The 273,538-nt window shown below is 37.4% G+C and overlaps 5 protein-coding genes across 15 annotated transcripts; 3 read left to right on the top strand and 2 right to left on the bottom strand.

Annotated features, from left to right (window-relative positions):
• Nucleotides 1-11,328: 11,328 nt before the first annotated feature.
• LOC121296301 (ras-associating and dilute domain-containing protein-like) lies at nt 11,329-77,350 on the bottom strand. Its single transcript, XM_041221691.1, has 16 exons — nt 76,540-77,350; nt 72,356-72,679; nt 70,617-70,852; nt 65,123-65,445; nt 57,067-57,762; nt 56,334-56,371; nt 55,168-55,334; nt 54,488-54,591; nt 41,671-41,890; nt 37,321-37,493; nt 28,526-28,670; nt 26,612-26,781; nt 24,772-25,165; nt 18,527-18,654; nt 12,756-12,895; nt 11,329-12,031 (listed from the first exon to the last, which is right to left on the bottom strand). The coding sequence occupies exons 1-16, from the start codon at nt 76,665-76,667 to the stop codon at nt 11,929-11,931; spliced, it is 3,489 nt and encodes a 1,162-aa protein (XP_041077625.1). The 5' UTR covers nt 76,668-77,350; the 3' UTR covers nt 11,329-11,928.
• Nucleotides 77,351-82,720: 5,370 nt separating this feature from the next.
• Nucleotides 82,721-186,982, top strand: LOC121296624 (ATP-binding cassette sub-family C member 3-like). Of its 7 annotated transcripts, none has more exons than XM_041222365.1 (31): nt 82,722-82,886; nt 129,756-129,932; nt 131,215-131,331; nt 136,483-136,620; nt 138,031-138,153; nt 138,891-138,952; nt 139,611-139,742; nt 140,113-140,331; nt 141,637-141,814; nt 142,254-142,415; nt 143,637-143,729; nt 147,822-148,025; nt 148,634-148,780; nt 150,754-150,841; nt 152,287-152,353; nt 154,499-154,625; nt 156,612-156,788; nt 157,731-157,898; nt 159,673-159,853; nt 163,742-163,847; nt 164,469-164,622; nt 165,132-165,339; nt 169,606-169,919; nt 177,800-177,999; nt 178,218-178,344; nt 179,023-179,124; nt 179,768-179,914; nt 182,399-182,557; nt 183,192-183,358; nt 183,848-184,042; nt 185,644-186,982. In XM_041222365.1, the coding sequence occupies exons 1-31, from the start codon at nt 82,857-82,859 to the stop codon at nt 185,750-185,752; spliced, it is 4,578 nt and encodes a 1,525-aa protein (XP_041078299.1). In that variant the 5' UTR covers nt 82,722-82,856; the 3' UTR covers nt 185,753-186,982. The 7 variants fall into 7 exon arrangements, with proteins under 7 accessions (XP_041078302.1, XP_041078299.1, XP_041078301.1 ...); XM_041222367.1 differs by lacking the exon at nt 169,606-169,919 and adding an exon at nt 166,507-166,817 and having other exon boundaries at nt 82,723-82,886; XM_041222368.1 differs by lacking the exons at nt 182,399-182,557; nt 183,192-183,358; nt 183,848-184,042; nt 185,644-186,982 and having other exon boundaries at nt 82,721-82,886; nt 179,715-179,818.
• Nucleotides 186,983-191,108: 4,126 nt separating this feature from the next.
• On the bottom strand, nt 191,109-203,095 carry LOC121296450 (luc7-like protein 3). Of its 2 annotated transcripts, XM_041222039.1 has the most exons (11): nt 202,849-203,095; nt 202,152-202,218; nt 201,167-201,206; nt 200,935-201,079; nt 199,876-199,953; nt 199,081-199,185; nt 198,581-198,742; nt 194,287-194,621; nt 193,766-193,929; nt 193,055-193,251; nt 191,123-191,810 (listed from the first exon to the last, which is right to left on the bottom strand). In XM_041222039.1, exons 1-10 carry the CDS (start codon nt 202,945-202,947, stop codon nt 193,088-193,090), a joined length of 1,359 nt encoding a protein of 452 aa, XP_041077973.1. In that variant the 5' UTR covers nt 202,948-203,095; the 3' UTR covers nt 191,123-191,810; nt 193,055-193,087. The 2 variants fall into 2 exon arrangements, with proteins under 2 accessions (XP_041077972.1, XP_041077973.1); XM_041222038.1 differs by having other exon boundaries at nt 191,109-193,251.
• A 676-nt stretch (nt 203,096-203,771) lies between these two features.
• Nucleotides 203,772-221,127, top strand: LOC121295969 (ankyrin repeat domain-containing protein 40-like). Of its 4 annotated transcripts, XR_005946997.1 has the most exons (7): nt 203,772-204,268; nt 209,335-209,483; nt 212,281-212,742; nt 213,727-213,908; nt 214,893-215,056; nt 217,091-217,143; nt 220,581-221,127. XR_005946997.1 is itself a non-coding variant. In XM_041221075.1 (6 exons), the coding sequence occupies exons 1-5, from the start codon at nt 204,135-204,137 to the stop codon at nt 215,034-215,036; spliced, it is 1,071 nt and encodes a 356-aa protein (XP_041077009.1). In that variant the 5' UTR covers nt 203,772-204,134; the 3' UTR covers nt 215,037-215,056; nt 217,091-217,200. The 4 variants fall into 4 exon arrangements, 2 of the variants coding, with proteins under 2 accessions (XP_041077009.1, XP_041077007.1); XR_005946996.1 differs by having other exon boundaries at nt 214,893-217,143; XM_041221075.1 differs by lacking the exon at nt 220,581-221,127 and having other exon boundaries at nt 217,091-217,200.
• Nucleotides 221,128-234,463: 13,336 nt separating this feature from the next.
• On the top strand, nt 234,464-238,170 carry LOC121296068 (WAP, Kazal, immunoglobulin, Kunitz and NTR domain-containing protein 2-like). The gene is made up of 2 exons (XM_041221236.1): nt 234,464-235,303; nt 236,598-238,170. Exons 1-2 carry the CDS (start codon nt 235,106-235,108, stop codon nt 238,104-238,106), a joined length of 1,707 nt encoding a protein of 568 aa, XP_041077170.1. The 5' UTR covers nt 234,464-235,105; the 3' UTR covers nt 238,107-238,170.
• Nucleotides 238,171-273,538: the final 35,368 nt, after the last annotated feature.

Here is a 273,538-nt window from a genome sequence, read left to right as displayed (position 1 = left end):
TACTGTAGCTGGGTGGTTCCAAGAGGAACACATCTCCTCCATGAAATCGGGGAAAGCTGGGAAGGGTTGAGCTCGAGGAGCCACGTCATGCGGTTGAAAGACGGAATGGTGTAGCTCTGTCTGTGCTGTCCAGGGGAACTGCAGGTATGCCACCCCGAAACTAGGGGCCTTATCAGCCTGGAATTTGGGCTCCGCCTCAACCTCCATATCCGGAGGGAAAGCCGATTCCCCCACGAGGCGACGATAGAAAGCACGTCCTCATCCTAGCAGAGAGCCCAGTCGATCCGCTCACCCTGCACTTCCCCAGAGGGGTCAGGGGGAGTCACAGAGACTGCGACCGGCTCAGGGGGTGAGGGGGGGGATGCCACACGGGGGCCCAAGGCCGAAGCCGGTGGGGCCTGCCTCTCCAAAAGCTCCATGATCCGACCAATCTGGGCTTTCATGTCCATTATGTCCTGCGCCTGCCGGGACTTCTTCGGAGGCGACGGGGAGCTGCTGTGGGTCGAAATGGACCCATGAGTACAGGTGATCTCCCTGGAGGGGCTCTGTGACGGTGTCAGGAGACTTGAGTACAGTTCCATACCGTATATACTTGCCACACAGCTATCCTATCCTTTCCTTATTTCCTGTAACTCTGGTGAGAAGTCTGGATAAATGGTGATGCGATGCCCTTGATACTGCACTTGATTTTCCGCCAGTCTAGAAAGTTCCATCACTAGTTATTTATCCTGGTACTTCCGAAACAGAATAATAAGATCGCGGGGTCTCTCTCCTGGAGCAGGCCTTGGTTTCAGTGTTCGATGTGCACGTTCAATTTCAAGTCGACATTGTCCTTCCCAAAAATTTCACAAAGTAGTTCACAAGCAACGTCCACCAAATTTGCTGTTTCCGTTTTTTCAGGCACACCAATAATTCTGATATTATTTCTTCTATTGCGGTTCTCTTGGTTAATTATTTTATCTCTCAGTCTCTATATTTCTTTTGTATTTTCCGTGGTGTCACGCTTTGTGGTGTTGTTAGTGTCTTCTATGAAAGAAATACAAGTTTCTGTCTCAGTTATCCTTGCTTCCAGATTTGATATTTTCTCCTGTGTTTCTCTATTATTTTCAAGCAGGTTTGAAGAAGTTGTTTGATAGCCTGTAGTTTGTTCAAAATAGTGGTTTGACTGATATCCTGTTCTGTAAGGCGCTTCCTTAGAGCCGTCATTGCTGTTCGTAGACTCGCACTTCTGTAGCTTTTTTGGAGCTACTGGAGTTGTTCCTTTTTCTTTTTTTTGGTTGAAGCTGGCGTATTCATGTTCTATCGCACACAAAATGTACTTTTATTTAGAAAAAATAAGTAAAATTGACCAGAAAGGATTATATTATAGAATACTGAGCGGAGCACTGTCGCCTCACGTCCGTCCGACTTTCTGCATCACGTGACTCTCCTGGCAATTGTTTTTGGTAAGCATAGTGTTCAGATGTACATGTTCAAAGTCAAGTTTCTTTGTTCCCTTAACTGTTTATAATGCTTGCAATAGTTCTTATTGCAATTATTCAAATGAGAGTGAAAAAAAAATCTAAAATGTTAAGGAGATGTCATTTGAAAGCCTTGGTTACGTGTTATATAAACTCATGGACAGGGAAACCTGTGCGTAAAACAGACACAAAGAGATGACAATGGGAAACAGACTTGTTTACAGATTTCCACCCCAACTTCCTTGAAAGAAGGAATCCCATTTTCTCAGGAACATCAACCGCTTTTCCAGATCAGAGTCGAGCTTTGCACCGCAGTGGCATCATTATGGGATTTATTTCTAGCATTTTATCGAACCCTTTGTACGTATAAAAATACTAATCATGGGAACTGCTGCACGTTTAGTTCATTTAACAGCACACATGCAATGCTGGAGCTCCATGTGAGTACACAGCATGGACCAGGCTCATGAGTTATACAGTGGAGTAAGGTAACATAACAATGCCGTCCAATAAAGCACAGCTACCCTGTAAAAGACATTTGTTTTAGGGTGATAGACCTATGGGTCTGCCCTTAACTGAGGTTAAACTACAGTGAAAGTGTTATAAATTGATACAATTTGCAGTAGTAGCTCAGTCTCAATTATAGTACCTCTGTTACTGACTCAAGGCACTGAGGCTATAGTGCTGGCCATAGATACTGTAGCTCTGTACATTTTCTAGCCATTCTGCAAACACAGAGCAAAGAAATGCATTACCCTCATTTTGAACTGTAGGTATGTAGGAAAGGCATAGGGTATGTTAAAAGTATCTTTGATAATTTAATGCTATTTTTATCTTAACATCATAATGAAATGCCACTTGCTAGCAAAGACTGTTCATTAATAACACATTTTCTGCACTTTGAAAAGTTTGACCGCTCAGTGGTAAGGGGTGCAGTGAATATTGTACAGTTAAATATGGTCACTTCATTATGACATTAAAAATAGCATTAAATAATCAATATACTTTTACCATACTGTGCTGCGACTTTGATTGGCATCGGTGACATTAGATAGAGACACTTTTCCACCAGAGTCAATTTGAAAAAGAAAGTCCTATCTCGCTCATCATTACAGACAACTAAGTTTGTTTGTTTTAACTGTCTTTGTGTCTGACTTTAAATTGTATTTATACTGTATTTACAGTATAATCATAAATCTCGAAAAACTACTTACTTCTAAATCTTTTGTAGTCATTTTTGTATTACTTCAGTATAAATACATGTTAATTTGGATTCCTATGTTGTTTTTTTCTGACTTTATGTGAACGAAAAGACACACATTTGCCTGTTTTCCCATTAGAAATAGTGATATTTTGAAATATCACTGTCCTGGTCACAAAAGCAAAGTTTGTGGGGAATAATAGTCATTTTCTATACTTTTGAGGCATAAGCAATTAAGAAATAACACTTACTATCCAGGAACAAAAATTTTGTTACATAGTGTAATCACTCTCTCATTTTCATCACATTGATGATACAGCAACCAGAATAACTTCAAACGTCATAAAATAGAAGGGAATGTAAAACATCTGTAAAATTATATATGAAGCTCCATGCACTTGAGGTATTCTGTGCTTTGGCATTCCCCAGCAATGGTTTTGTTGAAACAGATGAAACAGAAGAAGGTAATTCTGTTGTGAATCAATAATTGATTTTCACAGCATTATCAACAATAATTGTGTTTTTGACAGTCATCCCAAGCTAAAAGGATTAGAGACACTGCTGCCAAAATTGTCTATTCTTCTCTCTGTAGACAATCTACCAAGGACAAAAGTGGAGAAAGCCAGCAAGGAATTCCAGTCAAACACTAATGAATACGAATGGTTTCTGGATCGGATGGATATCTGTCTCAGGGGTCACCATCGCCTGGCAATGGAGCTCTTTACAACCTATCATAAGAGAGGGACAAGGATTCCGAGCAGCGAGGATTTTCAGCTGGGTAGCTCCAATGCTTTTCCCTATCCGGTCCTGCCTTTGCTTGCTCCTCTTGTTTATTATGTATTATGTCTCTGTGAGCTGCTCACTCAACTTTTTCACTCATCAAAATGTATCAGTGTAAAAAATAAAACATAAAATATGCACCAAAGTGCCCTCTAGCTACTATTTTTGTAATACATAGACAGGTTTTCCTTTCATAAAGAAATAGCACAATTAAATGTGTATAATTATTAGACCGCCTTCATTTCAAATACAAGATTATAACTAACAGGAAACATTTTATTAAATATGTTTTACATGTTTAGTACACAGAATAGCATATTACCCAAATGCAATCAAAAACTTGCAACCATCTAATAAGGTGAATGTGTAAATTATTTATGTTAATGCAGTATTGTGTGTCTACCTTTAGAAAAATTTACCTAGGAAAGAATAGCAACGTGAAAGCATAGTAAAGCATAGGTAAGCATTACAGGCCGGAGATGGTAAACCATGGTAAACTATAGTAAAGGTATTGAATAACCATTGGGGAAAGCACGGGAATAACTGCTGTGCAAATTTACTGTGGTAAACATTTATAAGGGTATTACAGAAATAGTATATCGAATCGGGCAGCAAAACCTATGCTAAACTCACTGGTTTGCCAAGTTTGTGTGTGACCAATGTGCAGTAGTGTGTGCCTGGAAATCATTCTGACTCCTGACAAGCAAGCTATCTGACAGAAATCACCATTTACATCCATCATTTATAAAAGAATGATGACTGGATGGCATTGATTGCACATTGAGTACCATGCAAACAGTAGCTTTTTGTAAACTAGTACATGAAGGGTACACATTGCAGCTGAATTTATACAAGAACTTTGATTTCCTGAAGGCATGAAGGACTGGGTATCCTGTGTTGAAGTCCAGCTCCACACCCTGACTAAACTACTTTATTACAACAACACTGGGAGCATAGACTATGTTGAACTTGGCACAGGTCTACAAAAAGCAAGGTACATATTCAAAGTTCAAGGGATATTTTAACCTCTCAAAAGATGTTAGCAACGTTGCTAGTGTTTTTTTTTTTTTTTTTTTTTTGTTGTTTTTTTTAAATTTACAGTGCCTACTTACAAGACTTGTTCTATCTATGCCACTGCTACTTTGCAGACAAAACAAAAATGTTTGTTTTATTTCAACTACAGAGAATTCCTGTCAGGGGCCGGAATTCAAAGCACCAAAATAATAACCCTACACTTTAGCTTTGGCACTTTCACTGTATATTCTCTCCGGTCACAGCTCACACACTTGCTCAGTCACACCCACAGTTTCTCATTCAAGTTCAGCGCTAGATTGTCTCCAGTCCCTAGACTCATGCAACCTCCCGTTGTTTCCCGTCGCTGTCAGGCTCATCAACCAGTCACATCCATGCTCTGCATCCCCCAAAAATGCTAAGTAATGGCGTGACCTGTTCCCCTTACAATACATGTAACATAAAAGACAGACGAGACAAACTGAACAGACAACAAGTCCTGCAACAAAGCAATTGTATGGGTCATTACACTATATTTAATTGAAAGTAAAAATATATGAAAGCATGATGACCTTTATATACACAAATCTTCATTAATATACAATTGAACAAGAACAGTTGAGTATTTATTTTCATTTCATACAGTATTAAATGGCAGTGTTTATATATGAAACAATAAATACATATCAACATAAAGAAAGAAATATCTACGTATTGATTTATGTATTCATTTATTTCAATATTTATTAATGTATGTATTTATTAATGTTTTACTTTTACCAAATATATAGGCTATCCTTCAGCATAGCTAATTCTCAGAAATTAACATTCCTTTTTGTCCAGTGGGAACCACAAATAGTGTTACTCTCATTAACCAGTTTCGAGAGGAAACCATACTTTAATTTCCTATCCCTGCCAAAATACATGTGAGAATGTGGCTGGAGCTAATTGAATAAGTGATTAAATGTTTAGCTCCTGCCACATGGTAAAATAGGGATAAAAACTGGGACAACAAACAAAGGATTTTCTCCCCTTTTTATACCATGCGGCTGGAGCCTATATATGCTGAAGAGCTTTGTAGAAAGAGAACAGGGTGACGTGGACTAGATGGCCTGACAATTCATTCCCAGGGTTAGGTTAAAGGTTATTCTACACAACTGAGAAGCAGTTGTACTGTCCTCCCTAAGGAGATACTACTGGCCCTAACAAGTCAGCAAGAGTGACAGAAAACAAACACAGGGAGGTCAGAAGTGTTTGTTTCATAAACAGTTTAAAAAAATGAACAAAAATCAAAATATGAATGGGATAGAACAGATAAATAATAACAAAGGAAAACAAATAATTGCAGGGAACAGGTAAGAATAAAACTGGTACAGATAAGCAGAAAAGGTGGACAAAAAGGTAAATATAAAGATGGTACAGGCAAGTCGGTAAATGGAAAACAGGTGGTCAAAAAGTAATACAAAGGAGAAAAGATGTGGAGTGGGCTTCAAATAAACACACTCACAAACACAACACACAGACAGACAAAGATGAAGGTAAATTAAGTGATCACAGATGGTAACAGTAATAATAACAGTCTAGGTGGCAATGGATGGTGCATGAAAGTTAGGCCTAAAAAGTCCAACAGAGCAATGCAGTTGAAAACCAAACAAATTAACAAAAGAACAAACAAAAAACTAAAACAAAAAAACAGGATCCAAAGTAGCAAATTAAAGTAGAAAAAAAATTCAAACCAAAAAGGAATGATCACACCAACTGATAAGGAAGTCCAACAAAGAGTCCAGTAATGATGGTAATTGTAGAAGGCTGAAAAAATGGAGAATTGAATCTGACCAGTAGTGTTGAGTAGAATGGTGACCAGTAGTTGAAAAAAAAAAAAACAGGAGGCTCAGGAAAAAATGGAGACTGTCACACATAAAACAACAAACACTAAACAGACCTTAAAAAACAGCTACACTTAAACAAGTAACAGTGAAACGAAAAGAAGTGTTTAGACAAAGTGCAGGGTACAATAAAAAAGAATAACTGCACTAGAATTATCTAAAGTAGTTTAGGATCACCAATATTTTAAGTTTGTAATGCTGTAGGTTGTGATGAATTCCTCAGAGAAAGGGAGTGTTTTCTAGAATCGTATTAACTAGCCAGCCTAAGTACAGGAGCTGACTTCTAAACTTCTCTGAGATTGGAGGAGTGGGATATTGAATGAGCCAATGGGAGGAGAGGATGAACAGAGGAGGATCGCAAAGAACTGTGGGAATTGAAGTATTAACCTGGCCAGGCTACTGACCCTAATTAATGGGACAGGTGGGTGAAATGTACACCCACATGTGGCATGGTGATTACTACAAGGTGGAATGCGAAGTGGCAACCGCGGATTGGAGGAGAAAAGGCTGCACTCGCTAACCAAGGGGGAGTGACTGAAGGTACAAATAGGGGACGTAGCTAGGTGATCTGTTCTTTTGTTTATGGTTAAGAGAACCACTGAAGGACAAGTATAAAATAACCGTGAGTGTTTTGTTTGTTACTGTCATCTAATTGTACTGCTTGTTATTTATTAGATGGCTAACACGATCCAGAGCTGTTGCTTAAAGCCATCACAAACCCAGACAACACTGCACCATTGTTGATGGATTAAAATTGTATTTAACCACGAGCACTACAGCACTCTAGACTTGTGACTGTGTCTGTGTTTTTTGTGTTTAACTATGTCTATTATTTCGTGACTGCAACCCGTTTTTTATTGAACTGTGCAACACACATCGCTGTGTATTGCCAGCCCTCCATTTCTTTACTGTTGTAAAGTTGTCAACTTTGGATTATAAATAAACCACCATTTCACCAGTACTTTGTTGTTTGTCATTGTCTTGAGCACTGCATCACCTCTACACCTACGCACTGCAAACCACTTTGCCACACAGGTATTGACTATGTTTTCTACATTTCACCTAAGAGTGCTGGAAACTACAAATTAAAAATGAAATGGTGCTTTTGGTTGATTTACTTTTCCTGCACTAATACCCTGAAAACAAATATCCTTGCTGTATAGACAGTCTCTGGCAGTTCTCTCTGATCATTTGACAGAAGGCACTACTGTTCCTCCCTATTTGCATGTATTCTTTGTCAATACTGTATATCCCTTGTTACAATTCACTATGTAGAAATAACCACACAGTTCTGTATGCAAATTCATATTGCATAGCTGAAATAGCTGAAAAGACTAGTATACAGTGGCTCTCAAAAGTATTCACAGCCCTTGGTCTTTTCCACATTTTATTGTGTTATGGAATCAAAATTGATTTAATTAGGAGTTTTTTTGCCACTGATCAACACAAACAAAGTCCATTATGTCAAAGTGAAAAATACAATCTACAAATTGTTCTAAATTAATTACAAATACCATTTTTGCCCATTCTTCTTTGCAAAATTGCTCAAGCTCCATCAAGTTGGATAGAGACCTTTGGTGAACACTAATTCCACATATTCTCAAGGTCCGGGCTTTGACTGGGCCACTCCAGGACATTGACTTTTTTGTTTTTAAGCCACTCCAGTGTGGCTTTGGCTGTATGTTTGGGGGTCATTGTCCTACTGGAAGATAACTCTTCTCCCAAGCCCAAGGTCTCTTGCAGGTTTTCCTCCAGGATTTCTCTGTACTTTGCTGCATCCATTTTGCCTTTTATTTTCACAAGCTTTCCAGGCCTTGACACAGAGAAGCATCCCCATAGCATGATGCTGCCACCACCAAGCTTCGTAGTAGGGATGGTGTTCTCAGGATGATATGCGGTGTTAGGCTTGTGCCAAACATAGCGCTTAGCATTGAGGCCAAAAAGCTGTATTTTGGTCTCATCAGACCATAGTATCTTCTTTCACTTGGTCTCAGAGTCTCCCACATGCCTTCTGGCAAACTCTAGCAAAGATTTGATGTGAGTTTTTTTTCAACAATGGCTTTCTTTTTGCCACTCTCCCATAAAGTCCAGTTTTGTGAAGCACCCGGGTTGTTGTTGCCGATGCACAGTGTCTCTCAGCTCAGCCGTGCAAGACTGTAACTCCTTTAAAGTTGCCATAGGGTAACCCGGATACTCAGTTTTTGAGGATGGCCTGTTCTAGACAGAGTTACAGTTGTCCCATATTCTCTCAATTTCTTAATAATGGACTTTACTGTGCTCTGGGGGCTATTCAATGCCTTGGAAATGTTCTTATATCCTACCCCTGATTGGTGCTTTTGAAGAACCTTATTCCGGATTTGCTTTTAATGTTCCTTTGTCTTCATGATGTAGTTTTTGTTAGGAAATGTACTAATCAACTGTGGGAACACCCAGACTCAGGTGCATTTAACCTGAAATCATGTGAAACACCTTAATTGCACACAGGTGGACTCCATTCAACTAATTATGTGACTTCTAAAGATGATTGGTTGCACCAGAGCTTATTTAGGCGTGTCATAGCAAAGAGGTGAATACTTATGCAGTCAATTATTTTCTGTTTTATATTTGTAATTCATTTAGAACAATTTATAGATTTTATTTTTCACTTTGACATTATGGACTTTTTTGTGTTGATCAGTGGCAAAAACTCCTAATTAAATCCATTTTGATTCCATGTTGTAACACAATAAAATGTGAAAAAGTCCAAGGGGGGCAAATACTTTTGAGAGCCACTGTATACTAGTCTTTTCAGCTATTTCAGCTATGCAATATGAATTTGCATACAGAACTGTGTGGTTATTTCTACATAGTGAATTGTAACAAGGGATATACAGTATTGACAAAGAATACATGCAAATAGGGAGGAACACCCTCTCCCATTTCACAATTGACATTGTTATGACACTGTATATTGTTATGTGAACTGTAATCACTATTTAAAACCACTCCACTAAAGCATGTGTCGATCATTTGAGATTGAGACCTATAAAAAAAGTTTTTATCAAAGGTTTGTACAAACTTTTCTTTTCAGAGAATTAAATACTTTCTTGTAATCATCCTTGTATTATCTCCAGCTTTTAACTTGCTTTCATTCAATTTCTGCTAGCTGTATACAAAAGACCCATTGTATGCACCGCATAGTAAACTGCAATTCCATTTCTTTCTTCCCTACATGCAGGTTCTTGTTTGTGAAACTATGGCTCATAACTTTTGATGTCAGATTCCACCCTACGCATTTCGAAGGTGGTCCGCTCCAGCATCAAAGTGTACGGTTTGGTCAAAAGGATTCGAGAATACATTGGAATTGAAAGCACAAAGCTGAAGATTTTCAAAGATAAAACGTGTTCCCAGCAGTCTCTGGAAGAACGTGGCTTTGCTGGGGGCCCTCAGTTTATCTATGTCAGTCTGACAAAATTACTTACTTTCTGGTCATTGAGTTACAACACAGCCAACCAAATATTTATTGAATCTAATACTTAAGTAGTTTGTTTATAAAAGATAAACCATATTGAAAAGGCTTGTAAAAGAAATACATACTGCAGCAATGTTCATCTGTAAGCTATTCATGGGTTCTGGGAAATGCTAGCTGCCTGAGAAGTTGCTTGAAAGCTGCATGGATTAAGAGTGCACAGCCATGTACTTGTGTGGTCCCCAGTACATGAACCCTCTTCCCCCTTTATTCTATGTGAGTGTGTGTTATGGCAAGACAGGCTAATACCTTAAGGATTAAAGCACCATTGTTATTAAGTTTCCTTTTTATATATGTAACAAATGGGGCCCTTGTCACAAAGCTTTAACTGTTATTTAAAGAATATTTTGTGTTTTTAAGAATAAAATAAAAAAATGGAGTCTTTAAAATAAAATTGAACATACGCACATTTATAAATATTCGACAATTCCATACCATTTATTATACTGAAAAGATAAATGTTCAGTTGTCCAGTTTCTATAGATATACTTTAGGTATAACAAAATACTTAATATAAATGTTACAAAGTCACATACCCTTGTTTTCTTTTTTCTTTAAAATTGATAAAATAACACTGTCTTACTGGTAACAATAAGTTTTACATTACAAGTGCAGGCTTGCATTTGATCTGAAGAATAATAACAATAATGTTTAATGAGAATTCACAATATCTTTTAAAAGAAATAAAGAGGTTGCATTTTAAATTGTATACTATTGGTAGATTTTCATTCAATTGAGTTATACCTAATTAGGCAATTGAAAACTTATTCTTTATAAAACTTAACTCCTAGGTTGTATAGTTTAAACATTTTCCAAATGTTAAACGTATAGAATTTGTCTAAACATTTAGCTATTGTCAAAGATATGCCTGTCAAATATAGAGGTCAGCTGTAGTGTTTATTCAGTGTAAGGTTATTAATTCAACATGTAGAAGTCTTTTTCTTATACATATTTTTGAATACATGTCGTCTCATCCCTATTAATGCTCTAATAACATCACTCTAATACAGAACTGGGGAAATTTTATTTATTTTTTAAATAAATTTAGTAGTCGCCAATTTATTTTACCCTGTTTTTTTCTCCCAATTTGAAATATCCAATTGTATTTTAGGCTCAACTCGCTGCTACCACCCCTGCGCTGACTCGGGAGCGGCGAAGACAAACACACGCTGTCCTCCGAAGCGTGTGCCGTCAGCCAACCGCTTCTTTTCACTCTGCAAGCCTGCCATGCAGCCAGCCCAAAGCTACAGCATCAGAGGACCACGCAGCTCTGGGCAGCTTACTGGCAAGCCCGCAGGCGCCCGGCCAGTCCACAGGGGTTGCTGGTGCGTGATGAGCCGAGGACACCCTAGCCGACCTAAGCCCTCCCCACCTGGGCGGCGCTCGGCCAATTGTGCGCTGCCTCTGGGAACTCCCGTCCACGGTCAGCAGTGGAATAGCCTGGACTCAACCGACGACCTCCAGGCTATAGGGCGCATCCTGCACTCCACGTGGAGCGCCTTTACCAGATGTGCCACTCAGGAGCCCAAATTTAAGCATTGAAACATGTTTAAACTGAAAATTAAAACCATTAGGAAATGACACAGAACTGATCTCAAAAAACAGGCCTTGCGTGATTACACTTAGGACAGGTCTATGGATAAGGAGTTATACTGTAACTAACTTTGAATAACTTGGCTATGCAGTCAGCACAGAATGTCTCAGTTCTTTTAGACTCCAGTAGATCGCTTGACACTCAGCAGTTCTGCAAAGGCGATTTCACTTCTGTAAGTTGATAATCAGCAAAAGAAAAAAAAAATACCAGACCATTTTTAAATAACCATTGGGCTTTTTTTCTTTTTGGAGCTCTTCTTAAATCCTTCATGACAAACCATTGGTTTGGAGATGTCTCCCACTGAAGTGCTTTTGTACTTTGTATCGGTTGCTCAGTTTAAATAGTACTGTGTTTCAGTCGCAGAGAATGTGTAGCAGTGCCTGCACGGCAGAGCAAGTGTGCGTTCAGTCTCTTAAGTGCACTTGCTCATCATAGGAATGGCTGTACAGACAGGCCTTGTTGTCCAGACTGGCTTGTGAACAGTCCTGTTAACATTTCGTTACCGGGAGCTTGGTGGTCAGAGCTTGTGCTTCGGATTTGGCCACCAGCAACCTCAGCTTGTCTCCTGAATTCCAGATGAGATCTCTACAGCTGCAAAGGGAGAACAACATTGTATTCTGGGCAGCTGAAGCACAGACGGTTTTTGTATCAAAGCTCCAGCACAAATCTAGGCAGCAAGTGTTACATTGTAGAGAATGTATAGAAACAAAGAATCTCAGCATGGACATGTTTGCTTTAAATTTGGATTACAGTCATATAACTAATAGGGAGAGAGAGAAGATGAATACAGTGTTTCACATGGCGGTTATGAGGGGTCAGTTGTGCAAATAATCATTTTAAAATTGCTTTCAAAAATGATATCCCAACCATTCTGATCTTCATGTCATTACTGGTACAATCCAGTCAGTACTGGTAAAGCCTCATTTTACTGCTCTCTTTACCAGTCTCTGGGTATATGCCAGATATATGTGTTCAATAAATTGTGTACTACCTATCTCTTCCATAGAACTAATATTATCTGATATGGAAATAACCCATAAGACAATGAGATGATTTTTTTTTTTTTGTGTGTTTGTTTTACTGAACAGTAATTTTATGCTGTAGTGTTTTAGTTAAGCACCGTTACCAACGGTGTCATTCTGATGCATTACATGTTCTGAGATTTCTGGATTATCCAGTATAATAATAACAAACTTGATTTACCAAAAAATAATGAATAAATAACTGTTTACCATAATGTGATTTTGTTAGTGAATTAATTAGGGTTACCAATACTGCTTGTTTTCAAATCCATTGTAAAACTGAGCATACGTACGTGTTATAGTCTATTCCAACCAGACTGGTTCCATTAATAGCCAGAATCCGATCGCCTAACCCTAATTTCTTACTCCTTGCCGCAGGCGAGTAAGGAACCAGGGATTTAATATATATGCCACTCATTTTTAAAGGTGTTTTCTGTGAAGAACAATAAAAAAGCAGAATGTTACCTTTTAATCAAAAGTTCACTGCACTGTACAGCAGCTGTCTCTTTGCTACCATTGCACTGAACCACTGTCACCACAGCTAGAGTCACTGCACGTCCCCAGATTGTTTGGGAAGTGTACTGAAGGCTTGCGGTGTTACAGAACCCCGGCACTGTTTATAGAAGAAACTATTAACTTTACTTTGTTGAATCCTGTGTTGTCCACTTCACAGCAATTACTATCATTTTTTCGTAGGTAAATCAACTAGGGTTTTACTTTTTTCAACTTTTACTCTGAGATGTTTGCCAGAAGAACGAGAATCTTTCTTCTCAATGTCACACTTCATGCTCCCTCCTGCAGCAACGCTGGTGCCCTGATTGAAATGAGTAGTGTATTGGGGGAACATAAAACCAGCATTGTTGCAGGGGAGAGCATGATCTGAATACAATGACTGTACCACCTACACTTTCTGAATATAACAGATTACCAGTTTAATATCCTGTTCTATTGCAAGTGGTTTGTATAATTCAGTTCGATGTTTCTACTCACCAGGCTTATTAATTTATTGACTCATTAAAAAAAAAAAAAAAAAAAAACTGAATTTCTATTCTCTTTTACACCGAACTTGACAGTTAGTAATACCCCCCCCCCCCCCCCCCCCCCCCCCCCCCAAAAAAAAAAAAAAAAAAAAAACTAAACTGAGATTTTGTATAGAGATTTGTGCAGAACTGATCAAAGCAGCACAATTCTAGTGGTGTTTTATAAAGCCCCCACATTCAGCACAAAGCCTGTCCGAAATGACACAATAAGACTCATGCTGTAATAGGATACTGTGCAGGTAATAAATGAAATTCTGAAAATATGGGGTAGAATTTTACTTGTCCTAGCTGTCAAGTCTTTTTTGAGAGGAAGAAGATGGATTAAGTTAAGTGTGTTACTGAATCCTTCACTAGCAATGCAATCCACCAGTACTCATTCCTGAAAGCAAGAAAAAAAAAAGTTTGAAGGTTCCTGTGGGTGGTTATCATATATGGACAGCACAGGGTTTAATATTGACACTGCTTCAAGGCATTTATCACACTGACACATGACTGTTCCGTTTCATACCTATGGGCTACACTCTCAAAGCTTGCCACTCCAAATCCTTGCAAAAAAAGGAAAGTTGTCACTCTGAATCCTTGCAAAAAAAAGGAAATACCCAGAAGAAAAACGAACAAGTCAAATGTTTAATTTAGGGGATTTTCAACAGTCCTGATTGGTTTCTAATTGGTTTTGAAATGATAGTCGGTGTTTGTTTTTGAAAACTCAAAAACAAGATGACTTCGTTCAATTAGTTTACATGCCTACTGTTTTGAGTTATCCTTCCTATACTACTAGAGTGATTTTAGGTATCTTTCCTAGACCGCCATACAGGTTGGCAGTGAAATAAGCTCCTTTTGAGACTTTTGTTCATCGAGAAATACTATCTTAGATATGGAAGCACCAACCAACTGAGCGCCTAGTATCTGCTTTCAATCAATGTCGGTCCATTTACACACAGCATCTGCTACAGTAATGCACAACCCTTGTACCTAATTTCTTTAGTAGAAGCCATCTTCTTTTGGGGAATCCAAAATTAGACAATCTACACTGACATAGTGACATCACCTTGCAGTACTCAATGATTCAAAAGGTCCATGCACTTTATATTTAGGAGCACTTATTGGCCTTGATGACGAGCAGTGGCAACTATGCGTGAAAAAAAGAAGCCAAACACAGGCAAGCCAAGGGGCTCTAACTTCATTTATGGGCTGCAGTAAAACTAGCTAGTGTAAAACATTGAGAAAAAACAAGGTCAGTCTTGTTTGACATTTCATGATCGCCTCTATACAATTGAACTAAACAGGATTCAGCATATGGTGGTTGGTTTCCTTATCTCAAATGCAAACAGATCTTTCTCACAATCAATCAAGGAAACTTTGAGCACAAAGACAATTCCAAGCGTATTCCCCAGGACTGAGAAAGGGGACAAAGGGACACAAAGTAATGGCAGACTGTGTCTATATCTTCCTTGCCTTGGTCACCCATATATAGTTGGAGGGTTGGACTATATAAATATAGATTTTTAATTCACATATATATATTTAAATTTTAAAATTTAAATACATACTTGCTATAATATGTGTTTCTTTCTAAAACTGTACATTTCAGACCTATAAAACGAATGGAAGTGCACAACTGGGATTATTTACAAAATTATTTTGTTGGCTACAACCTGAGTTAACTCTCATATAAAACAATAAAAGGCACTACTCCTTTAAGGATATCTGTTTGGACTAGCCTGTACCACTTAACACTTGTGTTATCTCCTCAAATGGGAGCTATTTACAGCCGTTCTGTTAATAACTGGCTTGATATGCCTTTAAAGAGCAGATACCGGAACAATGAAGGCAGTAAAGGAGCCAGTGAGAACACAGGATCAGGTCTGTTTCTGTATCACATGGTGCTGAGTCACGCAGTGTCATTATGCAGAACATTTGGTTTGAGGTCCTTGTAATTTTAGAATAATGTGAGCAGGACAGCTCTAATTAAAGAGACAGTGTCCCCTTTAATATGAACAAGTTAGAAAAAGAAGTAGGAGCATCATGAGATATACTAATGGATTTACTAAGCTTTTGCTCCAGGCTTGCTTCACTTTTTTCAAAGCGAGTTGTTTTTATCTAGTTCTGAAACATTAATACAGGTTTTGGCAGGTGTAATGGAAAGGTGCTAAACCACTCAGCCAGTCCAATTAACAACTGTTAGTAAAGACTACTGATCATTTTATTATGCAATCCTCATTATCCATTCATTGTCAGATTAATCACCCTGGTCCATTTGAAGGCTTCTGTGAAGCTTCTACAGTTTGTGCTGAAATAAAGCTTTCTCAATGCATATATTATATAACTATGGATAATAATATGCGCATACGTGTGTAACAGGCAGTGCTGTGTGATACACTGCCGTTACAGATTCTGTCCCCTGTCGGTGAGATGAGATGAGGTTAAGTAACTATGAATGCAGACAAGCCCTGCTCTTTTGGATCATGGTTAAGATGCTTGCTTACAGTGTTAACACAAAGCCTCTGTCTTGTTACTCTTGTTTTCAGTTACTTAACAGTGCTGAATTTAGAAATACTAAAAGAAACAAAAATTCAGTGACAAACATTTTGCTTAGAAGTATTCTTTCAATGTCTTCTAGTTGAAACATTTGGTATTTCATTGGAGTTTCTTTTAGTATTTCTGAATAATAGTTTTCTCAATGCATCAATTATTGTCGATAATTACCTGCACGATATTCAGTTAGAAAACTGGTTGCTGATTGTACCTCAATCGACTATGCGGTATAAAAGAACTAGAGCTGAATCTGTACTCCAGACTACAACAGGGAACTCAAGGTGTCATCAATAAATAGCACACACAGACAACAGCAGTTGCAAGAGATGGGCTCCTGCTAGAGAAACACTTAATATACGTGGCGAGCAATATGACCCACACAGAGGATTTTCACAATTAGTACTGAAGACGTAGCTAATTTAAAATTGGGACTCCCAACTAAAGTGGCACCGACAATAACTGTGTTCTGTAGCTTTAACTACTATATTTGATGGCACATTTACCATCATATAACTGCAGCCAGCTTTCACCTGTCAACTCTAGAAGATCCTAAGTTGTTTTGACCTCACCCTTTGACCCCTTTGTTGATTTGTCCAGTGACCCATTCCTGTCTGTGACCTTCTATTTACACATCTTATTACTCACAGAGTAACTGTCCAAATACCTGGTGCTATTTCATAGCTAAACTGTTGAGGTCCCCAAAGCTCTCTTTACATGGAAATAAACACAGGACCTGCTCTGTTGAAATGAGTCAAGTCTTGCTCCATTAACCATTTGTGGCCGAAACCCAGCACTATAGCGGGGTCTGTTTCAAGTCTAATTTGTTACACTGCCCTTGGGTTGATCAACGTAATCACATGTTTAATTTTCAACATAATCAAGAATTACATTTTCAGGGTAGGGTAAAGTGGATTGTCCTATAAGTAGGATTGTTTCAGACAAAGTTTATGTTCTATTAAATCCATGTGATAACTAGGCTAGCGTAGGGGTTATGGCAATCCAGTGTTGTAGAGTAAGTTTAAAGAGAAAACAAAGAGTTAAAAAATGTGACTCTTGAAGATTCTTAACAATTATTATTTAAAACTGATAACGCAATGCATAGATTCCAAAATGAGATTTGGTAAAAAAAAAAACACAATTTCGTTTAAATCTAAAACTGAATACTTTGTTTTTATATATATATATATATATTATATATATTATATATATATAATATATATATATATATATATATATATATATTTATATATATGTAGATCATCTACATCTGAGCTATTTCTTCATCGTTTTGACATCTTTATCCATTCAAGGAAACTTTCCACTGCTGCAAAAGATTAGTAGATTTGGCCCAAAAGCAATTCCCAGATAAAATCTCCTTCATTTTTCCCACATGGACCCCTCACATCCATAGCGTTTAATGCTTTGCAGTCCATAGTTAGGCAAGTTCTACTGATGCTTGGGGATATTAACCCTATGAGGGTGTGCTGTCGGGCTACCAGGGGCTCACGTCAGCTTTTCAAGTGCAGCCTAAGGGATCTCAAAACACGCAGCCTTATTGTAATTACAAAAACGTCAGTGGATCTGATTGAGGCACCTCCTGACCTCAAAAAACCTTGAAGGCCACAAGGCTGCCTTACGACACGGCTCAGTTACTGGAAGTTAGATATTGGGATAAAAAAAACAGCACTTTTAAATGATAAGACTCTTTGCTTTGTTTGAATCGGACCAAGGTCTCATGTCCTGCTTAATCTTCCAACTGGTGTTGTTGTGACCTATCATTATAGAAAGCGATGTATTTATTTTTTCAGTGGTGTCTGATGAGATCATTTAGGGTGTGTACAAGCTGAGGCAGTCATCGTGGCACAAACACATTATTTAGGGTACAAATGAGGAACAAGTATCCCACCCTGTCCTTCTTCACTGATAGTAAATTAAAAACATTTGTGAGGTAACACTGCTCTTGTGAGAAGCTTACTAATCATGTTTTGGTAAGCGTATGATTTTCTATTCGGGGATAACAAGATATCTGACTGGGGTAAAATGACCTGCCCCCACTTTGATCAATTGAATGGACCCCACAGTGCACTAATTAATTAAATACAGTAAATTGATTGATCTGTCTACTATATATTGTAATAAATTATAGATATTAATATTCAGGGTAACTTTCTGACTAGTTGTGGTGAAATCATGTATGATAAATCAATCAACAACCATTAAGGATTTGTCAGAATCATATTCTGTGTATAGATGCCATCCCATGCACAGAACATACAGTATAGTAAAATAAAAAAAAAAAAAAAAAAAAAAAAAAAAGTTATGTAGTAGTTCATGAAAACAGTTATGATTTGGAATAAGTTTATGTGTTGCGTCTGTCTCTTATTATAGCATAAATCATTTTGCACAGTTAGAAAAGACAAAACCCTAACATCTCTTGCAATAACACACACAATTAATTAACTTATTATAAGATATCGAATTGTACTCACCAGACCGTCGACCAAGGCCAGGCCCAGTCCACGCGGGCCTCTTTCCAGCTCCACAGTGAACACTTCATCCTCCTCACCTGGCTTGGTCTGGGTGCCTGGCTCTGGACAGGGGCTGAGGACACCTTTCACTGTGGATGAGAACAATATGATTGAATGCACTGCTTCCTGTGACCAGAGATCAATGTATGCAGCTTTAAAATATAACAGACTCTGTGTCAGGGATGTCATACTGTATACATTGCCATAGCTTAAAAAAGCTTCAGCATGTCAGGGTATATACTGTAACACGGCTTCACTCTCTCTTATTCATTTGCCCCTTGACCCAACACAGGAATTCTGTTTTTAGCACACATTTAATAATATAAAATAAACAAAAACTAAATAAACACCTATCTCTTTAAGAGCACTAACTAAACATTCAGAATCACCCTGACTATACACCAGACAGCTAAGCTGTTTACCGGCAGACATAAACACACAGTTTGATACTTTATACGTAGAACCGTACACACAGTGCTTACATTCGTGACTGCTCGGAAACAGAGCACACCCTTCTGCTTCCTTCTACTCAGCAGCCCCAAACAAACTGACTGTCTCCCTGTTAAACTCTGCACCTGACTTTACTTTACAATGACTGGCAGGTACAGGTGATAATTAACAATAATCAAACATATTTACACGTGTTTTTGGCAAGGAGGATTTTAACCCCCTCCCTGCTTTGCTACAATACATTAAAGTTATCCAAGGCCTCAACGGAAATATACTACTTATAAACAGGAAACTTTGCACGCCTTTGGTCATTTCACCTCAGTAGTGTCTTCAGAGTGCAAGCAGTTACTGGCTGGAAGCATGTCAGTCTATAGGGGAAGCACCTTGTGACCAAGGAAGTGAAAGCAAGGCTTGCAAACAGAGATTTCTTGAACCTGGTGTAGTACCAGATATCAGGTTTTAAAAGAAAGCACATGTTTACTACACCAGTCTTTTAAAACTGCATAGACCAATATAGCAAATGCACAATAGATAATGGCATTACTTTGTAAGCTACAACGCATCCACCTGAACACACAAGCATGTGTAGGCCACCAGTGGGCCATGAGACACCTATTGAATTCCAGGAGTACAGAAGCAATAGAGAATCTATGGTACATGCCACACAAAAACATTGCAAGTAACGGTTGGCTGTTAATATGATCGAAAGTCTCCTAACACACAGTTTCCCATGTTGTCCCTGGTACAAACTTACACAAACAAAACCTGCTATGATTAAGATTCCATCTGCCAAATCAACTGCGAATTCCCATAGTGGTAATCTGAAAACCTTCGACAGCACCCCATCGTTGCAATTCTAGTGTCAGATTAAAGGATCAGTTCTGCTACCAAAATAGCTTTAGCAGCAAGCAAGCAAAAGATAACACTATGAGTGTTATGTGAGCAGGACTGGAATTACTTCCTTTTGAAGTACTAGCAATTCATTTACAATCAAAGGAACAACATTTTTCAGTCAAATGTTAAATTAAATAAGCGCTTCTCTAGATATAAGTAATACATTAGTTTGACATACAGATGGAGAGACAGACAGACAGGCAGGGTGCCTACACATACCCACAGATTATAGTGGAATCAATTGGATCAATGGTTCTCAAGATATGTACAAATGTTCATAAAACGTGTGTCATACACACATGTATATATACCACTAGACAGCGACTCCAAGTGACTGTGGTTATGCATCCCTCATGGGGGACAGTATAAGGAATAAGGTACACCCAAATGTGAATACTAAGGCTGTAATTCTATCAAGAGATTGAATTACAGCCTTATGTGTACATTTTTGGTGTATATTATATGTTAAAATACATGGTGACATAACAGAAATTGTTGAACTAGCAGTGCTCATTTTTAACAATTGAAGAGAAGTTGAGAGTAACATTGGAAAACAGAATTACGAAAGAACAACTATATGTATTATTACTAAGAATCTGAGAAAAAAACGTGCTTTGAGAGTGGAGTTTACTGTTTTCCTAGTCACTCGAGGCTCTGGTTTTTGAGGATCATCAGTCTACACAGCTTAACTCTTCACAGAGGGCACATGGATGAGGTCATTTCTTACCAAATGCATGTTGCTTATTGTGTTATTCTGCTCTTCCACAGATTTCTCCCTGTCTTCTGCAGATAAAACTTTAAAGGTGCAAGCCATTGTTGTTTGTTTTGGTATTAACTGTGTTTTTCAAGTTTTCAGTTTTAACATCAACCTTATTAAACATGGGATAGATCACCTAATCGTATTATAATGGGGCTCACACCACCTCTGTGCATAATAAGACTGCAACACACTGAAGTTTATAGGAAAATTATCATTCACCATGTACAGTATACAAATAATCCTGCTTTGATAAGAATGTCAGCTATTCCAGAAAGCTTCCTGATCCTGTATGCTATTTTAGATTCACACTAAACAAGTACACATGGTAATTTATGCATTTCCCATAAGAATTTGACCATTTAAAACAATATTCAGAAGACTTTAGCCATTTAGGTAATTATAATACTGCTTTACAGCGCCTGATATTACACAGTCTGAATACACCACAAGTAAAACTTAAATAAACATTCTTAATTGGAAAACACGTGTATAGCTAGCCATCCTTCAGTACAATTGTATTGCATGGTGTTATGGTATGGGGAAATAATGCAAATCACAAAGCACATTAAAAATGATTTTAGGACATATTTTAGTAAAGATTATTGAGAAGACTCTCAGTTTGGTTGAGACTGTAATCATCTGGTGTGGAAGTACAAGTTCTATGTTGAGACCTTCTACCTTTAGAAACAAGAAAACAAGTTGCCTAGTCACCTGTGATCAGCAATTCTAATTCTAGTTAACGTTGTTTATGTTTCAGTGTGATGTCTTAGCTCTTCACAGGCTGTAGTATCAGAGACTGCATGTCAAAGGTCATGCCGTTTTTTAAGCCCCCCCATTTTGTGTTCAGCTGCTTTCAACATAACAACGCCTGTGTTATTCAGCGTTGGGAAGTGACACACCTGTAACACGTTTTTGTAATCTAATTTCATTTTCCAGTAACTTGGAACTTGTAAGTGTAACATGGAAATTAGAAAGTGCTTCAACAGTGCAAGTCAAATCTTACACGTCACATAAACGCGCTTTTCATATCTTGCTAGAAAATGGCCTCAGGAGAACGGAACAAGTGGGTTCAACAGCTGGAACTTCAAAAGATATTTTCAGCTAAGCAGTAACTATTTGTAACTGAAACTATAACTAGTTCATGTGTTTCAGTTACAATGCAGCTAGGTATAACTGTATGCAATCCTTAAATGAAGAGCATACTGCCATGTATCAATTTAAATATTTTTATTTTCTTCAGAAATTTCATTTTTCATGCCAGTACAAACATAGAGCACAGTCAATATTTCTATTAATCTCACATTTATTTTCTTTTTTGGTCACAAGAGTTGGTATTTTAACTTGTCAAAATGTATCTGCTTCTGTTTTTACTATCAGTTTCAAAAAAGAGACAGATATTCACAATATTGCAATCTCTTATCAAGTTGAATTATACTAAATGCAACATAGTCACAGTGCATTCATAATCCCATGCCAGAGCCTCTTAACCTTTACCAATGCCCTTGGGTTTGAAACAAGCCGCTATCAAAAGCACAGAGAAAGCCTGGAAGGAACCACTGGTAAACAACATGGAGAAAAGAGGACCCCACCCCTTTCTTATTCCTCAGGACCTTCACATTCAAAGCAATTATTTATATCACACTCCACAGGGACAAGCACACTGTTCTCATAGTCAAGAATCTGGGATCGTATTTATAAAGATTGTTTTAAGGGTTTTTAAACTGATTAAAAGACATTTACACTTTGTGTTCATTGATTAATCTGTCCAGGTTAGAGTTACAAAGTGAACACTGTATTCAAAAAACACTTTCTTTCAACCCGAGTGAATCAGTTTTGAATGTATTTACTGAAACTGACGTCTTTGAGAATTTCATTAACTACAATCACTTTAGTAAAGAGGTTCTAGCTATTCACTGATAAGTAAAATCAATCAGTCACTGTTCCATTATGGGCTTTAAAAAAGGACCAGAGTCCAAGAAAGTGAGAATGAAAAATAAAACGTATTTCAACACAATATAGATATTTAAGAGCTTTTAATGTAGCTGTTTGATTTTTTTTACTAAATGTTTTAGGATAGACTATAATTTCATACTATTTGACACTTTTTCTGATTAATTGCGTAACATCATAATTACCCTCAAGGTTTATTACTGTAAATTTGTATGGTAACATTGCTTTTACCATGATTGTAAAATGCATTTTCCATCCTTTATTAATTTTATAAATGCTGTGTTTTTTAACAACATCAGTCATCAGAATATTGTTTAGCCTTATGAGATAAATATTAAAAGATGATATTGAGATGGCAAGAAAATGATCAAAATTGGACAGTATTTAATTGGCTTGTCATAACCTCTACTTGTAGAGTGGGCCATTATGGTTCTTGTTTCTACTTTAAAAGCAGTCATCATAATGTGGTATAATAAACCCCATTCACGACCCCTTTATAATTAAATTACATTAGTTTGAAATGTCTCCAGCTGCACTAAGTTGCTGCAGTAATCACGGAAACAGATGATTCTTGCTTCAGGTATTTAAATATATTCCTTACATCTGTAGCTAATGAGGAAGTGTCCTGTCAGTTTAATCTGCATGGTTAAATGCATTAATGAGAACTATTTATTTTATTAGGAACCGTTTGAGGAGATAAACACGAATTGAAAAGTTTGCTCCTGTAAACAGATTCAGGGTTTTTTATATAACCACTTTCCTAGTCCAAATAACAACAACAACAACAACAAAAAATCATATTACAATTATCACTTTTACTGGTTGTTTGCATGTTCTTTAAAGCCAGTGTAATGACAAGGGTACCACAATCTACACGTAATCCCAGCCTGGTTACTACCATGTCCATGTACAGTAGGTACTGTATGGCATTTTGTTATTAGCTAATTTCTCTGCAATCCACTTTATTAGCACAGATGCTGCTATGGCAACACAAAGGCCATACAAAGCACCCCTATCTCCTGGACCAGTTACGTGTGTTTTTCAATTCTGTGGTACCACTGAATATAGGACAAATAAATGTTTTATTCAATTTTGAACAGTTGATTAGCCTTTAGATGTATAGCTCTATGTGTGCAGTATAGGGGTGCTTTTAAACTATTTATATTCATGAAATCCACAAAGCTCTCCCACTCTAGTTATTTTTTTAAGCTTAAAGTAGTATATGAGATTACACACTTATATAGCACTTCCCAGTTAATTTGCACTAATTCTGCAGTTTTTCTATGTTTTTCCCATGTTTAGATTTGGCACTTAGCACAGTTTACCATGGTTTGCCATGTTGTTTTACTTTGTTTTACAATACCTCAATCCTTACCTATACAATGCATTTACTATGCTTTATTAGTTTGCTATGCTTTTGCTATGGGAAACTTTATTCATAGTGTTGTTTATATCATTTAATGCAAGTCATATCTAAGGATCTATGGCAATGACTGATTATTTCTGTATAAGGTACAGCATATATCAGTCTTAGCATTTTTTAATGACAGTTATGATTCATCAGACTTGCACATCAGAAAGATACCATGACTCTAAGCACTGTGACTTGCATTCTAATGTCAGTAATTCAGCTTCAGATAAGTGAATTCTATGTTCTTTTGCTCATCAGAGGGTCCTCATAATTGCATAATAATCACACATTACCCGAAAGGTTACAAATATTTGTATAAATGTATCAGATTATAGCCATCCAAAACATATATAGGAGAGTAGGAGTGTATGATGCAAGTTTGGAGAAGATTGGTGCAAGATCAAGTCAGTTATCGTACTGTCCAGGAGTGTGACAGAAAGACAGATGGACATGATCAGGATATAAGGGTCCCTTTTATTGAATGAAGGATCCTAATCACAATTACTTCTGACCATTATTTTACTTATAATTAAATCATTTAGAATGTATCTTATGCATAAAAAAATCAGACCTCAATCAATTACATAGTTGTTTTTTATTTGAATAAAAGTGTCAGTCCTACTTCCTTCTAGTAAAGTAAATGCAATGAAGCTGTGTATACGCCACTTCTGACGTAAAGCCAATAAGAGGTAAGAATGATTTTAAAGCATTGCTTAGCATTCAAAAAAGCATGCTTATTACCTTTAGCTGTATCAAGGTCTTTATCGTCTACCCCCCTGTGGCTGCCATTCAGGAAGGGCCTAAAAGGCCCCTCCAGGAGATCTGTATCTGCCTCTGCAGGCTCCTGTGTCTGGGGTGTGTTGGGAGGGGTGAGGAGACAGGAGGGGTCCAGGGCCAGGCGCTTGTGGGAGGTTAGGTCATTCTGTCCTGGCAGACTGTTCTGGAGCTCCAGATTCTTCAGTTTCTGAGTCAGTACATCCCCACAAGAGCTCAGGTCACTGGGTCCGGGGAGCAGGAACCGGCCGCAAAGAGATGTGTCTTTAACATCAGACTTTCTGTCCCTGGGTGGGTCAGAGTTCTTCATACTGCTGGTGCAACATGCTGAGGTCACGCTTTCCACTGCCAATGGAACATCCTAGAAAAAAAGTTTTTTTTTTTTTTTTTATAGAAATGCTTTGCAACTTATCTTGCCAGTCTATGCCAATCAACCCACTTGCTTGTTGGTAAAAATAACAAAAAACAAAGTCAACTAAGCATGTTCAGTTAAGTAAATGAGAACCATATGTAAAAATAAGATACATATCTTTTGGATTTTATATCACTAGGTTACAAGTATGTAAGCTTGGGCTTACAATGTTCCCTCCAACAAGTACTGGGACAGATATGCTGACTATTTTACAGCATATGTTACCTTTTTACACCATGTATCACAGTTAATTATTTATTACATTGATAAAACCAACAGACATAATCAAATAATGCTCAAAATATTAAAATAAGGAAGCCATATTCACATGCGATGTGGTACCACAAAAAAATATATATACATTTTCTGGGAATGCAGAATGACTGGGAGTGGAATATTTGCTGCCCAAATTATTATTAAGTGTTAAAAAACTGTTAACAAGCACATTTTTTAGGTCTCAGGTCCTTCTGAGTTGCTTGTTATTAGTTTTGTAACAAAAACCTTTTGGAGGAAATATCTAAATTGGGCCCTGGAATATCTTGGTAAAACAAATGAATAGGCATCATGTGCTGTGGTACAAAAACATGATCTATGTGCAATGCAGAATGAATGGGTAGGACAGCGACTCTTCATTTTACTCTCCAAAATGTGTTTACTTGGAATGGTGCTAAGGGTACTCAGAAAGCACACGCTCAGAAAGCCTGTGCTTGCTGAACTCCTACATGGTTCTTGTTGCTTGGCAACATCCGTTACTAAGAGCGGGAGCAGGAATGGAAGAGGCCTGTTGATGTCCACCTGAGCTAGTATGTAAGTTACAGTCAAATGTGAGAAGACAGGCCTGTTTTCACCATTCCACTAACCACTTGTTATTACATTTACTGTTTATACCATTAGAACATTATGGTGACAAATGGTATGTTTTAAAAAAGTACCATTGAAATGCCACTGTGTATCTTTCTACCGTTAAGACTACCATTTGCTACCATTGTTTACTATTGCTTACCATTTAAGGCTCAATGGTTAGCATTAGTATATATTTTTAAGCGGGGTTAAATCCCTAAATGGGAACATTTCAGCTATTTTGCTCTTCAAAATGACAATAAAGCCAGTAATCCCTTGAGCATATTACAGCAATACTGGTGCAGTGTAATAAGATTATTCCATATTATCAACCATCACTGTTTTTGTTTGGTAGTCCCAGGCTTTTAAAGATTGACTCAATGAAAGCCATATTGTTGCATTGAAAGTATTAAAATATATATTTCACTGTTAAAAGTGCTCAGGGCGGTTGTATAACTGCGTTATTCGTAGTGGTGGAATGAATATTCTTTTAATATTGACATTTTGTTTTAGAGGCTGATTTGAAGGCCCTGTGTGAGGCCTCTGTGTTATTACCTGCTGGGAGGGTACAGGGCTGCTCTGTTTAAGGCTGCACAGGAACTCCCGAATGCGACTGAGCTGGGAGGGAAGATGCAAATCCTGGATAGGTCTCCCGAGCTCGATGTGAAAGCTGCTGCAGGGCAGGATCAGAGGAGGGTGGTTGTCAAAACTCTCAAGAATATCAGCTGTGGAAAAAAAAACAGGTCAACTATTTAAAGAATTGTGTTTATGGCTCCTTCAGAACAGATGGATTCAAAACATTTCAGAACAAACAAATTTGTTTTGGCTTCCAGTAGTAGAAGGTTTTTTTTAAATTGATTTTTAAAGCTGCAGTGCTCATAGTTCACAGTTTACTTGTTTTCTGGTGCAGTTGTGCCACCTGTGCACTTTATCTGTAGCAGACATTGTTGACTGCCATGTTTCTTTGCTTAATCCTAAAGTGAAGTTTGTCCTCTAAAATACTGGGCTTTACCGTGCTATTTTTGCACAGTATTTTTGCCATGCTTTTCCCATGGTCATAATATGCATTTACCCTGGTTTAGTTTTTAGTAATTTGCAAGTTTTTAGTTTTTAGTTTACCCTGGTTTGCCATTTTATTAATATGCTTTACCATACATCACTGCTCTTTACAATACTTACCTATGCTTTACCATGCTTTCACTATACTGTATTACACTTTGCTGTGCTTTTACTATGATAAACTTTTATAAGGGTACCTTCATACTCAATACAGGGCTGGTCTTAATATTGAAGGTGGCTTCATAGGCGCACATAGGGACTGTGTTGGAAGGCGTCCTTTTTTTACTTGCTCATCTGTACAGAAATAGTCTGATCTTATTTTAAATATTGGTCTCAACAGGACTCTAGCCTGTTCAAGACATTTTCTCCCCCATTCCTGCCTCACCAAGCTGGGCTAGCCTTTCACAATGAGACCAAATCTCAGCAAGAACAAAACACAAGGGTGCTAGCCATAACTCATAATTAAACTAACATTGCCTTTCCACTAAACCAAATCATTAAACTAACATTGCCTTTCCACTAAACCAAATCATTAAACTAACCTTGGCCTAACGCTAAACCAGATCATTAAACTAACATTGCCCTTCCACTAAACCAAATCATTAAATTAACATTGCCATTCCACTAAACCAAATCATTAAATTAACCTTGCCCTTCCACTAAACCAAATTATTAAACTAACCCTTTTTGGAGGGGCAGTGGGTCAGCTGCATTGTCTCATAAATTACATTTTGTATCAGTTTCTTGTATTCTTCCTTAGTTTAATCTCACTTTATATTAGTATTATAGATAGTCTGTTTAGACTTCTCATTGTTTTACAAGCCTCACAAAAGCCTGCTACTATTTGCAACTCTGTTACAAATGATTTTCTAGCATTGGGAAAGCATGGGAAACGGATGGGAAAACTGCAAAGCTACTGTGCAAATTTCCAATGTTAAACTTTAATAAGGGATAGCCTAGAAGGGAAAATAAAGCAAGAAAAAGGCATCATCGTTTGTGTTATACTGACAGCATATATAGAGCTGTAAACTAAACAGTACTTATTTGTGCCAAATACACACAAACTAGGAGCCAATTCAGACAATAACAAAACGAGAAACTGTGCAATTGCGAAAACAGAGCTCCCCATTGACTGAATGGTACAACAAAGCAAATTAATTAGAAACTGAATGATCTCAGTGGATGATATTTCATCATTTAAAAGCCAATTACTAAGCACTTATAAGTAGAAAACTGGACACATTAAAACCTAGTACCCCTTGTACTGATACTGATAGTGTTACGCTTTACCACAAACACATTTTAATAACAAGCGCTAAAAAACAGCATTGCTGGCAGGAGTATGTAGGCTGAGTGTGTCTCTCGGGGAGGCCAGTGAAAAGAGCAGCTCTCTGAGGAGAGGTGACCCACCCATTCTCATGGCAGGCTCGGCTTCCTCAGGTGTTGGACTCCAGCCCGCTGGACAGGGCCGCCCGGGGTTGTACTCCCTCAACATGTGGTGTAACTGAGCCGGGTTGAGGCTCGCAAACTCACTGCGCAGGGAGCTCCAGTTGGCCTAAAAGAACAAAAACAACAACTTGGGATTCTGGCTTCGTATCCAACAACCGACTTGATTGAACAAAGATAAAAAGAGGCATCAGTATTATTGTTATTTGAAATGACACATACAGAACAAAACCAAAACACTTGCCATATGTAGCACACACTTATGTCAAAAGCTTTTTTTTTTTTTTTGTCACACCAAAGGCATCCCATGTATTGTGTATTATAAAGCTGCATCCACCAAGTTTTTTCAGTCTCACAGTTTTGAATTTCTCGTAGTATTTTTAAATTTAGCGCTAGTGAGTAATTAGTTATGGGTGACAATGCAGACCGTAACTGAGTCATGCTTTATCTGTCCACACAATAAAACAGACCATTTTCATCTCACTATTTAATTAAAAATAATACATTGTGAGACTAAAACAAAAACCAACTTTTCTTTTAAAATAACTGTCCTATACAGTACATAAACATTACTCATTATTGCCATATGCAAGTCTCTGCAATGACGAACATTTATCAGTAACCCTTTAGCTCTTCATAACATACGGCATTTGCTTAGCTTATTAATAACAAGTTTGTGAATGATATGTTTAAAAGATATTCAAATTTAACAAAAGTCAGTTAGAAAAACATTACTCAACTTTGGTTGAACCTATGTGGTGATGAATACCATTTTTCTGAACTTGATGGATATGTGGCATGTAAGTCAATACTGACTTTGCATCTTATTTTATAATCAAGCTTTTTGTGGTGATGTTTGAATTGGATGATGTAAATTAATCCTTTTAAATCAGAGGTACATAAAAGGCCATTCAAGCAACTGACAGGATCCAACTGGTCTCTAGATACATATATACAGTACAAACATGTTGTGTGACAAACAGATAGACATACAGATGGATAGATAGTCAACTTCCATATATGCCCAGATACTGATTCTTTATACATTGTGCTAAAGACAGTTATTAGCACGTTTCTGTTAAACTCTAAAGTGTGGCATATGTACATTGTGTAATTAAATAAACTACACAAGTCTACCAGAAGCCATAATAGTATTACAGTATTTCATGAAAGATTTTTAAATGTCACATTTATCAATTTTTGTCAGTTTTTCGTTAAGTATATGGAAAACTACAAAGCGGCATGTAATTTAATATGTTAACATATCATTATTCAGTAGGTTTCATTTGGCTTTATGAAGCAAAATTAGTTAATTCTACAGGGTGATGCAAAACTTTTGGCCATAGCTGTAGATTGTAGAAAAAGGGGTCTTACTTTTGAAGTAGCCTTTTTAATAAGATGGTCTTGAATCAAGTTTTCAATGAAATTTCAACATAAACCATGATAGAAAACAACCAGTATTTAGCTACATGCATTATTTTTGTTCTTTTTAGGTAACATTACCACCCACAGCAGCCTTTATCAGCATACCATCTTCAGATATTTTCAGGTCAAGTGGAATTAACTGGTAGGAGAGCCAGCAGAAGACAATAACATTTGTATATGAATTCAATTCTGAAAGAAAGAGACTTGGACCTTTGTGTTCCCCCTCCCCCACACACAGTCACACCACCTGAGTCACCCCCTCCTTCCGCAGGTTTTGTCTTTGTTCAGTTTCTGCAGTCATATACAAAAAAACAAAAAAAGAAGAAAGCTAAGTGCCTGCCTGGACTGTAACCAGGGGCCTGATATTGATCCCCACTGAGGGCATACAATTCTACTCGGCAAAAAAAGAAAATCTATTCATTTTCCTCATAACTTGTGTTGGGCAGTAACCCATTACATGTAACACATCTTTCAGTCACTTGGAACTGTAATGGTTCCTTTCTCAGGCAGGTAACAAAGACAAGGGATTACATTGTATGTGACGTAGGTATTTTTTGTTCCTTTTGTACATAATGTGGAAAACGGAAAGCGTTTCAACAGTGCAAGTCAAATCTTACATGTCACATGCTTCATATCACCTTGCCATGACATCAGAGGAGAGAACAAGTAAGTTTGATAGATGGAATATTTTTCAAGCTGCAGCCTGACCAAACCAAATAAAAAAAAATAAAAAATCAATTGTGCCTAAGAAGTAATTATTTGTAATGGCAACTAGTTATTTTTTCGAAGTAAAGTGTATTGGTGTCTGTTTACTACATTCTTCCATAGCTTTATGCACTCTTTGCATGATTCAACCCAACCCAACCCAACTCAACAGCTTAGCAAGTCAGAAGGGGGCAATGTGACTGGGCCTCGGGCAAGCTGTGACTCAGACAGTGAATGAGCTGGGATGTGCAGTCAATCTCAAGGCTGTTAGTCATTTGCTCACTCCATCAGTCAACTTCCCTTCGACACAAGATGAAACAACTGATAAAAACGCATTGAATTGTATGCGTGTCCAAAAGAACTGTTTCCAGTAAAAACTTGGGCTCTATTCACACAGCTTAGACAGGAATCTGAGCAATAGACCGCCTGCTAAAACTGAACAGACTGCACAAAGCACATCACTGTTAATACAGGACCTGCAAGACGATCTCACTCAAGCAGCACAGTTAAGGTTAACAAATATAAAGTGTTGCCAGCCACTAATATGTAAAATATAAATATCAAACGGGTTGCATAAGCTAGAACAGACCCTCAGTGAATAAGACCTTGGCATTGTAGAGGGCTTGTCGCTGTTAAGATCCAGGCAATGTGGGGACACAATTAAAGAAATTGTAGCAAACAAAATAATGACATCACTCTTCCATGCCTGGCATAACCGTTCAGTATATAGGTCTAAAATGTGTTTTATGTTTTAGCAAACATGTATTTATATTTTAAAACATGACATCCAGTACTACAGAAGGTCCCGGTAATCTGTTTGCAGGTTCTGATCTAAGAAATGTAAGTACCACAGATTTCCTGGCTGGCAAGCAAACTGAAAATGTTTCACCTAGTGCAGTGCCAGATGTCATGTTTTAAAATGAAAATACAGTATGTAGTGTAGAAGGTTTAGGGGAGACCTGATCACGTTTTCAAAAACCGGAGCCAACCTCAGTCACTAATTCAAACTTAGCACAGAGACTAGTATCAGAGCACCCAGTTGCAACAGATCCAGGACACAAAGAGTTGCTGTCAAGCCATGTTTTTGATTCATTTAGATCCTTCAAGAGCTATCTGGATGTGGCCCTAGTAGCACATAGTTATCTGAAACCAGACAAGCATTGATTAAAAGCAAGTCTTTTACAATTATTTGCCATCACTATACATTACTACACTTCTAGCACTTATAACCTTCATTGGGAATTGATTGCCCAGCAGGTAAAGAGGAAGAACAATTGATTTACCAGTTCAGAGCACATCTGACAGAGGACTGATTGCTAAAATTCCTGATGCCTGGACAATTTTATAATAGACCTAAATTACTGTAGTTCTGAAAGCCAGGCCACTGCCAATTTCACTAATCTGGACTTAATTCTTTCAAAACACCCTTTATTTAAGAGAAAGTGTACTAAATACAACATCGTAGTCATGCTGTGCTATAAAAAATGCAAACCACACAATACAAATCACACTTGATGTTTTGTTGTCTTAGTGCTACAACACACAAAAAAAGACGATTACAAGATAATGAAATTGCCACATGGGTGGCAGATTTAAGAGGTCATTAAGGCATCAGTTAGCCCTCCCGCTGTTCTCCTGTGCTGTCTTTGTGTTCATTATTAGAATGTGGGCTGTGAAATAGGCAGGCTAAGCTGCAGGAACCAGCACTGACAAAGGAAATGACGAGGAAGACTGCTGCGGATCCTCCTTGATGTTTCATTTACGCAGCAACCCAAGCACGATTGTTCCAGACCATTGTGTTGAGTGGGACTCGCAGACAAGGAAACAGGATAAAACAAGACACAGGCTGTTTAATCTTCTCCGTACAACAGCTCCGTCGTGTTTCGTTTTGTGAAGAAGCTACTGGGTCACACTATCTACCAGGACATGGTCCTTTGAATATCAGTGTTTTGGGAAATGCAAGAAAAGGAGTAGATGTAGAGCAAATATTTGGATTGTTAAATCCTCATAAATCACCATTATGAAGGCATATCCAAATTATATTCACAAGTTATAAGACCTTGCATTAAAATGAAGTGTCTCTTTATTACACAAGTAACCCTCTTCCAATTTTCATTCAGAGAACATTCAGCTTCAATATTAAATAAAAGGTGTTTTTTTTTGTTTTTTTTTTACGTAATCAACACCACAGCAAGAAGGTAAGGTATCTTACCCAACAGACAGATCAACTACCAAGCAAAATCCTGATAATCCTTTTACTGTGTATACAATCTGGTAAACAGCTATTGTTATTGAAACAGTTTTAATACACATTTACAGATTTGCCCTTGTTTTGCCCTCCCATTCCAAAGCTAGACATTCTATCTAAATGTTCTGTGGTCAGATTTTAGAAATATATATCTACATTAGAAAAAAAAAAAAATATATATATATATATATATATATATATATATATATATATATATATATATATATATATGTTACAGGCATTTTGCAAAATCAAGCATTTCGCAAAATGCCTGAAAATAGTAGTTAGGCATTTATGTGAAATGCCTAATCCATGGTCATTTAACTCAATCAATTATTCTCAAACATCTTTGCTGCTTTTAGTTGTATCCAGTATGGTGTTAAAGTTCCCAATCCCAAATTTTATTTAAAAATTGTGCTATGCATCCATGAATTATATTTCCTAAAATTAAAAAAAAATGTTTAAATCACAAAACTACTTTGTATCAGTTTTTAGCATTTTTCAGGTAGGCAGCTAGGGAGCTTATTATCGCAGACCATAATTAAATACCAATCCCCATATTTCAAGGCCGGAGGGTTCCAATTCAATAAAAAGTCCATCACTGCTAGAGCTATCATTGGCTGCTTCAAGGTTTTATAAATAAAAACTAATGGACAGCAATAGGTGGAATCACACCAGTTCATAATAACATCAAGCATTTTCTTTTAATGGACACTTGTAACAACCAATGATAGCAGGGATCTCGATTTAGCTGTCCATTCAGAGTAGAGGGATGTAGTTACGGGGAGTGGCATTGTGGAAGCTCACTGACGTTTCGCTTCCCAAGCGGAGGTGAGAGAGGTGTCTTCTATAAATACCATTGTGCTGTCAAGCTAACGCGTTCAACAACACAAACAGTGAAGAACCCAGCATCGTTGACAGGGGTGGAAATGGTTTTGAAAATTGGTGCTAAATTATTAAATGCACCCTAATCAAGCCCCCTTTACAACTTCTCTCTCCTGTGTTTATGGATGAGTGTGGGGGGGGGTCATTTGAGTAGTCCAGACCCAATGAGAAATCATCACCTATCATCACCTATGCTTGCTAACATATACAATAAATTAAACACGTCTACTGGCGCCAGAATTTAATGTCGCTTGGGCTATATGAGGTACCCTGGCGCTTGGAATCTAGCTCCAAATTTGAACCTCTGATCTTTGATATCCCAATTGTTTGAACTGTCGGAGGAAGATAATGAACCCTAGTTTTGGTGCGTACCTAACCATTTCTGCTGGTATTCATGTCAGAACCTAATGATAAAAGTTAATCTCTCATTATAATCATCTCTTATTATAAACCGCAAGAAATGCAGTAAACAATCTGAAAAGTTGGCATTTTAAAAATTAATGTAATTAAAGCTAACACAGAAATGACAGCTGCAGAGTCACTTCCAACAACAACTCACACAAAAATGTAGCACAAGGAGGTGAAGTGACTTGATCAGGGATCACACAGTGAGTCAGTGAGTGAGCCGAGATTTTAATTGGGGACCTCCTGGTTAGAAGCCCTTTTCTTTAACCACTGGACCACACAGCCTCCTAGTGAAACAGTCATTTCACAAAACTTTACTTTAATTAGTCAAATAGTGTAATAGAATGCCTATAACTACAGTAATTTCGCAAAAGGCTTGAAAGTTTTAACTTATATATAAATCAGAATATTTTGAGTATTATCTATCTATCTATCTATCTATCTATATCTATCTATCTATCTATCTATCTATCTATCTATCTATCTATCTATCTATATATATTATACTAAGATATAGATATATCTATATATATAGAATATATATATATAATATATTATATAATATATATATATTTTATAAATAGATCTGTAAAAAACATTCAGATTTTTTTCTCCCGTTTACAAGCACTCCCAGAAGCAGCTGCCATATTTTCAATGTCTTGAAATCTTGTTCCTTCATGAGTGAAAGAGATACCATTAGCAAATGCATCCTTATCCTGTCAAATGTGTCTACAAACCCCAGATTATCTCTAATCTGAAACCAGCAATAGCAATAGAAACAACTGATAATACATTCATAATATTATCTTCATGTTTGGTTTTATATTTTTGGGATTTGTGTTTTTTTAAGTTACAACAGCTAAAAATCCCAAAGAAAATAGTTTTAAAAAAGATACAACGTTTATTTTAAATATTACTGTAACTAGTAGGGGTAGAACGACTATTAATTAGAAGAATAGCTGAGGTAGACTAGAAATAGTCGACTTGTTGCCACTTAAAAATATATATTACTAAATCACAGGAAGAGGAGTGTGGTGACAAATGCGACAATCAAGTTAATCTCACAGCTGATCGATCAGATTGATATCTGTCCATTATGAATATCAGATAGACATCTTCAGTATTCCATGGAATTGGTACAGCACATGAATAAACCTAAGGATGGGCGTCTTCTCTATACTTATCATTTTGGTGTACACATTCCCACAGAGGATAAATAGCAGTGATGCCCAACTAACAACATACAGAAGTGTGAATTTATTTTTAATTCCGCTCATGTGTATATAGTTTATATTGGGTGCAACAACAAACTTGGTATCATAAAGAAGGCTGACTGTACAGCTACTGAGGACTATTCAACCTATCAAAACAGCGGTGTATGTAATAAAGTACAGTCACTATTTTCATTGAAGGCTATGCAAACCATACATATAACCATGCCTGTGAGTGTCTGAGTGCATTTCTGTCTGTTTAAATGTGTAAAACTCCAGGTAGGGTCCTGTTTTAATGTGCTACGGTGAGTCTGCCAACAAAAATATCAAGGCAAGAGTGCAACAGCAAAATGTTTAATCAAAATCCTGCCAAAGGGTCATGAAAATGCCAGCTTCACCTTTCCTCTTTAATAATATACAGTAGCTGTGTGTGTGTGTGTGTGTGTAAAGTACACACCCTTGGTTTTGCTGACATACACGATTTACTGCATCTCCGTGTCAAGATGTCAGACGTATCAGAGATAGACATAACCACTTGGGATGACCTAGCCTACATTACACATGTCTATGGCAGACAACTTGTCAAAGCACGTTAATATTGACTAACTAAAAATAGAAAATTAAAAATCATAAAATGAACCACTAAGAATGATGGCTAACACCATGAAAAGGGAAGGGAACAGTAGAAAAAATAAGAAAAAGGATTTTAAAGCAGCTTGCTCTTTAAAAGGTAAGCACTGGAGAGATATTATTTAAAATAATGAAGACCAAACAAATGAACTGGCAGGTATAATCCAGTTTAGAAAACACCACCCTTTATATTGTCACTGTAATGACAACTTTTCATAACAGATGTACCTAAATTCTGAATATAATAGGAGGGTTAAGAAACAGTCAAGTGGATAACCTATTTGGCACTTCTTGTGCTGTAGGTCACAAGCTGTTTGATTGCAGCTCGACTATTAGAGTGAGATCCTGTAATATAAGGTACTTATACTGTGCTGGGGAAAGTACCAGGAAGAAGCACCAGCATTTATTTGTGCAGTAAAAGTATTTGCTTACATTTGTCTTTTATGCAGGTATGCAGAGAGCCAAAAGTCTTCAACAGAAGAGTGATAATAATAAAAGTGCTCATATTTCAATATTGAACATACCTGATTTCCTTGTTTCCTTGTGTATGTGTTGTGTATGTTGGGCAGATTTAGATCTCAAAACACAGCTTAGTTTATACTGCAATAAAACATTTTACTGGAGTTTTTTATGCACTGATGGGGTCAATCTGTCTGACACTCTGCATAGGAAGCATGATAACTGCCTTGACTTTGCAGCAATCTTCACTAAACTTCTATCGTATTGTATTTCGCTATAATTTCATACACTCTCCATTTTATACAAGTGTGAATGAGCCTGCCCTGGTTTAGTTAATTAATGGTTAGCTAGCTTATTAACATGCTAAAAAAATCCTATCATTTTGTTATGGTTAGTTAACATGGTACACAATATTACTGTTGTTTTTAAACAAATGTAAACAGAGCTGAAGTTTCTGTTGGAGGCATTTTACCTGAAAACGATTTGAACAAGTAACTACTGTATATATTAACTAACCATTAACAAATAATTAAACATGTTGTATCGCCGTATTAGTACAGTAAGTTAAGCATTAACAGTTAATAAATAAAGGACATTTTGAAGTTATGTATAATAGTTAAGACATCTTTACCATATGGAAACTGTGAAAAAGTGTCCAGCATGTACAGTTGTGTAAAATCAGTCCCTGAAATGTTTTATCTTGTGAGTAATTCCGAACAGATATCATTCAATAACTGAACACGTGTCAGGACTATGAATCAGGCCTGCTCAGGTTGGATGATAGTTCTTACCTGCAGGAGGTTTTGCTTGGGTGTGGCCAGCAGGTTGACAGCTGTGGAAAGTTTGTGGAAGAAGTCGAGAGCCAGGTCTCCCAGGCCAATGCCCTCGATCCAGTCCAGGAGCAAGTCGAGATTGGCTCTGATCTGCACTCCCCGGGACCACTGATAAAACCCCCCTCCGGAACCTGTGAGGAAACACAGACACTCTCCGATCAGCACACTGCCAAGTCCCAACAGCTGCCTCCTTTCACATGAAAACAAAACCAAAAGATAAACTTCCCCTGTGTGAAATCTTGAACAGCGCTGTTTTTCAGTTGCTCAGAGCTGCTTGGATGTAATACAGGTTTAGAGTTAGTGAAATGAATTTTCCTATTTTTCATTTTGCTGTTATATTGGTAGTTAGGTCATTGAAGGTTTTGTGTGAGGATAAAAATTCAAGATTCATTTTTTCTGGTAAAAAATGATGACCTGTTGTTCACTGATAATGCCGGTCTGGGAGCTGCTGTTTTTCATTGAGGAGTATGAAGGAATTACTGGTTCTTCTTTGTTAGCTCCTTTATAACTCGTTCACATGAAGCTGGTTATTTATTAATATTCTAGCAGCTAGAAAAGCTTCATGCACTCACTTCAAACAGGGAATACACTGAGTTTGCTCTTTAGATAAGGCCAGCTTTTGTTGCTAAGGTGCACTTAGCAACAAGATCGGACAGAAACATGGAGGATATACAAACACTGATAAAAATGAAAAGTTAAATTAAAATTAAAATGTTTTTAATATGTAGTACTATTTTAACTTATCACCAATCAACATGGTAAGCAAACCCACAAATAAGCAGCCTGATATTTATACAAATTGAAAGCGCACAAAGATGCTTGGGATGTAACAGACTGCACAACAATGTCTTCCAATCAGACAACTCATTGATATTCCACGGATGTCAGATTCGTAGTCATTCCAGTGGCTGAAGTTGTTAGAACTATTATTGTGCTGCATTTTCACAGGGTTCAGCAAACTGGTGTTTTCAAACTGCCAAAACAACAAATAGGGGAAAGCACGTTTTTATCCTGGCTTTTTATTTTCTTTTGGGATCATCTTAACATTGGTGGATCTCAATACCACGATCCTAAACCCTGTCAGTTCATTGATTATTTTTAAAAAGTTCATTTTTCAAATATTGCAAGTATATTGTAGTGTTGGGTCTTGCAGCATGCCAAATGGGACTTTTGGGTGTGTTACACTGAACTTGCAGGAGGGACCGGGACTATTTCTTCCCTTGTAAATAAGTGTATTTCTGTGTGTGTGCTGTCTTGTCTTCTCCGCTGTTTGTGTCTGTCACCCTGCGTGAGTCTGTAAGTGGAAGCGTGTTTCGTGTCTAGGCAGTGCTGGTGTGCTGCCTAGGGTTTCATCTGCACATTGCTGCTGTATGAGAGAGGGGTCTGTGTTGGTTGCACTGTGATTTGTGTTCGGTTCCGCCAATCAGCTGCTTGCGCGGGACGGAGAGTCTGAGCAATTGGTCAGTGTGTATGTAAATGTACCCTTGTGTGTGTGAGCCAACAGGGCTCGGGGGGATCTCTATTTAGGAGCTACCAGAGAGCAAGTCAGGGTTGTGTTGTGTGTTGTGTGGTTGGAATTGCCTAACTGAGCTAATCATCCTGTTGCTAAAAAGAGCGTCCTTTCACATGCCATTTAAATACAAATAGCAGTTTTAACTGCTTTGAGCTGCATCCTGTGTTGCCTTCTCTTATTCTGCTATGGACTAGACCTTCGCTACACTGGTGTCAGAACTAAGTGGGATATGAAGTCTGCAAGGGATGTCCGAATGTTGGACCACTAGGACTACTGGAGCGCCGACTCGCCCCGAATCCGGTGAGATGGCAGATGGGAGGACCTGTTTGAGGACCTAGACGACCAAGATCGGTACTTTGTCTGTGGGGAGTTTGGACACAAAGAGGTGCGCTGTCCCCTTCTGAGCCAAGAGGAAAATTGTGTGAACGAAAACTGAAGTGCAGGAGGGGCGGGCGTTCCCGAAAGCAGGCAAAGGAGCCGGTGCTGGCTCCAGTAGCGGAGAGAGAGATACTGCCTGCACGAGGGCTGGAGAGGGCAGGACCTGCCCGTTCTAATGCCAGCACAACCGTCGCCAGTGAGAGAGTGTCCAGTGCCGCCGGTGAGAGTGTGTCCTGCGCCGCCAGTGAGAGTGTTGTAACAGGATGGCGTGTATTGTGACGTCAGACCCGGAAGAAACACTCAGTACTGCCAGGTGAAATGTGAATTGTGCTGTTGCGCAGTTTAATCAATAAACAGAAAATAAAAGGTTGCAAGACAAACAAAACACAGGAGACGGTACTTTCGCCAAAATAAAGAGACAAACAAAACGGACTACACAAACAAACACCTTGAGATGATATTTAACTATTATTATTATTGTTTATTATTATTATTATTATTATTATTATTATTATTATTATTATTATTATTATAACCTCCGTCTCCAATTCTGTTCTCCACTCACCGAACACACAACCCTGAGTGAGTAAAAACATGCTGCTTTTATGCAGCTGTACCGAGACTCGATTGCTAATCAATCATTCAACCGGAGTCTCGGTACAACTGCACACAAATTAATAAAAGTGCAATTCCCTGTGCTCACATATTATTACATCGTACCTGCACGTGAAGTGCTCTGCAACCCTCGTGCCTAAATACAAATATACATTTTAAACACTCGTATTGCACAGACCCATTTATATCCCGTGTACAAATGACTATACACCAATATTAACACACTACACGTAACATACAACACAAATAAATAGCCCGGGGTGGGGCACTTTGCCACAGATATCCCCGTTGTGCAAAGCACACCTGGCCTCAACTGCCACCTCCCCCTTTAAAAACCCAGCAGTCCAGGTCAAAGTCTTGTCTTGGGCCGGGAAGGGAGGCTTCACTGGGCCTGAAATTGGCTGAAAATGCTGTCAGCTCCCCTGCCAGTACTAGCACGACTAACAGCATGGTGGTCCAGTCTCGCAGCGGAAAAGCTGCTCTGTCCGTTGCACCCCTGGCAGTGGAAAAACTGCCAGGGGCAATGCTGTTTGTCAGCAGACTCATTCTGCTGACAGACAGCATCGACTCAAAATGCAGGAAGAGAAAGGAGCAGTATGGGACTCACCTGCTGTGATTACACACAGCAGTGTTACTCAATCCACTGCTCCCACACATTGCTGTGAAAGCAGTTCAATAACTATCTTCATACCTATAGTCATTTATAACCATATACTGTCCATTAAATAGGGTATATTGTAGACTATCCAGCAGACTAATGCCAACCTGGCCTAAACTGAATCAAAATGATGGCATGTAATAGCCATTATAAAGTACAGCTATGGTGCGGCCACAGTCTTTGATTTAATGCAGGCCTATTGCCTCATTAATGAATTGATAGCAAAGGCTTTCAAATCACTTTCCTTGCACCTACATCATATTAGTGTGAGAGCTACTGAAATCTGCCTGGGCACACTAGGTGCTTGGCAACTAGTGGATGAAACAAATCAAATCTTTTACTCACGAACCATGCACAACCCTTATACAAGTTTTCCCATGCTTTTCCCTTGATTATACTATGCATTTGCCATAGTTTACCCTGGTTTGACATGTTTTTTAATAGGCTGTTGGCTTTACAATGCTAACCTATGCTGTCCCATGATTTGGGCCAGTGCAGCGCTACCCAGCTAAACAGGATTCGAAACAAAGCTGGAATGTCTCACTCTGCAAAAAAAATGACACAGCTACTTCACATCCCAAATTAAAGAAATGAAAAGCAATAAAACCAAGAAAAGCCAATGATATGATTTCAAGTTCTAAGAAGAGATACAAAAATGTATTTTAAAGCCTTGAAGCTAACAAAATAATTCCATACATCTTAACCATTTTGTACTTACACTAGCTATGTACAATAGGGCTGAAATATGTAGTTTTCACAGAAACACATTTTATAGAAAACATGTCTTTTCATTTTAAAACAGACATCTGATACTACACCAGGTTAAAGAACGCTTGCCTTGCTTTGAAGGGTAGCAGTTGATTAGCTATTGACTAGAAACAGGGAAGGGAAGGGGTGGGGATAAGTTCACCCTCCAGATGAAATGCCCCAGGTTTAAAACCATGGCTTGCAAACAGAGATTTCTTTAACCTAGCAAAGTAGCAGATATTATGTTTTAAAATGAAAATACAGGTTTCTTTCAAAACTGCACATTTGAAACCTATATAAAAAATGATGTGCATGGCGAAGAAAATGTATGGAACTGTTTTGTTACCTATAGGCATGGTGTTAACCACAAGTAAAAGCCTCACTGTAGCTCCCTCACCTCTTTCCATGAGTGTGTTGAAGAGGGAGGCGTTGGTGAAGAAGAAGAGATATGCAAAGAGCTGAGAGGCGATCTCGGAGTGGACCTCATACTGATTGAGAAGCTGCAGGGTCTCCCTCAGGATCTCTAAGATGTGGTTCACCCCGTCTGGCACTCGCAGCTGACCACTCTCAGAGAAGGGGTTACTGTTCAGCAGACCGGGCAGTGTTGTGTACAGAGTCTGCAGGAACAAACAAACCCAGTTCAGTCATTCCACAGGCTCTGGTTAAACTGCAATTGCCTTGGATTGTGAATCATCAGCTACACCTTTACAGAATGTTCCATATTAATAGCAAAGTGTAATTAGGCATTGTGAAGGCATGGTAAAGCATAGGTCATGATTGCAAAGCCTAGAGAGATATAATATGCATAATGCATAAATGCATAATATAACCATTGGAAAAGCATGGGGAAACTGCAAAGCTACCGTACAAAGTCAACTGGGTTCAGGAGCTGCTTTTTAGTTCTAGTTGCCTGCAATAGTAAACTAGGGTAGATCAGCCAATGTAATGACAGAAGAGATTTGCAACTGTAGAAACAAGTTTCCTTTTGTTCTGTGGCAATACACTGCTGTGTACTACTGGCTAATACGAAGATACTTTGGCTGCTCTAGCCTACATTAAGTATGTCTGTGGCAGACAACTAGAACTGAACAGCAGCTTGTGAACTCCTTGTCAAACCTTAATGCAGGCTCGTCAGGTAATAAAAAAAACAAACAAAAAAAATGTTTTTGAACAAATTTTCCCCAAATCCACATTTTTTTAATGGGCTTACTCTGGCATCACCTAATTTAATATAAATGCCCTACTTGTTTAGATACACAGTTTTATGTCAATTCATTCATTTAAACTGCAAACAGGCAAAGTAAGAACAAGCTGGCTAAAGAATTGTTGAAGCCTGGTTTAGACCAGTAACAGGTACATTAAACTTCAAACCGCTTTTAAAATGACAATAATTATACTACAGCAGGACACTGCTCTCCCATTGATTTCTATGATGGTCAGTCATTCTGCTGTTACTCACTAATGGCACAGCAACTAAAGCATGATTGAGAAGAGGACACTAATGAATGACACCTGCTCTACAACCACTGCTTACTGATGAAACGCTTCACAGGGGTGCTACAGCCCTGCTCTCAAAAGGTCTCTGGGGATCGCAACAAACAAAGGTAAGTTATTCATTTGATATTATTTAACATTATCACTGAACTGAAATCTGATGCATTACACTGTTTAGTATAATAAAGCTTATGGGTAATGGTTTATATAAAAAAGCTGCATTTATATATAACAAAACATATTTTAGAAACAAACAACATCTAATGTACATTAACATTTTGAATTACATATTGCTTTGTAGTTTTGCATAAACTAAGAAAAAGTGAAAATCTAACATGAAATATGGTACTACTATTATGGTTTCCTGTAGACTTTTGCAATATCATTTATTTTTTTCTCAATATTAAAATGCAAAACCTTTGGCCAAAGCTGTACATAACACATCTGGGCCTATTTGTTTGCTTGCTCTCTGCACACTGTGTTGCCTCAGTGTTAAGTCATTTTTTTGAATGCTCTGAATAACTTTATTTTCCTCACACGAAAGCTCTTTGTTTGGTATGAATACACTGCATGAATGCAATGTATATTACAGCAGTGATCATAAGTTTTTTAACAAATGCATCTGCTGCTTCCTCCAGCCCACTCACTCATCACCTCCCATTTGCATGTTTGAGATGTTGCTAGGGTGGAGATGGGGTGTCACCTGGCCCACCTGCCATGACACTGTCAATAGGATGTAAGGTGCTTGGTGTAGGGCTGCAAAGTGTTTAAATGGTCCTCAAGGGATAAGACACCCTTCCTCAATGATTACTAATTATAATTGTTTTAAAACAGACCCAGCTCTGAAGTATCCCATTTAAGAGTTTTAATGGCATTGAAAGATTGCAAATTTTTTTTATATTTTACAGAATATCAGGCACATTTTTTTGTATAATATACAATTATTTACATAACCTAGTGTATCAAAAATGTTTCAAATTTGTTATTTCATTTTTTTTTTAAAACAACCTTGATAGGGTTATGCAGTCTTGTCAATATTCCACTGCTCTGTATTTTTGTATTTTATAAAGACACATACATAAGTAATAATGTATTTAATAATAAAGGTGTCAAAATGTGCTTAAGCTCAAAAATGCTTTTTGGAACTGTTTTTTTTTTTTAAAGCAATGATTTTAATTGCTTACAATTAAAATTCTGAAGGTTTACATACACTGCTTAGTTCACACATTTAAAAAAAAAACTTCTGCCCTGTTTCACAAGAAGAAGAAAAAACAACACTTAAAAAAGTTTAATCACAACGGGTACGCTGACTGAGAAGCCCCTCTAATAAAGTACATTCCTGCCATTTCAATCTTTTTTTACCCGAATAATCCCGTTCTGAAAGAAATTCTGTGCAGCCTGCCACTGTGTTACAAAAAGAAGTCTTTATGTGAGCAGATCCATACAAATCTCACTTTGTTAGCAGTGGCCTGCTCATTTTGCCCAACCAGCTTTTTCTGTCCCTGGTACAAGGGCCACGGAGATCTAGCCAACACAAACTCCTATAGATTTCAATAATAAATGAACCACTGTCCTAAAAAAAACGACTACCAAGTATGCATAGCTGAGAGCTACAAGCTTTCAGGGGCCAAGACCTTCGAAATAAAATTACATATCCTCCACATATTGGTGGCATTCAGAACCGTATTTTGATTGGCATTTAGCATCCCAAACAGACGCTGTGAAAGCTCAAGGTAAGTGCTTACACTTATCCAGTACAAAAGGAGTTGCACATTTCACTAACCCTTTACTTCCATTGACAATGCAGTGATATGGTAGTGCAATTCTGTAGCACATGGGCTGCTACAAGTGGAGGAATGGTACCACAGGAGTACCATTTTAATGTCATTGCATGGCATTGCAGTACCATACCAGTACCTGTATCTACTGTATTAAGGCCACTATGCAATATTTGTACTAAGTTGTTGCGATTGCTGGTGTCAGCTAATGATTTTGCTAGGATTCCCTATTATGCTAGTCTCAACATTTTATTTTCCTTTCTGGTCTTTGACATTTTGTGAATGGGGGCGTATGGGTTTCACCAGGCTTTGAAAAAACATTATTTAAACAACTCATGAATTAAACGAAAGTACAAACATTTCAAAAAATGTTTGAACTACACAGGGATTCCACAGTACTCAAAACACAGTCTGCAACTTGCACTGAAATAACCAAACAGCTTTGTTTTCAAAGTAACCCAAGAAGCTGCTTCCTCTTTCCCCAGATGAAACTGTATGAAATTCACTAACAGTAAACAGAGCTTTTAATCTGTGTTGTTTTAGGTTTGAAGTTATTTAACTTTCATGGGCCATGTTTGCTCTTGTTATAAAATTGTTTGGAAGGCGAAGCCAAGCTGCAGGGTTTAAAAGATCGAGTCAGTACGCTTTCAAACTTGCCAAATAAAATGTGAAATGGATGCAAGGGTGGGCAATAACAATGGGTTTTGCAAATAAAAGATGAAAAATGTTCCTTTATTTATTTTTTTATTAATATAGCACAAACAGTGTGTGTCTTAATAAGAAAATACATTTTTTTTACTGCCATAAAAAGTTTGTGTTTCTGCTATGTCACGATTTTACAAACACACAACTGCAAACTGTTAATACAATCCACATATATAAAGGAACATATCTGACTACAATAGAGAGGAAATGACCTTCCGTTTTTCCTGGTTAATCTGAGCACTGTGGACACTATGTATGGAATGTGCTCAACATTCCCAAGTTGATTAATGTCCCCCAATGATGGCATACTTTGATTTTCCATTTATAATATTTTCTATAGATGCATTTGCTGCAGCCACTGCATTTGTTAGTTGCTACTTTACTGCTAATTAAGCCAGCACTGGAACAGAGTTTAGCAAAAATGTAGTTTGAAAGAGTTAAGTGCACTTCATTACCCAGCGCACACTTGAAAATGATGACGTTGGCAACATATATCTGAGACACTTGTGCCGGTTTGTGAATTCCAGCTCGCTCATTTACAAAATAAAATGTTTTTGCCACATTATGTGTTTTGGTCAGCACAACAAATAATATATTTCAAAACAGACTGAAACTGTTTTGCACTGTTCGTTTTGCATTCAGCTATGAAATAATGGATCACATTCCTTATCTGTTACTGTGCATACAGTATTTTGCAGGACTCTTGACCCTATGAAGAACGTATTTTGTCAAATGTATACTCACAAACATTAATTACATATTTTACATGCCATAAATGTGGTGTCATTCTTGCAGTATGAAAAGTAAGATTTATTATTTACAAAATGAATTGAACAACTGGCTTTCAGTGCATCAAGTAACTGGCTGATTAGAAAAGAGTCACACTTTTAACACTCACCAAGAATGAAACCTAATTCTTGATTTAAAGGATTATTCAACTTTAAAGGGGATGGTGAAAAGGGTCAAGCAAAAGCTGTTGAGGTCCTTTCACATTACTGCCATACTTTCTTTCCTCAAAGCGATTTGACAAAAGACGTAAGGCACACATTTTGAATGCACAGATAACCCAATAGACTCATATTCATATTTGTAATAATATATTCCAGTCATTCCCAATAAAGTTAACAACTTAGAAAACTTTAAATTTCAGATCAGACCCGAAACACCAATAAAGATGATATTTTCCACAGGCTTATATACGACCACTGGAGTGAAAGCACCAGCAGCCAGTGCCTTCATCATGATATCAAACTTGCAGATGAGCAGAGTTTGAAAGCATTGATTCCCTTTCAGGCTACACTGAGTTCAAGTAATAGTGTGTGGGTGAACATGGCACCCAGGCAGATAGAGGGTGGTCTCATTAGAGCAAGGTGGGTAGAGGGGAAGTGACCCGTGGCAGTTCCTGTGAGAACTAAGCATGACTTGCAGTCCCCTGACTTAATGATGCTCCTGTATTGAAGTGTTAAGATAAACCAATCAAACATTGCGCTGTGACCTTTTTCAGAGAAGGAGAACTATGGGACCCAGTTAAGCTAAAGAATCCTCTTTTGTTGGCATATTCAGGCCAATTTGAACACTATCAATATGTTGAACACTAATACAGTGTTTCAGCAGTCTGAAAGCAGAGGTTGTGAAGTCAGGCCTAGTTATGGAATAGGATTAGTAAAGCCTGAGGCTCTCTGACCTGTAGCATACCTCAAATGAGCTTGTACTAGAAGTTTACTCACATGTCTGATGGTGGATGTACAACATTTTGTGTAAACATTTGGCCTAAAACAACCATTAACAGAATTTACTGCATGTTGACCATGATGCAGGTAGTGTACTGTATACTAAACTCAAGAAATCAACAAAAAACAGCAATTTACTGTTGAAAAACCACGGTTACAATGACAGACCGCTTAGTAAGTGTGGCGGAAACAAACAAATGGGAATTGGGATATCATTAAAACTTAAAATTAGGGATGGGTACTAATATCGATATTAATATTTTGATATGATTTCATTCAATATCAATAATAATTTTCAAATTGCAATATCGTTGGATTAAAAAAAATTCACATACACTCGTAAAGACATACTTTTTATTTCTAAAAATACAAACGCAGTATAATAAAGTTTATTTAATATTAAGATACAACAAACCATATACATATCAATCATGTAGGCAAATGCCACATACTAGAGTATTATTTAATCATTTTATTCCATTAATTGGTGTTTTAGGTACCAAACGCTATTTGCATGGTGCATTCAGCATCATTGGCCATCCATTTTGCATTATTTTGAGATATGCGCATGGTTCAGCGGTTCATTACTTACGCTATTATTAATGTATTTTTAAAATGTGAATTTTCAGTATTACTAAATGAGATGTGCTTTTAAAACATCAAAACACATCTCAAAATAATACAAAATTCAGCAAGGCACTGTACTTAATACTTTAGAGGTGTTGTGAGTCAGCATTTACACGCAGAGCAGCTGAAGATTCAATTACTTCAGGCAGGGCTGAGGTATAGAAATATTTCAGTTTTGAGGTGGCTGATGATGGAATAGTAAAACATTTGAACAAGATCTTATTTTTCTCCATAGATACTGTGAAGCAAAGCACCACTAAGTTAAAGTAGTTATTACTTTTCATATATAAATATCTGTCTCATATATAAATATCTGTTTTATATACATATAGCTAATAAATGACCAATGTTAAGGTCATGTGCTTCTCTGAGTCTGATTTCAATCAAGTAATTTGGCGATGCTTGTGATGGAAGTTTTTCTCTCAACTTCAGAAAGAGACTCAGTGAGACAAACAAGGTCGAATGTTAGATATTTCAATTGTGTTATTATATTTTTCTATGTTTTGGAAGACTTTGATATTATCGATATTGAAATATGTGGACGATATCGATATACAATTTATATACATTGTTGCCCATCCCTACTTAACATGGTTCTTCAATATACTGGATCTGATTTTCCGATACGGGCAAATTGCCCACATCATTCATTTACTATGGAATGGGAAATTTGCCCAAAACATGCTCATAGTGGCAGATACAGGCCACTGTCTCTAGTACAGGTTTGTTTGTAATAACTTGAAGACTGAAGCAACACATACAATTTATGGCATATAATCTTAGCGATCACTCCAAACAGTGAAAAACTAGAAAGACAAGCTATGAAGTCTGTATTTCAAATCTTCAATTGCTTTCTGAGATATGAGGAGGATTTCTTCACACACATAAGCACACCCTGTCTACACAGATACTCAATTTGTACTTTTTGTACAAAGGCACAGCAGTCAACTTCACAAGATGATGTGCTTGTTTTTTTTATCAGTCGTAATGTATTTCAGTATCTTAATTGCTCCACGCCTTAGCCCAAGGCTAAGAAAAGGTCAACACTGCGTACCAGGCTGCTAGCAACATGAATGCAGCTGGCACACTGAGAGACTTTAGGGCTGAGCAATGTGACATTCAATCACAACAATGACACTTGGCTATGTCCTATTTCTTCTTATTAACAACTGAGCTACATATTGTTCTTTGCATACCTGTGTCTAAAGACCTTTCTATAGTAACTATGGACGAAACAGTTTAGTGTAGAACCAAGTATGTCAAACAGCCGTGTCTCGTTCCTTAAACGAATGAAAACTCAGTAACAATATATATGTATATATATATATATATATATATATATATATATATATATATATATATATATATATATATATATATATATATATATATTTGATGATTTCCACCATCCTGCAGTTTGGAAGTATTGGAAACTGAATGCAACTACTGTTGTGTACTTAAAATCATCGCCTTATATATGCTGATTAGCCATGTTCTTTTCCAAAAGCTCTTTTCTGAATGCAGTGTAACTTGTCCAAGTTTTTGTTTCACCTCACTTGTTTAGTACTGCTTGCAGTTAAAGTACTGTTTAAATCGTTTTAAGTTATTTTCTTGATATTTAAAGCATACTTTTGCTTGAGTTTACAACACACAGTTTACATGTCTAAAAAAATGTAAACTTGCCAGAATTTACCAGTCTATGATTCTTAAATCTCCTTATTAAAGCTTGACCTGTGCCTTGACCAGTCAACCCCTCTCCTGGTCTCCAGGGAGCTCGCCGTGGAACCATGGTAATGAGAGCTCACTTCCCTCCATCCTTTCCTGTAAAGGAAGCAGGCTGCAGCACGTATATACATTTTTCTCCTGGATCGTACTGCAGCTGCTTCCTGATTGGCTGAACATTTGATGAGTATTAAATAAAGTTTATTTTCCTGTTCTGCTTGTCATTTCCTGTTCTGTTTTGTGGGAAAGTGTCGGTGAAGGACTGATAATGGGCAGCTCAGGACCTCAACTGTCCTTTCTACAATAATCATATGTATACCTAAATATCGCTGGCTAAAATCACAATTAATTTACAGTAGAACACTTTTTTTTTTTTTAACAAACCCTCTTTATACAAATTGTTCTCTATAACTGAATAGTGTCATCAAATATATATATATATATATATATATATATATATATATATTTGTATGAGCTTAACATGCAGCCTACAGCACTCAGTATTCCCAGGTGGTCTCCCATCCAAGTACTAACCAAGCCCAACATTGCTTTGCTTAAGCATTGCATGGTAAGTTCTATTTGAAGAGCTTTTTGCCGTCAGAGACGTTGCCCAGGGGTCACTACAAGGAAGTAGCTCTTCTTGACCCCCGTGTCATCAAACATGTTCCAGAAGTACCAATTGCCGTGGGCATTATCCAAATATCCTTGTCTTGGAGCAATTTCAAATAAAATGGTTCTTCTGTTGTCTTCAACCATTCCCAGAGTTTTATAACTGAAGACTTCACCCAGATGAAAGACTACTGAATCTTCAGACCAAAATATGTACAAAGGTAGGCAATGAAAGAGAGCTAGCCTTCAAATAAATACATAAATTAACATGAAAGAAGACCAATTACAGTTTTGTTTAAGACAACACCCACTGGACTGCATCCAGTTGAAGGAAACATCCTGAACTTTGATAATAAATCGGTACATTTTTTACTATATATATTAATTTATGTATATACAATGTATATACCTACAGCTATGGTCAAAAGCTTTGCATGACCCTATCGAATTAACTAGTTTTGTTTCATAAAGTTGAATGAAACCTGTTAAATAATGTTATGTTAACATATTGAATTACATAGTGCTTTGTAGTTTTCCATATACTCAATAAAAAAACGACAAAAATTGAAAGATGTGACATTTTCAAAATCTAAATGTGAAATACTGTACTACTATTGTGGCTTCTGGTAGACTTTTGCAATATAATTTTGTAGTTTTTTTTTAATTACACGATGTTAATCCATATATTTTTTTAAAACTATGTCTCAATCCTAAAATTCTAGGTGATGCAAAACTTTTAGCCATAGCTATATATAAGGAATACCGTAAAATATATACACTACTACTACTAATTGATCAGAATCACCATTACCAAAATATTAATTTGAATCAAAAGTCCACAACTATGTTTTCCCTAGCTGCGGTCCGATGTGGGCCCAGAAACATATTGCTCCAATGCCCCTGTTGTCTGGTCTGTGATTTGTTGTAATGCTGTGCTGTTTATTCCTCTATGTTCCCTGAAAGCTCATTCAAAGGAAGCTGCAATAACACCCTGCTGGGAGTGGCTTCCTGGGGTGCTTTGTTAGAGTGCTAAGCCCCTGATTGTTGCTTGTAGATCTAAGTATCACAACTAAACCACTAGGCCCGAGCCCACACAATACAACTCAATGACTGTGTCCCCCCCTCCAAGAGCTGGAGACTGCAGATAAACAAAATGATTTTTATTTTTTTTGTACAACCCAGGTTCCTGAAGCTATTGAAATGTTTTTTTTTTTGTTTTGTTTTTTTTTGAGGGAAATGCGTAAGGCTAATTGTCACAGCACTACTAATTTTGCCTTAATTTTTTTTAAAAACAATCATATAACTTTAAGGCCAGGCTTCTTTGGCTTGGGGCCTAGTGTTAATCACAATTACAACTCCTGGGTTCAGGCCAAAGAAACACAAACATGTGTTTTCTTCAGCTTAAGACAACCGTGCCTCTTCAGATTTATGCCACCTTTAAGGGTAACTTGGTGTGGGAAAAACCCTCCCTTTTTTTATGTGTTTGAGTTGTTTAGATTTATTTTTTATTTCATTTTCTGTTTCAGTCTTCACATTCTGGTGACATTTTAAAACTTTTAAAGTTTAAAGTATACCTCAATAGAGCTCTCAGAATCATGTCTAAACTCTCAGCACATCATGAACACTGGAATGCAACCAGTTGCACCGCAGCTTACTTGATGTAAGAAACATTTAGAAATTATTCTGAGAGTTCTGCTGAAGCCATAGGGGTGCTTTAAACTTGCCATTCTTTAAAAAGGATGTCATGAGTAAAACAGAGAAGTGAATCTAGACAACATTGCGAGCCCGGTGATATTGAACACCATCACTGTATCGAATGTAATCTCAGATGTAAAGTGTGATAGTGTTGTGTAATGCACTTGTGTGAGGCACTGCCGTTACAGATATCATTCAGCCCTGCATGTGAAACAAGGTTATAGGTAATGAGCTCTACAAAACAGCAGGAGATTGTCCTTTTGTACATTGGTAAAGAAGCAGGCTTGGGATCAGGAAGGGCCTTAGTTCACACCTAGCCTCTACCTATTTCGTGACCTTGGTAATATCCAATTCTGTATGTAGTTTTAATATTATTTCACCACAGCTGTAAACCTATGACAGCTAAAAGATACCTCTTTACTAGACTAAGCACAGTCAGTTAAAATATGTCCTTGTAACACCACAAGTCTTCAAACTATTACTGCATTATAATCTCACAAAGTGGTCACACGAAAAAAAGTGAAACACAGATCTGTATTTAATTCACTATGACATCACCCCCCCTTCACAGCATTTGAAATAGAACCATTACAACACAATGATTTCGTGCTCCATTAACCGTCATCCTGGCACTCAAAACCATTTTTAATCCAATAAAAAAATCAAAAAAACAAAATGTGTGAAATAACTTTAAGGGGTAATTTTTCCAGTGTAAAGAAAATTGAAAACCGGACCTACTGGCTTTGACGCACACAGACGTGCACAAAAAAGATTGTTATATCTGTAATACGGTGATTGTATTTCTAATTCACCCTTGTTTAATGGTTTAACTATGAGGGTGTATCTACATTTTTACACATGTATATTTATCAACAGGTAACTCCCTAGGACACAGGAAACTACAGCAACAACTGATACGCCCAAACATTCATTATTAATTACAAAAAAGCAATAGTCTGTTGAATTGACTAAAATGATATCAATCTAAATATCACTGGCATTTAAAAGATAGGGCTTTCCCTGGTGTTATACATACATTTAAAAGATAGGGCTTTCCCTAGTGTTATATATACATTTAAAAGCTAACAATGCACACACTGAGATGTTGAATTGTCTTTTCTTGGGAATTAAAAAACTAAATACAATGTATTGGTTCTTTGCCTCCACTTTGTTTTAATTTCAATGGTTTCTAGCTCCAATTGGGTTAAGGGACCTACAGCACAGGAAGCGAGTTGATACTAGGAAGAAACAATTTCTTTTAAATAAAAAAAGCAGCAGCAAAGCATCTAAAAACACAAAAAGGTGATCTTTTAATGCTAAGTAGAGGTAAGAAAATTGATTTTAAAACCTGTTTCAGCACTTCTTCAACAAGTGGCTCAGTAAGTCACATCTGGTGGAAAATATCAATGCAATTACTCAAAGGTAAAAACGAAACCACTGTTGAGATCATTAAAATGGACCCCATTATCTTTGCTGTCAATTTGTGCGCACTGGATCTCCAGGCATGAGTTTGGGCAAGCTGCCACAGAACAGTGGCTTCCTCTCCATGAGAAACACCCAGGCAGGAACCACCTTGCTCCACCCATTTCCAGTCTGCTCTGTTTATCCACAGGGACTGAGCCTCATCACTGGGGTTACCAAGGGGCCAAAAACGGGAAAGCTACTGTAGCAGGATAACAAGCCCTATTCAAAACACTGGGCTTAGGGAGCTCATAAAGAACTGACTTGCATGGAAACGGAGACAGACACCGCTGGATTATCAAAAATAAAAATATTCTCTCGAAGTGAACTTCTCTTAAATCCGATATCAGGCAAAGAAAAAATCACGCGTATACTTGTTTTCAATTATTCTGTTTGTTTAAGACTGTGGCCTTGCATTGGTTCTGACTCTCAGAACTACACTTGTTTATTTATTTATGTATTTATTTATTTATTTATTTGTCAAATTTAAATAATAAGCAGATGGGAATTTGAGCAGTTAAGGTCCTGCTAATTCTGATTTGGTGCAATACATTGTGCTTTCCCGATAGCAATCTGATCATAAGGTTATTATAAAAAAAATAGTAAAAATAAATACATACACCCACCCCTCGTTATATCGCCCCTTGCTATACTGCGGCTTTGGATATATCGCGGTTCTGGACTTGGCTACCCATTTTTACTGTCTAGCTTTGTATGCCTTAGCTGCAATTAAAAACAAAGCATTAATATCGTACTGTTATCATATACACACGTATTGTACAATAACACAAAGAAAATTAAATATCTACTTCCTAAAGCAGTTTTTATTTTAGCCAATGAGGTGTTCACTTGTGGCAGCAATGCACTAGCAACAGCCACAAGGCAGTGACGTCAGCTCCCTAGCAACAAGCCTCCTATGTTGTTGTTGGGAATGGATTCTTTAAATGTATTTGTTTTGCGCATTTGAGAAAGGAGAGGAAGACTTGTGAAATTAGTTGGAGACTGGAGTTGATGAGAAGCAATTACCCTCCGCTGTACGAATTAAAATGGTGTGCTGCTTTTTATACAAAAAATGAGAAAAAGCAGGTTGTGTAGAGGATTTATACTGGACCCTGATGCCCCCGATAAAACAAGGGCGTGGTTGTATAGTATTTATTTGTTAGCCTATTTGTTTCTCTATGGGTCTCTTGCTATATCGTGGCCCTTAATATATAGTGGATTTATACTGGACCCGGAAACCTACGATATAACGAGTGAGTGGTGTATACACCATTGAACATATACTTCATTAAGGATCTGGATCCAGAACCACTGCTTATTGCTAACCCCAGTGTAACAATACGTACAACACGCTAACATTTCTCAGGTAAAATGGTTCAGGGGAAGGCCTTACTTTGGTGAGGTAGTAGACGGACTGCTGGAATGTAAACATGATGACCTCCTCAAGGACTGTCATGGCTTCTTCACTCGCCGACCTGGTGGCAGACACCTGGGAGTCTGAAAAAGAACCACACGCGCGCACACACACACACACACACACACACACACACACACACTAAATAGTAATGTTGAATTTCACGCTGTTGAATGTAGACCTGCACTTTCTCAAAACATTGTCCCATCTTGTGACTGTTAGTTATATCTCTTATGGACAATCTACAATTTCCTAATGTTTAATGTAACCTGATATGCTATAATGTGGGGATCTATTTACTAAAATATTCCTAAAAGCGCAAAGTAATTTTTATTGTTAAGTTTTCCTACAATTTTTTCTACTCATAGCCAACCTTATTTATTCAGTCTATATTTGAAGGGAATTCCAAGCAGATAGATTTTCAGCAGGGAGTCAATCATAATGACAATGGTATGGTTGAAACTCAATACGATACACTTGATTAATGGGGTATGTTTATGATGTGTTGTGCCTCTTATTGGCCAAAAGATACTCAGCAGTCTATATTAGATTTAAAACCATGTCTCTACACTCATCTCTTCCTTTAATCTAGTGCCTGTTATGGAAAATATCCATTACCTACTCTGTGTTATCCATGTCACCCGTTTTGAATAACTTACCTGCTATCTCTCCACCTTCCTCATCCCAGAGCAGCAGCTTGGGCACTTCCTGCTGAATGAAGTGCAGGAGTTCAATGGAGTTTGACATCCAGAAAGCCAGAGGCTGCAGCCCAGGGATTAGCTCCTTGATACTCAGCAGGCTCAGCTCGTCAGGGTCCTGCTTTACACTGCCCTTAGGACAACGCAACAAAACATGTAGCATATAATGCAATCAAGTAGCCATATAATGCAATCAAATCCAATACACTATATATATATATATATATATATATATATATATATATATATATATATATATATATATATATATATATACACACACACACACACACACACACACATAAATTAACAACAACATATATATATATATAAAAATTAATATATGGTGCTGTGCAATACAAGCCAATATCCAATCCTCGAGAGGTCAGGGTGGCTTTGATAAGTAAAAATCAGCTTGTATCTTACATAGCCCCCTATACTATATTTTGTAATATATATTATATCTGAAAATAATATTCATACAGTGCACACTGCAGCCTATTTTAATGTGAAGTCATGTACACCTGAAATAAATATAGTAAATATGCAACAAAGAATTGTATTTGGGTTAAAAGTGTACATTTGGACATGGTAACTTTAAGTAGCCATATTTAGTCCTTTCAGTATTTTAAGAATTCTTGGAAAATGTGAGGAGAATATTTCCACCACAAAACTCAAGTAAAGTAGGTAAAGGCCTTTATTTTCTGCCTAGAAACCTTGTCCTGTCAATTTAAGTGGCATGTTCTGGGGCAACCAGCGAATAAGCTTTCAGCTATGTTTCCGAAGGTGGGATTGTAATCAAGATTACAAAGGGCCCAAGCAAAATAATCACCCGTATTCAAAACATCATTATGATTTTTTCCATGCTAGTAAATGAACAGTGGTAAATTAAAAAAAAAAAAAAACCTTTTTCTGTTGTAGCAAAAATGTGTCTGCTTCTAATTTGTTTTCTAACTCTTTGTTAAGACCACAGATAATCAAATAAAGGGCATTTTATATGGCAGGGCATTTAACAATTTAAATGAATCCGGTGTGGCTGTTGAACATTTCACAGACATGGGTATGTGGGAGCAGTGCAAGGTCTAATTAATTTAAAACAAAGCTGCGTATTGAGAAAATGTTCTCACGTTTCTGGCTGTATCCTGGCAAGTTCCTTTGTCTTTTCCTGAGGAGGAGAGAAAAAAAAATCAAATAAAAAATATGGATACAAAAATTTGAAAGTGTAGATTTTATGAATCAGTAGCTACATGTATTACAAAGAGGATATTGATTGAACTAGTGGGCAAACCTGTTGCTTATCCAAAACTCAATCCTAAAACCCCTAAGTACAATACATTGCTGCTGTTAGGGCTCCAATAAATCTGCTACTACATAGAGATACAGAAAAATGTCAGCAAATGCTGTATCATTTATATTTATTCCACAGCTACCTTACATATTTACAGTAAGAATACTTTAATACTGTGACTATTGCAAGACATAAATTTGTTTTTTTGAAGAGTAATTATAAACACATAGTTTAAGTGCTTGGGAAAATGAGAACTTCTAACCCTCACTAAAACAGTTGAAGAGTTAACTGCAAACTTGTTTTGAGTAATTAAAATAGATTTAAAAAAAAAAAAAAAAAAAAAAAAAACAGACCTTAAAACAAAAAGTTTCTCAAAGGGTCAATAAGGTAAGGTTAAAAAACTGAAAATACTGTACCGGTACCTATAATAATTATTACTGTCCTATAATATTCAACTGTATAGGGTCTAAGGCAGCAACATGATCAGGCACGCTTCTGGGTTATGTTTACTGCATGAATTTTAATGAGGGACATATATACTAATAAGACAAAAGGGACCAGCGTATACTTACCCACATAACTGTTTGGACCTGACTGGCTATCTTGAGCAAAAGCCTTCGGAAATCAGACAGTTCGAAAGAGCTGGCTGAGTGCTGGATACAAAGACACAGCAGGAAAGCTGGGCTCAGCTTTGGCTCATCACCTTTGGGGTCTGTCATTTTAATAACTTTTCTCAGCAGCTGGTCCTCGTGTATGGAATCATACGTCAGCGAGAGATCTGTCTCGTTGGAATCTTTTAACCGGAGGACCAATTTTTGATGAGAAGGTTTCGTTTTCCTGGCTGCTTCACCCAGCAGCGACGAACCGCACATTTTACAGGTGCCTGTCCCACCCAGGTGAGTCATCGGGGATGTCAACCATGATGGTCTTTGGCCTGCAGAGGGGGCTGTTGGGTCTTTGTACATGAACAAGTAAAAGTCACCAAGCCCAAGGAGATCCCCCGTTTGGAGTTGTGTTTCTTCCTTGACTTGGATTCCATTGTGGGTCACGTGAGCACCATGGAGCGGTTTCACTAGAGTCAATGTCTTCTTGGTGGCCTGGCAGTGGGAGCTGGACTCCAGCCGTCTGACGCTGCAGTGGCGGGGCAGGATGTCCGGTGCGGAGAGTAGGGTGTCCACTTTGAGACGCTCCTCGTCCTCCCCTGTGGAATGCTCGCTGCAGCGTCCGAAAACATGTGTCATCTCACTCATAAGATAAATAACGAAATCCTGAAAGATACAAATTTAGGATAAGGGTTGTTTTTCCAATATTACAACAGCAAGAGAACATTCAAAGAGGAGATAAAATGTTTAAGAGATACAAATGGCAAAATTGTAGAGGAAGAAAAAAAAATAGCAAATATGTTAAATGATTACTTTTCACAAGTTTTTACAAAGGAAGATACTGACAACATGCCCCACATGTCATACAGTTCCTATCCAGTTTTAAATAACTTTAGCATAACTGAGGCAGAAGTGTTAAAGGGACTAGGAGCTCTTAAAATAAACAAATCCCCTGGGCCGGATGAGATCCTCCCAGTAGTACTCAAAGAAATGAAAGAAGTAATTTACAAACCGCTAACCAAGATCATGCAGCAGTCTCTTGACACAGGGGTGGTACCGACAGACTGGAAAATTGCAAACGTAATACCGATCCACAAAAAGGGAAACAAAACTGAACCAGGTAACTACAGACCAGTAAGCCTGACTTCTATTATATGCAAACTTATGGAAACTATAATAAGAGCCAAAATGGAAAATTACCTATATGGTAACAGGGTACTGGGAGACAGTCAACATGGTTTTAGGAAAGGGAGATCGTGCCTAACTAACTTGCTTGATTTTTTTGAGGATGCAACATCGATAATGGATAATTGCAAAGCATATGACATGGTTTATTTAGATTTCCAGAAAGCTTTTGACAAAGTCGCGCACAAAAGATTAATTCTCAAACTGAACGCAGTTGGGATTCAAGGAAACACATGTACATGGATTAGGGAGTGGTTAACATGTAGAAAACAGAAAGTACTGATTAGAGGAAAAACCTCAGAATGGAGTGTGGTAACCAGCGGTGTACCACAGGGATCAGTATTAGGTCCTCTGCTATTCCTAATCTACATTAATGATTTAGATTCTGGTATAGTAAGCAAACTTGTTAAATTTGCAGACGACACAAAAGTAGGAGGAGTGGCAAACACTGTTGCAGCAGCAAAGGTCATTCAAAATGATCTAGACAAGATTCAGAACTGGGCAGACACATGGCAAATGACATTTAATAGAGAAAAGTGTAAGGTACTGCACGCAGGAAATAAAAATGTATATTATAAATATCATATGGGAGATATTGAAATTGGAGAAGGAATCTATGAAAAAGACCTAGGAGTTTTTGTTGACTCAGAAATGTCTTCATCTAGGCAATGTGGGGAAGCTATAAAAAAGGCTAACAAGATACTCGGATACATTGTGAAAAGTGTTGAATTTAAATCAAGGGAAGTAATGTTAAAACTGTACAATGCACTTGTAAGACCTCATCTTGAATATTGTGTGCAGTTCTGGTCACCTCGCTATAAAAAAGATATTGCTGCTCTAGAAAGAGTGCAAAGAAGAGCGACCAGAATTATTCCGGGCTTAAAAGGCATGTCAAATGCAGACAGGCTAATAGAATTGAACATGTTCAATCTTGAACAAAGAAGATTACGTGGCGACCTAATTCAAGCATTCAAAATTCTAAAAGGTATTGACAGTGTCGACGCAAGGGACTTTTTCAGCCTGAAAAAAGAAACAAGGACCAGGGGTCACAAATGGAGTTTAGAAAAAGGGGCATTCAGAACAGAAAATAGGAGACACTTTTTTACACAGAGAATTGTGAGGGTCTGGAATCAACTCCCCAGTAATGTTGTTGAAGCTGACACCCTGGGATCCTTCAAGAAGCTGCTTGATGAGATTTTGGGATCAATAAGCTACTAACAACCAAACGAGCAAGATGGGCCGAATGGCCTCCTCTCGTTTGTAAACTTTCTTATGTTCTTATGTTCTTATGTTGTAAAGAATAGAGGCTGTGACCTTTCTGCTGCTTATTGTTGTTGAACTTGAAGCATAACTAGGCCAAAAAACAGCACTGTTTTATTTTGTCGTTGTTACCTCAGCTTTTATACATTCTGATGTTCTTAGAACTTACTCTACATGTAATGGCAAGCCAAGTTACTCTGTTTCTTGGGTTTCAATATCCTCTTCAGCCAATTAGATGTTTGCATAGCATACTGATGCCAATATAATAAAAAAGGGACAGATTTACTAGGCTTTTGCTCCACTTTTCTTCTAAGTAAAACTGTTGATTTTCCAAGTTAGAAGGTTAAAGTCATTATAAACTTCCTGAACTGCAATAGTTTTGAAACATCAACAGCATCTAGCAGTACATTGAAACTATGGAATGACATACTACAGGGACTGTTTCACATGCAAATGTAGACATAAATTTGATATCAAAAATGTCATTTTTTCAGTCCATTCTTTTTAAGCTAGTTAAGCTTGGGATACCACTGACATTATGTAAATACAGAGAAACTCCACAGTTACGAACGCATATGGAATGGTCGATGTTCGTAAGACTGAAATGGCTGTAACTTGTATTGTTTTCAATGATTTCATGTATGTGTATTGCATCATTAAAAGCGCTACATCTTTAAATAAGGGATAATAATAAGAACACAATGGGGAGCTGTGCAATGGGGAGCTGTGCAGTCTTTTACAGCTAGTGCCTCTGGTTTCAAGTGGTGTGTCCTGTTTGCAAGTGTGGTGTTCATCACTGTGAGGACCTACTGAATGAATGTACTGTATACAGCACTTATCATGATTATTATAGCCTCTCTCAAAATGTGGAATTTAAAAGATTCACCAGATTTTACTGAACTGATATCACTTTCCCGTTGCGCTGACACAATCATACTAAACTGAGTTTATATGCCCGTAGGTTCTCAACTGTGATTCGGTTAAATCACCTGTTTTTCCTTTGTTTACATTTGTGTTTTACTTTCCAGAGCTAAAAGAGCTTATATACCGCATTCATAACCCTGCTATTGCTGCAGGTAGTAACAGGACAGTGACTGTTTAGTTCACAAAGTTTAGACATGTTTAAGAAGGGATCCTTTAGCTAAAACGATGCAATGCAAACAAACTGGTGAAGACCAGTACACAGGCTACTCTATGGAAGGATGCAGTAAACATTCATCCTGAAATCCTAATTTGAATCAAAACGGACATGTTTGTGACATGTTGTATTTAACAAATAAATCCTTTCCATGTTATTTCTTTTGTCAAAAGAAAAATAAATAATGTTTTAAAAAAAGAGAAGCATACAATTAATATTAACATTATTCAAGTACTTGTTAGTGTCAACACAAACTTGTTCTGAAGTCACCCAGTGCTTGAATAACCGATACAACAAAGGGCTAATGTGTAACAATCAAAAACATTAAAAAAAAAAAAAGGTAAAATATTTTAAATTGTGTACTGATAGACGGACTGCGTAATTTCAGGATTACACTTTTCAAATTATGATGGATGACAGTAACTGTACAATAAAACTACTGTTCTGATAATGGGGTCTCCCTCCACTCTGGGACAGATATGAGGGAGGCAGTCACTGAACCTACAATGTCATGTGACACTGGCCACCAGATACTGCCTTGGTGGCATCACATCATGTTCCTATTCTCTATCCCGGAACAGGAAAGCAGGAAGCTGTGATCTGATAACGCAGCAATCTGAAAGCTAACAATATAAGAAAAATCTGTCATTCAACAGCTAAGTAAATGTGGTCATTACAGTCGGAATTACAAGTCTCAGCTACAGTGTGGGCAATTTTACTCAAACCATGAAATAAGCTTTGACGATATCCCACGACATGGTAGACTTACAGTACATGTATCATCGCCGAAAGAAATCTGAGATTTTTATTTGGAAATTCCTCCGACAGTTAGGATTTCATACCATTGCTGTGGTTCAAGTGGTGTGACAGAAAAACATGGCAGGTCTGAGAGAAAAGAAAAAACGTTCCATGTTGTTTTACTTCCATCTCTAGTGTGCACTAAATTACCGACTTGGTTACCTATTTTCTTGAAATAATTCAGTACTGGGAAGGGCTGTAGTGATGCTTTGCTAATTAACAATATTTAGGTCCCAACGCTGTGGAATATTGATACAGTTGTGTTATTATTAGGAATAACTTCTTTGCAAGTCGTTCACATTTATATATATATATATTATATATATATATTATATATATATATATATATTATATATATATACACACATACATATATATATATATATAATATATCAAAATATAATATAGTCTAGGTGGAAGCCATGTTAATTACAATACACACAGGGTGCTCAATAACACTGCATAAAAACGTGAATGTCTCCCCTGAGGCTTTTAGACCTTAGTCTAATAAAGACCCATCTCTGGATTTCAAGTCAAAATAGAATTCTAAGTTCTAATGTGGCAGTCTAGGTGGAAGCCATGTTAATTACAATACACACAGGGTGCTCAATAACACTGCATAAAAACGTGAATGTCTCCCCTGAACATGACTAAATTGTGAACAAATGAAATTTGTGTTTTTTTGGTACTATTTTTAGTGCCTGTATGACACACTTTTACATAGCATTTATTTAGATGATTTATTTAGGATTAATCCAGAAATTAAGATAGTCTAGACTGTCCCAAAATATGGCTGGTAAATGAAAGACTTTTGATGTTAATTTAACCAACGCTGAGTGGAAAATGCAGTGCAGTACACCCAAGGATGACAAATACATCTTAACAGATTATTGAATCTTATGAAATGCCTCATTTTAAACAGTGAATTTTGACTGAATGTGTACACTTTTATTAATATCTAAAGTATATGATTTGCTTTAGTATGTAAACTTAAATGTAATATTCTATTTTGCTGAGTTCTGTCATTTATGTATATATTATAAAAAAGTTGTGATTAGCTTTATTCATTCTTGAGCTTTATTTTAAGAGATTAGCTCAAGGCTTTGAAAACCGGTTCCTTAGTCTGTATTTCACATCATACGGCTGTAACAGGAAAAGCTGGTTTGAAGCACGTCATGCCTGTTTCAAGGAGCAGCATTACTGTTTTACATCACAGTGACTTAAGTCATTATCTTTCAACATTAGGTTGCCATGTTTTGCTTTTGTTTTGTTTTTATCTGGGTCTATATAACAATATGTCAAAATATTTATTCTGCTCTATGCACAGGGCAATGTGCCCTGTTGACAAAGCTTTAACCTTTATAAAAGTGCACCACTAACACAAACAGTCTAGAACAGTTTCAAACTGGGTTTAATTCATTAAAAAAAAAAAAAAAAAAAAAAACATCTCATTGATTTAAGCTTTGTGAATACCTCATAGTTTACTTTGGTCAGACTCGGGAGAGAAACATATTGTGTGCATAAAAACTATTTTTTAGGATGGAAGGCTGACTATTTAAGTTTTTGTGTGCAGCATCCCCGACAGCATCATTTAAGGGGAACGTCAAATCAACTGAATGATATGTAAACATGATGTACAAATTTAAAAAAAAAATGAGGCAGTGAAAGGGTTAATTTCCACTGGACACCATTGGTAATATGGTCAGTTAATGTTCATTGTACAACACTTGTAATGGAACTTTATTGGGAGAATCATAGAACACAGCTGGATACCAACTATAAAGACCCTATGTCAAAGCATGTGGGCTGCATCATTGATATGGCCAGAAGCGGCAGTGGTGTATGCTTAGCTATTAGAGCAATTTGCTTACTGAGGGTGCAGAACAATATAGTCAGATTCAAAAACAGAAAACTGAACACCTTGCTCCCCAGTTTTGTTGCTAATACTCCATTTTCACAGACAGGAATTGAGAAAGCTCTGCTTCTGAATCAATACACTGATTTCCTGCAGCTGGTCCAATTAGGACACATCCCCCCAGAAATTAACTGCATAAGTAAGTATTCTGAGCTTCTATTCTCTGTAAAAACAGAAATGGGTACTTCACTCCTGTTGGGATTGGAAATGAATGTGAATAATGCAGTCTATGTCTAGCTTATACAGTATAGGTTATACAATACATGTATAGGGCTTCTCTTTTTCTGGTTTTATTAATTGTATTTTTCAGTGCTTATTTTCAGCTATTTTCGTTTTATGTAAATCTGTTTTTTTCAGGGCTTACTCTTTTGATATACTGTATGAAATTAGTGTTTTCGGTTATTTTCCAAAATGCTTGAATGTTTTATTGTGTCAAAATATGAACAGTAACTCGACGGTACTTGCACACTTAAGTTGGACCTTCTTTCCTTTGCTGTCTTCCACAACGAAATCCCTATGGTCACGGGCACATTCTTCTGGGGTTTATGCGTGTGGGCATGTTTGTACATTTCCCAGCAATTCTATTTTAAATCCTCAGTATCTTAACTGTAATACAGCTTTAAATCCCGCTAACATGCCTCCATCCTGATTGCAATCTTGTTTTAAATCTCGCAATCGGAGTCTCCAATAGAAATGTAGGAATGTGCTGTCACTCAGTAGTTTGGGCGGGTTTAAAGTAATCAGAATGAATCAGTGCTAGATACTAGTCAGGAAGGTGGGACATTGCCCATCAGCACAGGGAAATGTATTTATTATAATTTTTGTAGTAGGTTTTATTTATTTTTTTAATGGGAAAAGGGTAAAGTCAACGTGAACTGATTAACAATCTCCAGTTTTTCCGGTGTTTATTGGCTATCCACCGATTACATTTTTTTGGTATCGGGGGTGTTTTATAAGAAGCCCAAAGTATGTATTATGGTTTGTATAGCATCTAACTGTTGCATAGCGTCCTAGGCCTTGATAAGCTAACAATGCAGATAGAAAGATATCCTCTGTTCACAGTGACATTGCACTGATAGTATACAAAGTTTCATAAAATTCAGGAATCAGGCCCCAGTACTGTGAAAAGGAACGTTATCATGACCTTGGTGTTAGCTGTGTGCCAAGAAGTGCCCATATCAAGTTTCAGCACATTTGGATGTACCTTTGTCAAGATAAAAGAAAGAAAGAGAAGTACAGAAACGATGCCGCCACTATTTTTGAGTTTATTTTGAATTCAACTTCGTACAACTGAAAAAAAATAAATGCTTAATCTCAAAACCTGAAATAGTGACATACATTTATTCTAGCTCCCAATGTTAGTTCACATCACTGAGAAGCATTATTGTCCTCTACATAGGGACAGGGATTGTCGTCTTGAAGAGAAATGAAGGGACTGGCTTGTGGAACAGCTGGGGGAATCTCAATGTGTTGTATGAGGCTTTGTTTGTCACTCTGGGTGCACAAGAGGCTGTTTAGATTCAATGGTGCTTTGCAGGCCAACACATTCAATACAATTTCCCAATCTCGACAGTATAATGACCCCATAATGACCTCAATTAGGCCGGGGACAGACAACAGACTCCAATCAGAGTGACAGTACTCTGGGTATAATTATATGAGCACACTAACTTATTTAACATCTTTTAACATTTCCCCAGCATCTTAAAGTGTATGATTAATCCTCTTACCTGTCTGTAACTGTATCCCTGCAGCAGCAGAAAGTAAGGGAATTCGAAAGGGGGATGAATGGAATACTGTGTGGTGTTATCATCGTTGCTCTCCGTCTCCTCCTTCTCAAGTCTCAGACACTGGCCCTCTTTGTCTACATCAGACTCCAGGCCTTCCAACAGCAGGCTTTTCCCATTCTTCCGAGGGTCCTTGGACTTCACAGATAAGTTGACTTCACTCAGGCTCCTCCACAGTGAGATATTGCTGTTGAGATCCTCCTCAATAAAGACTGAGGCTCCCCGGGAGCGAATCTTCTGTAGTTTGCGGGCCTGGGCATTAATGCCTGAGAAATAAACAAAAAGAAAGAAATCATTGCTTAGTGAATATAAACAATTTGTTATAATTAAGGCATAATGGCACTGGTTTGGTGTATTACAAGATAATAATGGAACTCCAGAGTCAATCTGACAGGGGTAGTTCCATTATTACTGAGGAACACGCCACAGCAAAGTCATTATCACTATTATATTGCAACATTTTAAACTTATGTGTTTCTTTACCTCTGTTTGTCTGAAATAATCATTGCAGTCCGCTGAAAGACTTTTTGAGAGCAGGATATGAGCGTCCCTGTGAAGCGTTTCGTCAGTAAGCGATGGTTTTAGAACAGGTGCAATTAAGTAGTGTTATTAGCGCTTTCCATATTAACAGAACGGCTGGCCGCCATAGAAAACAATGGGAGAGCCATGTCCGGTTGGTGTATGATCTGCTAAAAGTGTAATAACTGGGTTCCCTTTCCTTCTTGAAATGTCAACCATTACGAGTTGGGAAATGGCCCTTGTGTCACATGACCTGAGCACATATTTGAAAAGCTGCCTGATAGGCCCGGTGTGACCATGTGTCTGTTGCATTCTGGAATAAGACGATACATCACACAGGAACCTTCGCCATTTGATTCCTCACTCCAACCTGAGCAGACGTGTCTTCACTTGCTCCATTTTCGTGAGACTGAAGTACCTCACTATTCCTCTCCGGAAGCCGGCTTGCCCCTTTCTTTGATGCGACGGTAGTTTTTTTTTAGACTGAATCACACAGCTGTGTATTTTTTTAGCAGCTGAGAAGCAGCGGCTACTGTTTCCAGCCTCGTCCATTTTAGATTTTGTCCTCCACAAATTGTTTTGTGTCTCGGTTTCTGGTCCGCGTTCGCGTGTTGTGCCAAACCAAGTTCTGTTTGTTTTTGGCTTTCCAAAAATAATTTGAAAAATAAATAAATAAATAATGATACTGTTCCTGTCTTCAAACCGGCTACAGTTATTTAAGTGTGGCGTGCCTCGTAGCTCTAGCTCGGCAGCTTATAGCACATTAACCCAGTGCATTTAGGGCCTTTTTTCGGTGGTACATAGCACTCCCGTACATTGGTACCCCGTGCCCTGTGCATTACCTGGTGCATAGCACTCCTGTGCATAGCACCAGTGTCTTACCCTGTGCTCGGTACAGGTGCATATATACATCTGTACAATGTTGCTCCATGATTGTGTGAGATGTGGGGCCAGCCTCCCCCAGAGGATGGCCATAATTTCATTTCATTTAAGTTAATTTCCTGATCCTCACACTCCCTCTCTGTGCTGCACACATGACTCTATACGGGTCAAGTGGGGTGTTATTATGTACAGTCTGATCTGCCTCCAAAGCAACATCCTTGGGAAAACCAAGAGTTTCACATAAATCGTGGACAGACGATGATCATACCATAGGACACATGGGGGTCTGTTTTAACAACAGTTAAAGAAACCCCAGATGGATTAAGTTAAAGAACATTGTGTGGATGATTAAAATGGAACCCATGGTCAATTGGACAAAACGTATTATAAGCTTCGTGGTCTCAGTCAGTCTCAGAGTTTCTGAATAAAGCAGTCATTCCATATATGCTCTAAATTAATGTGGTGGTCTGTAGGTACAGTAATTGACCTTGTCGATTACAATAATTACTATTACTTACATATGCTTAATTGCAGACTTTCAGCTCATTATAGCACACGTTTCACCTGCAGTATTCCACAATACATCTTCTGTCCATTCACTTTTATCTGTGCCGCTATTACTCACCTACACAGACAGACGCTGTCCTATAACCCTATAATATACATCACTTTTAATTATTTTAATACATATAATTATAACTGTGAAGGGAGTGTGTACTCTAAAAAGTGACAAGGAAGAAGTTCAAGAGCCTGGGCATATGACAGATTAATAGCATGTATTTATGTTGTAATAACGTGTTGTAATAACATGTCTGACCTTACATGGTAACTGTTGTGTAATTACAAGGTAAAGGCCATGTGAGTAACATTGTGTTACCTGGTGTAATTACATAGTAATAGCATGTCACGGGCCATCCCCATGTAATAACACTTTCAACAGTAGTTACCATGTAAGAGCATGTAACAATGATAGCTACAAGTTAATACAATGGAACCAAATGGTTCTGTATGCCGTGATCTATACTAGAATCACTGCTATTTATAGCAAACCATTGATGTCAGGTTTTCATTACAGGTGGTAATTAGCTGTCGTCAAAATGTTCCTTAAGAGTGCAACAACCAACTACAAATTTTTTCCTTATACCGATTGATCCACGTGGATAAAAGGCAGCTTCCTCGTCTCTTGTGAAAGCCACATTGGAAAAAAAACACTCAAACTCACAAGCTCTGAGATACTTAAAGCAATATAAACAAATCCCAGTGGCTTATATAAGAAAGATACCTGGATATTGCAGTACGAGGTTGAGAAAACTTTATTAAACTCCAAAGAAACCTGTATTTATGGCCACTTTAAATAAGTAACCACTTAATTCATTAGTATATAAGGATATATAGCTACACTCTTAATCTTCTATTATATTTAGTCAGTCTGAATGGTTCTAGGTACTGTTGTTCTCAAAGGCATATGCGGTTATTGTGTCCATCTGGTTCTTTACTTCAGCATGAAGTCTCTTCTGGTCCATTGCAATACCAACGTTATTGGTATGTCCAAATATGTAAATGTTCCACTGTTGTAGCATTCTACCAGTGGTTCATAATTGTAACTCTCCTTGAGGTACTATGAAAGCAATGACACATGACATGGTGTTCAAATATGGTCCAATATCCACACAGCTAAGGGTATTATTCTGCATGAGGTGAAACTAAATGTAGTTAAGTAGCCCATACCCCCAAAGAAAATTGGATGACAAGTGAATCAGGCAGAATCGTTCTTTGCTGGAAATGTAACCTATTTGCACTGGTTTAAATACATGTTAGCCAATCAGATTGCTGCCTCTTTTCTTGCCTCTTCGTAGAACAGAACAGTTGAATTTCCATTGAATATACTGAAGTACCTCATTGAAAGATCTTGACTTTTCTTTTTATTGTTGGGAGTTTGCACTTCTTACTCCCATATGAGATTAATATTTTTCCAGGGTTAAGAATGATAGTCTCACAAAAGCACATGTAAACAAAGTTCTTGCCAAGGTAATGATTGAGTGTGCCATTTTGTTATAATATCAACCCTTTTTTTGTCACAAGCTTATGAAGTAAAATAAAAGTTCATTATTATTGCTTAACTACTTCCCTGTCTTACTCAACCCCCTTAAATACAATAGCAGCAGGCCAACACAAACACAGCGCCTTACTCTGAACGCAGATGAAAAGAAAAACAATTAACAGGTTCATTTTTATTCTGTTTCCTCTGTGAGAAAGTGCTGGGGGATACTTAAAAACCCTGAACTGCCAGCATAAAAGACATTTCCAAAGCAAACAGACAGATAAGCAGGCCATCAGACACATTCAAGACACATTCAAGAGTTTTTGAGTTCCTGTGTGTTGTTCTTATCTTACATAAACTTCACAAGTTTCTGGCTGGCGTCACAAAGAGCATGAGAGTATACATATCGAACCACAGAAGAAAATGTACATCTGTGACTGGGCTTGATTAAACAAACAAACAAAAACAACATATAAGATAAAAAGACTGGTATAGGCCCTGGATGTTTTCAACCAGACAAGAGGATGTAAAAAAGTACTACTGTGATGATTTTGTGGTCATAGTCAAATGAGCAAGATCCATAGCCTTACATTACTGTTACTTAAAACATACTTCTTTAATGATATGCCTGTTTCACAGTTACTTAACCCCCCAACTCTAACCCTAACCCTAACACTATATGTGCAGTACAGTATGAAATCAAGTCTAAATCAAATTTAGAGGAGGAACACAACAGAGCAATAAACAATACGTATTAAATATGACTTAATGAACAACTTGCTATGAGTATAACATTTCTTTTGTAGATTCCTGTTGCATATAATTTTCTGTTTCAGCCATTACATAATCACAGCTTCAATAGAGCTCTCAAAAACATTTCTAATCATTGAATACATCTGCAACATTTATTCTATGAGTGTATTTCTAACTGATGCACTTCTTACTAGTGGAGGACCAATAGCAGGTGCAGCAGTTGCAACTGCACTGGGGCCCGCACAATCAGAGGGCCCCAGAGGGTTCTAAAGTTTTTATTTATTTATTTATTTGTTTTTGAACAATGATAATATTATTTGCATTTATATTTGGCTGGTATGAGGCACGTCTTCATGGAAGGTTTTGGGGTACTACTCAGCACAGTCATTTGCAGTTATATTCTGTGTGCACGATTCATCCTGTAGCTTAGACGGAAGCTGATGGGTGCTGCTGTGGGCACCAAAATAAACTACAGCAAATCAACATGCTTGCATTTCTGATTTAAAAATAATAATAATAAACTTTTCCCAAATGCCTGTACAGAATTGTGAATTCTGTAATCTTTTCTGTGATCGCAGAATTGGGGAAGCCTGTAGGGTTAGTGATTAAACCTATTTGGTTATGATTTAAAAATAGTGTAGTGTTGGATGTAAAGATGTACGTAAAATAAAATAAATTACATTAAATTACATACTGTTTCACACTTGCGAACATTCTGACAATTAAATACAGTTCAATATTGAACACTTGATTTGGTATGTTTGATGCTTGTAAATAAGGGTTAAATTTACAGGGTTTTTTTTTTTTGGGGGGGGGGTCCTGCACCGGGGACCATCTTCCACTTCTTCCGCCATTGCTTATTACACTGATTAGGGGTAGTTGCAGGGGGGCAGGTTATGGTTCCACTCTGGTGTACCAGATAATAAGACACTGAAACAACTGAGTTATACTAATTTACTAAGTGTGTAAAGAGTTTCAGCCAAGTCTGGCTGTGGTATCACAGCAGAAATGGCTCTTTACAATTTATGTAATATATTGTAAGGTGACATGCACACATATATTTGCTTTTGCATTTCAAGTTCAAAATCTGCTTTGCCCCATTAAGTTACGCTACATAAGTTATCAAGCATTGAAAAGCTCTTGGTGGGTATGAGGTCTGAGTGAGTTAGGCACAAATACCCCACCAGCCCATTCTGCATTTGGTAGTCTGTCCGAATACTAGTTGGAGTGTAGGCAGTGTACCTGCTGTGACTGTATCTTTTTCCTTTGCGGCCTTCTCCTCCATGCTGGATTTCCTCTGGATCTCAAAGCGCCGGGAGAAACCTTCCTTGGGCTTCCAGAGAGACTGTAACATGAGGGGCTTCTCATTGTCACCCACCACCCGGAAACACTCCGTCTTCCACTGGTGCTCTTCCCCAATCCGGCCAATCACGTCACACAAGACGTAGGCTCCAGCTTCGGCCTTGTCCAGAGAATACCTGGAAGAGCACGTTGAAAGAAAGGAAGTCAACACGGCGCTTATGTTTAGATTGTTTTCCTTATTCACAGCATGGCTTTTTAAACACAGTGAAAATAACTCCTCAATAAAATACTTTAAATCCTGTTATTTTTATTATTTTGCATTGCACTCTCTGATTATACATCAACAAAATTGTGAAATATTGAAAACAGTGAATTAGTGATGGGTCTTTATACAGTAAAGTATACAACACGACAGTTTATCGTAGACATGGCCTTACCATGAATTCAAGAATGATCAAATCATGAAATAACAAGGGAGCACTAATACAATTAAAGCTGTGGAGGTTTCAATGTTTAAATGGGAACTGAATATGTCAAAATCAATGTGAAAGTAAAATATAAAGATGATAACAAACACCAAATCAAGTCTGCTTCTGCACTTGACATGTGTCTGATAGTTTAAATGGTAACGGTTTAATGTTGGACTACTTAATATTTACAGGTATTAGTTATCCTAGATTGGTGCTAATAGGATTCTGTGAAACAAGCCATTAATCTATTAAACTTAGATTTACATCATTTGATAAAACATTTAACAAGCCCTGAATCAAACTCTTAGATATCCCACAAGTGTGGTTTAACTATAATTAACCAACCATGTGACGCAGCAAACTACTGAATACATTACAGACTCAGAGCACACAGCCCATTTACATGGTGTAGTGTAATCCAAGAATTTGGACAGGTTGGAATTTTCTTGAACCCTGCAAGGCAGTGTTTGGTATCCAACAATTAAATTAGGGACTTTACTCTTTTGATCATTTGCTGCACTCAAATGGTGTTCAAAGATTAATATACCAACTGTACAGCTGTATCTTTTATCGCTAAATTTTGTAAATATATTTAGGAATTTCTTTATAATCCACAAATTTTACTGATTATATCGACTTACTAAAGTGCAATTAGTTCCGTTGAAGGGGAAAAAAGAAGGTTTTACAAATATGATTTGCCACAGTTTAAGGGTATTCGTTGTTTATTCTAGTTGTTTTTTATTTGGGTGCTTAAAAAAATGCTGTGCTAGCGCAAAGAGAGCCGTAGATGTATGTATGGTACAGCTGTACAGTATTTTGTTTGACTATATTTTTGCCCGCAGAGAAATTACAGCCTGCACTTCCTCAGCGTCCCAAGACTGTACTTGAAACTAAGTTTCAAACCAATTTAATAAGACCAACGCCACAATGTACTGTATCTCAGAATATAATACTCTCAATAAATAATGCTAAATAATGCTAATACCAAATAACATCACAATTGGATAAGTAGTCTTCCAGATACTGTATATGGAAAAATGTGACATTACTGTAAGCAAGAGGTAAGAAAACTGAGGAAAAACAATTCTTGAGCCAGCTGAGACAGAATTGTGGAGATTGTGGCATTTCCACTGCTTGTGCTATACTGGTCCAGAGTCTTTCACAAGCACCAAAATCCCTTAGATAACTTATATAAGAAACACAACTCACCTCTCGAGAGCCTCTTTGACCAGCTCTTGTGCGCTGGAGTGACAGGTAGCAAGCACACTCTTATAGTTTGCACCTGTACTGATCTCATTGCCAAATATCTTGAGGATCCCAGGTGCGGAGATCTGCATTGACAGCTCCGAGGGGTCGTCAGTCAGGTGAATTCCGTCCGCCACAGTGGAGTCCTCATCGGACTGATTGTCTTTTAAGTGTGGGCTCCTGCTGAAAACTGTGGAGAGGCGATTGTGTCTTCGGATTTTGTTTTTTGCCGGCTGTCGTACTCCAGTGCTTTCGTTTGATCTTGTTGTTGTATCCGAAGAACTTGACCTAGAAGGAAAGAAATAATGCTATATTTACCAAATCCAAAAAAACAACCCAAAACATACTTTAAGCTTAAGAACACTAAGGAGCTTTGATTAACCCCACAAGGATAAGCCAAACCTAGATTTACTGGGGCATTTCACAGGTCAATCGTCTTCAGATAAATGCAATACAAGCTGGTTTCCCAGTACTAAATATTTGTACAATAAAATCCGGTTGACGCTTATCCTGCCGGGATATAGAGTGTATGTTGCAGATTATTTTACCAGATCGATCCATTACACCCAAAACATCACAGGCGGACTTAAAAAATCTTTTAGCATAATAATTTGCAGCACACATTTATGACATGCTAGACAAAAACCTTCTAGTCGTACATGTTTTCTTGCTTATTTTTTGGATGTTTCTATAAAACACTGTAAAACTTCTGATTGATCTGAAATTTTGGTTTATAATGGTTTGTAATGGAAATGAAACATGCACACAGTTTGATAACAAAAGGGTCCCCCATAACACCCTAAAAGCTCACATTGGTGGAATTTGTTGTGATTTACATACAATCTTCTTGTTTGACAGCAATTTTTAAAGCAAGTGAAAAGGCAGATTTTAAGACAGGAAAGTAATGGTTTAATGGTATGCCTAGCCATTATAAACTATTCAAAACAACCATTTTACTGCCACCTTAACTGCTGAGTTCTTTCTTGATAGCTGTTTACCATTATAATTGCTATATTCCACTAAGAAAATGTGTCTTTATATTGGCGCTTGGAGTAAAAGATTCTAGTAAATCATTTTTGCAATGCATTCATTTGTTCTTTTTTTCTGATAAAAAGCTGTCTGGGCTTTATTTTGTATTTAATTTAAACAATGTTGGCTGAAAGAACTAATTCTACACTAGAACACATGAACAATGAATGAATTATTGTCCATGCAACAATTTTAAAAGGAAATGTATATTATGGGCGTAGGAAGCTGCTGACATTCCTTTTAGACTAAACAAATATATAATGTCCATGAAAATCAAACTAGCTTGACACAAACTGTTTATTGCTTCAAATTTGATATCAGTTCTGTGCCATGTACAAAGTGGATTGCTTACAACTCACTGACAAAAATTAGATTAACCCAGAACATATTTAAATTATTTCATTAAGGTGTAGTGCCACCGTTACTTTTACTAAATAAAACATGAATTGATCAATTAATCGTCCTGGTACCTTATTTAGAGCCTCAGGTATACATTATATTACTAGTAATAGTATTAGTTTTCAGTCTATAGTTTATGCTGCTTGCTTTTTATTAATATTCTCAATGCTTAAATGACTTTGTGTATAATAATAATAATAATAATAATAATAATAATAATAATAATAATAATAATAATAATATGCACAGACATTTTTGCAGTAGTATTTGAAGGCTTTGGGAAGAGTCTGATTAAAAAAGATTTTCTTTTACTCACTAACATAGTCCCATTTAGATCTAAATTGACATCTAAATAAACACTGAAACAGTGAAACAGTGAAACACTGAAACAGTGAAACACTGAAACACCGAAACAGCGAAACAGTGAAACAGTGGGTCCAATTTACAAAACTGGGCAGATCATGTTTTTTACGACTGTTTTTGAAGAATGTTTATAAGCAGTTATTTAAAACATGTGAACTAGCAAGTATAAAATAATCCAAAAACTATTTAAAACAGCTAAAAGGGTTTCATCACCTGTAAACGTGATTTAATTACTCAAAACAATCTTAACCTTAATCTTAACAAGACCTTCCATAGAACGGTCCTTAGAGTTCTGTGACGGGGGCCTAGTATATCCACACATGTTACTACTATCTGCTCTGAACACTCAGATTGCAGTGTCTGACAGTAAAATTCTATCACAATGTTCAAAGCAAACTGCTTCTACCTTCTCAAGTTATGAAGACTGTACAACAGAGCCTTATGCTTGCCTTGTTTTATTGTAAAAGGATCGAGTTTTTTGGTAAACCTGATTTAATTAATGGTTCAGCTTTCTTAATTAATACTTCATGAAAATAGGACCAGGTATCCCAAATTAAGCTTTTAATTAAATGCTTCTAAAAATGCAATACATTAGAGTGGTCTGGAGGAGCATATTTTTATATTTAAAATTAAAATAAATAATAAAAAAAAAAAATGCAATGTAATCCTATTTTCGTGGTTGTTATTGAACAGGGATAAAGCAAAGGCTGCTGCTGGTTCAAACTGCCATCCACAATCAAATTTCCAACCACATTTTACACAAAGGTCAAAAACGGACTACAGCACACACATCACATTTGGGTAGAATTACTATGTATAAGTGCTCGCTTGGCAGGTGCTTCCGTACCCAAGACGGCAGAAATGACTGAAGTTTTGTGAGGAGAAGTCTCAAAAGTACTGACCAGAGTTCGTAACAATGAGGAATGATCAGGTATTCCTCTCATCCAATCAGTGTTGTCCTGGTTGCCCATGGTGGCCCTACACCCTATTGACAGTGTTGTGGCAAGTGTTTTTTTTTTGTATCCAACTCTTGTACTGTGTAACACCCTGCTAATGTATTAATGTTCTTTAACATACCAAGTACTGATATGACAGTGTCAATTTAATCTATGGACCAGCACATCTGTGGGCTACATTTCCATATAGAATATAGTTTAGGGTGATATATGATATAAGATGATACCCACCTACCCCACCAGAATGGACTGCAGCTCTGCTCGTGACTGTAGCACCCTCTACAATTTTCTAATATACAGTTCAGTAATAAAAAGTAGATAATCTTAATGTGACAAGTTATCTAATAATATTCTTTATATAGTGCCTTTCATAGTGGACCACTATCACAAAGCGCTTTACAAGATAAGGTGTGTAAACTATGCATCAGTTGCAGAGTCACTTACAACAACGTCTCACCCGAAAGACAGAGCACAAGTTGGTTAAGTGACTTACTCAATCACACCAGCCAGTGACTGAGCTGGGATTTGAACGGGGGACTTGCTGGTTAAGCCCGTTTCTTTACCACTGGACCACACATGTCAAACTTCTGCAGCACATCGAGGGCTACCATTATCAGTCAGTATAACTGGGACGTTAAGACATGATACAGATGTTTATTTTTACTTATGTTTTATACTTTTTGTATAACTTAAAACACGTAAAAATCACATTTTGGGTAATATTGAAACGAGGCTTCCACAAGTCAAACACTGTAGCGTTTAAATCTACAGTAAAAATAGGAACATCATCCTAACAGCGAGTAATCCAATTATATATTTACCCACCAACTCGAAGTTTCAAGTGGCTTGATGTGCGGGAGAGTACTGTCATGACAAAATATATTCAACAACGTTCCATCTTCCAAATGCCAAAGCAATAGAGGAGACTGTGATGTCCTAATTATTTACAGATTAACCCACGGCAATGTGAAAAAAGAAAACATATATTTTGCAAAAACCACGTGTCCTTAAATTTATCGAGTTATGAATAATATAAAAAAAACAAATTGCCACGTGTTTTTACAATAATGCAACTTCATGCATTAAGGATTTATTTAATGAATCGAACCCACAGTAGTAAGGCTCCAAAACAATTTCAATGCAGCACATTAATAAGCATTTGTTGTAAACAAAACACGAATAAGCATATTATTATTATTATTATTATTATTATTATTATTATTAGTAGTAGTAGTAGTAGGAGTATGCAACATGTAGTTTACTAATTTGCATTTTTTTTAAATAAATGAGGACGGTGATAAACTGTATCAAGAACGTTACGTCATAGGCTAAATATACATGGATACGACATTACAAACCACGTTGTACTAAACCCAATGTATGACTTAACCCATTACTCACTGCACAGATCCATTGCTTGGTTTTCTGCCCAGCTTCGCCAGTCTCCTCTTCGGTGAGTTAATCAATAAACCAACAGGAAAATTCAAAGCCTGTTTAGAAATTGTGTTACTCCGTTCTTCTGAAAACATTTTCTTTTGGTTTTGTCTCCTAGAGCCTGAAAAACACTCCTGTTTTTAGCATGCCGAACAAAAAAGTGCTGTCTGTCTTGTTCTTACTGCCCACAAACACAAGCTTTGCAGGTGACGCTCGAACTCCTTGCTTCTACGACTACTGCTGCTTTCTGCTTTTGTGACTGTCCTCAATAAGTGAAGACAGAGAAACAATCAGCCACTGGCTAAAGGAGAATGGTCTTTTCATACCCTGCTTAATTTTCAGTAAATGAAACCAATAAGCATTCATCAATCAAGTTGTGATGGCTGGCAGACTTTTTTTTCAAATTATTTAATGTTCAAAAAGAAACTAGTCAGCACCATCATCAAACAAATATCAAAAAGCAATTGAGTAAATAAGCTTCTTTAAAATACAAAAATACCCCACTACAAGATACAGAATATATGAAGCGGTCTAATTTCCTTCTTCGCGAAAAATGTTTTAAATAAACAACAATAATTATAATAAAGCGTATTCTAGTATATCCTTCTTAGTTTCCAAGTTGGCTCCCCTCGCTGGTCAAAAGGCTAAAAATTGTGCAAGTTCTCTAATTTAAGTTAACCTATTCGTAGACCCCAAAGCTCTGAATTCCAGTACTCGCAAGTAACAGAAAGCTCCATTCACTGCGCTGTAAGTGCTAGCTATACTGGAAAGAACTGTATTAAAAAAAAAAAAAAGTTGTATTCTATCCTCACCCTTACGTCATCGCTAACTCACTGCAGGATTTGAGAACTCCCCTTTTCACTGACAAGGGAGGAACGTGTTGAACTTGTTTGAATGTTGTGTTTGCAATCAACCATATCTGTCTGTTTAAAATTTATGAGTAGCGCGACAGCGCCATGGAAACTACTATTGAATTTCTTTATAGCTACAGTATAAACAAATATGTTGATTACTGGAACAATAAATACTGCACATCCAGCATTAAAAGCGTGGGTTAATTCTGCGAAGTTATACGGGAAGAGCTATACTATGTACTATTTTATGGTGTATTCGTTGTATATTTGCAATATGGCTGTATTGCTATGTTATTATATTGTGAAACCAAAGAAATATAACAGCAATTACTGGTATTAAAACGAATACATTAAATAAAACAACAACAAACAAAAAACTTTCTATCACCACATTTCAAGTACCGTTAGTCAAACCTAAAACAGGTCCTGACGTCTGTGTACCAGTACTGGAAATAAACGCTGTAGAAAACAATGACACAATGAGTTCGGTTTTAATTTGTGAAATGTCGTGAGAGGAGGGGTATCATCAAAACGTCCCCTTTATTTTTACAAGGGATATATACAACTCCACCCCATCCAGGACCAGTAAGTGAAGGAATGCACCTCTCCAAAAACCAGCGGCTGGGGGTACTGCTCACAGTTCAGACTCTGTGTTGTTTGTAGTGGATTTGAACTCCTGTCATTTTAAACCTGGGATCCTTCGGTTGCATGTCTGTCTGACTCACTCACTATGTAGAAGTTCCAAGAAACTTGATGTATTTTTGTTATAAAGTACTATTACATCTTCAGCATTGTATTACAGTCTATTGTTGTTCAATATTAGCTCCATTACCCCGTTTCAGTGACCCAACCTTCTTTTTCATTTATGAAGGTAGAATACAACACATGCACATTTATTAACCCCTCCTCCTGTGCTGGACTGAGTGCTCTTTAATAGATGATTTTAATATCATTCACCTGTCCCTTAGTTTCTTCACAGCGTGAAGGTCTGCCTGAAAAGAGATGGCCAGTGTTGTACCTTCAGAAGTGTATCGACAACCACACTAAAAATAGAACTAATGCAGAGACAGTATGCAATGGTAATTGAAACCTTGGAGACGTATAACATAACATATTTTATAGATGTGTTGCTAGTTCTAGAGTTGAATTACTAAGTCAAGGCATCCTGCTTTGTGGAATAACTAGACCTACAGTTTACAAGAACGTGCTAGAACAGGCAGAGGAAAGACACTTCCTGTGGACCAAAGAGACTTCCTGTGGACCAACGAGCTGCCTGATTTTATGTAAATTCCAGCAACCCCCCCAAAATAACCGTTAACCCATGTTATCACATACATTTATGCGGTAGGACACATGACTCAAGTATATCCGAACCCTCTTCATTTCACTTAAAAACGAATTAGCAGTGAATCAATAATCTGGCAAAAATAAGCAATTCAAAACAAAACAAGTATTTATACAACAAATGGCTTTTTTGCTCCGGATATTGCATTGATAACAGAAATGTTTACATGTATACACTGTATATTCAATAAACAGTAACGAGTATTCTGGACGCTGCACTGTGCTACCGTGTCAGAACATTTCAATACTTTTCATGTAGTTCTGTATAGGAAATTACATGTAAACATTATAATCTTGTTTTTATTTATTACCAATGTTATATTAAGCTGGGTTGCAAGTTATCTGTTAAATGGGCGTAATATTAACCAGAGTATAACCAATAAGCAAAGAGCATTTCGATGAGGCGGGTGCTATTAACAGTGATATCAAGCGGTCTTGACTGTACTACACGAAGTATTTAACAACTTTTTCATATTATATAGTTCGATATTGAACAACGCTTTGGGACTCAGACATAAACTTTGATTTGACCTAACATGCATAATATGAAAAGAGAAAATACTTTGAACCTGGTGTTTTTTACCAACGGACAAACTCTCTCAGTATAAAAATTACAAACTAGCTTAGACAATAAAATGAAGCTGCCAAGGAACAACTGAATTCTACCTTAAATTAGGAACCCCTGCGTTGTCATTTTGTACTCTGAACGACAATCAAAGAGACATACGCGCTGTGACTGCACGTAAGATTCCGGATGCAGAGTCAGTCAGTGTGCTTCCGATTTCCAGCTGTGATGATTCTGCACAACTGACAAAAAGATTTGTACTTAGTTACTAGCACTAGCTGAACACAGTATTCTGTTAATTTGGTATTCTGCAAAACGCACAGCTATCGATTACAAATGTCTAAATACCGTGCATGCATATTGACAGTGTGTATGTGTGTGTGTGAATTAAAAATAATAATTAAAACAATAAATACATACATTTAAAAAAAAAAAAAAAAGTTTAGTAAAATGCATTTACATATATACATATATATACACATACACACACATATACACATATAGCAGTATGTTCAAAATATTTTCTTTAAAATGTGGTCTTTTGGTCATTTCTGTGCCTGCATACAATTCATTAATGAACTTTACAAATTTTAGATAGCTAAATGTCTCCCTCTACAGTACCAACGCAGGAATTACAGAAGATAGTTTTACAGTGGTTGAATTACAGTAATTACATTAGGATTTTTTAATTTGATTTAAGGTCTTTATGGTGGTCCTTAAATCTCAAAATAGCAATTTTTAAAACGATCATCATGAATCAAAAACATTTGTTTTTAGATAACAATTGATGGTATTTCTACTTGAAATCCTTGCTGCAAAACGTTAAATGTATATATATATATATATATATATATATATATATATATATATATATATATATTTATATATATAATATATATAGATAATTCCTTGTGTTGTTTATTAATCCCGGCCAGATTATCAAAATGAGAGAGATTTGAAAAAGTGATTTGTGATATTCCATTACAAATGCATTTGGGGAGACTAAAACATTGAAACATTATTCTTTTAGAATAATAATAAAAAATAAGTTTGCATTTTTTCTACAATAGCAATCATATTATTTTATGAGGTGTATGAGGCCTTGTTAGTTACAGGTCTTTTAAATATAATATAAAAAGTTGGATCTGTTCTAGTGTTGCTATCTTTAACATTTTCTTGTATATCAAAAACATGAGGTAAATAGAATTGCTGAAAGGAAGCGTACACACCATTAGTACTTCTAAATTCAAACCAGGCCCTTTATTATTATGATTATACATCTGTTTGGGATGTTTAACTGTAAAATCCCATTAACCATCAGGAAAGCAGACAGAAGATCTTGAGGCAATGGGACTACTATAAGAGACTGTCTGCTCCTTCCCAAATTGTTCTTATTACACTTTTAACTTCCCACCACTGCAAGTATACCAGGAGCATACCTACTCAGCTAACACAGTGATGTGTATATACAAGCAGGTTTCAAGAGGTAGATAGGCCTGTGGCCCTAGAACTGACACTTTCTTTCAGTGTAAACTGGACTGTCAACAAGGTCTTCTTTTGAACAGTGCAGCTTTAAGATGTGCAGTCATGCTTCTTAAAAGGCAGGATCAGCGGTTCACTTGGAAGATTACACCCTTCTTAAACAGATAACTTTTTATTTGAAATGAGCTGATGGCGGTTTGTTACCACGGGGCTATCAATAATGTCTTGCTGGGTGAGAAAGAGAGATTCCTGGGGTTCTGAGGAACATGCCAACATCTTCAGGGGTGTTGAGTATCTTCCCTTCGTGTAACCCAGCCATGCAGAGTATAATAGGGAGTACTGTATCCCTTTAGCAAGTCATAAGATTTCCTTTCCCGCAGTAGTTCAGCTGACCGATCTGAGTAAATGGAAATGTGTTTATCCATGAATATCAGCTCTCCCTTTTCACAGGCCAAGCGGGGAAAGTTTTGTCTGGTTTGGAAGTTAAGCAAACACAAGACGGCACTAGATTAACACAAACAAAATCTAACCAGGTTCACTGACTGCGTTGCATCTGTCAGCAGCAGGCAACTGGAGCTGTAAGAGCGGCTCCTGGATTGATGTACAAGCGCCTTAGTAAAGACTTATAAAAAATAAATAAATAATAATAAAAAAAAAAATCACAACGGAGTACCTGCCAATAGAACCACCGAGTATCATTTTAAACTCTGATTAACATCAGTCATATTCATTTAAGTAGTCTAAGTCAGTGTTAAGGCGGGTGAAATGGCCCAGGGACTACATAAAGGCAAGCCAACAGAGCTTTTCGTAACTCTTAAAAGATGATTGGGGCTCCTGAGTGGCGCATCCAGTAAAGACAATCCACGTGGAGTCGGTTCGAGGCTGCCGACCGTGGACAGGGGTTCCTAGGGGGCGGTGCACAATAATCCAGGGTGTCCTCGGCTCACCCCTGGGGGCTTGTCTGCAAGCTGTCCAGAGCTGCGTTGTCCTCCGATGCTGTAGCTCTGAGGTGGCTGCATGGTGGACCTGCAGCGTGTCTTTGTCGCTCAGGAATCAGCGTGGGGTAGTAGCAGTGAGCTGAGCCTAAAAATAATTGGCTATTCCAAGATTTGGAGAAAAAAAATGATAAAAAAAAAAAAAAAAAAAGCAATTAGAGACTATTAAAAAAAAAAAAAAGTTTGTACTACTTTTAAAACTGCACACAGAGGATCAACATAGTGAATGGAAATGCACAGCAAATATGATGTATGAAGTTTTTTTTTTCATTATCTAGAACCCCACTGATGAGCAAAGGGACTCATTGGTACTGTGATACTCCAAAATATCACCCTTTCTAGGAATGCAGAACAACAGTGGGATGATTTACAGCGTTGACCTTTTTAGATGACACAGGGACCTATATGCTACTGGCTCTGACCACCCTATAGTATAGTCTCTCATTACACCCAAAAGCTCTACAGTGGATCTGGATGAGCTACTGACCCCTGGAGGACAAGGGCCACTTGCAGGAAGCACCTGCCAACCAAGAGCCTTTCACACCACGAACATGACATGAACAAAGAATAATACAGTTTTATATATTAGGGGTAGATGTAAGTATAGGTGCAGTGCAAATAATCGCACGTGCAAAATTCAAATTGCATTGTGGCCAGGCAATTGTTTTGCACTGCGCCCTATGTAAGCTTAAGAGCACGACCTCTGACATATGCGACACTTCAGTGTTACACGCTCAAGATATCAAACTCAAGACACCACACTCGGGGAGAAGTATGATAAAAGCAGAGGTGGGCTGCACATGGAGGCGGGACAAGGATTGTAAATGAATCGCCATAGGCAGGCCTTTTCTAGTCTACCGCACCCACTTCTCTGAGCTACCCTGATTTAGTAAGACAGTACACGATACACTTCAGTCACTGGAGGAAGAAGGACAGAAGTAGCTGAGAGAAGAACTTTCTATAGAGCAAATTGTTTTTTTTTTTTTTCTTTTGCTTGTCTACACCAAAAAAACGGTACTTGCAGATCGCTAGACGAGAAGAAATATGAAGCTTTTTTGTGGATCAGAGTTCTGGGTAAGTTATGCTGTTATTATTAAGCCGATGGTTCAGGAACACTGCATGTTGTTATAGTACACACGTACACTCACGCACACGCACACACTGAAAAGTGAATCACACAATCGGGAACCAAGACATAGTTTCTTAAATCATTTAAATATACGAGTTCTGGGTTGATTCAGATAGATGTCAACTGAGAGTATTGTTAAACCAGTAATATCTGAGAAGGTGAACGTCATAGCAAACTATCAATATTTAAATATACGTATATTTTGGTGCATAGTATGCACATCTTAAAACTGCATATCAAATGTATTGTTAAGAGTCGCCCCACGCTCGTCCTCATACCGTACTGTATAAATACGTAGTGTTATGTGTATGCGCATCAGTTGTGTACATTTGACTTTAGTTGTGTTGCTTAGTAGTAACTGACATCATTACAAAAGCATATTTGTTTTATAGAGTAATTATAGCGTGGGAAATGGGCGCTTTAATCTACATCAACAGAATGCTTTACACTAATTTGCTGTTCGATTAACTGATATAGCACTGAAGATATATATATATATATATATATATATATATATATATATATATATATATATATATATATATATATAGAGAGAGAGAGAGAGAGAGAGAGAGAGAGAGAGAGAGAGAGAGAGAGGCTAAAACAGAGGCTATAGAGCTTATGTATAGTGTCTAGTTAAACGTCTTAACGTGACACCTGCTGTGATGACATTTTCATTCAGAAGATTTCCCTATGCTAATATGGCCTTGAACGTTCCACAATAAAAAGTTTATTCAGTGTAAATGCCCCGTTGTAAAACCGAAGCAGATTTATCGGTTTCTACTTAAGAATCCAGTGGGGTTGTAATTTAATTAATTAGATGTAATAGCTGAAGAGGCCATCCATTAAAATTCCTAGTTCTGTAAATGGTAAATTATAACAGGTAAGAGAAAAGTGGTTAGATAAGAACTGCCTAAGTGGTAGTTCCTAAGCTTTCCCTACTCTTAATGATAATTTCTGATATCTTACATTTTCTTTACTAGCAAAATACACAAGCCAGCTAGCTTACCTACATATTGCACCCCATGAGCCAGCTTGCTACATACATATCACACCCCCAGAGCCAGCCTTCCGTTTACATACCACATTTAAAAGCCAGCGTGCCATTTACAGTACATGTTGTGCCCCACAACTTAGTGTACAGCTTACTGTGAAGTTTTTTTGATTGGCTTAAACGGAGAGGTCATATTGGCTGAGATTTCAATGATTTATCAGCCACAGTCCAGAGAGGTATGTAATGTATGTCAACATGTATATTGCATCTCTAATGTATATGTAGGCTTATACAAATGTACAATATAAACAGATTATCTTGCTATTTGTTTTGATGTAGTGCGATGTGCATTTCTTTACACACTATTACAACAGGATTACCGGAGATAAGTAAGTGTATTTCTGTCTCAGTAAGATGATAATTCTGCAATTTGTTCCTTGAATTTGATGCATTTTGACCCATGGAAAAATCTTAATTGTACCAAAGTGGCACTGGCCTACCCTCTCCAGGCATTTCACTATAGAAGGGTGACGGTATGATGACATCACAAAACTAGAAACAGAATGTTTCATTCTGGGTGCCAAAAAGTCATTGTAAGAGAAGCCAATGATAATTTGGTGGTCTTGGAGAGATCTTAGCGAGAACCTCGCTGTTCCAAATGACAATTATCAGCAGATGTGGAATATCTTCTCAATAAAGCACTTCAACCAAATTCAGTTGTTTAGTTTAGGTTTAAACATTTTTCTATGCAATGTACTTGTTATATAAATAGAATTCTCCATCGACGAGGGATGTGTTTATTCCCCATGCTAGGATAGCTGTAAACAGTCCACTGGGCCCAATTATGTGCTTGGAGGCAATTCAGCCATCTTCATGTGTGCTGGGACAAATATCTGAATATTCGAATAAATATTTTTTGATATGTATTTGGATACAAACGTCAGATGTTCGTATTCACTACAAATGACAAAAATGCCTTGCACTTATTTACCGTCTCACCAGAATTTGCGTGACAGTTTCAAAAAAGGCAAATGAAAAAGAGCTCTGTGTGATATATATATATATATATATATATATATATATATATATATATATATATATATATATATATATATATATATATATATACACACACACACAGTGCCTATAGAAAGTCTACACCCCCTTTCAAAATTTTCACCTTTTGTTGCCTTATAGCCTGGAATTAAAATGCATTAAAAAAAAAAAAAAAAAAAAAACAAACAAAAACGTTTATGTACACATCCTACCCCACAACTTCCAAGTGAAAAAAATATTCCACATAATGTAGAAAATTAATTAAAAATAAAAACTGAAATAACTTGGTTGGATAAGTGGCCACTCCCCCTTGTAATAGCAATACTAAATTACCTCAGGTGTACCCAATCGCCTTCAAAATCACACACCAAGTTAAGTGGCCTCCACCTGTGTTAAATTGTAGTTAATCATATAGTACAGAGAAGTCCTTGAGGAAAACCCTCTGCCCTCTACAAGAAAGCTGAAACTAGGACGGAAGTTCACCTTTCAGAATGACAACAACCCAAAGCACACAGCCAAAGCTATACAAGAGTGGCTAAGGAACAAAAAGGTAACTCTCCTTGAGTGGCCCAGTCAGAGCCCCGACCTAAATCCAATCAAAAATTTGTGGCATGACTTGAAAATTGCTGTCCATCAGTGCTCCCCAAGGAACTTGACAGAGCTTGAACAGTTTTGTAAAGAAGAGTGGTCAAATATTGGAGCATGTGTCCTCTGAAATGTGCTCCTGCCATTCTGTCATTTTTCACACTGTGGATGCGCAGAGATGCCACCAGACCTATAGTGCTGGAGGACAACAGAGATCTGGTGGCTCTACTGCAGAACCACAGGTGCCCTATTGGCTGTAGGGGTTGCTGGTGTGCAGTGAACTGTGGATTCCCCTGCTACCTGGGCTGCGCTCGGCCAATTGTGCGCTGACCCCTAGGAACTACTCGTCATGGATGGCAGTGGCATAGCCTGGATTTGAACTTGTGATCTCCAGGCTATAGGGCACATCCTGCACTCCCTGTGGAGCACCTCTACTGGATGTGCCACTCGGTAGCCCTCCAGCTGATCAGCTCAAATATATATGAGCCAATTTACACATTCACTTCATTCATGAGACGGGCAATTTGTGTCTCAAAGTGTCGCGGGATTGTGCAGCCTGTTGGCAACCCTAGTCACAAGTCGACACCGGCAGTAACGCAGACTGGCTGAAAGTGTGAACGACAGCAACGACCACTTTGCTGCGTCAAAAAGTCAGCGAACTCGGGGGTGCTTCATTCCTTCTGGCGTACCCGTAGAAGTGTCTGCAGCTGACGTGCGGCTTTTGTCTGCGAGAGAAGTATAAACCAACCTTACAGTTTTGCCCAGTTTTGGCCGCGTCAAATGTAGGTCCTGAACAGACGTCGACCTGCCAAAGCCGTAAAGAAAAACGCGCACTCTCTTCAATTTGGTTGACATATTGTGGCACTCTCGGTGTTACCTACATAACAATGGAGACCCTCAATGTTAAAGGATATTGAACAACAATGTTAATTTACAGAACCCTGTGGATTCAATTTAAATTATATGAATTTTCTTTATAGACCAAAAGTAAAAAGATTCTATTCTCCGTTACTGGAGAGGATATAAGAACATAAGAAAGTTTACAAACGAGAGGAGGCCATTCGGCCCATCTTGCTCATTTGGTTATTAGTAGCTTATTGATCCCAGAATCTCATTAAGCAGCTTCTTGAAGGATCCCAGGGTGTCAGCTTCAACAACATTACAGGGGAGTTGGTTCCAGACCCTCACAATTATCTTTGTATTTTATGACTGCCCCTTATCTCCATTTGTGACCCCTGGTCCTTGTTTCTTTTTTCAGGTCGAAAAAGTCCCTTAGGTAGACATTGTCAATAGTGTAGAATTTTGAATGCTTGAATCAGATCACCGTAGAGTCTTTTTTGTTCAAGACTGAATAGATTAAATCCTTTAAGACATGCCTTTTAAGCCCAAAATAAATCTGGTTGCTCTTCTTTGCACTCTTTTCTAGAGCAACAATATCCTTTTTGTAGTGAGGTGACCAGAACTAAACAAAATATTTAGATGAGGTCTTACTAATACATTGTAAAGTTTTAACATTACTTCCCTTGATTTAAATTCAACACTTTTCACTATAGACCTGAGCATCTTGTTGGCTTTTTTTATAGCTTCACCACATTGCCTAGATGAAGTCAATTTAAACTCCTAAGTCTTTTTCATAGATTCCTTCTTCAATTTCAGTATTTCCCATATGATATTTATAATGCAAATTTTGTATTGCCTGTGGGCAGTACCTTATACTTTTCTGTATTAAATGTCATTTGCCATGTGTCTGCCCAGTTCCGAATTGTGCTGCTGCAAAGGTGTTTGCCACTCCTCCTATTTTTGTGTTGTCTGCAAATTTAACAAGTTTACTTACTATATCAGAATCTAAGTAATTAATGCAGATTAGGAATAGCAGAGGATCTAATACTGATCCCTGTGGTACTCCACTGGTTACGTCGCTCCATTTTGAGATTTCTCTTCTAATCAACACTTTCTGTTTTCTACATGTTAATCACTCCCTAATCCATGTGCATGCATTTCCTTGAAACCCTACTGCATTCAGTTTGAGAATTAAACTGTCTCTGCCTGCGTTCAGAGCAATATAATGGCTTTTATTACTTTTTGAAAAACAAACTAATATTCAAATGAATATTTAAATTATGAGCCATTATCCAAACACGAAAACATGTTTGTCCCAGCACTAGGAATAACTACAGTGCTCCATGAACATTCTAGAATACTCTTTTAAGTATACCACTACTATTCTCAAGAAGGCAGTGCCTAACCATTTATCAGTGACTTCATAACACCTCATAATTTTTTTTTGTCCATAATTAGCAGTGGAAACTTGTTGAGAATGGGCAGTAAATAACACAACAGTGTCTCAATGCAAACGACTGTACTATTATTGAATTACTGTAGTTTAAAGTCTGGTACTGCAGCAGGCTATGGTTGTCTCAGCCACAGCAATACTGAGAATTGAGCAGCGTGGAAGAATTGAACGTAGTGTGAGCTCATTCGCTGTGCTATTTGTTGTCAGCTTGAGTTGGCTTTGCCATTTTTCAGGAATAAGGCTATATGCAGGGTCATGTGAGGTAACATTGCTTGCAGTTCTGTGACCTGATCTCAAATTGTGAATAACAGGCTTAACAGCCATGTAGGTTTAAAGGCACTACATCAGTGCATGTGTCTGAATACAATCTGTCAGTTTCACTGTAAAAGTGATTATTGAATTTAAATATGTTTTCAGTATTCAGATAGTGAAGTACATGATAGAGCATTGTCTTAATTAATTAATTAGAAGTACAATTTACCATGTGTCACTAAATTACCATCCAAAAGAAAGGAGCCAAATGCTAAAATATTTTGCTACGATATTTGCAAGATTTCAAAACAAGGGGTTGATTTTCTCACTCTGTACCCCGATAAGCAAAAGCTCAGTTTTGTTTTGGCTTTTTACAGCACTAAGGATTTCTTTCAATTGCATCAACCACATAATTAGGGTTAACCTAGGATGATGCAATCTTAGTGATTCTCCAGCGCTGTAAAATTCAATTGTGATTTATCCTAATGGGTTATCGGTTGAAGTTAGTGTCTTGTATACTGATACATTATGATTGGTAAATCTGGAAAGCACAAACATGGCCATTTGTGTGCTTGAATACATTTCAAACAATGGTGTGAGCAGGATATAAGGATATGCATTTATAAATGGGCAACTGCAAAATGAATGTGAGTTCCATTACATGAGAGTAGGTGTTAAAACTTCATGCTGATATGGGACTCACCTCTGGCCAAGATAAGCACCAACTAAGATATAGCTTCTTTTACTGTAAACTAATGTGATCCATCTGTGTTTCCTTCCATCTGATGATGTAGATATCCTTCTGTCTGGTGTTGATGGTTGAAGTGTAATCAGGGATCAGCCTATTTTGCTTCCGTGCTGCTCCTCTCTGCTGCTTCAGATAAGTTCTTCACTATGCGTTGCAACTCTTGACCACTGAATCTGATGTCTCTGAGAAACTGGGTTGTGGAGTGTGCCACAAATCCTCGACAGCCCACCTCCACTGGTTAAACCTGGAGTCTCCATCCTTGCTGTTCCGCTTCAGCAGCTAGTTGAGCATACATAGCCTCGTCCACAGCATCCTCCCATGGCACTGTTAACTCTACCAGGTCAACAAGACGTGCTGATCCAGACCACAAGACAATATCAGGTCGAAGGTTGGTGGTGGCAGATTGGAAAATAAGCCATTGTCCATCTCAAGTGGGAAAATAAGCCATTGTCCAACTTCTGCCAGCATTTTCCAGTCTCTAGCTGCTTCCAGTTGTCCTAGATGAGTTTTGGTTTTAATACCTTTGCTTGGTGGTTGCTCCCTTGGATGGAGGAATGTTGTTCTTTGTGTGTCACACATTGCTGGAATTGGTGGCAACCTGTTGGTCATGCCTGCACTTGTCTTCCAATGCTAAGGCCAAACATCGCAGGTTCTAAGGTTCTGTAGTGAAGGGAGAACATTATATGTTTACCTGACGAGCAAACTGATCCTGCTGTGTTCCATTGTCCATAGATCTCGACAGTCGATGATGTATTTACCCTATGATATCACTCATACGAAGGGTAGCCTTTGCATCTTCCACAGCATCCTTTGCTGCCCACTTTCTTCCAGTTTTCAAAACAGATGCTGCCTCCCTCACCCATTTGTCGTGTGACAATACCAGTGTCATTTCCAATCGAATCTTGGTGCACTTAAACTCCTCCATTAGAGCTGAGACTGGCAGCTTCAGTATCCCTTTACCATACAGTCCCACCCTACTGAGGCAGCGTGAAACTAACCATTTCCTGAGATATGAACTGATTAATGCTTCCAGCTGCTCTATTGTTGTCCAGGAAACCTCATACGCAGTGAGTGGCTGCAGAAGTCTTGGCAGTAGTAGTAGTAATATACAAATATACCGGCTTGCATTTGTGTTCTACTGATACATCCACACATCTACATATGCTTGTTGAAAAGTGAGCCACGAGACGTGCTTTAAACTTGCACGCCCTGCAGCTAGTCCTAGTTTTCAGAACTCCCCTTTTATAGGTTTATACTGTTAATGAAATGACCATGTGCGAGGAGTTTAAACAATCAGGCCCTAGTAAATGTGTTCTGAACTGTTCACATTTATCACAGCATGACTAAGTTACACCCAAGTCTGTAGTTTCCTAATAGGAGCCTACACCTTTTTAAACACGCAGCAGCGCCAGCATTTGAGGCAACTGCACCACGGCCACGGCCATACAAACAGGCGCTAATCGAAAGCTTGCTTTATTTACATTGAGGAGGAGAATGTCCAAGGATAACTACTATGGAACCCTTCAACTGTTAGTCAGTTACATTGCTTTTTGTGTCATTGCAAAGTTTAATTGCACAGCTGAATTCAGAGAATTACTTCCCTTAGATGAAGCTTACAGCTGCAACGTGGCGTAACTTGGAACAGCTATAGCCACCCTTCTGTCTTTGCAACAGCGATAGCCACCCTTCTGTCTTTGGAACAGCTATAGCCACCCTTCTGTCTTTGGAACAGTGATAGTTACCCTTCTGTCTTTGGAACATTGATAGTCACCCTTCTGTCTTTGGATATGAATAAATACAAGATACTGTAGATCAAAAAAGTTATTTACTGATCATTAAATACATTACTTATCCACGTTAAAATGATTAAACTATCTTTCTGAAATTCCATCTGGTCCATTTGACAGTAGTAAATCAGTTTGTTTTACATACTGTAGATGTCATTCATTTGGTGACACCAGGTGTGCCCAAATCTATACATTTTCAAGAAGATTTTAATTTTTCATCCCAGCATTGTATTCTACCTGTTGGCATCCCAGCCCGTACTGAGCTGTTATTCAGCTCTAAAAATAGACTAGATAGATTTGCATGAAGAATAGTAATGTCTTTTGTTTCTGTGGCTCTGTGGAAAATTTCTTAAAAGATAAAAGGACTGGCTCAGTTGTCCACTAGGTCAAATACGTAGACAAAATGAGTGTATAAACTAGCTTCCTTATCTTCCGGTGATAGCAGATAATATTGAAGTAAACAAGTATTCTGTGTTAGTTGTTGGTTATCTGGTGATGAGAAAGTTTAATAAAGAGTTTGAGATGCACACTTACCTATATTAAAAAAAAAGAAAACCAATCAGATAATTTGTACAAGTAACACCACCCACTGAAATTAGACCCAAGATATAAACATTATAACTCTGCTGAGGTATCAAAGAATATAAATCTGTTATGTGTTTATAATTACAGTACTTTTCCATGCACTTGCCTTGATTTTGAAACTGGTTGCTATGATACTTCTTGCAAGATACAGGATTAGGGTTAGGCAGTTATGGATAAAAAATAAGAATCTAGTTATTTGTCTTTTTTTATATGGTATTATTACTCTGATTGGGTGGAGTTAAAGGAATACATTTTATAATCATGTGCATTACATTTAATTTCCTAATTGTTTATCATCCTGCATACTGTGTGTCTCTACCTTCTCTATGCTGTTTCTACCTAGGCCATTATTTACCAGGCTTGCTATCTCTATTTTAATTGGACACTTTGTCTTTTAAAAGTTGACTCCAAAGTTACTGTTATTTCTGCCCCTATGGAGAAGAGATTTTCCATTTTTACTATCTTAGTGACACCACGCTTTCCAAGAGGGCAGAAATGTGCACATCCCTTGTAGTCTTGTCTTTTAAAAAGCTGCCCCTGTGCTTGAATAATGACTAATTAGTAAGGGTTAGTAATGATAGGAAGCAAGAACAGCAATAACACATACTAGAGAAACGCTTCCAGGTTTTATTGCAGTATAAACAAACCTAGCCCCATCCCCCATCTGCCTGCCACTCCTCACTCCCTCAGACACCTGCATTCCTCACCCACCCACAGCTTTGTTGATGCACACCAAGAGCTCAGAATGCTGGACAATTCTACAAAGCAGCAATGGTTACTTTTGACTGGAATTTACTTTAAAGAAAAGGTTAAGGAGAATACTGCACATAGCGTCATTCCTTTTCCATATGGTGCCTTTAATTATACTCTTAGCTGGGTTTGTTTCACTGAAGGGGTTCATAATGGGATTAGCTGAAGTGTTAATGTCAGTTTACCAGGTTTCTAGGGCACAGGTTCACAGGGGAGTGAAAAGTTCCTCTGACGTTTATGACACTTTATCAGCTCTTTTGACTCTTGCATTTTAAGAAGAGTTTACTGCATATTGTATGTCATACTCATATTCAGTGGCAACAGAAATCTGTCCTTGACCTTACCACAGAGTTTATGATAAGGTTCTATGGGAAATGACCGATAAACTCTTATCAAGGAAGAGAACACTTCCATCTGTTTCCTAAGTCAATCTGCAAATACAGAATATGGCTATTTGATGCAACCTTCTGTTTCTGTGCATGTATTACCCAACATGTATGTTAACATTGTACTTACAAAACAAATAATAATTTACTGTACATAATGTTCCAAAACCCATTTAAATGAATTACCAATGGCATACCCTTATTACCACTGTGTTTTTTAATAGTAATTTTCATGGTGCTTTTCCAATGGTTATACTGTACTATGCATTGATGATTTGCCATATTTTGTTTTAATACGGTTTACCATACCTCTCAGGGATTTGCAATGCTTGCATATGCTTTACCATGTTTTCACTATGCTCTATTACACTTTGCTTTGCTTGTGGTATGGTAAACCTGTATAAGAGTAATGGTAAACATACACAGCTCTTGATAACTAGGCATGCACCAATAATTGGTAGCCTATCGGCATGGTACTGATATAAAGAAAAAAACACAATCAGCGATCAGTAGTTTTGGTTATTTTAATGTACACCAATATTCATGCTTGAATTTTTTCCAGTACAGAATTTAATGTTTGGTCAGGCACATTTACTCATTACGCAAGAACACTGAGACCCTACAGTAAATAAGTCTCAAAAGAGAGGTGCCTGGATATTTTTTTTTTTAAATATCTGAAGATAGCAATAGAATAGCGAGTTGTGTGCCGAACAGACTTGATGCAACATTAAATCCAACAATGAACTGAGAGTAGAATATTATTCTGATGCTTTAAAAATTAAATAAAAAAATAAAATAAAATAGGTTGAATCCTGAATAACACAGATGGTTAAAATTATTATTATTATTATTATTATTATTATTATTATTATTATTATTATTATTACACTATGTACTTCAGAATTACCTTTTGTAATTTTTGTTTATCTTACTTAATCTGCATTGGTTGTGGGTATATTCGGTGGCATTTTGAAACAGGAATTGATAACTGTGCCGTCTTTTGTTAAGTAAGTTTGACTGAATTTTGTAACCTGATCTTTTTGTTTTTGATTAAGTGAACAGTTTAAGTCGTGCTGCATTTTTATAAGTTATAATATGCAGTGTTTAACAGGAACTGGTTATAAAAGTTAATGCCACATTATATATATATTTCTACAAAAGTGTTTTTACTAGTACAAATGCAAAGTGTTATTTTTGTGACTGCTGTAAAACAAATGTATAAATTGCTGTCAAGCACACAATATAATACTACATTATTCTTTTGTATTCGTTTTCTGACATTGCAACAAGTAAACAATATCTGTTAATCAAAAAGTAAATGATATCTGTTCATTTTCTAACATTTATAATTATAAAACAGTTTAAATATAGGCCCTGTGTCTTGTTCTAGTAATTTACAGTAGCATACCTGTCTATTATTATCGGTATCGGCCAATATGGCTAAATAAACATCGGCTATCGGGATCGGCCAAGAAAATCTTTATCGGTGCACCCCTATTGATGACTGGTTGAATAGCAGCTTTAAAAGGTCAGACCATGTTGCTATGAGCGACGGTAGAACTGTAGAAAAAAAAATATTCAAAAAGGGAATAACATCAGATATGGTTTAGGTCAGTGTTGAAACACAGACTGCCTTTTCCCACGCAAACCTAAAGAACATAAAGAGCATACATAACAGTTTTTTTTTTACAGAACTGGTGTAACCGAATGACACCTTGATGTTTTGCTTTTGTTTTGTTCACATTTTATGATCTAATGTTTTATTCATAACAACAAATCACTCAAAACAGCAGTAAATGGGGTACTTGGCACAAGCCCAGCAATCCAGTTTGCTACTTCAATTGGGTAGCCCTTGAACACATTTCCTTTGCTTATACAAGGGACAGCAGGCTTTTTCCTTGCTGAGGCACCTTAAAGAAAAGAAGAAAAGATGGTCCAGGCACAACGGTTGAAACACAGGTGGGGTAATGTGACAGGGTGGTGAGTGGTAGATAACAAATTACACACAGTACACTGGAGTACTCCCAAAAACAGTCTGTGTTTATTGAAATTATTATATACACAAAAGAAAAAAAGTTGCCCCTATACCAGCAACAGTATAAAGGAATCTTAAACACGTTGGGTTTGCAGTCCCAAACAAAAGCAACACTCCGATAGCTACAATCCTGCATGAAACTGTGCTCTGTGGCTCATGAGAAAGGGGTGCTAGTATCCGTGCTGTGCTGTGCTGTTCAGTGAGGCAATGAGTCGTGATGTGAGCTGGCTCCGTGGCTGCAGCTCCCAATTTCCTCCTTATTCCTCTGCAAAACAAAAAACAACAACAAGACACATTCCGACTGATTACTACGTCTCAGCGTAAGGGGCAGTACTCACGTAGCAACATCCCTTTTGTACTACCCAACTCCTCCCTGCAATCAGCCCGGCGCCAGGCTTTCTCCAATCACTGCCTACCCCGTAACCGACCCCAAGGGGTTTGTTTCGTATACATGCAGCTACGTGCGTCCGCCAAGATGGCTGACTTCAAGTTTATGCCTACCATCAAGCCCTTTGTGGTTGGGAGAGAGATTTGCAGCTTGGATTCTTTCTCTCTTTGTCACAGGTAGGCACAGCGGTTCGTTGTGTCAGGTACTTTCTGCAGAGATACCGTTATGTTTTGAAGTATTTCACTGAAACCGTAATTTAGCCTTGCTGAATCCCAGCAACTGCTGGTGAGCTGAGGACCAGCTCCATTTTGGGAATTGGAACAAATATTTACTGGCCTTCCAACAGGAATATAAAACCACAGACAAGGGTTACAGCAAATAAATTAATTTAGGAGTGGAGAAACTAACAACAGTTGACTTTGTGAACTCTATGGTAGATTTTGAGTAGACCTATTTTTTCTTGGAGCAGTTTAACCAGCACCATGTCTCCTGAACCAGTATGACCAGCAGAACACCACCAGCTCTGACCTGGGCTGATCATTGCAAGAATTTTCTTCAGGGCAGAAATCCTACAGTAAATAGCTACTTATAATAATAAATTGCTCCATTGAGTTTTAGAAGCACAATAACAAGCCCTGCTTTGAAACATCCATATAATTCGATTGTTCAGTTGATTTGGTGTTTGTTTAATGCTGGGTGTTGGAAAGTCCACGTAGCCCACCTTTAGTAAACTGTGGGCTGTTGTTGCATTAAAACTTTCCGTCTGAAATCTGCACCAACAAAGCTTTTATTCTCATCAGATTTTAAAAATAGTTTTGCAGGTGGGTTAATGAAATTGTACTTGATGGAAGACTGTACCCATAATGAGCAACTGTGCAGCGTGTCTGCTGTGATTGCTATATTCCACAAACCGACGCTAAATGAAATAGGAAGTTGGAATGATATGACCTTTTGTCAACATAACGTGAAACGCTTATATAAATGACTGCACAGCCAAAAAGGATCTGAGTTACATTCAATACCAAAACATTGTAAAAAGTGACCTTCATAATACACAGAGGAAAATATAAAACAACACAAGAAGTATACCATTTCTTCATTTTATCCTATTTTTTTTATCAATGTTCTACTGCTATGAGCCCAGAAAATGTCAAATGCTATGTAAGGATCATAGATGATGGGCGGCCAATGCAGAATTTCTTCTCCTATACATGTCGTATCCTCAGAGCTTATTTTCATGTGGTGTAATCACAGTCCTGGAGTCAGTGGGTTAGTAAGATGTTTCTCATGCAGCAGAGGAGTCATGGTAGAGCAGCTGTCTCACTCATACGCACACACACACACACACACACACACACACACACACACACACACACACACACACACACACACACACACACACACACACACACACCATATGTATATTGATGGCAGCCTGTTGCGTTAATTACTCACAAGTCAAATATTGCATAACACAGCAATTTAGCCCTGTTCTAATACAAAGCCATCACAAATGAAAAAGAGGGCATAGTCAAAGTGGAAACAAAAAAATGCAGGGAGAAGTAAAAGGTCAACATTAAAACTGTGTGTCTGAAATGAATCTGGGGCATTTGAATAGCTCTTTCTTGATAGTCTGTTCATAAACTATTTTGCTTACAGTATAGTCACGCAAATACAGTAGGTGCATGTGCTCAATGTATGTATAAGGCACATAAACACATGGCTGAGGGGCAGCCTAAGGATTACAAGACAGGTCACCTCTTACATGTACTGTAACAGTTGGAGCACGTCCTTAAACGGCTATTGAGACTTTACAGTATGTTCAGTGCTGACTTGTTCTTACGCCAGACAAGACGGTCTTCTTGTTAGTTACTCATCCTGTTGTTTAAACAAACACACCTTTGATAATTATATTATTCAATTTCCATGGTTGTTATCTCAAACCTTGGCAGTTTTATAACTCAATTTCCTTGATTGGTTGTATATGTTTTTTTTTTCCTTTTTTTATTATCTATCCAGCTTACATGCCTCCTAAGCCTTTAATTGTTTTATTTTTGTTTTTTTAATTTAGTGTGCCCGATTTATTTGACCCCTGATTTTTGTCCCCAATTTAGAATGTCCAATTATTTTCCCCCTCACCTCAGCAATTCCCCCACACAGCTCAGGAGGACTGAAGGTTGAGTGGCCACCCTCCGATCCCACGACCAAGCCAGCTTCCTCTTTTACATCCAGGAACTCAAGAGTGGATGTCAGCGAGCTACTGGCCTCAAGCTTAATTGTTATTTGCTTAATCTCATTGCTTGAACTGCAGTAAAAACAGTTTGCTTCCGTAGTTATGATCACCTGAGCTTACTGTGTCAGAGTTTACCATGGGCACACAAGCAGCTGAATATTCAAGGCTAGTTATCTTTTCACAGTGTCAACATGGAATGAGTAGTAAGGGGTTGGGTAGATATGCTATAATTTATTTTAATAATTACACATACAATAACCAACGTCCACATGTTTGTGGTAAGCATTATTTACTTTTGAAGATACTCACCAATTTTTAATGCGTAGGGGTACTATAGGAATCATGTGCAGCTATGTTGAAATTTTCAAAAACCTAAAACTGAGTTCTGGTACTCTACACACATTCTATATATCTTCACCCCTTTACGATGCTTTTTAGAATTAAGTAATTTTAACAACATTCCAAACACCTGGAAACTGTGAAAAAGCAGGAATATTTTGATCGACAAAAAAAAAAAAAGCCAAAGCACATTTTCAAATATTTGCCAAATGACATGATCTAACTAATGTACTGTGCAAGTATGACATTGGCAAAAGATGATTTCGTAATTAGCTGCCGTGGAAAATATTCTGATTATCCAGCTGTTGTTTGGTGATGATTGATATTGACAATGTACAAGTAAATAGACGACCCAACTATTTGTTACTGAACAAATACTTATGGTTAAGTATGATCTTAACTGTGGTTCGCTCCAGAAAGATTGCATCTCTGATAAAGAGTATATAGATGAAATTGATGGAGAATCTGTAGCAAACCAATGAGGCAGCAGCAGAAATTGTGCTGCAGAATGGAGTAGTGACTGCGAGTAGCGTTCTACAAGTGAAGATTGATGGACCCCTGAATCATCACACAATACAAAAGGAAGGGCAACAGTAGGTATTACTGTATGAGGAAATTGTGCAATCTGGTGGTTCAAGAAAAGGGCTCGTAACCAGGAGGTCCCAGGTTCAAATCCTGGCTCACTCATTGACTCACTGTGTGACCCTGAACAAGTCACTTAACCTCCTTGTGCTCCATCTTTTGGGTGAGACGTTAGGATAACGACACCGTAGGATAAAGGCGTTTGGTAAATAAACAAGTAATATAAGAACAATGTGTCCTTTTACTCTTCACCTACAAGAGCTGTCAATGATTCTGGGCTTACCTATTTAAGTGGGCTTATCATATCTCCACTTCTGAAATATCACTTTAGTATCTGCTTCCAATGTTAAAGATCAGGAGAAGTTTAAGGAACTGGTAGCTGCATTCCAGACATTCCACAAGACAGTGCTAACAAATGACTGTGCCAGCTGCTGGGAAATATTGCTGTTGTGGGATTTGTGAAAGTGGTTGTAGTTTCTGTAGACCTTGAGTGTTGAACTTTGTTGAGGACATGCATAAAATAGAGCAGTTCAAATAAGGAGTGTGCTGCATCATTCATTTATGTTTGTGCTTTGATTTTTAATGATCTTTGTTCAAAATGTGTACCCGTATGCACTTAGACCTATATTCAGAAGACATATAGTAATCTTTTTTTCACAAGTGGAGGTACTCCAATAACAGTAAATAAATGCAGTTATTTAAAAAATTTTAAAAAAATTTAAAAATGGCAAAGAGAAACACATGCTGTCCTCCTAAGCGTGTGCCATGAGCTGACCGCTTCTTTTCACTCTACAGGCCCACTATGCAGCCAACCCAGAGCTACAGTGTTGGAGGACAACGCAGCTCTGGGCAGCTTACAGGCAAGCCTGCAGGTGTCTGGCCAGTCTACAGGGGTCGCTGGTGTGCAGTGAGTTGTGGACACCCAGGCCGACCTAAATCCTTCCCCCCCGTGTGGCGCTCGGCCAATTGTGCGCTGCCAAGAAAGTCTGGAAAACAAAGACAAACCCCAATAACACATAGGAAAAAATACATAAGAAAAGTTAACAAGTTACATTTTAATGAGAAAGAGGCTTGGTTATAACAGACATTTTGCAGGTTAAATGTTAGATCAGAAATCAGAAATGCTTCCATTAAATTACATTCTGCTATCTATTCTGGAATAGAGTACATACAGTAATCTATAGAACACATATGTTGGTATGCACTTAAAGACTGACAGATAGGCACCTCCTTATCATGAGGTTCTGATAATTCTCTATACGTACTGTATAATGTGTGTAAATACTGATAGTGGGATACTGTGCCTCAAGGAAGGGACTTGGCCTCTATGCCAGCTGCCTCCTGGTTGAGCAGTCATTTCTATCACTGGGCACTTTATATGCTAAAAAAATTGGTCTGATCCAGATCCTGAGTTAACAAGTGTTTTTCCAAGTGTAAACATTAACCATTGTGAAAAATATTCTGGTCGTATATACAGGTCTCTGTTTTTGCATAATGCTAGGCCACGCGTACATTTACAGCCAATACAAAAGGGAAGTTGAAATGGCGCCAGCTTCGGTCAGATGCTCATGTGATAGAAACAGCAGCCAGATTGTTAAACTGGAGCTGTGAACTTAAGTTTTCTTTATCTTGCAGTGAATGCAGTTATGTTGAATGTGCACCACATAACAGTTCTGATATAAAGCCCCTTTGCTGTACAAAGAAAATTGATAAAGACCATTTGATCCTCCCCCATTTCGCAACTTTCACAGTTCCTTCAACAAAAATAGTACAAGTTACACAAAGGTTTTGATAAGTAGATGTGAATGTGGTCTGTTTTCTAGGAAATAGCACATTTCGAAATTGAATGGAAACTGCTACTGTGTCAGCAATTCATTGTATTTGGTCAGTGAACAAAAAGTAATACATTATTGAACTTGAAGCCAAACATCATCATTATTATCAAGGATTACCTTGTCTGTTACGACAAGCATCCAGGATACAATTTATTTGTTGTTCTGACTGCATCTACTGTAGGGCAATACAGTAGGTCTTCCGAAGGTGTTATAACTTGTGTTGCAGTGTAATTATGTGCATGAGCCAATTATAATCCAGGTGCAATGTTCTTTAATGGTTTGTAATCAGATTGGTTGATGGTGTAACAACAGTAAATAATAAACAATGTTAACAGGCAATATAGCGGTGTGTATTGCTCTGTTTAAATTCACTGCTGGTTCCCAAATAATAAACAGTGCCGTTCGTATTCACCTACACGTAACACAAACACAAGTCCAAAGTGAGTCTCGAGTGCTGATAGTGAATATACCATCTTTAATGAAACAAAGTGCAGTGATGTTGTCCGGTTTGTGCTGGCCTCTGGCGACAGCTCCGGATCGTGTTAGCCATCTGAACAATAATAAACAGTAATTTTACGGACAAAACAAACAAAACACTCGCGATATATTTCAAAAAGTGGTTGTTTCTTAACCAAAACAAAGGAACAGATTACGTCGCTTCGACCTCTATTTATAGTCACACATCGATTGCAACCACTCTGTAACGTTACGTTATATAAAAATGTACAGTATGGTGCTTAACACTTTCTTTTTAGTTTAGCCTTTAGGCTACCATTAACAAAAAATAAAGCATGCTGCCTCATTATACAATGTAAAATGCAGAAATAATGAGAGAATGTTTTAAATTGAAACAAAGTGATTTTACAACATTTTATTTTTTACCGTAACCTACTATGTACACCATTAGCATGAAATAGATCATGGTGCCGCATCCAGAGGTCTCGTTAATGCAAAATTTTTCGTCCTAGTCGCAAAATAAATCCACTGGATGGAAAAATATGTTGTCTTCCGTTCACTGGACGCACAGAATGGAAAGGGACACAGGCATGCATATTTGTGGTAATCTATTACACTGCAGAAGTGACCGTAAATATCACTTTATGGCTCAGAATATGTGAATATGTGAATGGTGTATCGGTCTTATCATTTAAAAAGTGCATGACTGACATGTACACTGTGCTGTATACGATTTCTCTGTGTTATTCAATGTCGGATGCGGAAGTCAAACAAAAAGGTTTATTTGTTATAGTGCTTTGTCTGGCAGGGTTTGACATTCCTTTGCTTTTCTGTCCATGAATTGCTTTTGGTTTGTCTGCCTGTCTGGTTCAGATTATCAGGTCTGTTGAACACTGTCACAAAGACGGCTGTAGTGGGGACGTCAGACCAGAACCAGGAACCAACAAATAAACAACGGAGAGGTGGAGTTTGGTGAAACTGAGCGATTGGTTTCGCTCAGCATTTAATAATGAAACAGACAGAAAATAAAAAGTTGAAAGACAAACAAGACACAGGACACAGACTACACAGACAAAACACAGTGAGCTTGTATTATGATTTAACTATTATACTAACTGTTACCTCCGTCTCCAATCCCGTTCTCCACTCACCGAACACACAACACAGTGAGTGAAAACATGCTGCTTTTATGCAGCTATACCGAGACTCAATTGCTAATCAATCATTCAATTGGAGTCTCGGTACAAATGCACGTGAATTAATAAAGTGCAATGCCCCGTGCTCACATATTATTACATTTTACCTGCAAGTAAAGTGCTGTGCAATCCTCGTGCCTAAATACAAACATATATTTTAAACAAACTCGTGTTCCACAGACCCATTTATATCCCGTGTACCAATGACTATACACCAACATTAACACACAACACGCAACATACAACACTGAAATACACACAGGAGCAGGGCAACATTGCCACAAACACTTATTTCATGGCTCTGTTTCAATGCGTGTTTACATTCCTGAACTCTTCCTGGACCTATTTTGAACTTCAAAGACAAAGGATTCGTTTTTGATTGGAATACAACAATTGTAAAAGTATAAAATATGTGAAAATAGGCCTGCTAAGGTCAGTGTAACGCATAACAGTTCAATAGTTACAACGTTTCCTGAAAATTTAAAAAATAAAATATGGTTTCATCTTTTCATATTTCCTTGTTTTTGTCCACAGTTAGAAAATTGAAAAATTGGAATTTTGGTGAAAATTACCATAACTTAGTTTTTTGGTTTCTTAAAAAAAAAAAAAAAAAAAAAGTCTGTGGTTCAAAATTACACCTCTTTCTTTTTTTTAACTCCAGTTACAAAAAAGGAAAACAAAACAACGGTGTAACTTGAAAATACTTGCTATTTGTGTAATGAAAGGGTCATAGTCAGCTTGTACCATAACGGCAGGGGAGAACTGCAGACATGTGGCAAACAAAAAACTAATAAAATAAATGTACACAAACTTTTTAAATGGTTTGTTCTGTTGTTATTGTGGTTATTATTATTTAAAGTATTATTTAAATATTTAAAATGGTGCTCATGTGCAAACACCTTACTGTACTATTCAGTACGGCATTCATTTTCTGGGCGCAGAACCGACATTAAAGCACAACGCTGCTGAAGTTTGCTTCTTATTCGGCCAGATTCTTATCGCATTCCAGCTTTTTATTCACATACCGTAAATGTAACACAAATTGAATAAGTAACTAGGGTATTTCTGAGATTAAGCTGTATTAGTGACCGAAGGACTGTGGTTTTTGTGTGCATCAACTCATCAGCAGAATGACAGTACTTACTGTTTTGGTATGATGATGATTGTTTTGGGAGGAACGTGACCCAAATCAATTTCCAATCAGTCAATCATCCAACCTACTGTTTATAAGAGAGGTGCTCCTCAATAACAAAGCAGGAGGTAGGAACCAGGTGCACACAGAAACGGCTCAGTGTGTTTTGATGGACTTAAGATGAGATTTCGCAAACCCAAACTTAGAAAATACTGGGACTGAAAAAATGAAAAAATACTGTAAGAAAATACTGTAATTCTCAATCACAGCTTAGCTAGTACTGATTGTGGCTTTTAGAGAAAGCTGTTTAAAGCAGTGAAAGCTTACTGAGACTGATGGACAAATCCTCAGTTTTATGCATGAGGATCGGGATGATAGTACTGTAGTATTTCATAACACAGCAATAATATGTTGGGCATCCTGAGGGTTTGTGTCAATGTGTCCGTGCAGGAGTGGAAACACATGTAGTGTTTGGAATGGAGAGTAACAGAGAAGGGAAAGGAGCCTTTTCTGACGATGTATTTGGCTGGCGTACAGCATGCTGGTTTAAACAACGAGCATGAGTGAATTAAGAGTTTTAGCATGTCGGTAGCTGATTGGAGTCTATGGTATGGAAAGTAAAAATATTTTTTGTTATACAGATATTTTCCCTCACTCTGAAGTTCCCTTCCCTGACAGACAACGTGTCAAATGTTTGTATTTTTTTACAATGGTTTGTTTTATCCTGTATTTTAAGCCTGGTTAATGAACCGCACCTTTCCTAATTGCACTCAGCACTTTTTAAAAGTGCAATATTGCAGTTTGCACTGTAGCGTTTCTTTTGACACTGTGCTTTGTTTGTTTTTTTTTGTGACATTGTTTCCTGTATTTTAATTCTGTATCTTAATAAAAAGAACCTCACCATGTATCTAATATTCTGTGTTCAACTTATAAATAAGTGGCCCGAAGCGATTTAACCGCTGAAATACCCCAGTGACTTATTCAATTTGTGTTACATTTGCGGTATGCGAAAAAGAAACTGGCCGAATAAGAAGCTGGCGAATAAGAAGCCAACTTCAGCTTGTTGTGCTTTAAGTAAATGTGGGTTCTGCATCCCGAAAATGAATACTGTGCTCAACAGTAAAGTAAGGTATTTGCACATGAGCACCGTTTTAAATTCTTAAATAATAAATGATAATTAAAATAATACTTGAAAATACTTGAAATAATAACAATGGCAAACAAAACTTTGTGTACATTTGTTTTATTAGTTTTTTATTTGCCACATGTCTGTAGTTCTCCCCTGCAGTTATGGTACAGGCTGACTATGACCCTTTTATTACAGTATTTTCAAGTTACACTGTTGTTTCGTTTTCCATTTTTTTAATTGGAGTTAAAAACAGAAAGAGGTGTAATTTCGAACCACAGACTTCAAGCTTTAGTTTATGTGAAGAAATCTGAACCCGGTATTTAATAACACTGAAAAAAAAGATTTACTGTATTTTTCATCGCATTTTAATTTCCGTGAAGAATTAATGGTACAAAACCAGTAGGAAAGAGTTTATGTGCACATTCTTTAGAAGACCTTAATTGTGTTTTTTACATCACATTCTAATTAACCAATAGGCTAAACATATTTTATCAAGAAATGGGCACGCCCTACTAAGCATTTCAAAATGTGTTAGGCTCCTGTGATTCACTAAGGTGTATTTTGTGAAACCTGATAACTTATCCCTGAATCTGGTTAAATTAAACCAAAATCTGGGGTCACACACCAGGACAAGCCAGAAAAAAAGACTAGTTTTCAAGTATATTTGTGTATCGTGTGATGTTTGATGACTGCAGAATATGAGAACAGAAACAGTTTCTGGCATTAATTCCAGTGCTTTGACAGGTGAGTTAGAAAAAAAAAGCAGAAATGAATCTGCGCTGCACATCAGACAGTTCTCAAGTGTGTGCGTGAGGGTTTTCAGGCAATTTCTTTAGCAGCAGCACTTTACTTTGTTTTTCGATGCTTCACTGTCTGTTATTTAACATACACGTGAAGGTCCTTAAAATAATGTAGCCCTATATTTAAATTTGCTTTTTTAATTTACAGCTTAGTAAAAACAAACAAACAAACAAAAAACATATAACATATACCACATTACACATAATCACGTATTCTATGATCATATATGGTATTAGTAGATTAGTAGACACATTCAGACTCCTATGTCTTTAGTGTATATGCACTGCTGATTTATATAGACATTTCAGTGACCGTTGCTGTTTTGTAATTCTGTTTTATTCTGTGTTTATTATTTTGAGATAACATAATAGTGAACGAAACATGATCTAGAGAAGTGGATCGATTTCTGTTTTTATTTATTTGTGTGTAATACCTTCTCACTACCTTGCGTAGTTCTGCTTTTTAACTAGTAAAACGTGTGCTTTCACAAAAATGCAATGCACCATAACAAAACTGTAAATCCTTTGCAACTGTAAATTTAAAGAACTGTGAGACTATATAAAGTCTCTCAAATGTAAAAATCTAACATTACGCACGTCCAACTGTTCATCATTGTGATGCAGTGCACTCTCCATTGCCTGACGAAGTTTCTATTTCGAGATTTTTTGCTTTTCAAAGCTGCGTTGTTTGTACAGGTTGTACAGGTTACAGCAGTTAGCAAACTACAGCTAAAATCTCAATTTCTGAAAGAATGCTATTTTTGCATTTTAAAATGCATTGATTAAATGTTTGCTTCACCAGCAGACAACTTGTTATATGAAATTCATTTGAACTTGCTTACCCTGAATTATTAAACAAATGGCATAGAGGATTTTTTAAAAAAAGCTTAATTACAGGACACAGACAAGCCCCTTGCTAACAGGCTAACATATTTCAGTAAAAATACCCTGAATATATATATTGCCAAATTACCCTTTGTATTTTTTCATTATGAAAGTTTGTTTTCAAATTGGATATTTTTATAGCATTTTATTTTTACAATGGAAAAGTGACCAAAATTTTATTTTTGTAACAATTAGTGTCTGAATCAGCCAGAAAACAGCCAGAATTAACATTTCATTAACATAATAGGCTATCACATTGCCCTTCATTACCTTAACTTCATGCCCTGCTAGTATATGTACAACATTTAAGTATTTCAATAAACTGTTAACTAGGTAAATAAAGTGACTAAACTAAAGAGTTCTAAAGAAATAAAAAAAAAAACCCTGGTGTATTAATTCAATTAAAATAAATTATATTTAGTAGCATTAAAGAAACCTAAAAATTATTTGGCAAATGTTTTGACTATGTGCCTTCAGTTATATGGCCACCCCTATATTAGGGACACATTTGGTCCTTGACTGGCCCTTACAACGAGGTTTTACAGAACATGGAAAAACTTAAAAAGTGCAGGTCCATCAACCTTACGTATATATGTCAGAAAAAACATATGCAGGATGCTCCCTACAATCTGGACGTCGCCAGTTCGAGTCCAAGCTATTCCTTTGCTGATTGAGGACCGGAGCTCCCAGGGGGCAGCGCACAATTGGCCCGGGGGTGGGGGGGAGGGTTAGGGGTTAGGGTGCCCTGGTTGTTCTCGACTCACCGCGCACCAGCGACCCCTGTAGTCTGGCCGGGCGCCTGTGGGCTTGCATGGTGAGTCTGCAGTGTGAAAAAAAGCGGTCCTCACCACCTGGTCATCATGCAATCAGGAATTTGCTGGTTCAATCCCTGGTAGTGCTGAGTTGCTGATCTTGGCTAGAGACCCATAGGGAGTAGTGCTGCGGCGGGCTGGGCAGATAAACTGGGGCTGGTTTGCCTCCCCACGTCACAACAACCTCTAATGGTGAACCCTCACCCTTAGGGTTCAGAAGCAACTGATTTGACAGCGGGAACAAAGGTCTTCTGTTGATCTTCGGTCTCACGAATTGGTTCATGGTTTGCAGCACTGAGGTGACATTCAAACTAGGGAGTCTACATTAAAGAGCATTGTTCAAAGTAGTTTATGCAAATTTTATTTTACTGCACTGGGGCCGTGCCTTTGTTTACCGACCAAATGATTAGAGATACATTACTGCCTTCTCAATTGGCACACAACTGTTCCTCTTTGTTTCTCATCCATAGCTTGACTCTCAAAGATATTCAGAATGAAGTACAATAAGACACACACATATAGTGTCAGTGTGTGTCTGGGTAGCTCTCTTGGTATCAGTGAGGTCTGAAATAAATAACACACATTCTACTGTGTAGGGTACTGTTTAGAAGGACCATTTTATTTTACTCCTGAGAGATTGAATTACTGTAATATAGAATGCATCTGTAGCCTTTTTCAGCAAAGTGAAAATGATAAGTTATAATGTTGACAGAATATTGTATAAAAACAGGGCATCTAAGGTCCAGCACTAGGGTTTTCATTTTCATTTAAATATTGAAAACTAACTTCAAAATTTGTGTTAGCCACAGTAAAAACATTACTTGCTTTTCAGCTTGCATAAGGTTAAAGATTGCCATTGGTGGGCAAGAGAACCACAATCCACGACTTGTCTTAACCTTCCATGTAGTTAAAATGTAGCTAATCAGGATTACTAAATCTTGCAATCTTGAACTCAAGTAAATAAGAAAACGTCTCTTTTTCTTGTACATATAGATTATTTTAAATGAGATCTACTTTTGCAATCAGTTCTTTCTAACTGCCTGTGAAAAATAATATTGTTAGCCTTGAACAAAATTATGTCAACCAATATCAACCAATTCTTTAGGCAAACAGTTCAGGAGTTCTTGTTAAGTGTTTGATTTCCAATCGCTTCCTAAAATGTCTTTGGGTGTTTTTGGGAATTGTAACTTGGCAATTCTCAATAAAAGGGAGAGTGTTCTGGGGAGATTATTGAATGTCAAAATGTTTTCTTTTGTTTCGGCTGTAAAAATAATTTTACTTAGGGTAGGCTTATGTGGGGCCTGATTAGTATTGTCTTTTTTTAAAGCCTTTGAACTTCTCAATGGCAGTCAATGGGTGTTTGATCGAAAGTGATTGTCAGGTTGATTTTAACTGGTATTATTAAAGTGCTAATCCACATTGCTTAACGAAGAGGTTGCAAGCTACTCTCTGGTCATGGGTTATATGTAGTTTACAGGTGTTTAACCTACATGAGACTGAACGCAGTACCCCTGTGTACCTGTGCCAATTCGCCACCTTTGTCGAATTATTTATTTTTGGCATGGACCCAAATATGTAAAGCAAAACCATAAAAAAAAAGTCTTACCACTAGGATGTATATTTTTTGATAACACAATGCCTACAATGTTGTGTGGTGCAAGTAAATAATTAGTATACATAGTTAGTGTTATACAAAAAAAATAAAATAAATATGTTTATGCACTGTTCAGTTTTGGCTCTTTAGTGTTGTTTTGCAAGAACTGTTGCAGACATTTTGTAAAGAGCAGACTGTGTTGCTATCTTTACATGAGGTACGCTCAGCATAGAGTAGCACTTTATTAATGCCTTGTGTAGCATCACAGATTAAGCATCTGCAGGTGTAGGTCTGAGTTAAAATAATCAACATTTGGGCATGTAAGGTTCTCCCCAGGAATTCTGTACAGCCGGGTGGCAGAACATTATGGCCGGGAGCACTTTTAATGGAAAAATAAACTCGCCTTACCTTAAATATATAATACAGCAAAGATTTTGAATAATGTGTTGTCTTTCACAGACTATATCTGCTTGTGCTTTTTTATGTTCTACATTTTCTTTTTCATTACTGTTTTTTATCATGGTAAATTGCCATGCTTATTTAGCACTCTACAATTTGACTGGGGGAAAGGTGACGTAGGGTTATTGGAGATAACAAAACAAAGGTAACCTTTTCACTTCCTTTTTTAGCTTAATTATTGAGCTTATTGCTTCATTTAAATTGTTTTCTTTATGTTAAGTTTTCAGGGCATTTTGTTAATGCACGTCTATTTTAGTTTTTCACTGTTGTACATTTTTTGAATGCAACTGTGCATTTTAACCATTTTTCTTTTACACAACAGTACTCACACATGTTTGGTCACCATCATAACTGTTGCATGAAACCAGAGTGTAATAATCCAGCACCTCTGCACTTAAGCATTTGTATGTCAGCTGACAAGTGTTCAGTTGATATCCCATCACCCCTTTCTTCTTAAAAGCATACAGCCTCTATATGTGAACCCCCACTATCTCTCACAAGCACCTGGGTACATATTTTTACGATATCACAACAAAAGGAATACATTATTTTGATTTATTTTTTTGGTGCATATGTGTAGCTATTATGTACTATATATCACCTTACAGTACAATAATACGACAAAAGCTGGACTGAATGATAATACCTGAAAATCATCTTAATATTTTTTTTAATAAAGTAGCCGGTGCAAATGCAGTATTAGGCGGTGGTTTGCGACGATTATCTGCTTATTTTGACCCTCTGCATTCATTGTCACTATTTTTGCTTTGAAAATAGAAATAAAGTTTTAGCCTCTTGAAGTGCTTAACACAGAAAACCCGCCCCTTCAACTCTGATTGGTTAAATGTTGTGTCAAGACGTAACACAGCTGTCATGTGTTTCCAAGATTTTTTTTTCACCCAGCAACAAGCAGCTGATCTAGTCTGCTAGAAGCGCAGTCAATACTTATTGTTAAATGCAGTAGCATCTGCAAGATGGACCGCAACAGCTAATTTGCTTGACGGGCCACCCGCCTGAAAAGGCCTGGGGAGAACCCTGAGGAGGGCAGGGGAACAGCTTGACCGTAATCCTCACACTGGACAACGACCTTTTTGGGCACTATCGAGTGTGTATTAGGGAGAGAAGGCTCAGATTCCCATCCCATGGACCCAAGTTTAATTCCAAATCAACAGGCAGACTAAGCTCCATCGGGCACACTTCAGACATGGGGCTATCATCTGGAGCCCATGATTTCTGGTAGTCTTTCACAGCATCATTCATAGCAGGCCTCTGTGCTATTGCATCTTCGAGATGTGCTTGTTTACACTGCTGCAGCTCTGCTTTTCTGCGTTTGGTTAAATTGAGATCTTTCAGCTGAATGTCCATCTGAAAATATGCATAGTTCTGCCAATATGTAGTCTGGGGTGAAAGTGGTGCACATATTCTTGCCAGGTTCAGCATTTTGCAAGCCGGGCAACCCTCGATTCCCCTACATTAGACAGGAGTGCCACAACTTCAACCTACGAGAGACTCTGAGCAAGTAATGCTAAAATCAATACACTCACTTTTTCTTGGTAGCTTTGTCTTTCTTTGTATTGATTTTTATTAAACTGTTATTTAAGATTTCTTCATCTTTACCTAACTTTTCTTCTGCTCTCTGCAGTGCTTTTTCTAGTTGTTGTTGATGTGTCTGACGGGTAATATTTAGTTTATGTTTTAACTGCGAGTGTGCACCTGCACGTGTAGCCATTTTTGTTTAGCAGAACTAGGAATATTCTTATAATGTAATATGAACAAGAGAGACCAGGGTACAATAGTATCCCGGGGTACTGCGTGGTGTCTCATTGTAGGTAGGTATATAAAATTAACAAGTTGTGTGAATATCTACAATATGTCAGTATGCAGAGAAGTACTGTAGGTCTCCATTATTGTTAATGAAATGCACCGACTATGTTCAGAAATTACAAAAACAGGCTCCATTATTAAAAAAATAGTACATTTTACATTTTACTGAATATACATGGAGTGTACTGTGAAGCTTAAAATGTAGGCTAGGTCCAGTTTGTAAGGGGTGTGTGTGTGTGTGTACTGTGAGGTCATGCTTAAAATGTAGGCTAGGTCCAGTTTGTAAAAGGTGTGTGTGTGTGTGTGTGTGTGTGTGTGTGTGTGTGTGTGTGTGTGTGTGTGTGTGTGTGTGTGTGTGTGTGTGTGTGTGTGTGTGTGTGTGTGTGTGTGTGTGTGTGTGTGTGTGTGTGTGTGTGTGTGTAAAAGAAATAGTGGGGTAGATTTTCCAGTTTCCCTTATTAAATGGTGTTGAAAATGCTAGTTTATTTGAAATATTCTACTTTTAGGGGCACACGATTTGAATGTGAATGCTTGAAACAAGTGTATACAGATTCAGTATATTTTTAATGAACACTATTTTCAATAGTATTGCCATATTTTTGTATTTGTTTTACCATACCTCTGAGATTTACAATTCTTGCCTATGCTTTACTACAGCATGCTTGCACTATGCTTTATTACACTTTGCAATGCTTTTACTGTGGGAAACTTTTACACAATGGTAGAATAAGTAGTAATACAAAAAGAAACATAAAAAATGAATTGACAAACTTTTCGTCTCTCTCATTATCTTCAGTGTTATCTTGTAGTTTAAGTACAAGTTGAGGATGAAAAAGTTAACTGCCAAATGCAAGAATGGCTTTGTTACGTGACACAATGGACTTTTTTTTTTTCTTTTTTAATAAATCAAGGCAAAAAAGAAACAATTGGGATTGCCGTTGAAATGCTGGTCAGGCCTCCAAGATTTATTTAGTAGTTCCTCGAGCGGTATTCTTTTTTGTTTTCAATTTCAATTTATATTTATTTTAAGAAGTTGTGACCTATTTTTCATGGTATTGACATCTGTAAGCAGAAAGGTGTTACTGTACAGGCACGGTCTCTCAGAGTCTACCGGTGAAAACCCTTTTGTGAAGTTGCTGTAGATCGAAATGTTGAAATACCAGTTCTCTTGATCACAGTTAATTAGCAGTGAACACAGGAAAATGACGAATGCCATGGTTAGTGAAAAGAACCTCACAAACACAAAAGGAAAAGCATAATGACTTTAGTAAAACCTCGACCGCTGTGTGCTCATATTTATCAGGCCAGACAGATGTCCTTGACTTTGAAATGGGCCAGTTTGAAATATACAGATGGACTCTATACTCTTTACACTAAACTGTAAAGGCAGAATCTTGACTCATTTGGAAAGGCTTTTACTGCAGCATTTTAATTAACTGCTGTTATTCCAAAGGAATTTAATGGTACAAAATGAAAATTCAAACATTTCATGCCATTTCACTTAAACAGCAACTTGGTATGTGTCTGAAATATCACCAATATTATAAGTTCTGTCCCCATTAGAATGCATTAGAAACAACCACACTTAACATGGTGCTCAGAGTTACTTACTCAGAATGTCTCAGAACTTCACATTTGATTACTTTGGCAACAAAAACCACAGGCCATGCCTCTGGAAATGCCAACTGCATATTAAAAGAATATGCTAGTATTTGTTCTCCTTCCTGTACAGTTTGTCTTTGGCAAGTTAGCAGTATAGAAATATGATCTGTGCTGAAAAACTAATTTGTTTTGACTCAAGATTTACTTATTTATTTTTTTCAATACACCATAGAAGTGCACCCTCTGGAACATTATGTTCTGGTGCGATTGATTAAAATATCATTTTTTTTTTTAAAAAAGCGTTAAGTACATGTTCGCTTAATGGAGGCTGTCTTTTGTAATAGGCTTCAGGTACTTTAATAAAAATATAGCCTGCTGGCTAATGACAAATTAAAAAATAGGAATACTGTAGAGTTAAAACAGGATGCACTATAATTCTAGGACGAGGGTTTTAGAGACCAACATTGGGCTTTTAAACGACCTTCAGAATATTTTATATTAAACTAATACTATTTTTTCTAATTATACGGTCTGTTGTTGGCACTTAAATTAAAATTCAGATGTGTTGATAATTGCCATAATAATAGTGCATAAAAACATAAAAAAAGCATTCTGCTTTTGTCTAGAAAATGCTATTTTATAACCAAATCAATTTTAAATTGACATATATACATCCACCAACACAAGAAATAGACATTTTGTTTTTGTCAGTGGCCTGAAAACTTGCAACCCCTGTAACCTCTGCTACTCCAATCTATGCTATCCTATCTATCAGTGTGGAGGGTCCATGACTATCCACACCCAAACTTTAGCTATGGCCAAATGTTTTACTAGAATTTTAGGATTGAGACTTAATTCAAAAAATACATTTAACATAGTTTTAGTCTTTTATTTAACATGCAGTCAAAGAAACTACAAAATTGCAAAAGTCTATCAGAAGCCAGAATGGTAGTTCAGTATTTTATGTTTTGAAATGTCACAATTTTCAATTTGGCAGTTTATCGTTAAAGGGTACATCAGCACTACATGAAAGATAAAACAAACTATCCCACCTTGCTGTTCTGAATGTATTTGGTCATTGTATAATAATCTGCACCAAAACATCTGTATAATGCCACACTGCTATGTCCAAAATCACTGTTCTCGAACATCTCTTCTGAGCCAAAAAATATGACTTCCACATGTACCCTCACACGTGCTCTGAAACGTACCGGCGCATGCCCAGTGAAGGGTTGTATAAGCTATATTACCTCTGTGTGGAAACACACTAGTCTGTGTCAAACATGGTCTGTCTAATTTGCCATAAGGAAGGAACTTGTACCTGCTATCGTTCTGTGTAGTAGACATCTTTCACATTGTACATGTTTCCTTCGCATGTTGTATTTTAGTGCATTATTATAGTGAATGTTGCATTCACTAAAAAAAAAAAAAAAACCTCAGTGCTGTGTAAGAGGTTGCAGGGAAAAGAAAACCCAAGCCAGAGTTGCTCTCAATACCATATTATTTCAATATACGTCCCAAAGCCTTAGATATAGCTCCAGCTGATTCAGAGTGTTTGCAGAATGGACACATATCAAATAAACTAGCAAAGGAGATTCAGAAACGATGTATTTCCTTTCGGAATGAGGTCTTTGAGGATGATCCGACCTAAAAAAAAAAAATGCTGCATTTTTTCATCCTTCATATTTGGTTTTTGTTTGCATTTCCTAACACAACACAAGCGTAATCGTCTACACATCGTTGAGTGGGAAAGTTGAATTCGCCCACTGACTGATGCATGAAGGAAAAAAAGAATACTAACTTCAAACTGACCTTTATTTTACAGTTTTTCACAACCATTTACAAACGTTTCCTGAAATTATACTCCATTTACTCAAAACTATAAACACAAAACAAAAAATCCACACCGTAGAGGCCAAACCTCAGAAGTCTCAAAACAAGACACTCTATTCTAAAACATGTTATCTTCCATCTAAGTGAAACTTTGCCTTCAAATGGCACACAAAAGCCATCAAATAAATAGACCCTACTGAATACCCATTACACACAGGTGAGATCAATGAAAAACACTATTATAAAATATGCTTTTTCAGCACTACCTCTATAAATCTTGCACTTTACAACAGCATGCTACTGTAATCTGTGTAAATTATGTTGAAGAGTTTGCTCAAGTGTAAAAACAAAACACAAAGACCAGAATTTTTAAAATTTTATTTTCAGAATTTCAACTGAATTTGCTAGCAGTCAAGAAAAATTGAAGAAACAAACGTAGCCCAAGTAAAAAATACTTCAACTAAAGTAATAGAATTCTAATAGAACTAGAAAGTTCTAGAAACTAGAAATAGAAAGTAATAGAACTCATTGTAGGTAAAGAAATAAAAAGGAAAAGTTTATTTCGGCCTCAGCAATCTGTCTCTGGCCCTGGTCAGGCCAGAGGTTCTTGTCTACATCACAGGCAATGTTTTCCCTGGCCAGGCAGCAAGGGGCATACCCTCTGTTATGCCTTATCCACCCCTGGCAGGACACTAAAGCTATGTCCCCACAAGCCTCCCCCATAGCCTGGAGAATGTTTTCCCGCTCACAGGGACTGCGGTCGTAGACCTTCCACCACCATGCTGAGAAAAATTCCTCTATTGGGTTAAGGAATGGTGAGTATGGTGGAAGAAACAGATTAGAGAATGTTGGGTTGTCATCGAACCAGTTGCGGACCAGAGCAGCGCGGTGGAAACTGACATTGTCCCAAATGAGAACGGAACAGGGCTGCTCTGGCCGCCCTGGCTCCCTTTGCTCCTGTTGGAACAGAGCATCCCGTAGGAATGTGAGCAGATGCCCTGTGTTATATGGTGGCTGATGGCTGCGCAAAGAGTGATGTTGCCTCCACGCTGGCCAGGGACATCCAAAATGGCATGGTGGCCAATAATGTTCCGTCCTCTTCTTCTCCGCTTGGTCAGGCTAAACCCTGCCTCGTCTACAAAGATATATTCTTGTGGGGTTTCACTGACATCAAGCGTGAATATTCTCTAAAAAAACAATGTGATATCAGAATTAATCACTGCAGTCAATACAGTGTTGTAAAGCACAGTAAAACATATCAGCAAAAGTAGGCCTACACTACATAGTGCTGAAATACAACTTACTTGCACATATTAGAAGCACAGTTCTTTCACTCTTTCAGAGTCCCTCTCGAAAGGAACACGGCACACTTGCTTCATTCGCACTCGGTTACATTGAAGGATGCAGTTGATAGTTGACACGCTTACCTGCTCAATACCTTGAAAAATGCCATTATGCTAGTTACCTATTTTCATTTCTGAATGTGTGGATTATAGATGCAACAGTGAAGCGGATCAAATTTGGCTGCACTCTCTGTCCAGCTTCCCTCATTGTCATACCATGGACAAGACCAAAGTCGCACGAATCAGAGATAATTGTTCTTCTTGCTCTTTCTCGTCCACCTCCTCTCATTCACACCCTTCCTCTCCCTCTACCTCTCTCTCCGTTGTTGGCATCCATTCCTGTCAAGTTTCTGATTGCTCATTGAACTATTAAGCTTAATGGTGTTTGCACCTTGAGGACTGTGTGTTGAGTTTTAATGATTAGTGTTGGGTATATTGAATGGCAGTGCTTTCTACATGAAAACATGAGGTTTCATTGATGAAGGTTGTGCTTTATGAAGAGAATTGTGTGTAGGGTTTAGCAAAAAAGGTTTAAAAGATTTTTTAGTTTTTAGTTTAGTTTTTTTTAGTTAAAAGGTTTTGCAATTTGTGTGAAAAAAGGTGAATAATGCTTATAGTTTGTTGAAATAATCTTTCTTTTGGCACCTAAAGTAATGGTTTGGGACATTTTGTTCATAGACCAGTTTCAGTGTGTAAATGATTGTGAAAAACCATAAAACAACCCTGATGTATCCTTTAAGTATATGGATAACTGCAAAGTGGCATGTAACTCAATATGGTAAAGTAACATTATTCAGCAGGTTTCATTCAACTTTACGAAACAAAATTCGTGAATTTAGGTTGATACAAAACGTTTGGCCGTAGCTGTGTCTAGGTTGAGAATAAGTTGATTCTTAATTAATATGAGGACTGTTTTCAGTTTAGTTGTAGTGTTTTCAGGTTAGCTATAGTGTTTTCAGTTTAGTTATAGTGTTTTCAAGTTAGCTATAGTGTTTGCTGATTTACGTTAGAAACATTCATTTTCTAAAGGCCATATTGTTTATAGAAACGGGAAACGGGCACGTCTAATAACAAATCATAATATTATGTGAAATAACTATTTTAAATGAAGATGGAGCCCGGCATTATAATGTATTTAGTATCCATTTGTTCTCCACTACAGTGTGTTCTTGGTTACCCTGGTATTGTCAAAAAAATAAACCATACTTTTTTTAAACCCCCTCCAGTCACATTTTCAGAACATGTTAACAGTACCTACTTTCATATATATTTCTTCCATCATTTTTCAACTTCTTTATTTTATTTCCTGTTTATAAACCATTCATTTGTCAGCGATGATAATCTGATGAACCACAAGTTTGTATTCACACATTTCACTCTCTATAAAACTCTCTATATTTTTTCTATGAATAGGGCCCATAATTACAATAATAGCATTGGGAATTACCAGCTAAACCTGAGTGCAATCTCTGGTAAAGTTCAAAGTGATGTGCTTTGTTGGTGAAGTGTTATATCATCAGCGTTTCAATGATGAAAGGTTACATCAGTAAGTAAATTATCACACAAAGGTTTGTCTCACAAACATCCATTTCCTGTACATTACTTTTTGCTCAGCAGTTACATCAGAGAAAGTGTACTCCAACCACGTGCACTTTTACAATGCAGAACATATCAACCACATGGTGCGGTACAAAGTGGGACTTACTGTATGATTTTTATGCGTTTGCCAACTGGGGGAATAGATAAACTAAAATAAACAGACACAGGTACAGTCAGTCAACCAATTGCCTTTAAAGAACAGGGTCATTTGTTTAGCATGCTTCAATGACAATGTCAGATATTCAAGCAACAAAGGCCTTTTGAGTACATTTAATCTGTTAGTTTTTCAACTTGACAAGGTTGAAACGGTGAATGTTAACATTAAATACCTGATATGTTTGTTCTAGTTTTCACCGTTTTCTAATTTGGGGGAACCCTACAGGGCTCCAGAATGCAAATATTTTTTTTGAAAAGGTAAAAAAGAGAAAAAGAAATGTAACTTACACAATGGTAAACAACCTTAAATAACTATTAAGTACCTGGTGTGTTGATTTTTTGTTTTGTAAGTTAAAAAGGTGTTTTTTTAATTTTAACACTCACATCAGAATTCAGTAGAACTAAACAGAAACACAATTATTAAATTTGACCCTACCAGTACTGAAGCGGATTTGAAAAGCTAATGGGTTAGTAAAATTTAAAAAAAGACTGATGACATCTGTTTTTTTTTATATTGACTTTTAACTTTCACATGTCTTATGTGCCAGAAAGGGCACTACAGAATGGTCCACAAATTGCTATTTCAATTATGTACTGAAAACAAACACACAAAATACATTTTTATCAATTGCTGTTAAAACTATTTTTAAATATCTTAAAACTGAACCATGTATTGTTTATAATAAGTATATGATGGGTTACAATGAACTGTATCAACTGGGGTTGTTTTTCGAAATAGTCCTGGAGAGTAGGGTTGTGTTTTCTTAGGATGCATCAGTACTCAAAGGAAATTATTATTGACAGCACATTTCATTTGTAAAAATTAAATGAATTGCTTTACATTGGAAAGATAAAAGGTCTGTCTTTTTTAAGGAGATTCATAAGCTCTTACGCTGTGATGATTCATTGAGCAACTCTCTTCTTCCATCATAACTACTTGTGGTAAAGTTAGCTTTGTTCTGACTTACACTTCATGCAATGTAATTCCTGTTTACGTTTGTGAACACACTTGATCTCTTTCCATATGAATGTCGTTTTACAGTTTTAATTTCTGTGCTTCATCATTCTAATGCCTGTTTTTATAAATTAGATTAACATGCAACAGCAACATTTTTCTAGCGGACTTGATGTGTTCAGCTTTTATTGCTTATAGAAAGAACCAGAAAATTAAACCTGAACTGTGCTGATAGGAAAGGAGGGGAAAGGATAATGCTGTAGAAACATAAATACTAAGACAAACTCAAGTGCCTTTGAATGAATAACATGCAGATTGAATCAATTTGGATTGTAACAAATAGTCTGTCTTTTATTCCTGAAAAGTGTTCTCTGCCAACATAGTCAAGCCAGTTTAATATCACTGTTACCATCACCCTCCCCTTGTTATCTACCGCTAGGAATGAAACTCCCTGCAAAGGGGAGAAAGTGGAGGCAGTCGTACGTATTACACACTTCATAGAGAACCACTTAAGCAATTGTCATGGAACTTGGTATTAATATGATTTAAGGAAAAGGTATTAGGAGTATCAGAGTTCGGGGCTATAGAAGGGTTACTGTCTGTCCGTTTTATACATCTGTTGGCATGTCAAATTTTTTACATTTTTGCATATGCAATGTCTGGATAATCACTGATTAAATTGTGATTAACCATGCCCTTGCTAAATCACACTCTATAATACTCCATGCATGCTGTTCATACTGTATACATCATGCTTATCAACTTTTTTCAGGATACTGCTAGCTCTAATGCTGGGGGATGCAAGTACTAACATATATTTCATTGTACCAGCCAATGGGAACAAGCTCCTAATATCACTTTGCTAATTATCACACTTATTAAAATCAATAACATGTATCACTCATAAGAAAGTTTATGGGACCAATTTTGATGACACGCAGCAAAAGCAGCAAACTTGCTTGTCATCAAAACTGGGCCCCAGATGTTTAAGGTATAGGAGGGTGTGTGGTCTAGTGGTTAAAGAAACAGGCTTATAACCAAGAGGTCCCTGGTTCAAATCCCAGTTCATCCACTGACTCATTTGGTGACCCTGATCAAGTCATTTAACCTCCTTATGCTCTGTGTTTTGGGTGAGTTGTTGTAAGTGACTCTGTAGCTTATGTCTAGTTTATACACCCTAGTCTCATATCTTGTAAAGCACTTTGTGATGGTGGTCCACTATGAAAGGTGCTATTTAAAAATAAGTATTATTATAGATAAATGTTATATACAGTATAGTGTGGTGCATGTACTGCACAGTGTTGAATCTTAGGATGTGCAATGAATTCCTATGTGGCAGGTGTAAATGATTATGGCTGATGGTCCCTGTACAGTATATCCTTTGTGAGAAGTTAGCTTGTTAATTGATGCCTCTTAACATCATTAGCAGGGTGTTATCTTTTCCTGCTATTGTGCAGCTTTGCAGTCTGGCCAAGGATTGGGGAGGTAATTTGCAGCTTTTATCATAATGACGGTGTCCCAAAATAAATCTATCTGAATGTCTGCATTAAAAAACTACAATTTAAAAAGGTTATTGCTGAACATTATTGTGTGAAATGCACCTGTTGTGTTTTAGGGTTTACTTTGCCAGGTTCTTGGACACCTCTGCTTATTGTGCTGCTTAAGCTTTTGACTATTCATCAAAAATATGTTTATTTTATTTTTACATCTAAGACATATTTGTTGAATGTGAGTGAAATGCATTTGACACCTTTGTAGTTATCGATTGTGTTGCATGTTCGTTGACTTGGGTGCACTAGAACATTCAGCTGTATTTGCTAGGTAAACAAACAACTGCAGAATTCAGGACATGAAAACAATTAAAATAGAAATGTGTTATGTCGAGATCACAGTGTAAATGATTTTGTGATCTGGACATAACAGTTTAAAATGTCGAGGTCCTGAGATTTGTCTCGTAATCTCAAAAGTAGACTTACTGATCCAACCCCTCCTCATTCAAACTGACTTTTATCTTAATCTTGCCATCATGATAAAAAAAAAACTATGAAATACAATTATTCTTGACATCAAGAGAAGTTAACACGGGATGCTTTAATTAACATGGAAACCTCTCCAAGATTATTTTCCTGATTAAAAAACAAACAAACAAAAAAAAAACTATATTTATGAATATATAGAAAATACACAGAATTTACTATATTAATTTAAAACACTGCTATTGTTCAACACTGTTTACAATAATTTTGTATTATGTTGTTCATAATCCCTGAAAAATGTAACGTAACATACGATTTTTTGTTTGTTTTTTATTGAATACAACATTAATCATAATAATATATCAAAATACAACATCCTAAGGAAACATGTACAATGTGAAAGATCTCTACTACACAGAACGATAGCAGGTACAAGTTCCTTCCTCATGGCAAATTAGACGTATCATTTTTGTCACACAGACTAGTGTGTTTCCACATGGAGGTAATATAGGTTACACAATGCTTCACTGGGCATGTGCCGGTACGTCTAATAGTACACCCAGAAGTCAAGTTTTTTGGCTCAGAAAAGGTGCTCCAGAAGATTGATTTTGGACATTTGTAGTGTGGCATTATGCAAATGTTTGGACGCATACAAATTATTATACACTGACCAAATACATTCGGAACAGCAAGGTGGGATAGTTTAGGTTTTATTTTTCATGTAGTGCTGATGTACACTTTAATTTCAATGACAAATGTTTCCACTAGAAGTCTTTTTCAATGGCTTTTTGTCATAGAATTCAAGTTTCTTTAGTATTTCTATATTATAGGAACAAGCAGTCTCCATTTTGGGGACTGCTTATTGAGGAAGATTTTGCAAAATGTATGTTTAAGTTTTCTGTTTAAATTGTGTTGTTTTAGTAACATTACACAAACTCGTTGCTCTGTGCCAATCCATCCTGTGAACCTCCCATGGCAATGTCCAACACAACTTGCTCATTGAATTTATGAGTTGTGATGATTGACGACTTTCAGATCCTGCAGCCCTTTGCAGCAGTTCCCCTGTTACCGTAACTACCAGTCAGTAGACCTTCAGTATCAGTCTTCTGGGGCCTTTGCCAGTTCTTGCCGTCAACTGACACAGTGTTCCTTTTCTTCAAGGTTGCAGTTGTACAGTGCAGAAGGCCTCCAACTGTCATCTTCTTATAAATATTTGCTTTGCCATGTTTCCATTACCTGACTGGACCAGCCTGTAAGATGCTATCATAAAGCTTCAGGGCTTCCCATAAATTGCGTCACCACCAGTTACTGCTGGTGGTTGATGCAGTCCATGGTCATTAACCTCCTAAGTGTCGTACCTAAGTGACCATACACAAAAGTGTACTGCCACCCCTAAATGACATTATGTTTGGTTTCTTCATTGCATTTCTTCTGTACAGTATCTTTAAGAGCATATTGGAGTTTTAGATTAAATTAGATTAGATTAGATTTCTAAAATGTCAGATTGAGAAGGTTCTCTGAGTCAAACATGGAATCCTATGCTTTCTACATCAATTATTGTTTTGGGAAATGTCTTAGGATGTTCAAAAGCACAACGGAATAATTTCCTTGGCAACACAGATTTATGAAACTTTTTAAATGTAATTTTCATGGTAACAAACCATTTTGAATCAACAATTTAGTTATAAAATGCTTTAAAATAGGATATACTGGGGTAAAGGTTATCCAACATTAACAGATTCAGAAACGTGCTTCATCAAGTTAATCAGCAATACAACCCTTGATGGTTTGTGCATACAAGAAAACAGAAACCTCTTCAAGAAGGAAAATGAAACTGAAAATGTGCAGGTGAGCTGAGAGGGGAAAGGGTAATAGAAAATAAACAGAACTACTGTTTTTGTGTAATAATTTGAACATGAAAAGGGAGCTTCTTTAGCAGCACAGGTCTGTAAAACATGCCCAGCACTACACAAGCGTCTGTTTGAATTGCTTGCTTCATGTTTCAGATTCTAAAGAGGAACCTGATTAACATTGCTGTGTGGTTTAAAGTACATTATACTTTATTATACATCCCTGTGAGGGGAGCATGTATGAATCAAATATGCTACTGCATCTGCTAATAGAAACCCTTTCAGCTTGCTGTTATATATTTTGATATTATGGAAACTAGGGGTGCAGTGATTTTAAGATTTTCTTGTCCGATTCTGATAGTTGATTACCCACTCAATATCGTCCAATACTGATTCCAATAATAATAATGAATAGATACAGTCCTGCATGCATTCTAATTTAAGCAGAAATGTTTTTGAAACTTTTAAATCAATTTTAACTGGGCCAGCATTGCTAATATGATTTGGGATAGAGTTCCAGAGGCAGGGAGCATAACAACTAAAGGCCCCTTGGCTCCTCCTGATTTGAGCCCACTTCTAGGAGCTACCAGAAGGACAGCATTTGTTGATTTCAGGGTACGATTAGGGACATAAGGTACCAAAAGTTTCTGCAAATATGAAGGCCCTAAGCCATGAAGGGCCTTATAAGCAGTAAGGATAATTTTAAAAACGTTCCTGAGCTTAACTGGGATCCAGTGTAAGTAATGGAGTAATGTGTTGTGAATGGGGAGCATGTTGGAGCCGTTGGAGCCAACAGTTTAAAATCAGGAAGGCCAGCAAACAAAGCATTATAATAGTCTAGCCAAGAAATAAGAAAGGCATGAACCAATATCTCAGCATCTTTATCGGATAGAAGGAGCCTATGTTTGACAGTGTTCCTCAATGATAAATTGAGAGCTTTATAACTGACCAATGCGGGTCTCCAAACAGAGTTCTGGATCCATAGTGATTCCCCCGTTGTTCACAGTGTGAGATGGAGACAAAAGATTCCCATCAAAGGAGATTTAAAAAAGAGGCGATTTAGCAAAGTTGTGTCTAGCACCTCTGTTTCATGGAGATTTATTTTTAGACAATTGAATTTCACTCGGGCACTGAGATAGCAGAGCCATCTCCGGTTTAGTAGGAAATAACACATTTTAGTACTGTCTGCATAACAGTGAAATCCAAAATCATATTTGATCAACAGATATTTGATGCATCCTCACTTTCAAGAGCATTTGTGAGAGTTCTGGCAGCGCAGTCTCAGATATATACTTGCTGCTGGGCAGCTTGAAAAGAGGCTCCAGACATTCAGTGAGACAGCGATATCCAGTGTCTTCTACAATCAAAAACGACTGATCATTCAGAGCTATACATTCTATTAAGCGTTTAGTCTCATTTGTGCTGTGATCTTCACGATCGAAAGTCTGAGATGTTCGTCCCTAAAAATGATCGTTTTCAGCGCGGGGCCGCACTCTGACCTAATGTATTACATTTTTCGTATTTAGAAGTGGCGCCTCCATGTGAACTTGCAGCTCCACACAACTTGTAATCGGCTGTCCTGTTCATGGTTTCAGAGATTTTAAAGCCCAAACAACACTCTTTCGAGACATATATTTGCTGCACATGTGTTGTATGTGACTGCAAGGAAAATTCCTGTCTCAATATTCTTGCATTGTGGTACGCGCGCCAAACGAAACATTGCATTTTATGCGGTGAGAAATGAAGTCATCCATTAAATATAGGTACGCATAATCGGCTAAAACAACAAAATCAGCTGATAGCTGATTGCGTAATTTTACCTTATATCGGTGCCAATTCCCATGTACACACCTAATGGAAACTCTTCTGGGAAAATCTCAGAGTACACTTCACTTTGACCTGTGACCGAAGAAGGCTGTCTGTGGTAGAGCAAGAGCTCTGCCTGTAAAGATTGTGGTGTTTTGTTTGTGTTTTAGTGGTGGTTGGGAGGGATGGGGTTAATTCCTGTCCCTGCCAAAAACGTGAAAATGTGGCTTCTCCTTTATAGAATAATTGGTGCTAATTGGCAGCAGCTACATCCTATAAAAGAAGAGCCCAGGGCTCCATTAGGGAGAGGGAGTTTGGTGAGTTTTTGTTCTGTGCCTGTGTCTGTGTCTGTTGCTATGATCTGTTCAGTCGAGGCGAATGCCCATCCTGACAGCAGTTTTTGTTGTGTATTTTGTTTAAACCTTTTGTTTTGGTCCTTGTGCTTTTTGATTTCTGTTATTTTTTGTTTATTAAAGTTTGTGTTAGTGCTTAAACTGCCGCTTCTGTGCCTCTGAGTCTCTTTCCTGCCGCTGTCCTGTCACACTGCCATATTGGGGCCATGGGACTTTTTACATTATTTCATGTTAAGAAACTATTTTGTCTGTTATATTTCCTTTTACTTATGCAATCCATCGAATTTCACCCCAAACCAATGCTGTTGCATGAAGTTAAGGTCATGAAGGGCAAGGCAATGCCTTGGGCATGAAAATGCAGGTCTGCCAAGGCAGTTCTCGGGGCAAAAAGGCAAAACATAATCCAACCCAAGGGCACCAAGGCGATTTCATACTCATTCATAAAACAACAGAAAAGAATTACAGAGAGCCTATTATGTTGATGAAATTTGAATTAAACAAACACAAATCAGTGTTTTCTGAGTGATTCACTTTCTAATTGTTACAGAAATAAAATATAGGTTTCTCTTCCATTGTAAAAATAAAATGGTATAAAAAAAATCAATTTTAAAAACAACTAACTTTCAGAATGAAAGAATACAAAGGGTAATTTGGCAAAAAATAAATACTCTGTATTTTTACTAAACTCGGTCAGCCTGTCAACAAGTGCTAAATATAGCCCTTGCCTGTGTCCTGTAATTAAAGCTTTTTTAAGACTCTCTATGCCTGTGTTTCATAATTTTAGGGTAAGCAAGTTCAACTGGATTTCATATAACAAGTTGTCCGCTGGTGAAGCGAACGTTTAATCAATGCATTTTTAAATGCTAAAAATAGTATTCTTTCAGAAATGGAGCTTTTCACCGAGAATTGGATATTATTATTACACGGCACAGGTTCTAATTCATGGAAATCGTGAAATCCATGCTCACTGTGAAAAAAATACAGCCTTAGTGATACAACAGCACAAATAAGCGATGTCAGTGAAGGGAAAGTTAAAAAAGATTTACCCATGGCTGGAGTTCAATAACGATATTAGTTGTTCGGTCTGCAGTGTCTGCGCAACTGTAGTTTCTGACAGGGGCGCTGCCACCAGGGGGAACAGGGGGGCCATGGCCCCTTCACTTTTTCGGGGGGGGGGGGGGGGGGGGGGGGGGGGGGGGGGGGGGGGAGTATATAGTTTGGCCCACCTTACTTTTACTCTGAAAAAATAAAGCTGGCAATTATTATTTTTTTATGTCCTCAGTGTAGTGGCACTGTTGTGCATTAACGTGTTTTTCTCTTAAACTGAGGTTAATTTAAATTAGAACTCACTTTCTATAGCTATTGGAAAGGAAAACAGATGGGAACATAACAATGTTTTAGCTGGATGTGACCATATTGAATCGGCTGTACCGGTTTGCATGACAGAATGATACAGAAGGATACACACCAGATTTTATTTAATCAGTTTTTTTTTTTTTTCTGTAGACATTACAGTTCTATAATTAAAATAACTGATATTGTGAGAAGGAAATACTAATCAGTTCAGATTTAAACAGCGAGAGAAAGTAGCATGTAAGTGTTTGAATGACCATGTTTGTTTTACTTTAAGAAACAAGTCTGTGGTAATCTGTTTATTTAGATACAGTGCCGTGAAAAAGTATTTGCCCCCTGTCTGATTTTCTGCATTTTTGCATATTTTTGACACTGAATGTTATCAGATCTTCAACATAAATCTAGTATTAGATAAAAGGGACCCTGAGTGAACAAATAACACAAAATTTTTAAACTTATTTCATTTATTTATTAAAGAAAGTTATGTAACACCCAATGCCCCCGAGTGAAAAAGTAATCGCCCCCTTAGACACAATAACTGGTTACGCCACCTTTAGCAGCAATAACTGCAACCAAATGCTTCCTGTAGTTACTGATCAGTCTATCACAGTGCCATGCAGGAATTTTGGCCCACTCCTTCATGCAGAACTGCTTCAACTTAGTGACATTTGTGGGTTTTCGAGCATAAACTGCTTGTTTCAGGTCCTGTCACAATATCTCAATGAGGTTTAGGTCTGGATTTTGAATAGGCCATCCCAAAACTTTAAGTTTCTTGTTCTTCAACCACTCTGATGTAGACTTGCTTGTGTGTTTTGGATCATTGTCTTGCTGCAAGACCCAGCTGCACTTCAGCTTCAGCTCACGGACGGATGGCCTGACGTTTTCCTGTAGAATTCTCTTATACAGAACAGAATTCATGGTTCCTTCAATGATGGCAAGTCGTCCAGGTTCTGATGCAGCAAAGCATCCCCAAATCATGACACTACCACCACCATGCTTGACCGTTGGTATGAGGTTCTTACTGTGGAATGAAGTGTTTTCGCCAGACATAACGGGGCCCATGCTGGCCAAAAAGTTCCACTTTTGACTCATCTGTCCATAGAACATTGTTCCAGAACTGTTAACTAGGGTAGCAGTAACTTTTTCACACCTGAAATTTGCATGTTTAATTACCTTGCACACCAAACAAATGAAAGAAGCACCAAACTTTGGTGTCATTTTTTCTGACAGTTCTCCCTCTATATACTACTACAACCCACAAAAAGATCTGACCAAATTAAATGTGAAAAATGTGCAAAAATGCAGAAAATCAGACAGGGGGAAAATACTTCTTTTAGCAATGTACGTGCGTGACTATGATAATATTACCTGAAAGTGTATTAGAAATGTAACTGGACTAATTAATGACATCTGTGTCTTGAAGAAAAAGGGCCCCTTTCCTGGCAGACATAAAAACGGACAATTGATTTATGTACAGATAATTCACAACTGCAACAACAAGCGGTTTGACGCAAGGAAGACAAAGCATCCGAGTTGAAAAGGACATTAAACGTCAAAGGACTGTGAGTCTTAAGAGTCAAGATACACAAATGACCTCATGCGGAGAGCTACTTAGCAGAGAGAAAGACTATAAATATTCAAGCAAAACTAAACATTTTGTGCTACACATCGATTGCTAAACTAGCTGCAGTCACTCTGCTAAGCCAAGCTCCAACTCCGGCACTCTGACTGAAAACAGGACCCAAGAAGAGAAGGCAAGCTGCATTCAAGTAAGCTACCAAGAGCAAAGAGATGAGGCCCAGGGGGAGGACCTCTACCGAGACTTTTATTAGACGAGCAAGTCTGAGTCTGCTGTACCTAAGCCACAGTACTCACAGACTGTGCCCAGCTACCTGCGTAGCTAAAGATTCAACGGAGAGGACAGAGCGGGCTGTTGTGGATCCTATCGGGATTGAAGACTTTGTTGCAGCTGTTTGTTGATCCTATCGGGAGGTTGAAGACTTTGTTGTGGAGAGAGGATTGCTTTTCATTGGACATCTCAGCAGATTGAGTTCCAGCCAGCAGTCTAAGCTTCAAGGAGCCATTGTGTATAATTCCAGTTGCATTTTCCTCTCATGGAACTAAATTAATTGTAACACATTCCCATATCAACCTAGTGCAATAATGTGTTTTTTTTTTAGTGAGGTGACTAAAACTTGACACAGTATTCTAAGTGTGCAGTCTAACTAGAGCATTGTATAATCTTAACATAACTAGGGAAGACTTGTATTCAACACTTTTTGCAATATTACCTAACATTCTATGGTAAGTAATTGAGAGATAACTAACCTCCTATAGGATATTTTATTATTATTAGTAAGAGTTTCTAAAAGCATAGTATTTTTTATTAAAATGTATCAAAACAGATACAAATAATTATTTCTGGATCAAATTGAGGACGAAACATATGGGTGGGACAAACAAAAACATATAGTTTGGAAGGTATGTGTTTCAGAATCACTGAACAGCCTTATTTTAAAGTGCCGGCGTGAATGTGCCAAGAACAGTTTCGTAAGGAGTTTTTAATTTTTTTGTTTTTTAGAACACCTAATGTTTTAGTTCAATTATACAGTTCTAAATGGCAAGTACTGTGAAGGATGTCGCAAAAGCTATTAATGTTGCCATCAGGCTGGAATGAAATTTAAGTTATGCATTATATTAAGTCCTTGGCTCAGAGCACTTAGTATTTTAAAAGGTTTTTTTTTTCTGCTGTGGGACTGCCTGGTCTAAATTGGTATTGAAATTAACACTGGACTCTTTAAAAATGCACAGAGCCAACCCTGTGTTTGTAGACACTTGTACTAGACAGTCACCAACTAATACATGTCCAATTCCTTTGCTAACCAGTTATACCAGCTTTCACACAATATAAACTAACCTTACTATTCAACTTTGTTTTCACAAGATAAGCTTACAACTTCTCTAGAAGACATTCTTCATTAAAGTAATTGCACCTGACACAACAACCCCTTACATCTATTCATTTAGATGTATTTTCATTTTAAAACCTGATATCTGTAGATTAAATGCCTCTCTGTTTGCAAAGCCATGCTTTTAGACTGTCTTTTACCTCCTGGGTCATTTTACCTGGAGGGTGAAATTGTCCCCACCCCTTCACTGGCTTCTTTCCAGTCAATAACCAATCATCTGCTTCCCCTGTTGACTGGCATGCTTTCAGCCAGTAACAGGAACTGGAGCAGCAACTCTATAGAAGGCAAGGCAAGCAAACTGACAACTTTCTTTAACCTATTAAGTTAACTATAATATTAACTATAATATAACTTATATTGTTGTATGAATAATTTATTTTAAAGTAAACTTGCCATATCATTAAACAGTATAACATTAGTAAGCTTAGCGTGATGTATTCTGCACAGTTTCGGCTGTGTGTGTGTGTCTTAGCAAGTGAATAGATTTGCACAGCCTTCTTTGCTGCTGCAGTCTGTGTGTGGGTTTGTATCAGTATAAGGGATTTCACTGGCCCTGTCAGCTGCTTTAACCAGAGTGAGAGCTTTGACTTGTGTTTCATGCTTAGAAAACTAAGAGATTGACTTTCTGACATTTGTGATCCCTGTTTAACATTTGTGTGCTTAATAACATTTTTCTATTGATTAAACATTCTTTGTGTCTAGTGTGTGTATGTGCATTTATAGTAAATGCTTGATCTTGTAACTTGTCAATGTAATATCTTTCTAAGACCCTAGATAAAACTTTAAACTGTTAATTATAGAATTGTTCTTACACCTGGTTATGATTGTTTTAACAAAGTCAAAGCTTCACTATACTGTATTTCTAGTATTTACAACTTTCTAGAGTAGAGACTTTCATTTTTCTTTTTAACTGGATTTAGGAACCTACTCCAGAAATAAGAATGTGAGCTGTAGAGCCAAAGTTAACCCTTGTGCCTTCAAATTTAAACTTGTGGTCTTGTGGTCTAAAACCCTGTTATTTGTTTGCAGCTTTTATTGTTTACTGCTTCTCTTTCTAGTTCAGATGTGATAGGTATACAATGCACTGCCGGCTCTGCATTTAGTATGCTTGTAAATTGTATAGAACTACAATATTAAAGTTGTTGTGCTTTAATGAATCTTACACTGTATGAAATCTGAAAATACACATTTTTACCATGAGATCTGGTATCACTTGTTAAAAGTATGGTCTCAGTTTGCTAGTTATGCCTCCCAGTAAACTCTTGCAAGTCCTAGGATATTTCTTCACTGTCTTCACGGTCAAGCGTCTTACTGGCTTCAAAGCATGCCAGTTATTTGGGGAAGCAACTGGTTGGTTACTGTAAGGCCCTGAAGGGGTGGGAACAATTTCACACTGTTGGTGTAATGACCATTAAAGTGCTATTAAAGACTTGCTGCTAACACATTTATTTACCCTAGTGTAGTACCAAACACAGTGCTTCCCCTGTTAGTGTGAAATCGGTTATAACACAGTAGGGTGGTGGCTCACATTTTCCCCATAATGCAATTTGACTCACAAACATTGCCTATACCGCAATAATTCCTCTATTTGTTTGGGCTCGTGGAAACTATTATAACAATTAATACCATATGGCTTCTAAAACATTTGTATGCAATGTGTTTACTGTGAACTTAAATGATGGTAAACCATGCGAATAACAATTTCTAGTTTCCAGCGCTTTCATATCAGTTTTCCTCCATCAGCAGCAGTAGACGAGGCTGCACTATCACTGAACCCAATTCTAGCAAACTGTGGGTGGCAGGGCTGCTGTTGGTTTGTTTATGGATCTGAAAGGTTGATGTAACTAAACACTTTGTTTTTTTCTGTTCCTTGTTTGTTAACAGAATGCCAATTTGACTCTCTACACCGAGAGTCCTGATCTAACACCATGCTTTCAGAACACGGTGTTGGTATGGATCCCCTGCATCTTCCTGTGGGCTGCCTTTCCTTTCTACCACTTCTATCTCAAGCAAAACAACAAGGGCTACATCGTGATGTCCATTCTCAACAAGGTCAAAACAGTAAGTACAGTATTGTCAAGCACACTACTGAACTAGGATGTTCATTGTTGTTAAAACATTAGAGAAATGTTAAACATTTTGAATGGGGAATTCACTGATACAGTAGACAGAATGCACTGATATACTTTTGGGGTTGCCCAACCTTCCTCAGCTACCTACACACATCCCACTTGGTTTCTCGCTGCAGAATCTGACGCTCTTTCTTGAGTTTGTTTACTCTGGCTTTCGAACCCAGCTTCAATGTTCTCCTATAAGAAAGAAGTAATAACAAAGTGTTATTTTTATAGATCGAGCGACCCCCCCCAAAGCTGACCTGTTTTTCTATGGTAGTACACCTGTAACTAATGGCTATATCTTGGGAACACTCACCTGAGTTTTCCTTGCTTACCTTGTTTAATGGTTAAACCAGGCACCTTTTTGAATGGTTCATAGAAGGAAGAACTGCAGAATTTGCACATTGCAGTGGGCTCTTAAATATAGTAACAGTAAACCAGTATTATACGTGAATCATCTGTACATGTTGCTTTATGAATTTAGAGGAGTAGAATACTGTCTATCTCCAACTGCCTAGCAATCAATACTTTCTGGAAGTATGGTCAGACGTTCCCTGAATACTGATTTGAGACTGGTGGCAAGGTTTAGTCTGGGACCTTGCTTAGCTCCGTCATGTGTTGATTGCTGTCCTCCACACATTAACCAGACATTCAAAGCACCCTAGGCATCTGTGCTCCACACAAGGACATGGTAATGTTCCTGTGCAAACTGAATAGACTGTGGTATGTAAATGGATGTCCAGGGGCTTTTATATTTAGAATAATTTGAATATGTTGGCTATGTCTAGTCTTTTTAAGCAAATTCGTTATCAAAAAATAGATACCTTCTAGAAAAAAAAAGAATAAGCATTATCTCAGAACAAATTTATCTACTGTATTCCCCAAATTCGAAGATCAAAAAAAAAAAAAAAAAAAGACACTGATGCAAGTCATATTTAACTCTTAATGAAAAAACTACAGTAATTAACGGTTAAATTACCTTTTAATTTCTAGGTGTCGGCATGGAACACTATCACTGTACATTAAAGCATTAGAGCAAGTCACCAGCTGTATTACAAATAGGAAAAGAAAATATGTAAGAATAAACCTGTAAGCCATCTAGATTTAGTTAAACTGAAATTCCAGCATATAGAAAGTGCTAAGTTATATATTGCAGGATGGTATGACTGTTGCCTAAAGGTCAATGAAAGAAAGTGGAAACATTTTCATGTGTGTGTTGTTCCTTGCAGTTTTTTGGTGTTCTTCTCTGGCTGATCTGTTGGCTAGACCTCTTCTACGAAATCGGCAAAGGCAGAATTCAGTATCCTGTTAACATCGTCACGCCACTCATTCTTGGAATCACCATGGTTAGTATCTATTCTTAAACCCTGCATTTCAACCTCCACATTTACAACAGTGTGACCACGTTGAGGGTGCACTTGCATTCCACCTCTGCACTGTCACAGTCGACGCATGCTTTTGACATGAATGCTTGTCAGTCAATAGGGGACACATCTGCTTGAATAATAACAGAATAGGAACCGTTGCTGGGGTGGGTACAATTTCACCCTCCAGGAGACCAAGGAAATACAACGCTATCTGAAAAGATTGCTTGCAAAAATGTATTTTCCTTAGTGCAATACCAGATGTCATGTTTTAAAATAAAAATACATGTCTAAGTGTAATGAATTGCACTGCGCAACAGGTCACATTTTATTGAATTATTTTATAGCTAAAATCCCTTTCAGTTAGGATGCGTGTAAGAACATAAGGAAAGTTTGAGAATGAGAAGAGGCCATTTATCCAATCAAGACTTGTCTTAATCCACCATATTCCTCTAATTGCAGGATCTAATTTAATAGGACAGAATCTAGATGTTTTTTTAAGTGTTTCCAGTATTTTAGATCCTACTATTTCACCTGGTAGACTATTCCATATATTTATAACTGGAAAAATAGTGCCTGCCTTCCAGTCTAAACTTCTGTTCATACCCTCTTGTTCTGCTGTGCTGAATTTGAAGTAGCGACTTGGGTTAACTGTATCTGTTCCATTTAGTATTTTATAAACTTCAATCAGGTAGCTTCTTTCTCTTCTTTTTCTGTGCTGAAGAGATTTAGTTATATTAACGTCGTAGCTCATATTGTTAAGTCTTGGGATCAGCCTAGTGCAATAATGTGTTTTTCTTTAGTGAGGTGACTAAAACTTGACACAGTATTCTAGGTGTGCAGTCTAACTAGAGCATTGTATAATCTTAGCATAACTAGGGAAGATATTCAACACTTTTTGCAATATTACCTAACATTCTATTCTAACTAATTAAGAGAGATAACTAACCTCCTGTAGGATATTTTATTATTATTAGTAAGAGTTTCTAAAAGCACAGTATTATTTATTTAGCTGTTTTATTTTGCAGTGCTGCAAAAATGTATCAAAACAGGTACAAATAATTATTTCTAGATCAAATTGAGGATGAAACAAATGGGTGGGACAAACAAAAACATATAGTTTGGAAGGTATGTGTTTCAGAGTCACTGAACAGCCTTATTTTAAAGTGCCGGCGTGAATGTGCCAAGAACAGTTTCGTAAGGATTTAAAAAAAAAAAAAATTCTGAAATTAACACTGGACTCTTTAAAAATGCACAGAGCCAACCCTGTGTTTGTAGACACTTGTACTAGACAGTCACCAACTAATACATGTCCAATTCCTTTGCTAACCAGTTATACCAGCTTTCACACAATATAAACTAACCTTACTATTCAACTTTGTTTTCACAAGATAAGCTTACAACTTCTCTAGAAGACATTCTTCATTAAAGTAATTGCACCTGACACAACAACCCCTTACATCTATTCATTTAGATGTATTTTCATTTTAAAACCTGATATCTGTAGATTAAATGCCTCTCTGTTTGCAAAGCCATGCTTTTAGACTGTCTTTTACCTCCTGGGTCATTTTACCTGGAGGGCTTCACTGGCTTCTTTCCAGTCAATAACCAATCATCTGCTTCCCCTGTTGACTGGCATGCTTTCAGCCAGTAACAGGAACTGGAGCAGCAACTCTATAGAAGGCAAGGCAAGCAAACTGACAATTTTCTTTAACCTAGAGTAGTGTAGTGGCTGTTTTAAAATGATGGAATTATTTTGTTAACTACAATTACTTTAAAATTTTTAATGGATAAGGTTTGACTTTCTATTCTATTTTTTTTCTACACTACAAATGTTGGTTTAAAATACCATAATTTAAACATTTCAGGAGTTGAATGAGTGCTAAGTCTATACAAAAACAAAACATCAGTCTTCTTTTTATTAGTCTGGAGGTGTACTGGGTAAGTGACTAAACCCTGAAGTAGTGCTTAAAGAGTAAGTAGCAGGGTTTAAAATCTAGCGTCACATGTCCCCACGCGTTGCTACAACTGTTTTAATTATGTACCTGTACATTTTCTTTTCATTGCTGGGGCACAAGTTGTTTTTGAGTATATACAGAAGTTTTACATAACATAACATACAATAAAGTGAAACCTGCAATATATAGCACACACTTGTGTATCCCTTATTCTCACGACTGATTAATTTATACAGTGCTCCCCCTTTAGAGCACTGTAGTCGGGAGCCAGTTAAGAGACCATGCTGTTTGTTTTCCGCCTCATAACAAGAATACTAGTGTTAGTGTATTGGTCATTATGGGGCAAATGGGACCTTGACTTTACCACCTTATAACCTGTTCCGCAGTATAAAGGGCCGCCTTATAAAGGATGTACACTGTACCACATAAAAATTAATTTGTATTATGATTAAGTGTTCAATTTATTGTAGCTAACAAAATAATTCCCAAACTGTTTAATGCCATTCACATCTGTTAACTAATTAGGTCTCAAATGTGTAGATTTTAAAATAATCTATGATTTAGCAAACGTGTATTTACCGGGTTCTGCCGAGTCAGTGCCCCGGTTTGAACGATCACCCAGCACAGTCACGATAAAGAATCATGAAGTGCAGTTAACATATTTAATGACTGGCAAAATACAATTCAATTGTCTGGTGCAAAACCACATGAAAAAACACATTTGTACGTTAAAAAAAAGCTTTTTTTCATGATGTGGTTTTGTACCGGACACTGCAGCTTTAAAGTTTAATGTTTGTTCAAACAGTAGACATACTGCGGCAGGTTTGAATTGTATTTTCCCAGATATTAAATTCTTTATCGTGACTGTTTGCATTTTAAGCATGACTAATTGTAAACGTATTCTATCTACCTGATATTAAAAATATTCCGTCTGCAATACTGCCTTTAATTTTGCCCCTGTCAGAGTCAATGCCCCCTGAGAAATGACAACTTTACACCCCCGGGGCGATGACTCGACAGAATCCGGTGAATTTAGACTTACATAGTTATGAGAGATAGATATTTAAATAAGATACTCTAATAGCTGCTGCTAAAGAATGTCCTTGGTACAAGGAATATTTTGTTAAGGGTTTTTAAAAGTGTGATTTAAAAAAAAAAAAAAAAAAAAAAACAAAAACAAAAACAAAAAAAAAAAACAACATACGCATGTTAAACAAACCTCTAGTACTCTCCAAAACAGTTGAAAAAGAAAACTGCAAACATGATTCAAATACTTTCTCCCTTTAAGCAGGTTGCATAACGGGTACAGTAACATGCCTTTTCATTTTATAAAACTAAAACAAACAACTAAGTTATACACTGATTCTCAACATGTTTTTTTTTTTATTCAGAAAGTTACCCTAAGTTTTAATATTCATAATTGTTTACAGTTCAGTATTAAAGTCCTTTTTCATTGACTGTGCAGCGTTATTTTAAATCTGCCTCTTTTTGTTACTCATATTTACTGTGGCATCTCATTAGACTGCATACAGCTTCCTTAACAAGAGCAAAACAACACCCCAGAGGCACTTTTTTTTAAAAGGTTACACCACTAATTGATCAAAATAACACGGGAGAAAGGGCCTTTTCTTATGAAGCTCCTAAATTATGGAATGCTCTGCCTTCTGCCAGGAAAGCTCGGAGAGTTAACGTTTAAGTCATTTTTATAAAATAGCTTTTCTATCTTACGTACACACACATTGCAGCTGGCTCAACAACCGTGTTTAAAAACGGCACTCGCAGCGGTTGTTTGTGTACACACACACACCTTTCATTACTGAAGTGAGTGCACTCCCTGTTTAAACAAACCACTGCACTCTGGCCATCAATATGTGGCGATCGTGAGGTTTTGTGTGACAAAATGGAGGCTGTGTTTTTGTTTATGCTTTTGGAAGAAAGTACAGTACGTAATCAATCGAGAGCTCGTCAAGCACAGCTGTGCTCTTTTCTGCAAAACCAGTGGAGACGCCTTTTTGCTTTTTCTGCACTGCTAAATACAGTGGCGACGATCTGCAGTGCCATGACGGTAGATCGAAACATTAGGGCAATCTTCCTACCAGAAGGCTGGTGGGAACGATTTGAGTGGTTTACAAATGACTAGATTAAAAATGTACGCATGTCTAAGGAGTGGTATATGCGTCTTCATCATTTATGGAGTGCCAAAACACACCAATGAGACGTTCAGTATCGGTGGAAAAACGAGTACAACAAAATATTCTACAGCGGTACTTTGATTAAATAAAACAAGTATATTATATTTATGCACTAGTTACCATTGTTATGAATTTTCTATTAATCAATATTACAAAATCAGCTTGGCCCACCTGGCACCTATCTATTTTTTTAGCCATGTTTATCACACGGAAATTTCTCATAAGCAATGACATCATTAGTTGCGCAGAAATCCACTGAGCACCAGCTGCGGTTGTGTTAGTGTGGTTGTAACACACACACAATTAGTGCGCATTAACAAACCGAACTGAACTAATAACCACACTCGATACTTGCTCTGAACAGGATTAACTAATGCGGTTGTCACAGCCCTTTGTATCCGAACTGTGTTTGTATACAAACCGTATTAAGAGCAAAAGGTGAACTCACAACAGCATTTAGCCTGTGTGTGTGTGTGTGTGTGTGTGTGTACGCAGTGTTCCTATTTTACCTACATTTTCTTTTTATCCTTTTTTAGAATTCTATTATTTTTTATTTGAGTTTGACACCCTTTTTTTTTTATACAATTTCCTTTTTTTTCTTTTACAATTAAAACCACTTTTTTTAAAATCACTGTAAATGACTGTTTTTTAATGTAGGGGTCTAAGTATTGGCAGACCTTGGGATCCTTATACAAATCTATTTTATTGTGATTTTCTTCTCTTTGCATTGCACAGTGATACTTTTTGTATGACAGGCGCTATATAAATACTATTTGATTTGATGAATATAGTTATGTTGAGAGATAGATAGATATATATATATATATATATATATATATATATTAATATATATATATATATATATATATATATATATATATATATATATATATATATATATATATATAAAATGTATTTATCCATTAGGAAAAATGACTTCAAAAGGCACTGAAAAGATTAACCTGTCTCTTTCTGTGTTCCAGTTGCTAGCCACAGTGCTGATTCAGTATGAAAGATTGAAAGGAGTCCAGTCCTCGGGGTTGCTCTTCATCTTCTGGCTGTTAGCGTTGCTCTGCGCGATCGTGCCTTTCCGATCCAGGATCCTAGAAGCAATAGACAAGGTAAATAAACACGGGAACTCAAGACCTTTGGTAAACAGTTGTCTACGACTTGTATGGTCCACATCAATGAATCCTGCCATGTAAAGCAATTGATACATGCCGTTCACAAGAAGAGCCTTTGCAAGTAAGTGTTTGAGCCCTATTTGAAAGCAAGTGCTTTCCAGTGAGAGTGGATTATAATAATTTATACTAGCTAGAAATTATTTAGAATAATAATTTGTCTGATACATTTCAGAAGGCTGTATCAGATTAATATCAGGGTATACTATATATTGTATTATTTCATTACATGACAAGAATAGAGGGAGCAATCTCTGTCTAACACGTCTCCCAACCTGTGCAGATATGTCACCACACTAGCACAACTTGGATTTTTCAGAACGCTTCTGCCTGGACAACCAGTTCACTTTGTGAGGGGCGGGGAGGGTGGTGCTATTTTATGAGTGCAATAAACACACACCAAGGTGTTGAAATATGGCCCAAAATCTGCAGCTATTGGACCATATTTGAACACCTTATCGTGTGCTTTGCTTTCATAAATAATAATTACGTTTTCACTGTCAGTAACAGACACCGTTTGAGTTACATGCTTCTCATCCTACATACGTTGATACGTACATTTCATGTCAGACGTTTAAGGGTTAATCAGGGTTGATTCAAGGACACAATACTGTTCTGAGAAAAATAAGTCTCTCTGTTAAAAAAACACCCCTGGAGCTTATCAGCCTGGAATTGATTAAGGTCAGAAAGCAGTCACAATAAACCCCAGAAGGAAGGGGTTGATTGATGCTGGTATTCCAAAACTGGCCTCTTCTTGGAGGTTCATTTCAGTCTTGCTCAAGTTGCAGCTGAAACAGGTTTTTGGTTATTTCAGTACATTCTATCTACCATGTTTCAGTTCTCAATTTGAAGAACTCGCATTTGAAGCCTCCCAGCTGTTGTGTTAAAGTGCTCATTTGTGTACATGTGAGGAAAGTTTGTGTTATAAACAGTGCTAGCTTTTAGGTGTGTTTTCTGTGTTAAGGTGCGTTAAGATGCTCTTTACATCCCCGTCATAGAGATATGTAACATAGACTAGATCAGCCAAAGTGTCTTTATAGTCATAAGAGCCAGTGCCACTTAGTGGCCACTTTTGCTGGTAATATGCTCGTGTGCACTCAATGGCGTTGGCACTTACATACAGACACTGGCTGATCTAGCTTACACTGCATCTGTCTATGACAGATAACCAAAACTGAAGAGCAGCTCCTGTACTCATTTGACACCGTAACAAAAACTATTAGAGTAACTGCAGTTAGAATGACTCAGAGTGACTGGTACAAAGACAACAATTTAAAAAAAAAGAGTTGACAATGTAATTTGAAGCTACATTGAAGTGTGCTAATGATTGTGGTATTGTTTTGGTTGCAGGGAGTTTCTGATCAGCTACGATTCACCACCTTCTATATTTATTTTGGGCTGCTGCTCTTTCAGTTGATCCTCTCATGCTTTAATGAAAAGCCTCCACTGTTCTCCAGTATTGTCACAGACTCAGTAAGTGACTAATAACCTTGACCTTCTGCATGATGGTTACTGCTTATTGTATTTCTCAGCAAGAGCGAGAGATTTTTTAATCAGCTCTCAGAATCCTTACAATAATAGTCATGACGTTAATTGTAGTGGCTCAACTTATAAAAGCACTGCAGTGAAGCCAGTGAAGGAGGGTAGACAATTTTACTCTCCAGGTGAAATGACTAAGTAGGTGTAAGACAATCTAAAGCATGGCTTGTAAACTTCTTTAACTTAGTGTAGTAGAAGAAAACATGGTTTAAAATTATTTTTTTTTTTTTACGTAACGTGTGTCTTTCAAAATTAACATTTGAGACGTCTACTATAATTGAATTTGCAGGGCATAGAAACTTTATGAAACTATTTTGTGAGCTAATCCCGGGTAGCATCATCTTTATCTTTATTGTCTGCTCTCCCTAGTTTGTCACCTGCCAGCCATTCTCCTTGAGGTGGCTAGCAAGGCACATGGTCAAATCCCTGTGATATAGTTGACACAGTCATTTCTTCACCATTGTTGTTCCCACATTAAAATGAATTGTTCTGGAACACAAAAGGTAGTACCCTGGTTATTGCGACCACCTTGTCAATATAAAAAACAAAAAAACCCAAGAGCCCTATTTTGAGGCTAATTATAATAGCACACACATGGTCTGTGAAAGACATCCTACAGATATATGTGATTAGATTGAGTTTCATTTTTATTTCTTGGTCATCTATTTTAGAATCCTTGCCCCGAGTCCACTGCCGGATTCCTCTCCACAATGACATTTTGGTGGTTTACTAGGTAAGAGTGTCATTCCTGCCTCCAGAGGCTAGTTGGCGCTGTATGCTAACACATAAACATTTCACCTGGAGGCATTTGAATCCGACTGGTCTGGTGGTCTCCGTTTAGCCCCCAGTAAATAAACAGTCCACATCACTAAACTACTACACAGTTCTATGATATCAGCCTATTCTCAGTCTGTCTTTCTTTTACAGTGTTATTGGAAAGACAAGAAGGCCTCTTTTTCTCGTATTTATCTATTCCCCTTTTCAGTTCTTATTTTTAGAAAATGTCAGGCTTTACAGAATAGTTTTCTACCATTCACATATTAGTATTGTAATCTACACAATAGTTGCCTTCATTTCTCATCGTGGACTTTTATCATAGGCTGGTATAAAACATCCAAGATTATGAGGACCCTGCAAATTTGTGTTTCTGTAAATACTGCGAAAAATGTCTGAGTACAATAAGCAAAGAAAATTATTTTTTTAAGGGCAAAAGATAAGTTTCTTCTGAGACACATTCGCATCCCAGGTACTCTCCAAAATATTATAAATCAATAAATCCTACTCAGATATTCCGAACAAATAATTTACTGGCATTGCTTCATACCTTCTGTTGAATAAAGGTGTACATGTCAAGTTGTAGTAATTCATACTGGCTTAAATTTTCTTTACAGTATGGCTGTCAAGGGCTACAAAAATCCACTAGAAGAGAAGGATCTCTGGTCTTTGAACAAGAAAGACACCTCCGAAATAGTTGTGCCAACACTCCTTAAAAATTGGGAGACAGAAAAAGCTAAAGTACAAAGGTATCTATTATCCTGGCATCTCGTAATGTTTTTCTGATAGCTCTTGTGTTCCTGGGTGGAAAGAGGCATTTGGCTTGGTTGTGGAATCAGACCCGCTGACCTTCAGATTTCCTGAGGAGTTGTGGGGAATTATTCCGTTAAGGGAACTAATTGGAAAATTGGGGAGCAAATCAGTTGTAATTGGGCACTAACATATTTTAATAAGATACCACTATGAGAAAGGATGAAATACATAACAAAAAAGCAACTTTAATTCATACATTTTAATAAGCGAGTATAAAATGGCCTGTGTTGCTTGTTCTCTCCTCAGATCATTTACTCCTGTTGTCTCTCTTCCCTCACGGTTCTCACCCTGTTCTTTGTTTGGTAGAAAGAACCAGGCTATATACTCCACATCTTCCAACAAAGTTCTAAACCATATAGACGGAGGGACTGAGGAGGCCGAAGTTCTTCTTTTGGGGAAGAATGATATGAAGCAGCCATCCTTCCTGAAAGCCTTGCTGAAAGCCTATGGCCCCTACTTTTTGATTGGCTCTGTTTACAAACTTATGCAGGATCTGATATCCTTTGTGAACCCACAGCTTCTAAAGTAAGGATTTGGTTCTGGTATATTTGACAGCATCTTCCACAGGTATGCTCTTTGCATGAGAACAGTGGATTGACTGCAAATTCTGTGACAGGCTCTGAAATTGTTTGAGCTATTAAGATTCAAAACCTATTTGTATGAGTTATAAACTGTCCACTGACCTGGAGTGCTGTTGTGGATAGTATAATTGTACATATGAAATTGGGGAGAAACACAGGGATCAAATATTTGGGAACACTAAAAATAGAAGAAAAAGAAAAACAAGGCAGTAGTATATATATATATATATATATATATATATATATATATATATATATATATATATATATATATATATATATATATATATATATATATATATTGTGGGTGGGTAGGTGCGCACGAAGAAAACAGACAGTAGTTTCCAAAACAAAGCAAGTCTTTATTCCAGTATTCTATACAGCTGGCTCTTATATTGCAATGTCCAAAAGAAAATAAACAGTTCAAACAAGGTTTCAAACAAAAACCAAACCACCAAAGCAAAAATGCTGATGTAAACCAACTGGACCAATAACCCCATCCAGTTGGTGAATAGGTAATTCCACCTGGGTTTTGGGTTTCTTCTTTAGGAACCCTTCTCCTACCCTTATTCCGCAGTCCAGTCCCTTTGCGAATCTCAGCAGCGGACAGGCCGTTCCTCATAGCCCCTGCAGAGAACAGGGAATTGCAGATGCAAAGGACCACCACGTTATCCCATTCCGATCTTATTGTAGATAATCCTCAGAAGTTCTCAGGCAGGCAAACAAAACAAAAAACCCAACAGACTAGCGGCACATGCTCCCTTTTACCAGCCAGGCATTTGGCCGTTACAGGCTACAGGTGTGGGCCAATTAAGGCCAATGATAGTCTAACAATAGTCAAACCCTAATTGCTTACCTAACCACACCTGCAGCCTGTCGGTCCATTAACTCCTTGACATCATGGTAGGCATGTATGCTGCCCACAGGTCCATCTGATCATTCCTGGCATTTGGACTGCTTGTCTACAAATGGTTCTGCAATAATAACTGAGTGGTATTCTGTGAAATTCACGATTTAGAGCAAGAGATGTACAGACAGGCAAAGTAGACTTTACGATCATGCAAATCCCTTCAATCAGTGTTTCAGTAGTTCATTTATCAGATTCACACTGAAAGGCATTAGTTGAGGTATTTTTCTACTGACGAGGCCTTCATCATTGACGATTTTGTCCATCTGACTCACTTGACTGCAGGATTTGAGTGTCTAAAGTTGAGGGGCATAACCGCGTTGTCATTACTTTGTTCCACAGCTTGCTGATTAAATTCACGTTACAGAAAGATGCCCCCAACTGGTGGGGCTTTACCTTGGCGTTTTTGATGTTCTTCTGCGCGCTGCTGCAGACCATCATCCTCCACCAGCACTTCCAGTACTGCTTTGTGACTGGAATGAGACTACGCACTGCTATCATAGGGGCTATATACAGAAAGGTGAGCAACGGACAGTGCCTTCTAGATAATTGACCACTGTGACAGGCCACTCTAACCTGAAGTTCTAAAATCTTTCATATTATAGTTACACATGTTCTTACATACTGTACACTAGCTGGGACAAACATCTGACCAAACACTCATTCAAGTTAGTATTCATTCATATAACGTAATTAAAAAATGGCAGTATCAAAAAGAAAGCAATGCATAACTGACTTAAAATAAATACATAAAACTTAATATTTAAGTTATGAATGTATTAGTTATATAAGCGAAGAGCATTTTAATTAGTGGCATATTAAACACAATGAATTTAAACAACATACCAGTTGTCGATATACTGGAAAGGTAGATGTTCACCACCAGGGTATTCTGTAAATGCATAGGAGGTTTCACTGATTTAACTGATTCGTGCTGATTCTAACCGATTCTTCTGCAGTCTCTAGTGATCACAAATTCGGCCAAGCGCTCATCCACAGTGGGAGAGATTGTGAACCTGATGTCTGTCGATGCCCAGCGCTTTATGGATCTCACCACCTTCCTCAACATGCTCTGGTCAGCCCCTCTCCAAATCATCTTAGCCTTGTACTTTCTCTGGCAGGTAAGCTGACCGCTTGAACATTTCATTAGTTGTGACCCCTGCATCCCCATACAGTACCCCAGTCTGTACAGGACAGCCATTGCAAAAGTTAAACTCCCTTATGGTTTCAAGGAACATGACTTCAATATAAGTTTTAATTGAAATGTAAGCACAACAATGGCAGAGCTACTTTATCAATGCTCTTTTGTAATTTCTACACTGTGGCAAATCTTTTTTCTGCGCACCTCACCCTGTCAGTTATATGGCGGGACTTCATTTGAATAATCACGTTTCTGTATTCAAGTGGACGGAAGACATGTCACACAGACACACAGACTGTAATCAGTCAGATCTGCTGACCAGATAAGCGATGCCTGTTCAATTCTTCCTTATATATATATATATATATATATATATATATATATATATATATATATATATATATATACAGCTCTGGAAAAAATTAAGAGACCACTGCAAAATTATCAGTTTCTCTGGTTTTACTATTTATAGGTATGTGTTTGGGTAAAATGAACATTTTTGTTTTATTCTATAAACTACTGACAACATTTCTCTCAAATTCCAAATAAAAATATTGTCATTTAGAGCATTTATTTGCAGAAAATAACAACTGGTCAAAATAACAAAAAAGATGCAGTGTTGTCAGACCTCGAATAATGCAAAGAAAATAAGTTCAGATTCATTTTTAAACAACACAATACTAATATTTTAACTTAGGAAGAGTTCAGAAATCAATATTTGGTGGAATAACCCTGATTTTCAATCACAGCTTTCATGTGTCTTGGCATGCTCTCCACCATTCTTTCACATTGATGTAGGGTGACTTTATGCCACTCCTGGTGCAAAAATTCAAAATTAATCATGATTAATTAAGACATTAACATTAACTTGGTTCATTCTGAGAAGGAGGGAAGATACCTGCTTCAGGATTGCATGTGTGTTGTGGAGCTGTGATAGTTTAAAATTTTAAGATTGTGATTTCATAACAGAACATTCGTCGCAGAGCATTTGTACCTTTTCATTGGTGCATATTTCCAAAGTGTTTGCTTTAGAAAACCACCTGTCTTCCAAAAGTAGAACAAGACAGCTAAGTACAGTCATATAATTCTCTTCAGTATGCTGCTTTGTATCTCTGGAAACTGCAGAATTGAGATACCTCCGCACTGTCTGGAACTCTGAGACTGGGGAATTGTGTTTATTTTGTGCTGTTCTTATTTATAGAATCTGGGTCCTTCCGTCCTTGCTGGTGTTGCAGTGATGGTTTTGCTGATCCCTTTGAATGCAGCCATTGCCATGAAGACCAGGGCTTTTCAGGTAGGCAAGCCTGTCATAGCCATTGCTCTAACTACTCACTTAGAAAAGTACTGTTTAGTACAAAATAATGGTAACCCATGGCATCATGCTTAAAAAGCCTACTATAAGCATAGAAAACAAATTATCATGCAAACAATACCAGAGTGAAACACTACACTAAAGAAAATATCTGGCATGATGGTTTTTAATATAGAAATATAAGCTTTAGTAAACAGCCATTTTTTGTAAGACTGCTGTTTTTGGCACGTGACTAATCACCACAAAAAAAAGTGTTTTTGGTGGCTTATAAAGTGTTGTCATCAAATCGCATTCAGCACACGATAGTGCTTTATCAATATTGCCCATAATTCCTTTGCAATAATAATGGCTGGAATGTTGCTGTTAGTGCAGAAAGGTCAGACACTTGACTATGTTGTGAGAAAGTAATGGCAAGGCTTTTGAAAGCAGTGTTTAAATAGGCCTGGTTACACAGAGTGACAGCTTCCAGATTAGGATAGACTCATTAACTTGTGCTAAAGAAGGCCCTTAGCAAAGGTTCTTCTCACTTGGGTAAGCAGTTCCCTTTGAAACTCTGAAGTGCTATTTTAAAAAAAGCTGTCTTACACGACTGGCAAATTGTTATGTCAATGGGAAGAGCATGATGAATAAGATAGATACAGGGCTGATAGTGATGTTCAGTTAACTGTGCTTCCAAATCCATGACTGCAGTAAACTGTTTCAAAAGGGGATGACAGCTGGCTCTTTTGTACAACAGTATCGGTGCGAGATGTCCCGGGTTCGCGTCCACCCTCACTCTGTGTGATGTGCCTGCCTGCGTTAACCGGGATCGCTATAGTATGTGTCAAAGATCTTTTCAAAATGGTCGCTCTAGTGCACTGATAGTGTAAGGGCTGTTGCCCACATTGTCAAACAGGTAACACAGCAATAACGATCCATGATGTGGCATAAAAAAGTAAAGCCAGAGCTTTTAAATTTATTTTCTGTTGCTCTTCCTGCAGTGATTTAGAGGACAGATCTCAAACCCCAGCACACTCGAGTGGCCATATTTTGAAGAGCTTTGAAACAGATTTTAGAGTTATCAGTGTAAAAAGTTGTCAGGATGTTAACAATGAAAAGAAGAATGACAGGTAGTTTATTTAAACATGAGTAACTCTTCAGATTCCCGCTACTTAATGGTTTCTCCAACACAGAGTTTCTCTTTGTTAACTGAAACTACTCACTTCGGGCTGGATTCACAGAATATTTTTGTAGGCTTTAGCACCATTTCTGTGTCAATATTAGTGTTACTACCCCTTTTCAGCAAGTGATTTCACCCAAGTGAGTGCTTTTGTTAGTGCTATTAATTCTCTTAATAATGCTTTGCGAGCGTAACTGGGGTATTCCCTTGTTAATTATATAATCTGTGCAATCCATGAAGGTTTAGGACACTTGTTAGCACCTTCTCAATGCAGCATTATTAAAACCAGCAGCTTTTAAAAAATGAGTTAATAAACTCATTCTTGTACACAGAAGTCATAGGAAGATGTCTGCCATTCTTTGGTTACATAGAATACATTTAGACGGTTTCCCAGATGTCGTGTGTTAAAAGTTCTTTCTCACACGGCAGGCAATATCAGAATTATACGAGGAGCTTTGAGCCCAAATTGGAATCTACTGCCCGGCAATCGCATGCAATATCTTTTGAGGCTAAGGTTTTATCAGCAAGTTTAATAGAGGTTACAGTTATGCATTTTCTGTAATTTTACAGCATTTTTTGTAACCGTGTATGTTATTTCCTATTAGAATTATTATAATTATAAAGAGTCATACACCAAAATACTACACATTCCTACTTAAGAATACGTTATTCTGTTAATGTTGAAAATGAGAGAATTCATATTATTAAATAAAGAGGCTACATTAAGATGCCCAGTGTGTCATTATGTTAACCATATAAACAAATGTTCTATGTTTATACGGTTAACATACTATTATAAAGGGCATTTAAGAAAATAGTAAGCTGTATGCTTCATTGAAATGTTCATATTTATGTATTGAGACATCTGGAACCTGGAACCTGTATTGACTCCAAATAAACTTGTACAGGTTGGTGTCAAAAGCATATCTTTTTCTTTTGTATTAATATATCAAAAGCAATAATTATAACAACTTGTGAATTTATGAAATACAATAAACTTCTAAAATAATATAATAATTTAATTTTAAACATACCTGATCTCCTTTTTTCCCCATTCGTGTTTATGTAATGAGAACTCATATACTAATATATTATCAATCACTTCAAATAATTACTGCATTCTGGATGAACAGATGTTTATAATTAGCAAACAGATTACAATTTCCTTTTAGTGTAATTATTGACGGCATGTTACGTTTGAAACCCGGTATTTGCTTGTCTGTATTTATAACATGCAATAAAAAAAAAAAAAAAAAACATAACACCATTGCTATATTTTAAAAGTATCGCTCTTTAATTTTTAGTAAAACAACACATTGCAAACATATAACAAACATGTTTCTTAATTCAAGGTACATGATGACTATGCCAACCACGTCACAAATACCACATGCAATCATTCGTAATAATGTACTGGAGAATGACCCATATGCCTCCACCCAATATATAAATATGAATTTAGGTTATGCACAAATGTTTTTAATAAAGCATGAGACAAAACACATTAAAAGTTACATTTAAGAACAGTGCTGTAAGTTTTGCTCAGTTCTTGCAGGCAGCAAAGCGCTATACCCACACATTACAAGGTTGAACAAGGCTGGTGATTGCAAACTGCTGATGTGCACCAGCCAAGTACAGCTTAATTTTAAGAGTTTATTAACCCTCAGAGCGTATATTAAACACAGGAAATTCACACGTTTATAGACAGTTTCAATGATTTCTTTACCATTTAAATGGGAAGCATAAGTAACAGGTTGTATAATGAAAAGGAACAAAAGCTGGTGAAACAGTAAGAGATTGTGCCATTTATCTGGAACAGTGTGTACACTGCCCCACACAAGGTGTGTGCTTATCAGAAAAAGCCTAAGTGTTCCAGTAGTGTGTTATTATGTGTTCTGTGACACTAACTTATAGCATGTCACTTTTAACAAAAGTAAATGGTTTTAGAACCAGTTTCAATTGGTTTGATTATGGTTTGTATATAGCCTGAAAGCAGCTTATTAAGCAGAAACAATTTATGCGAAAACAAAATTTGTTATCTGTCCCGAGGTCACAGCTGCACTCTGAGTTATGTAAAGCCAGTCACTCCCACATGGGTCTGTTTTAGGCCACATGCCAAGCTAAAGAGCTACAAGCTCAGGAAAATACACAGGCAAAAATCGTTAAACTTTCATGCTTTCCATGTTCATAGTTGATTGGACTTTTATTTCCAGAGGGAGTTTAATAATTATCCAGGGGTTGTCCACCACCCAAGCAGATTTTCTTGCCAATGCTAATTCTTCAGTTTTTCTACAATATTTATTTCCAGATGATGTCTCTCCGTGATTGGCCAAGTTTTGTTCCTTGAGTTACAAATCTAATTTTATAGTTATTAATAATCTCTTCAATTAAAAGCAGTTCAGCTGTAGCAGCATGTATGTTTCATGGCAGTTCTTGAAAGCTGGGCCAAGAAAAAACTGCCCGGACAGGGGACAACAACAACACAGATTACCTTGAAAATAGTTTAAAACTGATTCTATAGTTTAGATCTGCGTTCAACTATTGTTTTTGTATATGTTGTATGTTAGTATGTTGTCCTACTGTATGCATAAGTAGGTAATTTTAGTTCAGAGTTTATTATTATTAATTAGCCATTTAGCAGACACATTTATCAAAAGTGACTTACGGAAACTAGGGGGTGAACTATGCCTCAGCAACTTCTACAGAATTGCTTACAGTAGGACCTCGGCTTTACATCTCACAGTTAATTTCATAGAGTCTGTATACCACAAATAATTCAGTACAATTTTCTTTATTACATTTCTAGACCATGGCGTCCTAATAAACATTTTCCATCTTTCACATACCACATTTGAAAATGACATCTGTTCTTAGCTAGTGGATATTCAATTTTTGTTTTCTCTTCCTTTTTTAAGGTGGAACAGATGCAGTACAAAGACGCCCGTATCAAACTGATGAACGAGATTCTCAATGGCATCAAGGTCTTAAAGCTGTATGCCTGGGAGAAGTCCTTTAAGGAGAAGGTCCAGCAGATCCGAGAGAACGAGCTGAAAGTGCTGAGGAAATCTGCCTATCTTGGGGCCGTGTCTATTTTTGCCTGGACCAGCGCCCCATTCCTGGTACCTTCTCACTTAGGGTTACAATAGGGGTTAGGGCTTTGCCTGTCAAGTTGAAGCATTCAATTGTTATTTTTTTATATTTAAGAAGGTTGTTATAATTACTACAATATCATCTAAATAGTTGTTCTCTTTCAATTCGAAAATAGCCATCAACTAATGGGTATTGCCGTCAGGTGATAGGATTATGCTGAACTTAATATAAAAGCTGCCTTTAGACTTCCGTAGCTCTGACATCAGTGCCCCGCCCCATCGTAAATTAGGTTTATTAAAGAGTGGAGGAAATGCTTTGGAAATATGGCCCACAGACCCCCATTTAACATTAATCAAGATCATCCATAATTATTAAACACTCATTAGTGTGGAATATAGAAATACTAAAGAAATGTAACCCATTCAATGACTGTTTTGACTAGAAGTGTTTTCCTTCAAATACTTGTCATTTAATTTATTAAGTTTCTTTTAACATTAATCAAGGATTTTCTAATCATTTGGGCTAATCATGGTTAGGAAAGCCTTTTGTGTACTTTTAAATTAGATATAAAAATTAATTCACCTGAAAACCCTGCCCAAATGCGTTTGACATTCATTAATATTTATTTATTTTTTAGGTTGCCTTGACAACATTTGCTGTATACGTGACAGTGGACGAGAAAAATGTACTCGATGCCCAGAAGGCCTTTGTCTCCTTGTCATTGTTCAACCTCCTGAGGTTCCCTTTGAACATGCTTCCTCAGGTCATCAGCAGTCTTGTGCAGGTAAACTGAACAGCTTTCAGGGTTAAAAGAACTGTTGTCATTTGGTCTGTTGAGTACCAGTAAACAAACGCCCAATAGTCCACTCCGTGGTATTGCTGGTTTTCTAACTGGAAGCCAGTCAGTTGGTGGGATAATTGTATTTGTTGCTAAAAAGGATACACTGCCATTTACTTATCAGAAGAACTACATAAACCACAGAGAATTTGGGACAAACATTTGTACTAATCTCTTACCATGGAACTGCAATGTTGGTTGTCATACCATTCTACCAAAGGCTCCCACTAGTGTAGCTGTCATAATGTCACTGTTGTCTCTTCATACAGTGTGCCATTGTAGTGTCACTGTCTTGGAAGCTCTGTAAGGGTCACTTGTTTTCGTAGATTTTTCTATTGCAAATTTGAAACAAATGTTCAAGTTACATTTGTTTTTTGTTAATTTGTCTGGCTCTGCTGAAATGGTTCTTTTTTTCTCACAAGAAAACACAGTGCAAAACATCAAGCATCTTCTTATCTCTCATAAGCACACCATCATTCTCACAAATCTCAGGTCTTTATCTCTAATAAGCACACCATCATTCTCACAAATCTCAAGTTTTCTTTCTCTTATATTGTTTTTCAGACTTTTATCCAGCCACAGAGTTAAAATTTGATGGAAAAACTTATTTTTCGCTTCCGGTGTTACAGGTAATAGTTTCCCACCTGACCCAGTTGGGACCCTATTAGCTGTAATGCAGGAAGTGAAAACACATGTGGAAGGAAAAATTTGGTTTCTTGTCAAAGTTTTTTTTTCACTGTTTCTGTGAATTAAACTGTTGTTAGAGAAGTCAGTTTGCACATTTTCTTGAATATCAAACTATAGTTAGCAGGACCCATTCTCATAAGCACAGATTTCATGAACCATTGTGATCTTCTGCAATGCTGTGAGGGAAATAACCATAGCATTAACACCATGCCCACTGGTGCAGAATATCAACTGCAGCATCCCTGTAAATCTCTGCAGTGGTCTAGCTGCAACCAAACCATGTGACCTACAGATTTTTGCATCACCTAGAATTTTAGATCTTTTTACATCATGTAATCAAAGAAACTACAAAATGGTAATGCATATATCTACCGGAAATCATAATAGTAGTACAGTACTTCATGTTTGTTAAGTATATGGAAAACTACAAAGCAATTTGTAATTCAATATGTTATCGTAACACTACACTATGTAACACAATTTTTGTTCCTGGGTAGTAAGTGTTATTTCCTAATTGCTTATGCCTCAAAAGTACAGAAAATGGCTATTATTCCCCACAAACTTTGCTTTTGTGACCAGGACAGTGATATTTCAAAATATCATTATTTCCAATGGGAAAACGGGCAAATGTGTGTCTTTTCGTTCACATAAAGTCAGAAAAAAACAACATATGAATCCAAATTAACATGTATTTATACTAAAGTAATACAAAAATGACTACAAAAGATTTAGAAGTGAGCAGTTTTTCGAGATTTATGATTATACTGTATTTACTGTATTTAGTTGATGCAAAACTTTTGGCCATAGTTGTAGTGTTGCATTTCTAATTCTGCAATGTCAGTTTCATTGTTAACTTCAATGGTTACTAATTACACAGTGAACTGGATACTACACACGACAAGAGCTTTATAATTTACTTTCAGGTTACTAAGCCTATACTGATAACAATTACACTTGAGCTGTTTCGGTTGTAACGTTCTGAGATGTATTAAACACAGTGAGAGGGAATCTTGTGAATCAAAGCTGTACAATGCAATGCCTTCCCTCTTTGTCTGTGGAACATATCCCTTCATCCTGTTATGGCAAGCACTGCCAATCAGAAGGGCAGTGGCCCAGGGCTTGCTATAAGGGCATGTGCACTGGGAAATTTCTTTCAGCTTTTATTGTACACACACCAAGAGAAAATGATTCAACTAATTAAGAAAATAACCATAATTTCTCTTTTGCTTCAGGCTAGCGTCTCCCTGAAGCGCATTCAGAGTTTCCTGAGCCACGATGAGTTAGACCCTGACAGTGTTGACAAAAACAATATAGCCTCAGGTAGGCACTTATTCAATTAATTCAATTTGTTTGATTTTAGTTCCCTTAACTGTTTTATTTCTATAGTTAAATACACTTTTATTGTCAAGAGACCTGTTGGGATATCTTTTGACATAAGTTAAAGAGTAATTGCTTTTTTTTCATTTTCCTTACTATTTTATAATTTTTCTCTAAATCTGCCTTAACATGGCTTTGAGCTAAAGGTCAGGGACTGAACAGCCTTCCATTCAAATGACAATTTATGTGACCTTTCAACTCTACCAACCCCACTCTCATTCTATATAAAAGTACATTTTATAACAATACTATTATTCTACACACTACAAGGTTGTTGTCAATCTCTCTCTCTCTCTCTCTCTCTGTCAGTTTCCTGTAATAAAGTGACCTGTTCACATACCGATAATACTGTATGGCATTCCTACTTAATATAAGGGATAGGTTAAGTTCAGAATATCTGTTTGGTGTTGTTTTTTATGTCACTTATGAGACATTATGTAAACATTGAATGCTTTTTAAAAAACAAATTTTTGCTTGGTCATTATGACTTGCACTTGTGTAACTTTAACAAACATACTCTTGCCAGCTCTCAGAAGTACACATGACAACGTATGCATGCTTAGGGGTACTGTTTGAGGTGAAGCCAAGTGCAGGGTGCCGTTGCTGTGACGTCAGGCCAGATGTAGGAAGCAAAACACACAAAGGCAGTACTGCAGTTGAAAAGTAAAATAACAGGTTTAACAGAAAAAACTTGGCTCACCAAGCGAAATAAAAGCAAACACAAACTCAGGTGAGGCTTCACTGATCCTATATTAGTTTTGTTTTTAAATTTCTCTCTCCTTTCGCTCTTGCTGTCACTCTGCCGTTCCTCTGAACACCCACACCCCGAGTGCAGAGAGCTGCAGGTTTATATAACAGATTAATCACCTAATTAATTCGGGAGATGGCCACCTTTTGCACAAGTTTTTTAATAGTGGATGGGGCTACGCCGTCAAAACAATAACAAAACACAGAGCACTTCGCCATCATATATACAAATACACATAACAATAATTAAATCATAATAAACAAAACTTGCAGCTTTCGCCGTCATTTATGTACATAAGTAATAAATAAACAAACACAAAATAACACAAGGGCGGAGGGGGAGACCCCGTTCTAAACATAAACAACTGTACAGGGCTCCTTGCCCTGTTACACAGTCTTATTTAAACACCCTGGAGTTTGTTACTGCTCTTAAAAATGGCACTCCTCCCAAAGTGAATTGGTTGTCAAGTGAGTATTTCTGAAAGTTCCAAGCCGTGCTTGTATAGTGACTTATCTGCACACGTTGAAACACTTGTTTCCCATTTTATAATGGCTACTTTTTCTGCAGTTGATTTTTCAACACAGGCATGCTGTATATACCTGAACAGGTTCTGAATGTCATGTTCCATTCTGTTTTCCAGGCTGTGTCGTCACTATAATGAATGGAAAATTCAGTTGGGCAAAATCCGACCCTGCAACTCTCCACAGGTGTGTGTGTGCAGCACATGGCTGCTAATCTTGATATCTAGCCATAATAGTTAGTAATGCTTAGCCAATTAGGTCATTCGAGCTCAACTGGACCAAAGGAATTTTGCTTCTTGCATCAGTAATTTGCATCAGTGGGGGCTCCCGAGTGGGCAATTTCAATTTACATGTAGTTTTCTTTTAGGGCAGTGTTCCCCAGTAAAATATTTTGGGGGCACATATAAATATTATAACCCCATAATCCCTAAACATTAAAAATGGAATAGGTTTTTAACTTGCCCTTATGTGTTTGAACTTCGGAAACAAGTGAACTTGCTTGTTCTGATAACATGGCTTGTAGGATGTGGTTGTGGTGTGCAGGCAATGCTGCAGGCGATTATTATCGCAGTCTGTCATGCTGCTTGTTGTTTGAGTTCATTTCCGAAAAGCTAGCTTTGCACACACATGTGCTACCAAACATGGACAGTCCCTTAAAAGCACAGGATACCAGTGTGTGATATTTTTCTTGCTGTACTGTTAAACCACAATTCAGCCACGGAACATGTCGAATGTATTGTGTGCATGTCAGCTTGAAGTTCCAAAAGTTCAGAGTCTGACGAGGCAGTTATCGCCCCTTTTTGTGTGAGTTCAGTAGAGGTGGCTCTCACAGATATGACAAAAGGATTTTGCAAAAAATTGAACACCTTCCAATTGCAAAAGTCACTAAAATCGAGCCTCAAACCTCTCCCTCAATTGGTCAATCATGTTGGTCACAAATTTATCAGGTCTGTAGTGATCCTTTAGCTCAGGTCTGTCATGGTGATGCACGCAAGTTTTGGAAAATGGTGTGTGAACTCTGCACTTTGCAAGTTGCTGATCAGAAGTCCCACTTTGCTTTGGAAGGAAAACTCAGACTGAAGTATGTCATTCCCCATCTTACATTTTCCTTGCAGGGAGAGAGTCAGGGTGTTTAAATGTCCAGTTATATCTGTAAGAAAGGCAAGTTTTAATATCCAGTCAGGGTCAGAAAACCTTGCTTTGTTTTTGCTTTGCTCAATTAGAAATTGCTGAATTACTGGAAGCAAAGGCAAAAAATGCACACGTCCACGAGACAACCAACGAATCTCACTGTGCAGAATGATATCACTATACTCCACATCATAGTGACTAAAAAACTTGTGGAAGATGCAGTGATTTAAGGCTCATACACACAGGTAGTTTACTGTATTTACAATAAGATCCATGGCCTGAGACAGTTCCCCTTGTATATTTGCAACCAGAGCATCTTGGTGAATTATGCAATGATATGAAACAATTTAACCAACACCTTTGGCACTTCTGAGCGTTTTTACATCAAGCTTCTCGCAGTGTAAATTAGTATTTCAGTGCATTTCAGTATTTTGTCTTTGTTTGGAAAGTTAGCATAAAGAATTTTAGCAGATTCAATTAAGCACTCCTTTACAATTTCCAAATCAGTCAAGTCCTTATGTGCAAGTAAAGTCCATATAATTAAAAAGACGCTTCAGTAACTACTGATTCCTGCTCGGTTGCTTGAGTTAATAACTGCTCCTGGTAATTCAGGGAAGCTTGTTGGGGACTCACTTGTTGCACTCTGACTGGGAGCAGTCTTGTGGCTTCAGTTGAAAGCTGTGCATCCTCAGTTTCATCTACTGCTCGTTTTTTACAAATTAAAAAATGCTCTTATTTCAAACTACAGTAGATCCAACTACCACTCCTGTACTGTAATGTGAGAGCAGCTGTGTTGAGCAACAACCAATAAGAAAAGTAGGCTTATGATTTCGATTTTTTGATTGGCTGAATAACTAAAAAAGTAGACCGGTTAACCAATTAAAGTGACTGGTGAAAAGGGAATTAAAAAAAAAGTTATATAAATAAAGATGTACAAAACACAAAGTGCAAGTGATACAGCATGGAGGGTAGGGGAGGCACCCCTGGGGTATCCGAGGGACACTTTTGGCCCGCGGGACATAATGAGGAACACTACTTCAAAATTCAGCTGACCAGATTAATATTGAAACATGGGAGAGTATATTTACATGTTTCTGTCCATTTCTGCATCCAGCAAAAGGTATTTTATAATGATATTGTATTTTGTGCTTGCATCATTGTGCGGGCCTGTCATGCCTTTTGTTGCGTTGTGTTTCACAGTATCAATGTGATGGTGCCTCATGGGTCTCTGCTGGCTGTGGTTGGGAATGTGGGCTGTGGGAAGTCCTCTCTGGTCTCTGCTCTCCTGGGAGAAATGGAGAAGCTGGAAGGGGAGATTGCAATCAGGGTGAGTTACTCCTGCATTCAAACCAGCAATGGTTGGAATGATCATCCTTGTATAAAACACGTCTACAATGCTCTAATTTTCTGTGAGGAAAGCATGAAGCAACAGTCACATTACAACATGCCACATGCAGTCATACCTAGCATTGTTTTGATGCTTCTGTGACCGGCTGGCGAGTGGATAGAGGCCTAGAGACAGACTGCAGTTCAAAAAAATAATACTTTTATTATAAATAAGCACAAAATAAAAGGGCACAAGGGCAAAAACAAAGGGATTTAAACACAAATAGAAAGAGACAAAACAAGACTTACAAAAATAAAGGTTTCCAGGCTGGCGATGCCTTCACTGGATCAGGAAAAAAAAAAAAACACAAAACCAAAAACAGCAAGCACAAACACCAGCTTGCTTCCTCAACTCCCTCCTCTCTCTAATGGGAAGCTGAGGACTCCTTTTATTTCAGGTGGCTGGGTACTGATTGATCGTTAATTACTCTAATCAACCCCAGCTGATTTTAACTGAAAATAAATGTCAGTGAATTTCATCCTTTATGAATTGTAGATCAATGTGTGCTGTAATTAATTTGAAATAAATACAAAATCACTACAAATACCAAATCAAGTCAGCTTTTTATTTTTTGTATTTATATGAGCCTCAGCACAATAGTATTAAAATGCAGTACTGAATAGTTTTATATCCATGCTAAATTATTTGCAAAATGGGGGTGTGGAAGGGTGTGGGTATTCACTGACACGGGAGACAGAAAGGTGTATTTGGAAACACCACACAGGTTTCCAGTTTTGTTTTCTAGGTGCAATGATTTATTTTAGCCCACAGAGCCTCTCTCCCACCTATCCATATCACTACCATGACTGACAAGTGAATATTGTAAGGCTGCTGCCCTTTTCCTGCAGCATTATGAATGCACCAGAAGAGTCAGAGCAGATCTCCCCTGTTACAAGGGGATACATTTTTAGCCTCTTTGAAGAAGAATTTATAGGACTGAACTAGACTATACTTTGGGGTACAACAGGATAAATGAAGTTGAAATAAACCATCAAAAAAAGTTTCAGCGTTACAAAATAACCCTAACTTGATATGGAGTTTATATGCATCTGTGATAGGATGGATGTGTCTGGTGATGTCAGGCCAGAAAGAGGAAGCAAAACACACACAGGCACAGAAAATAAAAAGGTGAACAAAAATAATCACAAACACAAATAATATAAATATAGGTCAGGTTGCACGATAGCCTTTATTGTACCTATAGATTACTATTAAATCCTTTTTCGTTCCTTCTCTCGCTCTCCCATTCTCCACTTCTGAACACCCATCCAGAACATTGAGAGCCGCAGGCTTTTTATACCGTGGCTGAAGGGTTTGACTAGCTAGTAATTATTCTATTACCCCTCGGCCACAATCTGCAAGAGTTTATTAAATTACTCCTGGCGGAGGATTAGCTGCTGCCTCAACTTTTCCAGAACACGTCTAAAATAAAAACAAACAGTAACAAAACAAAACGTGGCTACGCTGTCATATTTACAATACAAAAATACACACAGTTTTCGCCGTCATTTAAATAAATAATAAACCATAATACAAAATTACAAAATAACACAGGGGCAGAGAGGGAGATCCCGTTCTAAAAATAAACAAACAACTAAATGTACAGAGTTTCTCACCCTGTTACCGTATATTTTTAAGGAACCTGTCTTATAAATATTAAAGTCAGTACAAAATGTATTTAACTTGCATTCACTCTCAAAAACTGTGCAAAAATATATTAATAATTCATCTGATTATGAATTTCTATTTCACCTACTGTATCCTGTTACTGTTGCTATAACAACCACTCAAGGGACCAACTGAAAAACATCTTTTTAAATTTCAGGTTATTTGTATTTAACATGAAAAACATATTTTTAAAGTTCAGGTTACTGTATTTGTATTTAACATGAAAAACATCTTTCATTTTGTATTGATTTTTTTCAGGGTTCAGTGGCCTATGTGTCACAGCAGGCCTGGATTCAGAACGCCACTCTGAGAGACAACATCCTGTTCGGAAAGCCTTACAATGCAGAGAAGTACAGAGGCATCCTGGAAGCCTGCGCCCTTCTCACAGACCTGGAAATGTTACCAGGGGGGGACCAGACTGAAATAGGAGAGAAGGTAAAACCTGTGAAATCAGGGAAGCAGTGCACTCTACGTCGCACGGTTTTAGCTAGAAATCCCCCTATGAGAAGACTTGGTATGGACGTTCCTTGGCAAATGTTTCATTTCAGCACTAAAACACTGATCATGGTACTGTGCAACTACTATAAGGCCTTAATTAGATATTATTCTTATTTTAAACAGTGTAAATATCTAATTTACAAATTGATTTACACAATTTCCCTTTTCAATGTTTCCCTTTATTCTGTTTTGCTATTTTAAAGGTAAATGTTCTATTTGAACTTTTTGTGCTCGTCTACTGTGTGGTAGTACCCTGCAGTGCAGATTTCTGAACTGTGACATTTGTGATGTTTCTAATATGTTCAAATACATATGTTCAAATTTAATTCCTGGTGACTATCTTTCACATTGTTGATCTGGTGAACCTGGCGTTGGTTCCTTCTTTTTCATTGTACTTTGCCTTTAATGCTTTATTCAAGTCTTTGCCTGTGCCTTCATGCGATTTCAGCTTTATTTTCAGTACTTTATATATTTAATATCCGACATGCCTTGCCTTAGATATTATCATATTTCTTCAGTTTAGTTTAAATATGTTGTTTTTTGACTTTGTATATGTTGTAATTAACAGCGCAGCCCTCCTGTGTGCTGTTAATATATATATATATATATATATATATATATATATGTGTGTGTGTGTGTGTGTGTGTGTGTGTATCAAACTAACCCATAATTACAATGTAGTAGCATAGTAATTACATGTTAGTTACACCTGGTTTTGTAGTTACAATGCAACAGCTTAAGTTTCAGTAAATACTTCCCAATAATTGTGTTAATAAGGTTGTTTTTGTGTGCAGTTGTTTCTGTTGTACATTAAGATGGTGTTGCTTGTATTTTGTAGCTGTATATTCACATGGTGTGTGCGGTTTGTATTCTCATCAGGGCATTAACCTGTCCGGGGGTCAGAAGCAGCGTGTCAGCATTGCCAGGGCTCTCTACAGTGAAGCAGACGTCTATTTGCTCGACGACCCTCTGTCTGCGGTGGATGCACATGTAGCAAAACATATCTTTGATAATGTCATTGGTCCAGAGGGGTTACTTAAAGACAAAGTAAGTGCTCAAAAAAAACTTCATTGGATTAGCTAATGAGGTCTCAAAGATATTGCTATCTTCATACAGGGTTTCCAGCTCATTACTGTTATAGTGTTTTACCAGCAAATACATCTGTACACATGTAGTGGCACCCAAAATATATTTACAATGTAAATGGGTGCAAGTCTCGTTTATGCTACCGTACCAAAATTGTACACTGTATACAATACTATTACCCTAGTGTAGTGTGCAGGTGCTATTTAATGCAGAACTTGGTATATCATTTCTTACAGTGGAACACGAATATTTGTAATAGTGTGCACCTTTTTCTGTGAACATCATGGTACAGTGCAGTCAGTTTATAAGACTCAATTATATAAGAATCAACTGCATATAGTGATCAAAACCAATGTAAAATACTCTGCTTGTACAAATCAAGCTATCCGCTTATAAGAATCATTTTGGGGCAAACTGACTTTATGTAATACTGTACTTGATCAAGTGCAAGGACGTGTATAGCCAATAAAAGCTGTTTTTGAATTTGAATTTGATTACATCTCACGTGATTAGGCACGTACGCAGTGTGGATAGAGCAATGATGCAGGAAACACTGCATTGTTTGTAATCAAACAGTGACTGCGCGACTGCATTGTGCAGGTATTTTTTTGTTCTCTTAGTGAAAATGTGTTTCAATAAAGTGAATACATATTCACTGAATACATACCGAGTACAGCAGTGTTATTGCATGATGTACATGTAGATTGCAGTGTTTGCATCTCCGTTTAATGAAAAACTGAGATTTGCATCGCAACAGAAAATAAGTCATAGATTTTTAAATGCAATGGTAGTCCTGACAGTAAAATACTGTACTGTAATGTCATTTTAATTCAATGGCCATTACACATAAGATTGCACGGCAGTTAAACTAGGCAACCTCACAAGACAATTGCTTCAAGTATACTGTAGTAAAATAGGATTCTGCAGCCTTGAGTAAACATAACTATGATCATATAACAAGCTGCTTACCCACGAGGACTTGTTTTGAGATATTGTCCTCAGTGACTGAGCACCACTGACATCTGTATACTGTATTTAAACTTCTGATGGCACGCTTTTGCTAATTGTAATGCAACAGAGTGTAAATGATCAGGCTGAAGTCTCTGTTTACAGTTTTAAGCTGGTGTTGGTTTTATTTTTCTTACACTGCGATGGTGAAACAACCACTAATAAAACAAACTGAATAAACCTAGCTCTCAGCTGGAGCACTGCTAACAGTACTTTGTGTGGAACAAACACTAGATCTCTTACTCGAGTTTTGGTTTCTTTTTGTTACTTCTGCTTCCTTTCTCCTCTCTACCCCCATCATAAAACTATCGGCTAAGCCATTTCTGTCAAGGTGTCATTAACTTTAACAGGCAGTTAACCAATTGACTATTATCCATAATTCGTTAAGGAAAGCAGCTGTAGATTTTTCATGGGCGTGCATACATGCGGGAACTCGTGACATCTAGTGGTCAACCCTACACTGCAGCCAGGGAACAAGCTCTTATTCTCATACTAAGTTTGATTCTGCACCACAGTAATCATATCGGTCCGCTTTTAAGACTCATCCGCTTAGAAGAATCAAAACACCCAGGACAGATGTGATTCTTATAAATGGATTACACTGTGTTTGGTATACACAAATGTTACAGTTTTGGATACTGGACTGGCTTTGGCTTGTTCGAGCTAGTTTCCAGTGCTGGTCACTGGCTGCTGTGTACTTGACTTTCTTCCTCTTCATTTTAAACAGACTAGAATCCTGGTGACACACAGCATCACCTTCCTGCCGCAGGTAGACAATATTGTGGTGCTAGTGGATGGGACTGTGTCCGAGATGGGGTCCTACCAGGAGCTGCTGACACAGAATGGTGCCTTTGCAGAATTCCTCCGAAATTATGCGCTCGAAGACGTTGAGGAAGACGAGGCTATAGGTACATCTCTTGTTTCTTATTTTTTACTATTTTAATCTTAAATCTGTTTAGGGGGTATGTTAAAAGATGCATGACCTATATTGTTTTTATCTCATGCACCTTATGAAAGTGAACACACTTTTCAGTACAAATAGGGGATTAAATGTACAATGATTTCTTGTTTGGCTTTAGCATATTCTGCAAGCTTTGAAGAACTTTGGTTTCCATCCTATGGGATCAGTAGCCCCTTTTTCGCACATTGCAATTCATAATTTGCACAACATTGTCAGAGTATGGTGAAAACTGGAAGATATGTGGAGGATGATATACAAATGAAACTGTCTGGCAGACACTCTGTGATACTGTTTGGTCTCCGTACTGTTCAGGTATAAAGAGGGTGGGTGCCTACAGTTCCTCAATATTCACATCCTCTACTGCATGCATTCTGAATCACCCTGTATAATTCAGTAATTTTACTAATGTGCTGTAGATTTTTCAATTGCTCTAACTTCTGCATATTTCAAGACAAAAAGCTAAAAAAGTGCAGTGTATGAGACAACCCTATTTATGAAATGTTTTAATTTTTATTTAATAAATTTCGATCCCCCACTGGTTCAGATCAATTGAATTATTGTATACAATAAACAATGAAGGACACCCAGCACCTCACAAACTGATACTGTAGAAAAGATATAAAATAATAAATACATTTTAGGTCACCAGATGTTTTTCACAAATTACTGTTAGTTTCCTGTTAATCTAAGAGAATAAACAAATGGTATAAAAAATATAGAGCCCAGTATTCAATTTAGAGTCGCAGTTCCACTCACAAGGACAACCACATTTTGTGGACTGCCGTCCTTTATAATACATGCACGCACGTACACACGCACTCAAATCTCAAACTATTAATATATTCTCAAACACTGTTTCTCAAAAGATGTTATTGTTGTCAGAATGCCAAGTCCTCTCTAACATGTCATAACTTGCACTGGAAACACCTTTTCTTCCCGTCCCAAGTTTCTGTCTCTTGTATGCCAACTCTTTATATTCTTTTCATTTAACTTGCTTTATCTCCAATGCTGTGCTTTAGATGTCGGCCCAGAAGCCATAGGTAAGTTGTCTGTCTTTTTGGAGTTAATGGGGAAAGGTAGGTAATTTCCTTTTTTTTATTGCCAAGATAATCCCTAGGCTGTTAGTAGATATTTCTGCTGCACATATTCTAAAGCTTTTCTCCTTGTTTTCATTACAATGTTCAAGTCCTCTGTGGCTGTGAGTGAGATCTTGCTGGTTCGAATCTTGGTGGCGGAGAGTTGTCAATCAGGGAGCGCTGCATTGGCCTTTGCGGTCCTGCAGGTTAGGAAGGAAAAGTGTCTGGGCATGGTGCTACAGAAAGCATATGATTTCAGGCAAAGTAATTTGCTACAATTCAAGTCGTGGAAAAAGGAGTGTGAAAGGCTTGTAGTTTTCCATCCCTGTGTTAGTTCAGCATTTACAGTCAGTCGTATGCAAATGTATAAGAACACGTTAAGATTAGTCATTCATATCCTTTATATACTTACCTGCATAAAAACCTCTCATGTGACAAATTCAATTTTCAGTCAGTAATCCATGATATAGAAACAATAGGCACTCAATAGGTGAAAATGTTAGACCACTTTGTGCTTTAATTAGGCATCTTAAACAACTTCTGAAAAGTCTCAAGCATTTTACCCTTTGTGGCTCGTCACTTTCTCTTACTATTTTAAATTAATTGCATGTTGTTAAAGTCCTCAATTAAATTAGACAATCACTAATTTGCCTATTTTGACAGTTTTTCAAGATTTTCAGTTGCATGGTTTAATTTCATATACACAACAAATCATAACAGAAGCAATAGGGTGTTCCAATGCATTTGCACACTACTGTACCTTAACACATTGATCATGAGGTACAGTAGGTATGTGAAATGTTAAAGCCAGCTACAAATACAATACAGTAATAGTCACAGCCTTTCCTATATGTTCTGTGACACCTAGTACATTATTCATATATTCTTCAAAGCCACTGTGTAAATGAGGTTGTATTCATGGTCAGTAATAAAGTACTGAGTTGCAGTGGTTTTCCTTTCCCATATTTCCCCTTGCATAGTCACTGCAAGCAATGCAGCAGCCACAAATTCAACACGTCCCATCTCTGAAAGCACTTGAGAAGTATGGATATTTTTAAAGACTAACAGTGCTCACCTTAACCAAAAGGGACCAAACAATCCGCACACTTTCAAACTAAAGCGCTAATGTTGTAACGATCACACTGCAGAAGCAGTTGCACTGTCCTCCCTAAGGAGATACTACAGGCACAATATCTATAACTAACTAAGTCAGCAAGAGTGACAAACAGCAAAAGCAGGGACGTCAGAGGCGTCAATTTCACGAACAAACGGTTTATTGTTGTAAACTTTAATGTTGTAAATGAAATTGACACCTTATTGTAGAGAACATTTAGTGGAAGGTACAGGTGAGTAAGAAAGTAACGTGAACTAAACAAACATCCAAACAAACTAACATTAAAGCGAAATAAAAGGTGATGTCCTGTGAGCCTCTAATAAACCCACACACACACAAACACCACACCAATACAAAACCAACACACTGACAGGCCAAAAAGACAAAGGTGAATGAATAAGTATATGGGGAAAACAATTACAAAGACAGTCTTGAAGGCAATGGATAATAAATGAAATTTAGGCCTAACAAGTCCAGTGAAGCAATGCACATGTAATCCAAAGTAACAAAAGAACAAAACCAAAATTACAGGAACTAAAGTATCAAAGTAAAGTAGAAAAAATGAAAAAATAGCGATCATACAAAATGGTGAGTCTTTTGAGTAGTACCGGGTTGAGTGGTGAACAGCCGTTTGGAAAATATCAGGAGGATCAGGAACAAAATGGAGACTGAACACACTAACAAAAAGCAAACCCTAAACAGAACTTGAACAGCAACTAAACTTAAAAAAGTAACAGTGTAAACAAAAAAGAAAGGTTTAGACAAAGTACAAGATTATGAAAAGAGAAAATGAGTGCACCAGTATTTATCTACAATAGTTAAAGTTACACTGTTAATTAAGTAATATGCTGTTTGTTTGTTTGTAAATGGATTCCTCAAGAAAAAATAGAGTCTCTCTTGGCCTAGCCAGCCAGCTTTAATACCGGTACTAGCTTCCAAGGAGCTCTGAGATTGGAGGAGTGTATATCTGAATGAGCCAGTGGGGGAAGAGGATGAACAGAGGGTGATAGCAAGGAATTATGGGAAATTGAGTTCTAACCTGGCCAGGCTACTGACCCTAATTAAAGGGACAGGTGGGTGAAACTTACACCCACTTTATTGAGCAAGTGAATTGCTACAATGTTATGCCTTCATTATCCTCAAAAAGACACATAGGGCATTTCAGTCACACATTATCAATATCGTTAAACTTGTTATTTAAACATAAAAGTATTTGGATGCTTTAAAATTAAAATAAAATGGGAATAAAATGACACCACCACCTCTAGTTGTGCTGGTAGCTGAATGCTGGCTGTTATATCTATTCACCCAGATATCTTGATGTCACTGCAAAGATCCCGGGGTACCCAAACTAACCTCTATCCAGTCCCCCTGTCGGTACATCTCTTCCTCAATGGGCAACAGCTGTGATCTCAACCACAACAATGTGTGAAACAAGATTGTGTTAAAAGTTCACTTAATAAGTGTTCTGAAAGGTTTATAATCTGAAACAGTCTATGTTTCTATACAATATGCAAGACGAGGCAGGATGCTGGTTTAAACACTGTTGCAAACCACACTAAACTGAGCCTCTGCACTCTTGTTCAGCGTGAAGATCCGCACACTGCTAAATGCTCACTGTAGATTTAATCTGACTTTGTTGCAGAGCTGGAGGAAGAAGAAGAGGATTTCCTAGACGACACCTTGAGTAACCACATTGACATGGTAGACAGTGAGCCAGTAGTGAGCGAAGTTCGCAAGCAGTTCATTAGGTAGGACATTGGTTTATACTTTCTCAAAGTGAACAGAGAAACCTTTTTTTTTTTTTTCTTTTTTTGATAAATGTAGTCATTGCCAATTTTACCCTGGTTTTTCTCCCCAATTTTGCATGCCCAATTATTATCTGTATCCTTGCCACACTGCTGGCAACCATCTTGTTAAGGAACAATGGTGCAGCCCATTGAAACTCTAAAAGATCTCTGGTGCACTCTGCTAGAAAAAGAAAGCATTGGTTTTACATTTCAAGCTGCACCGCATGAGACCCGCTCTATGTTGTGAGGTACTTCGAGGTATTTCAAGTTTATTGAGGCACCGTGGAACCTACAGTATGCATACAAACATTTTTATGATGTTTTAATCATTCTTAGGGTTATAAAATAGCAGAAGGAGCTTCCAGAGATGAAAGGCTGTGGCTTCACATAGAATCAAAGACAACTGCTAGTAAGAAAGGTGCAGAAGTAGCTGTGAATGTAGCTGAATGGTAGTTGTAGACAGCAGTAGGGAGCAAAAAGACATTTTGCAAATGCCTTAGTACTTTGAAGGTTTTTTTTTTCCTTTTTTTGCTTTTCATTGTTTGTAACTCTTTTTCTTGTTTGCCTTCTACAATTTCTCAGGCAAATTAGTGTAATTTCAGCAGACCTGGAGAACCCCCAAAAAATATCTACAAGAAAGAGAAAGTGCAGCGAAAGGAAAGCGGCTGAACACCCACCTGACAAGAAACCATCAGCTCAGAAACTCATTCACGCAGAGACCGCAGAGACGGGGAGAGTGAGTGAGCCAGCGCAACACACTGTGGGGTGCACAGTGTGTTGCAAATTACATTTTATTGATTTGCATGAGTTGTGTTAATAGGTTATACTTCTATGAATGAACAACAAGCTGCATTTTATTCTTTTGTTAAGTTAACCAGTTAAAATAATTAAAATAGTCATACTTTTTACGATATTTGACTACACATAAATAAATACGGAACAACATTTTTGTCAGCTATCTAAAACACATGATTAAAATTTTGCACAGATACAATAGTATTTACAGGTGCCATATGAACTGGGAGCTGAGGGGGTAGAGTGTTACACAGTACAGATTAAGACCCCACAGATTAAACGCTCTACAAGCACCACTACAGCCAAATCTCTTTGGTGTTTAAGACACTAGGTTCGGACCCACCCTCCGTCCTGTTACATTAAAACATGCGTTAAAATGAAAGTTAAAATGTAAGATTGAACTGCTCTGTTTCTGAGAAATCACTGGATATCCTCCTCTTTCTACCCTAGGTGAAACTGCAGGTGTTTTGGGAGTACATGAAAGCAGTGGGCCCCGTTTTGTGCGTGTTCATATGTTTCCTGTACTGCTGTCAGAATGCTGCTGCTATAGGGGCTAACGTATGGCTCAGTGACTGGACGAGTGACTCTGTTGTTAACGGAACTCAAACAGAAACAAGCATGAGGGTTGGGGTGTACGCAGCACTGGGGCTAACTCAAGGTAGGAATCTCTTATAAGGAAAAAATGTATCCGTTGCTTTTGTTAATTGTTTAGACATGAAAGTCATATTGCATTAGTTTATCATTGATAATAAGTGTTCTATTTGATCTCATGTTTTCCTAGCCATTGTACTCTTTTAACTCTTTAAGTTGCTAGCATGGGATAACTTATTACATGACAAATTAGTGCATTAGATTTGTTTACAGGTCTGCTGTTTTGAATAGAGCCATCTACTACTAGAGTGCCCTGCAGGTTTTGTTGTTGTAATTTGCTTTTTACACTTCAAGTGGCAAGTTGCTCTTGACCACGATCTTCAGATTTAAAATAAAACAAAATAAATATAAATGTCAATGTTTGTTGGAAAAGAGAGCAGTGTTGTGTACCATCACAAGCCCTTTAAGGCATTTATGTTGATGCATTTTTGTGGCACAGTTTAGTTCTAAAAGCTGTATATTTTCACATTTTCCTTTAAAAAATGTGACCCATAAAACCAAGTGCTGGTATTATCATTACCTTTAGTTCATTTCCAGGTTTGTTCTGGGAGAGCATCTATCCCTTTGAATGTCTTGGAGATTATTAAACTCAATCTCTGATTCCATCATAAAACATTTCAAATTAATAAAAAAGAGTCCCAAACAGGGTCACATGGTAAAAACATGGCAGTCAAGGGAGTGGAAGTTCAAGTTCCAGCTGTGCCAAGTTGCTGGTCTTCACTGGGGATTCCACAAGGAGTGTCGCATTGGCTCCTGCACTTCAGTGTGCTAGGGAGGCCAAATCAGGAACTCACTGAGCTACAGTGCCCCCTACTGGCCAGTTGCTCAGTGAGCTCGAGCAGCCAGACTAGATACAGGTTTTCTTTTGATACTGAATATCAGCTAGTGAAAAAGGCTTTTTGAGTTTAGATTTCTAAGTTTCACTGGGATGTCATTGAAGTGGGTGCTTTTATTTATTTATTTATTTTTTTTACAGCTACTACAGACAGTATTACCCTCTCCCCTTACAAAATGCTGTGATATACCATGATACAGTAATAACAAAAAGTATTGCATGCATGTCCGAACAGCAATTCATCAAGGAAAAGTAATATTCAGAATGTAAACCAGGGTAAACTCCAGTGCGAATGTTGCCAGTGGCTTTTTTTATTGTTGTTTTGTTTTTTTGAAACAGGCGTCCTGGTAATGATTTCGTCCTTTACTCTGGCACTGGGTGGCATTGGCGCCGCCAGAAACCTCCACTCAGCCCTGCTGGAGAATAAGTTCTGCACCCCACAGGCTTTCTTTGACACCACTCCCTTAGGCCGCATAATCAATCGCTTCTCCAAGGACATTTACGTGATTGATGAGGTCATCCCGCACACCATCCTCATGTTCTTGTCGACATTATTTAGCTCTGTTGCCACCTTGATTGTAATCATTGCCAGCACCCCTCTCTTTGCTGTGGTCATTGTGCCCCTGGCAATTGCGTACTTCCTTGTGCAGGTATTTGTGAACTCTTTTAACACAAACAAATGCAAAAAAAAAGGTATATGTTCATTAGCTTAACGGTGCCCTATTGTATAATAAAACTAGTTGACATGGTATTGTACAAAGCAACTTTGTACTGTCCCCTTGCCTTTATATGATGTGTGTAATCGTTTGGAGTGGTTTGACTGAGTTCAGGAGGTGCTCTTTAGACCCTGCCATAGACATATGTAATGTGTGTATATATGTGTATATAATATATATAGTGCTGTATATAGTGCTTGCACCATCTAGTGCACTGCAGTGTACTGCCAGTCAAAATAAACTTGCTCTGACTTGTATAAAGATGCTTTGGCTGTTCTGCACTTTGTTTCGTATATCTATGCTACTAGAACTGAAGAGCAGGTCCTGAACCCAGGTGAAAGCAACCCTAATGAAGACAGGGAGAACTGCTTCTAGTTGAAGCTTTTATCATTCAAAACAACACAATATTTAGGAAAACCAAGAAGAACCACTCTGAATGAATGCAAACATCAAAAAGGAAAGGAAGAGTAAAAAATAAGAGAAGAAAATTCAACTTGAATGCATTTTGATGGAGAAATCTTTCTGGAAAACAAGTCGATTCACAATCCTGGTAGGCTGAGAAACTAAGTCACAGCATAGGATTCCACCCACTACCAGAGTCTGTACAGACATTTTTGTGATTATTTCCAAGAACTGAATAAAGTCTGATATTCATAAAAAATGTTTCTAGAAAAGAAAAAAAAGTCTTGAAATGTTTTATAAATTGAAATCAGATTACATTTAAAAAAAAAATGTTTGTGAGTTAAATCTCAAATTCGAAAAGCAAGTTCCCAAGATAATCTTAAACCCAGCTCCATCACTATGAGAATGGAGAAAAAAATTGTTTTAAATCTCCTTGACGGTGGGGCACCTTTAAGTTAGTAAGAGTCTTGCAGGTTCAATGTGTTCAAGACACTGCTCTTTTTTATATCTGGCTGTTGTGTACTCCCATTTTCAGTCTTTCTAGCTGCAAGTCACTTTACTCATTTTCCTTCCCGCGCTGCACCGCTTAATGCTATCTGCAAAACTCTTTGAACAGACGACTCAGTAATACACAGTATAAGATTTGAAAAGAAAGTTTCTATACCTGGAAAAACAATCACTGGTTTCACAGGGGCAGCGGTAACGGTTAGTAGAAGGATATTTTTTCATGGTTTGATCTAATTAATTGCATTGCCATGGCTCTGCATTGGTTCTGGAATACTTGTATCAGGACTGCTGTGTAATATTTGTTCCTTTCATGGAAATGCTGTGGATTCCTGCTGGTTCCAGCTAGAATTTCTTCATAGCAATATCCATGCATCATCCATTCCAAAATGTGTTCTGCTTTTCTGCGATGTGCAAAAGCCAATCCTCGTATGTATTGTATTTTTACAACTGTGTCAACCTATTCAGCTAGACCTGACAACTGTTTGATTCTGGCATAGGCTGCTGGGAGTTTCGAAACAGCTTTGAAATTATCTTCCAATTGCTGTGTCTCCTCCGAGTCACGTGATTATTTCCCCCTTGATTTCTGCAACCAGGAAATCATGTGAAATTGATTTGCTATTGATTGGGCATTAGCAATGTATTTACCTGTGTAAGGGAAGTTGCTGTTTTAAACTCCTTTTATTTGTTGCCTACAGGCAAAGGTTCTGGTATCTCTATTTCTGAGGTACAGTGCTGGCCACTAGATGGCAGTGCTGGGGCTGAGAATCTCACACCTCAGAATCTCAGATCACAGTCAAAAAAATACATTGTTTTTGTTCTGTTTTAGTTGACGTACTTTTCATGTATTTTTATTTTTTCTAATAATGTAGGGTACTTTATATTGAAGAGGCCATCAGCTTTGTTTTTCTCCATAATAACATAACTGCAGATTGTGCAACGCATTACATTTGGTTACAGGTTGAAGAAGACTGGATATTTCCCAACATTCGAATGGATTACCTGTCTTGTGTATACGTTGATGTTATGTCATTTATATCCACACTATTAGCAGGGAGTATTTTGACTTGATCCTGGTATTCTTGTGTGCTTCTATAGTGCTTATGTAGTTTTAGTAGCAGATTAGCTAATCCAGTTCGTTTCTTTACAGGTCACTGTACCTGGTAATGCCCCTTGGCCTTCTTTTTCAAACAGTTTTACAGATAGTGTCCCATGTTTAATTTTACACTAAAGCATAAATCTACCTGGTTTGTTGGCAGTGCAGTTTGTTTACATTCACTTCATATTCAGAGCTTCACCTTCTCCTGTTACTACTTAGTCCCATTGTATCACGGTGCCCCACTTACTTTTCTTTTGGTTGGTTGAAGGCAAGATCTTCAGAACAGCTTTTGATGGGTTGAAACTTTTGTTTAATGCATTGTGGTCATGATGTCCTAGTTTGTCACGTTATTGTCTGATGCCAGATTGTCAATAAGCTGTATCATAGGAACTGCTTATTGATGTAGCCATTATAAGCTGGGAGTGTAGGTCGAGGTAACCTACTTTCTCATGGTACCTGTAGTTAATACCATTGACGGGGGTATGTTTCAAATATAATTATCATGAATTATTTTAAAATGCTCAACTCTTATGCAACTTGTTATTTGCTTACCCTATCAGTTTGCTAAACCTGTTAACAATGAGATTTTTTCATAGCACACAGTGCCACCTGGTGACAAAATGCATCACGGATAATAAAGAACTGTGTACTCCCCGCCCCTGCCCCCCATATGTGCATGTTGAATCACAGTTGTTTTTGTTGTGCTATACCACACAGGTCTTCTTATCTTCATTACCTGTTTTCTAAGCCGGGCCTACTTGATGCTGAAAGCGTCCCAGATGATTCACCAGCAAATGCTTCAGGGCACCCTCCTATTCCCTCTGAGCTTTTTTGAAGCCACGCCCTCTGGGAGAATTTTGAACCGATTTGCCAAAGACATCGACACAATTGATACCCACATCCCTGAAAATATTGACATTTGGATGCGCACTTTCTGGTACACTGCCTCCGTCCTGCTCATATGCTCAACCCTCACTCCCATCTTCCTCATAGTGGTAGTGCCATTAATGGTGTTCTATTGGTGGGTCCAGGTAAATTACTCAGCTAACTCAGTGATATAGCATGCCACGTGTTTTGTTTTTTCTCTTTAATACCTGTGTGATGTGGTCAGTCTTTTTAGTGTCCATACTCAGAAACAAATTTGTAAGGATTTTAGAGTTTGGAGTCCACAAAAAATAACTGCCATATAATATTGCTCCGGTGTCTTGTGACAGAATCTGTAAATATAGCATGGTTCACAATTGTATATCCATGTACAGTGTGGTCTTCCACCCCCAAATGAATATCTTAATGTGTTAATAGTTCCCTATCAGGTATGAAATGTAGCCATTACCGAATGGGTGTTTACCTGTAAAGATCCCGAACCTGAATAGAATACCAAATCTGCGTTTGAGCGCTCGTGACGCAGCCCTGCTCGCCCCCAGTCCTGACTAGAGCAGGGTACCCAGGGTACCGTAGCACCGCGCCTGTTCAGTTTTTACTGTTTCAGTTTACTGTGCAGTTTTACAGTACTGTATACTGCATTCATCCTGTTACATTATGTAGAGTGGCTCTCTCCCATCACCTGCTAAAGAAAAGACTGCGTCCTTTACAGATGGTTCTGCGCCGAAGCAGAGTAGGAAAACTGTCCGAGGCAAGAACCAACGTAAGAATCCATCCTTACAGTCTTTTTCATCTTCCTCTGCCTCCTCCTCCTTTCCCTAAAAAGAGGAAGAGGGAGCATCACCATCCTAAGAGATCGTCTGACTCCGAACTAATGGAGAAACTGTGCAGCTGTTTCCCATCGGGCACAGTGCTTGTTGCGTCAGTGCACTGCTCTGCTGCGTTAATGCACTGCTCTGCCTGCCCCTCCTGTTCCCTTGGAACAACATAAGGCTTTAAGTACAGACTGGCACCACAAAGATATACTGTCCGTTGCCGCCTAGCGGCCCAAAGTTCCCCTTGGAGGAGGTAGACTCTGACAGTCCATTACCAGTTAATGTATCCCTGTCAGCAGAACTGTTATCATTAATTAAGAGGGCCACTGCAAAATTGCAAGTGACCTGGCCTGAAGATGGGAAAAGGAAACAGTCCATCTTTGATGATGAGCCTGCAAGTGTACCTGGATTGAAGTACAATTGTCATGGGATCACCCTACTACAGCTCTGGCTGTTTCCCAGTCAGTGGGGTCATTATACAGCCTACATGACACAGAAAAACTGGGGTTGGCTCACCTCCTGTAGATGCTGCAGTTGCCTTGCTGGTGCAGATGTCTAAACTTGTGCTCTGGACCAATTTAACAAACAGTGTTGTGTCTCAGAAAACAATCTGAAGCAGGCTTACTCAGCCGGTGCATTCACCGCATGGCTGGGTAACTATAATAGTGTACCGGTAGCCTACCAGACCTGTTTATTGAAGGCTCTCTCTGAGATTCATAGACCCTCACCACAGCAGCTGGAGGAGCTGCGCTTGGTGAATAAAAACCTGCTCCGTATCTCTAAACTGAACGGACAGGCTATGGGCAGGAATGTTGCTACTTTGGTAGCTGCAAGAAGACAGATTTGGCTTTCCCAGGCACGAGTGTCTGATGGGGATAAAGCACCACTGTTAAACTCCCCCATTACACTGGGGTATACCTTAGGTCCTGCGGTGGATGAGATGCTACTCTCACTGTGCGCGGGAGTCCACAAAGGAACTGGTGCGTCTGCTTCCCAAGCGACCACCCCAGGTGCACAAACCAGCAGCAAACCGGCGCCCAAGGCCCCAGCAGCCTCAGAGACAAGCGCAGCTTTGCTGCTACTAAATCCAGAGGGGATTTTCATAACCGGCCCGCGGCCGTGCACCATGGCAGCTTTAACAAGTTCCGTTGCCAGCTGCAGAGGCAAAGACCTCAGGCTAAGCCACAAGCTGCCACAAGCCCAGGGTTCCTTTTTAGGGAACCACCTGGAGTATTGGCGTCATGGAGATCTTTTCAAGCAGACACCCCCCATTGGGGCATGACTACAACTTTAGTCACAGATGGAAGGGTTGTGCTCCAGGTACTTCCTGGTACTCAAGTGGGATGGTGGCCTCAGATCAATCCTCAAACTCAGACAGGTCAACCTGTATCTGAGTCGACAGAGGTTCAACATGTTTACCGTGCGACATCTGTTGCAGTCCATCAGGCCAGGCGACTGGTTCACTACGCTGAACTTTCATATCCCCATAAAACCAGGGCACAGGATGTATCTGTGGTTCACTTTCCACGGAACAGCATATGAGTTCTGTATACTGCCATTTGGCCTCTCTCGCTCCCTGTGTCTTTTCAAAGTGTATGGCATCAGTGCTCGGTAACCTGGACGACTAGCTAATTTGTACCCAGTCTCCAGCACAGGCAGAGGCCCACACAGAATTCGTCACTGACTACTTTTATCAGTTGGGCCTGACGGTGAATCGTTCAAAGAACCAGGTCACACCTATGCAGATAGACTCCTATCTAGGAGTACAGTTGGACTCCAGGTCCATGCTGTCCACTCTATCAGACACCAGAGTGCAAACAATAGCCGCCTATATAAAGCTCTTTTAGCTCAATACAGCACATAGTGACATTCCAGAGACTTCTGGGCTTGATGGCAGCAGCTGCCAGATCCTTCCTTTGGGTCTCCTGCAGGTATGCCCTGCCCAGGCCTGGTTCAACAACAGGGTTTTTCAGCTCGTGTTGAACCCAGGCTGCTTAGTGATAGTGTCTCACCACTGTCTAAAGGTGCTCTCTTGGTAGACACAGCCTGCCCATCTACGTCTAGGCATAATAGTGGTCATCACCATGGACATGTCAAGCCACAACTGGGGCGCTGTGTGGAATGGCATGGGTGCACGGGGGCTGTGGACCTCCCTGTAGCAGGGTCGCCACATAAATCTTTAGGCAGTTTATCTGGCCCTGCAGAATTTTTTACAGATGGTACAGGGGAGACACGTGCTTGTCTGGACAGACAACCCTACTGTGGTGGCTTATACAAACCACCAGGGCAGCTGGTTCTCCATAATAGGAGACAGGGACCCACTGTGACTAGAAAAAATCAGGCAGGACCAGGCGAGGGTGCTATTAGTAGCCCCCTACTGGCCCAGGAGACTTTGTTTTTCAGCTCTGATGCAGCTCCTGAGCCACCAGCCGTGGAGCCTGCCCAATTGCTGCAGTCTGCTCAGTCAGGCGCAGGGGACCTTATGGCAATCTGACCTTCCTGTCTCCCCAAGAGCTCACTTCCTGGGAGGCCAATTTTTTAAAGAACCTTGGCGAAGGATATTGTTCCTCGCTGGAGGCTTAACGTAGTGCTTGAGGCACTTATGAAGCCTCCATTTGAGCTTTCACATTCAGCTGAGCTGATATTTTTTGTCACTTAAAGCAGCTTTCTTGCTTGCAGTCACCTCCGCTATTGCAAAAGCCTGCTTAATTTTTTCAGAAGCCAGGACAAAGGTTACACTTTGTACCAATCATGCTTTTTTACTTAAAACTATCTCGGCATTCAACATCAACCAGTGTGGAATTGGAGGCGTTCCGTCCACCTCCTTTCCAGTCTGACAGGGAGCGATGGTTCCATATGCTCTGCCCTGTGTGGGCACTAGCTTATTATGTGGACAGGACACAAAGTTGGAGGCAGTCCAAACAGTTTTTTGTCTGTTATGGGGCTAGGTCCCACAGGAAAGCCCTGTCTAATCGGAGGCTATCAAAATGGAAAACAAACAGTCAGGACTGCCAGTGACCGAGCCAGCTTGTCCCCTCCAGAAAAGTTCACTGACCATTCCACCAAGGACATGGTTGCCTTGCGACGGCTTTGTTACACTCACCTGTTTTGTACTTGATAGGGAACGTTGGGTTATTATCATAATCATGGTTCCCTGAAATAGAAATGTAAGCAATAACATTCAAGGTCGCTGCGTCTATGATTGCAGCATGTTTGAAGGAAAAATGGTGGTGGTACCTGTATCCACAGGCCTCTTGTGCTCTCGTTGGCGAGCATGGCTGTGTCACGGACGCTCACACGCAGATTTGGTATTCTATTCAGGTTTGGGATCTTTACAGGTAAACACCCATTTAGTAATGGTTAAATTTGTATTTCAGGGAACCATGGTTATGATAATAACCAAACAATTTTGCACATGTTAGTAATTAGCCTAACTGCAGCTAGGTACAGTTGGTCAATAACTGGTCAGTTATATATGCTATTCTGCAATTCACTTTAATTAGGATTCCAAGTCCTGTTATTCTGTGATAAAACAATACAGATTGGATTAACAAGTGTCACAATGGGTCTCTCAGCGAGACAGCAGTTTGTTAAAATCCAGGGCTTTAATAAATAGCGAGACCAAAACACTAATGTAATAACTATAATTACAGGAACATGATGTGTGCTTGGAGACCCTCGATATCATCCACTTGTACACCTTAATCATTCGTCCGACATTCATATTATCTGTGGTAATTGAGCTGTTTTGGAAAATGACTTAAACTGTCTCCACACTACTGTGGGAGAGAACGGAAACAGAACAGCTAACTATAGGTAGCAAATACTAGTTAAAATATGATTTTAAAAAGAAATTGTGATTATTGATATCATTTTAACACGATAAACTGACAAGGTAATTGTCTTTTTAGTCACTCCTACACGCTATAATATGTTTGGATGTTTTGTTGCTGCAGACAAATTCCTCAAATGAAGAAAACAAAACAAAATACAAATAAGATAGTAAAATGCGCCATGTGTGCTAAAGACTGAAATACTTTCCGTTTTACTTATTTGTATTAGGTTTTCAAATACAAAATATGTCTACAAATGTTTTTTTTATTACATTGTAATTACAGAAAGACCTTTTTAGTGTTTTTATTTTACCAGTTCAGTTTAGACATATTTGGTATTATACCAAATGTTTTGTAAGTAGTTTGGAAAAATCGGAATTTGAAAAGTAAAATGATGTCAGGTAGTAAAAAAGATCAGCAGTCCTGTTCGGCAGTAGATGGTGTATATGTGGGGAATTGTATGTTACATAGAACAGTAAAAAACGAACGTTGTACTATTTTATGTCATTGGTGACGTGTGCTGCTTATACCATGAGCATATTGTTTAATGAACAGAAATGGCTGCAATAACTGAGCATGGCTCACAACCTTTTAGTTACAGATATGAACCATGTAAAACAACTGTCTGTCACCCTGTTCACTCACATTTACATTTTTTCCTCATTAAATGTAAAATACCACTACTCATCAATTTGTGTCCGTGGTGCACAATTTAGAAAACTGAAATACTAAATCTGCTACTCTGGGCTCACAATCTTTTTGGAATTAGTAGTGAAAAAATACAATACCTTTAACCTTATAAGAAATGCGCAGCTATACATAGAGGCCAAAAAAATTTGAGGATCACCAATCTAGAAGTAATGTAATATCTGGTTAACCTGCAGAGCTCAGTTAGGGAACATAAGGCATCTTTCATCACCCAAGCACAGGAAGGCATCTCTGTTACATTTCCAGTAGCCTATATTGACCAGATATTCCATGTTACACAGGCATAAACTAGAACAGTCTGCCCAGCGCAGGCTTTATAAAGTAAAATACAGTCAAACTCTGTTAAAGTCACCATCCGCTTTTATTGAAATGGCCTGTAGATAAAGGGAGTCTAATATCACTTTAGTTATTAACACACTCTGGTTAATATCAGTCATGTTTATCAGACATGCAGCTGATACCACCCGCGTTACATGTAGGTAAATTGTTGTTATTTAAATATTCTCATATATAAAAGATGGCAGCATAACATGGCATCCTGCAGTGTATATGTGTACTGTATGTAATTACAGCTATAGCCAAAAATTTAGGATTAGCCATATATATATATATATATATATATATATATATATATATATATATATATATATATATATATATATGAACATAATTTAGATTCTTTATAGAACATCATGTAATCATACAAACTACAAGGTGACATTGCAAAAATTCTACCAGAAGCCATAATTTGTCAGTTTTTCGTTAAGTATAAGGAAAACTACAAAGCGTTATGTAATTCAGTATGTTAACGTAATATTATTCAGCAGGTTTCGTTCAACTTTATGAAGCAGAATGAGTTAATTCAGTAGGATGCTGCACTGCTTTTGGCCATAGCTGTACAGTGGGGCTTTCTTGTTCAAGTGGCACCCCGGTGCACAGCACGTCGGGTCACGCTGCCTGTCTGCTGAGAGAAGATTAAACAGACCCCCCCCAGCAAGCTAACTGGCAGGGCTGTCTCTGCTATTTACACAGCTGTGGTATATAAAGCAAATACATTGTGATTGGATCCTTCCATATTCATTTGTGATACATTCTGATATAAAAATAAGTAACTATAAAAGCTTTTATTTGGTATAAGCCAGGTTCGTTTGCTTGTGGTAGATTTTTGGGAATTCATTGATATTGCGTCTTTGCTAAAAATACTTCTTCTGGCTAATTTGAACCAGACTTTGTCACATTTGAAGAAAGATTGTTTGTCTCAGTAATCTGTGGGTTCCAAAATAGAAGCAGTTTCCCCATGATCAGCCATTCTTGAATGACTTTTGAGTTACACTAAGGTAATTTATGTGTATGGGCTTCATTTCATTCTAAAATACCACCACAAACTAAATGAGCCTAAAGCCAGTTTTCTGTGTTTGCTTAACCAACTCTGAAAACAATCCTTTTTGCTATTGTTTTACCAGCCCTATTTATGGTAACATACTGTCCTCCATGTTCAGTCTTATAACTGAGTACAGATCCTTTGCGGCTTGAGATAGGTTGGGGAGGTTTAAACATCATAACCAAATGTTTTATTTGACATTTGAACAATAACTGCCTGTTTACGGGGTGCATGGGGTACAGGGGCCTGGGACGCAGTTTGGGGAGCCCTTAACTGTCACAGTTGGCAGTAATGTCAGGCCATAGGGGTTTAAGTTTAAGGCCGCACCAAAATTAAATACATGTTTTATGTTAAAAAAAAAAAAAAAAAAAAAAAAAAAAAACTGGGTTGTTTGTAATATTTACCTTTTCACTACTTTATAGTTTTTATGGATCTAGGTAACAGTCCATCTGATTAAAATCAAATTACTAATAATGGAATTTAGTACTCCTTGCAGAGGTGCAATTCAAATTAATTCCAGGGTGCCTGTTACTGATTTCCTCATCTCGAAATTCCTAATGCTGCTGAGTTTGTCTGGAGTTGCTTTGATTATGTCTGTTTGCATTGCCTTATTCTTTGCATGGCTGCTTTGCACTAAAACTAAAACTAAAACTATGGTATATATATGTTTAACCCTGGCTGAAATGTGTTAAAGTTAGTGTGGGTCTTAGCAGTGTTTTGCAAAACTACAGATGCTAAAACTCAGACTAACAAGCCTGTAAAAAGCCATCAACCCTTTACCTCATTGAAATGACCCCTTTGTAAACAGTGTCCTTGTCATGTCATTATAAGTACATGTATTCAACTGTTGTGATTTAGTATTTTAAATAGTTAGATCGTTTCTTGTAAGAAAAACAAAAAAACAATGTTGGGTGAGATTCAGTAAGCTATCATTCCAGTTTTCCTCAATGTTCTTCTTAAATAACAAATTAAACATTCATTTATTTATTTATTTATTTATTTACAATCCCTTACATTTGTATGATTGCAGTTGCAATGTTTGACACATTGTGGATCACGGTATGAAATTTGAAGCTACAATACCTGGTCTTTTAATGTTAAAAAAACCCCTTTAAATAAATAAACCAACATGTTGAATAAAATTGCTTCTATATAAACCTTAATAACTTCCTACTTATGTAACATTACCAGTTTTAACAGGGAAGTAGATGCTTAATGAATCAGCCCATTACATGTATTTTTCATGTTGAATTTTCAGCTGTTTTAATTGACTTTTGGTTTGTCCACTACAGCGGTTTTATGTGGCAACATCTCGTCAGCTTAAGCGCCTGGAGTCTGTCAGCAGATCTCCTATATACTCCCACTTTTCAGAAACAATCACGGGCACCAGTGTGATCCGTGCGTACGGACGACAAGATGCTTTCGTTCTCATAAGTGACAAGAAAGTGGATGAAAACCAGAAAAGTTACTACCCTAATATTGTTTCCAACAGGTAAGATCTTTTTGCTATTTCCTGAATATTTCATGTCTTGCCTGTTTCAAATTCTATTACATGTGTTATGAATGATTCTCTTTTATTACTATTTAGATCATTATTTGCCGTGATTACTAACTATTCCAACAAAATTTGAGTTTATGTACATTCTAGCTTAATTCGCTCTTCAAAGAGCGTCAGTCCTGTGATGTGTTTATTGCTCATGGTCGTTGCAGGTGGCTTGGCATTCGAATTGAATTCATTGGAAACTGCATTGTCCTGTTTGCTGCCCTGTTCTCAGTGATTGGGAGGAGCAAGCTGACCCCAGGCCTAGTTGGACTCTCTGTATCTTACGCATTGCAGGTAAATAGCATGTTGTTCTTTCGAGTGCCACGTTTTCCTGTTTTTGTTCAATTGCAGCAGCTAGGTTTAATTCAAAAGCTCAGCTTTTGTTAACCTTTGTTTGCAAATTCATAACATGATGCTTTCATTCCATTCATGGTGCTACATTTCTGTGAATTATTTTTATTATTTTTTATGAAAAGTTAGTGACCATATCTTTTTTCATAATGACAGATTGTGTCAAATGAAAATACAGTGCAGTTGTATTCTTTTGCTAAGCACTGAATATCATTTAAAACAAACTCAATTCACAAAACGATGCTATTCATAAAATACCAAACATTTAAGCTGAAAGAATTTCAAAAAGATGATAGACAAAAAGAAGATGTGATACAAAAAAATGTGATACAAAAAGAACAAATTTTGATTTACTTCATTATATACACACATATACAGTGTATATATATATATATATATATATATATATATATATATATATATATATATATATATATATATATATATATATATATATATAGAACACCATTACACCATGTAAGAATAAATCATGGATTTGAATATAAACAATAACAAGTAGTTGTCATGCCGTCAAACACCTATAAATGACATTGCCATAAACTAAGGTTGAATGCAGGTCTGGATGTTTGTGGAGAAATATGTTTGGTTTACATACCCTAGGTCACAATGTCTTTGAACTGGATGGTCCGGATGACCTCTGACCTGGAGAGCAACATTGTGGCAGTGGAAAGAGTGAAGGAGTATTCTGAAACTGAGACTGAGGTAAGAAAATGAGAGAAACCCTTTTACAGAAGGAATTTAAACATCTACATTTGCCTTCAATTAGCCTGTAGTGGAAATGTTTATTTAACAGTAACACCCTTTGTTATTAAGTACATTAACTTTGGTATTTGGTTAACCATTGAGAAGAAATGTTTTGTATAAACATTATCTTTTTTTTGCACAAACATATTTTGCAACAATTTGACAATACCAGTGTTAGGTTAGGTTGATTGTAGCTAAAAAAAAAAAATAAATCCACAAATGTTACCTGGTAAAACACAAGGATAAAGAAAGTGATTATTTTCTGAGGCCATTTAACCTGAAAGTCGAAATGTCCCTGTCCTGTCATTAACAAACACGCTGCTTCCCTATTGGTTGATATGCTTTCAGCCAGTAACATGTGTAGACCCAGAAGACACCGCTGAGGTGAAATTACCTATGAAGTGTAACAGATTTCCTCAGTTTCATAGAAACTGAGAACTTTCTGTAGCAGTCAGGTATACCGGTTTTTCTTCAATGTGTTTTTCTTTCAAAACTCCACATTAAGATCTCTGTAGGTAAGATTTATGCGATCATTTTGTTTGTTACAGTCACTTGCAAGTTGGTGATTAGTATCCTAACCTGGACAGCAATGTTTGAACAGGCACCCTGGATAGTACCAGACAAAAGGCCTCCAGAGGACTGGCCCACCCAAGGGAAGGTGGAGTTCAATGATTACAGTGTGAGGTACAGGGAGGGACTGGATCTGGTACTGAAGAACCTGACTCTGCAGGTGAAAGGAGGAGAGAAGGTAAGGCATTGGACCATACATCGACTGTTAAACCTTTTAAATGTTACAGAACATGAAATGCATTACGTTAGTACATCATGGGTCATAAATAGGCTTGCTACTTTTTGATATTAAATAGAAATGATTGAAATAGATTTATATAGGATACACGTCGGTAAAAACCACTCGCAATTTTTAATTTTCTTCCCAAAAATAATCATTTAGAAATCATCTCTAGTTTGTGCAGTTTTCTGTCCCGTCTCTGTTCCGCTCCGAGTGGCTAGGCATAGCTGTCAGTCAACCCAGTGGGCTGTTAGTACTGTGGTTTCACTGTCATTTCACCCTGTTCTGACAGATCTCATTACCTGAAACAGCATTAGAGTGCTCTCATTCATTTAAATACCTGTCATTCATTAGACTGTCACCGACTGCACTTTCATTTGCCAATCACAGTGTCCGTCATTCAATGCGCTGACTTTGAAATTAGCGGGTAAGGTGTAGGTAAGCTTTTGCTATGAGTATTGTGCAGAATACCCCTGACTGAAGTGAAAACTGTAAAGAAACGTGGGACAGGAGATGAAGAAAATATCCTGGTATGTAAACTGGTATGTAACTGCAAAGCAGAAGTCACCGCGAAGGCAAACAAAATGGTTGAGCACATGCAATCAGAATATTAAAATATGAAGGATAGTGCTCAGAAACTGTCTTTAAAAAGTACAATGGAAGCTTGCTTGGTGAAAATGCAGGAAATAAGCAAGAATCCAGTGCTGGTTTCCCTCATGATTTAATGGGTGCTCTGTGTTTTGAAGCGATTCTGCTCAATGCTACTAGTCGTGGAAACATGTTATCTGAGTCCAGCTGTGCTGAAGCTACGGACGGCGAAGCAGGTGGCTGGCGATTCTGCCTCTATAGCAGGAGCAGGGGGAAGCTCTGAATCCAAATAATAAGTGGAAGTTAGTTCTATGCATATTTTTACTAGTAAATGTATGCTATTAAATTCTGAGTAAAAAACCTTTATATGCTGCGTTTTCTGTGGTTTATTTGAAACTTTTTTTTTAATTAAATAAATGTCAATATTAGTCACCGATTTGGCAAAAAAATTAAAATCAATTAGTAGCAAGCCTAGTCATAAATCAACTGGGCAGTACATTTCTTAACATATACTCGGGTTTCCCCCTTTCACCCGTGGAAAACCGTGGAAACCATATGGCGAAAACCTGAAGTAACACAGGCATCCCTTTCAAGAATAAACCAGTTACATAAGGTTCCCCCGTCACAAGAATTGCATGGTCAAGGCTCCTGGCCTTGACCCCATTCTCTCTGCCTGAACACCCTCATTAGACCATCTATCCAAGTGGTCTGAAGGCCTTTTTAAAATTACAACTACCAAATACATAGTGCATAGTTTATAGTCTGAGCTTTCCTAGCTGCTGCAAAACCCTGCTGTGAAGGATTTGGAGGCAGCAGAGACTAGCAGACAAGGGGCGCAGCACAGCAAGACTGCTGCATGATGTCTCTTGGTATGAAATCAAATTGCACTAGGCTCAAAGCTGGAGGCATGTTTTCAAAATGTGTCGTGTGATGAGTCGACTACCAGAGGTCGACTGCCACTTTTCTAGTTGACTTTTTGGTGCTACTCCTCGTCACATTCATAAAGGTATAATGTCCAATAAAGTTTACCAATGTCCCATAAAGCTTTTCTGTTTTTCAGGTTTTATTAATTTTATTTTCCGGTTCTTATTTTTAGCTATTTTTGAGTTTTATGTAAATCGTTTTTTGGGGGCTTTTGTTTTTGATATACTGTATGAAATTTGTGTTTTTGTTTACTTTCCAAAATGCTTGAGTGTTTTTTTTTCTTCTGTCAAAATATGTATAGTAGTAAATTGACAGTACTTGCACTTAAGTTGTACCTTCTTTCCTTTGCTGTCTTCTACAATGAAATCCCTATGGTCATGGGCACATTCTTCAGGGGTTTTTGTGTGTGGGCAGTTTTGTATATTTTGCCACAATTCTGTTTTAAATCCTCCATATCTTAACTGTAATACAGCTTTAAATCTTGCTAACAAGCCTCCAATCCTAATTGTAATCTCATTTTAAATCTTGTAAGCAGAGTCTTCAATAGAAATTTAGGAATGTGCTGTCACTCAGTAGTTGGGGTGGGTTTAAAGTATTCAGAACAAATCAATGATAGATACAAGTCAGGAAGGTGGGACATTGCCCAGCAGAACTGGTAAATGTATTTGTTATTATTTTTGTAGTAGGTTTTATTTTTTAATGGAAAAAGGGTAAAGTCAATGTGAGTTGATTAACCATTTCCACAGTTTTTCCGGTGTTTATTGGCTATCCACCGATTTTTTTTGTATCGAGGGGGGTTTGTCGGTTAAAACCAAAAACCAGAAGCCCTAGTTATAATACATAACTAAACGCCCAATTTGAACTTTGATTAAACACTGGTATGGCTCCCGAGTTACTAACTGGTAGTATGCTCTCGTTTAAATTGTGTAGATTGGCATCGTGGGGAGGACCGGAGCTGGCAAGTCGTCCATGACTCTGTGCCTCTTCAGGATCCTGGAAGCTGCAGCAGGAGAGATCACTATAGATGGGGTAAAGATTTCAGAGATCGGTCTCCATGACCTGAGATCCAAGCTTACCATCATTCCTCAGGTAAGCCACTGTATCCAACAACCTAATATCTAACTGAAATTTGTGCTGGATCGGTGCAACAGCAATGAGGGATCTAAACAGTGAGAGGACCATCCCTTTGACCTGTGTGACCAATTTGCATCCTTGTACTCCTGTAAGAGAGAATGGCATTGCTGTGGCGTGTTACACGGTAATAATGCAAGTCCTGAATCAATAAAGTAAGAGACAGGAGGATGAGAGTATGATTTGAAACAGGGAGTTTCATTATTACAGAGGAACACACCGCACTAATGTCATTAATAGTAGTAGTACAGTAGTGACAAAGTTCTTTATTTAATTTACCTCTATCTGAAATAATCATTATAGTCCACTGAAAGAGGTCATATAAATTCATAAATCTATGACAAAAAAAGGGCACTGGACTTCTGTTATCTTCAGTTGATTCATTGGGCAAATTCCACACAAGTGTAGCTGGGCTTATGACCAATTAACTATCCATATTTGCTTATACAAAGGCATTTAAAGAAACCACTTGCATTTGGCGTTATGACGTTATTGGTTTAATAGTGTGACCCTGTTATAGCTTCCTGTCAAAGTTCTAATATGGTTTAATATGGTATAATATTAATTATAAAGCGTTCTTTGTGAAATGTAGGACCCTGTGCTGTTTTCTGGAACCCTGCGCATGAACCTTGATCCCTTTGAGAAATATGCAGATGAAGACATCTGGAAAGTGCTTGAGCTTTCTCACTTGAATAAGTTTGTCAGCAGTCAACCTGCTGGGATAAACCACGAATGCTCCGAAGGAGGAGAAAATCTGAGGTACAGCAAAATTAGAAAAAATAGTTTTGATGAATTAGCTTGAAGGGGGAGAGGATGCTAACTTTACATGACAGCCATTGCACAACTTACATTTGTCCTGTATACCCAATTATGGTGGTACAAAATCTCATCCAACAGTACTACCAATGGCACACATCGCCAACACATTCTGGAGCATACGTTTCGCTTTGTGACAAAGGGGAGAAAGCTCCAAATAAGCTAATCCCCCTTCCTGGACCCAGACCAGTCACATCTGACAAAAATTACAACAAAAGAATATACTGTTAAACCTCTAATAGCCTTTGCTTTATGTTTTGCATGATTTTTAAGATATTTGGGCCACACTCTCACTTTCAAGGCTCTGTTCAGGAAGAATGTTAATATAGTTGTATACCTATTTAATAATTAAGATGTTAAGTGCATGCTGATATTTTGCTGTGATGGACGTGCTTAGGTGTAAGTTAAAATTCTAATGTCTTTTGGCTTCAGTGTTGGCCAGAGACAACTTGTATGTCTTGCAAGAGCCCTGCTGAGAAAAACTCGAATTCTGGTCCTGGATGAAGCTACTGCTGCTATAGATCTGGAGACAGATGATCTGATCCAGTCTACCATCAGAACCCAGTTTGAAGACTGTACAGTCTTCACTATAGCACACAGGCTTAATACTATATTGGACTACACAAAGTAAGTACAGGGGAAATTCTTGGACATTATAACTTTAATCAATGTGCACTTTTGGATGATTTCATCCAAGATTAGTGCTAATCAGATTTTGTGAAACCAGTTACCATGGGTTTATGTATTTAAGAAAGTGTGGGATCCCAGAACTAACACCAATCTAACCTTTTGTTTGCTAAACAAACTACCATGGGGAAATATACAAAGAAAAACATAAGGTCAGAGTCATGTCCCTGATAACACATAACTACTGCAGTGGTATCTCAGTTAAAACGTTACTATAAGGTTTTGTGTAAGATGTCTTTTATTGTATAATAAATGTAATTTTACAAAGTTTGGGTGAGTGGACCACAAAGCAGTTCTGCTTAACCTGTGCAAAGGAGACACCCTTCAGCACAATGTATTCTAGTCTACTAGTGAAGATTATAACCAGGAATAGGTTTAAAATGGAAGTTATTTTTATTTTTGTAAAACGTTACATTTACAAAAACCGCCACTAGCATGCATTGGTGATACTATAGTATTTATTAAAAACTGAAGTGAAGCTAGCAAAACATGTTTTTAAGTGTTTAATGAAGTTAATAGGATGCTCCATTTTACAAGTACCAAGCATGTTTTTTTTTTTTTTTAAGGGGGTGGGGTGGGGGGGTTAACATTTGAATTATATTAGATATGGTGTTCTATGCACTGGATGACATTTTTATACAGGATAAGAGGTACTGCAATTTTGGTAAATATTTCTGTGATGGGGTGATATGTGGTTTATAATTTTAAACAAAGCACCAGTTAAGAGGTCTGTATATTCAGATATATGTGTAACTGCATATTGACAGTACAATATGGTCAATATTAACTCGTCATACCACCCAAATATGAAATATGGCATTTGACGGCTGTTCACTATGCATTGACAATGTATGTCATTCTGTATATGTTGAAGACGTAGGTCATAGTAAATTTGCAGCATTTGCAGCAGTGGGATGTGTATGGTGTGGACCTGCTTTAAACACAATGTGTAAGGGCTATTCAAACCAAGGCGGCCACTGGTCAGAGGAAAAAATGTGGCCTCTGTTGTTTAATCAGTAGCAGACATGTTTATTAAATAATTTCAATTTAAAAAGAAACAAAAAACGAAACAAAAACATGAGCTGCAGATGTCCCCAAATGTGATTTGTCACTTTCAGTTGACAGTGGTGAGCACTGGGGGCACCAGGAAAATAAATGTAAAAGCTTGACATCTCAATGCATTATAGTATTCTTTCTACATTGTCTAATTGTAGAATACATTAGTATACGTGATACAGTAACACTTCATTCAGCTTATTTGTCACAGTGGTGTAAAAAATAGCAAGATGTGTATAATTGAGGTATATACCGTTCCCAAGGTTGCACTATACAGTCAAGTTTTACAGGTTTAAACTTTCATTTTAGTTTTCCCGAATACCAATTCGATGTCAAAAACAGCCAAGAGTTGATAAACCAAACTGATCATAACCAACCTGTGCAGTGTACTGGAATATGTGCACAGCCTGTGGAGCAGATTACAAAGGCTGTTCTTTTAAATCACTAGTGAGTGAATTCATCTTTTTCTTTCTTATTACCAACAGGGTTCTCGTTTTGGACAAGGGGGAAATAGCTGAATTTGACACACCGACAAACCTTATAGCAAAGAAAGGAATTTTCTACGGTATGGCCAAAGATGCTGGACTGGCCTAAAACCATTTGCTACAAACTGCAGTGCCTTTTCCACTGTTAAGAGACAATGCAATGAAGGTATATTGTCATTTGTCATGATGTATGTTTTTTGAGGATTATTTCGTACAGATGCAAGTATGACCAGCAACCAAATTTATTACAACTTAAATATTTTTTTCTATATATTTTTGTACTGTATTTAAGTTTAACTTTTTTTACAAATACACATACATACAGTACAGTCAATTATCTGAACTAATTGGTACCGATACTAGTTTGCATAATTGATTTGTATGGAAAATCGAACAGGTACTGGTTATTTTGAGTAAATGAACATACAAATGATTTTAAACTTCAAATGAAGGAAGCTTGTTTATTGCAGTTTTCAATTCACTTTAAAACATATGTGCCTGTCACAAATCTTTGCCTCTCCCCCACTTTGACTCATAGCAATAATAAGCATGATAAATACTCCACACTATCCAATAACTGGCAAACACAGGTAAACTGATTGCACTCATGATTTGTGTAATGATTACATATATAACATAACAGCATCCTTGCTTTTGTGCTTATAAAACACACTACAAAATCTAAATATCATCACTTGCAATATGTTGTTATGCATTCATTTGATGTATTTAGGGTTTCCAATCATCAAAATACAATGACCAAGAAAGTTTCAGTTTTGTGGATCGTGCAGATTCATTGGTCCACGAAAAGTTTACTCTGCCAAGTAACAAACAGTGGCTAGTCAGAACAGATTTCCAGTACTTCTATTCCAAATGAATTCCATTCTGGCTGATCAGTAATAGTACTAGTGCTCATTCCTACCTGTAGATTGTGCCATGTTCCCATGGTGTGTGTGTTGCTTTGAATGTTCATGTTTTTTTAGAGTCCGTGAAAGGCGCTGCCAGGCCTTGAAGCCCTCCTTCGAAATACTGCTGTCACGTTTACTAAAGAGTGCACAGCAAAAGCAAAACACTGCATTCGAAGGATATGCAAGCCACATACCAGAATGTTGTCACCGTTCTTCATGTGCACGTAGTTCTCTTTCGTAAAATGGTGGCAACCGTTGTCGCATCGTGGAAATTCCATTTCCATAATGTTTCGGATCTTTTTACACTTTCGCATCGTCGATCACTGCTTATGATCTGGCCAAAGCCCTTACTGACAAAATAGAAGAAAAATCAAGAAAGATGTGACTGTTTTAATTTGCTTAACTGCAGCAATTTAAAGCACACAGTGCATGCTCCATCCAAGGTTTTGGTGGTCTGAATAATTCTGTAACTTTCATTTGTCTCAATCTGCTGGTCCTTTTTTTGGCATCTAAATCTTGTAGCCATTTTAGCAACACAAGCTGTGTGCGTAATACACCACATGCAATTCATCACGTGACTACAGGTGCGCTCAGTTAATCAGACAGTACGGTTGACCAAAGATCGGATAATCGACACTACTGTATATACAGTGCCTATAGAGTCTACACCCCCTTTCAAAATGTTCACCTTTTGTTGTCTTATAGCCTGGAATTAAAATGCATTAAAAGTTTTTTTTTTCATTTATCTACACATCCTACCCCATAACTTCCAAGTGAACAAATCCTAGCAATCCTAAATTAGCCCAGGTGTAACCAATCGCCTTCATAATCCCACACCAAGTTAAATGGCCTTCACCTGTGTTAAATTGTAGTGATTCACATGATTTCAGGATAAATTCAGCAGTTCCTGTAGGTTCCCTCTGCTGGGTAGTGCATTTCAAAGCAAAGACTCAACCATGAGCACCAAGGCGCTTTCAAAAGAACTCCAGGACAAAGCTATTGAAAGGCACAGATCAGGGGATGGGTATAAAAAAATAGCAGCCTTGAATAGCCCTTGGAGCACGGTCAAGACAATTATTAAAAAGTGGAAGGTGTATGAAACCACCAAGACCCTGCCTAGATTAGGCCGTCCCTCCAAACTGGATGACCGAGCAAGAAGGAGACTGATCAGGCTACCAAGATGCCAATGGTAACTTTGCAAGAGCTACAGGCTTTTAAGGCCAAGACTGGTGACAACAATATCTCAAGCGCTCCACAAATCTGGCCTGTATGGTAGTGTGGCAAGAAGGAAGCAATTACTCAAGAAAGTCCACCTTGAATCCTGTTTGAAGTACGCAAAAAAACACTCAGGAGATTCTGTAGCCATGTGGCAAAGGGTTTTGTGGTCTGACGAAACTAAAATGGAACTTTTTGGCATAAATGCAAAGCGTTTGGAGCAAACCCAACACAGCGCATCACCCAAAGAACACCATCCCTACTGTGAAGCATGGTGATGGCAGCATCACGTTATGGGAATGTTTCTCATCGGCAGGGATTGGGGCACTTGTCAGGATAGAAGGGAAAATGAATGGAGCAAAGTACAGAGAAGTCTTTGAGGAAAACCCAAACCTGCTGCCCTCTGCAAGAAAGCTGAAACTGGGATGGAAGTTTACCTTTCAGCATGACAACGACCCAAAGCTACACTTGAGTAACTAAGGAACAAAAAGGTAAACGTCCTTGAATGGCTCAGTTAGAGCCCCGACCTAAATCCAGTCAAAAGTTGTGTCAATTACTTGCTGTCCATCAACGCTCCCCAAGGAACTTGACAAAGCTTGAACAGTTTTGTAAAGAAGAATGATCAAATATTGCTAAATCTAGGTGTGCAAAGTTGGTAGAGACCTATCCCAACAGACTCACAGCTGTAATTGCTCCCAAAGGTGCTTCCACCAAGTATTAACTTGGGGGGGGGGAAGACTTATCCAATTATGATCTTTCAGTTTTGTATTTTTAATATATAATTTTTCTCAATAAAAACTTTTTTCCCCTCAACAGTGTGGAATAAGGTGTGTAGATAAGTGGAAAAAAATCCTCATTTTAATGCATGAAACACTGGGGCACTGACACAACAAAATGTGAAAAAAGTTCAAGGGGGTGTAGACTTTCTGTGTATACCGAGCATCAAAAGAAACTTATCACCATTATAACACATTTATTTTTGAAAAAAATAAGGTATATAAACGACGGACATTAATGAAATGTTTTTGGTTTCTTTTTAATCACTCGATCATTCATCCTTGATCATGACTCTTGAGTGACTATGACTGAAGCATATGCACTTAATCACCTAATTAGTGACAGTTGATTGGACACTCGATATAGAGTGATTTCAGTTGTTGAATTGTAAGCTTGAATAAAAGCAATAAAGAAAATCATGGGAAAAAAACAAAAACAAAACAATATGCCACGTCTGTCAAGAGAGCAGCGCCTTTGTGCAGTAGCCATGTTGGAGGCTGGACTAGGGCAGTGTACTGTGGCTCGCCATGTTGGGTGCTCACTGCACCTGCTCTAAAACAGAGTTTATCATTTTTCAATCACATTTAGTGAATTTTATCCAAATATAAGTGATAAGTTTCCTCTGATGCTCAGTTTAGTTAATTTCTTTAGGAAAAATACTCTTGCATAGTATGAGGTGAATTTGTATACCAATGCAAATCTGTAAAAACTTGAATACTGTCAGGAATACCAAATTGTAATTATTTCTCTTTTGTTATAGTACAAGTGTCTATTAAAGAAAAACATACAAAAAAGGTCTAAAAGTGTCACTTTTATTGTTGTAAATGCATCCCTTTCTAAACCATTAAGCTTTTTTCAGTTGAGCAATTTAAGGGATCTGATAAGTAACAATACTTCCTCAGTTTAACTTTCATGCATATCATTGCTTCTGCAACTTCTCTTCAAAGCTTGTCCACAGGGCCATTTTACTGCCTTAAAATACTTAAAGAAGTTGTTAGGTTCTTGGACCCAGTATGTAAAATAGTTTTGATTGGAAATACTATTAAACTAACTGAAGGGCTGGAAAATTGATGCTGCAAGTAATTTACTCACCAGTTTTGAATCTATGTGACAAATGTATTTTCGTTGAGTAACACAACGAAAATCAGGATTACTTTTGATAAATTCATAACTTGGGATAGCATGATCTTAAGATCAGTTATTTAACTGAAAAGATAGCTGCTAAAACATTTTATTTAGATATACATGAATTTTTGGTAATAGAATACAACTCGTATAGTGCATTAAAGATCAAGTCAGATTCTGGTTAAATTCCTTAGACTAAGTTGATAAAGATCTTTCTGGTCATTTTGTCCTTGCTAGGACAAGGCTGACCTCCAAGGCATTTTGAAAAAGGTGTTGGCCTCTCCTTTGATGTCCAGTTCTAACATGAAAGGCATTTGCCTTTTAGGGTGGGCCATTTTTGTGTGTTAGAGGTAACAACATATTGTTAAACATCTTACAAACTAGATATAAAATAGGTTTTCTTAGGAAACTAGCTACTTCTAAGAGAAACTGGATTGAACCAGATACTTTGAAGCTAGGGTTAAGACAAATGGACAGTTAACCAAATGATGAGACGTGTGTCTTTTTCTGATTGGTTTAAGGAAAAATCAGAAAGACTACTGAAAAGCTCTTTGTACTGCTCTGATCCGTGCTTGGAAAGAGGATACTGCAAACTGTTGTCACCATGTAATCTTTAAGATGTCTGGTTGTAACTTTGCAATTCAGAACTTTTATCTTCAATAACTATACTTATTTGGACTCAAAGAAGCAGCCCACCACATTCCAATCTTCTTTCTTATTCCAACACTAGTTAACACTTGTGAAAAGCCTAGAACATTTAACAACTGTGGAGGTAATTAAATAAAAAAAAAAAAAAAAAAAAAAAAAATATATATATATATATATATATATATATATATATATATATATATATATATATATATATATATATATATATATATATATATATATATATAAAACAGTATATTGATTAAGTTAAAAAGTTACTTAAATCTCCAGGGTTTCTTGATAGTCTTACTGGAACTGACCCAATTCTTCATTTTTCATAACCTCAGGCAACTGTCTTCTGCCAGAGCAGCAAGAACAGGACTACTGTATGAACAAGTCAATAACACACACAAATGTTTTGTAGCAAGTAGCAACAGCATGCTTCACCCAGATATAAAATAAACTCACGTGTATCACATTGAGGGAATTATGCAGTGAGCTTTTCCACGGTACCTTTTATAGGCAAAAGCCCTTGATCAACTTAATCAGTGGCCGCAGTATTGTTCTACCCATGCCAGATACTTATGATTGCTTATATAGTAAATCAGCAGACCATTTTTCTTTTCATCTGTAGAATCACTTTCTTCTAAAAAGTAAGAGTGTGATATTTCTTGGGATGCATCCACTGCTACCCACCAAAGATTACAGATTCTCCACAGACAAATCATTTTTATCTTTCTTATTTCAAGTTTAAATGGCAAAAGTTTTTTTTTTTTTTTTAAGGCACCAAGTATAACAGCAATTCAAAAGCATGAGCAGATTTTCTCCTAATATGCAGATTTTCTGGAGTACTGACAACAAGCATCGCAAAACCTCCTTGAATAGAGACTCAAAGACTCGCATCAGATTAAAAAAAATAAGGGCTGTGGCACTAACTTTTTTAATTTATTTTTTTAATTCATAAATCAACATGAAGATACAGGTCTTATTAAAAATCAACAAAATGAAAAGAAACTCATTCACACTTCTTTCAAAACTAGAAGTGATCCAAAGGCCTTTTGAACTATACCTTGCATGAAGGAAAAAAAGGGGGAAACAAGTAGAAAAAATTGTTTCCATCCAAACACTGTACACAAACATAACAGACAGTGTGGGGTCTTAAAATGACTAAAGTAGAACCTGAAGTTACAAACTGAACAAGCCACATGTACAAGTAATTGTTGTTTGTTTCTAAATACATGTAAAACAGAAATTACACAAATTAAATAGCAAATTTACTTATTGGTGGTATGTGTTGTAGCAAATAAGCTTTTTGCAATTAAAGTGATGTGACCAGTCCTCAAATGAGCTTGAAAATGGCAGCTGAACTATTTTACATTTTATTTTTTTCTGGGCGACTACAGCTCTTGTTCACCTTGTTTTAAGCAGCGACATCCTAACTTCAGGTCAGACTGTCTTCATGCTCTTCCTCCTGTAGACTTCACGGATTCCATCCTACAATGTGACAATGTTAGGAAACCACACAATTAAAAACGCAGAAAACAGACAGGTTGATTTACTCAAAGGACACAAGGGCAAAATGCTGTAAATACAAAAGTTGGCAATTGTTCTTTCTAATACTTAAATGTAAAAGCCAATACACACATTAGCTGGTAATCAATTCTTACAGTCTTTCAACCTTTCAATTTCTAATGTATTTTTGTTATGGAATGGCTTCAGCTTTATATCACTATGGTCGCCACCACAGCATTAAAATATTTGTCTATTATTAACTATTTCCCACACTGCAGGAGAAATGTAACACATACCTCAGTTTAAGGCTTGAATGCACTGAATGTGTAATAAGAAGCTGCTTTTTTATGCCACTTAATTGGCATTACTCTAAGCAAACTAATTCTTGGCAGCACTGTACCCCTACATACAGCTGAAAATAACTTCATGGTGATAATGCATTAACAGGTTGTACACAGAAACAAAAGAAAAAAAAAACCTTTTGAACAATTCTATTAAACAAAATACACAACAGCAAGCTTAAAGTTTACAGGCAACAGCATTCAAACATGGATGTGGGTAGAGAAAGGAGTACCTGGCGTGAGTACCTGCACAGTTTGACAGAATCCTTGATTTTTAATTTGGCTTTTCATGGGTCGCTCACAACACCAACGCTGTGTGAGGTATGGAAGTCAGCTGCAATAATTCATAAACCCTACACTTCCATCAATCCAGTGCTACTGGCTCTCGAGTTACAGAACAAACTGCATTAGAATGCAAGGCAAAGCAAAAAACTGCAAACATCCTTGTCATTTAAAAAATAAAAATAGCAAGAGTATATATAATACATGTGCCTCTAATGGTAATTAATAGGAATTCGATCAAAATGTTAAAACGAATAAATAAATTAAAAAAAAAGTTTAGTTTTTAAATTAACTATGGAATAAACCAGAGACACTGTAGAGTGGGTGTGAAGATAACATTTTACAAAGAACATTTTAAAATTGAGCTACAGTAAAAAGGTAGAGGCACAAAAGTTTTGGGGGATCTCCTTTAGTTATAAAATAGCCGACAAAATAAGGTACCTCCACATATTTGGCAGGACTACACTGTCCTTCCCTTCTGGGTATGTTTTTTTCTATTTCTTCTCATCGGGCTAGTTCCATCTTCATCCGTGCATACTTACGCTGCACTATTAAACAAAACAAAAACAAAAAACCTAGCCACCATTAGAAGAATGCACTTACCTCGGCCTGATCTGAGGTCATATCAGATCAGTTTTAATTGGACTGAGTGTCACCTTCAGATTGTATGTTTTCACTGGTGCCATTGACCTCACTCTTTGGAGCATCAACCTCCATTAGCTCTGGCTTGGAAACTTCACCCTGTTTTTCATCACCACTCAACTTCTTGCTGTTCTTCTTCTCATCAGGATCCCTTCGATCTACAATTAAATCAGCAAATACATTGTTTCCAAAAAACTCGTGCACTAAATAAATGGAAATTATACACCGTGTAAGAAGTTGAAATATTTTAGTATCCAGAATTAAAACAAACCAAAAAAAACCCCGACATCATAGGTCACTACAGCCAAAAGAAAATATATTTTAAGCATGGATACCACTCCTTTAGCCAATTCACAGTATTAGGACAGCGCACAGGTTTGTACTGTGGAAGAAATTGTGCGCTCAGTGTTGTGTTTCCTGGCAAATGTGTAAATACTTCATTTAGGCAAATCTTCAAAGTAAACATAAAGCATGTTAAGATAACACTTTTCTGCTTTAACCTTTAAAATTTACACCGCCCCCCCCCACAATAACTACCAACAGCTCCAGGGCTTATTCTGCTGCCATGTATCTGAGACAGTCACAGGTTTCCGTGGGAGAAGGAGTAAAGTCAATATTGTCCTAAGGTACAACCACCAATCCTGTAGTGCCTCGGCAGGCTTTACTTCTAACCTTTTTCTTTTGACTTCCTGTCTCTATCCTTCTCCCGGCTTCGGCTTCTGCGTTTGTGAGATTTACGCTCCGAGCTTTTCGATCTCTTCCTGTCTCTGCTGCGGGATCTGTGCTTCCTTTCTGAACGGTCCCGGCTGCTTCTGCGCCGGTCTCTATCTCTGCTCCTGTTAAGGTAACAAAATACAGCTTAGAGGCTTGCATCCCAGAAACAAAGTGTGTGCTTCCAATATCAAATGGATGGTACTTTCCTGATAGGAAATTGCTTATGTAACTCAAGTGTAGAGTGCAAATATAGAAATTGTCTCATGTCTTAATTTCAGACTGTACAAAAAGGACATTCTGGCTTTAGAAAGAGTCAGCAAAAAGCAATCAAACTAACCCAATGTAACAGCATGAGCTCTAAGGAAGTGGACAAGAGGCCGGAATGAAATGGCCTCCTGTGCGTGACACACACCAAAAGCACAACACATCTACTTGAACCCAAAGACACATTTCCCTGTTGGTGTTATTGCTTGATTTACCTGCTAGGTTTCCCCTCCCGTTCCTTGCTTCTGGATCTCTTGCGTTCTCTTGAACGGCTGCGCCGCCTCTCTGATGTTCTGCTGGAGTGTCTGCTGCGTGAATGACTGCGCCGACGTCTATCTCTATCTCGCTCTCTTTCCTTCTCCCTCTCCTTTTCTCTTTCTTTTTCCCGCTCTTTCTCCTTTTCTCTTTCCTTCTCTTTCTCCCTCTCTTTCTCTTTCTCTTCCTCCCGTCGTTTCTTCTCTCTCTCTTCTCTCTCACGTTCTCGGTCTTCTTTTTCTTTTTTTCCTTTGTCATCACGTTCTGGCTCTTCTGACCGTCTGCGAAGTTTGTCCTAGTGGAAAGGAAAAATAATTAAATACTGCATAAGAAACACCAAGTTGCTACAAATGCATAACCTATTTTAATAAAACTATGTTCTGCATTCAAATATCCTTTAATTTTTAAAAGTAAAATCTGCAGCAACTGAACAATTAGAACAAAATCCTGAAGTGTGTTGAACTTACAAGCAAGTTTAAATGAATAAAGTAATCACAGTGATCCTGCTATGCAGCTCTAAAAAGTGTAACTATATTTTGCAAATGTATTACATAGTTACTTTGAACAATTCTCCATCAGCTGGGGTTTCTGACGAGGCACTCCTTTTATAGTTCATTCTGTGGCAATAGTCATCCCAATACAACCTTTTCTTACTTGCCAACTTCTGCATGAAGTTTTCACCTTATTAACAACAATAGGATGCAGAGATTGCCACTCTTGCAACAAATAGATTTTTAAAAGTGTGTAAACACCAATTCGGTTTAGCTATATTCTGAAAGTGCCCTTACAAATGCTACTGTATTTGTAACATCTAAAAACACTTACATGTATATAAAAACATTATCATGGTTCAACATTAACCATGGCCCGATGGCCCGGTAGAGATCGCAGTTTGGCCGGTAGTTATGAATCAGCACAGGCCCAACTTAGCGGGTAACATTTTAACTGTATATAATACAGTCCACATGGCTTCTGTTTTATGAATGCAAGAAAATGGGTCAGTCTGCCAAAAAGCTGGAAAAAAACAAACTTACAAACCCATCTGAGACTATGTACTAAATGCTGTTGATAATACTTGTTATCTCGACATGGCTAAATTTTTATTTATTTAACAACTAAGCAACCAACTGCACAAATAAGCCAAAAGTAAAGTGTTCAAATCATTAATAACAAAAAGGAATTATGAAGAAAAAAAAATTAAGATGAAATTAGAGTGGAAAAAACTTGATCTGGCTTCATGATGACAGTGAAACAAATGTTAGTTACCCAGACCTGCAGATAAAACAGCAGCTTTTTTGTTTGGAATGCAACATTTAGTTGCCCTTATATCCAGTCTCACAGTAATAGTTTTGTCTGCTGCTGTGACTGCAGGGAAAAAAGATGTGCCGATGGATACTCAGATATGATACATGGAAGCTGGACAACGGGATTGAATTGTCTAACGTTTTGATTTGGGCTACAATGTGTTCAGGTCAGAAATGCCATTCACACTTCGCAGGACTCGTTCGAATCAGCAGTAACATTGGTGCTGACTTGGGAGAGGCTACAACTGACAACGATTGTTTTTTATTATGATAATTGTCTGAATAGTGTACATTATTAGGCTTAGTATAAATCCAATAACCCTTTAGTGTTGCTGTTAACATGTGATAACTCCATTGCAGGTTACTTAAAAAAAAAAAAAAAGAGTATCACTTGTACACATACATTTTCAAATCCTGAATACAGTATTTTCATTTTCTGACAAGCACGGCAATGTGTGCATGTTAAATGGCTGAAATCATACAATAGCATATATTGAAAGGCTTCACTTTGCCACGTTTTTTATATGAGACATGGGCTCTCTGGTTACCGTACACATAACTAAACATATGGAATAGTCAATTTATTCAGCACTGGACAGGCGCGTCGGGTCCAATTTATTTTCACACACGCTGTTTAAATTTTTTTTTTTCAGCGTAAAACAGGTTTAAAAGGCACTGAATCGCAACAGGACACAGTACTGTATCTCCAGCCATGCCCCACTCCTTGTTCGCTGTATTTTTCACATACCTCTTTATAGACGTGCATACTGATAAATCCTCTTCTGATCACTCGTTTCATCACCAAACTCCTCAATAATGTGATCCAAGTAATTATTTTATTACTATAACATCTCTAAAAGCTCTGCAAATGTCTGTGATATCCTTTGAGCACTGGCTGCAGAAGCAGCTACCTTTGTTATGTCCGTGTTGTTTCTGTAATGCATAGGGCTATGAGACACGCCCTGTTTTTTTGTCGTTCTATGGCAAGAAATGTATCAAACACTGAACACATATTCAACCAACCTCTATTGCTGTTAATAAAATGCAGCTGCGGTAATAAACAAAAAACGTCAAGGTAGGAGTATTGTGATGATTACTTATGTTTACCAGAGCATTTATACTTCTAAAAAACACAGAAACACTGCTTCACTGGTACAAAAGTGGAAAACAGTACAGACCGCTCTCTAGGCACAATCACCAGACCCCTGCTTCACCTATATATCAGAGTGAAAATCCACACAATCGAAACCACGCATGTGTACAGGTGGAAAATGTGGACGCGATCGATTGTGTTTGTTTTTTTTTCATTAGTCATTCACTTTGACCTACTAAACAAAGATTAAATAAGTATAGATCATGGTATAGAGAATTTATAATATTCTGAGTCATCCCGTGTACCCCCTATGACCCTTAGAAGTATCCCCAAGGGTATGCATACCGCCGGTTAAAAACCTGTCTTAACGAACAGGATGCCGTCCAAACTGATAAAGATGAAGGCGGCATTCAGTTGCAGTGGTCACTTCCTTACCCCCTATCATTCCAGACTTAGCCCAGAAAATGTTAATATTTTGGTGTTTCTCCACAGCAATTTGAAATAAAAAAAGCAGCATTATTTTGCCAAGCCTGTGTGAGCTAGTGTTGGAAAACATGGATTGAGAATTGATTAGCAGTTTGCTACGCGTGTGGACTGGCAGAGCTATACTGGTGTTCTTTTCTGAAAAGAGACTAATATTGCAGATAGCAGACTGTTTGGTTCAAATTGCATGTACTGCTAACAATTGATAGAGACCTTGTGTCTACAAGCTTCTTGCCCAGCACTGACTGCAAGCTGACAAGATAACAATGCTGTGGACCAGAAGGGGCCAGGCTCTAAGACTTTTGGAATGCAAAGCATAAAGGAGCTAAAAGGCTCCCAGGGACTGCAGTTGGACCCAAAGGTTCTCAAGGAGAATAAGAGATAACGCCACTGGACTCAAAGGGTCTCAAGCAAAACAGAAAGATATGAACAAGGAAGATGACAAAAACTAGCTGTATGGACCTTTTGGGGTGCCAGGGGTTTGAAGAATGCACTGAGTTCAGAGGTTGTCACACAAGACTACACACACAGACACACACATTAAATTAAATATATGGTAACAGAATAATGTGTTGTATCTTTGCTATTGGTTAAATGTCAGAGAAAGAAGAGGTGCACCATCTATACAGAAGGGTATTTAATGTCATGCAAACATTGTAAGAACAAATATTCTGTTTGTCCTGTACCTGGGACCAGATTCCCTGCATATTTCAATAAACCTAACAACTGATTGAAGAAAAGGACTCTGTGCATTTTCTTGAATCTACTTACTCACCATCCTTTTTTTTAAGTTACTTCAGCTAGAGTATAAAAATTTGATACTGTGTCATCCCTAATTGAATATATTACTATTTATAAGTTTTGTCGAGATCAGCAAGATTTTGGTGTGATCAAAATTTCTACCGCACTGTCCATGTAGTTTAGTTTTTTCTTTCTGCAATTTACTGATGCCATAGCAATTCTGAAGCCAAAAATAACAGTATATAAAATAACACAATAGTTTAAAAATTAAACATAGAGTTAATTTATTGCAGATAACTCATTTTTATATTGTCATCTAGTCAAAACATATTAATGTACAAGAAGCCAGATTTAAGAAAAATATACCAGCTATTACCATTTAAGCATGTCACATAATATATATATATCACATAAGCAGAATGGTTAAACAAATAATCCATAAGATTCTTTATTTTTGAATGGCGCAGTTAAAATTGTATCCGTGTCAGTAAAAACACTACCTCAATGGCGCAAGGGAAGGGTAGTAAAAAATCTGAATGTGGCTCCCCGATTATGAATGTTCAAATTTTTTTTTTTTTTTTTTACACCCCACTAGGGTAATCTTGGAAGCATTTACACTAAAGCAACACTCACCTTTAACTCTTCTACAGTAGACTTGATTTTGGCATAGCCCATATGTTGCTTTCCCATCAAGTGATCATCTACTCTGGACTGTGCATCTCCCACAATTAAAAAAGCTCCACAAACTTCACAGACTTCCATTTGCTTTTCCTGAGCTGCAAAGTTTTCGATTGTCTAAAAAAATAAAAATAAATAAGTGTACACAGTCTCCTTCCAGGTTTCATTTTCAAGACCCCTTGCAACCAACTTTTTTCTTCAAAACAATTTGTAACTTTTTAATACAGCAAATTCTTCCATAGCCTCTTGTTTAAATTTCTAAAAGTAACTGCAGGGAAGCTTCAGCAGCCTTTTTCCACTCCACATAGTAATATTTTATATATACACATCAAAAAGTAAGAATTAAATATATAAATTTATTAACTGTATGAAAATTAAAAGCTATGTATGAATGATAGAGGTATGTAATAACCTTTTCTGCAAAATACTACAAATGCATTGCAAGGCATACTTACAGAAGTTGATGACCTAAGCAGTTCCCTTTCGTCTTTGAACTGTTCAACAAGTTTCATCATTCCCTGAGCCTCCTCCACTCTTCCCTCTGAACCCAGCTCTTCAATCTATCAAACCAGGAAATTAGACCATAAACAGGTTAGTAACATCAGTGTCATTACTGCGAAACTGTAGTTCATGAAACTACTTTCTTTTTATTACATGGTTGTTCTTATTTTACTCCTCACATCTCACTTGAAGAAACACCTCTTAACCACACTTTCCAATAACCACGAAGCTAAAAGGCTACAGGGTATACAAGAATTTCACAAACTAATTGAAAAACTAATTATTTTTTGTACCAACAGCATTTAACCTCATTGTGTAATAAGCATGGCAATTTAGATTTAATTCAACAAGACAATTCAGCTGAATATAAATGGACTGCAAGTTCAATTTAATGATTCCCTCTGGGTTTACACAAAACAGCTTATTTCATATTAATCTGGTAAATTTGTAATGAAACTAAACTGAAACAATTAGCTATAGAAGGCACTTAATTATGTAAATGCACAGTCATGAGCGGACCAATATGGCAAAGTGTTTCAAGAGTCTAAAGGGCAATGATCTGAAATGCTGAACATTTTAAGCAGGCATTTAAAAACTGCAGTAAGAGAACAACATAAAACCCAGAAAAGGTCATGTGTGTAGCAAGAGATAGTGAAAACTAAACACTAACAGTATTTAAATTATATTTAAATGTGCCATGGAAACACTGGAATCTCTTTACAGTGGGTATACAAATGGAAAGGACCTACCTGTAGCAGAAGGTCTTCAATTTTCTCAGTTAAAACTTGTATTTTCTCCTCATTTTTGCCTGAAGGTCCTGGAGCTTGCTAAACAAATAGGAGAGGAAAATTATAAAATACATAAATAGATTTAGAACAGTTCTGAACAAAGTACAAATCTCACATAAAAGAACGAGTAAGGCACTGGCCTTTGCTCTGGATGCTAGTGAATGGGGGTTTACCAAAAAGGAGCTTCAAAATTCTTTGTAAAAGTTTTCTTCATTTATTACTCAAATTGGACTGTATTTATGTGACATGTTTACTTAGTATTAAGCTTTAGACATGGCTAGGAAGATACACACCACATAGCAAACTGCACCAACCAATTCTCATACTACTACAGACACTGCTACACATGCCTGTGAAATTGGTTAGGCTAAACATCTAATATTCTTTCTCACCCCTTCTGTTCACATGCCTAATGGCCACTAAACACCATGTGTTGTGATGCGTTATAAATAATACAACTGATATTACTGATAAGAACACAAAGCACCCAAAGCAACACAGCACCAATGCAAGATAGTCAGATTATGTTTTTGGCAATGTCTAGGAAACTGAGCAATCAGAGCTCTCCAAACATGTGTTCAACCAGGAAATAATTAAATCTAAAAATGACGATGCAAAAAAAAAAAAAAAAAGAAAAAAATTGATTTACGTGCCAATTTTAATTTTGTACTGTGAGTAATGTTGAGTGTTTAAATGTATGGATTACAAAATGCAAAATGATGAAAATATCAACAAGTACATTGCCCAGAAACTAGTTATATGTGACGCTGAATATGGGTTGCCTCTGGTGTATATGGTCATGTCCCTGTGCAAAGGTCATGTTGCCCGACAGCCTCACAATGTGTCCTGTGACTGGCAGCTTTAAGTATTTCCCTGCTAACTGTCGGTAATTACGAGGCAAAAAGAACGCATTACCTATTTCTGGCTCTTAAACTTCGAAGTGGGGACATACCATTTAAAAACAAAGCTATATGGTTGTTGCCAAAATAAGTGTTTTTTAAAAATCAATGCAAAACTTACCCCAGAATTTTGCTGGGCTTGAGAAAGTGCCAGTCTTGCATGACCCCTGCGAATTCTGCGCTCGACTTCTGCTAACAAGCTTTGTAAATACCGAAGAAAGTCTCTTTCATAGCCCTCTTTCATGAAGCGGGAGCTCTTTTCATATCTGCCGTGAGAGAAAATCACTGGTTAATGCAAACATTTTTCATCAGTTAAATAAAAATGAAAAGGTAGGAAGGAATTCTGGACTTACAGTTTCCGTAGATTTTCATCATGGATTTTTTCACATGGTCCTATTTAAAATAAAAAATATGTATTTTTGTAAGTTTGAAATATAACAAATTAAATAATTTAACAGGGTGTACATCTATGCATTCAGACTCACAAAACAATTTCAATAATAAGCATATGTAAAGCAAAGTCTTTCCTGCGGTTTTATGTGGAATGCATTGCTAAATATTTTGTGCTATTTTTGGCATTTATCTTCTAAAGAACTTAAACAGCAACAATGAATTACATGATGTTTTAAGAAGTTGCAAGTACTGAATTGACTGGTACAACACTAGTTGCAGTATCTGGGAAACCTTATAGCTTACTAACATTGTGTTAAGCCTACAGGACTACAAGACTAAATTTCCTCATAATAGCACACATTTTATTTAAAAAAAAAAATGCTAGTGCACAAAGTGTTGGATCTAGGCAAGCAGATCTTTGGGTATGCAGAACAGTGGAATGACCTCTACACTGCACAGTGTTTGAATTGTAAACATGTGATGTTCATAAACATACTCCACTTTTGGTTTACAGCAACTAAAAAAATGTTGCATAATATATGTAATTGCTCAAATGCAAGCTGCTTAACAGGGTGAAGGTTTATGGTGGGTTGTAAAATGGCAACCTACCATCTGTTTTCTGACAGCAAAACTTGAATCCTGTTTTTATATTACTGTATTTGTTATTTTTACTTATATAGATATATAGATATATCTATATATATATATTATATATATATATATATACTGACAATACATGAATATATAATCTGACAATATCATGTGGCCTAGAAGACTTCCATGAATAACCCATCCGATACATTCTAAGACTGAATATCCTTAGCTGCCAAATGTATTTATTTTTACACGACTTCCATTACAGAATGGAAACCGTAGGAGTACAAACTCTTCTTTGATTTAGCGTCTAAACGAAGTGTGGGAAGATCTGGGACTATCTTCACTTACCCAAATCAGATCGTGTGTTAGTGAATAATTCTGCTGGACAAAATCCACAGAGGTAATATTTACATACCTGAAAAAGAAGCATAGCATACAAATTGCTGGTGTTCTTAGAGAAACACGCAAAAAAACGACCAATTCAATTAATCTGAGAAAGTGCAAAGGGTGAAAACGGTAAAAAAGGAGTGCTAGCAAAGACATAACATGCTTTTATAAAAACGATGTGTGGACATCTCCATGATGAATACATTCTGCAGTTATACTGTATTGTAATAACGTATCTGTCAATTAATCTCGCGAACAAAATGTGTAATTCGTTTGCAATTACTTCAGATTTTGAAACCTGCCATTTAGCGTTCTTTTCTTACAGGAAGAAATGCCCTGAGCCCACAGAACAAGGCAGCCCTGTTTATACTGTGCTAAAACCCTCACAAATGAAAGCGACACACTGTACCGCAGTACTGTATTTGCATATTTGCATTCACTTTTACTAATGCTTAGCGGCGCATACGAATTAGGAAAACATAACAACACGTTCGTGTTCTATACCGTATGGTACGAAGTCCGACGACAGCGTAGTCTAGCAAGCGAATTTTCTATTGCATACTGTTCCTTCATTTTTAGTCTACCGGCCTTGGCCCGCTTTACAGCCAGGCAACCTTTACCGCTTTCTTTTTAGGACATTTATGAATCAAAAACTTACAGTCTCGTGGTCCCAACGCACGTTACTGCGTTTCTCGTCCGGTGCCAGGTTCCTATCTCGGCCCATTAACTCATCGAGTAACTGGGCGGCGGAAAGCATTTTTGTCTCGGTAGTGTGTTTTTTTTTTTCCCCCTTTCTTTTTCTCTCGGCTTCACTGATCCAAAACTAGCAACGAAATGGCGGACAATACAATGTGCTTTACCCACAAGTCACCACGAGGCGGGTCACGCACCGTAGAAACAATCAAATCAAATATGGGAACCTGCGCCCCCTAGTGTGGACGATTAGCGGTATATTCGAGCTGCTGTCTCAAACCGCCCAGAAGATGGTGGATGATTTTTAATTAATAACCTATCATAAATTACTGTAATACGGAATGCATGCCCAACCTCTATTTGGATAAAAGCGTGTCACAGTCATTCCAACTTACATGCATAAAAAGTGGATGGAATATGAACTTAAGAGTTCAAGTTAGGGTTAAGGGTTAAATATTGACATTTTAGCAAATAGCGCTTTTTGTCTACCATATCTTGATGTTACACGGGTACTTTACATTTTAAGAAGATTTCACCACATTACAAAGTATGCCTGTCATTTCTGCTCTTCTATACTGTATGCACAAACACATTGTTATTATGTATATATAGTATATTGTAGATTGAGTCTTGTGGACATTGCTTCCTTTGTTGGCATCCCATTCCTTAAAAAAATAAAATAAATCCTAACACTACTTATTTTATTTCGAAGTTAAATATTGAATTCACATGTTTTAGTTCATGATACTTTTTTCTATTATTAGTATTAATGTTACCATTCCTCACCCCCGTTGCTAGAAACGCATGTTTTTATCCGGAATTCGGAAGTGTTGTTGTGTTTTTTTTTTTTTTGTTTTGTTTTTGTTTTAATGGGTAGGAACTAAAATTGCAGCTCTCAGTTGTTACAGTTAAACCAGCCCCCCAGGGAGGATTAGTCTTAGTTGACAAACACAGTAGCAGTGAAATACAGTAAAGCAACAACTGGTATGTTAAGATAGGTTGACATACTAAGATTAGATTTTGCATGTAATTTGATCAGTTTGTGTTGTAATTGAAAATGAGCACCTGCAACTGTAAGTTTAAAAAGACGTTTTTCTAGGAAGTGCGCTGTCAAGCTGATTTACTTTCAGTGGACGAATATTATTCATTTCTAACTACATTTTCGATTCATTAGGCACATAGAAACGAAATTAAAACAGCACCGTTTATTTCTGTTATTGCTGAAGATACGGCTTGTATTTTGTTAATAAAATGACAAGCCCGTCAGTCGATAAAGAATTGCAGGAGAGGTTGAGGGAAGCGTCTGCTATCGGGGATCTCGAAGAGGTACAAACGCTAGTCCACAGCGGAGTTCATGTCAACTCACAAAATGAAATAAATGGATGGTAAGTTTATTACCATATTCCTTTACCTTCTCAGACCTAACCGTACCCCCATTAAGGCAACCCTACTTTACAGATCTTATAGTAATGTGGAATTATTATTTATTATTATTATTATTATTATTATTATTATTATTATTATTATTATTAATAATATTAGTATTAGTATTATTGTTAGTGTTTAATGTAGTCCGTTTTATTTTCCCTTCACAAAAGCTGTGCAAATTGCACAGTACAGTAACAGACGGTATGACTTGAGTGTGCAGCAATTAAATGTCAGACCCACTGCCAAACTTACCCGTTTTTATTCCACCTATTGGATACGCTGAGATAAGGGTAACATGTTGTTGTTTCATAGTAAAGTTCAAGTTGATCCTTTATGTCCTTTCAGTCTTATTACTTATTTAGTTTAAAAAAAAAAACAACAACAACATGGTGGGTCAAATGTGAACACTGATGTCATCAAAATCTACCCAGTGATGGCACATTGTCTGTGGTTCCTTAAGCAGCACTAGAAACGTCACGCAGAAATTGGATGACTGTTGGTATTCCCTTTGAGGCAGGGTGGGGCAGCAATGGCACCCACTCCAGCCCTGCTCTTTGTTTCATCCAGTACCCAAATTGGTCATTTTATGTTCAGTTGAATGAACTAAGGCATGCACTGGATTGGAGTACCACTGGTCGAGAAAAAATAGGGAGTGTTTAATTTCCTGAATGACTGTAGGATTACACATGTTTAAAAGATATTGGAAAGTCCTTTAGAGTGTCTTTACTTTTTTATGCTACAACATCAATGTGGATGAGACCATGCGTGCACAACGTATGTGTATATAGAAAAGACATTGAATTGATATGGAATACATAACTTGACACTAAGTAATTGTATTAACAGCACAACCGACCCTTATAAATTGACATACATATCTGTGAAAATAGTTCAACCTTTAGGGGCAATTATACACACTTAACATTTGGAAAATGCTTATACTCCAAACTATTAGCATCCCTAGAAAAAAAAAAAAAATACACCAGCTTTCCTTGAAAACTAAAAACAAATTCTGCTTATAGGCAACGAGTTCACCAAACAGGCTTATGAACGAAATCAAGGTCAAAGGGACATTGTGCACACAAAATACTAACTTTGTATAAATCACAACGAGATGACATGCTGCATATTAAAGATACAGTGGTGCTTTTTTTAAAACTCTATTCTGCTGCAGTGCTGTAATTTTGTCATGTTGTGTGCATTCTATTTAATACTGACATTTTCTTTTTAATATCTGTTGAAGTGACTGGTTAACCAAACATGTTAATAATATTATTTATGTAATAACGGTTAAATAAGTTTAAAACCTATTTGACCAACATCTTCCATGCCCAATGTGTATGTGATTTTTGAAGCTCTGTGCCTGTACAATTTTGTAGTCCTAGTAAAATAATACCCATTGATAAGTAACTTGGTTTACTGGTCAGAATCAATCATTTCTAATTAGTTAAATGTTTTGTTAAAATCCTAAATTGGAGACTTTTGGAAACAATGACCTACACTAGAACAAAGAAGCCCAATCTCTTTTAAACAGATCAAATATGACTTGTAAACTCTTGACTGTCGGCATGGCTCCAAAACCAGGGCAAATTTTCAGACTGCTACATGTGTTCTCAACTATCTGGAAAAGCCTGCTTCCAAATGTTTGAACAGCTGCCTGTTCTTTAAAAAAATATAACAAAGCTTACAGTAGTTTCAGCTCATACTATGCTGGATTTATGGAGGTGTTGAGTACAAAATGCAATTTGCACCATTTTTTTAGAAAGTAAAATAAGTGTCAGTGTTCCAAACAAGTAAAAACTGCTCAGGGTTCATTTCAGGACTCAAAATTGCAAATTGCACCTCAAAGTAAGGATGTAAGGATAAATCTTGGCATTATTTTTTCTCTCATGGTTTGGTCAAGATTTACAGTATTACTATAGAGTAATAGATGAGTTCATTTAAGGGAACTACATTCTCTAGGTTGGCTGTGTCTTATCTGTCCCTTACATAAAAACAAAAAAAAAACTTGTATGCAATGATTTGCAATTGTTTTGTTGTCACAATCTAACTTTGTGGTCCTTCTTTTGTTACAGACATGTATTGAGGCATTGTGCTGTTTGAGAACGTGTAGACAGTGTAGAGGAATACTGCAGAGGAAATAACCACAGTTCTTTTAAATACAATACAATGCATTTGAATGCATTTTAAATGCATGTGGTAAAAATAGGTTTTTGCCTGTACCCGTGTTCTACACTAGATTCCAGGACCCGTTTCATAAAAGCGTTTTGCGCTGATTCGCAATTGCAAGCACCTTGTTAAAAAAAAAAAAAAAAAAAAAGTTTCATAAAGCTGCAACATCACTGATTTTCACCAGAAACCTGCGACTGGTAGATAGCAGCTGCAAGAAGCAATTTATGCTGGTCTAATGTATTTAATCAAATATTTTGAACATAGATATCAAACAAAATTACAGAAAATGTGAACAAAAATGCAGATCAAAGAATCATAAGATTTTAGTATGAAATGTGACACACTGTCAAAATGAAAACATTATAAAGTTAGTATCGGGCATGACCTCCCTGAGCCATACCACAGTCCTGCAGCGTTGGTTGGCAGGTTGAGGTTGTCTCTGTGGGTGGCACTGGTGATTTGGTCCCACAGATGTTCTATTGGACTCGGGAAAGGAGAAAAAGCTGGACTGCGGCAAGACCTCAACATGAAGTTATACAATTGTAATCTTAGCACTGTGTGGTCTTGCATTGTCCTGCTGGAAAATCGACACTTTTGGATTGGTTTGCAGGAACAGAAAAACTGTTGCCTCAAGGACTTCATCAGTGTATCACCGAGCGGTAAGGTTGCTCTCAATCTGCACCAAAGGCGTTCTTGTGTTAAAGGAGATTCCTCCCCACATCATCACACTTCCACCACCCCACCGGTTGGCTTGAACAATGCAATAGTCGGCATAGTGCTTACCATGACTTTTCCACACTCATTGTCTACCGTCAGGTCCAAGGCCAAATTGGATTTCATCGGTGAATAAAACACTCCACCACTCTCTGCCGCCACCTCAGATGTTCTCTGCCTCACAAAAGACGTCGATTTCGTCTCTCAGCTGTTAACGTTACCCCTGCCCTTCACAGAGCCAGTTTCCTGGTTTCTCTGGACCAGTCTGCTGATTGTTGAAGCAGAACATCTCATCCTCCAGGCAACTTCTCTTACAGACAGGCTGCCTTCAGTAATGCCGATAGCAACCAGGCGATCTTCATTACTCAAGCGGGGCATGGTCATTTCGAGGCGTGGCTATTTATACAGATTCTTAATCAATTCATTTTGGCAATTTTTACTCAACTGAAATACCAAATACTGAGCAACTGACGTTTTTTATGAAATCACATGACTTGAGCTCAGTATTTTGTTGTTCCAAGGAACAATACTACTCAAAGAATCAACAAACCAAGACTCACTGTTTAAAATGTAAATAATATTATGCATGTGCCCAATAAGCTACTGATGTAAAACTTAGAGTATTTGGTTTTCATTGTGCATCAGCATATTTATATATACAAAAGGTTTAAATAATTACAAAATTATTTATTTAATGACATGTAACCTATTAAGTTATGTGGGTGAAAAATAACAGTAACAGAGGCAAGGTCAAGTTGTAAAAACAAACACAGTTTATTTATTAAATACAATCATATACCAAAAGTACCGATTTATTCAGTATGATAATAGCATTATTGGGCAGATTGCCTTGCTTTAAACTGGTGACAGTGCCGTGCAGCAAGTATTACGTGAATAAAAATAATAATAATAATACAAACAAAATTAAATGTGTACAATGAATGTTAAATAAGCCTAACACACAAATAAATAAAATGGATAAAAATAGTGACAAGTGTCTCCTCTTCACTTCTAGAGAAACCCGCCAGATCCCCAAATCATGGAAACTAATAGCACTTTCCTCAGTTTGTCTCAGCTGCAGTTTACCACAGCAATAAAGCTTTGTTGCAGCAGCCACCTCCATGTTATTACCTGCCGCACAGGTTTAAATAATGAGGCTAAACGCAGCTTGATTACTAGGCATGCCCCCTAATAAAGACATTTTGGTCAAACATTCCTTTTCAGCTGTGTAGAAGAAAAGTAAACGCACATCAGTAAACTTTTTCTTTAAATACGTTTACTGCATAGCGCTGACTTTTTTTTTTTTCTACACAGCATTGCTTTCCTTTGATCATTTTCTGCAAATTCTGCCATTCCAGGAACACCCTGGAGACTCATCATGGACAATGATGGTTGCACTGGGACCCAGTGTCATGCTCCTTGTGAAGTCACTGCAGTTCTTCTGCATTTATTGTTTCTGAATAGTTGCACTCAGCTTATATACGTCTAGTATATCACAAGGCATGTAAAGTGACATCATGCACTACAGATTAGAGGATTTTACTTGCATTACTTGGCCATTCTTTTGCAAATTGAGCATTTTACTGCTGAAAGTGTATAGCATTTATTTTCGAATTAACTGTGCAACAGGTGGTAGGAGGTTTGCTACTTGTCACGCAATGTTTTTCAACCTTCTTTGCTTCTGATCAATAACTGATACATTCAGGGCTCAGATATCCAATCTAAGGAAAATCCCTGCAAATGAAACTGGGTGTCAGTCTTATCTGACGCTTTCCTATTGACTTTGGATACCAGTGTCGTTGCCCCATGCAATCACGCTCAATCATGGGGAAACCTCTTGTATAATTACTTGGCGTATAATTAGCGTACATGTGTAAAAGGTGCGCGATATATTACAGTATTTTGAGCCCCTGGAAAATAAACATTGAAAAGTAGTAAGCCTGATTATGTTACTATTGTACAACAGTGGAGCAGGATTTTAACTTGACTTCATACCCAGTTTGGAAGCAGGTACAGTAGCAAACCTACTTAATAAAGCCATGTTCTTTCTGTGTTTCTTCTGTGGTTTTTATTGTCCCTATGTACCCCACTTGATTCCTCAGTATCCTCATTTTTTTTTTTTTTTTTTTTCATTCAGGACTTGTTTGCATTGGGCATGCAAACGAAATCATAGACAGATAGTGTCCTATCTGTTAAGTGCAGGTGCTGACAAAGACGTTTTTACTTCAAAAGGAGAGACAGCAGCCCAGCTAACTTCAAAACCTGATATTAGAAAACTTCTGGGAGGTAAGCCAAATCGTATCAATAAATCTCTTGACAAAGAAAAACAAAACCATAATTTGTGGTATCCAAGATTCTTTTAAAAAACAATTAATGGTTATTGCATTCTTTCTCAGTGTGTAACAAGTTATTTGTAAAACTGAAAGTGTAAATCAAATAATTTAGCAGGAGTTACTGCTGAAATCCACACAGTTGTTTTTAAGTTGGTGATATGAATAGCCCATTGCTGATGCATGCAGCAGTAAAGTAAAATTCAGGTGAAAGGCGCAGTAAAATTTATTGTCTTGCTAAACTACAGTGCCAAACGTAGCTGTAACGTCTTCTGTAGATCAGATCAGATAACCTGAGCTGTGATTTATTGTACTTATGTTTTTTTTTTGTTAGTCAGATTTTGTGATGTTTATAACAATAGTACTAGGATTTGTCATCGTTTAGTTCACTTAGTCCTATATGTAATAAACTAGGAGGTTAGGTGGTCCAGTGCTTAGAGAAAGGGTCTTGTTAGCAGAAGGTTCCCAATTCAGTCAGTCACTGACTCACTATATGTGACTGTAAGCAAGTCACTTGACCTTCTTGTATGCCATCCTTCGGATGAGACGTAAAAAACAAGGTCCTATAGTGACTGCAGCAGCAGTTGTGATGCATAGTTCACCCCTAGTCTCTGTAAGTCTCTTTGGATAAAAGCGTCTGCTACATGACTAATAATAATAATAATAACTAGGTTTGGGACGATAATTAATTTTTTCTTACTAATAGTATTTATCAGTTTCAGGTATCCTACAACAATCGTACAGAAACGATAATTCTGTATTAATAAAATTACCCAAATATCATAGGAAATTGTAACTTGTATTTCTGCAAGCTTACAGGCCAGATTCTCCTGCTACATGCAACATGAGATAAATAAAAGAAGATGAAAAACATAGCTTGCCTGTTTAGTATCTACAACAGCTGGTACCTACATACCCTAGATCATCCCCTATGCTTTCAAAAGATTAGAGGTGGGCTACTGCCTCTTCAAGCAGTGTTCTTTAACACACCCCTGAATGATAGAGTGTAGGTGAGAAATATTCTTCTTCTTCTTCTTCTTCTTCTTCTTCTTCTTCTTCTTCTTCTTCTTCTTCTTATTTATTTTTATTTTTTTTAACAGTGCAAACTAATTTGTACCTACTATTATGAGAAGTATTACTAAAAACACTGAAATAGCTGCTTCATTTATTTTTTGTTACGAGTTTAATAAGAAAATAAACAGCAAACTATATTTATGCAATCACAGCGTTAGGGTTAACTTCATAAAAAGTACAAACTAATTCTTGCAGAATTCATTAGTTCATGGTAAGTGATGCAGTTTAACTTTCTTGATAGCAAAAGTGTTTTTGCTTTTAACAAAATATAAATAATTGACAAAAGAGGTTGACAGTCCTCATCAGTCCAGTTGTGCTTGAATGGTGACTATATTGGCATATTCTATGGGTCACATTTCAAGACGAGCCATTCAAAGACAACGGGTCAGAGTTACAGACTGTAATCTGAGCAGCAAGTCTAGTGATGAACCTCAACACCGGTAGAGATAATTTTCAGACCTAATACATATTTCTATGGTGGGTACCTGAAATTAATATTTTAAAAAGTTGGGGGTGGTGGTAAGGCAAATGGCAATACCGGGAGTTGAGCTTTTTTTTAATACAGATGATAGACTATTTACAAGACAGTGTTGTTCATTCTTAAAGGCAGAATCAGCATTTGTTATTTAACAACACTGCAACTGCAACAGTCTTAGTCATATGTTCTGTAAGAATTGGCACCCACTTCACCGAGTGTTTTTTACCTGTAGCATTCTCAGAAGGCCTTTTGGGAGTCTTCATTTACATAAGTATATGTGTGTTGGCAGGAAAGTGTCTGCATATTTGCACATTTACCCCCTGGCGTTTGTGGACTATTTTTGTACTGCTGAGTCAACTGGTCAACTTTTACACATTAAAACATCCTAAATACTCACTAAACTTTAATTTAATGCGTAAAAATATGCATAGCAATTTTGCTGCACGGCTTGTCTGCCTCCCCTCCCTCCTCACCTAAAACATCCACTTACAACTACATCTCCAAGAATACAATGTCTTCAGTTAATGAAACTGTACACCAGAGAAACCAACCCAACAAACATTTTCCATTCTCTGGCTAGCCCTGTTGTCTTTGCAGCCAATCACAGTAAGAATAAAAACAATTAGAAACTACACAGGTTGATGTGTAAACATCCCAGTCCAGCTACAAATCCAACTGGAACCATCATCAGGCAACTGCTAAAAAAAAAGGTGCCTATAATATTGAACAAACTGTTTTATAACTTATTAATGCATTAATAATCAAAGGCTTTATATTGAAGTTTTAACATGTTCATGAGTTTATAAATTTAATGTTAAAATATAAGCAACTTAATTAATTTGCAAAATTGGTGTTATACCTCAAAAAAATGTGCTGAGCTGATAAAAAAAAAAACCTTGTAGAACACATGCGTGGTTGTAGAGTAGTTCAAAGTAACATTGCAGTTAAAATGGAAGGCTCTTTTTTAATACTTACCACATTACCATTAAAGATTGTACAGTATTTATCGAGATTACTCATGATTTTAAGGTAATGTTACATTTTGTCCTCCTGAAAATACATTTTACTGTCTCAGTGTAAATATTAGAGGGTAAGTTACTCCCACACCTAAAACCTTATCTGGAGCGCTGGTTATGTGTATATAATATTGTATGATGTTTGTTAATTTTTAAAAAAAAAATATATATTTTTTTACCCACAGTAGAAGAAACTGAAATAACAGAAACAAAGGAACCAGAGTTGCCAATCATTCCAAACTATCTAGCAAATCCCCCATTCCCTTATGTTAAGACTGAAATGACTGATCTGTCAGAACCCCACAGTGGAACGTCTTGCATAGCAGAAGAATTCGGGCATGACAGCCCTTCCCCTGCAGTATCCCCGGATCTGAGCACACGCATACCTGTAGCTGAACAGAATGGAGTCTCCCTGCATCCACCAGGAGCCATGAACGGAACTGCCTCAGAACCTCACCATGAGTACACACAGCAGCACTTAACGCAGAACGGACCACCTTTACTGGTCCCCAACGGGAATGCAAGTTCACCAGTCGCACCCACCAGACAACAGTCAATACCTCAGCAGCTCAACAGCAATCCGTTGGGGTCCATGCCAACGTTTCAGCCATTTTTCTTCACTGGGGCTTTTCCAATGAATATGCAAGGTAAATAAACAAGAATCCGAACATTAATATTTTTTCTTGATTAATAATAACGAACACCCAACTGTACAAACAACATACAATGTTGTAAGTAGGTTTGTCCTTCAATACCAATATAGGAAACATCATTGTGAGCTATATAATCATTTTTATAGTTGGTTGCTTGAGCCCCATTTCTAGACAAATATTTCACTGTTCCATATTGCTTTTGAAGTGTGTGACTGGAAAAGTCACCTTAATTAAGCCACCTTAATTAACTCTAAGAACTCACCACAATGCACTGACATTTATTGTCAAAAGCAATGTAAAAAAAACAAGCTTGCACACACAGAGACTCACATGACTGGAATACTTAAAAGCAGATTGTATTTAATACCTAATGTACAGTATGTGTTATTAGTTTTAGATTTGCTAATTTTAGTTTTTTTAATGACTGTACAGTATAGCTGTAACTTGTTTGCTCACACAAACAAGGTGATGATCTCAACTATTATAAGTTTTAGACAAATAGCAATACATATATGATAAAGGCTGTAACTTAATGTCACCAGAACCATATAGATACAGTCTTAAATGTCATTTATTAGTAGCAAAATAAATCAGACAGAGAGCTGAAAATGACTATAACCTATGGCCACACCCATGGCCTGTGTAAATACTAATGACCACTGTTCATAGTAACCGCCCAATGATGAAATGATAATGGGAATAGCCTCCTATGGTAATGTCCAGGTAAACAAAAACATGATACATTTTAAGGGTTTCTTAGTGTGGAGTGCTTGTTTTTGTGCAGATACTGTAAGGCATAGAACAAGGCGTATAATATGCTGATAATCTATAGAGCTTGATTACCATAGGTGTTCAGTACAAGGTTTTTAATGCCTAGCTATAGATCAATACTTTTAATTGTACTGGTGAACCCTACTGTGTTCAACAGTTTTTTTTTGTTTTAAACTCACCTTATGACTTTATAAATGTACGTTTCAGAACTGGTGCTGAAAGTTAGAATCCAAGACTCTGCAGTAAAAGAAAACGACTTCATTGAAATTGAACTTGATCGTCAAGAACTGACCCTTCGAGCATTACTGCGAGTGTGCTGTCGAGAGCTTGGCGTTAGTGTTGACCACGTGGAGAAGATACGAAAGTTACCAAACACAATGTTGCGAAAGGTACAATCTAAAACAGCTATATTATTTATTTACATATTTATTCATGCCGTTTTTAAAACGACACATATAAATTAGACCTGCAATACTGTTAAGTAGAATCATCCCTTGTAATACGTATTTATCTCTTTGTATCATTGATTTTTCTTTCGTATCTTGACTTTTCGTAGGTTTTTGTGACTTTGTAGACCTACCTGTGATGCATTAAAGTCATTTTCACTCCCGTAACTTAGTTTCGTCCTTGCTGCGGTAGTTTATGCAAATGCACAAGTCTCATTATAATATTTAGTTGATATGAAGTTTTGCACATACTCTTGATGTTTTATCATTTTTTTCTGATTTACGACTTAGTTTTGTGCCTGTTATTTTATGCGTGCCTCTCACTGGCATAGATTCAACTAGATGTTCAGATACGAAACCTCCTGTTTAAATGTTTACCAGCTTTTAGTTACTTTAAAAACACCTTAAAGTGTGTGTGTGTGTGTGTGTGTGTGTGTGTATATATATATATATATATATATATATATATATATATATATATATATATATATATATATATACACATACACACACACACACACACACACACACACACACACACACACACAGATTGGTGTGAACAGTGGGATGCAGGTACCTCGGCACGCACTCGTTGTAAACTTGCGGTGATATTACGGTGGTTGTTGACAAAAAAGAGCTGTTTAGTACATTGCAAAATTTTTCATTCACTCTTTGCACCTGCTCTTTACTTCTCCTTCATTGACACATTAACATTACTACATACTGAACAGTGAAATGAGGTGAATGAAAAAACAGGTTTATAAGTCTTCTGTCCACAGTATTAATATTCGCTATTGTTGATTCATTAAAATAAACCTTGCTTTTTTTTTTTTTTTTTTTTTTTTTTTTTTTTTTTTAAAAGTATTATTTATTTATTTTTTAATAAAAGCTTCATACCACTTGTTTATTTATTTTTTCTTTCTTCAGGACAAAGATGTTGCAAGACTACAAGACTTTCAGGAGCTGGAGGTTGTTGTCGAGAAAGTGGAAACCCTGTCTTTGTTAGGTGGACAAGCCTCCCTAACTGAGAGGCCTTGCTATAATAGGAAAGCTTCAAAGCTAACATACTAAACTGCTACTGATCGATTTATGTAAGTTACATTATTGTGTGTTTTGGGGCTGTCTGCAAGGCAAACTTCAATCCTTTTTTAAACCATGAAGATTTTTTTTTTTAATCCTGTGTTATTGTTTACATCCTTGTTGGTTATCTATTTATGCTTTCTTATTACATTTCCTAAGGAGTGGTATTGCATTTTCTCTCAGCTGTTTATAGCAGTGGATTACAATTCCAAGGCCCCCACCCCCCCACCCCCCTATCACCTGGTGTCAGTGAAAAATATAAAAATGCTACAAATTAATTAATACAAGAGGGGGTAGGAATTTACATCACAGTTGTGTGGTATTTAAAAAGCTACAAGTAGGATGTAATGTTTAAAGGGTGTGTTGGATTACAAAAAAATAATTTATTTGATTTGACTTTTGGCTGAGGTATGTGAAACCAGTGAAACCTGTAGTTCCATGTAATCAGCTGCCAGACTCATATTGGTATTTGAATAACTTGTAAACAGTCAGGAGGGTAATGATACACTAGTGTCATGATACAATACATATATCACGAAGTGCAGGTCTTGATATGTAATACAAGACGTGATGGTCTTCTTGGGCTACTTCTGTGATTTAATGATGGAACTATTTTGTTAAAGATTAAATGAGATGGGTTGAGTTTGTATTCATGCGAACTGTCAAACATTGTGAACTCCAGCCAGCTGTCGTGCTTTTTGGTGTCAATACAAAAAATACGTACCTCTATTGAGAGCAAATATATCATGTATAGAAAGTTTCATGATTCATCGATACACAATGAATCGCTACACTCCTAATAAACAGGTGACAGTACAAACACATTTAACTTTTGTAAAGTTTAGTTGAAATCCCTGAAAAGTTTCTGCTACTTCCTTTGAAGCTTTGTAACATATTTAACCTTTAAAAAAAAAAAAAAGATACTGGAATTGTTTTCTAAAAAGCGCTAACGCATATAAAGTTTAAAAAACAAAAAAACAGTTTTGGTTGGAAAAATATCCTAAAGAATGGTATCTGCCCCTGTACTCCCCTCTTATTTTGTGTCTGTCTCTGGATCCAAACAAACAAGAAAGCCCAGTCATAAATCATGTTTAGAGTTTCAAGGTTGTGTTGCTCAAACGCTAATTCAATTACCTTATCCCTTCATTTGTTATGTTCAGAATTATTTTGCATGGTTCAGAGTTCGGTGGCTCCAATACTGAGATATTTTAGACTTTGAAAAAGCGCTTTGTTTTTTTTTTTTTAAAGCAAATATTCCTCATATCGAAAAGAAGGATCTTTATTTCAATACGTGAACAATGACACAATGTATTGGACTTTTAAAGTTCTCATGTTAAGACTGTATAGGATTTCTGCATGTATAACAGTTTTATTTGCTGCATATAACTACTGTAAGTGTACTAGAAAGGCATAAATACATAGATAGACCTTTTGTTTATCTTTACTTCCCTGCAAATAGGTGATTTTAAATTATCTAACATATTATAAAAATATGCAAGTAAAACATATCGTAATCATGCACAGCATTTGTCAGAAGTTGAAAATAGAAACTTGTTTTTGTCCGTCCTTTTACATAACATATATCTGTCCTACATTTTTAAATGTGATAATATATATGATTTAAACATGTGAAAGTGTTAGATGTTAAATGACAAAGTTGATCTGTGTTTAAGAGGAAATTTTCAGTTTTTCTGTTTACAAATGTTAAAATCAAGCAGCTCTTTTACACTGTCAATTGGTCCTTTGTGTCATTACCCTGTGACCTGTAATAGGTTGAAATACCTAAACTATTACCCATACATTGGAGGGAAAACATTAAGGAACTACTAGAAGAATTGTCAGTTGATCGTACTACATACAGTGTGCTTAGGTGACATTGCACATCCAGTAATAAGCATGTATTACTGTGTAGGCTCACGTGTTCAGTTGTTAAAGAAACACATTGAGCAAACATTAAAGAAAACAAAATATATTAATAAATTATTTTTACTTGCACTGCCTGGGCCATTTAACCGCTTCAGTGTCTTTATCCTCTCTTTAAACAGGCAGCGGCTTCTCCTAATAACTGACATGCTTTTACCCAGAAGACACTGCTCAGGTAAAAATGAAGCTCTATGGCAACAGATTACATGAAAGTAAAAAGAGTTTATAAGATTAGTCCTAACAGATTAGTCCCTTTTGATTACGGACACCTTTTATGACTGACCACACTGTAATTCCCTATCAATATCAAAGTTGACTTAGGGATAACTCAGTCCAAACACCATTAAAGTAGATATAGGAAACTTTAAAGATTTTATATATATATATATATATATATATATATATATATATATATATATATATATATATATATATATATATATATATATATATGTGTGTGTGTGTGTGTGTGTGTGTGTGTGTGTGTGTGTGTGTCAATGTTCAAATAATATTTAATTATTTAACAACTCTTGTATGTTGTTTTTTTGTGAAATATAAAAAAGAAAATGAACAGATGAGTAAATATTTTGATACTGGGAGTTCCTACTGTAATGAAATGTCAATTGTCTGCAGAGCAACAGGGACAAAGGGATATAAATTTAAATGAGCTATTGTTGAGAAAGAGGGTTGACTTTATACCTTGTCTAGTTTCCAAAACTTATTCATTTGTTTCTGTTTACTGTTAAACTTGTCAACAAGCTAGTGTGTGTGTGTGTGTGTGTATGTATGTATATATATATATATATATATATATATATATATATATATATATATATATATATATATATAGTGCCTTGCAAAAGAATTCAGACCCCTGACCAATTCTATCATATTACCAAATTACAAATGGTACATTGAAATTTCATTCTGTTTGATTTTTTTTTTTTTAAACACTGAAACTCAGAATCAATTATTGTAAGGTGACAATGGTTTAATGTTGGGAAATATTTTTAAGAAAAATAAAAAACTGAAATATCTTGCTTGCATAAGTATTCAACCCCTGTGCTGTAGAAGCTCCCACTTTGCACCGATGAAAGAAATTGCCCTATTGAGGACACAATTACCTTACCATTGGCCTCCACCTGTGAACCATTAAAGTTACTGTCACATTTTCTTGATAAAAACCCCACTGTTGAAGGATCATTGGTAAGGCTGTGAATCTGAAGGAAAATGAAGACCAAAGAGCATTCTACAGAAGTTAGAGATAAAGTAATACAAATGTATAGATTAGGGAAAGGGCACAAAATAATATCCAAGTGTTTGGATATCCCAGTGAGCACAGTTGGATCAATAATCAGGAAGTGGAAGCTGCATCACACCACCCAGGCACTGCCAAGAAAAGGCTGTTCCTCAAAACTCAGCGCTCAAACAAGAGGTAGACTTGTAAGAGAAGCCACAGAGAGGCAAATAATCACTTTGAAGGAGCTACAGAGTTCAGTGGCTGGGAGTAGAGTAATGGTACACCAGTCAACCATATCAAGAGTGCTGCATAACACTGGCCTGTATGGGAGGGTGGCAAGAAAGAAGCTGTTACTCAAAATGTACCATCTGAAAGCACGTCTGGAGTTTGCCAGAGCATGAGAATGACCCAGCTGTGATGAGGGAAAAGGTTTTGTGGTTAGATGAGACCAAGATAGAGCTTTTTTGCCAAAACTCAAAGCGCTATGTGTGGCGCAAACCTAACACTGCTCATGCCTCAAGACACACCATCCCTACAGTGAAGTATGGTGGTGGCAGCATCATGCTGTGGGGATGTTTCTCATCAGCAGGGACTTGGCATCTTGTTACAATTGAAGGAAGAATGGATGGAGCAAAATACAAGAAAATACTGCAAGAGAATCTGCTTCAGTCCACTAAAAAACTGAAGCTTGGGAGGAAATTCACCTTTCAGCAGGATAATCCCAAGCACAAGGCCAAAGCAACATTGGAGTGGCTCAAGAACAAAAAGGTGAATGTCCTACAGTGGCCCAGTCAAAGTCCTGATCTCATTCCCATTGAGAATCTGTGGCACTATTGAAAATTGCTGTCCACAAGCGTCATCCAACCAACCTGAACAACCTGGAGCAAATCTGCCAAGAAGATGGGCCAAAATCCCTCTGACACTGTGTGCAAAGCTGGTACATACTTACCCCAAAAGACTTAAAGCTGTTATGCAGCGAAAGGTGGCTCTACCAAATATTTTTTTTCATTCCAAACTTTTTTTTTCATTCATCTACACATCCTACCCCACAACTTTCAAGTGAAAAAAATAAATTGCAGAAAATTAATTAAAAATAAAAACTGAAATAGCTTGGTTAGATATGTTGTTGAAAGGCACAGATCAAGGGATGGGTATAAAAAAATAAATATCAAAGGCCTTGAGTATGTATCCCTTGGAGCACGGTCAAGACGATTTTTAAGAAGTAGAAGGTGTATGGCACCACCAAGACCCTGTCTAGATCAGGCCGTCCCTCCAAACTGGATGGCCGAGCAAGGATGAGACTGATCAGAGAGGCTACCAAGAGGTCATTGGCAACTTTGCAAGAGCTGCAGGCTTTTATGGCCAAGACTGGTGACAACAATATCCCAAACACAAATCTGGCCTGTATGGCAGGGTGGCAAGAAGGAAGCCATTACTCAAGAAAGAAATCCTGTTTGAACACTCAAGAGATTCTGTAGCCATGTGGCAAAAAAGTTTTGTGGTCTGACACAACTAATGCAAAACATTATATTTGGCGCAAACCCAACACAGCGCATCACCCAAAGAACACCATGCCTACTGTGAAGCATGGTGGTGGCAGCATCATGTTTTGGGGATGTTTCTCATGAGCAGGGACTGGGGCTCTTGTCAGGATAGAAGGGAAAATGAATGGAGCAAAGTACAGGAAAAGTCCTTGAGAAAGCTGAAACTGGGACGGAAGTTCACCTTTCAGCATGACAATGATCTAAAGCACACAGCCAAAGCTAGAGTGGCTAAGGAACAAAAAGGTAAATGTCCTTGAGTGGCGCAGTCAGAACCCTGACCTAAAGCCAATCGAAAATTTATGGCATGACTTGAAAATTGCTGTCCATCAACTCTCCCCAAGGAACTTGACAGAGCTTGAACAGTTTTGTAAAGAAGAATGGTCAAATAATGCCAAATCTATGTGTGCAAAGTTGGTAGAGGCCTATCCCAACAGACTCACAGCTGTAATTGCTGCCAAAGGTGCTTCCACCAAGTATTAACTGGGGGGGGGGATTTAACCAATTATTATCTTTCAGTTTTGTATTTCTAATATATAATTTTTTTCTCAAGAAAAACTTTTTTTCCCCTTACAGTGTAGAATATGGTGTGTAGATAAGTGGGGAAAAAATCCTCTTAAATGCATGAAACTGAGGCACCGACACAACAAAATTTGAAAAAAGTTCAAGAGGGTGTGGACTTTCTATAGGCACTGTGTATAAAAACATGCAAAGAGATCATTAACCCCAATCATTGAAATTCTAGGCTTTCCTACTAATAGTTGTTTTCTAAGGTCTTAAATTAGGTTGAATTTTGTTTTGTGTATTCCTTTTTCTGTTGAACCCTCTCAGGTGGATGACCAGCATTGATAGAAGAATGAAATCACTGTTCATAGAAATTAACCTGGTATTATGATCATGGAGACATTAATGTATGATTGCACTTTAACCAACACGCAGAATGGCTGCAATTTTATTTTTAAACAATCGAAAATAGGTTGCAAGCCGGTGTGCAAAACTGATGGGCTGCTTTGATTCTACAGTGTCAGAGGAATGTATTTAAATATACTTTGTTCCATTAGCAAGAAGTATAAATTGTTAATAACAAGCTACTCCATTCTTCAGAAAAAAGGTTGACGTGTCTATACGCTTGCTGAACCTTTCTAGTGTCAGCTGTGCATATACTGGTGACCCAAACTGTCTCACCATAAAACTACAACAGTAAACAATGTATACTAATTATTATTTATGTACAATGAGTAGAACGTTATTGATGACTTAACCTATGCATTCAGAGACTGATATTTTTATATGTCTGAAGTAATTTGATAAATTCTTAGGCACTTTTTAACCTGTGTTAATTATTTTTCTGTTAAATACCTGTTCTTTTAAATAAAGCATGATCAACAAAACCAATTCACCTGAGCATTTTTTCGCACAGGAACACTGTCTGTTTAAAGTACTGCTGCGTTTACTTTGAAGCTACATTGGTTTGTTTTGTAGCATAAAGGAATGGATAGATTGTGTTTGAATAATAAAGATGTAATTTACAGAGTGACTACCAAACATAAACAAGAATTTTGAAATGGCAATTTAAGATATTATTGACCACTAGAGGGAGTAATACAATCATTTAACAGGACAAGTCTTTATTGTGCATTAATCATAATTCTGTTAAATGCTATAGTCCAGGGTTGTTCATCTGATGGTTCATCATCAATTTGATTGTATTAAATGAAAAGGTAAAGTATCCCAATTATTGGGAAGAATAGTTATCTTTGGTAGATAACTCTTCATTTTTTTTAAGATTTGAAATATTTACATTGTATTCAGTTTTGTTGGACAGCTCTGCTACTCTCCCTTTGTTTATTTAATTATTCATAATTATATGTTTTAAATCGGCATTTAAAGGTCTTTGTTAGACTAAAATTGGACTCATCATAATTATACAACAATTTGCCTGTTGCCAAAGTATAAAGTTGGCAGCGTTTTTTTTTTTTTTGCTGATTGGATTTCTTTGAAGATAGTTAACCGTAATTTGCTCAAGAAGCTTCAAAAGTAACCACTGTTAACAAAACACCGATATGGCCTGTCCATTTGGTGTCATTTGATACGCCCCCTGTGGGCAACTATAGCCACAAAGCAGAGGTTGGCTCTATTATGTGTGTGCTGTCTCTTCAGGGCAAATTACCATCAACGTGTTCATGGCAATGATTCAGAAGTGCCAACTCAGCAGCACCTCTATGTGGTCTCTGACTTTTGAAGTATTATGGATTTTTTCCATTTACTTACCTTGCTTTGCAGGGCTGCATACGATTGCTGTTGGGATTTTGTACAGTTTAAATTCACTGCTGTACCATTTCATCTATAAATGACCATTGGGAGCAAAACTAGAAGCATGTATACCACTGCAATAGAATGGTCACATATATGGATTTAATTTATACATTGACATATTGGCTTATCGATCTCCCCTTTGTAATTTGTGTTCAATCAGTACCTCTACTCACACATTCTAGATTTTGAGAGTCTGTTCAATAGAATGGGCCATAGTTACTTAAAAGCTTAAGTAAATGATTACTACATAATAGGCAGTTTCTGTAACCTCCTACAGGAAGATTTATTGGTGCCGCTACAACATAGGCAGACAACCATGGAACTCAATCTCCAGTTCAAATTAAAAACCTCCATTTTAAAATGATGATACTGCATTGCTACCAGTGAACCAAGGGAAGAGCCTGATCTGAAAGATTTTCCTTTATTTCATGGACATTTGGAGGACCAGGAAGACCTTTACAACACAACTTAGGGGTAGGGTTAGGCTCCTTACTAACGGTGGAATTATTATTTTGAATTGTGGGACGATTCTGATCAAAACTAAACGTCATGCTAATTCGTACCAGCAGAGGAATACCCATGCTACCCCTTTTACTGTTTACAACATTGCCACAAAATCCAAACGTTGCTTGGTTTTAAATGGATCACAGGTTATTCACTGTTGGTCTGCTTGGCTCACAGTTCTGCATATTCCACCCAATGTAAGAGCCATGGCAGTGAAAATACGTGCTCTCAACTTCTATCAGTGTGCATCTCCAACTACTGATAAGAGGAACGCTAAGCTTTTCATGGGCACCGCTTCTTGCTTCAGTTTAACTTTTTTTCCCCAACTGCTACTCCTCGACAAAAAAGGCAGCGTTATGTTGTTCTGTTAAAATGCATGTTTATTTTACAACTAAATAAAAAGCAAAGCAGTTATTATTTAAAATAGAGATACTATTTGTCCAGAGAAGATTTCAGCCTGTAAATATTAGCTTATGAGAGTCTTTCCTAATTTATATGTTTGTTGCACTGCCAAATTTGAAAGCTTCATTTCTCTCTAAACCCAGAAATGGTGACTGAAAAAATTGCATCCTGGTTTTAATGGTTTCACAAGAACTCGCCCCTTTAGAAAGGTCTATAAGATAGGAAGTTTGCCTACAAGTGCCGGCCAAAAAAAAAAAAAAAAACCTACGGAAGTTGTTTCACTTTTAACGAAGCAGTGCCATAGTTTATAAGTGTCTGTTGCTACATTCTCATTTTTTTTTCCTTCACATCCTTGAGCACCATCTTTAAACTATATCACCCTTGTAATATTTATCAAATGTAATGCTTAACAACATACTAAAGACTGAAGTTGTTTAAAGATAGCACTGGCATTAAAATAAATAAATAAAAAAGCCTTAAAATTAGCAAAATTACACAAGTGGGCCTACACAGGATTTGAAAACCTAAGGAAAAATATGAATTTTGAAATAGACAAGTTTATTTCTGCAGATATACCACATGCTAGTTCCATAAAAGGTTCCATTGTAAATGACATTTTCGTGAATTGGGGAGAGAAAAGTAAGTCCATTTATCACACTTATGACAGACAGCAGGGGGGGAAATGTCTGGAAAACAAAGAGCACCATAAAGTAACGAGTGTTAGAACTTACTGCACCTTTTAATAATGCATTTGAAAATGTTTAAAAAAACACACTACATTTCAAAGAACCTTAACATTTAACAGCCAGAACATTTCAGCTTTTAAACTATCAGTTTAAATGATGTTGTTAAATATAATACAAACCTCTACTCCACAGATCTTTTCATATGAATCCAATGAAGAGCACAAAAGCGTAAAGATTGCCAGAATGCAAAGCAATGTTCTACCCTGTGGGCAACCACATCAAAAGAAGACTGATTTTGGCTCTCTTGTAAAACATTTGATGCTGCAGGGTACCATTTATAATCATACAAATTTGACTTCATATTTATACTGGTGACACTGCAGGAAATGTTTGTTTTATTAAAACAATGCCAATATTTTTGTTATCATAAGATTCTTATTTTGTTCAACTTGGCAAGCACTATGATCTTTTCTTTTAGGACTTTTGAGGTAACACAGCGCAAAATGTTTTAAAAACAAGTTTAAATGTAATTTCTGGCACGTTATCTATTTACTCAGTTATATGTGGACATAATTGCTCTGCTTACTCCTGAGAGAAAGTGTGGTAAAGCGTCTCTTTCATAAAATACAACTCCTGTACATTGTTTATATACTACATTTACTGTGAAAGCCACATTGATTTACATGAAAATTTTCACTTTACAATGAAAAGCATTGTTTTTAAGAAATGCATGAAGTTATTAATCTGTTAAACCAAGATATAAACAAACCCTTAATAATGGATCATATTCACAAAGCCTAAACTTTTCTTCTGTTATGAATAAAATTCGATTTTTAAATACTTTGGCTTATAACAAGTTTCATCAGTTTTGTAGTGGTATTTCAGGTCCTCATTAAAAAAAAAAATTGCTATGTGTCTGTCTGTCCGTCTGTATATCTGTGTCACAATCGACATAGTGAACTGTCTTGACTTTGCACCAATCCTCTGACATGCATTCACAGTATCTTACAGACCTTTCAGATTGCATTTTGCTATGTGTCCAAGAAAACTTGGTGGAGTTTTCTTTTGTAAGAGGAGCAGTGATTTCCCAGGCTGGGCACTCACTTGCAGGTTTCAGTGGCTTGGTAACATCCCTTACTTCAGTTTGGCAGTCAGATGAAAAGAATAGATCGACAAGGGGAACAGAGGTTGACTCATGATCTTCAGACTAGTAGATAGGTGGCTGTGTTGCAGCGGTCAGGCAGCCCATATATTTTTTTTTTTCAAATATAATGGATAATATGGTGCTAAAAGTATTGCAGCCTTAGTAGATAATATTTTAAAACAAGCCATCTTTGCAAGTACTTGGTAAGTCTCAATTATTTGAAACCGACAAAAACATGCATGATGTTCCTATCAGGCTACGATTGTAATAAAAGTTGACATCAATCAGCTACTAAAATCCATAGGGTGTTGGGGCATCCTCTTGTTTGTAACTTTTTCTGTTGCAACTTATTTTCTCTTAAACAAACTTTATTCACAGAACAGACATCAAGAAAGAGCTTTCAAAATATAAACATTGGTGATCGGACCAGATTTTTTTTTTTAAACACATTTGAATAATCATCCAGATCAATGAGTTGTACTGTTGCTCCAAAACACAGCTGTGGTCTTCAAGTTCAATTCCATTGGCAATTAAATAAACAAAGTACAGTTCTATTGTTCAGGTGCTGAAGTGCATGTAAGGTAAGGAGTCCTTGTTACATTAGCCTAAGATGAATGTGGTAGTTTGTATGGCTTCACCAATCAATCATAGCCTTAGGTAGTTGTAATGTCAGAATCTCAGTATGCCAGAGCTTTGAAACGAAAAATCGCAGATTGCCTCAGAAATATCAAACAGGCTTTACCAGGACTGGGAATAAGTTTAACCTGAACTTGAACTTGACGACTTCAATAATTTGAGCCAGGATGCTTGTATTTTATGGTGGCTTTCTGATCTCAGCAGGAGAGGCTCTAATATAACTTATGAAACCCCAGGTCACGTATTATGTCTTTGATGAAGTATAGACATTTTTAAGCAAGGCAAACTATTCTACTCAAGTTTACTGCTGTTTACTTTGTTGAATTAGTTGTACAATATCTATATATCTTTAAAGCTACAGCATCCCACATCAAAATTCAATTCTACATTGTGTATGTTTCTACATTCTCTCTCCAGAGTAGTTTAACTTTCTGTGCACTCCTCTATGTTTGAAATCAGATTACATTTACTTAAAGCATGAGGCAAAAACTTTTTTTTTTGTCATCAGCAAAAAAAGAAATACAAAACAAATGTTCTCCAAATGGAGTTTTCATTTTTGCTGCAAGCATGAATAGAGCTAATACAAAAGTAACAGATGTAGTCCTGGGCCAAATTCAATTATCAGAAGAGATATACACTTCAACGATCGGTTTTCATGAAATGTTCAAGCTTAACTGCAATGGCTCTGTCAAACTTCCCAGTACAGTGCCAAATCCTGAAATATGTCTTTAATATGTGAGCCATATTTAAACAACTTCAGTCTTCAGTATATGCTAATTATTGAAGTAAGTATTTAAAGACAGTACTTACAATAAAAATAGTTTCATGACTTTGAACTGGGAAGCGTGACACAGAGCCATTGCAGTTAAATGTCTTGAAAAGAGTGTAGCTTAAACAGTTCTGAAAGGAATCATACAGAAAATTTGAAATGAACAATTCTTTATTGCATTTTGACAAATGACCATGCCCATAATGAAAGGCAATATAGTTTGGCCCGTGGCCTTGTCCATTGGAGCTCGATAGCTGCCCCTATATGCTGGCCAAACTGTAATATAATGTATATTGATTGATGATACCTAATGTCAGTGGGCAGGACAAGTGGCACTCTGAGCTAACTTCCCCCTAGACAAGGCACGCTGTAAGGTGGAGGCAGGGGAGGAAGAAGACCAAACAAACAAATGACAAGGAGGCGTAGACAAAAGGGCTAGTTTGATTATGAATGTTATTAGTGGGTGGATTCCCCTTTCAGAAACACAATATAGTTTCAAGGAATGTCTGGCTTTAAGTGAATTAGTTCCACTACTTACCAAAACACGTGAGCTTGTGCTGCAGCAGACTCACAAGCCACAAAACTGCCACAAATATTTCTTCTTTTGCAAGTCACAGTCATGGGTTCTTTGAAAAATCCATCTGTAGCTGATACATACACATTTATTGTGTTTTGAAGGTTAGACCAGTCTTGTCTGTCATCATTTTTTGGGGGGTAAACCCGTTATGTCTTGGTAGTGAACAAATAATAGTGGTGTTTCCCTATGGGTTGCTACTTATTCAAATAGTTTATTTGTTTTATTGTTCTGGGACAACTAAATATTGGGGTGAAATGGACAAAACATAAAGTACACCGTTACTTTATGTAACTCAGCAAGCCCACTTGCAGGGAAGCTCATGAGCTATGAAAAACTCCCTAGAAGCCTATTTTAATGGTCTTTAGTAGAAAACATGTTGCAATGAATCCTGCTGATCTCAAACACTTAAAAAACACATTTCAAGGATGTAGTGAAAAAGCAATGTAAGGACTGGAAACCAAAGCACATGAATGATACGTGGGTAAGAAAATGATGAAATGTTGTACATCCTAGTCATACAACCTTTAATATGATGTGTGCGAATGGCAGCACATTTTGTATTAGTAATGAACAGATTTCATTCATGTTTCATCAAAACTATAAAAAAAAAAAAGAGTATCCGAAACGGAATATTTAAAACGCATAAATGAGAAGGCTATGTATTTAAAGTAGGTTATTGGTGAAATGTACTGGAAGGTGGGTATTTGCATTCTCAAGGCTGTATTGGTGGCTGGGTTTTAGGGCAATGCACAGACTGGTTTTCTAATCAGGGCGTATGGAGTGGATTTCACATTTTTCACATAAAGCATGTTTACTGTAACAATCAATAGACACATTTGAAAATAACAACTGTAAGTTGCAAATATTTTGAAGGTGTTATACTGATTAATCACCAGTAAAAGGCTTCAGATTTAAAGGTCCCATGGTTGTGTTAGGTAATGGTGTATATGCAGTGTTGGGGAGTAATACGTTACACGTGATGCATTATTGTAATCTGATTCCATTTTTCAGTTCGTTATAACTGTAATGGTTCCTTCTTCAGGCAGGTAACCAAATGTGGCAAGGCATCACATTTGGTGTGAAAAAATAATGTTACTTTTATTACATTTCAGTTTAAAAAGGACTACGGCTAATGCATAACATGGAAATCAGACAGCGTTTCAACAGCGCAAGTTAAAGCTTACACGTAGCATGCACATGCTTTTTGTAGGTTCAATAGCTGGATCTTACAAGCATATTTCGAGCTGCAGCCTGACCAAACCGAAAAAAAAAAAAAAATCTCTGTAAAATGTAAATTGTATCTTAGAAGCAACTTTGTAACTGGAACTGGTTACAATTTTGTTCAAGTAACTTGTAACTAATGGATTACTTTTTAAAGGTAACTTTCCCAACTCTGTCTACATGGACTCTCCTTGGCTTGCATTTTATTAATTTCCAGGGCCTTGAAGAAAGGACCAAGGCTGTCATCTCCTTGTAGACATGATGTGCCCTGTACAGTACCTTTTGGTTTGCAATATCAAGCTGCACCCAAATGAATGTATCATGAGTAGGCTATATTACAGTACAGGTTTTTAAAGTATTTAAAATAAAATATCACTGCATGTGCAATCAATTGGGGTCATGTCACTTTTTTTACATATTAATTGTTGCGATAGACCTTTGATACCTATCTTGTGATTTTGATTATGGACCTGTGAAACAGATTAGACTTTTTTTTTTTTTTTTTTTGTTGGCTGTGACTGCCTTTAAGCTCATAGAGTATTCCCCTCTATTTGTAGGTGACAGGCAGCAGAAAGGACAATGGAGACTAATCCTGCTAATAGAACTACCACAAGTTTACAGATCTGTGTGCTTTGCTCCTACAACCAACGTCATCAATCATATTAATACATTTACCAGGAGAAGCATATTGTGGTGCGATTTTAATAAGTGGCAAATTTAAATGAATACCACAACTATGTTACTTAGTGCCCAGTGTATTTAACTTGTATGGAGCTTTATTATTAACTTTGATATCAAAAAATGACCAAATTGTATGGGTGGCACAGGTTAACCATACAGTCGTACCTCAAAATGTATCCATTTACTACCAATAAAGAACCAAGTGCAACACTTACAATAGATTTTACCACCCCGAAAAATGGGTTTCTGCTAATTGCTAAGACTGGAATTCCATTGAGTCACATAACAGGCTTGTCATCATCCATTCTTAGTTTAACTCATCATTGGTGACATGGTAATGTCTGTATTCTATCCAGTTTGTTGCATGGATTTATATTTTCCTAAAATGCCATTTTCCATCTATAAGTTAAATTAATTGGGCCTTTATTCTGGTGCCAATACCATATTATTTTGAAAAAGTTCTATGGACAATGCTTATCCATAAGTTGGATCTAAAGTATCCCAATGATTAACAACATGACTAGATTCCATTTGATACCCTCCTACCCTCTGTCCTAAGCCTAGCTCCACTTAATTTGGAACAGTGTCCTCTGATCCTGGTTTCTGTGCTGCGTTTGAAGTATTGGTTAGGGTTAACTTTGGCAACCCTTAAAGATTTTAAAGAGTAGTTATCTTTTTGATAAGGGAGTAACACAAATGAAAAGTATTCACCTTGTTTATATACCTCAAACACAGATCCTTGCTGTCCTATAACTCTACTGCTTTATTGTTAACACACAAGTAAAAAAATCCAGCACATTTTTCTTTTCTTTTCATAACCAACATTTATTTAATAATAAAAAAGACAATGTGGATGAAGAAAATGCAGATGAAGTGGCTGAGATAGGTGGTCCATTGTGATGTCACTCTAATTTTTTAAACGGTTACATCACCAACAACAATATTGAGAATAAAGCACGAGAGAAACTCAATATTGTATGGTTGATGCTATGATTTGGGTTTCTTTGTGAAGTGGAGTGGCACTCTGAAAGATCTGTAGCAGTCTATAATGAAGGACTTAACCATTTGAAACTTCAAGGGTGGTACTAGTACATACCTTGAACATCAGAAAGCTTCTATTTGTTAAATTGGGAAGCCAGAAATGGCCTTTCTTTCTGTAAATAAGGATAATTATGACTCAATTTTAAATATGTGTAGTTAGCGGGTAAACGTGTTATCTGTTACAAATTCCTGTGTACTTGCTCAAAAATGTATTTCGACCAGCAGTGTTTCGACACAATCTATTATTGCAGAAAAGGATTTAGATATAAATTAACAAAATGTTTTAACAAAATCTAACAAATAATGTGGATCAAGTTCAGAAAGACTGCAACTGATCAAGAAGGTCAAAGTCTGTCTGCTTGCAGACAATGCATGTGTGAAACTCTGTAAGCCCCCTCACATCAGGAGTCCAGAGTAGTTCTGTTATTCGATTTTTGACAGCCTTCACTTAAACATATCTGTGCTATGTTGAGAATGCTAGGGTTTCAGATTCCAGTGGTGCAGGGGAGATGTGGGGCACTTGCAAACTGAAACAAAATAGCTACCAGGATGTAGAAGCCCTTTCCAAAAAGCAATGAATGTATTCGGCATAACAAGGTACAGATTCATTAATTTTAGAGCCCACACTGTGAGCATGATCAGAAACAGAGCCTACTATGAAATACAGAGAATATCTGTACTGGGTTCTTTAAACAGAGCCCAGACACTCTTGGCTCAAAAGGAGAGCAATGAAGAGCCTTCATTCTTGGATCACAGCTATCAGCTGGCATTACATTTGCTAATCACTTTCATAATTCTTAATTATTATTTCTTTTTTATGACCTATTTATTAAAAGGGCATGTTAAACATTCAAAATACAATGGATCATTAAAATAGTTAAGTCTCTATCTAAGAAGGATGTGTAGTTCTGGAAATGTATAATAATGTCCTTTTGAAGTTGTTATGAATTCATGTGTAACATTATAGCTAACAATGTAACATTACAGACACAGGCAAAAATTATACTAGATTCCATTTAGTGTTATTATATACAAAGTTACAGACAAAAGTATTGGGAACCTAAGCTTCCTATGTTATAATCCAAGCATTTAGTCAACTTTAACCAACTTTTAACAAAATGCACAATTTCTATTAATTTAACAAACCATTTTTTTGAAAAAAAAAAAAAAAAAAAAAAAAAATATATATATATATATATATATATATATATATATATATATATATATATATATATATACAGTGCCTATAGAAAGTCTACACCCCCTTGAACTTTTTTCACATTTTGTTGTGTCAGTGCCTTAGAGTTTCATGCATTTAAATGAGGATTTTTTTCCCACTTTTCTACACATCATACTCCACACTGTTAAGGGGAAAAAAGTTTTTATTGAGGAAAAAAAAAATATTAAAAATACAAAACTGAAAGATCATAATTGGATAAATGCCCACCCCCTGAGTTAATACTTGGTGGAAGTATCTTTGGCAGTAATTACAGCTGTGAATCTGTTGAGATAGGTCTCTACCAACTTTGCACACCTAGATTTGGCAATATATTACCATTCTTCTTTACAAAACTGTTTAAGCTCAGTCAAGTTCCTTGGGGAGCTTTGATGGACAGCAATCTTCAAGTCATGCCACAAATTTTTGATTGGATTTAGGTCGGGGCTCTGACTGCGCCAATTACCTTTTTGTTCCATAGCCACTCCAGTGTAGCTTTGGCTGTGTGCTTTGGGTCATTGTCATGCTGAAAGGTAAATTTCCGTCCCACTTTCAGCTTTCTTGCAGAAGGCAACAGGTTTTCCTCAAAGACTTCTCTGTACTTTGCTCCATTCATTTTCCCTTTTATCTTGACAAGTGCCCCAGTCCCTGCCGATGAGAAACATCCCTATAACATGATGCTGCCACCACCATACTTCACAGTAGGGATGGTGTTCTTTGGGTAATGCTCTTTGTTGGGTTTGCACCAAACATAGCACTTTGCATTTAGAACAAAAAGTTCCATTTTAGTTATGTCAGACAACAAAATGTTTTGCTACATGGCTACAGAATCTCCTGAGTGTTTTTTTACATACTTCAAACAGGATTCAAGGTGGGATTTCTTGAGTAATTGCTTCCTTCTTGCCACCCTGCCATACAGGCCAGATTTGTGGAGTGCTTGGGATATTGTTATCACCAGTCTTGGCCATAAAAGCCTGCAGCTCTTGCAAAGTTGCCAATGACCTCTTGGTAGCCTCTCTGATCAGTCTCCTTCTTGCTCGGTCATCCAGTTTGGAGGGACGGCCTAATCTAGGCAGGGTCTTGGTGGTTTCATACACCTTTCACTTCTTAATAATCGTCTTGACCGTGCTCCAAGGGATATTCAACGCCTTTGATATTTTTTTTCATACCCTTCACCTGATCTGTGCCGTTCGACAACTTTGTCCCTGAGTTCTTTTGAAAGTGCCTTGGTACTCATGGTTGTGTTTTTGCTTTGAAATGCACTACTCAGCAGAGGGAACCTACAAGAACTGCTGAATTTATCCTGAAATCATGTGAATCACTACAATTTAACACAGGTGGAGGCCACTTAACTTGGTCTGTGATTTTGAAGGCGATTGGTTACACCTGAGCTAATTTAGTATTGCTATTACAAGGGGGATGGACTCTCATCCAACCAAGCTGTCTTAGTTTTTATTTTTAATTAATTTTCTACAAATTTCTAGAATATTTTTTTCACTTGGAAGTTGTGGGGTCGGATGTGTAGATAAATGAAAAAGAAAAACTATTTTAATGCATTTTAATTCCGGGCTATAAGGCAACAAAAGGTGTAAATTTTGAAACGGGTGTAGACTTTATATAGGCACTGTACGTATTTCATTTAAAGTATTTGTTCATGACAAAAGTATTGGCAAAAAGGGAATTTCAAAATTGGGAAGAAATCAGGGTTACGGTAAGTAACCAGTTTGAAAATATTTGTTATCACATCCCTCTGTATTGCTGTAGGCGACGAGAAGCTGCACGTTTTTTTTATGTTTGAAACCAGTAACAAACTTTACCCAAGCCACATTAACAATTTCCAATATAAAAAGGTTTTGTTTTAGGAGCATTTTTCACTAACGACGTGTCTTTCAACTAAAGCAATACTCCGAACCACTATTTCATGTCAACGCAAGTCCCAGACAGATGGAGAACACTGTCTTTCAGTAGAGCTAATAGCCTTTGTTTATAGAAGACATACCTGTCTAGATATTGTTTCATGGGGGTTCAATGGAAGATAAAGGGCTAAATATGAATTCACTATCCACATACCCTCCAGGCTGCATAGTTTTCAACAAAGATTTGAAAAGTTAGATTTGAAGTAACCTGTTATTGTAGCTATTCTAGTCATTAGGTTAAGGGGCCTTCCAGGTTAATTATTTCATCATCTTGTTTTTGCTGTAATATAATACCTTTTAAGGAATGTATATGATTTTGGTCATTCCTTTAAAATGTTATCAGTATAACAAAAGACCAGTTGAAAAAAAATGTGTAGAAGGGGTTCCAGCTGTGAACCCGGTACCTCACACTCCAACGATCATAAGCCAATCACTTCCTTTCATTCACAGAGCCTAAACATGTTGCCAAGCCACTAAACCCAGAGGGCCCGCTCTGGGAAGCTTGTCTGGCCAGTCAGGGTTGGTGAAATGCAGTGGTGAGGCAAATTGGGACCAGCCAATTGTCTTTTACCCAGCTATATTGTCAACTTGGCAACAGTTGGATTCAAACATTAGGTGTGCCACGAGGTCTGCTTTATGAAAAATATACAGAAAGCTCCGGTTAACTACAACAGATGTCAATTTCAACAGGCACTTGAGTGACACTGCAGGTTTAAACAACAGCAATCCTACTATTACAACTACTTACTGCACATAATAGTAATAAATCATCAAGGTAACTGCTGTTTTTAATATTAACCATGATACTGTGTTCTTGTTTTCATGATATGTTATATGATTGGGTAAAAAGAATTGCAATTCTCAAATCTGTTTGCAGTTTTAGCTTGTCAAAACAAATACATACAAACTCTTTAAATGCATATGTGCACTTATTTTACAATTAATCAGATCAATACACACTCAATTCCATGCATTTTGAAGTCCGTCAGAATTGAACAGCAATATTTCATGGAGGTGGTCTTTTCAAAGCTTTCATCTTTCCCGGCACAGGGGAGGCTCTTAAATTACACTCTGAACTTTACACTGCTGACAGTGGCCTGTTGTTCATAATTTTAATTATAGTTTCTGGGTCATCACTTAGGTTACACAAAAATTGTAAGAAGTCATTAAAGGTTTTGCTTTTTCATGTTTTTTTCCCCTCCCCAAAAGACCACCGGAGGTGCCTCTCTACTGTATCATGGTTTATAAAATAAGGGTTTGTTCAACAGTTCATTTTTCGTGGTACTATATTGTGCTACCAGTAATAAGTTCAGTAAGGACACAAGTTATATTATTTATTTTAAAACTATTAATTCTTTAATAATTGTTATATAGCTGTACTGTACATTACCCATATTTGTAGGCACATTCTACATTTATTAAAAAAATGTTATGCTATTCAACAAGCCTCTTGAATGCCATAACTAAATATTGTTTTGACTTCAGAAATATCAAGTATTTATAGAAAAATTATTGTATCCATATATCCAAATTACTATTACATACTACAATAACAGCGACCCCTGTTATGAGAGGCGGAGCTTGGGGCTACAGTACCAGCTACCTGTTTTTCACCAGCTGCAAGTCAAGCGAGGGGATCCAATACATTGTTGCCTGGACTTTACTTTTTAATTTTTTTGCACTAACCCAAGCAAACCTATACTAGTCTAGTACCACGATCAGAGAGCCAAGATTATTATTGAGGCACGTCTCGTCGTATCATTTAACACTGGCTTAGCTTCGGTGTTATATTGCAACACTAAGCACGCATTCCGCATCTCCATGCGTGTACGGGTTCGGCACGCAAAGGGTTAAAGTGTTAAGGCAATTCATAAATAAGCAGGTGTCCTGTGCCAGTCCCAGACCAATTTACGACTCGTATTGTAAAGTCTTAAATACTTTGTACACCTCAGCAGCAATCCATAACTGTCATTTGGACTTAAGGCAGCGGGTGCCGGTCGGAGTGGGGGGGGGGAAATATTTTTCTTTTTAGTGAAGAAGTAGTTCTTCAGGCGGGTATAAATAGAGCTTATTAAACGTGACTATTAACATTGTTCCAAGAAACTGAAAGGTTTTTATACAGCTCTGAAGCCTCCCTGTGAACAAAACTATCACAGCAGAGACGCACACGGTTTTATTTACATCTGATTACAGGTGCAGTCCACCGATTCTCGAAGTTTGGGTTTTTGTTAATCGTAAGAACTGGAAATGTGGTGGATGCTTTTCCCCCGATGGATTTGGTTCATTTTGGGGCAGTTATTTGTCCTGCTGCTGGACAGTCGTGTAAAGAGCATGGCTTTGCCAAGAATCGTCTATTCTCACGCTGGGATCTGTCCGAACGAAATGAACCCTAATCTGTGGGTGGATGCCATGAGCACTTGTGTTCGAGAGTGCGAATCTGACCAGGTAAAACAAGCGTTTAAAATATAACAATACCATCGAATATCCAATGCTATTATAGGAAGAAAGAAAATGCGAAGGATGTTAGGTATTCTCCTAAAAAAGCCAGACATTATGTATATATTATTAATTCATATTTGTTATATTATTAATCTCATTAATGTTACGTGCATGAATCATATTGCTAAATACAAACATACATAAATACAATGCATACGTATTTTACTGTAGGTATTTGTGGGTTTTATTGTACTTTGTTGGTTACATAGTTTGGGTTTTATTGTCAACATTTTAATGTAAAAAAAAATAAAATAAGAAAGACACGAAAGACAAATAATATGATTAAATAGTTAAGTAATTAAGTTAGTTTATATGATTTAGAGTAATAACGTGAACGTATGAGGAAGTTAAACATCCAAAACGAAAAACAATAATACACAAATAAAAATTCTATATTGCGTTATTTAAGTACCGTAAAATGTGCATGAGAAAGTCAGATTTTATTTTAAATACTGTATATTTAAATCAATATTGGCATATAAATCAAACAATTTGCAGACTGGTCTATATTGTTATATAATACAGCCTTTTAAGGTTTCATTTAAAATTCTTACATATTCGAATGTTATAATGCGCGTTCTTTAAAAGGTGCTTAGCCATTTAATTCTGTGTTATCCTAGATGCCATAGTGTAGGCATTTTAATATCAGTGATAAGGTAAACAACTGACTTGGCCTAACATTTCAATAAGTATTGTTAGTAGATTAACGTCAGGGTTTAATGTAAACCTGTCACTTGTTCATATTATTCCAACATTTTTACTTGAACTGACACTTTTAATGCAATAGTAGCAAGCAGTACATTTGTTTTATCCTCAGTGTGTGCACGTAGATGAGCTCCATTCCTTATTACTGTACGTTCAAATAAAAACATCTTACATTTGTACTGTTGACGTTTCAAAGTGTTCTTTCTGTGTAATGAGTTAGTGCAACCTGTCGCTGTTTACCTTTTCACTGCTGAATAAACTACGAGGAATTTCAACTGGTATACAAAGCAAGTTTTAACAAAGGCAGTTCTTTTTTCAATTTATATATGATTTTATTTTATCTAGTAAAAGAATAATATTAAATCCTACTTTTGTAAAGTATATATATAGGTAGTAAGGTGTAATAGTTATTTTTTTAAATAGATGTATACAGTATATTGTAACATGTATACGCAGGTATAGTTAAAGACATTGAAACTGTATGCGCAGTTCGTTGTTGCCTGTATGAAAGCTAATACATATGCTTTTAATCTAGGAATGCGAGACATTTGAGAAGTGCTGTCCTAACGTCTGTGGGAATAAGAGTTGTGTGGCAGCCAGGTACATGGATGTCAAGGGGAAGAAAGGGCCTGTTGGAATGCCCAAAGAAGCCACATGTGCCCATTTTATGTGCACTCAGCAGGGCTCTGAGTGTGACATCTGGGATGGCCAGCCGGTGTGCAAGTGCAGAGACAGATGTGAAAGAGAACCAAGCTTCACCTGTGCCTCTGACGGCTTGACTTACTACAATAAGTGTTACATGGATGCAGAAGCCTGCAACAAAGGAATCATGCTGACTGTCGTAACCTGCAGGTACCATCTCACCTGGCCAAACACAAGCCCGATTCCCGTAGAGACCACTCGCCCCACTACTGCTATTTTGGAGACAACAGTAATTGATGTTGTACTGCCTGCACTGATCACCAAACCTGTGCACCAGTCAGTTTATGTTGGTGAAACTGTGAGTTTTCACTGCGATGTGGCTGGAAACCCCAAACCTGAAATCACATGGGAGAAACAAATCGATGGTAAAGATAACATAGTCATGAGGCCTAACCATGTCATAGGCAACACTGTGGTCACCAATATCGCCCAGCTTGTCATCTATAATGTTCAACAGCAAGACGCAGGCATGTACACATGCACTGCTAAAAACATAGGTGGGCTTCTCCGAGCTGACTTCCCCATGTCAGTGCTGAATAAGGAACTTTCTAAAAACAGCAACCCAAGAAACATCACAAACTTCCCAGCTGAGGAGTGTCTCAAGATGCCTGACAGTGAAGACTGCGGGGAAGAGAACACAAGCTGGTATTACGATGCGAAGAAGAACAACTGTTTCACTTTTACCTACGGCAACTGTAACAACAACATGAATGATTTTGAGACCTATGAGTCCTGCATGCTGTCCTGTGGGAGCGAGCTAGCTAACCCCTGTGGTCTACCGAGTCTTCAGGGTCAGTGTAAAGCCTACGAGCCGAGATGGGCTTACAGCAGCGTCTTGAAGCAGTGCCATTCGTTTATCTACGGGGGCTGTGGGGGCAACAAGAACAATTTTGAAAGCAAAGAGGCCTGTGAGGAAATGTGCCCCTTTCCCAAGAACCAGTCATGCAAAATGTGCAAACCTCGGCAAAAGATGGTGACAAGCTTCTGCAAGAGCGATTTTGTCATTCTGGGACGGATGATTGAGCTGACTGAAGACCAGGACTCTGGACATGCCCTGGTGACAGTGGAAGAGATCTTGAAGGATGAGAAAATGGGGTTAAAGTTTTTCGGTAAGGAACCTCTGGAAATCACCCTGTTAAACATGGACTGGAATTGCCCTTGCCCCAATATAACAACAGCAGACGGGCAGGTGATCATCATGGGCAATGTCCAGAATGGCATGGCGGTCTTGCAGCCAGACAGTTTTGTTGGGGTGTCCAGTTTGAGACGTGTAAGGAAACTCCGTGAAATCATTCACAAGAAGACCTGTGACATTTTAAAAGAGTTTCCAGCACTTCAGTAGTCTGATAGAACCCCCTCTTCCTAAAAAAAAAAAAATACACTACAGTTATTAACACGTTACCAGTACTTATAAAAAAAAAAAATACACTACAGTTATTAACACGTTACCAGTACTTATCCCAACAAATGTGTGTGTGTGTGTGTGTGTGTGTGTGTGTGTGTGTGTGTGTGTGTTATGGACCGTTGCCGAAATTGGGAAGTTTCCGTAATGTCCGGGCAGTTTGCGAAGTACCCAGCTATGGCGGGCAAATGCCGAATTAGCTTTCGAATTGTATATCATTTCGGCATCTGCCCAGGCTGGTCAACTGCCCACAACCATCCAGGTTTCTAGTGACCAGCTGTAGTGGGCAGATGCCGAATTAGCTTTGAATTTTATGTCATTTCGGCATCTGCCCAGGCTGGTCAACTGCCCACAACCATCCGGGTGAAGAAAGATTTTTAACAGATACAGTATAATACAAATAGAGAATGAATTACTTTGTTGCCTTTAAGCACAAAAGTGCTCCACCACCAAGCCACCCTTTGCAATGTTTATTTAAATAACTTAAATACTTTCTGACAACGCTATAGCAACGGAACTAAACAAAATATCAATGCACAGTTTATTTTCATCATGGGTTAGATATAGATGTTAGAGTAAGTGGGAGGGGGGGGGAATCGAGAATAACATACAACAATGTTTTATTTTATTCTTATTGCAGTAATACAATACAAATTTCTGAGCAGAATTGCATTGTTTGAATGAGAAATTATTCAATATCAGCAAGAGACTAGTAATCACAGTTAAGTTTAAATGTATAAAAGCCACCCAGTTTAAGAAACTCAGGAAGGACGCGGTGCCAAAACTAATTTATCATAACAATAATAATTAATCACTAATTAACAGCATAAAGTTTGCATTTTTCTTATTTAGAAATATGAACGACAATTTGACTCTGAACAAAACATTTTCTTATTAAAAAAATGAGTTTTTGTTTGGTAGAAAATATTTTCTACACATTTAAACAATATTATTTCATGTCTAACATTAGTTGACATCAGATCTCAGACAATAAATACAAATAAATATAAATGATTCAGTCGGTCTAATGATTAAGTAAAGTTATTCGACAGACTAACTGTTTTTAAGAACTGCAGTAGACACCCAGAGGATGAACACTGCTATGTTACTTTCCGTTAACCTTTCATTTGTTACAACAGGGTGCACTAAAGTCTTTCTTTGCCAACAGTCTGGGTGGCTGTGGACAATTGATGAACTGCCCTGGCCGATGCCGTAATGACATAAAATTCGAAGCTAGTTCAGCATCTGCCCGCTGCAACTGGGCACTTTGCCAACTTCCCGATTTCGGCAATGGTCCATAACATATATACTGTTATAGGAAAAGCTTTAATTAGAAAAAGTTGAAGAATAATGTCAAAAATGTAAGATCAGCAGAATTGAAACCTTTTTCTTTTCCAAACTGATACTGTATAACTTTTTGAGAAAATTATACTTAAACCTTTTCTTAATAAAGGAAAAATAAACAGATCTAAAAGTAAAACGTGTTCTTCAATAAGACCATTGTTGGCAGTGGACCTCTCAAATGGATTCCTCATTTGGTTTGAATTAAGCAAAGAGTTGAATTACTTTTCCAAGCACATTGAACGGGAACTTTCTTGCATAACTGGAAAAACGCAACATTTCCTCAAATATTTATTGCTTTATTGCTCCATCCAACCATAACTCCCTCATATGGTTCAAACTACCTTTACTTTACCATTGAAGTATGCACAGCTTTTTATTACCATTCTGGCACAAAAATAATGATAATATACAATACAGGCTAATATATTATTACATTACTTGTTCATGTAATATAGCTAATACTTTATATATTGTTCTTCATCTGTCTGAAGAAGTGTATTGAGTTAATACCTATTTTATTTATTACATACCCATTGTATTTTGTTTCCTAATCTCCATCTCCTCTGTTGCCTGTATTTAGTTCAGGCATGTTTGCTTATGTGGTACAACCTCATGTTCTGTAGAAAATGTTAAATAAAATGGTTTAGACATTTGAACCATGAAACATTACAGTTTCCAATTCTGCATTTCAATTCCACTCCTCTGACAACCTGCGAAATAGGCTTGCTGGTATTTAATAACTAAAAAATGCTTGCAGGTTCAACCTACTAATAAATGTATTTGCTAAAAATGTTTATCTAATTCTCTAAATGATGTTGTTTTTTGTTGTGACTGTGGCATTTGATATAATTCTAATCTAACTCTAATGCATGAAGGTGACTGCACATAGACAATACTGTTTTTTTATATTGTTTATACAATATGGAAAATATAACAATAGACATTTAAAATTTCCCCTAAACATTCACAGTAACTCAGATTTGCTATATGTACTCGGAGTTGTAATATATTTTCTTAGATGTTGATTATAATTGACTATATCAATTGATTAAAAACAAAATTATATACCTTGTAGGTCTAGACTTTGAATGTAAGTGGTTTATGTGCCTAACCTTGACATTACCCTTACCAAAATGCAATACAATGTTACTGCTAATTGGACCGTGCTAGATATGCTAATATTACTGTTACTGAGAGGACCCTCGATTGTTGAGTGAAGCAGGTCGTTGTTAAACGCAGAACCAATTATTTCTTACATACAACTTATTTGTATGTCACTGAATGGTCATCTTACTGTTTCTGATAAAGGCTGTGCTACTTGGTTGTTAAACAGCCCTGTAAATGCAGTAGTTATTCACAATACCACAATGTTTAATAAATGTGGTTCAGTACAGTAGTATTGTAGCAGTAGTAATTTAGCAGTTCCATGTACACCTTTTTGTAAGGATATTATTGCTTTCTTAGATCATTTGGTTTTTATTTATTTTTTTATGCTGCTTACTGCTCCAGTTGTTTCATTTTTTGATGATTTCTTTAATGTGAGTTCAAAAATCTGTTTTGCAGATATATGTATGTATCTTCTGTCACAGCACTTATTATTATTTTTTTTTTCTTAATAAAGATATTTTTAAAACATATTCTGTTTGACACAAGAAGAAAGCGGTCCATTTTATTTCTCAAAGATTGACTTTGGTAGATACACAAGGTGTGGTCTGGGCTGGGATACAGAGCAAATTCCAGATGGTTTCTAAAATATTCCACAAACTTGGCTAAGATCAGAATGCATACGGCACACTGTGTAGTTTGTAGTTGTGTAACCTAAAGGAGGACATTTTGAAACTCAAATTAACCGCCAACCCATTTCAGATCAATCCATCAAGACGTTTAGATGTTAAAAGCCTCACAAGCTTTCATAGAAACATCTCATGGAAGGGTAGCATGGCGGTCAGACTAGCAGCAGAAATAGTAAATGCAGGAGTCAGAAGCAGTTAAGTGTCTGATATTGTACTTCTTAAACATTAGTCACCCAGGCTGTACTATCACAGTGGGTTAATTGCAATGAACTGATGATCCCGTGGTTAGTACAGAGGACGGTACTAAACTAGTACGCAAGTTAATACCAAATGCAATGAACTAAGCAGCTCAAGATAGTCCCCAACTGCTTATTAAAAGGGGTCTCAATTGCAACGGACCCAAAGTAACTGCTGTATTAGTAACTGAACTATTCATAACCAAAAATGATATAAAAGGGAGAGACTAGGGATGAAACAATAGTAAATTTCCTTGATATGAATAGTTGTGAGCCCACTCTTTCACGATACACTGATTATCATGATAGTAGCTGTTATTTTTCAATTACTTTTTTTTAACTGAATAAAAAGAAAAAAAAAATAACAAGTTATGTCTTTTTTTCTGTGTGGGATATGGTCTACAACACAAGGAAGATAGACTTTAAAAAAGAGCAAGATTCTAGCAAAAATGAAAAAAAAACACACAGGTGGAAGAAAAATAATCTTAATGAAACGGTCCTTATATTACCATCTAATAGGTACAAAACATGATACCTTTATTTACGTCTGTCAAAATGGGACTGCAAGCACTTTATCTCCTGCTATATTTGCCCATTTTATTTATGTATTTAAATGTACTTAGAAACAGTACACAATTACAAAATATGAAGCATCTGTATTTCTTTCAATATATTTAAAGTACTTGCTTTACACACATACTGCTATTCTCAATTCTTTTCAAATAGTCTGCAAAGTAAATAAATTATTTTGTACTATACAACCTGTAAGTATGGAATAAAACAGTATGGGCATGATTTTCTTTATGCATATTCCTTTTTTGTCGTTATTTAATTTCTAATTTAAGAAAACACATTTCAATACCATTATCAACTTTGCCCGAGGTAGCCTGTTTTTCTAGTGGCATAATAGCCTATAAGGTGCAGTGCACATTTTAAGGAACGTTTTGAAATGATATACTGATAATTGAGGGTGGAACAGAGGACAGTATGTTATTAAAATGACCTTGGTTGTTGAGTGCTGACGTTTTTTAACTCCACCGTGAGCTAAGTGCGGAAGGACATGTTTGAAGTTGTCCCTGCTTTTGTTGTTGTGCTTTTGCCACATTTGTACATCCTATGGTACTGTATTTCCCCGCTATATATTTTTTTTGTAGTGAAAGTACACACTAGGGCTGTCAGTTAAGCTTCAAAATAGCAATCGATTAATATGGGCGCACAAAATATAATCGTTCTATTAAATATCGACGACTGCACCACAAATTTTTGGTGCATTCCTCTCTCCGTGACGTGAAGAAGAAAAAGAAAACACAACATTCGCAACAAGCCTAGCAAGTGTAACATACCACAAGAGTGTTACTAAAATATTTATTCCAAACAGATTACAGTACTTTGAAATGTAAACTATATAAACTAGACACGAGTTTACGAAAAACGTTTTTTTTTTTTCAGCGACAGCTGCATCATCACTCATTGCATTGTGTTAATACTATACCGCCTAACCGTCACTATCTGTTGACTCTCCATTCAATTTTTTTGCCGAACTAGCTGTATATACCAATGCTTTATGCACAGTGAGACAGAACTCTCCATTGAAGATCAGCAGAGCCAAGTATCTAACAGAATAACTTTTGAAACACCCTTTCTAATAAACTGCAATATTATTGGCTTGAGCAGTTTTGATTGAGGTGGATTTTCATTGGTTAAAATATTAATGTGTGCTCCCACTGGTTAGAAAGGTTGCAGTGTTTTTGAGTGTGAGATTGACAGTTGGAAGTTTGTCTGTTTGTTGGGAAATTTGCAGGGAAGTTCACCTGGTTGATTAGAGACTTTATGTTCTAATTTAGGAATGAATTTACACATAGCTGGTGCAAGCCAGTCCACGTCTGTTAGAATAGGACAAGCTAACAACAAAACAAACATTTTGGTTATCCATGGATTCTCGAATCTTAGCTATTTTTCTCTCATAAAACCAGTGCAAGTTGATTATCTATATGCCTGTAAGTGTTAGACAGGAAGATATTCATAATGGGAAACCTTTCAGGCATTAACAGTAGTTTTCAAGCAGGTCACATTCCTGTAGTGGTGTGTCTTAGGGAGGACGATGGTCCTGCTTTCCAGCTAGTGTGCCCCTAGTCTTTGAAATGTAGCATCGTGGGATCTTTATTGTGAGCAGAGCAGCTGGAACCTCCGCTCTCCACCCTACACCTTCCTCACACCATGCTGGCTGTATCCAGCAGCCCTGTGACCCTACACAGTTTGCCAAATTGGGATGGAGCAATTCCAAGGTTTTTTTTTTTTTTTTTTTTTTTTTTTTTGAGACAGGATTTGAACTTTTGACTTTTTTATCCTTGTGGTCTAGACTAGGGATCTGCTTCAAACACATGGTTACTCAGAATCCGGTCTGTAGCAGCAGCAAATCCCCACAAGCAGAGGTTGAGGTGCAAAATAACCTCCTGACCTTGTAAGCTCAAACAGCTTATTCAATTCTTAGTGTGTGGATGCCATTTCTACTCAACATTTTCAATTCCTGGAACAAGCCTTGTGTGCAAGTTTCTGCATTGCTTCTGTTTAAATTACATTAAAGAAGACACATAAAAAAAAGGCTGATTAACATAAACCAACACATTTACCATTGGCAGAAAACATGCATAGCACAGCATTACCAGCTAAGACAACACAGAAGGTTTTAAACAAATATTTCATTGGGGTCCTTTTACGGTAAACCACCTGGTAAACCAAGGACCTCATATGGATTACATTGTGTATTGGTTCATAACATTGTAATATCATAGATAGGCGATTCTACCAATGGAGCTGTCCCTGTGATACTGTCACTTAAACAGTAAAATGCATTACCATTGCAGTGCAACTGCTTTATTGCAGCTGAAGATCATTTGGTAAGGGTTCCTCTATCTAAGACACTTTAAGGTAAAACCTCAGATATTTACACACACATACAGAGGGTTCACATAACTGTAATAATAGCAGAGTAGCTGAATGGCTACACATATTTGTATAAAACTGAGTGTGTGTCATTTCATGGTCAAATGGAATCCATACAATCAAGTGTATGATAAAAGTTTGGTGAGTTATCAGCAGTCACTGTGTTCACTATGTACAGTGTGACAGACAGGACGTTCCCCAATACTGCCTATTACTGGAAAAAAATATGCAATTATGGAAATTATGTGTTTTTGCGAAGCAATTTATTGCAATGAAACATACTTACAAGGCAAGTGAGGCAGCTGAGTGTGTCGTTACTCAGAGCATTTGCTTTGTGCAGCATACACCATCACCGGTCTGAATGTACAATTGATTTATGTACATTTTTCATCTAATGTTACCTTCTTGCTATCATTTGAAATTAATTGGCATCTCAGATCATTGAATTGAATAGAAAGGCAAGCATAAATATGGTAAGCCAAGGTAAACTATGGTAAATGCATAGTATAACCATGGTAAAAACATGTGAAAAGTGGAAAAATACCAAGCAAAAATACCATGGTAAACTGTATAAGGGTTCTCAGGAGAAATACTAAATACATTTCAAACATTTATTAAATGTGCCTGATGAAAATGTAATATTGCTGGCATATAAACTAACTCACAACAGTTTAATGACGCTAAAGGTTAAGTGAATCTGTCCACTTATGCTTCATCGCAGTTTGGATTTCAAAATGAAACTGAAAAAAAAAATAGAAAACACACAGATTGACATTCTAGTAAGGTTCAGGTGATACAAATACTTTTCTTAAAGAAAGGAGTTGTTTTATAAATGTAAACAGCACTGGATATAAACACTGGCCCCATATAAAAAATAAAAAAAAATCAAAGGGGCCTTTTGTGTTTCATGAAATCAACATTCAAGTTCATATGAGTCTTTAGCATATTTTTATCTGTAAAAGTATGTAGGGCCACCCTGCTGATCAAATGAATAAACCTCCATCTGTCACGCTTAGCCGACCTGAAGTTCACGCCAGGAAGTAGCTTGCTACACAACAACGCAGATAAGGGAATACAAGGTAATAACAAGGTCTGGAATGATTGGTACATCTAGTACAAGCCAAAAATGTTTGAATCTGGAATGTACAATGTTTTGGTTTTCAGTTCACGGCTGTTCTCACTTGCCCTATTACAAGAGCACTGTTTCATTCCTAGCATTTAGTGTATGGACTTGTTATTGACTTGTGTATAGTGTTTGAGTACGTTAACATATTTATTTTTTAGAAAAATATTACTAAGAAATTCTGTGTTAATATTTTGATATCCATAGCTGTAGAACAATTTTGTAAAAAATAATCCTTAAACTGGAGAACTGGAAAATAAAGCCTGTGTAGTCATAGTGAATTCATGATTTTTATTACACAAGTGCAACTGTTATTTACTTCATGCTAATATTGAACTTAACTTTTGAGAACATGAAGTGCAATGGTGGCTCCAGAGATCACCCCTTTTTTGGCCTCCCAGGCACATCAGTTCACAAAGGCGGTGATTCTGGCTTCAGGGATCAATTAAAGTGCAACCCCCTGGAACCTTAGCATGGCAACTGTCTGGAATAGGCTGGGTGGGGCACTGCACGAAGATCATCAGGTGGGCACCTCTTGCCTTCATGTTTCGTTGATAGTCTATTAAACCTCTGGAATGCTCGACAGTGAAGCTTGCATCTCAATACCACTCCCCTCTGTCTACCACTAAACCCAGCCCAGGTTACTTACCTTAGCCATCCATTCCTTTTTATTGATGTTTACTTCCTCCAGCACCTCTCTTTTGAGGTTCCCAAACAGCCTCTTTCCCCCTTACCAGAGCCAAGAGCCTCAGACAGGGCCTTCACTATATTATTTTAGAAACTGGGTAATGCAGAGTTCAACAAATCCCTGACAACCCACCTCTACTGGATAAACGGAGGACATGCTAGGTTGTCCCCTACCTACACATTCAGGTTCTGCGATGATGGAAGAACATCATATGTGGACCTGATTAAGAAGCTTTTCTGACACTGTTGGAATGCACTGACCAATCAATACAGTAGAACACGCCTAACCCACTACTTTTCCTATGATGATGAAGATGCTTCTTGACTTGGCAGTCTTGAACATTATATGTGCCCGTCTGATGTTATCTGCTAGTTTACCAAGTAACCAATTGGTATAGGCTACCATCGTCATCATGGTGGTCACGTCATCCATGTATGCTCTGTGGTGGCAGCAGCATCTAACTAGTATATTTTCATTTATAATACACTATATAATGGCCCTTTACTGTCAAGTTTTCTGATATTTAAAATTCCTGCCTTTCACATCCCTGATTGTGGGTTAGAATCCAACTCTACTTAATTGCGTGTGCTCAGTTAAGCTCAAGTGGACATTTGTCCTCATTACAATACATTAGCACAATTGGAAGGCTTGAGAGGACCACTGTAAGGGGCAGCTGTCATGCTGTGATGGTCAGTGGTCTGTAGCCAGTACCACTGCTCATCACCTTGCCCTGTGTCATGAGCACTCATTTCACAAGAACGAAGCAAAGAATAAATAAAGATTAGTATCAAATCCTTTCATGGATACTAAGTAAGATCTTGATCTAAACTTTTACAAGGGTCACTGAGTTCAGCGCTGTAGGCATTTTTAAAGAGATTCCTGTTACATAAACCTCTAATAATGAGATAAAGATTGACAGCTAAACAGCAAGTACCAGACTAAGGTGAAGTTTAGACTCTTACATTTCATTAACAATAAGGCAGACAGTTGAACAATATTTCTCTGCCATACAGCTATTTAAAGTATAAATTAATAACTCTCATACAAATATTCTAAGACTTTTGTACTGTGTTCTATACAAGGTGTTCAGTATACTGTACTTGTCAGAGGACATTATTGCACAGTTAAAGTGACTTTTTATTTAAAGGAACACACACAACCACCCTTCAGCTTTCTACTTATTCCAACTCAATGTTTTCTTGCCTATCTTAATTTTCAACTTTACTAGAAATATGCAGATTCAATTGGTTTGTTAAGAAAACTTCCAAAGTGGTTCTTTTTGTTGTTGCTTGGAAAGGCTTCCTTGTCATAATGTATGATTAGGGTTATAGTTTTATAAAGTGGCTGAACTCAGTCCAAATTAACACTGCTACAATCTAACTGACTTTGTGTCTTAGAAGTTTTACTTATGAACTAAAGAACCTGTATATGAAACATGGACACAGAGTTTGTAGAAACACAAGGGATTTATGAAATTAAAACAATGTGTGTCTAAGACTCAACACTTTCCTTATAAAGTCTCAATATATTTATGGAGACCCTGGTCTGAAGGAAAAGGTTTGGCACACATTAAGTGTTTTCCCATATGGGTATTATAAATATTGAGTAACACTATAAAACTTTAAAGAGATTAAAGTGCCAATGGTTTTGTAACATGTACTCTGTTGTTGCCACAAGCTGAATCTAACACCTGGATCAAATATTATTTCACAGTTTGTTATCTCATAATGAAATAATTACAAGGACACGTCTGGAAAACATGGTGTTGTTTGGTTGAAAAATTAAATTAATGAACCTGACTGGAGCCAACAAAATAGTTGTATAAATGTTCCCTGCTATGCAGAGCCATTCACCATATAGGAATTAAATGTGCTTATTTGAAAGAAACACATGTTTTACCAAACATGTATCTTCATTTTAAAACACACAGTGTTGGGGAGTAACACATTACATGTGATGCATTACTGGAATCGGATTAAATCTTTTAGCAACTTGTGACTGTAATGATTCTGTTTTTCAAAGAGGTAACCAAATGTGGTAACGAATTAAATTTTATGTGAAATAATAACCATTGTTACCTTTCATTACATAAAAAAAAAGAAAATATCTCTGCAAAATGTAAACTGGGCCTTAGAAGTAACTATTTGTAACTGTAACTATAATTAGTTACATATTTTTTCTAAATACTAAATTGCTTACAATTTTGTTTAAGTTACTTGTAAATGTACCTGATAACTTTCTAAAACAAACGTTCCCCAACACTACTGGTACTAAACTAAGTTCAAGAAATCTTTGTTTGCAAGCCATGCTTTCAGATTGTCTTACACTTCTTGGGACATTTCAATGCTTTAACCCAGAAGACACTACTGAGGTTAAATGACTGAGGAAGTAAGGCATTTACAGACTCAATGGAAAACAAATAGAATGTTCTTTAACCTAATATAGTACCACATGTCATGCTTGCTATGTTTCCAAACTGCTTTGAGACCTATATAATGAATGAAAGTGTGTGACAGCTACAGCCACTTTAAATGCATAAATATGTATTTCACTATCCTGTGAGAGATAGATCCTGATCCCTTTTTAATTCACCCATAACTATTACAAGCTCAAAATAGTGTCACAATTAGAAATACTAAAAGAAAAGTAATAAATGTAATGTTTCGAAGAGAACATTTCAAATTTGTAATTGAAGTTATTAATCCCTGAATTCACATGATTCAAATTTAAGGGTCATGGCTGATGGACCTGCAAGAAAGAAACATCCGTATACCAGGAATTTGCAGCCATTTATCCCCGTCACTTGATGTACACAACTTGCCACGTACTGAAAGCCTCCATCCTGTTAAATTGGAACTAGAACTCCTCAGATCGCCCCTAGACAGTTGGCTTGTTCCGTTTTCAGATTCTAACACATTAGAGTAGAGGATTTTTTCTCACACCTTTCAATGCTACATGTACTAAACATTAAAATGCTCAAGCTGAGCCTTCTAAAACCAAACAGTAGTTAACCATCTTTATCCATAACAGAACAACTAATTTGAGTAGCTGAGGTTAAAATAGTATATTATGTTGACTGGACACCACTTAAAAATAATAAATCCGTGGTGCTCCATTTGTGAAGGTACTGTTTTATGAAATGTTCCTGTTTGTGCACTATAGTTTAAAACTGGTCACAATTATATTGAAATCACATGACTGTCACTTTTATATTCCACTTATCGACTATTCAGTGATATCCCTATAGCACAATCAAAAACTAAACTAGACAAATGTTATGGCTAATGGGCTCCCGAGTGACGCATCCTGTAAAGGCCCTCTGCTCGGAGTGCAGGATACGTTCTATAGCTTGGAGATCGCCAGTTTGAATCCAGGCTATCCCACTGCCGACTGTGGCTGGGAGTTCCCAGGGGGTGGCACACAATTGGCCAAGCCCTGCCTGGGTGGGGAGGGCCTGTTGGCTGGGGAGTCCTTGGCTCACCGCGCTCCAGCGACCCCTGTGGCTAGCTGGGCGCCTGCAGGCCTGCCTGTGTGTAACTCAGAACTGTGTGGTCCTCCAACGCAGTAGTTCTGTAATGGATTCACAGATTCTTGTAATGCGAAAAAAAATGAAGACCATAATTGAATCTGTTAAACTTCTGAGAACAATTAAGGTGGTGTTTAATTAAATAATTCTCTCATCTGCATATCATTCATGTTATTTGATTTTCAATTATTGTTTTTAAAACTTATTTTTTTTAATATTTGACCTCAGCATGGTTAATAGCAATATTTTCTCTTCTCTACTAAAGACCATTAAAATATGCTTCTCGTGTGTTCCCCGTGGGCTTTTTGCATCATGGCTTTTTTCATGAGATTAAAGGTAAAAGCATGAGTTTTATTATTAGTCTCACTCTCAACACCTGTTTAAGCTTTCCTTTAATGAACTGCTTTTACCTTGCAGCAATTAACTCAAATAGCCTCTCACAATGCTGCAGGGAAGCTCACATAGGTGTTAAAGGGGAACAATTCAAATTAGTCTATTTTACCTTTCGTCTCACATTCTTGAAGCACTTGTGTGGAACTGTGATAAAGTGGCTGAGTGGATGCAGGTGCAGGAGTGATGCAGTGCAATAATGAAACAGAGAGGTTTAATCCGGTTTGGAAAATAATGCTTTTATTTTGTTTTGTATCCAGGTCTGTTAACCGATAACAATAATATTAAATAATAACGGGTTTGCAGACCCAAACAATAATAATAACTCAACATGTATCTGCCCCCCAATTATACACACACGGTCACCAGTCCTGGAGTGCAGTAGTGCTCATGGTGGGTGATACAGGTTATAGTAGTGACAGTAGTGCAGTGCTGTTCTGGTTTTAGTGCTGGCCCTCAGCGACAGCTCCGGAATCGTGTAAACCGTCTATTGTGGTGAAACAAACAAGATGATTACACACAGACAAACAAACAAAAATTCACAATACTGCTTTCTTTTACAGGGGTCTCTCACAGTCCTTCTCAGTTTATTATGCAAAACCAAATGCGAAGGAACAGATTACGATTCTCCTTCCCCCTTTATGCTGTCACACATGACCCCTTGGTAAACAAATCCAACCATCTCTCCAATCTGAAGCTGCCATGTCGTTTCCCTTCCAGATCAACGCGTTATTGCAATGAAGTCTCACCCCCTTCCTGGCAGGCTGACTTTCCTTGAACCCTGGGAAAGAACTGTCAGACCAGCCCGGCCAAGGAACTCTGTTCTCACTGCTTAGCGCCCTCACAGGTTAGGAGGGAGATTTACAACCAAGAATCATCATATTTCTGTCACAGGAACTAATTGTAATTTCCCCCTGCTTTTTTCATGGCTATACTATATTCTTTACCATTCTTCACTCTTGTGCAGCTATAGAGCTAGTAACCTCGTCTCACCTGGATCTGTTAAAATACTTCTCAACAGTGCATCCAGTGCCTCAAACAACACTCCTCAGAGCACTTGGGTCATTTCTTTCTATAATATATATATATAATTATATATATATATATAGATATATCATATAAAATATATATATTATAGTGATTGAATGCCTAGAATGACAGGGCCTATCTCGTTTATTTTTAGTTTTGAGCTAAGTTGGCCAAAAGATATCTGGGGTAGCACAGTTCCCCCTTGACCCAATACTAGAATTCCCCCTACAGAGTCTTCAACAATACATCCTCACCATTGGAGTTGAGTTACTAACATCATGTGTAAGCACACTGTATGTTTGCTTGACCCTTTGTGCACTCTCATTCAGTGGCTGTATATTGAGCAATCCTTAGCTGCAACTAAATGGCTGTTTTGTTCCACTTTGAACATGCACACATCAATTCCTGCCTGGATTAATTGCTAAAACCAGAAAATGCAACATGCCCATTTCAAAATAACTTGGACAAACAGAGAACTCTAATAGGATATGTAAAAACATCAACACAACCACACTGGTTGGGTTAAATGACATCATTTTCATTTTCTACCCATCAGTCATTATATTAGCACAATAATGCAGCTGCTGTTTGTGTGATACGCATATACAGTAAACCTCTAAGTTGACAAAACAGCACTGCAAACACATTGACATTTTAGCATGACAAATGACAATTACATTTTCAGAATGATGGTTATCGAATAGAATGTTAGGAGGCACCTTGTTTGCTAAGATAATTTGTTAGGTAGTGTGGTCCAGTGGTTAAAGTCCAGGGCTATAACCACAAGGTCACTGGTTCAAATCCCACCTCTGCCACTGACTGGCTTACTATATGACCCTGAGCAAGTCAGTTAACCTCCTTGTGCTCAATCCTGCGGATGAGATGTTAAATCAATGTCCTATTGCAAGTGACTCTGCACATAATGCACAGTTCACAACTTACCTCTGTAAAGTGCTTTGTGATGGTGAACCTCTATGAAAGGCTCGATATAAAAATTATTATTATTATATTAGGTGAAGTGCAGTAGGTTAAGAGTTTGGAAATGAGAAAGTGGTAATATGCAGAAACCACTTGCGTCTTCTTACCTCTGCTGAGAAAGCTGATCATTGTGCTATTAACCATATTTATACAATGTTAGTTTACTAAGCATGTTATTTTGTATTATGATGTCAGAAATATTGTTAAAGTTGAGGACAACGGAAATATTTTTTAAGGATGTCAGTGACATCATAATAGAATAAGCATGGGCCATACACAAATTCAAAGACTTTGAATACAAACTCAACCAATATTTTGTTAAAAAAAAATTTAAAAAGCTATGTAACAAGTCGTGAAGTTGTGTAATTATAGAGCATGTTTAGAAGGAATGCCAAGAAATACAAACACAGCAAGATCCGTTCTAAATTATATGTGTTCTCTGTCCGCCATGTCACCAAGCAAACAAACTGATCACAAGTTGACAAGTCCTGTTTTCACAGCTTGTTCCTAGTGCACTGTGGGTAATGACGCCCACAGTATCCTTTAAAACTACTCCCTCTAGCATTGTTTATACTGCAGTGTAAACAATGCAATGTACCTGATAAAACATGTTATTTTCAGACTTTGGGTACCAGTAGGTACAAATGCAATTATCAAAAGTCCACATCTTTTAACTGGAAACACCAAACAAGAAAAGGCATGTGATATAAACAAAATATGAAAGATAGAGATTGGATTATACAATGCATTCTTCTCATGCTACATATATATACACACTAATGAGTTAACATTGTTCCTTGGTTTTCTATAGTGCAGTACATTTTAATGCCTAAGCACTTCTGTAAGCGATCCTGTCCACGTCCTCAACTTTCTGTAACCTATGCCGTTCAATCAATAAATACACAGACATGCTATTTGACTCAACAGAACATTTGTATTGACGGAAGCTTTAATCAATACTTTTGATTTTAAACAGACATGTTTTGATGTTTGCATGGGCTTCATGCTTTACACAGCTGAGCTTTCTACAAAAGAAACAAATCAACAGACCTTCAGTCTGAGTCTTGGGCGTTGACCTTAAGTTTTTAACTAGTTATGATGTCACTCTAGCCTACGCACAATTTTGTCCACTCAAAAAACAAGATTGTTGTTTTTTTTTTCTATGCTTTCTCTCTTTTTTAACAACTCAACAAAAATACATAAGAGGTGCACAACGTTCTTTAGTGAAAACAAGGTGGTCAAGCCAAGAGAGTTATTGCACATCTGCAAAGTTGACACATCATAATCTGAATGTCAATTTCAGTTTCACATATTTTTTAAAACCTGTTCCAAATTGTCAAAAAGATCCATTTCAGAACTGCCTGAAATGCTTTTAGCCAACATTAAATAGATTGAATTCCATGGGCCCAACTGCCCTTTTTATTTACTGTTATAGAAGACTCACCTTAGTGAACGTTACATATTTGAAAACTTGACAAGAACATTTTAAGGTTTGACAGCTTGTTTTGGCTGTAATGCTACTAAAAAGAAACCAGTCAAATCTAATTTTGTTTGGAGTAACATGTACAACCTATTATAAATTTTAAGGACTGAATAATAAATCAATGTAGTAATTTTTAAAATATATTACTAAACAGCTATTTGTACAATGTTTAAAACACATGCCCCATTAATCTTTACCAGACCGTCCTTGGCTTACTACACCACAACTGAACTCTTACAAACTTGTTATTGTTATACCCTGGAGTTTCGGAACATGGTCTTACAGTATGCCATGTTAGCTAACAAATGCAAACAAATGATATGCTGTGTTTTTTCCTTTAGGGTCCGATCTATTTGCACCTGGTATTTTTGAGTGTTGTTAGATTTGTGGCTATAACACGTTACAGGTACATGTGATACATGAAATGAATGTGCACACACTAGGCTTTCATAAAAAAAATGAAATAGTCTGAAACTCACCTTCTTCAATACAGATAACAAAAACCACAGATGCTTTTTAGAACAGAAAAAAAACAAAAAACATTATTGTTTGTAAAAAATGTTTTAGCATTAGTCAGTTCAAAACTGACAGTGTATAATGAAACTTCAACATGAGGTAACATGGAAAAAAAAAATTGAACAAATAAATAAAGGAATTATGGCCATATATACAAAAGGGATCAAAAGCAAAAAAAAAAAAAAAAAAAACACTGATTTTCTTGAAAATGTACTTTTTAAAACAAAAAGGAAAAAAGAACAAAACCCATCCAAATTGTTAATAAGCCCAGGCGCCCCTGGCTCATCACCGCGGTGGCTCAGCAAGACAAGGCTGTTCACTGTGGCTTGAATGGCCAGCAAGGTGGCAACCAGGGCAGCATAACTCTAAACAGCTCTAGTGTCGTGCAACTGATCCACAAACACACAAGAAAAACAATATATATATATATATATATATATATATATATATATATATATATATATATATACTCGAATATATTATTTATATAAGTATTATTTTGTAAAGAGTTTAAGTGAAAATGTTTGTTTATTGCACTGAGGTAGGTCTGTCTATAGCGATTCAGCAACATTTCAAAACACTCGAATTCAAGGATTCGATTCATCTCCTGATTTCCATTACACGAGAGTAGGTGTTGAAACATGTTGATATTGGACTTAGCTCTCGCCAAGATAAGCACCAACTAACACATAGCTTATTTTATTGTAAAATAATGTGATCCACCCGCATTTCCTGCCATCTGATGATGTAGATATCCTTCTGCCTGGTGTTGATGGCTGAAGTGTAATGCTGGCTCCAGGGATCAACCACAGTGCCTTCTCCCTAGCTCATCAGCATGACAACCGTCTGGACTGAGCTGAGTAGGGTACTTCTCTGGGATCTTCAAGTGGGCACCTTCCATATTTGATCTACTATGCTTGAGGTCCCCAACAAGAATCTTTTCATCTCAACCAGTTGCTGCTCCTCTCTGCTGCTTCAGATAAGTTCTTCACTATACATCACAACTCTTGATGACTGAATCCGATGACTTTGAGAAACCGGGTTGTGGAGTGTGCCACAGATCCCACCACCACTGGGTAAACCTGGACTTTTCATCCTTACTGTTCCATTACAGCAGCTAGTTGAGCGTACTGAAGTTTCTTCCTTTTATATGCCTCATCTACAGCATCCTCCCTTGGCACTATTAACTATACCAGGTGAACAAGGCATGGTGATCCAGACCACAAGACAATATCAGGTTGAAGGTTAGTGGTGGCAATCTCAAGTGGGAAGCCGTTGTCCAACATCTGCCAGCATTTTCCAGTCTCTAGCAACTTTGTTGTCCTAGATGTGTTTTGGTTTTAATACCTTTTCTTGGAGGTTGCTCCCCTGGATGGAGGAATGTTGTTCTTTGTGTGTCATATATTGCTGGAATTGGTGGCAACCTGTTGGTCATGCTGCGCTTGTCTTCCAATGCTAAGGCCAAACATCGCAGCACCTGGTCATGATGCCAAGTAAACCTTCTTTGGCTAAGACCCACCTTACATCCTGTCAAAATGTAGCTAGTGATGAACACAAAGGACACCAAGAATCTTCTCCTACCCATAGATTAAGCTTCTGTGGTGATGGGAGAACATGTTGACCTGATGAGGAAACTAATCCTGCTCTGTTCCGTTGTCCATTGATCTCGCCAGCTGATCTTGTGTTGTTCCACAATCTCCTATCTTGACCATTCTCTGTGTTTGGCCTGGGAAATTACCTTTAAGCACCTCATCCTCTCCTTCTGCTTTTGCACCTCATTGACTACCAGCTTCCTCCATTGAGCTGGGGCTGCTCTGTGCCATGTAGAAGGAGGTGAACTGAGACCAAGGTCTCCTTTTCCATGCTGTACTTGGCCCATGATATCAATGATACAAAGGGCAGCCTTTGCATCTTCCACGGCTTCCTTTACTGTCTTTCTTCCAGTTTTCAACACAGGTTCTGCCTCCCTCACACATTCGTTGTGTGACCCTACCAATGTAATTTCCAATCGAACATTGGCACACTTAAACAGGCAACGTGGAACTAACCATTTCCTGGCGTATGAACTGATTAACGCTTCCAGCTTCTCTACTGTTGTCAAGAAAACCTCACACACAGTGAGTTGCCACAGACCTTGGCAGTAGATCAAACTGAAAGCACTAGATTGTTCGTTTGCCCAGTAAATCACTGCTGTCTATGCTCTTCAACCCTTGCACTGACTGTTGTCTCACTTCTCCCACACAAACTGTGTGCTTTAGGTCCCCATCATACCATCTCTCAAGACTTTTCACAGGCTTCTCAGACATTGTTAGTATTGCCTCACCATTAATGTAGAACCTCTTATCCACTACTTTACCTTTAATTGTAGAGATGCTCCTTGACTTAGTGGGCTTGAATTGCATTTGTGCCTGTGGAAAAGTGGTTTGCAGTGCGCAGGTGTAGAGGTGATGCAGTGCTTAGGAGTAACAGATACAAGACAGTTCACAGTGAAAAACAGCTCTTTATTTGGCTGGTTGCTTGACAGCAAAATAATATGACTGGCCATACACAGCAATGTGTAACGTCTTGTCAAACCACAGGGTTCAGTCGCAAAATAATAATTACACAAACAAGACACACACAGCCCAGAGTGAGTGCTATTCATGTAAGTGGCAAATTACAAGTTTAAATGTGCACAATGGTGAAGTGTAGTCCGGGTTTGTTTGCTGGCTGTTTAACTACAGCTCCAGGAGTTTAGCTTTCTATAAATGCCAAATGTGACAGTTTAATAGAGAGACCAAACAAAACACAAAAACTCACGGTTTCTTTATACAACACAGTGATCCTTTACGGGTCCTTTCGTAACCACAACCAAGGAACAGGTTGCTTTGTCAGTGCAATCATTGTATGATATGATACTTTCTGTACTAGTGTCAATGAGGCAGTTCTTCAATAGGTAAGCCGACAATCTCTGAGCAACAATGCTGAAGAAAATCTTGCCTTCCACATTTAATAGGGAAATAGGGCGGAACTGACCGATATTCACAGAATCTTTTTCTTTAGGTATAAAGACCACACCTGCTCAACACCATGCTCTTGGTACAACCTGTTTTTCCAATTCTGCTTTCATCAGTTTCCACAGTATTCATAAAACAACAGGAGTACCCTTGTACACTCTGTACGGAACTCCATTAGGCCCAGGAGATGATTAGCCCTTGCCTTTTTCACCGCTTGCTGTACTTCTTTCCACTTAGGTGTGCAGTCCTCCATTTGGTATTCTGGTGGATTGATAGGTGGGATGTCTGAAGGAATCGAAATAGTTTCCTGCCTTTTTGAATCTGTGTGTGTTTCCTCAAGATATCTCTCCAGCTCAGACTTAGTTGCTTTTAGTGTGCCATTTTTCTCCCTGGTGAAAAACTTTGTAAATTTGAATGGGTGTTTAAAAAGTTAGTTCTCACATGCTTCCTCTTTTTGCAGTGTTTCTGTAGGTGCTCAGCTCTGCGTAATGTTGCAAGCTTATCTTTTATGACCCTTTGTAATAGATTGAGTGCATCCTCCATTGATCCCTCAGCTGCCTACTTTCTCTAACTAAGTGCTCTTGCTGCTGTCTAGACTTTACAGGAATAGGTTTTACTTTCTCCTTTCTTTATTCAACTCCAAACCTCTCACTTCCATATGTGTAGGTGGTACCCCAAAATGTATCCAGCTTCTTATCGACTGTTCCAAATAACCTTTCCAACACAAAACAGAGATCCATGTTTATTGTGTCCCATGGTGTTTTCTCAGAAGCTCTTGGCCATTTATCTCCACACTTGTGCCTGTTGAGGTTCTTTTCTCTCAAAAACTCTTTAACACCTCTCCCTCCCCCCTACCCCCTCCTGCTCCAACCCCAACACCCTCTGTCTGCCCTCTTAACTCATCCTCCTTCTCTCTCCTCTGTCCTAATTCTCCTTGATCTCTCTGCTGCCTCTGACAATGTTGATCACTCTATTCTCCCATCCTCTCTTGCTGACCTGGGAATTTCTGGCACTGCTCTGGCCAGGTTCTCCTCCTACCTCTCTGTTTGCATCTACCAGGTAACCTGGCATTATTCAAACTCCACACCTCAGCCTCTCTTAATAGGAGTCCCTGTTCTCTCTCTACACCCGCTCCCTGGGCCTCCTCATCGCATTCTATGGTTTCTCATACCATTTCTATGCTGATGATGCTCAGATCTTCCTCCCCCCCACCCGACCCCACCACCCCCCCCCCCCCTCTACCTGTCTGTCTGCTATCTTTTCCTGGATGCACTACTACACTCTACTACACTCTCTCCCTCCTCCTCAGCCAAGAACCTCAGAGTAACTCTGGACCCCTCCCTCTCCTACTCTCAGCACATCTCCACTCTAGCATACACCTGCCATTTATTCTTGAGCAACATACAACAGACTTCGACCCTTCCTCACGCAACTCCTCATCCAGGCCCTGGTACTCTCCCGCCTAGACTACTGCAACCCTCCTGGCCAGCCTCCCTGCATCCACCACCCGTCCGCTCCAGCTAATCCAAAACTCAGCTGCTCGTCTGGTGTTCTCTCTGCCTCGCTTCTCCCATGCTACTCCACTGCTCCGCTCACTCCTCTGGCTCCTGATCACCGCTTGAATCCAGTTTAAGACTCTTGTACTCATCTACTGATACCTTGACCAGACTGCACCCAGCTACCTCCAGACCATTCTCTCTCCTTACACCCTCACCCGACCTTTCTGCTCTGCCTGCACTAGAAGACTGACTGTACCTCCTCTACGCTCCCCTGCTTCCAGAGCCTGCTCCTTCTCCACCCTCACCCCGCAGTGGTGGAATGACTGCCCAGTCTCTGACCACCTTCCGGCACCTCCTCAAGACATACCTCTTCAGACAACACCTGTAAAACTCAACTCTTCCCTTCTAGACAATATAGCACTCTGCATTTAATGCACTTTAACTTGCACTTATCTGCTCCCTATTTTAATGTATTTAATGCTGCACTTAACCCAATCTGTAGCATTTTGTATTTCACTTGTACGCGTATCTAACCCTGATGTAACTAAACACTGTTGAACTGCCCTGATATCAAATTGTACTGTGTTTTGTATTTGCTCTTATTAGGACTGAAGTCATTGTATTTTGTATCTTGCTCTATAATTCTTGATATGTATTTTTTGTATACAACTGTAAGTCGTCTTGGGTGAGGGGGCCTGCTAATAAATAAATAAATAAATAAATAAATAATACTCCGGTTCATCTGACTGGGTTCACAAGGATCATTGGGCTCATCAATAGTTTATTCAAGTCCACCTCTCATCTATGACAGGGGTGCTGATATCCTGCGATCTGTGGTTTGCTTCCTGTCGCTGGATTTCATTCGACTGACTTGGCTGACTTCGTAAGAAGTACTGATCAATGCCAGGCCCTTGCTTCTTCTCCCTCAAGCATTTCATCCTCCCTTGATGAATCTTCAAACCCCTAACCGTTGTCACTTTGGTCCAGACACAAACTTGGAGCTTCATGTCTTTGCTAACTGCAGATCTTGAGCTAGTCCTTTGCAAAATACTCTCCGTTCTCATATCCGTTTCTTTTCCTAAGTCGTTAACCATGTTGTCAAACCTTGAGTTATCTTCTGCCCCCACTCTCGCAGACTCTAGGGGTATTTTTCTCTTTAATTTCTTAGAAGCCTTGGGCGACTGTCTCCAGAATCCTGCTCCATTAGAAAATACAGAGCTGTAAGTGTTGACTAGCCTATGACACCTTAAGAGGGCTCGACAGTGATTCTGGCGTCCAAGCATCACCCCTCTCTGTCCCCCACTCAGCTAACCCCAGCTTACTTAACTTCCTCATCATTTTTTTCTTTCTTTTTTTCTACTCTTTCTTCTCCCCAAACAATTTTTTCATCTAGTTGCTGCTCCTCTCTGCTGCTTCTGATAAATTCTTTACTATGTGTCACCACTCTTACCACTGAATCCGAGAAAACAGGTTGTGGAGTGAGCCACCAATTCTTGACAGTCCACCTCCACTGGGTAAACCTGGACTTTTGCTAAGGCCAAACATCACAGCACCTGGTCATGATGCCAAGTAAACCATCCTTGGCTAAGACCCACCTTACATCTTGTCAAAATGCAGCTGTCGATGAACACAAAGGACACTATGGATCCTCTCCTACCCCTAGATTAAGGTTCTGTGGTGATGGGAGAACATCATATGTTGACCTGATGAGGAAACTGATCCTGCTCTCTTCCATTGTCCTTTGATCTCGCCAGTCGATCTTGCATTGTTGCACACTTTTCCATCTCGTCCATTCTCCCTGCTTGGCCTGGGAAACTGCCTTTACACATCTCATCCTGCTTTTGCACTTCATTGACTACCAGCTTCCTCCACTGAGCTGGGGCTGCTTTGTGCAATGTAGAAGGAGCTGAACTGAGACCAAGGCCTCCTCTTCCATGCTATACTTGACCTATGATATCATGGATACGAAGGACCTAATATGGTCATCTACCAGAAAAACATAAATAGAACCTCGTTTTAAAGCTCTGAATCTCCACTTTCCAATGATCGCACGCAGGGCTGTCTCTCACAGTACCTGAGTAAAAAGTAAGTGAGTAAGATTTCTTAATTCTAATGATCTTCAGCTCTCTGTGTGTGGAGCCAGTGTGTATCCACCTCTTCCATATAACCCTTCCACTCATGTATCTGTCTTACAGGCTTTGACATTTATTCTTTACTTCTTCCACAAATAATTGAAAGAAAATGTATATAATACTTATTATTGTTATTATCCCCTATACTGCACACAACCTATTTATTTGTATATGTTCATAATAGTTTCATACATACCATTCAAACTCTACAACCACAACATTGCACCTTACAAGACCAGACCATGTAACACTTTGTAGGTCAACAGTAGAATCTTAAGCGCAGGTCTAAACCATTATAAAGCAGTAAAAACCGAGGTGATATGATCAAATCTCCTAGACTTAGTTAACAACTCCACAGCCATGGCTTACCATGTATTTTCTTTTAGTCTTGACTTCTTTGATTCTTTATGCTCGGCTTCAGCTAATGTGAGTTTTTCCAAATTCCACAGTGGTGACTATCATTTGGTGAATGCCTGGTGTCTTCTGCAGTGAATATCATTGGACAGAATTCAAATAGTTTTGATTACAACTCTTCTGAGGAAAGTGTGGAGTGCAATGACACATTTCATATGTAAAACCCAGATAAAGGAAAGAATCAGGTGTGCATGGGTTACTTCTAACTCGCCCTTTAACAGCTGAAATGGGTTTCATGAACTACAAACTTGACTTCAATAAATCTAAATTAGTTTATTTTTAAAAAAATATATACTTAAAATACATAACAAAGCATGCCATGTTTTTTGTTTCTGAATCCCTGCTGCGGTCTGGCTCATGGTGTGCCTTAATCAACAGAAATATGGCTAAACAGAATAACAGAAAAGTACCTTGCAGGAGTGAAACCTTCACAATGCATCCGTCAAGCATTGTGTCTCGCTCGACCCAGGTCAAAGCATGTGACCCGGGCAGGAGCACCAGTGTGAAAGGGGCTTTAGTTATCTTTTTTATAGTTAATACTGTGTTTTACAGTCTGCCAGCAACACAACTCAAAATTAAATACTTTTAGTCTAAATAGTAATTTAAACATACTTTAGTGTTTAACAAGACTTCATGTGCTTTCAGACAGCAAATGGAATTCACACAATGCCAACAATAAAGAAAACAGTCATAAAATTATGCATTCAGGCCTCAAGGGAAGGTGAACTTGAAGGAGCCACTAAACACATATTTTTTATTTGTTAGTATGAAAGAAGCTTGACTGCATTGTATGTCTTCCAAAAAAACAACTGTCCTCTGCTCTTGATCCTTTTTTGTAAAGAACAATCTCTATGCTATCTCATTTTGACGTCAACATTAGTAAATGACCAGCTTCCCTGCTCAATGACTGAGGATAATATATACTAAAATGTGACAATGTTGTGAACCAGTGGTTCTCAAACTAATTGGGACATCCCTTTAAAGAGACTTTGGTTTGGCGTAAACCCCTTATTGAAAAAAAGCCATTTACATCTGACAGTTTAAGAACAATCTGCTGCATTGCTCTGTAGTCATTACAAATTGCAGGTCTGATTGTGACATAGTCGTTTCAGGACCCGCTGAAACCTTTCTGCAACCCCCCACTGGGTGTGACCCCCCACTTTGAGAACTGTTCCTAAATCTAACCACTTCATCTGCTTGAATATGCTGGACAATAGTCATTGATAGCAAGAGTCTTTATCAGTGTGTTCAGTGACACAAACAAATTCTAATGCAAACGTTTGTTTTTAGCTCCATCTTGTGGTGATTGTATGTGCTGCACTTTTCACTGGTGATTGGGATACAGGTGCATTGAGCAATTGTTTGTGTGCAATAAAGTTCGAATAATATTTATCTCTATGTCTCTCTCTCTCTGATATAGACTATGTTACACATATCTATGGCAGACAATTGGAAATGATAAGCATCTCCTGAACTCAAGATAGCACCTTAACACAGATTAACTTTCTTAAACATTCATCTTATTACAAGACCAGATCAAAGACAAATCCCAAACTGTGATCTCCTAACCGGAATGTGTCCTGCAGGAGTTAAAGTCTTATAGATCTTGTTCTTCTATACAAAGGTAAAACACAATCGAATAGGTTAATTAGTCACCACTAGTACCACCATCTATTAATAAATCATGTAGCTGATAATGTCTGCCGCTCTATTTGTGAATGGAATTTTTTTAAACTAGTTATTAGTGTTTTAAAATGTAATTTATATGTTCATTGATTGCAATCACAAGTGCACTTTTGTCCGCCTGAAACCATGTGTTTTACACATACTTCACAGTAATGTGCAATTAGTTGACTAACAGTTACTTTTCTACTAACTGGTAGCAAGCACAATTGAAATTATCTTGTCTGGTTGCTATGGTGTCATGTACAACCATTGCAAAAAAAAAAAAAAAAAATGGAGATAGTTAGCTATGAGACTTGTGGAATAAGATTAAAAAAAATACACTGGTACAGTATACGATGATCATGACAAGAATATTTTCTGGCAACCCCTATTCTTTACCATCCATTTAGAATTCCATCTGTACCTGTCCTCCCGGGAAAACATGGACATCAATAATGGAAGCATCACCTCTGGATAATTGGTGAACAGTGAGACTCTTGTAAAAAGCAATCTAAGTGTTCACGGGTGGCTTGCTCTTCAGAAGGGTCTGATGGAAGTTTTGAAATGCCTGCTTCATTCTTTGAGAGTCAGTGTGTGAATAATATGAAGGTCAAGGCCTCATTCCTCATAGTTAATAGGTAAGCATTCTTCTGAGGCTGTCACTAGATTCCTCTTGTTCTCACTTAGCACTTAGGCACTTATTCCAGGAGATTTAGTTGGATTAAAGCGAGTAACGTGGCTCATCGACAAGCTCCTTTAATTGAATATGTTTTGCCAATGCAGCTACGATTCTTTCCTCAGGGTTGCCCTGGCAGGCTCCCAGGACATGGCATTTAAGGATCTTGAGTTAGTGATATTATTATTGCACAGTAACACATGGATTCACCCTCAGAGCTACAGACAGACACTGAGGGAAGATAAAGGATAAAAACAAAGGTATGTGCAACAGTGAGGCCAGCCAGGTTCAGTTGTGATGGTAGAGACACATTGAATAGAAACTGTTAGAATACAATCCCAACCTGTCCTGCAGTGACAGAGCGCACACTCCCTGAGGGTCATCATAATCATGTAACAATCTCACATACCTGAAAGGTTATTCGATTATAGCCAAATACAAGACAGCTATAGGAGGGAGGACGGCATCATTAAAGTCTGGTGAAGACGGACTCGATCATCACATAAGGGTCTCTATTTTCTTTAATAAAGACCCTAGTGAAACTCAATATATCCCGGTTAATGAAAAGGGCTTGATACCAAAAAGTTCCAGGTTCAAATCCCAGCTCCGTCACTGACTCACTGTGTGTGACCCTGAGCAAGTCACCTCCTTGTGCTCTGTCCTTCAGATGAGAAGTTAAACCGAGGCCCTATTGTATGTGACTCTGCAGCAGCAGTTGTTAATGCATAGTTCACCCACTAGTCTCTTTGCAAGTCGTTTTGGATAAAAGCGTCTGCTAAATGACTAATTAATAATAATAATAATCCTCACTTATAATTTTTTTTAAGCCTATTGAACCCATAGCTGTTACATCCATACCTCATCCACCAACTTAACAGTAAATATATTTTGAATGGACCTATTTTTACAAGCTTACCAGCATTCCACCATTACATTCAAATCAAATGTACTGTTTCAACTCTGTAAGGCCCACCTACTCTCTCTATTTATATGTAGAGTAGGCGGGGCTAGCAAAGTTGAAAAGTGACATTGTCATGATTTGAATGGAATTAGGTAGACTGCTCAGCACCAGGATTTAGGCTATTCCAGACAGTTCAAAGTACTGTAGCTCAAAGCCAGGTAAGATTTAGAGAAAAATAATAAGAACTCAATAGTAGCGCAACAATTAATCAATGATTGCAAACAATTAATATGACATTTGAAGCTATTTTAAATATCATGGCATTGATATATCAAAACCCTTTTAATTCATACTCTGCTTCAAAAGATATCCCAGAGCTTGAATAAGTCAATGATAGTACTGTACCTTCTGTAGCTGCAGTTAGTAATATCCTTCTGATGAGCTTTGGAATGCAGAGTTAAAAAGTGTGTGTGCATGCCACCCAATCAAACTTATCATTGGATAGTAGACTGCACAGAAGCAACCAAAGAAATTATACTTGAAATTATTTTAGGAATAAAATGTGTACGGAATATAAATGTGGGATACATACAAATTAAATAAAACTGTTTGGCTCCATTAACTCAATTTGGTAAATATTTTAACACCTTGATGCTCTAAAATATACCATTTACTACCTAAAATACAAGATAAAACCAACATTTCATATAATTATGATGTGAAACCACCTATATTATTTTAGCAGTGGTTTCTATTGTATAGATAGATAGACCCTTATGAGGGTTACCACGGTGAATATGCCCTTTCCCCCCATGGTTATGTTACGCATTTAGCATTGTTTGTGAAATAATATATACCATGTTTGTAACTATGCTTTATAAGGGACTCTCTACCGTGTCGCTCTCTCGCTCTCTCCCTCTCCCCCACTCCCCGCCTTGTTTCCCCTCTCTGAGCTTTACAATGCTTGCCTATGTTTCACCATGTTTTTATTGTGCTTTATTACACTTTGCAATGCTTTTACTATGGAAAAATGTTATAAGGATATGTACATAAATGTCTGACTAGCTATTTTTCTGTGTAAATGTTGATAGAATTTGAATATCTATGGCTCAGAGCTGGGCAGTATTGCTTTATGTGTAATGCATTACATTTTTCCTTAACTTGTAACTGTAATGGTTCCTTTTTCAGACAGGTAACTGTTTAATGGATTACATTTTATGTGAAAAAGTAACAGTCACTTTTAGTTACATTAACACCATACAGAACACATTCAACAGATTATATAACACATCCCTTTAACTCAGCTTTCACTTGTCTGCTTTCTTTAATGACAGCATTCATAACAAAATGTAATGAGGTGGAAAACTATCTCATTCTGGTCAGTCAGGCAGTATTGAATGGGCTGGAATGAAACCTTTACTTTCAAGCCGTGGTGCTATTTCAATTATATTTTGTGGGGTCCATTTTAGATCTAAACATCTCCTTTAACAATATACAGACCCTGCTTGTCTTTTTAAACTTATGCAATACAAGGGCACGATGGAAATGGTCCACATTTTTAAATGTGACTGCATAAAGATCTGACAATTTTTACATTGACATTAAAATGGACACATGGAGATGGCACCCTAGGTGCCCCACATATCTATATATAGAAGCTAGAATACAGCCTGGCCAATGCAAAAAAGTAACGCTTCACTCTTCTGACATCACAAAGTCATTATTGACTGATTTATCCATTTCCCTGTCAATCACCTCATGCCTCAAGCCTTCTGCAAACACAGAAGCTGCTTTACATTGTTCTCAATCTTTCTCAATCCCCCCTCGTTCAGTTTATCAAAAGTAATATTTCCAATGCAATTCTTGTTGATTCATTAATTTAAATAGTATATAATTAGTGATTTAAGAAAGAAAAACATGTCCAATTATTTTTACTGTGGTTTTCTCCCCAATTTAGAATTTTGCAACTATGATCCCTCTCTGCAGCAACTCCTCACACTCCTGATAGGAGGTCTACTGACCCCTAGGGGACAAAAGCCAGCCCTGCAACTGATGGCTTTGAGCTCAGATCAGCCACATTGATGCTATTTTATCAAGATCACAGGTGCATTCAGCATAATTTTCTGGCTGTTGAAAACAGTTTGTGCAATTACAAAAAACTAGTAGCAAACAATTTAGGCATCTTTTTTAATTTAAGCTTCGTGGTTGGTTGCTTGGTTTGTAACATTAACTGCTTGATGTTGGATAATTTATTTATTTATTTTTTAAAGTGTTGTACCTTCATCTAATGCTTACCAGCACTTTACTACTACTCAGGTATGGAAAACAGCATTCAAAAACATACAGGCAACAGTTTATTCCAGTGGAATTGAAGCCTGTAAGCCTGCTGTTGAAAGATGTGCAAATATATCAGGTGCAACACAATTTACATGCTGCCAGTTGAAATGACTGTGTAAGCTTCAGTTTGGCTTTAGTGGAGAAGGCTGCCTTAATCTCTAGCACAGTGATGCTGGAAACAACCCATATGAGATTTTAAAGAGTGTCTTGTTTAATCACTCACTCAGGTTCTCTGCTACATGACCTGAATTCATCTCCATCCATGACTTATGTAATTACTCAATCAGAGCACAATGAAAAGCTGCTCTAAATAGCCACTGGCCTTATTATATGAACGATGCAACAAATTATTGGAAATTCATTCAGCCGAGTCGCAAAGTCCTGAAGGAGAAGAACAACTAAAGTACAATATAAATAAACACAAAATAATTATTATTTATTTTAATTATTGCAACTTGTATACTGTTTTAATGCTTATTGTTACATTTTTTGCTCAGTGCCCCTGGCTTTGACTGTCGGGGTCCCCGATTGTCTCTGGTAAAAGCACAGCTGCGTGGTGTGCAGGGTGAGTCACACAGTCAGGGGAGTGCAGGTTTTCATTCCAGGATGTACAGTTGCTGGTCTTCTCTGAGGATTCCAGAGGGAGCATCGCCTTGGCTCTGGAACCCCACGGTTCAGGGAGGCAAAACCATGAGTTTCTCCTTGTCGTTATACAGAGGACCCTATTGGCCAGGTAATCCAGACTCCTACTAATCTTCAATTCTGAGCTGTTGTGGGGAGTTGCTGCAGTGAAGGAACGTAATTAGGCTTCTAAATTAAGGAGGAAATTGGGGAAGAGGCATGGCTGAACAAAGTGAACGTTCATGAAGTATTCTGTTTATACCTAAATGAAACCTAAATGCTTTCTTTAGATCGGGCTTTGTATCTGCTCAGCAACGCTGAGTAATTATGAACACTCAAGGTGATGCTGTTGTTGGATTTGAATCAGTGCAAGACAGATTGCAAAATGAGATCTGAAAAAAAAAAAAAAAAAAAAAAACCTCAGCATTGATTCAACGCTAGAGAAGTTGTATGAGAACTGACGTTTCATGTGTCAAATTTAAAATATCTCACTAACCTGTTAACTATAATACTAATCACATCCTTTTAGAAAGTTCCAACTCAGTTTTATTGTATTTTGACGTTTACAGAAAGTACAGAGGCTTGACATCATGTTTAAAAGTGAAAAAAAAAAATAATTTTTTTATGTATTAGTAAGATAAATAATTTCACAGTGACACATCCGTCACTAAGAAATCCATAAACATTCCTTAGTTTCTTTCTGAATACCTATTTAGTTTCAAGTGCATTAATATGCAGTTCACTAAGAGTCACATTATAGAACACTACAGCTTTGTTTATAATTGATGCTACCATAATGTTCAAGTGAAAAGAAAAATACTTTGAGTACAGCCTTTCCATGCTGTAGTAGGTTGCATCGTCACACATGTCTGTTTATAAGAAATTACAGGGCATGAAAAATCATGTTTTACATTACAATAACTAGGTATTGTTTTTTATAATGGAGATTGACTTGTGAACATCTTGTTACTTGGTGTAATTACATTGGAGCACCATGCACAGGTACCCTTTCCATCGAATTAAATACTTTTCCACAAGTAGTTATAGTGAAAGAGCAGAGACCATTGGTAGTTACTCCGTTATAACCATTTTATTACATGGTTATGTATATCCCGTAATCCAAAATGCTACCATGTATTGAAATCCTAATGTCTATTCAGTCAACCAGAGTACTACACATTCAAAATAGCAGCGTCAGTCACATGAGGCTGGGCTATTAAGCTTTAATAGATCCTGTGTTAGTGGGAAAAATTAAACCATTCTGGGCAAGAACATTATGTTAAAGTATGGGCCCTTTATTAAAATCTTTTTTTTTTTTTTTATTTTGTTTAGTGAAGGTTGATATGCAAGACATTAAAAGGGCCCACATTTCATTTGACAGTTTTTGTATGTGTCCAGTTCTTTTATCCATTTAAATATATTTCCATATTAAAATAAATGAATATTAGAATGCTCAGTACAGTGTTCTTCCTGTCAAACTTTACCCTACATGCTTTAATTAAACAAATCACCCCCAAAAGACCATTTCCATTAATCATTGTCACTTTCCTGCAGTGTAGAGACCATTATCTAAAGGGCAGTTTCCCTTCTATGTTAGACAATTAAATGCTTAGCAGATTAAAATCATCAGAAGAGACACAATTAAAGTTGTCCAATTATAGTAAAGGATGGTTGGTCCTCTACGTGAAATATTGTATCAAACACAAATACAGTCTGATGGTCACACAGGTGAAAACTATGATTGTAGTAACTTAACTTACAATAGATTTACAGTGAACACTGTGGGGATATATACACTTTATTTCATCATCAATATTTTAAAAAATCCATGAATATAGACACCCTTACTTTTATTATAAAATGCACTTTCTTGTAACTTTTTATAGTATCCTTTCTTGATTCACCCTGTGCTCCAAAAAAAGTAGTTTTAATGGAAGAAACATGTAGCTCCCTCCCTTGCCACACTGTCACAGGCATGATCCACTGCTATCTGCAGCAGAAGGAGGTTATAATTACCATTCAGTTTACATAGATCAGGGGAGCCTCCACCAGGGGTTCTCCAAAAAGCACTGCTCTCTTCCTCCTTTTGTTGTTTTTCTGTGCTGTGCATTACGAAACAGCTCCTGGTCCCATTTTATGACACTATCTTATAACACCGTATAGGGCCATACATCTTCAAGATTGAAATGTAGTTAATGTAATGATGGGTGTTTCTGCCTTGTTGCCTCTCCTGTACATCCAAGGGTGCAAATGACTGCACTATATCCACACTGCCCATCCCGAGGGGGATAACAAATACTATGCACACAAAGTTTATAAATGTTTACCCTGGTAAATGTGCACAGTGGTTGATCCTATGCTTATACAACTCAATTGCTATCTGTGCTTAATCATCTTTGGATACATGTGGATACCATACTTTCCGGTTTATGCATTCATTTTGAAAGTGAATTAATCACCTTTTTGCGGTTTAGAGCTGAGAATGCACAGGCATTATACCTTTTCTATTAGTGCTGGTTGGTTGAAGGAATAATAAGGCTGATTTTGCATTTACGTCTAATCGCAGATTAAATGAGATTTACCTGAGTCGATGTTTGAGCGGGATTCTGCAGAGTCATCTATTCACTGAGGAATCAGCTTCAGTCTTTAACACCATTGTGGACAACAAATTTAAACAATCCTTTATGAAAAAAACATTATTAATCAGAGTACATACCATAACACAAATAATAAAAGGGTTGTATGAGGGAGGACATGTGATCCCTGAGTGAACAGGTGACTCTTCAGAATCCCGATCAAATATTGACAGGTAAGTGTCGTTTAATCCATATTTCTGCATATCTCACTGAGGGATCCCATGAGATTTTAAAGAAATTTATTTTCATTACAACATCAGCTTATGAACAACCCTCCTTTGAAATTACATTTAGGTTGTAATGCTTAGCAAAAGTTCTAGCAGAGGACCAATCTGCTGTTTTAAGTATTTTCTGAACTGGCAGGAATGCTTTAGCAGCTGCTGATACAGATGCAGCTCTAGTGCTGTGTGCTTTAAACACAGAAGTATATATCCCAGCCTTTTCCATTATCTGCCTAATCCCTCTGCTTACTGTACTGCTACTTACAGAATGAAATGATTTTACATAACTAATTAATAACTTAGACTGGTCACGTCTAAGCTCTGCAGTTCTAGTGATGTAACCGCCTAAAGTCTTTATAACACAAATGTTACTATCTTCTTTGAATGTCTCAAGTTCAATAAAGAAACTCTTAACTGTAGGTCTACTCTGTTTTAACCACCCTAACTGAAAAACCTCTCTATCCTGAAACCTAGTTATCATATTAAAATCTAACATCTGTAAAGACTGCACTCTTTGGGCACTAACTAGTGCTAATAATATAATTAACTTAAAAGTTAATTTTTTAAATGACAGTCTACTATTATCTAGATTTCTTAAGTATGTCAAAACAATGCTTACATCCCAAGTGTAAGCATATCTAGATACTGTTGTTCTTTTTTGAAAAACCCCTTTCATAACTCTGACAATTAAAGGATGTTCTCCTATTGTATTAGTCCCTTGTACTAAAATAACAGATGAAAGAGCAGATCAACCTGTATTAATTGAACTGTAACCTAGTCCAGATTCAAATAAATCTGTAAAAAATTGTAAAACATGCTCCACAAATGCACAAATGGGCTCATTACTCCATTAACAGCAGAACACTAACCATCTCTTAAGATAAACTTTGTGGGCTCTCTCCATGCATCCAAAAAGATTGATTGAGGAACTTCTGGAACTCTTTGCACTTGGATGGCTCTCTGGACAAGCGACAGACCATTAAAGTTATTTTGTGTCTCAAAGGATGTAAAGCCTGTAAATGGGGCAATGCCAATAGGCTCCTTGATCTGGGAAGGAGTGTGGGAAAGCCTGTTATCATGGCCAGAAATCTGGCTGTGTTGGCCACATCGGAACTGTCATTATTCCCTTGGCTTTGTCCAGTTGAATTTTCTGAATGCAATTGCAGATCATGCTGAAAGGAGGGAACGCATAAAAAGAAATACGAGTCCATGACATTGAGAATGCATCGATATGGGATGCTTCTGGATCTAGTTTCAGGAGACAAATCTCTTTAATTGTGCATTTAATCTGGAGGCAAAAATGTCAATATGTGGATTATCCCAAACCTTAGTAATTTTTTAAAAAATATATGCCTGTCTAGCATCCTTTCTGCATCAATTTTCTATCTGCTACAGTGTTTGCTACACCAACTAAGTGTGTGACAGATAACCAAATGTCCTTGTTTAAACTCCACATCCAAATGTTTTGTGCAACAGAATTACATTGCATAGATTTTATTCCACTCATGTTATTAATATAAGTAACTGCTGTTACATTAACCAACTGTAGTTAAATGTGATGTTTGATAAATCATGACACAAAGCTTTCAAAGCAAATAATGCTGCTATCATCTCCAATTCATCTATATGTCTGTTAGAATCTTCATCAGTCCATCTGCCCCCTGCAGTTTTTCCCTGAAAGACTGCACCCCAACCTGCTTTGGATGCATCGGATCTTAAAACATACTCTGCATTAATATTATACATTCTTTTTTGTGCTGTATGAATATTGTCAATACACCAAGTAAGATCAAGTTTCGTGTCCTCTATAATGTTCATGTAAGCCTCAAAATTCTCATTGTTAAGTTTCAGTTCTTGAATTTTTCCCTTTTCACGCAATCTGTAGTAAAGTTGACCATACTCTATACCCTGAAAACTGGACACTAAATATCCTATAACGAATTGTGGCTTCCTGCTTACACCTAAACTCTCTACAAGTTTTCTTTAGATGTAATGCTTTGTCTGATGTTAATTTACTGTCATAGACTCTGACTTTAAAATAAATTCCAAAAAATAAATGTTTTTCTGGCTGAAAAACTGATTTAGTAGGGTGAACAATAAATCCCATATTTTGGAATGTCTGCACTGTAGTCTTGACATTTTCTATATATATTGCTTTAGTTTGACCTAGAATTAATGACTAGGACACTATATCAATTCCATGCCTTCTAAGAGTAGCTAAAGCCAGTTTTAGCAATTCTGTAAACAGTCTGGGAGAACATGACAGTCCATTGGGCATGCAAGTAAATTGGTAGAGTATACAGTACCTTCTCATTCAAATCTAAGGTGTTTTCTATGGTTAGCTGCCATAGGCACAGAGCAATAGACATCTTTGACATCCACTGAAACCATCTTGTGATATACATTTTGTAGCAGATAAAATAGATTTGATTTTAAAATGACGATAATCCACTAATTTATTGTATTCTTTGAAGACCCATCCTTTTTTGGTCTTATAAAAAACATTAGAAATCACTTAATCAGCACTGCTCTGCTAATTGAATTACACCTTTGGAAAACGTGTTAATAATTTCTTTATTAATAATACTATACTCATTTTTGTGAAAACAATTGTTTTCCTAGGTAGAGTGGAGAAAGGTTTCCCTGCAATAAACTCAATATGACAATGAGAAGCAATGTCTAATAAATGCTTGTCTAATGTAAGTTTTTCCCATTCACTAACACATTTACATAATCTACCTCCTTCAAATTCATCAGGCAATACTACAGTAAAATCAATTTGTGAAAGTCTTACTTTTTCACTCTCTTGGGTGTCGTCCTGTTTGTGACCTACTGCCTGAGACTTTTCACTCCCCCTTTCTCCTTTTGAAAGGAATTTGTGTTGTTGTGGCTCTTCCAACCTAAAAAAAGATTGGTTTCTGTAGGACGTTGACGGTCCATATCCTTTGCCTCTGCCACAAAATGTCCACGGCTGGAATCCACTAACGGATCCTCTGAAGTCTCTTTATCTTCTGCCGCTAGTATTGCCCGACATGCCCTTGGCTGCAACTTTGTTTGCCTTTTCCTTGCCTTCAGGTCTTTTAGACATATTACCACCAAACAAAAAAATATTGATGGGCACAGAGTATATTCGTGTTTAAGGTAGGGTTTTATGCATTCTCTCCTGCGACTGTTCAGCTCAAAATAAGCATATCCCGTTATTGACAAGGCATCAACTCCCAAACT

The sequence above is a fragment of the Polyodon spathula genome, chromosome 21, assembly GCF_017654505.1.
Source record: "Polyodon spathula isolate WHYD16114869_AA chromosome 21, ASM1765450v1, whole genome shotgun sequence".
Taxonomy (NCBI): Eukaryota; Metazoa; Chordata; class Actinopteri; order Acipenseriformes; family Polyodontidae; genus Polyodon; species Polyodon spathula.
Note: the sequence above shows the minus strand (reverse complement) of the source record. Positions and strands in the feature narration are given on the sequence as shown.

Coding starts and splice junctions, on each gene's coding strand:
- LOC121296301 (XM_041221691.1), bottom strand. CDS start 76,667: ATGTTTTCAGAAGAACGGAGTAACACAATTTCTAAACAGGCTTTGAAT. Junction 65,446..70,616: donor AAAAGATACAGTCACAGCAG/GTACACTGCCTA, acceptor TTTATTTCTCAG/GCATTAATGCCCAGGCCCGC. Junction 12,896..18,526: donor TGGCCTTGGTCGACGGTCTG/GTGAGTACAATT, acceptor TGTTCTTCACAG/AAAACACCTTTAAAAATGAG.
- LOC121296624 (XM_041222365.1), top strand. CDS start 82,857: ATGAAGCTTTTTTGTGGATCAGAGTTCTGG. Junction 154,626..156,611: donor AAGGGGAGATTGCAATCAGG/GTGAGTTACTCC, acceptor GATTTTTTTCAG/GGTTCAGTGGCCTATGTGTC. Junction 156,789..157,730: donor AGACTGAAATAGGAGAGAAG/GTAAAACCTGTG, acceptor TATTCTCATCAG/GGCATTAACCTGTCCGGGGG.
- LOC121296450 (XM_041222038.1), bottom strand. CDS start 202,947: ATGCTTTCCGCCGCCCAGTTACTCGATGAGTTAATGGGCCGAGATAGG. Junction 199,186..199,875: donor TTGAAGACCTTCTGCTACAG/GTAGGTCCTTTC, acceptor CTGGTTTGATAG/ATTGAAGAGCTGGGTTCAGA. Junction 193,252..193,765: donor CAGGAAGTCAAAAGAAAAAG/GTTAGAAGTAAA, acceptor ATTTAATTGTAG/ATCGAAGGGATCCTGATGAG.
- LOC121295969 (XM_041221075.1), top strand. CDS start 204,135: ATGACAAGCCCGTCAGTCGATAAAGAATTGCAGGAGAGGTTGAGGGAA. Junction 209,484..212,280: donor TATTAGAAAACTTCTGGGAG/GTAAGCCAAATC, acceptor TTTTACCCACAG/TAGAAGAAACTGAAATAACA. Junction 212,743..213,726: donor TTTTCCAATGAATATGCAAG/GTAAATAAACAA, acceptor TGTACGTTTCAG/AACTGGTGCTGAAAGTTAGA.
- LOC121296068 (XM_041221236.1), top strand. CDS start 235,106: ATGTGGTGGATGCTTTTCCCCCGATGGATTTGGTTCATTTTGGGGCAG. Junction 235,304..236,597: donor GAGAGTGCGAATCTGACCAG/GTAAAACAAGCG, acceptor CTTTTAATCTAG/GAATGCGAGACATTTGAGAA.